This window comes from Anomaloglossus baeobatrachus, chromosome 8 (genome assembly GCF_048569485.1).
Source record: "Anomaloglossus baeobatrachus isolate aAnoBae1 chromosome 8, aAnoBae1.hap1, whole genome shotgun sequence".
NCBI lineage: Eukaryota > Metazoa > Chordata > Amphibia > Anura > Aromobatidae > Anomaloglossus > Anomaloglossus baeobatrachus.
Window position 1 is genome coordinate 159,227,925 of NC_134360.1, and position 243,793 is coordinate 159,471,717.

Genomic DNA, 243,793 nt, shown 5'->3' on the forward strand with positions numbered 1-243,793 from the left:
TTTGTGCAGCAGGCCTTCATGGTAAAATAGCTGCTAGGAAACCACTGCTAAGGACATGCAACAAGCAGAAGAGACTTGCTTGGGCTAAAGAACACAAGGAATGGACATTAGATCAGTGGAAATCTGTGCTTTGGTCTGATGAGTCCAAATTTGAGATCTTTGCATCCAACCACCGTGTCTTTGTAGAAAAGGTGAATGGATGGATTCTACATGGCTGGTTCCCACCATTAAGCATGGAGGAGGAGGTGTGATGGTGTGGGGGTGCTTTGCTGGTGACACTGTTGGGGATTTATTCAAAAATGAAGGCATACAGAACCAGAATGCCTACCACAGCATCTTGCAGCTGCATGCTATTCCATCCGGTTTGTGTTTAGTTGGACCATCATTTATTTTTCAACAGGACAATGACCCTAAACACACCTCCAGGCTGTGTAAGGGCTATTTGACTAAGAAGGAGAGTGATGGGGTGCTACGCCAGATGACCTGGTCTCCACAGTCACCAGACCTGAACCCAATCGAGATGGTTTGGGGTGAGCTGGACCGCAGAGTGAAGGCAAAAGGGCCAACAAGTGCTAAGCATTTCTGGGAACTCCTTCAAGACTGTTGAAAAACCATTTTCAGTGACTACCTCTTGAAGTGCATCAAGAGAATGCCAAGAGTGTGCAAAGTAGTAATGAAAGCAAAAAGGTGGCTACTTTGAAGAACGTAGAATATAAGACATATTTTCAGTTGTTTCACACTTTTTTAAGTATTTCATTCCACATGTTTTAATTCATAGTTTTGATGCCTTTAATGTGAATTTACAATTTTTAGAGTCATGAAAATAAAGAAAACTCTTTGAATGAGAAGGTGTGTCTAAACTTTTGGTCTGTACTGTACACATTTACATTTTTCCTAACTTTATATTCATGGGGCTGAAACTAGTTCCTCCACCCTTCTATACACTACTATTTACAGTCTATTTACATAAGGACACCTTTTTACACTTTCCATTCTTACACCCACTCTCCATAAAGGGACGGGGGTGTTGTGAATGTCATCTGAGTGGGTGCTGGTGTGGAGCTCCCTCTGGTGGCCAGGAATGGTAATGAAGCTGAGTTTAAATCTGTGATTCAGACAGGTGATGGAATTAATTGTGAATACAGGAAATCCTATTGCAGATCAGCCTAGTTTATTTAGGAGAGCATTTTGTGCTTGGTGGTTGCCGGTGATAAATGTTCTTGCCTGCTTCTGAAGAATGGCTGGGAGTTTTCCCTTCGGTTGTTCCCATTTATTTGGTGCCTGAATCTATTCCAGATAAGTTTACTGTTTGTATGCTTAATTGCTGTATTTGCACTTAAGAGTGTTTCTGTACATTCCATTTGGTTCTGTGTTTGGTTTCTTGTATGTGAGGATCTGTCTTTCTGCTTCTGTGAGCAGGGTAGTTCATCCAGCAAGAAAGGGAGCTTGCTCTCTGTTCATGTTTGGATTAGTTGCACTTTAGAATATTATTTGTTCTGATTTTGTTTCTTTCCATTATATCTGCAGTTCTGTTTAAAGTGTTTAGCATGCACAAGAGTATATGATATAGTGGGGGAGAGTTCATGTGGTCTCAGTATTTTTTATTATCAGAAAATTGGTATTTTTTTACAGGTTTTTTTGCTGGCCACAATCAGTTATCTGTCCTGTCCTGTTCTATCTAGTAAGTTGGTTCTCACCTTTGCTAATCTATATTTTTTATCTGTGTATTGTGTTTTCTTACATCACTGTTGTTGTATGTTGGGGGCTTGCTATTTCTTTGGGGTCCGCTCCAAGTTAGGATTCCTCATTTCTATCTTTGAGGTGTAGCAAGTTTCTCAGGCAGTGATGAGGTGTCTAGATGTGTTAGGAACATCCCACTGCTACTTCTAGTGTTGTCTGATAGATAGGGGATTGCGGTCAGCTCACTTTCCAACTACTGTTGTGGTTTTGCTTTTTTCTTATTAATGGGATTTTTCGTGATCGTCCAAGGTTACCAGATCATAACACGGGGGGCTGACCAAAGTTGTTACAGCTGGACCTAGATAGTTTAAGTGTCTCAGTTTTTCCTTGCTGTATTCTGGTGTTTTGTGTTAGTGTCCCACTAGTGTCTGTACTCTGGATAGACCTATGTGTTTTAGGTAGACTGGGTAATTGTCTGCGACTCCTTAGGGGTACTTTGCACACTACGACATCGCAAGCCGATGCTGCGATGCCGAGCGCGATAGTCCCTGACCCCGTCGCAGCTGTGATATCATTGTGATAGCTGCCGTAGCGAATATTATCGCTAAGGCTGCTTCACATACACTCACCTGCCCTGCGACGCCGCTCTGGCCGGCGAACCGCCTCCTTATTAAGGGGGCGGGTCGTGCAGGGTCACTGCGACGTCACATGGCAGGCGGCCAATAGGAGCAGAGGGGCGGAGATGAGCGGGATGTAAACATCCCGCCCACCTCCTTCCTACCGCATTGCAGCCGGGATGCAGTTAGGAGAAGTTCTTCGCTCCTGCGACTTCACACACAGCGATGTGTGCTGCCGCTGGAGCGAGGAACAACATCGGACCGCCGAGTCAGCATAATTATGGAATTTGCCAACGCTACACTGATGATACGATTACAACGCTTTTGAGCTCGTTAATCGTATCATCTAGGATTTACACACTACGATGTCGAGAGCGACACAGGAAGTGCGTCACTTTCGACATGGCTCCACCGACATCGCACCTGCAATGTCGTAGTGTGCAAAGTACCCCTTAGTCTTACTATAAAACTGATAGGTTCACCGATTGAAGGCTCTTTTGGTTCTGCTACAATAGGTGGTTGTTCTGGAACTTGAACGAGTTATTCCAGTCTTTCTTGTACTTCTACTGGTTGCGAGAAAGTGATCAATGGCACTATTATGGCTCCATTGTACTGAGGTACTGGTGTATAATTGTTGGAACCCACAGGGATATTACTATACATGTCCACTAAGTCAGGTAACTTTTCCGGCCACATGTTTCTTTCATCCAAGGGCAAAGTGTTCATCAGGTCTATGACTAGCTGATTCATTTTCTCGCACATATCGTTGGTTTGTGGATGATAAGACGTAGTACTGATCTTCTTGCATCCACATAAAGTGCAAAACTCTAAGAACACTTCATCTTCAAATGCAGGACCGCTGTCTGTTAACAACTGTTCCGGATACTCGTGTGGTCTACAGAAGTAGTCTTGAAAGGTTCTTGCTGCAGTTTTTGCTGTTAAGTCCTTTACTGGGGCTACTACTAGGAACCTGGAATAATGGTGCACCATTGTAAGGGCATACGTATAGCCTGTTTTACTGGGTGTTAATTTTACATGATCCAGGGCTACGAGTTTTAATAGCTACTTGGTGATAATTGGTTGCAGTGGTGCTCTTTGGCTGTCACAGTCTTTCCTTCTTAGGTCGCATGGGCCATAGTTTTTACACCAATTCTCTATAGTGGTTCTCATACCAACCCAAAAGAATCTCTCACGTAACAGTATCTCAAGCTTTTTCCATCCAAAGTGTCCTGCTCCATTGTGGTATGCCTCCAACACTATCTGGACATCTCTCTTCGGTACCATTATCTGCCACACCATCTCGTGGGTTCTAGGATTGATAAAAATGTCTACACAGCTTATCCCGATAGATAAACAACCTGCTCCTCTCTTTCCACAAATGTTGTGCTTCAGGTGGAACATCTGGGCCAAGATGTGAGTCTGGTTGGGTTATTAATTCTTTGACTAAGATAACAGCTAGGTCACTGTCTTGCATCTCCTTCCACCGATGGTAAGGTAACAGGTTCAGCATAGTTTCTTTACATTTGATACAAGTTTGTTGACACTAGGATGCACTATGGTGGTTAAAGGCTGGCAGCTCTTTTTCTTCTAGCTCATCCACATCTTCCCCCGCATCTGGTAAGTGAGGCATCCTCGACAGTGCATCTCCATTGGCGTTCTTACGACCAGCCCGGTACTTGATGGTAAAGTCATAGTTTGACAACCGGGCCACCCAGCGTTGCTCTAGCGCACTTAACTTTGCAGAATTCAGGTGGGTGAGGGGATTATTATCCGTAAAGACAGTGAACTTTGCAGCCGCCAGATAGTGCTTGAACCGTTCAGTGATAGCCCAGACTAAGGCTAGGAACTCTAGCTTGAACGAGCTAGAATTTTCTGGGTTCCTCTCGGTAGGACGGAGCTTCCTGTTGGCATAAGCAATCACACGTTCTTTGCCCTCCTGCACCTGCGATAATACTGCTCCCAATCCCACGTTGCTGGCATCGGTACATAGCATGAACGGTAAGTTGTAATCAGGATAGACCAGAATTTCCTCACCAGTCAGTGCCCATCTCATCTACTTGAAGGAGTTCTCTTCTTTTTCACCCAATTCAAATTGAGGACCAGAAGTCTTGCTCTTCTTTGCCGAGCCTTACAGGAGATCTTGCAAAGGTGCCGCCATCTTCGTATAGCCCTTTATTAATCTCCTGTAGTATCCTACCAGCCCCAAGAACTGACGTACATCTTTGACGGTGGTCGGTCTCGGCCAGTCCTTAATGACGGTGATCTTTTCAGGGTCTGGTGCCACTCCTTCTACGCTGAGCACATGCCCAAGATACTTAACCCTTGGCTTCAGCAAATGGCATTTTGATTACTTTAATGTCATTCCAAACTTTGACAATGCTTCAAATACCTCACCTAGATGTGTCAGATGTTCTTCATAGGTCTTAAGGGTGCTTTACACACTGCCACATCGCTAGCGATTGCTAGCGATGTTGCGAGCGATAGCACCCGTCCCCGTCATTCGTGCAATATGTGGTTATAGCTGCCGTAGCGAATAATATCGCTACGGCAGCGTCACACGCACATACCTGTTCAGCGACGTCGCTGTTGCTGCTGAACAATCCCTCCTTCAAGGGGGAAGTGCGTTCGGCGTCACAGCGAGGTCAAAGCAGCATCACAACACAGCCACCCAATAGAAGAGGAGGGGAGAAGATGAGCGGCCGGAACATGTCGCCCACCTCCTTCCTTCCTCATTGCCGGTGGACGCAGGTAAGGAGATGTTCGTCGTTCCTGCGGTGTCACACACAGCGATGTGTGATGCCGCAGGAATGACGAACAACCAGCATCATGCAGCAGCAACGATATTATGAAAAGGAGCGACGTGTCAACGATCAGCGATTTTTGCTGTTTTTGCGATCATTGATCGTCGCTCCTAGCTGTCACACGCTGCGATGTCGCTAACGACTTCAGATGTGCGTCACAAACACCGTGACCCCGACGATATATCGTTAGCAATGTCGCAGCGTGTAAAGCACCCTTTAGAGTACACTATAACATCATCCAGGTAAAGTAGTACAGTCTCAAAGTTTCGGCGCCCCATCAGTTTTTGGAACGTTCCAGGTGCATTGCAGAGTCCAAATGGCATGCCGTTAAACTCACACAGGCCCATTGGTGTTGTGAACACAGTCTTCTCCTGGTTTTCTTCTGCTACGGAGACCTGCCAATATGCACTACACTGTGTGCAGAATTATTAGGCAAGTTGTATTTTAGAGGATTTTTTTTATTATTGATCAACAACTATGTTCTCAATCAACCCAAAAGACTCATAAATATCAAAGCTTAATATTTTTGGAAGTTGGAGTGGTTTTTTTTAGATTTGGTTATCTTAGGAGGATATCTGTTTGTGCAGGTAACTATTTCTGTGCAGAATTATTAGGCAACTTAATAAAAACCAAATATATTCCCATCTTACTTGTTTATTTTCACCAGGTAAACCAATATAGCTGCACAAAATTTAGAAATAAACATTTCTGACATGCAAAAATATAAGCCAAAAAAATAGTGACCAATATAGCCACCTTTCTTTATGATGACACTCAACAGCCATAGACTCTGTCAGTTGCTTGATCTGTTTACGATCAACATTGCGTGCAGCAGCCACCACAGCCTCCCACACACTGTTCCGAGAGGTGTACTGTTTTCCCTCCCTGTAGATCTCACATTTTATGATGGACCACAGGTTCTCTATGGGGTTCAGATCAGGTGAACAAGGGGGCCATGTCATTATTTTTTCATCTTTTAGACCTTTACTGGCCAGCGACGCTGTAGAGTAGTTGGATGTATGTGATGGAGGATTGTCCTGCATGAAAATAATGTTTTCTTGAACGATACCGACTTCTTTTTGTACCACTGCTTAAAGAAGTTGTCTTCCAGAAACTGGCAGTAGGTCTGGGAGTTGAGATTCCCTCCATCCTCAACCCGAAAAGGTCCCACAAGTTCATATTTGATGATACCAGCCCATACCAGTACCCCACCTCCACCTTGCTGGTGTCTGAGTCGGAGTGGAGCTCTCTGCCCTTTACTGATCCAGCCTCTGGATCATCCATCTGTCCCATCAAGAGTCACTCTCATTTAATCAGTCCATAAAACCTTTGAAAAATCAGTCTTAAGATTTTTCTTGGCCCAGTCTTGACATTTTATCTTATGTTTCTTTTTCAAAGGTGGTCATTTTTCAGCCTTCCTTACCTTGGCCATGTCCCTGAGTATGGCACACTTTGTGCTTTTTCATACTCCAGTAACGTTGCAGCTCTGAAATATGGTCAAACTGGTGGCAAATGGCATCTTGGCAGCTTTACGCTTGATTTTCCTCAATTAATGAGCAGTCATTTTGCGCCTTTTTTGCCCAACACGCTTCTTGTGACCCTGTTTGTTATTTGCCATGAAGCGCTTGATTGTTCGGTGATCACGCTTCAAACGTTTGGCAATTTCAAGACTACTGCATCCCTCTGCAAGACATCTCACAATTTTGGACTTTTCAGAGCCCGTCTGTAGCGCCTGGTCCCGCCAGATCCCGAGGGGGGCGCTCTCCCTCACATCTGCCCAGTCCCAGCATGGCCCCCACGTGCACTCCTGGTCCCAGCCCCCGGCAGCGGCGTGCTTCCTCTTACCAGTCCCATGGCTCTGCTCACTCCCGGGTCAGGCGCCCTCTTTCTGGAGCTGCTGCAGTCTCTTCCTCCACACACAATTCTGCAGTGAGCACTTCTAGGCTGTGTGCGAGGCCACGCCCCCTTTCTTAAAGCAGCAGTGCCTCATTTTCTGGAAGTGACCTCAGAGGCCACCTGTTACCTAAAGACTATTTAGGTTCACCTCCCCCAGCAGCAGGCGCCCGAGCAACGCTTCTACTAGAGCCCTGCTAGTGTTCAGGCCCCTTTGTACTACTGTTATCTGTGTGTTACCTGCCCGTTACTAATACTCTTTCTCACCGTAGTACCATCTGTACCTTCCGGCTGTGGACATCACCGGCCATACCCGCAGTGGACATCACCGGCCATACCCACAGTGGACGTCACCGGCCTTACCCGCAGTGAACATCTCCGTGCCACCTACTGTGACCATCTCCGGTGCCACACCCGTGTTCTGCCTGCTGCGGATATCGTACCCGAGCTACGCCTGGCCGTACAGAGACTCCTACAACCGGTTCCTGGCTGCCGTGCTTCTAGGCCTTCTGGGGAGGCACCGCACAGTCCCTGTATTGGGGTTTGCTGCTGGTCGCCTTCTCAGGGGAGTCCGGGGCACAGTCCAGTCAGTCCACCTCCGGACGCTCGCCGCTCCTCGGTGAGCGTAACACCTTCAAATCTCTCTTCTGACCCATTTTGCCAAAGGAGAGGAAGTTGCCTAATAATTAAGCATACCTTACATAGGGTGTTTATGTCATTACACCACACCCCTCCTCATTACAGGGATGCACATCACCTGATTTACTTAATTGGTAGTTGGCTATCAAGCCTTTACAGCTTGGAGTAGGACAACATGTATAAAAAGTATCATGTGATCAAAATACTCATTTGCCTAATAATTCACACAGTGTAGTAAGATCTAAGGTGGAGAAGTAATTAGCAGCTTTCAGTGCAACAAGTGACTCCTTTACACTGGGTAATGGGTAAGCATCCTTATTTGTTATGCGATTTATTTGCCTATAATCCACACACATCCTCATTGTGCCATCTTTTTTTCTAACCAGAACCAGTGGAGCTGCCCAGGGGCTACAACTGTCTCTAATAACCCCAGCCTCTGTCATGTCCCGTAACATTTCCTTTGCACGCTGATAGTGAGCTGGTGGTACAAGCCTATATCTCTCCTTAATGGGTGGGTGATTTCCTGTGGGTTTATGGTGATGTACCCCTTCTATCCTCCAGAAATCTAATGGATGCTTACTGAAGACCTGTTCATACTCTTGTACTACCCGATAAACTCCGTGCTTTTGGTGAGAAGGAGTGGAATCAGTACCTACATGCAGCTTCTGACACCAGTCCTCTAACTGTTCCTTAGAACTGTTATCCTCCACCAAGTTTGACAGGGTCAAAGGTTCCACTGCCTGGATGGAGTTGTTGCTGACAGTGAACAGCTTGGCAACAGTAGTGTATCTGGGCAGTTTTGCTTCCCCCTCTCCACAGTTTAGCACTCATACAGGTACCCTTCCCTTGCGTACATCAACCACCCCCTGGCTGTCAGGATTGTAGGCCTACTCTCTGTGTATACGGGCTCAACTATTGCTTGGTAATCCTGCCCTCTAAGACCTATTGCGGCCCAACACATATCATCATCTCACTTCTTGGGGGTAACACAATAGGGATCGGGTCTGTCACCCGTACACTGCCAACTTCCCCACCAGACAGGTTTACCTGTTGCCTCCACAGGAGGGCTCTGATCTCTTTCTACAGGACCCTCTGCTGCCCGATGCCGGCAGTTTCAGTAATCTGTTGAAGTAAAAACAGCACTTCTCCTAGGCAATGTTCAATTACATTAGTACCCAAAATCATCTGTGGATTTTTCTCATTAGGATCAGTTTCAACCACAATCAATCCTTGTCCCTTTTTCTCCACCCTCCCCACTTTTATGGTTACTTCTCTGAACCCTATTTGATTCACTGGTAACCCATTAACAGCAAATATATTGAGGTCCGATTCCAGACGAGTAAGCTCAGTTTCGGCCCAAAATCACTTATATAGGTTAAGTGGGATGGTTGTCCCCTGCGAGCTGGTGTCCAGTAATGCATATGTGGAAATACCATCCAGCATGATGGACAAGATTGGCCGTACACCCATATATCTATCACGCCAATCAGACGGGCCTGGTCGCTTTACTCCTGGGGGTTGACCTTTGGCCCCAGGGGTTGCTGGTTTAAAGTACATGCTCTGGTGATGTGACCTGACCTGTTGCAATAACGGCAGATGGGTTGTCCAGACGAGTCGTAGCGATCACTGTTCCTTCCTCGAAATGATGAAATTATCTTCCCTCACATCCATGGGACATCCTCGGGGCAGTCGGCCAGCTGCATCTCCTGTGATGACTTGGGTTCTGGCTTGAGCTGCATGGCTTATAAGATCATAACCACATCCTTACTCAGCTGTTGCACCTGAGAACATAGATCATCAGTAGCACCCGGTGTCACAGTCTGACCATTAGTCTCCATGGTGGTTAAGGTAGGGGACTCTACTCTCAAGGGGGAGGTGTTGACTTGCCATGTCTATGGAGCAGGGTCTGTAGTTGCAGGGAATTGCAGTGCTTTTATGGCCCAGTCTTTTAAGACAACAAAGTCTGCATCAGGGTGTTCTAAAGCCCACAGGCGCAACTGCTTGCAATCCTCAAATGATTGTAACCCTTGAAGGAATTGCTCAACCATCATTTTATTCTCTTCCTGCACACTGATAGGGTCTACATGTTGTAAAGTCCGCAGTGCTCCTTAAAGTCATAAAACATAATCTCTTATACTGTCCTGCGGCCTTTGTCTGCAGTTATAAAACCTCATTCTTAGCTCTGCCTGAGTGTAGGTCTCAAAAGCAATTTTTAGTTTTTCAAAGATTATAGTTACTGATTCTCGTTCTGTATCTGAGCAGGTCTCTGCCTCAAGCTCTGCTGCACCTGTTAGCTGTCCTAGAACAACAGATGCTCTTCATTTGGCAGTCATTGCATATGTGACGCCCTGGCCTATCATGTCTTCACAGGGTATTGTGCAATCTGCCCTTCTGTGCAATATCCACCTCCTCCTTGGTTACGGGTCCCTGACCTTTGGTGTTGCCAAAAACAAGCTAATCAAAATCCTAGGAACACTCTGCACCACACCCACCAGACACACCATTGGCTAACCTGAAGGGAATAGGGTCGCCCATTTGCGAGGTTGGTTTAGGGGAGTTCAAGAGTGTTAGGAGACAGTGAGTTGAGCAGTGACTCAAGAGAGGAGAGGTCAGGAACTGGGCTCCTTTAGACTACTAGGGGGCAGACGTTGGTCTGGGCCTGGTAGGAGCTGGACCCTGTTCGCAGGGGATCGTGACAAGGGGCACGGACTGTCGAGGAGGACAGCCGGCGGCCTTGTGCCATCACCAGGCAGGGGCCAGGGCACGACGGGGTACGTTGACCCTAGGTCAGGAAGGAGCTTCAGGCGTCCTGACAATTTACCCGACGAGGACGAGCCTTCAAGATCCATTCTCCACCTAGTCCAAAATCGGGGTAGTAGTGCAACGAGGGGGATTGGACATTCCCACTACACAGTCCAGAAAATCCCAAGCGTTAACCCTGAGAGCAAGCTCACCCAGGTAGCCATACTGGTGAGAAGGGACCCGATTTATTTCAGGCTAAAGGGACCAATTAGGGAAAGGTCACAGATTAACAGGCAACACCAACGGGCACGGGATCCAGGCATGCTCCCTCCAAGCGGCAGCGGTGTCCAGAACTTTCGTTTACCACAGTTGTCAGTGTCAGTGTTATTGGACTGAGTGAGTACACAAGTGACCCTTACCATCCCAACGGCACCTCCCCGTCACCATCACCGAGTCCCGGGGCATTCCCCCTACCCGTGGAGGGGTTAAACACCTAGCTGCCCACACCATCGCCACCGGGTACTCCCAATTGCAGCAGTGGTACTCCTTCTTACCATGCACCACAGGTGGTGTCACGAACTTCAACCATACTATCCCGTGTAAATACTCCCCCTTTATTCCGAGTGGCCGCGCGACCCCGACCCCCGGGTCCGGAGACCACTTGAGCCACCGCGGATCCGGATCTGAGCAGCCTGGCTGCTGACGCGGGGGCGGCACACATACATGTCCAATATATTGCAGATCTTTTTCTTGAACCCTATCAGGGGATCTAGTTTGCCATCATACTGTGGCAACCATGTTGCTCCTGGGACGTACGGCAGGGTGATCGTCATGATCGCCACCACAGCTCAGGGTGTTGTGACTTCTCCACCAGCTAAAGAAGCTTCTCCGCCAGCTGATGTTTCATGGCAGGAAAGATTTTGATTAATAATTACTGCATCAACAGCACCTTGCACATCTATCCTTGCTCCCCCTAGTGGACCTTACCAGGCTCTGCGTTTCTCTTTCGGGGAGTACAGGGTTAATTAACCGTTGCTCTGATGGTGGGCTTTCTTCGCGCTCTTTTTTTGGCACGCCCCCTTTCTCCCTGTGTGCGGCGGGTTTAATAGCAGAGACAGTTTACTATTCGCAATTCCACAGTTCATAAGCACACAGTACTTAGGCACACAGTACACGTAATACTGTTCGTTATGCCAAGAGCTTCCTGACCCAGGGCCGTGGGGTACCCGGTCACGGGCTTTTAGTTTTCAGGGGATTGTCGCAGGTGGCTGTGCCCGGTCCTGTGACCCTGATGGCAGTTAAAAGAAGTCTGGTGAAAAAAATAGTAAAAATAAATAAAATAAAAGTGTCTTGTGACGCCACCTACGGTTCTCAGTAATATTACCGGCGCTGCTTGCAGACCTCCGGGTGATGATAAAGCAGCTAGTTTGTAACACTCCCCGTAGGTGGAGTGATGTCCCCGGGGCCCTTGGGAAGGATCAAGATTTTACACACAGGGATGCAGCTTACCACATGAGTCTTGATACCGGTTTCTTCAAGACCACTGATGTGCGGCTCCCCATGTTCAGGAAAACGAAATCCATAGTGAGAGCTGTACCTTTGATAACAATAAATGTCACACACACACACCGGGTCTTTCTTTCTGTACCTTTACTGATGTTGCTGGCAAAGTTAACTCCTGGGTACAATCCGGGTGGTCAGGTGGCAGTTAGGATTTCCACATTTGTGAGTTATGAGGCCTCCTTGTTACTGTACGTTTGTTTAAGTCCTGGGCTGTCTAAAACCTAGCCCAGACCTCTCTTGTATCTCTCACTTGTATAGCAGGCGATGAGAACCATTCTCCTGGGCACCACTAAGGGCGGCTTTGCACACTACGACATCGCAGGTGCGATGTCGGTGGGGTCAAATTGAAAGTGACGCACTTCCGGCATCGCATGCGACATCGTAGTGTGTAAAGCCTAGATGATACGATTTACGAGCGCAAAATCGTCGTAATCGTATCATCGCTGCAGTGTCAGCGTAATCCATAATTACGCTGACGCGACATTCCGATGTTGTTCCTCGCTCCTGCAGCAGCACACATCGCTGTGTGTGAAGTCGCAGGAGCGAGGAACATCTCCTACCGGCGTCACCGCGGCTTCCGTAGGATATGCGGAAGGAAGGAGGTGGGCGGGATGTTTACATCCTGCTCATCTCCGCCCCTCTGCCGCTATTGGTCGCCTGCCGTGAGACGTCGCTATGACGCCGCACGACCCGCCCCCTTAGGAAGGAGGTGGGGCGACGGCCAGAGCGACGGTCACAGGGCGGGTGAGTGCGTGTGAAGCTGGCATAGCGATAATTTTCGCTACGCTAGCTATCACACGATATCGTACCTGTGACGAGGGCGGGGACTATCGCGTGCGACATCGCAGCATCGGCTTGCGATGTCGCAACGTGCAAAGCCCGCCTAACTCTGCTGTGATCCCTGGCTCTATTGATGGCGGTGCTACAAGTGTTCCAGCACCAGGAGACTGAAGTCCCCTTCGCTCTCCGGTCTTTTCTGCTGGGCCTGACTGAGCCCGTGCAGACTCAGACTTCGGTATCCGGGTTCTTTCTTCTGGGATGAACCGAACTGGTCTCTCTGCCCCTTTTCTGTATTGCCTCACCTCCAACCCTCTCATTCTTCACTCGACTCGACTGACTCTGCCAACTGTCTTTTGTGACTCGCTCTGACTGGAGCTAACTGGCTTCCGGCCCACTTCACCTCAGACACCTCACCCACTAAGCTCCACCCCCAGGCTGGTTTCAGGGACAGTGCTCCCCACTATACAAGTTCAGCTGCGCTAGACCCTAACCGTGGTTTAGTGGAGTGTTGTGATGAGTCTGTGTGCGTGTGTCATGTGAATTCTCGTAATGTGGAAATCCCTTCCTGCATCTACCAGCTGCTACTGTGACTACTTAACCAAAGAGTGCCATGTGCCATTGGTGCTCATGTAGCTGCAGAACAGCAAGTAAGAGTCTAGTAGAAGCTTAGTAACCTGTGTGAAAATTCAAGATTTTTTTCATGAAAAATGGAAAATAAAAAGACATTGACTAAAAAAAGTTATGATAAATTCTTTTTAAACCAAAGTCAACATAACGATGTCTGACCTGTGAAATGTGAAAGTAGCTTTGACTCTTTCTCCTAACATAGAATCGATGACTTACTGTACATAAAATGGCAAAAATTACAAAAAAATAGACTGTTGCACTCTGAAATGCTAAAGCATGAAGACCATGAATGTAAGAATATGAACATGCATTACTGCTAAAAAAAATCTAAGAAAAAATGATATATTTAGCATGGCAATTTTTATATCTGTCCAGTCGCCAAGTCACGGCATATCTTGTCACTGGGTACCTACACTGAACTGAAGCCTCTCTCTGGGTTTAAAAACCTCCAGTGTATGGGCAAATAGGAACCTGCTATAATAAATAAAATCACCTTAGGGTATTGGGGGAGGGGTGCACAGTCAGAAGGTATGACCCCCCATTAAGTTTTTAAACCCACTCCCCCACTAGCCGAAAGTGATTTCATACTATATTGCAGGTTCCTACTTGCCCATACACAGGAGGTTTTTAAACTCAGAGAAAGGCTTCAGTATAGAGTAGGTAACCAGTTACGAGAAATGCCGTAATGTGGCAACTGGGCAGATATAAAAAATGGCCATTTTTGTATGCTAAATATCTCATTTTCTTAGATTTCCTTTAGCAGTAATGCATATCCATATTCTTACATTCATGCTTTAGCATTTCAGAGTGCAAACTGTTTCTTTTTTGTAATTTTATGTCATGTTCACTTACGCACCTGTTCACATTGCAGTTTTGGGAGTGCCATCAGTCTTTTTGTCTTGTTTACAGAAAATGGCAACATGTGAATGGCAACCAAATTCCAGTTACATAACAAAAAATAATAAATATATTCATAATTATGACGTCCAAGTCCATTTTCCCAGACTTTCACAAATTTCAAGTTGACTACAGTCAGTCCACCCAAGCCAAAAAGACAATTATTAGACAATAGAATTCACTCAAATGAAGATGATATACACCTAAACTTTAATATCCCTTCAGGAACAGAATCAGTTAATTTTATTGGATGGTTTAACATAGCATTCACATGAAAAGGAGAGGTTGGGCAAGGTTAGATTTAGCAGTAATGTGGTTTCATACATCACAATCATGCACCCTGCACCCTCTGGCTCTATGACATTTTAGACATTGCCATTTAGGGATTGAGCTGCCATGAAACATTTAGAACGGGGCTTGTGAAAATGTGAACATGGAAAAGCTCTGCAAAATATTGATTTACTGCCTCACTTCAACGGCAAAACCTCTTAGTCTAGCATTAGCCACGCTCTAATTCCTGAAGTTCTGGGCTTCCTCACTTCCCTTTCTGAAGTAAGATCTCATCTTTATGTAGTCTACATGAAACTTTGCAGTGATAATGCAAATTATTGTTGTGGCAAAGTAACAGAAGTTTAGTTTAATTGATACATACCATATTTTTTAGGCCACATGCACATGTTGAGTATTTTGTGAGGTTTTTACCTCAGTATTTGTAACCAATCCAGAAGTGGTGCCCGTGTTTCTATTATACTTTTCCTCTGATTGTTCCACTTTTGGTTTTGGCTACAAATGGTCTTAGGCGGGCTTTGCAGGTGCGATGTCGGTGGGGTCAAATTGAAAATGACGTAATTCTGGCATCGCATGCGACATCGTAGTGTGTAAAGGTTCAATGATACGATTAACGAGCGCAAAAGCGTCATAATCGTATCATCGGTGCAGCGTCGGCGTAATCCATAATTACGCTGACGCGACGGTCCGATGTTGTTCCTCGCTCCTGCGGCAGCACACATCGCTGTGTGTGAAGTCGCAGGAGCGAGGAACATCTCCTACCGGCGTCACTGCGGCTTCCGTAGGATATGCAGAAGGAAGGAGGTGGGCGGGATGTTTACATCCCGCTCATCGCTGACCCTCCGCTCCTATTGGCCGCCTGCCGTGTGACGTCGCAGTGACGCCGTACGACCCGCCCCCTTAATAAGGAGGCGGGTCGCCGGCCAGAGCGACGTCGCAGGGCGGGTGAGTCCATGTGAAGCTGCCGTAGCGATAATGTTCGCTACGGCAGCTATCACAAGGATATCGCAGCTGTGACGGGGGCGGGGACTATCGCGCTCGGCATTGCAGCATCGGCTTGCGATGTCGCAGTGTGCAAAGTACCCCTTAAAGAGATTCACGGTTTGTATTTCTGCAAGTTCAGCTTATGACCATTTATGAGTATCATATATAAGATTTAGGTGCGCTCTGGTTTTATAATTTTGTCAAGTTGCTTTTTGGCTTTCTATTGACTCTTGCAATATAATGAACAATCCCTGTTAGCGATTAGCGAAGGGATTGCATGATTACACTGAACCCAGGAGTATAGGTAGATGTTGATCCCTGTGTGAGGAGCTAGGGGTTAATGCTGTTATTCTGCCCAGCAACGTGAGTGAGCCTTGGTAACCAATGGCTTCACTGCGCGCCTATTTTGAATCATCTGGATTGGTAGTTCAGGTTACTGAGCAGGGTTTGTTGTGTATATATAGGAGTCAGTCCCAGCTGATGAAGAAGAATTTTCCCCCGCCCACCCGCCCCTTATTTTGGTATTTTTCAATTGTTATTAATATATTTTATGTATTTTTGTTCGTTGTCGTGTTGTTTTATTAGGGAGGAAGAATCGCCCAGCCATTTGGGTGGATTTTGGTGATATTATGGTGTTTGGTGTATACTGGTTTTAAATGGATTTTACGGTATTTGCGGTTTAATTAAAAAATGGTTTAATTTATTTATATATGAACTCTTAATAAACAACACGGCCATTTCTTTCCATAATATCTGTCTCTGGCGTCAGTTATTTTAGCATGAAAGATAGTATGAGAGGAGTGTGGGTCATGTGTCATCATATATTGCAATTTAAAGAGTTGATCTTTACATGCAGTTCTTAACAGAATTCAGTTGTGTGAAACACATTCTTGCAAGTTGTTAACTTACAGAAATCAGTACAACTACTCAGTTACAGTGAAACCAATGACAAGCCACCACTTATAGGTGAGAAAAACCTAAACCAAAGTATTTTTGTCCTGCCAGGGAGACAACGCTGAACCTCTACCTTCAGTCAATTATGACCCCCATTAACCCCTTAACGACCGCGGGCAGTAAAATTACGTCCTAGCAGTCATAACGTTACTGCCCCGGATTTTCACAGCTGAGATGTGTGCCTGCTAGGCACGAGCAGAATCGTTATCTGCTCGTGCCGTTTAACCCCTTATATGGCGCTATCAATATATGACAGCGCCATTATAAGCGCGATCGCGGTAAACTTTTACTTACCGCCCGATACTGGAAGTCATGTGACGCGATCACGTGACTTCCGCTAGTTGTCATGGTAGCACAGGGTCATGTGAGGACTCCTGTACTACACATGACTTGCTTTCACTTTCGCTGTGCCCGCTGCACAGTGAAAAAGACAGTGAGCGTATCTGCTGTTTACAGCTAGGTAGCTGTGATCAGCAGATAGTGCAGAGCGATCGGACTGCTGATCACAATAGCTCCCTAGGGGGACTAGTAAAATAAAAAAAAAAAGTTAAAAAAAGTTTTAAAAAATTAAAAAAAAAACAAAAAAACCTAAAAGTTCAAATCACCCCCCATTCACCCCATTGAAAATTAAAGGGTTAAAAAAATAAAAAATATACACACATTTGGTATCGCCGCGTTCAGAAACGCCCGATCTATCAAAATATAAAATCAATTAATCTTATCAGTAAACGGCGTAGCGGCAAAAAAATTCCAAACGCCAAAATGACTTTTTTTGTCGCCACAACTTTTGCGCAAAATGCAATAAGTGGCGATCAAAATGTAGCATCTGCGCAAAAATGGTACCGGTAAAAACGTCAGCTCGAGATGCAAGAAATAAGCTGTCACTGAGCCATAGATCCCGAAAAATGAGAATGCTACGGGTCACAGAATATGGCGTAAAACGTGCGCCACTTATTTCGGACAAACTTCCGATATTTTTTTAACCCCTTATATAAAAGTAATCCTATACATGTCTGGTGTCTACGAACTCGCACTGACCTGAGGCATCACACCCACACATCAGTGTTACCATATAGTGAACACATTGAATAAAATATCTCAAAAACCATAGTGCTATCGCACTTTTTTTGCAATTTTTCTGCATTTGGAATTTTTTTGCCATTTTCCAGTACACTATATGGTACAATTTATGGTTTCATTTAAAAGTACAGCTCGTTCCACAAAAAATGAGCCCTCACATGACCATATTGACTGAAAAATAAAAAAGTTACGTCTCTCAAAAAAAGAATGGCAAAAAAAAAAAAAACGGAAAGCGAAAAATCGTCCGGTCGTGAAGGGGTTAAATGAAAACCAAACATTGTTATTCTACAGATCAGAAGTAAAAACATAATTGGCAATGCCTATCACATGCACCTAGTCTTGAAGTGGTTAATTCCTTAATTTTTACTCCAATAGACAGTGTCACTCAATTCTAGTAATATTAACCCCTTCATGACCGGGTGAATTTGCATTTTTTGTTTTTGCTTTCCTTGTTCTGAGAGCCGTAACGTTTTTATTTTTCGTCAATCTTGCCATATGAGGGTTATTTTTTGCGGGACGAGTTGTACTTTTAAATGAAACCATGAGTTTTACTATATAGTTTACTGGAAAACTGCAAGAAAAAACCAAGTATGGAAAAATTGCAAAAAAAGTGCAATTGCACGATTGTTTTGGGGGTAATGTATTCACTGTATGGTAAAACAGATGTGTGGTGATGTATAGGTGTACTTTTATCTAAGGGGTAAAAAAAAATTCAGACGTTTGTCCAAAAAAAGTGGCACACTTTTTACACCATTTTCTGTGACTTGTAGTGTTCTAATTTTTTGGAATCTATGGCTCAGAGATTGCTTATTTTTTGCATCTCGAGCCAATGTTTTTAACGGTTTTATTTTTGCGCAGATGCACTATTTTGATCTCCTATTATTGCATTTTGAGCAAAATTTGCGAAGACCAAAAACATAATTTTGCATTCGAAATGTTTTTGCCACTATGCCATTTACCAATCAGGTTAATTGATTTTAGATTTTGATAGATCAGACATTTCTGAATGCATCGATACCAAATGTGTGTATATTTTTTATTGTTTAATTTTCAATGGGCAAATGGGGGTTGATTTGAACTTTTAGGTTGTGTTATTTTTTTCATTTTTTAAAACTTTTTTTACTTTTTCTATTTTAATAGTCGCCCTTGGGGACTATAAGTGTGACGCCCTGGCAAAACCAGGTGGTCACACAGTACAGGCCCCCGCATAACACCTCTCCCACACAGGGTTAAACCAGCCGACCTGAAATCCTAGTCACCCCCCTCAGGGTAGGACAGACACACCAGTGGGCGGGAGCAGGCGGATGGAGAATGCCCACCTAGGGGTCTGGAGAACCCGGGGGGTGGAAAAGCAGTCAGTTTAGTTTAGTGGAGTTAAGTTGGAGGTGCAAGTTGACAGGCATTGGGGTTGGAGCCCCGACGTGCTGGCTAGGTGGCAGATGGTGATCAGTGGCAGGAGGAGACGGGAAGATGGCTGCCGGAGATCCGAGATGGACCGGGACAGGGTTGGAGCCAGCCGGTACCGACACCAGAGAACTGACCCAGAAACCATGCACAAAGGGGGCACTTGGACCCTGAAGCCAGGACCGGCACCAACGGCCTAGCTAATTAACCAATTGAGGGCAGGATTTTAGGTCCTGTCCCAACCTAAGTTCCGAAAAGTAGACAACCACCCACAGAGAGGGATAGGGCATCCGCCAGGGCCCGGTAGATCCCATGGGTCAGCGTCTGACGGGCACGGCTCCCAACCAAAGGACTGGGAGTGGACTCCCGTGTTACACACCGGGAAGTCCATCACCAAAAACACAAAGTGCAGAGGAAAGAGACATTGATCACCAGCCCGGGTGTGGGACCAGATACACCCGTCTGCAGAGGCCGGCCACCATCACCTTGGTTTACCAAAAGAACTGTGTTTATTCACTCCACACATCAGTGAAATCTCATCCAGCACCAGGACAATCGAACTGTAAGTGTGCTGATCCCTGTAGAGTCCCTCGAGCCATACCGCAGATCCGGATCCGAGCAGCACCGGCTGCTGGCACGGGGGCGGCACATAAGGATCAGTAGTCTATTACTCAATCATTTCTGTTGATCGGAGCTACACAGCATTCGTGTTAGAGCTGATGCTCTATCGGCTCTAACAGGAAACACATCATGATAGCGACAGGAGTCATCACATGACTCATCGCTGCCATGGCAACAATCGCATCACGGGACGCTGATGGTGGCGAGAAACAGCAAAATGGTTCCTCGCCGCGGCTATTAACCCCTTCACGACCTTGGACGGATCTATCCGTCCAGGATCGTGTCCCGTTAAGCCCCGCCCCCTGCCGTGGGCAGGCGGCGTGGATCGGCACACATATCAGCTGTTTTCAACAGCTGACATGTGTGCCTGCTAGCCGCGGGTGGAATCGCTTCCACCCGCGGCCATTAACCCCTTAAATCTTGCTGCCAAAGTCTGGCAGCAAGATTTAAATGCGCGCGGCCATGTTTGTTACTTACCGCCGCCCCCACCGGAAGTCACGTGTGTTATCACGTGACTATCGGTGGTTGCCATCGTAGCACAGGGTCATGTGATGACGCCTGCTGCTATGATCTTTCACTTTCATTTTCCCTCGGCCGAGAGCAGAGGGAAAACCAAAGTGAGTGAATCTGCTGATTACAGCGGTATTGCTGTGATCAGCAGATAGCGATCAGCGATCGGATTGCTGATTGCTATAGCCCCCTAGGGGGACTAGTAAAATAAAAAAAAAAAGTAAAAAAAAAAAGTTTTAAAAAATAAAAAAAAAAACAAAAAACCTAAAAGTTCAAATCACCCCCCTTTCCCCCCATTGAAAATTAAAGGGTTAAAAAATAAATAAATATACACATATTTGGTATCGCCGCGTTCAGAAATGCCCGATCTATCAAAATATAAAATCAATTATTCTGATTGGTAAACGGCGTAGTGGCAAAAAAATTCCAAACGCCAAAATTACGTTTTTTGGTCGCCGCAAGTTTTGCGCAAAATGCAATAACAGGCGATCAAAACGTAGCGTCTGCGCAAAAATGGTACCATTATAAACGTCAGCTCGAGACGCAAAAAATAAGCCATCACTGAGCCATAGATCCCAAAAAATAAGAACTCTACGTGTTTCGGAAAATGGCGCAAAACGTGCGCCACTTATTGGACAAACTTGTGAATTTTTTTTAACCCCTTAGATACAAGTAAACCTATACATGTTTGGTGTCTACAAACTCGCACCGACCTGAGGCATCACACCCACACATCAGTTTTACCATATAGTGAACACCGTGAATAAAATATCCCAAAAACTATTGTACGATCCCACTTTTTTTGCAATTTTTCCGCACTTGGAATTTTTTTGCCGTTTTCCAGTACACTATATGGTAAAATTTATGATTTCATTTAAAAGTACAACTCGTCCCGCAAAAAACAAGCCCTCATATGGCAAGATTGACGGAATAATAAAAAAGTTACGGCTCTTGGAAGAAAAGGAGCAAAAAACAAAAACGCAAAAACGGAAAGTGCCCGGGGGCTGAAGGGGTTAAAATCGCGTTGTCACATTTTGACAGTGCGATCTAAGGAGTTAACAGGTTGCTGTTTGAACATGTCTGCTGTTCAATCTATCTAGTGCCATATTCTAAATTATTTTCTAATATGTATAGCCTGATGAGTGGAGGTAGTCATGGGTGAGCTGCTGTTCTCTCGTGCCCCGGCACCCTACATAAAATAGGGGGGCCTAGCTGGGTGTGTGGATGTTTACTAGTGAGGCGATAGGCTCCTGCAGGACACATGATGCTAATGGCTTTGATTGGCTAGGACCAGATGCTAATCCATTCAAGAAGAGAGACCACCAGCTCCTTAAAAATAACATAGTAGTTTTACTTCACAGCCCTTTGGTAACAATTATGTACACAAGATAGTGAGCACACAACTTCTTGTACGTTTCATTGACACAGAACAACTTTAGACACACTCTCTCTTTGGTGCCAGCTCGGTTATTCCTGTTTCCACTGTTCTGGTTTTTTACACCACTATCCAGGCTAGCACCACAAAATAGTTTGTGAAAGTCAATTTGTCTTCTCATGGTTCTGTGTCTTATTGTCCTCATAGAGGAGAGAGTTTACTAATATAGCTGGATTCAATCTTAAAGGTTTTCTGACACATAGGAAACTCATGGCTGGGGCACTCCTTTATCTCACGTTCTAGTCCATCTTGGCCCATTATGTTTAAAAGCTGTAAGTTACTTCGGGACTTTCTGCTAGACATCCCTTCTCTGAACTCTTCAGATAGTCATTCTTCTATCATCAGTCCTTGGGCATGACACTGTTTTTCATGCTTGGTCTCTACCACTCTCCTAGTGTTTCAATTTGTCCTTCAGATCCTTCAGGATCACGCTATCTTTATCTTGGTCTAATTTCTCGTTGTCACGATAGGTCACCCTCTGCATGCGGTCTTGACTATCATTCAGACCATAGATTTGTATCTGTCACTTGATAGACTTTATCTACTGTTTCACAAGAAACCGTCACCCTAAATCCTAGCCACTCCATTATGAGCTAGTCTTAAATATTAACTTCTTCTCACCTTACTGTCAGCCTAACACATAAAGCAATACTACACATTATACAATACATGACAATTAGTGATGAGCGAGTACGCTTGTCACTACTCGGTACTCGCACAAGTATCACTGTACTCGGGCTACTCGGCGGGTACCGAGTAATTTCGCGATACTCGTGCTGTACTCGTGGTCTTCATCCCTGCATGTTGGCGCTCTTTTGAGAGCCAGCTCTCATGCAGGGATTGGCTGGCAGACCACTGCAATGCCACAGCCCTGTTAGTTGTGGAATTGCAGTGATTGGCCGGCCCGCACAGTGTGACCGAGCCTTTATACCAGCGGGCACGCTGTGCTCTGCACACAGCCATCTCGTATTCCCTGCTTTCCTCGCCCACAGGCGCCTATGATTGGTTGCAGTGAGACACGCCCCCACGCTGAGTGACAGGTGTCTCACTGCACCCAATCACAGCAGCCGGTGAGCGTGTGTATACTGTGCTGTGAAATAAATAATTAAATAATTAAAGAAACCGGCGTGCGGTCCCCCCAATTTTAATACCAGCCAGATAAAGCCATACGGCTGAAGGCTGGTATTCTCAGGATGGGGAGCCCCACGTTATGGGGAGCCCCCCAGCCTAACAATATCAGTCAGCAGCCGCCCAGAATTGCCGCATACATTATATACGACAGTTCTGGGACTGTACCCGGCTCTTCCCGATTTGCCCTGATGCGTTGGCAAATAAGGAGTTAATGGCAGCCAATAGCTGCCACTAAATCCTAGATTAATCATGTCAGGCGTCTCCCCGAGAAACCTTCCATGATTAATCTGTAAATTACAGTAAATAAATAAACACACACACACACACACCTGAAAAAATCATTTATTAGAAATAAAAAACACAAACCAATTCCCTCGTAACCAATTTAATAAGCCCCAAAAAGCCCTCCATGTCCGGCGTAATCCACGGACCTCCAGCGTCGCTTCCAGCTCTGCTGCATGCAGGTGACAAGAGCTGCAGAAGACACCGCCGCTCCTGTCAGCTTCACACAGCAACTGAGGTGAGTATCGCGATCAGCTGCTGTCAGTCAGGTAACTCACGGCCACCGCTGGATCCAGCGGTGGCCGCGGATAAGCTTAGTGACAGCTCAGCTGATCGCGATACTCACCTCACTTGCTGCGTGGAGCTCACAGGAGCGGCGGTGTCTGCTGCAGCTCCTGTCACCTGCATGTAGCAGAGCTGGAAGCGACGCTGGAGGTCCGTGGATTACGGCGGACATGGAGGGCTTTTTGGGGCTTATTAAATTGGTTACGAGGGAATTGGTTTGTGTTTTTTATTTCAAATAAATGATTTTTTCAGGTGTGTGTGTGTGTGTTTATTTACTGCAATTTACATATTAATGAGGAAGGTTTCTTGGGGAGACGCCTGACATGATTAATCTAGGATTTAGTGGCAGCTATGGGCTGCCAATAACTCCTTATTACCCCGATTTGCCAATGCACCGGGGCAAATCGGGAAGAGCCGGGTACAGTCCCAGAACTGTCGCATCTAATGTATGCGGCAATTCTGGGCGGCTGCTGTGATATTTTTAGGCTGGGGGGCACCCCATAACGTGGGGCTCCCCATCCTGAGAATTCCAGCCTTCAGCCGTATGGCTTTATCTGGCTGATATTAAAATTGGGGGGACCGCACACGGCTTTTTTTTTTAATTATTTAATTATTTATTTCACTGCACAGTATACACACGCCCACCGGCTGCTGTGATTGGGTGCAGTGAGACACCTGTCACTCAGCGTGGGGGCGTGTCTCACTGAAACCAATCATAGGCGCCGAAAAGCAGGAAAGCAGGGAATACGAGATTGTTTAATGAGCGGCCGGCTTTTTCAAAAGAGGAAAAGCCGCCGGAGTTTAGTGAACAGCTGTGCAGCGCCGCAGCAGTGATCGGGGAACGGTAAGTAAGAGAGAGGGGGGAGACTGACCGACAGACTGTGAGAGGGGGACAGACAAGATAGAAACCGACAGACAGACAGAGAGACCGACCGACGGACTGAGGGAGATAGAATGAAAAAAAAAAGACCGACATCGCTAGTAAAAAGCACAAAACATGCGTTTTGGACATCGGAGTGCCACACAATGTTTTCACGTAAAATCTTTCATGTAATCTCCAAAAGTAACATACACCAGCTCTATCTCACTATTGGGTATGTGCCCTTAACATTTCCGCCATGAAAATTCATTTTGGTGTCATTTTGGAAGGTTTTCTGGTGAATCCGTAAATATGGCATAAAACTCAGACAAAATTGTTCACAGCTGTGACTTTTGAGTGATAAATGCTTCAAGGGGTCTTCCCCATGCTGTTGCCATGTCATTTGAGCACTCTTCTGAGACTTTTGTGACATTTTTAGGGTTTCTACATGCTGCCGGGGAGTCATTTCATAAAAATACTCGGGTCTCCCATAGGATAACATTGGGCTCGGTGCTCGGGCCGAGTACACGAGTATCTTGGGATGCTCGGCCCGAGCCTCGAGCACCCGAGCTTTTTGGTACTCGCTCATCACTAATCACAATTCCTATGACACATTTCTTCCACAATAATTCAATTCACATAACAACAACGCGATTGGTATCTTCAGGGAGGAACGTTACAACAAGTCCACCTCCTTACATATACTTAAATTAAAATTCCCTACCTGTAACTCACTACACTATCTAAATGCTTTTCTTACACTTCCTTTGGTGTTTAGTTTGAGAATCCCAGTGCATGCTAGGATACTCAAATGAAGCATCAACAGGGGGCAGAGGCTGCGGTCACTGCCACAACCCATGCCTCCTCACTTAAATGAAGTAATAAAGTGAATAAGTGGCACTCCTAGGGGAAATTCCGGGTGCACAAGTGGAAAGGCTATCCACAATGAAAGAAAGCGCCTTTCTCCAGCACATGTTGCCAGCACCAGCAGCGGCCTAAATAGCATGTTATTTGCCTAATACCACAGTTATCCGATGAAGGCCATTTAGGCTGAAACGTCATTTGTGGTAGCAATAAAAAACTATTCTTTCAATTGATCTCAATTGGTGTACCAAGTGTTTAATTTCTTTTATCACTGAAATGAAGTGTCATCAGTAACACTTGTTTCTGGTGATGGGCTACTCCCAGTGCGATGTGCAATGTGCACAATGACAGCGCACTTTTTGTTGCCAACTCAGATCAGCAGTAACAACCCAGCAACAGAGCATGATTTCAAAATACTTGGTGTGCAGAGACTAGCACCACTCCCACAAGGGACATCACTGGTGCCTGCACGCGGGTATTCTGACAAAGCGCTCTCCTGCTGTTTCATTACTGATGAGCTGAGCAGGCAACAGAGTGTGCGCTGTCATTGTCCACATTGCACAGTGCACTAACGCTAGTATTAGCCCAGCCCCTTAAATGAGTGTCACTAAGATATTACAAAATAGTTTAGATTATGGAACTAAATAAAAAGAGATTTATGAGGAAAATTACTTTGGACTTTAGACCCCCTCTTTAAACAGGTTTCTTGCTTTTTCAATATCATTGCATCCCAGGCCCTTTGCAATATAACCCTGGAAATCATCTCTGAACAAAAAAAAATACACTTTCAAAGAACGAGTCATAACTTTCTATATTTATCTTTTTTTTATTTTTATAGCATAGACTACAAGATTATGAGCAGAAGACCTTAAGACCAGTGGCTGAAATTAACCACAGCATGCAACACCAGCAACCACTGCAGAACATTCATATCATGCCAGAAGAATTCTCAGTCCACAAAAGCCAATTCTCTGCATCTAGAAAAAAACTACACTCTTTTGGAGTTCCAAAAATTGTAAGTATGGCTGACTAAAGCTGAATAAGGTTAGAAGCACTTAAAAATTAAACAGCTTATAAATCAGGACAATCATAATTATAATAATTAAGGAAAGGAAAAGAGCCCTAAACTCATTTTCACACATAGTTAAAGAAAAAAATAGAACCCTAAATGGTTTGTTTAGTTTGAAAAAGAGAAGGCTGAGATGAGACTTAATAGCGATCTACAAATATCTGAAAGGTAGTCACAGTGCAGAGGGAACTACCCTATTCTCATTAGCACAAGGATTAGGAAAAACTTTCTGACAGTGAGAGCAGTCAGAAAGTGGAGCGGGCTGCCATGGGAGGTGGAGTGCTCTTCCTCAATGGAAATCTTCAAGCAGAAACTGGATAAACATATAGCTGGGATGATTTAGGAAAGCCTGCACTCGCAGGGGGTTGGACCCAATGGCACTGGAGGTCCCTTCCAACTCTAACATTCTATGATTCTATGATTCTATGAAATATTTTCAAAGACCAGGAATCCCAAACCTGACATCAGCTGTCAGAGTAATCTTACTAAAACCTAGAAAAGAGAGTCCAGTAGAGCAAACAAGGTTCCTACTTAACCAACAAATTGAAAATAATAGCCGTAAAATCAGTTGCAATCTCAAAAAAGGAAAGATGTTTTAGGGGTTTCTATATTCCTGATTTGACAACAAAGTGCCAAAATGATCAGTAAAGTACCAAAAACATCTAGCAAAAATTTACTACATAAGTTGCCCATAGTAAAAAAAAAAAAGGAGTCATCAAGGTGATGGAAAGTGAGTGACTGTCATATTCAAAATGATCAAAGAATCATAAATTTCAAAATTGCTGACCAACGCATTGGCAAATATTTGTCATAGTAATGCAAATCTAGCTGAAACAAAGTCAGTGTAATCAATCCACATTCACAAGCAACAGATGAAAGGTTTATCAGATAATTAATTTCAATAACAGTGTGCCGCCCCTGGTAGCTCTCTGATATCACGGTGGTGTCTCCGAGTGGCGATGTGGCCGTACCAGACGCGAGCGACAGGCTTTTGTAATTGGGTTTTAAAAATAATATTATAAAGGGGAAAGAAAAATAAAATAAAGAAATAGTTCATGACACCAGTTGGGATGTTCTGCTATGGTATGGCCGGACACTGCTGGGGGTCCCCAGGAGTTAGGTGGTGATGCACAGTGCCAGAGGGTTGGCCTCTTAACCCCCGACTAGTGCTGATTCATGGGGATGTTGAGGTAGCGATGGCACAGCAGAGATTAAATCCAGCCAGAGAGGGGAGCTATTACCTTTTACTGGAGCTCTGCAGAACGTCTCTCACAGCATTAAGGGTATGTGCGCACGTTGCTTTTTACCTGCTTTTTTGCTGCTTTTTCTTCTGCGCTGTTTAATGCCAAAATGGATGTGTTCTTCTATTCAAACAAAGTCTATGGGAATTTGGGTTTCTTGTTCACACTATGTTGTTCAAAATGCTGCCTTTTTGTGGCAGAACTTTGGTCAAAAACTCAGCTTTGCAGTGCAAAACCCAAATGGCAAAAACAATTGACATGTTGCTTCTTTGAAAAGCTGAGTTTTTGACCAAAGTTCTGCCTCAAAAAGGCAGCATTTTGAACAACATAGTGTGAACAAGAAACCCAAATTCCCATAGACTTTGCTTGAATAGAAGAACACATCCATTTTGGCATTAAACAGCGCAGAAGAAAAAGCAGCAAAAAAGCAGGTAAAAAGCAACGTGCGCACATACCCTAACAATGATGGTGGTTCTTCCTGCCCTGATGAGAGTTGGCTTCTTTGCTCATGGTGGTAGTGTACTCTTCCTGCTGCTACTATTTCCCTACCTGGGAGTAAGTATCATGGTTTTCTGGGATTTCCAAGACAAGAGCAATCTGGATCTTTAATCCCTTCTGACAAGCAGGTGTCTTGATTGCTGAAGAAAAACTCACTATTTCTTCAAGAAGTTTCCAGACGCAAACATGCTAGTTTGCTCCCAGGAATTTCACTGCTCCTTATGGAAAGGTTAATAGCAGTCTCTCAGTTTTCCACTGACCTTGGAAGTCCTGGTGGTCTAAGGCTATGTGCGCACTTACCGGATTTTGCCGCGGATTTTCCGCGGATTTGCTGCATGTTTCGCTGCAGAAAATGTTCATAACATCTCTGCAGTGAATCACCAGCAAATCCTATGGAGAAAAAAAAATCCTGTGCGCACTAGGCAGAATTTGACAGCTGCATGTTTTGCTGCGGAAATCCCGCAGCAAAAACAAGTGCATGTCACTTCTTTTCCGCAGGTAGCTGCGGGTTTTCCCTAATGTAATGTAAAAATCACGCAGGGAACAGCTTGCGGAAAAACCGCACCAATTCCGCACCAAATCCGCAACAAAACGCGACAATCCGCATGCGGATTTTGGTGCGGAATTTGGTGCGGATTTTTTCCGCAGGTGATAACATCTTTGTGAGCCTGCGGAATTTACGCAAGGAAATTTCATTTCCCAGTGCGCACATAGCCTAAGGACTGATTCCCTGCCAATGTCCTTCAGGACAGGACCTTCTCCATATTACACTCCTCCCTTCCCCTCACACGTTCACCTTCCTGCCCCACTAACTCTGACTGAATTTACCTCAGACCTAAGCTCCTCCCCATCTCATTCCAGGACTCACACTCAAGTGTTGGTTTTATCTCAAGTGAACAGCCCCCATAAGGGAGTGTGGGTAAATGTGTGTTTGTAGTGAACAGCAGAGAAAGCCGTATCTCATTAAAGCTAACAATACATGTGACACCCTGGACCCCCAGGGGTCACAGTATACTAACATCACACACACACCCTCCCCTGGTTAGGTGACACCAGTCAATCAAATCCTTGTTGCCACCCTCCAGACTTGATGTCCACACCAGGTGGGGCGGAGCCAGGCGGTTGACCCCACCCACCGAGGAGTTCACAGGCCTGGAGGCGGGAAAAAGACAGTAGTCAGAGTTGGTAGTATACAGTCAAAGTGAGAGGAGTGGAAACTGTTGGTGTCTGGGTTGGAGCCCAGGCACGTTCAGCAAGGTCGGCAGACGGTGGTGGCCGTCTGCAGGAGTTGGTGTAGGTCAGCGGAACCGTAGGACCGGGGTCGGGCACCGAACCGGGGAGCAGATTAAAGCCAAGCACCAAGGCAGGGTACTCAGACCCCGACTAGGCTAGGAGCCGCCGAAAAGGTCAAATTATCTGATTGCGGTCTGGACCTCAGGGGTTAATTCCCACCTAAGTCCCGTCAGAAGGCAACAGCCCAACCCGTCCGGATAAGTGCCACCGCCAAGGGCCAGAGATCCAAGGGCCAGCGCCTGCGGGCAAACGGGCTCTCCCGACACGTACACGCCGGGGAGCGGACTACCTGTGGGAAGCCATAGGAATCAAATACACTTACACAGGTGCAGGAAAACGACAGCCGCCATCAACCCGTCCGGGGAGAGTAAGAACACCGCAGCCGGCTGTGGGCCCTGTCCATCCAGCCGTTTGGTTTACCAGATACTCTATCCTTCTGTGTCTGAGTGAGTACAACAGTGCCATCCGGCATCGCACCGCACCGCAACGTTGCACCCGCACCCACGCTGCCTCCCCGCCTTGGCACCTGCACCCATACCTCCTCCCTACTCACCAACCGGGGCCCCGGGACAAACAGCCCCTACCCACGGAGGGGTCAACACCTTAGCTGCTCTCCGCCATCACTCCCGGGATCCCCCATCACCAGCAGCGGTGGTGCCCACCATCACCACAACCCGTGGGTGGTGTCACGACCGACATCCCAAATACCCACCAAAAACCTCCCCTTTTCACTCGTGGGTGAGGAGGCGCTGCTCGAGCCCCGGGTCCGGCCCCGTGCTCTAGCCACCGAGGAGCAGAAGCACCGGACCCGAGCGCCAGCGATTCCAGACGAGCTGCGTTCCCACCCCTCTGCCCGCAACAACTTGGCATCACGAACAGGATCCTACCCGTCTACTTACCAGTAGACATGCGCCGGCGGTGTCCAGCTGAAAAATTTGGAAATCTGCCATCTTGGGCGCAAAAATTCCCGCTCGAGTTGTCTTCCCCGAGCAGGGAAGGCGTGAAGGTGAAGACCCACCCCCAGGGAAAGGAGGTGCCAGAGAGAACCAAGGGGGGGCGGGTGAAGGCGTGCCTTATGTAACCGAGGGAATAAAGGGCAAGGACGCCAGGACTCTGCCATCCATCTGGTTCCTGGAAGCACATGCGCAAGATGTCTGTCCCGTCCGGGAACCCTGAGATCCCGGAGCCCGCACCAGGAACAGCGGCGTGGGTGGAGGCCCGGATAGCGCAGATGTGCTGCCGTCTGCAGGCCCAAGTACGGTTCCTGATGGAGCGATGGGCGGCCGAAATGGAAGAGATGACGGCGGCCGTGCGGAAACGCGAGGTGGAGGCAGTGTTGGAAGAGCGAGTAAGTGACCCACGCCCCTGTGTCCCGGAGTGACTGGTCGCTGTGGCTGAGGGGCCCGGTCTGTGCCCATTCACCCTGCTGCCTCCCCAGCCACCCGTATCGGTTTTCGCTACCCCGCCAATCGGTCCGCTGCCCCCAACACCGGCAGCGGAGTCTAACTCACCCGCCCCAGAGGACAAGCCTGTAGGCGCTGCCTGCGGACGACCCTATGAACAACCCGCACCGATCCCGTTACCATGGAAGGTTCCTCGGGAGGTGTTCGTCCGTGAGGTGAAACCGTCGGTCCCGGAAGTGACCGCGCCCAAAAGAGAGTCCTGGCCCCGGCAGTCCGCCCGGCCACGGATGTAGTGGAAGTCGCCAGCAGGAGGGCCCAGCAGGTGAGGCCTGTCATCCCTGAACCCCACGCCTCGGCTGTGGTAGCGCCGGGTCACCGCTGTAAGGCAGCATCCCAGGCGGCGTCACCGCAGGACTTCCCAGCGAGGGTATCGGTCGTAGCCAGTATGGGAGAGATCCCGCGGGGCCCGACCCGCGCGCAGCAGGGGTACGCAGATGCCCCCTTTTGGGATCGTCAGTCGAGCCAGCTGGGCCGCGAGATGGCCGCCAGGGAGAAGCAGAGAGCTGAAGTGCTGGCCCGCACAATCCGGGAAAATGACAATCTCTGGAACGCCACCTATCGAGTGCGGGGCCCAATCTACGAGGGCCAGGTCAGGCGGTTCGATCCCCAGCGAGGATGGGGGTTCATTTACGAGCAAGGCCTGGAGGTTGAAATTTTTGTGGCTCGCAGGGATGTGAACTCCCATCTCCCGACGGGAGACCCGTGGTCCAGTCAGCCTGGTAGCAGGGAGGAATGTCTCTATGCCAGGTACGTAGGAGGCCTTCCTTTACGTGCTTTGGATGTCGGATCCCCGTGGCTTCCAGCTACTTGGGGACCCCGGTTCTTGGTTGCTTAGTGTTATGTCCCTCTCTGACGGGTATCGTGAGCCAAATATGGGGCCCGTCTGTTCCTCCACGGCCTCGGGCTCTATTTTGCTACTTTTGCTTAGGGCTTTGATGGTGGGCCAGGAATCATAGAATTTCCTGCCCTCAGGGTTTTATTACTGAGCCTTTAGTATTCAGTAATCTAGGACTCCGGTGTCCTGTACAATGCGCTCGATCCTGGAAAGCTTGTAGACAGCTCTCTTACAGCGACCGGTCTCCTTCCTCTCCTCCAGGCATTTGAGGTTCCTCTTCCTGTTCCTCTGACTAACCCCTTCCCATCCCACGATGCACAGGGGAGGCTCGTCCCAACCAGGACTTGAGCTCCTCCTTCTGGTCTGAGTCAGGAAGTGTTGTTTGAAAATGTACCTGACATTGAGACCTTCCCCGCTGCTTCCAGGCATAGCACTGTCCTCCAGGTGAAGAGAACAATACCACTGTGGCTCCCATGACCAATGGGGTGCCCTACTAGCAGTTATGCTGTAGAGAGATGATTACATTTCCAGAAATTCTATATGTATTTGATTCTCCCTTGAGGACATTTCAGTTACAGACTCAATGTAATGCTAACCCCAAACCGTCCAGTCCCTAGAGGTTTTTATTCCAGACTTATTGTCTTATGTAGAGGAAACAGTAAGGACTTGCTACATCAAGACTGCTAGTAAAAGTGATTGAGGCATAACCATGTAAATAGCACTGAGAAATATTCTACTGGTAGTTACTGAGGGATTATAGATCAGGGGAATATAAACCTTTGATCGAGATGAAGGTGTGGAAATCATATAATGAATTGCTTTTCTACAACAGTATGTAATTACATGTGTCTGCTATTGTTTCACAATGGGTTAAATGAAAGTGGACATCATAAAAGTAATGTAACGTGTGCAGCTTCTGGTAACACGCTCTCTAAACATTCATTATTAACAGTGCACTAATCAATTTAATGTTTTATAACCTACTGGATTAAGATGCATCTTTCAGGCATAATGGAGCAAGCTTTAGCTGAGAAATACTGTCAGATTGAACTCCAGAGGGGAGTACAGAAATGTGCAAAGAAAACATAAGAGGAAGTATTCTTCTCTGAAATAGTAAGGTGCCTATTCAGTATATCTTCACAATCTTCAGCCGGTAGCTATTCTTGTCTAGTTCCTCTAAGCATGCATATGTTTTCCTGTGAAAATAAAAGATTAAGCATATTACCCCCTCTTTCTTTCCCCAATATCTAACATCAAGAGAGAATTGGGACAATACCTACCATACACATGAAATAGTTTGCAAAAAGGTTGGAAAATAATTCTGCCACCATCTTACAAAATGAAACTGACTGAAACCACAGAAACTCCATGGCTATGTTCTGAGCTTCCGAGTGCTGCTATTTTCTTAATTGGCTTCTTTGGGGTAGCATTATTGTGATGGAGCTACTTCTAGTGATGAGAGAGCACTAAAATGCTCGGGTGCTCATTATTCAAATTGAGCACGTTGGACTGCTTGAGTGCTTAACTCTACTAAGGAGTATAATAGAAGTAAATGGGAAACTCAAACATTTTTAAGGAAGGTCTAGGGGTGGGGGGGGGAGGAAAATTGCTAAAAAGGATGAAAACAGTGCTTAACTGGAATGGAAACAGCATGGGGAAGATGACTGGACGCATCTCTGACTCACAGGTCGCTGCTGGGAACAATGTTGTCAGAGTAGTATGCCACTTTTATGGACTGATCTAATGCTCACCGCTGGTATAGCTGAAGCGGCGAGCCGGAGTGGTCCCACTAGACCACAGTGGGAACTCGAGTATACCCTTTAGTGGGAGGGGATTAATCAAGTGCCTGCAGAGAGGCAGATGCCATTTACCTCTCCAAGGGCAGTGACTGGAATTGTGGCAACTGACTCTCAGGACTGGAGACAGACTTAGGTACGGACTCAGGAAAAGGCAGGTACAGGTGGGATGGCTGAAGCAGACAGGAAGACAGGTATGGACAGGTATGGTGGGCACGGCAGGGACAGATAATTATGGGAAGGCGATAAGTATAGGTACAGGTGATAGACACAGGGATAGTGGAATCTGACAACTAGCTAGCAAACTGGGAGCTAACTAATTAAGAGCGTTGCACAGGCATCTCCCCTAGTGGGAGGATGCCTTATGTAGTTATTGCTTCTCAGCCATAAGGTGAGAGGCATTTCCAGTAAATGGCATGCCAGTCTTTTAAGAGAAGGGCAGGTGTGCACGTGCGTACCTTAAGCTTGGCACCTGTGCTGTGTGAATAGGCCTTGAAAGGAGGAGGAAGCAGTAGCATATATGGATGGCCGCAGGGTAGCATGGGAGTGTTACGACCTGGACTCTGTCAATGCTTAGCAAGGGTTAAATTTCTTAAAATCCAGCCAGACATGAAGATACTTTGTTTATAGATGGGGATAAGCCCTCATTGTTTCTACAAGACTCTTGCTACATGCTTACCAATCTAGGACCTGCGGATCCGATTGGCAAGCAATAACCTGGATTATATCACTACATAGACTTCAGCATCGAATGCAAGGATTCGGCTGTGATACCAAGGACTACCTAAGGAAGAAACCCAGGTTGGGACAATCCAGTCATCTAACTACAGACTTTGCAGTCCTCAGCCAGCTTCCTAAATCTGGCGTTATTCCTTTCTCGGTGGATGCCCGCCGAAAGCGGGGTGCTGCTGGATTGGAGTAAATATCCCTGGAAGCTCTGAGGCATGGACATTGTAATCCCTGGTGAGCCAACGGAAGCGTGAGACTCTGTTGCCTGTTACATTTATGTGTTATGTGCCGTTAATATTTTGGGGATACAATAAAGTCTTAATATTGTGATTCCCTCACCCTGTGTTGTCTGAGTAGTGTTCCGCCCATGGTTAAGGAGGTTGTGCGTTCAGTTGGGATGAGCCCTGAGCCACGCTGTCTTTTTAAAGGCGGCTGGGCCAGCGGACAAGAGCACCCACTGAGCCCCGTGTATCCACAGGGAGTATGCAACTCGGCCGCGGAGGTGAGGAAGTCAGCATCCCTGCAGGGGAGATTTCGGGCAGTGGAGGGTCACCCGCGCTCCAGTACCCCCTGTATACCCCCTCTTCACCAAGCCTAAAAGAAGATTCTTCTCCAGCAAAATGTTTTTGGAATCTGTAGGAAAGGTCAGTGGAAGAGGTAGAGTGGATAGCTGCTGCTTGCAAGACTTCTTCCCGGACCCTGAAAGGCAGACAGCACAAGCTTCCAGGGTAGTAATTGTGACGCCATGGACTAGCCAGGTAGTCACAGACATACCAACATACACCCCCCCCACCCTAGACAGTTACAACAGTCAATCAAAAACCCTTGTTGCCTCCCTCCAGGGTCTGATGTCCACATCAGGTGGGGTGGAGCCAGGCGGTTGTCCCCACCCACCGAGGAGTTCACAGGCCTGGAGGCGGGAAAACAGACAGAGATTAGTTTAGGAGGTTCAAGTGAGAGGAGTAAAACGTCTGCGTGTGCCTGGGTAGGAGCCCAGGCACTGACAGCAAGGTTGGCAGACGGTGGTGGCCGTCTGCAGGAGTTGGTGGAACTCTGCAAAGCCGTAAGGACCGGGGTCGGGCGTTGGCCCGCCGGTACCGAACCTGGGAGCGGAGTGAAGCTAAGCACACAGGCAGGGACATCGGACCCCGACCCGGCTTGGAGCCGCCGTCAATAGTCAAATCCGAGTGTGACAGGAACCCCAGGGGTTCCCCAACAACCAAGTCCCGACAGAGACAGAAGGCAACAGTCCACACCGTGAGGATATACAGCCACCGCCACAGGCTAGAGATCCAAGGGCCAGCGCCTGCGGGCAAAACGGGCTCCTACGGCACCTATACGCCGGGGAGCGGACTACCGGTGGGCAACCACAGGAGTCAGAACATTCTAACAGGTGCAGGGAAAGACAGCCACCATCAGCCGTCCGGGGAGAGCATAACAACACTGCAGCCAGCTGCGGGACCCGTCCATCTGGCCGTTTTGGTTTACCAGAGACTCTGTCATTGATTGTCTGAGTGAGTACACCAGTGCCGTCCGGCACCGTGCCGCGCTGTCCCTGCAACCCTGCACCCCAGCCATCCAGCCTCCCCATCACACCACCGGGCCCTGGGATCACCAACCCTCTACCCACGGAGGGGACAACATCCTAGCTGCTCCCTACCATCTCTCCATCCCCGTTACCAGCAGCGGTGGTGCCATCATCACCACATCCCGTGGGTGGCGTCACGAACTCTCTCCCCAAACAAACCATCCCTTTTCACTCACGGGTGAGGAGCGCTGCTCGAGTCCCCGGGTCCGGCCCACCACTCGAGCCACCAAGCAGCAGCAGCAGAAGCCCCGGACCCGAGCGTGGCGAGCGCGTCCCCTCCGCCCGCGACATAATCACAGAGGCTTCGGGGATCAAACATCTCTTATGGCAATTCTTCCCCAAATGGCAGGGCAGGCTCATGGGCACAAAGCCAAGGCAGACCCAGTACAAGTGGACAGGACAAGTTTGAAAGCAGCAGGAAAGATATCATCTCTAAATGTGAAGCTACCATTTGAAGTTCCACCTGCTCAGAAACAAAGCGTATTGGTTCTGCGTACAGTGTTCTGTCCATCGCAGACACCATCAAGGGACTTTGGAGGTATCAGATGGGGATCTGGTACCCATGTACCACAGCCTGTTGAATAAAGTTCCCATCAGATCCGGAATCTAGGTGGGCCGCCTCAGAGAAAAGAATACACTTTTACACAATAAGTACACGGACAGGGTTAACGAGAATTTGTTCTCATCAAGGGCGTTACCTCTCCTACTGACCCTATGCAAGAGGGTCCCAGCCTTACAGCACAGGCATGAATTAAGTGTTTCGCACCTCTGCAGTAGAAACACAGACCCATGGCTCAGTTATGGTCTTGGTGTTGTTCAGACATCTTGTTATGGTCAACCTGCATGGGTTCAGGAGCAGGAGCGTTAACTGGAAACTGGGAAAATAGTTTCTGAAAGGATGTAGCCCGCTATATAGGACCCCTATCATGTTTGTCCTCCATGGATCACTCCTGGAACCTGAGGTTGACCTGAGTAGCCAAGGAAATCAGATCATCCTCAGTAGCAGGAATATCATGGCCTGACCGTTCCTATTTCATTCTTCTTGATAAGCCTTCCCAAAATGTGGCTACCAGCACCTGATTATTCCAGCCTACTTCTGAGGAGAGGGTGCAGAACTAAAGCTCATAGTGGCCGACAGTCTGTACACTTTGATGTAACTGCAGGAGGGAGGATGCAGGTGAGGGGACAGGAGCCGGTTCAAAACTTTCCAGAAGGCTTCCAGAAAATCTAGGACATTGGAGGTGATCGGATCTCTTCTCTGCATCAGACTTGACGAAGCCACGCCCGGTGAAACGCGCTTCGAGGCCCCGCCCACCGCCACCAGCCTGTCTGCTAGCACCTTTCCAACATGTCTCAAGGTAATTTCCCTTAACTATACATCTAATTGACATGTTATCTTAGCGGTTACATAAGGAGAGAAACTCACTGGTGACTATAATTAGTTTACTCTCATTTACATGTTTTCCCTACTTGTCTGGCTATCCGGTTTCTGATATTAACCCCTTGTTTCTAGCAGCCTTATTATACCTGCTGGTGGTGTTTATGCAACTCTGTGTGTCTGACGATTTTTAGATCTATTCGTCACTACTGTCTGTCCTTATGTCACGTGCACCTCATTAAAATGGATTTTGTATTTCACTAAGTACTTGTCCTTGGTCTCTTCTTTTACCAGTGGTCTTCCTCTCATCTCATTTATTGGTGTTTTTGACTACTGGGATCTTTTTTGGTTTGCTGTTCTCATCGAGACCCTCCCTTTAAGGGAAGCTGTAGATTTATATTGTTGAAAGGTATAATGAACCAGGTAGAAATGTGACTTTTGCTGGAATTCTCAGGCTGAGAAAGACCCATGGTTATAGCCCCCCGCAGCCTAAAAATACTAGCCTGCAGCCACCCAGGATTGTTGCATCCATTAGATGTGACAATCCCGGAACTTTACTCAGATCATTCCAATTGGAAAAAACAATTTCTATATGGTTGGATTGAGTTCAAATCATGTAAACGGGGAAAACCTCAAATTCCAATTAAAATGACTAACTTTATTAATATATTATTAAAAATAAACAAAACACCCAGTGATATTGCGCGCATAGGGTCACATGAGGGGAGGAGCTGGAAAATATGGGGTCCCTAAAGTTTCCCTAAAGGGGACCTTGCTCCTACCTGCCAACGGAGGGTTTGACACCGTAACTGTTTTGGGCGCCCCCGTTCCACGTCGGCTGACCCTCACTAAGCCCTAACTCTTTAGTGAATTAAATTTTAATTACACTCCTGATGGCCAAACCACAGTACTCATGCATACACAAAATTGGTAATTATCAATCCCAATATGTCAAACTACAAGCTGCCTCCAGAGATTGAGAACAGCTATACAGGACAGATTAAGGGAATCACACCCAAGATTAATGTATACACTATTGCATCAGACGGTTATTTCACGCCCTTCCCTGTCCTGATATGTTGTGGCCATCATACATGGAAAACATCATCACAAATATAATTTATCTTAATAGACACTGCATAGCCCCAATCTGGGCAGGTGCATGCAAAACAGTGCAGCGTCCAAAGACAATCAGATAAACATTACGAAAGCATATAAAGGTGAACAAAATACACCCAGGGGAAAGGAAAAAATGATTACTTCCCTTTAGGATATGCTTCACATCGCCTCGACGCGTTTCCCCTTCAGGATACAAGGATCATCAGGAGGCTGAAGTATCATGAACAAAAGATGTGGACAGAGAGGTAATCCATGGCTGTGCGCCCAGATCACAGGATGTCCAGGGTTTAAAAACCGGCGCCAATCATGGTCACATGGACCCAGCAACCAATTGAATTCATTGGCTACTCTGTCTCCAAAGATCTCACTGCGCATGTAATTTTCGGTCTGGTCACAAGAGGTCCTGAATTACCCCATTGCGCATGCGTGCGCTCATTCCGGCTTACATAGTAATACATCAAGAGGCGGTGGCCAGCCCAGTCGGCCACTCCTCCCAGAGACGCCGTCCAATAAGCAGCGCGTCTGAGTTACCTCACTCCGGCTTACATATTAATACGTCAAGAGGCGGTGGCCAGCCCAGTCGGCCACTCCTCCCAGAGACGCCGTCCAATAAGCAGCGCGTCTGGGTTACCCTATTCCAACTTAGATGGCAATACAGGCTACAGGTCGGGAGGCGGTGGCCAGATTGATCGGCCACCCCTTTCAAACTAGCCACCCCATATGCGCCGTCCAATAAGTCGCGCACCTGGGTTACCCCATTGCGCATGCGTCCGCTTATCTTAGCTTAGATCGTAATTTAACCTGTACGTCAGGAGGCGGAGGCCAAACCAATCCGTCACTCCTCCCATACAAACCACCACAGAGACGCCGTCCAATGAGACGTCCCCGGGAGCAGGAATTTAAGAGCTTCACTACGCATGCTCGCTAGGTTCCATATAGTAATATGCGCATAGAAGGTACCATAACGAGAGGGGAACGTAGACACAAGATGTCATTTAACTGACACCCATGCCACATTCCCCCAGCAGTCTATTTAAGGGAGAAAAAACACGGCAAAGCGCCGGTCACTCCACTAATGCTGTTAACCCTATATTGACCAGACCAGAAAACCCTCCTAATGAGAGGTCCAGACCCATAAGTGGATCTAGGAGAGAGACTATAATTACCAAAGAAGAATACCTAATGATAAAGATATTTATAAACCGTATATCCCCTTTCACAGGGCAATGACGGAGGGGTTTCCAAGAGGATCCTATCAATAATAAATTCTGTTTAACAATTAAGCGACATTAGGGCTGACCAAACCCAATTATGAATCTAAATGTAAGGGGGACCTTTTAGAGAAATGAGGAATATGTTAATCTATCATTTAGCCCCAACGGAGCTTGTGTTTTGAGGTAATAAATCCAGCGACATTCCCTTTGCAAAATCTTTTTGTCCAAATCACCCCCCCTAGGACCAGGCTTAATGACTTCCACTACAACAAAAGAGATTGATTTACTGTCTCCTTGGTGGACCTCCCAGACGTGTCGGGCCAGGGGTGTATCCCTCTTATGTTTGATGTCCCCCAGATGTTCACCGACACGTCTGCGTAATTCTCTTGTGGTCTTACCCACATAGTTTAATGGGCATTTACATGTGGCCATATATACCACACCACTGGTCTTACAGTTGGAGAAGTCTTTAATAGGATACTTTCTACCTGTATTTGCGCTAAGAAAACTTTTTGAAGGCACAATCCAGTTACAGTATTTGCAATCTCCACATCTAAAACAGCCCAGTGGTCTTCTATCCAACCAGGTCCCAGGAGGAGTGGGTCTCTGGTAGTGGCTGTGCACCAGTTGGTCCCTAAGCGAAACACCCCGTCTGTATGTTATAGATGGGTGGGGGGCAATATCTTCACAGATATCAGGGTCTGCCAGGAGGATTCCCCAGTGTTTCCGGAGTATCCCGTGGATCCTTTCTGATTGGCAATCAAAAGTGCCGATGACTCTAATGATGTCCTCACTCTTTTCTTTTTTTGCCCTTGGCTGAAGGAGAGATTCTCTATCGCTACAACGGGCATAATTGAAGGCCCCCCGTAAAACCTCATCGGGGTAACCTCTTTTCCGAAACCGGCTTTGTAAGTCTCTTGATTGATCGAAAAAATCATTTTTATTCGAGCAATTTCTCCTCATGCGGAGATACTGCCCTTTTGGAATACCACGTTTCAGAGGAGTCGGATGGAAACTATCCCACCTCAATAAACTATTCGTTGAGGTGGGTTTCCTATGTGTCCTAGAGGAAAGGTGTCCACCGCTACCCACGGAAAAGGAGATGTCTAGAAAAGAAAGTGAGGATTCATCAATTTCGCTTGTAAATGCCAGACCAAATTCATTACTGTTGATCTCATTAATGAACCGATGGAAGTCCATTTTACTTCCTGACCAAATAATAAAAATATCATCAATGAATCTCCCCCAAAAGTGGATCAATGGGATCCACCAGGGGGAGTCATCGGAAAAAATGACGCTTTCCTCCCACAAGCCCAGGAGCAGATTTGCATACGATGGGGCACAAGAACTCCCCATCGCAGTGCCCCTGGACTGGTGGAAGTACTTGCCGTCAAAAACAAAATAGTTGTGCGTCAAAATGTAGGTCAGGAGTTCCAGCACCACGGTGTTGTGGGCCTGCAAATACACTGCCCTCGACCGCAGGTAATGTTGTACTGCTGCTATTCCCTTTGAGTGTGGTATTGAACTATAAAGGGCTTCCACATCAATGGATGCCAAAAACATCCCAGGCTCCACAGTAACCCCATCGATTTTTGAGAGAAGGTCCGAAGTATCACGGATATACGATGGCAGAGTGAGGACGAAGGGTTTGAGGATTTTGTCGATGTAAATCCCCACATTTTGGGTAATTGACCCCACCCCAGAAACTATGGGGCGCCCCCTAAGTGGGGGATACCCCTTGTGAATTTTGGGGAGTGCGTAAAAGGTTGCTACTGCGGGTTTAATCGGTAACATGAACTCATGTTCATCTTTTGAAATCAGATGTGTTTCCAAAGCCTGATCCAAAATGACCATAAGTTCAAGTAAATAAGAATTAGTTGGATCAGTTTTGAGTATCCCATACGTAGTCCGATCATCTAAAAGGGATCGACACATACTACGATAAGGCTCATGATCCATAACTATAAGATTCCCGCCTTTGTCTGAAGGCTTTACAATGATGGTCTGATTGTTCTTGAGTAATCGCAGGGCCTCCCTCTCCCCCTCATTAAGATTGTAAATGTCAATGTTACCATGAATTCTAGAGATGTCATCCTCCACCACTTTCAAAAAAATATCAATGCTTGATAACTCACTAGACGGTGGTAACCTCTGGCTCTTATTTTTTAATTCAGTGAATGGTCCCCATCCCCTATGACGCTCACCCTCTTCCAAGAGGTCCGTTAGGACATTCACCCCCTCCCAGTCTGAAACCTCAATCCCCAATTGCCTACACTTCTCTTGGTCATTATTTTTAAAAAAAATTTTCCATCTTAATTTCCTACAGAAGAGGTTGATGTCTTTCGTCCAAGCGAATTTATCAAAAGATTGTGTGGGCACAAAAGACAACCCCCTTCTGAGTACAAGACCATTTCACCCGTTAGTGTGCATGAGGAGAGGTTTATCACCTGGGTGTCATTCAAGTTCTTTGATTGGACTGTTCCCGACTCCTGAGGTTGTAGGAATTGGGAACCCCTTTCTCTAAAAAAGAGGAGGAGGGAGCAGCTGACAACGAGGGCACATGAGATGAGGTAGAGCCCATAGAGGACTGTGGTGGACCTTGGAAGGTTCTTGAATCCATGTTTGGACCATAGGAGGGATAATTTCCTCTCGGATTCCGCCATCTCTGTCTCCGTGGCGGTCTATTTGAAAAACCCCTCCCTCTACTACGTTCTCCAATAAAAGAAGATCCCGTTCTCTCAGTATCAGAATATTCTTGATCTGAGGAAGAGACGTCCGTATATGGTTTTGGCTCAGTGGTTGCTGTAAAATTATAAGCTCTTTTGTCTTTGAAATCGTTGAAGTCACGCAAAAATTGCTTATGCTTGCGTTTCTTCAAAGTCCCTTGATATTTTTCAATGCTAGTCTGTAGGGCGGCCTCTTTCCTCCCAAAATCAGGATCCCCTTTTAAATCAAGGGCCTTTTTCCTCAAGATGTCCAATTTGGTCAGTGATTCGCTATAATTGAATTTTTCATTATCGAGGAGCAGCTGCATAAATTTAAGCGAAGACGCTATTGATTCCCTCTCCCAATTGGACAGAAACTCGGGATCATGTAATCTAGGGGCGGGATTGATGTTTATTCTTAACCCCCTCGGAACAATATTTTGATACTGAGAGAACGGGATCTTCTTTTATTGGAGAACGTAGTAGAGGGAGGGGTTTTTCAAATAGACCGCCACGGAGACAGAGATGGCGGAATCCGAGAGGAAATTATCCCTCCTATGGTCCAAACATGGATTCAAGAACCTTCCAAGGTCCACCACAGTCCTCTATGGGCTCTACCTCATCTCATGTGCCCTCGTTGTCAGCTGCTCCCTCCTCCTCTTTTTTAGAGAAAGGGGTTCCCAATTCCTACAACCTCAGGAGTCGGGAACAGTCCAATCAAAGAACTTGAATGACACCCAGGTGATAAACCTCTCCTCATGCACATTAACGGGTGAAATGGTCTCTGTACTCAGAAGGGGGTTGTCTTTTGTGCCCACACAATCTTTTGATAAATTCGCTTGGACAAAAGACATCAACCTCTTCTGTAGGAAATTAAGATGGAAAATTTTTTTTAAAAATAATGACCAAGAGAAGTGTAGGCAATTGGGGATTGAGGTTTCAGACTGGGAGGGGGTGAATGTCCTAACGGACCTCTTGGAAGAGGGTGAGCGTCATAGGGGATGGGGACCATTCACTGAATTAAAAAATAAGAGCCAGAGGTTACCACCGTCTAGTGAGTTATCAAGCATTGATATTTTTTTGAAAGTGGTGGAGGATGACATCTCTAGAATTCATGGTAACATTGACATTTACAATCTTAATGAGGGGGAGAGGGAGGCCCTGCGATTACTCAAGAACAATCAGACCATCATTGTAAAGCCTTCAGACAAAGGCGGGAATCTTATAGTTATGGATCATGAGCCTTATCGTAGTATGTGTCGATCCCTTTTAGATGATCGGACTACGTATGGGATACTCAAAACTGATCCAACTAATTCTTATTTACTTGAACTTATGGTCATTTTGGATCAGGCTTTGGAAACACATCTGATTTCAAAAGATGAACATGAGTTCATGTTACCGATTAAACCCGCAGTAGCAACCTTTTACGCACTCCCCAAAATTCACAAGGGGTATCCCCCACTTAGGGGGCGCCCCATAGTTTCTGGGGTGGGGTCAATTACCCAAAATGTGGGGATTTACATCGACAAAATCCTCAAACCCTTCGTCCTCACTCTGCCATCGTATATCCGTGATACTTCGGACCTTCTCTCAAAAATCGATGGGGTTACTGTGGAGCCTGGGATGTTTTTGGCATCCATTGATGTGGAAGCCCTTTATAGTTCAATACCACACTCAAAGGGAATAGCAGCAGTACAACATTACCTGCGGTCGAGGGCAGTGTATTTGCAGGCCCACAACACCTTGGTGCTGGAACTCCTGACCTACATTTTGACGCACAACTATTTTGTTTTTGACGGCAAGTACTTCCACCAGTCCAGGGGCACTGCGATGGGGAGTTCTTGTGCCCCATCGTATGCAAATCTGCTCCTGGGCTTGTGGGAGGAAAGCGTCATTTTTTCCGATGACTCCCCCTGGTGGATCCCATTGATCCACTTTTGGGGGAGATTCATTGATGATATTTTTATTATTTGGTCAGGAAGTAAAATGGACTTCCATCGGTTCATTAATGAGATCAACAGTAATGAATTTGGTCTGGCATTTACAAGCGAAATTGATGAATCCTCACTTTCTTTTCTAGACATCTCCTTTTCCGTGGGTAGCGGTGGACACCTTTCCTCTAGGACACATAGGAAACCCACCTCAACGAATAGTTTATTGAGGTGGGATAGTTTCCATCCGACTCCCCTGAAACGTGGTATTCCAAAAGGGCAGTATCTCCGCATGAGGAGAAATTGCTCGAATAAAAATGATTTTTTCGATCAATCAAGAGACTTACAAAGCCGGTTTCGGAAAAGAGGTTACCCCGATGAGGTTTTACGGGGGGCCTTCAATTATGCCCGTTGTAGCGATAGAGAATCTCTCCTTCAGCCAAGGGCAAAAAAAGAAAAGAGTGAGGACATCATTAGAGTCATCGGCACTTTTGATTGCCAATCAGAAAGGATCCACGGGATACTCCGGAAACACTGGGGAATCCTCCTGGCAGACCCTGATATCTGTGAAGATATTGCCCCCCACCCATCTATAACATACAGACGGGGTGTTTCGCTTAGGGACCAACTGGTGCACAGCCACTACCAGAGACCCACTCCTCCTGGGACCTGGTTGGATAGAAGACCACTGGGCTGTTTTAGATGTGGAGATTGCAAATACTGTAACTGGATTGTGCCTTCAAAAAGTTTTCTTAGCGCAAATACAGGTAGAAAGTATCCTATTAAAGACTTCTCCAACTGTAAGACCAGTGGTGTGGTATATATGGCCACATGTAAATGCCCATTAAACTATGTGGGTAAGACCACAAGAGAATTACGCAGACGTGTCGGTGAACATCTGGGGGACATCAAACATAAGAGGGATACACCCCTGGCCCGACACGTCTGGGAGGTCCACCAAGGAGACAGTAAATCAATCTCTTTTGTTGTAGTGGAAGTCATTAAGCCTGGTCCTAGGGGGGGTGATTTGGACAAAAAGATTTTGCAAAGGGAATGTCGCTGGATTTATTACCTCAAAACACAAGCTCCGTTGGGGCTAAATGATAGATTAACATATTCCTCATTTCTCTAAAAGGTCCCCCTTACATTTAGATTCATAATTGGGTTTGGTCAGCCCTAATGTCGCTTAATTGTTAAACAGAATTTATTATTGATAGGATCCTCTTGGAAACCCCTCCGTCATTGCCCTGTGAAAGGGGATATACGGTTTATAAATATCTTTATCATTAGGTATTCTTCTTTGGTAATTATAGTCTCTCTCCTAGATCCACTTATGGGTCTGGACCTCTCATTAGGAGGGTTTTCTGGTCTGGTCAATATAGGGTTAACAGCATTAGTGGAGTGACCGGCGCTTTGCCGTGTTTTTTCTCCCTTAAATAGACTGCTGGGGGAATGTGGCATGGGTCTCAGTTAAATGACATCTTGTGTCTACGTTCCCCTCTCGTTATGGTACCTTCTATGCGCATATTACTATATGGAACCTAGCGAGCATGCGTAGTGAAGCTCTTAAATTCCTGCTCCCGGGGACGTCTCATTGGACGGCGTCTCTGTGGTGGTTTGTATGGGAGGAGTGACGGATTGGTTTGGCCTCCGCCTCCTGACGTACAGGTTAAATTACGATCTAAGCTAAGATAAGCGGACGCATGCGCAATGGGGTAACCCAGGTGCGCGACTTATTGGACGGCGCATATGGGGTGGCTAGTTTGAAAGGGGTGGCCGATCAATCTGGCCACCGCCTCCCGACCTGTAGCCTGTATCGCCATCTAAGTTGGAATAGGGTAACCCAGACGCGCTGCTTATTGGACGGCGTCTCTGGGAGGAGTGGCCTACTGGGTTGGCCACCGCCTCCTGACGTATTACTATGTAAGCCGGAGTGAGGTAACTCAGACGCGCTGCTTATTGGACGGCGTCTCTGGGAGGAGTGGCCGACTGGGCTGGCCACCGCCTCTTGACGTATTAATATGTAAGCCGGAGTGAGGTAACTCAGACGCGCTGCTTATTGGACGGCGTCTCTGGGAGGAGTGGCCGACTGGGCTGGCCACCGCCTCTTGATGTATTACTATGTAAGCCGGAATGAGCGCACGCATGCGCAATGGGGTAATTCAGGACCTCTTGTGACCAGACCGAAAATTACATGCGCAGTGAGATCTTTGGAGACAGAGTAGCCAATGAATTCAATTGGTTGCTGGGTCCATGTGACCATGATTGGCGCCAGTTTTTAAACCCTGGACATCCTGTGATCTGGGCGCACAGCCATGGATTACCTCTCTGTCCACATCTTTTGTTCATGATACTTCAGCCTCCTGATGATCCTTGTATCCTGAAGGGGAAACGCGTCGAGGCGATGTGAAGCATATCCTAAAGGGAAGTAATCATTTTTTCCTTTCCCCTGGGTGTATTTTGTTCACCTTTTATATGCTTTCGTAATGTTTATCTGATTGTCTTTGGACGCTGCACTGTTTTGCATGCACCTGCCCAGATTGGGGCTATGCAGTGTCTATTAAGATAAATTATATTTGTGATGATGTTTTCCATGTATGATGGCCACAACATATCAGGACAGGGAAGGGCGTGAAATAACCGTCTGATGCAATAGTGTATACATTAATCTTGGGTGTGATTCCCTTAATCTGTCCTGTATAGCTGTTCTCAATCTCTGGAGGCAGCTTGTAGTTTGACATATTGGGATTGATAATTACCAATTTTGTGTATGCATGAGTACTGTGGTTTGGCCATCAGGAGTGTAATTAAAATTTAATTCACTAAAGAGTTAGGGCTTAGTGAGGGTCAGCCGACGTGGAACGGGGGCGCCCAAAACAGTTACGGTGTCAAACCCTCCGTTGGCAGGTAGGAGCAAGGTCCCCTTTAGGGAAACTTTAGGGACCCCATATTTTCCAGCTCCTCCCCTCATGTGACCCTATGCGCGCAATATCACTGGGTGTTTTGTTTATTTTTAATAATATATTAATAAAGTTAGTCATTTTAATTGGAATTTGAGGTTTTCCCCGTTTAGATCATTCCAATTGCCCTGGTGTGGTGCAAATTGGAATAATACCCTCTTTCATCAATTTATTAACCCCTAAACACCCAGGTCCTACATAATCCCCACAAGGTCACACGACGATTCCGCCTCTGCTGCATAATGAAGGCACAGAATGTGTCCATAGAACATGACCACCCGCTGTGGGTTTCAGGCAGAGAATGAGCCATGAGATGAGCAGTGATGTCACTCAGGTTATTTGTGGACACAGCTGCTGCTTCCCATGGTCCTCCTCCTGTGATCGCAGGTAACCTGACCTCAGGTGACCTCAATGTACTGAGTGACCTCACCTCAGTTAAGGTCACTGAGTTCAGAAATCTGCATCTACTGACAGAAAACGCCTTTTTTTTTTTTGCCAAGAGACTCAGTTTTTGGTGCTGAAATTTCTATAACATATTCCTGCACCCAATCTACTGCTCCTGGCAAAAAAAACCACATCACTACCGCATGAAGTATGTTGCGGTAGTGATGCATTTTTCCTTTTTTTTTGCCAGGAGGTGTAGATAGGAGGTGTAGATTGAGTGCATGCTTATGGTGTAAACATTTCATCACTAAATTTGCATCTCTTGGCCCAAAAATGCAAAAAACATGCCTTGACTTTGTTTCCATGCAGGTTTCTGCCAGGGGGGGCAAATTTAGTGCCAAAATCTGGTGCAGACATTTCAGCACCGAATTTGCATCTTCTGGCAGAAAACCGTACCGAAACACTGTCAAAACCGGGGTGTTTTAGGATTTTTGGGCCAAAAGATGCAAATTTGGTGATGACATTTTTACACCATATTCATGCACCCCATCTACACCTCCTGGCAAAAAAACACATCGAAGCCGCATGCGGTATGATGCAATAGTGATGCGATTGTTTTTGCCAGGAGGTGTAGACTAGGTGCAGGAATATGGTGCAAACATTTCAGCACCAAATCTGCATCTCTTGGCAAATGTAATGCCTGAGTGTAGCCACAGACTCAGACTGGCTGTAAGGGGAGTCTAGAGTAAGGCTGCTCACAAAGCAGGACCCCAAGAACTCTGCAACCCTTTAACCCCTATACAGGGATGTGGAATTACACAGAGCCGAAAGGAGATCACTACCTGTGGCAGGCTGTAGTCCGTGGTCGTCAGGCAGGGTCAAAAACCAGGATAAGCAAAACAGGAACAGAATCGGCAGGCAAGGGCGTAGTGAGGAGACAAAGCAGAGGTCAAATCCGGAACTGGCAGCAGGGTACAAAAACGACAGGCAGGAGGGTAGTTAACAACAAGCAAAGGTCAGCGTACAGGAATCACAATACAAACAGCACATGAGCCAAGAGTACAGAACTATCTCTGGCAGTTGTCATGTGACAGGAGGGGAAATAAGAAGGGTGTGGTGTCTTCCCATTGGCTGCAGGTGAATGTTGGCAACATCATCTGGAAGACACGCCACCTACAGTCAGCCAGTGGTACTGCAGGTTCCAGGGAAACCCAGCCTAGTGGATGAGCGGAGCCTGTGCTCCGCAGAGCCACGGGCACCGACTCCTCTCCCATCACCAGCACTATCCATGGTGGGAACATGGCGTCATCTGGCGATCGGAGCAGAAGTCGCAGGAGCGGAATCTGGTGGGGACGTGACAGCAAAAAAATGTGGTTTTCTGCCAGGAAATGCAAGTCTGTGAACTCGGTGACCTCACCTAAGGTGAGGTCACTGAGTTTAGTGAGGTCACCTGAGCTTAGGTTACCTGCGATCACAGGTGGAGGACCATGAGAACCTCTAGCTGTGACCGCAAATAACCTGAGTGTCGTCACCGCTCAGCATGCGGCTCACTCAGTCTCTGCCTGAAGCTCACAGAGAGAGGTCCTGATCTATGGCCGTGCGCTGTCACCTTAGGTTGAAATGTAATAGGTGATGTTATATACTTTTGATCGCTGAACTCAGTAAAACTATGAGAACATATTTACAACCTGGATTCAAGAACAAAGTTGCAGATATTTAGTTGATCCCACTAAAGTTCTCCTGCAACTACTACACATTAAGCTTGGCATGATGAAGCAGTTTGTGCTAGGTCTACTAAAAGATGGAGAGACTTTTAAATAGCTGTGTACTAAGTTTCAGAGACTGTCCCAAGCAAAACTGAAAGAAGGTATTTTATGTGGTCTGGATATCTGGAAACTCATAAAGGATGATGTTTTCAAAACAAAAATGAAATCTGTTGATAAAAAGATCCAAAAACTAAGTCCATGTAAAACATGCTGAAACGTTTCAAAGTTTTGGATTGTCTGATGAAATTGAATTTACATTTTTTACATTCCCATTTGGACTACTTTCCTGAAAACCTTTTGGTGTTGTTAGCAAAGAGCAAGGGGAAAAATTTCATCAGGATATCAATGAGATGGAACGACAATACCAAGGTAGAAGGAGCGTAAACATGATGGGGGACTACTGCTAGATGCTTCACAGAAAAGATCCGCAGGCTTTCTATAAAAGAAAAGGTATTAATAGAAGCTTTGTAGAGAAAAGGATAAGGTGCAAGAATTAAATTCCAATATAGTTGCAGAATGATTGTTCAATAAATTTATATCTATAATATTGTGTACATTTTTTACTAGATTTGTTTTGTTCACCTTGCTTGTACATAATTTATGCATGCTTTGTGCAAAATCCAAAAGTAATGGTTAGAAATCGAAGTCTTTAATCAATTCGAAGTCGAAATCATAAGAATGAGTAATTGGATTCGAAACAATTTTGATAAATCCAAATTTTGCATACCTGAGTTATCAAATGATCAATTTTTCCAAAATTATTCAGACATTTTTGGGATGGTAGAATTGGCTTATCAATAGGAAAATCTACTTGCAGAGGTCTGTTGCCATTTACTTGTATGACCAAATGACCATTATATACTCCATGCACAGACAATACTTCTCTGTGTGTGCAGTACCTGCTCAGAAAAGGTCAGAAAAGGAAAAAAAATATTAAACTAAAAGTCTTGGAATTCCTTAAATTAAATTTTCTATCAAAAGAAGTTAAATATTTTCCCAAATTATTATGACATTTTTACAAGACAATTGGTTTATTAACAAGGACATACAGTATATAGGTTCCCTAATTGGTGAAGCTTTGGCACATTGGTCGGTTGGTGAACATATATATGACTAGGTGAATATGTGCTTCCTGCAGGGTAAACACTTCCCAAAGTGTTTTGCCTCTAGAGGTACAGGGCAGGTCACAAAGGGAAAGACCAAATTGTTTATAATTTTAAAACCAAAATTATTTTAATCCCATTAGTGTAAATTTCTTTCACAAAATTTTCAATTTGACAAATAACCGAGGCAGCAACATCACCAACTACAATATATATGACCTGGTGGAGCAGATGGTTTGCTGGTGCAAAAACTGAGGCACAACAGCAAACAGAGTTGTACCACCTGAACAACCAGGTTCAGTTCCACATTTCATCTGACCTTCCTCAAGAACAGACCTGGGCAAGGGGCGGCCCGCGGGCCGGATCCGGCCCGCCTACTGTCTGTGACCGTCCCGCCCATCTTGCTGAAAGTTGGAGGCGTGGCCTGATCTATGCCTCTGTGGCGCCCTGGGCAAGCAAGGACGTCACAGGCACTACACCAACACACCCCACACTCCCGGTCAGGCACACCAAAGTCAGACAAAAACCCTTGTTGCCTTCCTCCAGGGGCTGATGTCCACACCAGGGGGTGGGCCAGGCGGTTGGTCCCGCCCACCGAGGAGTTCACAGTCCTGGAGGCGGGAAAAGCAGGAGATAGAGTTTGGAAGTGAAAGTGGAAGGAGGGAAGTAGCAGTTGAGAGGCCTGAAGTTGGTCCGGGTGTGTGGCCCGGACGGAACAGCAAGGTTGGCAGACGGTGGTGACCGCCTGCAGGAGTGGCCTATTGGAGTTAGCCGTAAGGACCGTGGACGGGCGGTGGCCCGGCGGTACCGGACCGGTACGCAAAGAGAAGCCAGCACCATCCGGCAGGGGCTTACGGACCCCGACAAGGCTAGGAGTCGCCGTGAATTTGTCAAATCCGTTAGCGAAGGGAAACTCCTGGGTTTCCCAGCAGCCAAGTCCCGAAAGAAGGCAACAGTCCAACCGAGAGAGGGAAACACAGTCACCGCCAAGGCTAAAGTTCCCAGGGCCAGAGCCTGCGGGCAAAAGGGGCTCCTTCAGCAACCTTCAAGCTGGAGGAGTGGGTTACCGGTGGGAACCCATTGGAACCGTACACACTAGACAGGTGCAGGGAAAGGCAGTCACCATCAACCTGCCGAGAGGAGAAACACTGCAGCCGTCTGTGGGACCCGTCCATCCAGCCGTTTGTTTTACCGGAGACTCTGTGTACATCATTGGCTGAGTGAGTACCACCGTGCCGTGCGGCACAGCGCTGCCCCCGCGACCCTGCACCTGGCCAGACCCCGTAACCCGCCTGCCATCCATCCCTACCCCATCACCGGGCCCCGGGACAACCAATCCCCTACCCACGGAGGGGAGAACTAAAATCCAAGCTGCTCCCTATCATCGCTCCCGGGATCCCCGTCCAGAGCAGCGGTGGTGTCATCAATCTCACCACAACCGTGGGTGGCATCACGGACAATATCTAATCCCCACAATCAAACTCCCCTTTTCACTCATGGGCGAGGAACGCCGCTAGAGTCCCCGGGATCCGGCCCACCGCTCGAGCCACCACTGAGCAGCAGCCGCAGCAGCAGCGGCCGGACCCGAGCAGTGGGAGAGCGCCACGTCCCCTCCTCCGCCCGCGACAACTTGGCGTCACGAAGAGGATCTTACCGCTCTGCCGTCTGGTAGAGGTGCACCTTGTGACCGCCGGAGGTGTCCGGCCGAAAATTTGGAGAAGCCGCCATCTTGGGCGCGAAAAATTCCCGCTCGAGCGTCTCCTCGAGCAGTGGAGGTGCGAAGGCCTAAACCCCGCCCCTGTAGAGGAGGAGCCAGAAAGAGACTAAGGGGAACTGATGGCGTCTGGCTGCATGTAGCGCGCGGCTGTGGAAGCAGGGATGCCAGGACTTTGCAGCAATACTGGGTTCCTGGAAGACCTCATTGTCAAGATGCACAGTCCAACTACCAACGATGAAGCCCCCGCATCCGGCACGACAACGTGGCTGAGAGACCAGACCGCCCCGCTGAGTAACCGTCTGCAAGCCCACATGCAGCTCCTCCTGGAGGAGTGGGAGACCGACATGGCGGACGTGGTGGCTGCTATGCGGAGACGCGAGGTGGAGGAGGATTTGGAGTAGCGGATAAGAGACCCACACCCCTGTATTCCCGAGGGATCGGCCACTGTGGCTGAGGGGCCCGGCCTGCACCCGCTCACCCTGCCTCCTCCTCCGCTACCCGTGTTAGCTGCTGCCGCCCCGCCACTAGGCCCGCTACCCATCCAACCGGTAGCGATACCCTGCCAATCCACCCCAGCGGACCGACTGGCTGCAGACGCTCAGGGCCGCCCTGAACCACTCCAATGGGAGCCGCCGAGGCCGCGGCTCCTTAATGAAGATGTACCAGAGGCCCCGGCCAGGATGGCACCAGGCGCTGTGTCCGAGACCGGGACCGTGGCGTGGATGAAGGCCAGAGTGGTCGAATTCAATCAGCGCCAGCAACATCAAATATATCTCCTGATGGAGCAGTGGACCCATGAGGTGGAAATGCTGGTTGCAGCTGCCCCAATGTATGGGATGGGAGCAGATATGACGGAGCCGACGGGTAACCCATGTCCCCATGTCCTACCAGGACCGGCCACTGCGGCTGGGGGGCCCGGTCCTGTCTCGGCCCTCACGCCGTCCCTGCCGTTACTCATGGGACACCTCAGTGTTGACCAACCCGATCTGCTGCCCTGTGCTACTACAGCTGAATCAGATGTGCTGGATGTCAGTGGCCTGGAAACTGCGGCAGCTGGTGGCAACCCGCCTGGCGCTGGGACAAGTGATAGCGATTCCATCTCCGGCGCCGAGCCCACCTCTGAATTCGAGAAGTCGAGTGAGCGTCTCCGCTACGAGGGAGAGCCGGTGGTTTATTACTCCCCGCGCACCGGTGGGAATGGATACAGAGCACCCCTCTCCCAGCAGGCCTGTCACTGCATGTTCGATATGTTGGTGACAGAGGATGAGGCCACCTCAGCGGAAGGTGAGCAGTGATGGCAGTGGAGCCCCGTTGCAGTTGTCCCCGTTGGGACCACCAAAGTACCGTTTAGAAGTTTTGAAAATGATAGGTGAATAATTACCGAGATGTTACCTGATTGAAACCCTGATTTGAACCGGTCGTTGCCGGCAACTGGTCCCCGTTGGGACCCCTTACAAACCAATGCGTAGGAACTACTACGGAGAAGCCCGAGAACTGGCAGGGCAACCACGAACTTGTGGTCTGTAAATAAAAATGTTGGCTTTACCGTTACCGCCTCCGGAGAGGCTGATTTGGAGGATGGGCCTGGAGGGAAGTGATGGCCCAGGCCCGCCACTACCGCAACCGGTGGCGATCCTCCGGGGGTTTCAGGGGTTCCCCATGGACGTGGGTCCCCTGAAAAGGACAGAACCCGCTCGGGTAACTTGTGCTGGACTGGGGTCAAGGGGTGCTGCCCATTTGCTTAGGGGCAGCATCAGGGCCAGGTTGCTTGGGTGGGAGAGAGCGGAAGCTGTTACCGTTAGCAACGTTTAAGTAATGTGCCTCCCAATGTGGGAAGAAGTTAATATACTTGTAATACCTGTTTACCGTTTTAAATCTTTTCCAGTTTGTGAAAATAAAACCGGTGATGGACGGGCAGCCCGCGGACGGTCTGCATTTTACTAAGGGGGAATGTGGCGCCCTGGGCAAGCCAGGACGTCACAGGCACTACACCAACACACCCCACACTCCCAGTCAGGCACACCAAAGTCAGACAAAAACCCTTGTTGCCTTCCTCCAGGGGCTGATGTCCACACCAGGGGGTGGGCCAGGCGGTTGGTCCCACCCACCGAGAAGTTCACAGTCCTGGAGGCGGGAAAAGCAGGAGATAGAGTTTGGAAGTGAAAGTGGAAGGAGGGAAGTAGCAGTTGAGAGGCCTGAAGTTGATCCGGGTGTGTGGCCTGGACGGAACAGCAAGGTTGGCAGATGGTGGTGACCGTCTGCAGGAGTGGCCTATTGGAGTTAGCCGTAAGGACCGTGGACGGGCGGTGGCCCGGCGGTACCGGACCGGTACGCAAAGAGAAGCCAGCACCATCCGGCAGGGGCTTACGGACCCCGACAAGGCTAGGAGTCACCGTGAATTTGTCAAATCCATTAGCGAAGGGAACCTCCTGGGTTTCCCAGCAGCCAAGTCCCGACAGAAGGCAACAGTCCAACCGAGAGAGGGAAACACAGTCACCGCCAAGGCTAAAGTTCCCAGGGCCAGAGCCTGCGGGCAAAAGGGGCTCCTTCAGCAACCTTCAAGCTGGAGGAGCAGGTTACCGGTGGGAACCCATTGGAACCGTACACACTACACAGGTGCAGGGAAAGGCAGTCACCATCAACCTGCTGGGAGGAGAAACACTGCAGCCGTCTGTGGGACCCGTCCATCCAGCCGTTTGTTTTACCGGAGACTCTGTGTACATCATTGGCTGAGTGAGTACCACCGTGCCGTGCGGCACAGCGCTGCCCCCAAAACCCTGCACCTGGCCAGGCCCCGTAACCCGCTTGCCATCCATCCCTACCCCATCACCGGGCCCCGGGACAACCAACCCCCTACCCACGGAAGGGAGAACTAAAATCCAAGCTGCTCCCTGTCATCGCTCCCAGGATCCCCGTCCAGAGCAGCGGTGGTGTCACCAATCTCACCACAACCGTGGGTGGCGTCACGGACAATATCTAATCCCCACAATCAAACTCCCCTTTTCACTCATGGGCGAGGAATGCCGCTCGAGTCCCCGGGATCCGGCCCACCGCTCGAGCCACCACCGAGCAGCAGCTGCAGCAGCAGCGGCCGGACCCGAGCAGTGGGAGAGCGCCGCGTCCCCTCCTCCGCCCGCGACACCTCAGCCCTGCTCTCACTGCCGGGAGCTATGTGTCCCGCAGTGCTATGATAAGCAGCTGCCAAGCCCCCACTCTGCCGATCATGCCCCCACTCTGCTAGTCACGCTCCCTCTGGATGCTGATCACACTCTCTGGATGCCTTCTACGGCATCTATGCTGCTAGCCATGCCCCCTTTTGCTGTCGTCCACGCCCCCTCAATGCTGGACACACACTCCTCGGATGCTTCCCTTGTCCCCTCCTCCTGCTCTATCGATGCTGGCCATGCCCCCTTTGCCTGCCCCTTGTACCCAGGGATCCTCACATGTGACCGGCTCATCTTCACAGCGGCCACTTCAAAAACGTTTGTTCTACAAACTGTGGTAATGTGCACCAGTAGTAGCAGGGGAGAGTGCAGAGTGCCTGTACGGGGAGAGCAGGGGAGCAGCGCTTGTGTCTTCTCAGGTCCCCCCCTGTGCCTGCAATAGAAGAAGCAGACACACAGGGGACTCAGAGAAGGCAACCAATGGAGCCCTCAGGCTCTGCTGCTGCAGTGCTGCCAGCCTGTGCCCTCAGCACCCCCAGTGCCAGTATGAATGTCCCACTGGTCACCACTGTCAGTATGCATGCCCCACTGGCCACCACTGTCAGTATGCATGCCCCACTAGCCACCACTGTCGGTATGCATGCCCCACTAGCCACCACTGTCAGTATGTATGCCCCACTAGCCACCACTGTGAGTATGCATGCCCCACTAGCCACCACTGTGAGTATGCATGCCCCACTAGCCACCACTGTCAGTATGCATGCCCCACTAGCCACCACTGTCAGTATGCATGCCCCACTAGCCACCACTGTCAGTATGCATGCCCCACTAGCCACCACTGTCAGTATGCATGCCCCACTAGCCACCACTGTCAGTATGAATGCCCCACTAGCCACCACTGTCAGTATGCATGCCCCACTAGCCACCACTGTCAGTAAGCATGCCCCACTAGCCACCACTGTCAGTATGCATGCCCCACTAGCCACCACTGTCAGTATGCATGCCCCACTAGCCACCACTGTCAGTATGCATGCCCCACTGGCCACCATTGTCAGTATGCATGCCCCACTGCCAACACTGTCAGTATGTATGCCTTACAGGCCACCACTGTCAGTATGTATGCTCCACTGGCCACCACTGTCAGTATGTATGCTCCACTAGCCACCACTGTCAGTATGTATGCTCCACTGGCCACCACTGTCAGTATGTCTGCTCCACTGACCACCACTGTCAGTATGTCTGCTCCACTGGCCACCAGGGCCAGTATGTATGCTCCACTGGCCACCAGGGACAGTATGTATGCTCCACAGGCCACCAGGGCTAGTATTTATGCTCCACTAGCCACCAGGGCCAGTATGTATGCTCCACAGGCCCCAGTAATGAGTATGCCCCCTACTGACCCCAGTAATGTCTATGCCACTTACTGACCCCAGTAATGTCTATGTCCCCCACCAATCCCAGTAATGTGTATGCCCCCCCCCACTGACCCCAGTAATGTCTATGCCCCCCACTGATCCCAGTAATGTGTATGCCCCCCACATTTTCATTGAATCTTATTATTGTTTAACTTACTGTTTGTTTATGAAGGGATAGTATATATACTATATACAGTATTGGGTAGAACTGAGCTAATTACATTAGTCCGGCCCTCTAAAACCATCCCAATTTCTCATGCGGCCCCAATGGAAAATTAATTGCCCACCCCTGCTCAAGAAGATACCTTGTCTCCTGATGCAATGGATTTCTAGGTCAACAAATTGGACCAATGGAAAGAACTGACCAAGTTTGCTATTGGCGTACAAACATGTCCAGGCCCAATGTAATGTCAGAGAGGGTGTTCAGCCTGGCCAATGGATTTGTCACACCAAAATGGACCTGGTTATTCACTAGTTTAAAAAAACCTAATATTTCTGATTTTGAATCAGGCATGGGTAAGTGCAGACTTTCATGCACTATTGGTTGATGCCAATGACTAATTCGGCTGTTCTGTGCCGCCCCCGTGCCAGCAGCCACCGCTGCTTGGATCCGGACCTTCTAAGGGGGTGGCTCAAGGGTCTCCGGACCCAGGGGTCTCACGGACATACCGAATAAAAGGGGGGACGTAGATGTACGGGCTAGGCTGTATTAAGTTTGTGACGCCACCCACGGTGTGTGGTGAGGTGGGACACCACCGCTGCTGTTATGGGGCACCCAGGGGAGATGTAGTGGCAGCTGGATGTTAACCCTTCCGTGGGTAGGGGTGGTTGCCCCGGGACCCAGTGTCTTTGTGCAGGGTATAGCGACAACAGTGGGATGTTTTGGTTACTCACAGTAAATGAACCACAAGAGTCTTTGGTAAACCAAGGTGCTGGTGGCTGGCCGCAGCGGCCGGTTGCATTCAGGTCCCCACCCGGGCTGGTGATCTCTGTCCTTTTCCTCTGCACTGACTTTGTGTATGGTGGACTGCCTGGTCTGGAACTCAGGAGTCTGCTCCCGGCTGAATGTGGCCTAAGGAGCCGTGCCCACAGACGCTGGCCCGTGGGATCTATGGGCCCTGGTGGTGACCTCCTATCCCTGTCGGTGGTCTTCTATGAGGGACTTTGGGTGGGACAGGACCTATAATTCCTAACCTCAATCGGTTAATTAACCAGGCCACTGGTTTCTGGTCCTAGCTTCAGGGTCCGAGTACCCCCTTTTGTGCTACGGTTATCGGGTCGGTACCGGCGGGCTACAACCCTGTCCCAGTCCACCTTGGATCTGCCGAGCCATCTTCCCGTCTCCTGCTGATGGAGACCACCATCTGTCACCTAGCCAAAGGCAACAGGGCTCCAATCCTGGCACCGTTCAACTTGAACCTCCTCTGCTGGAGCTACACCTAGCTCCAGCCCACACTCCTCTCAACTTGAACTACCAAAACTTATCTGCTTGTTTTCCCGCCCCGGGCTGTCTAGACCCCTGGGTGGGCATGTCCAACCGCCTGGTCCCGCCCACTGGTGTGTCTGTCTTTCCCTAAGGGGGGTGACTAGGGTTTCAGGTCGGCTGTGTGTTTCCTAAGTGAGAGAAGGTGTTAGGCGGGGACCTATCTGTGACTTCCTGGTTTTGCCAGGGCGTCACAGTTAAATCTGTCTGTATGGTTGCCCGTTGACTGTTATGTACAAAGTTCTGCTGTGTACAGGGCCGATGGATCACACAGTTTACCAGACATCTACTCCCTATCCCTCATGTCATCCACACTGTAGTACTGTTGCTGCCAGGGCTGCCATTGCTGGCTCCAAAATACCAAGCATCTCATTGCCTGTCCCATCTTAACTCTCTAAAATGCTGCTGAGGCAAGTGAATGGCAAGTATATATAGCCCTTCCCAAGATGTAAAAGGACAAACAAAACAAGGAAGTGAATACACCTGAGTAGAAACTAAACAGAAAGGCAAGGTACAGGAAAAACAAAAGAACTAACAGCAGTTTCACAAATACAAAAGGTGCTGTGTGTAACTCTCACCGCCGGTATTGTTAAGGCCCCTGTCACACATCAGTTTTTTGCTATCCATCAAAATGTGAAAAAAAAAACAATCCAACGCTGGATCCGTTTTTTCCCATCGATTGTATTAGCGACTGATTGCGACGGATGACCTGACATTGCTTCCGTCATACGACGGATCCGTCGAAAAATCTCTTTACTGCCAATGGAAGCGACATCCAGATGAATGTCGCTATCCGTCGTTGTTTAGGATGGAAGCCTATGGGCGCAGGATCCGTCTTATGACGGAATCCGACAACGGAATCCATTTTTTTTAAACAAAGCATGCTCAGATGGGTTAAAATAGTGTCTGTCTCTCTCTCTCTCTCTCTCTCTCCTCCCCGGGGTTAATATATAGGTTTTTACTACCAAATAAACTTTCACATAAAAAAAAAATTATAGCAGTTTTACCACAATCTGTGATGAATCCGTTCCATCAGTCACAAGACGGATTGTGACTGATGGCAAAAAAACTGATGAGTGAAAGGGGCCAAAGGGGTACTTTGCACGCTGCGACATCGCTACTGCGATATCGTCGGGGTCAAATCGAAAGTGACGCACATCCGGCAACAGTAATGACGTCGCAACGTGTAAAGCCTAGATGCGCCGATAAACAATCGCAAAAGCGTCGAAAATCGGTGATCTGTGTAGCGTCGGTCATTTTCATAATGTCGCACCAATAGGAGATACGATGTTGTTCATCGTTCCTGTGGCAGCACACATCGCTGTGTGTGAAGCTGCAGGAGCGAGGAACATCTCCTTACCTGCCTCCACCGGCTATGCGGAAGAATGTGGGCGGGATGTTTACGTCCCGCTCATCTCCGCCCCTCCGCTTCTATTGGCCGCCTGCCGTGTGACGTCGCTGTGACGTCACTGTGACGCCGCACAACCCTTAGGAAGGAGGCGGGTCGCCGGCCAGAGCCACGTCACAGGGCAAGTAAGTGCGTGTGAAGCTGCCGTAGCGATAATTTTCGCTATGGCAGCTATCACAATATATCGCATGTGCATCGGGGGCATGTACTATCGCGCTTGGCATTGCTAGCCGATGCTAGCGATGTCGCAATGTGCAAAGTACCCCTAAGACGGTGAGTGTGATTAAACACACTGGAACACAGGGGAGGGACCCGGGATAACTATCTAGTGGGAGGGGCTTGTCTAAGCGCCCACCACAAGGCAGATGCTAGGTGCCACTTCTAGGGCAGTGACCTGGACTTTGGCAGCCAACCCCCAGGATAGGAGACGGGCTCAGGTACGGACACAGGTGCAGGCAGGTACAGGCAGGATAGCTGAGGCAGATGGGAGGGCAGATACTGACAGGTAAGGTAAAAATTTCACACATCAGTTTCTTGCCATCAGTCACAATCTATTTTCTCGACGGATCGACGGATCCATCGCAGATTGTGGCAAAACTGATGCAACGGATCCGTTTTGTGATGGATCCGACTAGCTGGGGGGTAAATTATACTTGAAGCATGCTCAGTTTAAAAAAACTGAATCTGTCGCCAGATCCCGTCATTTGACGGATGATGATGGTTCCTGCGCCCATAGGCTTCCATTCTACCAAACGAAAGACGGCGACGGATCCGTCGCTGTCCATTTTTTCGACGTACACAAAAAAATGTTACTGTGGATGTCGTCTTCGTCTGACGGCCAAACATTATTCGAAGGATCCTTCAAACGACAGATGAAACGTGAGGCCATCCGTCACAATTTGTCGCTATCCGTCATCCGTCGCCATCCGTCAATCCGTCGGCATCAGTCGCTGGATCCGTTTTTTTTCAAAATTCGACGGATTGTGATTGATGGCAAAAAACTGATGTTTGAAAGTGGCCTAAGGTGCGCACAGTAGGGACAGATAGGTATGGGACGGCAGGCACAGGTACAGGTGACGGACACAGGAACTATGGCACCTGACAACTAGCTAGCAGACAGAAGACTAACTAATGGCAATGCGTAGGCACCTCCCCTAGTGGGAGGGTTATTTAAGTACATAGTGCCTTGCAGCACAGGCTGACAGGTATTTCCAGGAAATGGCATGCTGGCCTTTTAATAGGAGGGCCGGTGTGCAAGTGCATGCCCTAAGCACACTCCCAGAAAACCTGAGCTGCATGCACAGGTCCCAGAAGGGGAGGAAACAGGAGCACATGTGGACAGCCGTGGGAGTGCAAGGGAGATCGCTGTTTGACTGCAGAGGTGAGTGAGGTGGCTGGTGCTACACTGTGGTCCGACGGAAAGGGAAACTGACCCCACAACGAGAGGTCACCGGTTCAAGCTTCAGAGTCAAGCCACGGCAGTAACGTACATTGTGTTTTTGTATCCTCAAAGGAAACCACTGAGAATAGGGCTAATTTTTTAAGAGGTTTGATTATAACAGGCCGCAAGCTCTTCACATTCAAAACATTGCCACTGTTTTGCCTTCAGAAATAAGGAGATCATTTTTGGACATCGCTTCTTCTGTTTGCACCACCTGTCTATTAACAACAGCAAAATTTGCATTTGATCAGCAAAAAAGATAATTGTATAGCATTTATACAATTTAGCTATCCTAAAATGTCTGGTAGTACAGTGGTGTTGTTAAATATGCTTCTGATTCCCTCTAGTTACCATCCATTTAAGGCTACTTTCACACATCCGGTTTTTGCTCTGCGGCACAATACGGCGCTCTGCAGAAAAAACGCAACCGTTTTTTTGCCGCCGGTTGCGGGTTTTTTTGCATAGACTTACATTAGTGCCGTATTGTGCCGCAGGGGCTTGCGTTCGGTCCGGTTTTTGCCGCATCCGGCAGATTTAGCCGACGCCGCGGCCGGATGGAACGTTTTTGCTCCGGCAAAAAAAACGCATCGCGCCGCATCCGGCCGCTGCGGCGCATTTTTCAATGCATGCCTATGGACGCCGGATGCGGCGCGATGCGGAAAAAAACGCATCCGGCCGCCGCATGTGGTTTCTTCCACTGCGCATGCTCAGTAGCGTGACGCAACCGGAAAAAAACGGACCGGCCGCATGTAAAAACTTATGCAAAGGATGCGATGTTTTCACCGCATTCGTTGCATAGGTTTCACAGCCGAATTGAGCCGCACGGCTCAAGCCGGATGTGTGTAAGTAGCCTTAGTCAGATAAATTGAAGTTAGTAGAACATTTAAAAGGCTATGTTGCATTACATAGCTCAAAACTTGTATAATTGACTCCACGCGGTAATCACAATGCTGTACACATATTTTCCAGAATATTTTTTTAATTTTTGAAATTTGTTTAAATATATTCACTGTGAATCAAATTTTGGGGATAAAATTCAGTGAAGCTGGCCAATTCAAATTTCAAAGGTCCACTCCTTTGTACTAATCTATCATGTCCTTAAACACTATTAACCTACAGATATTGGTTTAATCTACAAGTGAATACTATTGCAAGGCTATCCAACTGCCTTACTGGAAACATGGCTACGAGGATAAAATAAACTTTACTCCTCAATTGGCTGTCAGTCATAGGAGCGTGACTACTCTTTCTGCACATATATATGTTGCAGAGCAAGCTGCAAATCAAACTGCTGGGGTATGCTTACAGCCTTCGCTCACTATGTACTAAGTTGTGACTGAAGCTACCCTGACCCAGGTACGTCACTGTGACTGAAAGTTAATTGTTTCTGGAAAAAACTTGATTTTTTTTTCCTGGTAGCCTTGCTTTCATGAAGATGGACAGTCAACAGTGTAACACCCTTAGGGCGGCTTTGCATGTTGCGACATTGCACGTGCGATGTCGATGGGGTCAAATCGAAAGTGACGCACATCCGGCGTCGCAGTCGATATCGCAACGTGTAAAACCTTTTTGATACGATGAACGAGCGCAAAAGCGTCGTTATCGTATCATCGCTGCAGCCTCCGACATTTCCATAATGCCGGTGCAGCGACAGGTGCGATGTTGTTCCTCGCTCCTGCAGCAGCACACATCGCTGTGTGTGAAGCCGCAGGAGCCAGGAACTTCACCTTACCTGCCGCCGGCTGCAATGAGAAGGACGGAGGTGGGCGGGATGTTTACATCCTGCTCATCTCCGCCCCTCCACTTCAATTGGCCGCCTGCCGTGTGACGTCGCTGTGACGCCGCACGACCCGCCCCCCTAGGAAGGAGGCGGGTCGCCGGCCAGAGGGACGTCGCACGGCAGGTATGTGCATGTGAAACTGCCGTAGCGATAATAATCCCTACGGCAGCTTTCACTAGATATTGCACGTGCGACGGGGGCGGGACTATCGCTGCAGCATCGGTAACACATTGTTACCGATGTCGCAGCGTGCAAAGCCCGCCTTAATCTGCATCTTAAATGGAACCTGTCACCATATTTGTCCCCTATAAACTGCGGCCAGCACTAGTCAGCCCCTGTATACAGCATTCTAGAATACTGTATATAAGAGTCCAGGATGCTTTTTTAATTATACTCACCTGCTTGGCAGTCGGGTCTGATGGGAGTCACTGATCTCGGTCCGGCGCCTCTGTGTTGCCCAGGGAAGGGGGTACTCTGTCCCGGGCGGTTGCAAGTGGGATGTCACTTTGGGTGGCCGTTGCCCAGTCCCGTGCCCTGGGGACACAATGAAATGGCAGGGGCTATTTACAAGGGATATTAATGTTAATGTTCATGATGCCATCTGCAGTAGTGCGGCAAGGGAATAGATACCACCGCTGCTGCTTGTGAGGGACTGGGGCTGATGGAATCAGCAGCGAGTGTGTTAACCCCCTCCGCAGGTAGGGTAAACTCCAGTGTCCTCTAGGTGCTGGATGAGGTGGATAGTGCAGGAACAGGCAATGAGACCTCTTGGTGTTGGATGAGGTACACAATGCAGGAAACAGGGAAACACACTGCTGGTTACCGTGGTGCTGAATGAGATGCAGGCTGAAAGGAATCCAAACAGGCAAAGTCCAAGTGAAACAGGGAGTCTTCACTGATGATTTACTCACAGGTTACACTCCCCTGGTGCTGGGGACAGATTCCTGGTTCCCTTTGTCCCGGCTCTGTCTGTGTAGCCTGGCTATGGCCCCTCCGTGCACTTCTCTTATGGTGCGGCTCTCTCCTGGTCTGCACCTGGTTGTGTGCACAGCTCTGTTAGAATCCCCTGCAGACCCCACCACCAGCTGGTTCTCCCCTGGGCATCGTGCGATCGATCCTCAGGCCTTGCACCTAGACCTTTTTGAAATATTTGCAGTGAGTTTTTTTCTGACTGAGCACTCCGCCCTATAAACCAGGCTGTGTTCACAATCCTTATACCAGGAGTCCTAGCTGCCCAGACATGGAGGTTAGTCCAGATAGTGGCATTTCAAGTTAGATTTTTAGTCTAGCTGCCCAGACATGGATGTTTTTAACCTAGATAGTGGCATTTTAGTTAGGGACCCGGAATATTGAGATTTACCTTGCCGTTTGGTTTCCGGGCTTACATGCATTGGCCAATTCATAAACTAAAAATCTCGTTTTTTCATATAGCAGTAATGCAGTACCAGAGTTCCCTTATACATTGATGGCATTTAGTGTGCGGCTGTATCCATTTTGTATTTGCTAGGTTTTTTCAGCTGGCACCTATACACACTTGTAGGATGTGCAGGTCAGTCTTTTGAAATATTTGCACCTAGACCTGACACCCAGCCGGGTGTCCTCCTCTCTCCTTCTCCTCTCTCCATCTGGACTCTTCACTTCCACCTCCCAACTCCTCCCCTTCCCTCTAGGGACCTCACTACAGGAGGGTTGGATTTACACCTTCTAGGCAACCTCCACTTCCTGGGCAGGCTTTACACCATAGGACGGCAAATCCTCTGATACCGCCCTCTTGTGGTCCAGGGTGGTGTTGTGTGAGTGTTTTAGGTGTGTGTGAGTTTAGCCAGAGCTGGGACTCAAGGAACCAGGTTGCAGATCTTAGTAGCATGACCACAGGGGCACTACATTCCCCCTTGGTTAAATGCAGCATGTCCTCGGGCTGAAAAACAAAAACAAATAACACATATGCATAGCCTAACCCATTTCTTCCCCATAAGGGGAGGCACATTACTTCGAACGTTGCAACTGAGTGGCCAACATTGGGGCACCTGGAAATGCTACCGGTTGTAGCGGTAACCGGGGACTCAGCTTGCTTTACTGTAGTCCCTTCCTGCAACAGTCCTTTTTCCATAGTCCCCTTTTTACTATAATGGAACACATTAAAAAGGTTCAACAAGGGTGACATGGTCCAGATCAGGTTTTCAAACATCAACATTTTTAACGGAAAAACATATCTGGGTAGCCTAGTTTCACTACCATGGTGCTGGGTAGGGACCATTAGGTTCACTTGGCCTCCTGGGATCAGCACTCCAGGAACAAACACAACACATCTCAGAGTCTGGTCCACCACCGGGGATGGAAGCGATGTGGTCAGCAATGGTATGGCTTCGGAAAGCTGGGCTGGCTGGCGCTCCACAACCAGATTGGAGACGGGTCCCAGCTCCAGGCGGGTCAGCGAAGTTAAGAAGGTCTGCGTTCCTACCTCTCGGCGCTGCTCTGTGTGCACAGCCTGATTCTCATGGGCCCACACTGCTGCCACTATTCTCCGCACCTATTCTTTCCAGTCCACAACCTGTTGAAGGGACTATACCCACACCCGGATGCAAAACCGGGCTAATTCTCCTTCCAGCCATGCAGCGGTCACCAGTACAGGACAACTGAACTCCTGCTCCCCTGGGGCAGACATCTTGCTTTTCCTAGTGTCCAGAAACTTTCTTGCAGAGTTCTGGTGTCCCTGTACCAGCTTCTACTCTAACATCCTGGACACTCCCAAGGGGGTGGAACCCTGGTTTCGCGCCCTTTTGATACAGTAATGGCGCAGCCCGTTTTTCAGAATTAAAGATGGTGACAGTCTTTGCACAAACAGTCCATTAAATACAGTTCCTTAAGGCACATGTCACATGTGTTAATGGGCCTTGTCCGTATCCTGTTCGTGACGCCAATTTAAGCTGTGTCGCCCAGGGTAGGGGGTACTCGGTCCAGGGCGGTTGCAAATGGGAATGTCACTTTGGGTGGCCGTTGCCCGGTCCCGTGCCCTGGGGACGCCTAATGAAATGGCAGGGGCTATTTACAAGGGATAATAAAGTTAATGTTCGTGACGCCACCTGCGGTAGTGTGGCAAGGGAATAGATTCCGCGGCTGCTGCTTGTGAGGGACTGGGGCTGATGGAATCAGCAGCGAGTGTGTTAACCCCCTCCGCAGGTAGTGTTCTCCTCTCTCCTTCTCTCTCTGTCTGGACTCTTCACTTCCACCCACCAACTCCTCCCCTTCCCTCTAGGGACCTCACTACAGGAGGGTTGGATTTACACCTCCTAGGCAACATCCACTTCCTGGGCAGGCTTTACACCATAGGATGGCCAACCCTCTGATACTGCCCTCTTGTGGTCCAGGGTGGTGTTGTGTGAGTGTTTTAGGTGTGTGCGAGTTTAGCCAGAGCTAGGACTCCAGGAACCAGGTTGCAGATCTTAGCAGCATGACCACAAGGGCACTACACCTCCTATCTTCCTTCAATTGCTGTCTGCTTTCCCTGCTCAGTGTGGATGACGCGTCCTACGTCATCCACACAGACTCCCCCATTGCGCTCCTCGCACGTGCACCTTGATCTGCCCTGCTGATCTTCCCTTTAAAACCTTTATACAAAGAGCATTATTTGTTGTTCTCATGCATTTTGTTTTGTTCCCTTTCTTAAAGCTTCATTCTAGAGGTTTTTTTCAAAGCTGGATTGGTGCTTTAATCCCTTCCCCCCTGAGCATTTTTCCGTTTGTTTTTTTTTCTCTCCTTCCGAGAGTCGTAACTTTTTTATTTTTCCGTCAATCTTGCCATATAAGGGGTTGTTTTTGTGGGGCGAGCTGTCCTTTTAAATTAAACCATGAGTTTTACCATATAGTGTACTGGAAAACTTCAAAAAAAGTTCAAGTGCGGAAAACAGAAAAAAAAGTGTGATCGCACAATAGCTTTTGGGATATTTTATTTTATTCACTATATACACTATATGATAAAACTGATGTGTTGGTGTGATGTCTCAGGTCGGTACAAGTTTGAAGACATCAAACATGTATAGGTTTACTTTGATCTAAGGGATTAAAAAAAATTCACAAGTTTGTCCAAAAAAGTGGCACACTTTTAGCACCATTTTCCAAAACCCATAGCGTTCTCATTTTTCGGTATCTATGGCTTAGCGATGGCTTATTTTTTGTGTCTCGAGCTGACATTTCTAATGGTACTATTTTTGTGCAGATGCTACTTTTTGATCACTTGTTATTGCATTTTGCGCAAAACTTGCGGCGACCAAAATGCGTAATTTTGGCGTTTGGAATTTTTTTTGCTACTACGCCGTTTACAAATCAGATTAATTGGTTTTATATTATGATAGATCGGGTGTTTATAAACGCGGCGATGCCAAATATGTGTATATGTTTTATTTTTGTAACCTTTTTATTTTCAATGGGCTTAATGGGAGGTGATTTAAACTTTTAGGTGTTTTATTTTTTTTAATTTTTTAAAACTTTTTTTAACTTTTTTTTTATTTTACTAGGTACCCTAGGAGACTATAACGATCAGCAGTCTGATCGCTCTTCTATTTCTCCAGATCACAGCTACACAGCTGAGATCTGGAGAAAAACTGCTTTAGGCCAGAATCACACTTGCTAGTGCATCGCGTGTAACTCGCGTGAGTCTCTCATGGTAGAACCCGGCATGGCCGCACACTATGCATACAGGAGCGTCTGAGCTACATAGAGATACATGCAACCGATTAGCTCCTGTCAGGAGAGTGTGCGGCCATGCCGGGTTCTACCATGAGAGACTCGCGCGAGTTACACGCGAGGCACTAGCAAGTGTGATTCTGGCCTTACTCTCACACACTGCCCTCTGCCGATAGTGAGAGAAAGTGATGCATGATAGCTACAGGAGTCATCGCATGACCTTGTGCTACCATGGCAACCATCAGAAGTCACGTGATCACATAACATAACTTACCATGGGGTTGGGTACCTTATGCTAATGGCGGCGTGCTGATACATCTCGCTGTCAGATTCTGGCAGCGAGATGTAAGGGGTTAACAGGCACGAGCTGAACGCGATTGCACTCGCGTCTGGCATTCACACATCTCAGCTGTGGAAATCAGCTGAGATGTGCGCGGATAGACGCGGGCTGCCCACAGCAGTGTACCGGGATTAACCTCACATGATCCATGATGTACTCCATATGTCATGTGTCGTGAAGAGTTTAAATGTAACCTATGGCCCTGCTTCATTGTTTTCTGACGCTGATCTGGTTCCATGATTCCATCTTTTGCCCATAACTTCTGACTGGTTGCGTAGGAGGATGACTGGTACCCTGCAGCCCTCCTGAAGACGTCATGGTTCTTTTGTGTATTTATGTATGGGAAATATTGTTTATATTTGTGTACTCTCGGGTGCACTGTTTTCAGGCAGCCCTAAGTGTCACTGATCCCTGGGCCCTTAGCTTGTGGTTGGGATGGAGAAGCGGGCTGAAGCAGTTAAAGTTTAGATCTGCCCAGCAACAGTGAGTTTACTGTTGGGATTAGGGACACCTTTGAGTAGAGAGCAGAAGCTGGATCTGAGGGAGATATAGTTAGAGAAGCCCTGAGTAATTTGGCCAGACCCTGAAGGTCACCCCAGGAAACCAAGATCAAATGGACAAAGGAAACTTCTCAGTAGCCGGGTGCAGAAATAGGCACGGATCCAACCTGAAGTTGTGGGCCTTGGTTCTAGTGGAATTTCCGGTAAGCAACTGACTCCAATAGGACTGGTCTAGGCGTGAGGTAACACAGACCTGGGCAAATGTGTTATCACAGAGACAGTGGTAAAGGAACTCCGTCTGGTGGTGTATCAAATTCCTGTGGGAGGGGATGTGTGGTGCCCCTGACCTGGTCAGGCACCACTGAGTACTGCACCCATGCTGGGGGCAGTACAATACAGGTATTCCAGAAGGCTGACCGAGGTGTGACTAACAGGCGCATAGTAATCAGGTCTCACACATCTACCTTTGGGAGGACCCCTGGGGAATCCAGGAGGGGGCGTGGCCTCTATGTCCACTCAAGGGGTGTGGTGGAGAGCCTGGTTGCTAGGTGGCGTAGGCAGGCACAGTGGGGAGAGGAAGTAGAGAGGAGAGAGGAGAGAAGAGTCTGGAAGTGGAGCTCAGAGAGAGCAGACGTGCAGGACCCACGAGTGAGCCAGTTAGTGAGTGCAGCTCAGGGAGAGCAGACACATGCAGCAGACCCTGGAGTCTGTCACAAGCTGACAACGTACACGCAGTGACTACCGACGGGGGAGATCGGTCACCTGGTAGTGCCACCCTAAATCCACCCAAGGCTAGAGAGAGCAAAGTGGTGGCAGAGTAAGGGGACTGCCAGGGAGGTACCAGGCCCGCAAGGGTAACAGGTCCCAGTGCAGAGATAGATTCACTTTCCTTCTGCCAAACCTGCCGGTGGGGGCACTTCAGACCCACGCCATACTACCACCACAGAGTCCGCAGCCACGTAGCAAAGAGAGGGCCCATAGTTCACAGGAGGCAAGCAGCCGGAGTGACCTGGTCCAGGCTACAAGCAAACGGACCAAAAGAAGGGGAGAGAGGCATCAGCAACTTCCCTGGGCGACCCCAGCAGGGGTTCAAGTAGGGGTCACCCCAAAACACACAGGGCTAAGGAAGGCGAGCTGGTAGTCACACTCATCAGCCAGCCGGAAGGATACCTGGTTCCAGCCTGGTTCATCCCAGCTACGCCCGGGTTACTCACCCTGCCATCAACTGTGAGTAAAAACCCTGAAAGACTGCCTGGACTGTGTTTGAGTCATTCTGTGCCTTGTGGTTCCACACACTTACACAGGGCCCTGGGGCTTGCCTCACTCTCGGGAGGCCACTACAACTGACTGCACCCACCATCAGCCCCAGGCACCCCTTAATTTGCAGTGGCGGTCACCCTGACGGCAATACCGAGAGTGGCGTCACGAAGATCCTAAAGAGAAGGTTCCCTACTAGTGTTGAGCGAGTATGCTTGTTACTACTCGGTACTCGCACGAGTATCACTGTACTCGGGCTACTCGGCGGGGACCGAGTAATCTCGCGATACTCGTGCTGTACTCGTGGTCTTCATCCCTGCATGTTGGCGCTCTTTTGAGAGCCAGCCCTCATGCAGGGATTGGCTGGCAGACCACTGCAATGCCACAGCCCTGTTAGTTGTGGAATTGCAGTGATTGGCCGGCCTACACAGCGTGACCGAGCCTTTACACCGGCGGGCGCGCTGTGCTCTGCACACAGCCATCCAGACAGTCAGTGCAGGGAGAGTGTTGCTGCTTCAGGGAAAGGTTTGCGGCCCTTTATAGTTATTTCCGTAGCAGGGCTGCAAACAGTGTGACCAGAAGTCCTTCTCAGGACTATTGTAGTTGTATACAGGCAGGCAGGGTATAGCCAGGTCGGAGTACAGAAGCAGAGTCCTTCTCAGGACTATTGTAGTTGTATACAGGCAGGCAGGGTATAGCCAGGTCGGAGTACAGGAGCAGAGTCCTTCTCAGGACTATTGTTGCTGTATACAGGCAGGGCAGGCAGGGTATAGCCAGGTCGGAATACAGGCTAGTGACCAGAAGAGTCCTTCTCAGGACTATTGTAGCTGTATAGAGGCAGGCAGGCAGGGTATATAGCCATTCCTAGTGGTGACCGTATACCAGCCTTCATCATATCTGGGGCTGGTGTATACAGTCTAAAACAGTCCTGATAGTGTCAGACTTCTCAGTAATTGTCGCTCCTAAAAAACTGTTAGGTTCTTAGTGCGCCCGTGCGTGCATTTAAAAACCGCATGTGTGTGCCTGTCGGTGGCAGCGTACAGGTGCACTTGTGTGCGTTTTGCACAAACTAGTATATAACGCACAAGTCTAGTGAATAATACACGTCAGTCAGCAGTGTCTGATAGTGTCAAACTTTTCAGTAATTGTCGCTCCTAAAAACCTGTTAGGTTCTTAGTGCGTCCGTGCTTGCATTTAAAAACCGCACGTGTGTGCCTGTCGGTGGCAGCGTACGAGTGCACTTGTGTGCGTTTTGCACAAACTTGGATATAACGCACAAGTCTAGTGAATACACGTCAGCACAGCATTGCAAAATGCGCAAGGGCGTTGGCAACGAACAAGGAAGTGGACGTGAAGGTGGTGCAGGCAGAAGCCGAGGTCGTGGGCAAGCTCTAATTTCGCCACAACAAAGGGCCACATCTACTCGCTCGCACGTCCTGTCCCAAATTCTTGGGGACCGCAGCAGTACACCGCTCTTGAACCAAGACCAGTGTCAACAGGTTGTTAGTTGGATAGCGGATAATGCTTCCAGTCAGATTGGCACCACCACAAACACTCTGTCTTCCACACGGTCAAGTGTCAGTAGCCGTGATACTGCACTGCACATTTCAGAACCTGATCCTCCTTCTTACCACAAGGCTGAGTACACATCCACGGACATTACTGATCCCACACTTGGACACTCGGAAGAGCTGTTCACGTTTCCATTCGCACATTCTGGCTTCTCGCCAGCTCCTGTTGAAGTGGGTCATGAGGAGATCGTATGTACAGATGCCCAAATATTTGAGCAGCCACGTTCTCACGAAGTTTGCAATGTGTCTCAACAAGGGGTGGACGATGATGAGACACAATTGTCAGGAAGTCAGGAGGAGGAGCAGGGTGCGGAAGAGGAAGACGACGTGGTGGATGATCCAGTAACTGACCCAACCTGGCAGGAGGATATGCATAGCGAGGACAGCAGTGCACAGGGGGAGGGAGGCGTAGCATCCCAACAGGCAGTAAGAAGCAGGGTGGTTGCCCCAGGCAGAAGTCAGGCAACCGTTCCCCGGAACAACAACACGACACAAGGTGCCTGTACAAATGTTAGATCTTCCCGAGTCTGGCAGTTTTTTAAGTTGGCTCCAGATGATTCTAAAAAGGCCATTTGCAACACCTGCCGTGCCAGCATCAGCAGGGGTACCAAAACTAGCAGCCTGACCACCACCAGCATGATCAGGCACATGTCAGCCAAGCACCCGACTTTGTGGGAGGTACAACAGAGTCGAGGAGCAGTGCTTGCTGATGTCACTGCTACGTCTTCGCTTGTTGTGCATGCGAGCCAATCCCCTGTCCATGCTGCCTGCGAACAAGCCTCCTCCGGCCCTGCACCTGCAGTTGCCTACGCAGAAATAACACCATCATCAAGCACGTCCTTTTCCCAGCGCAGCGTTCAGTTATCCATTCAGCAAACCTTTGAACGCAGGCGCAAATACACTGCCAACGCCCCACATGCCACAGTTCTAAATGCTAACATTTCGCGACTGCTTGCGCTGGAAATGTTGCCTTTTAGGCTGGTGGAGACAGAAGCATTCCGCAACCTGATGGCGGCAGCTGTACCACGTTACTCGGTCCCCAGCCGCCACTATTTCTCCCAGTGTGCCGTCCCCGCATTGCATAACCACGTGTCACAAAACATCACACGTGCCCTGAACAACGCTGTTTCAGCCAAAGTCCACCTAACCACAGACACGTGGACAAGTGCTTGTGGGCAAGGCCGCTACATCTCGTTGACGGCACACTGGGTTAATATTGTGGAAGCTGGGACCCAGTCTGAGCGAGGGGCGGAACACGTCCTTCCCACACCAAGGTTTGCAGGCCCTACCTCAGTCAGGGTTTCACCCACACTCTACAGCTCCGGAATGTCATGCTCTTCAGCCTCCTCCTCCTCCTGCGCATCCTCATCCACTTTACCCTCCACACCAGTCCCAAGCTGGAAGCACTGCAGCACTGCCTCGGCGAAGCGGCAACAGGCTGTGCTGAAGCTAATCTGCATAGGTGACAAACCCCACAATGCAGAAGAGGTGTGGACAGCTCTGAAACAGCAGGCAGATCACTGGCTCACACCTCTGAACCTAAAGCCAGGAAAGGTCGTGTGTGACAATGGCCGGAACCTGGTGGCGGCTTTGAGGCGAGGCCAGCTGACACATGTTCCATGCATGGCTCATGTGCTCAACCTCGTGGTTCAGCGGTTTCTAAAGTCATACCCAGAGCTGTCTGATCTGCTGGTAAAAGTTCGCCGCCTGTCTGCACATTTCCGAAAGTCACCTACTGCTTCAGCCGGCCTTGCCGGCTTTCAGCGCCGTTTGCATCTTCCGGCTCACAGACTGGTGTGTGATGTCCCCACGTGTTGGAATTCAACTCTGCACATGTTGGTCAGGATATGTGAGCAGAAGAGGGCAGTTGTTGAGTACCTGCATCACCTAAGCCGTCGGGAAATGGGTCAAACTCCACACATAACACCTGAGGAGTGGAGGTAGATGTCCAACCTATGTACCATCCTCCAAAACTTTGAGGACTCCACCAAGATGGTGAGTGGGGATGACGCCATTATTAGCGTCACCATACCGCTTCTCTGCCTTCTAAAACGGTCTCTGCTCAAAAACAAACATGATGCATTGCAGGCGGAGCGCGATGAGTTGGAGCAAGAAACAGTAGTGGGTGTGGGTGATAACACACAGCCGAGCCTCGTCTCATCACAACGTGCAGTGGTGGACTATGACGAGGAGGAGGATGAAGACATGGAGCAACTCTCCGGCCAAATTGAGGATATGACATGCACACCAGTCATATCCTCGGTTCAGCGTGGCTGGCCAGAGGACAGGGTAGATGAGGAGGAGGAGGAGGAGGAGGAGGAGGACAGCATGTTCAGTCATTGTGTTGGTCAGGATACTGAAGTACTGGCTGTTAAGAGTCTGGCGCACATGGCTGACTTTATGGTAAGCTGCCTGTCTCGTGACCCTCGCGTTAAGAACATCTTGGCCGACAATCATTACTGGTTGGTAACACTGTTAGAGCCACGCTACAAGGAGAACTTTATGTCTCTTATTCCCGAGGCGGAGAGGTCAGCCAAAATGCAGCAGTTCCGGAAGGCCATAGTCACGGAAGTAGGCAAAGCATTCCCCTCACAAAACGCAAGCGGCATAGGTCAGGAATCAGTGGACAACCAAGGCGTACAGCCGAGAGGGGCACAAGTCCAATCCGCTAGAGGTAGGGGAACAGTCTTTAAGATGTGGGACAGTTTTCTCAGCCCCTCACGTACCAAAGCCCCTGAGGTGCGGGTAGTGCCACAAGAAATCCTAAGTTTGCCCAGATGCTCAAGGAGTACCTTGCAGATTGAATAACTGTACTCCGACACTCCTCTGTGCCTTACAATTATTGGGTATCCAAGCTGGACACATGGCATGAATTGGCTCTCTATGCCTTGGAAGTCCTGGCCTGCCCTGCCGCTAGCGTTTTGTCAGAGCGTGTTTTTAGTGCCGCAGGTGGAATCATTACAGATAAACGCACCCGCCTGTCAACTGAAAATGCTGACAGGCTGACTCTGATCAAGATGAACAAGGGTTGGATTGGGCCAGACTTCACCACACCACCAGCAAATGAGAGCGGAATTTAAAGTTTGTAACGGGAATTTGCCATGTACCTCCACTCACCCATGGGTACACACTTCTGGACTTTGGATAATCGCTGGACTGCTCCTCCTTCTCCTCATGCACCACCATGATGACCGTTACAATAGTTAGGCCGTTGTTTCAGGTATACCCCCAGTGGTAAATTTTTTCATCCATTCTTCAGAATGGACATTACAACGACAGGAGACCCGCTCCTTTGCAATGGGAACAATGTTTTGAGGCCCTCATGCACATCTCTATCCAGGGACAATGTGGAGCCTCCCAATTTTTGGCTGCCCTGCCAAAGGGCTATACTACAATAGACCCACTTCCTTACAATGGGCACTTCAGGTTTACAGGCCCTCATGCACGTCTCTATCCAGGGACAATATGGAGCCTCAAGGGCTATACTACAATAGACCCACTTCCTTACAATGGGCACTTCTGGTTTACAGGCCCTCATGTACGTCTCTATCCAGGGACAATGTGGAGCCTCCCAATTTTTGGCTGCCCTGCCTAAGGGCTATACTACAATAGACCCACTTCCTTACAATGGGCACTTCAGGTTTACAGGCCCTCATGCACGTCTCTATCCAGGGACAATATGGAGCCTCAAGGGCTATACTACAATAGACCCACTTCCTTACAATGGGCACTTCTGGTTTACAGGCCCTCATGCACGTCTCTATCCAGGGACAATGTGGAGCCTCCCAATTTTTGGCTGTCCTGCCAAAGGGCTATACTACAATAGACCCACTTCCTTACAATGGGCACTTCAGGTTTACAGGCCCTCATGCACGTCTCTATCCAGGGACAATGTGGAGCCTCCCAATTTTTGGCTGCCCTGCCTAAGGGCTATACTACAATAGACCCACTTCCTTACAATGGGCACTTCTGGTTTACAGGCCCTCATGCACGTCTCTATCCAGTGACAATGTGGAGCCTCCCAATTTTTGGCTGTCCTGCCAAAGGGCTATACTACAATAGACCCACTTCCTTACAATGGGCACTTCAGGTTTACAGGCCCTCATGCACGTCTCTATCCAGGGACAATGTGGAGACTCCCAATTTTTGGCTGTCCTGCCAAAGGGCTATACTAAAATAGACCCACTTCCTTACAATGGGCACTTCAGGTATACAGGCCCTCGTGCACGTCTGTATGCAGGGGCATTGGTGAACCTCACAATTTTGGACTGCCCTGGCAAAGGAAAATACTACAAAGACTCACTTCCTCAAAATGGGCACATTAGACTCAAGAGGCCTTCATGTACGTCTCTTCTCAGGGACATCGGAGTGCCACACAATGTTTTCACGTAAAATCTTTCATGTAATCTCCAAAAGTAACATACACCAGCTCTATCTCACTATTGGGTATGTGCCCTTAACATTTCCGCCATGAAAATTCATTTTGGTGTCATTTTTGAAGGTTTTCTGGTGAGTCCATAAAAATGGCGTAAAACGCGGACAAAATTGTTCACAGCTGTGACTTTTGAGTGATAAATGCTTCAAGGGGTCTTCCCCATGCTGTTGCCATGTCATTTGAGCACTCTTCTGAGACTTTTGTGACATTTTTAGGGTTTCTACATGCTGCCGGGGGTCATTTCATAAAAATACTCGGGTCTCCCATAGGATAACATTGGGCTCGGTGCTCGGGCCGAGTACACGAGTATCTTGGGATGCTCGGCCCGAGCCTCGAGCACCCGAGCTTTTTAGTACTCGCTCATCACTATTCCCTACCTGTGACCAGACTGTTCCTGCACGTGGAGTCCCTGAAGGTAATGCACCGACACAACACCTGTGGGGCTTCACAGATGCGATTAGATCCATGTGGGACTTCAATAATTTACCAGCTCCCACTGTGGTGTTGCCGGGAGAAACAGACAGTCCTATAGTAACTGGGGAGACGTGCAGGAGGGAGCAGTGTGCAGGAAAATGTGATATAAAACCAAACCGTAACATGTCTGTAACGTTCAAGCTATGTGCCCAAAGTGGATGTGCTCCACAGAAGCTGCGAGTTATTCAGTAAAGCAGTATTAAACGTTATCCTGGACTTTGTGCCTGAATTTGTTCTGAGGAGGAGAAGCTGCGGTGTCCCTGGTTGCACTATGGAGGTGGCAGAAGTGCAGCACCAAAGAGAGACTCTGACTGGAAGCAGGGGTTCACCTCTGCCCATTACTACGGCCCCCTTCCACCCCCACAACAGTAGGAAGTCAGACGTTAAGTCACAAGATCTTAATGCAACTCTACGAGAGTGAGAGGCTCTCATTGGATTGTATTGAGTTGGGACCTCTGGTGCCCTCCATGAAACATTGGAGCTGTCGGCGGGTTACAAATCACAGGAGAGCAACTGGAGCGATACTAGAAACAGATGAAGATTCCGGAAGGGGAGTTCTGTAGTTTTGTTCATAATCCAAATATCTATGTAAGTAGGGACAGGACCGGGATACAAAAACTCTTATATTCACCTCACCGCTGAACCTCCAGCTGCCCCACTGCTCGCCAGCCACGTCACTGCTCACCAGCCACCATTCAGTCATCTTCTTTCCCTGTCGCACGCTGCACCTTTGGGCTCTTCACTATATACCAGCACTTCTGGCTTTGTCCAGGTCTTAGAGGTTATTATGCATCATAAGATGGTGATACAAATGTCACAACCTTATGATGCATAGTGACCTTTGGGGTCTGGGCATTGCCGGAAGTGTTGGAGATACAGTACTCGATGGCAAGCAGTGAGGCAGCTGTAAAGGCATTAGTTTTTTTTTCTTTTAACCAATACTCACCTCACCTTCTGCCCCATGCTTGCCATCTGGTCCTCTTTTTGACACCATTGGGTGCACCATATCTCTGGCCTCTTCACTATAGACCTGTGTGATGGCCGGGCCAGGTATTCACAGATAGGGCCCCGCATTACACCTGTCCCTCATAGGTAACACACAGCCAAACATTTAAACCCTAGTCACCCCCCTCAGGGCTTGATGGACACACCAGGGGGTGGAACCAGGCAGTTGGAAGATGCCCACCAAGGAGTTCAGAGAGCCTGGCTGGGAAAGTAAACAGTTCAGTTCCAGAGTTCAAGTTGGAGAGGTGTGTGGGCTGGAGCTGTGTGCAGCTCCAGCAGAGGAGAGAAACCAATTTGAGCAGATGCCAGGGTAGGAGCCCTGGTACCTTTGGCTAGGAGGCAGATGGCGGTCTCCGTCTGCAGGAGCCGGGAAGATGGCTCGGTGGAACCGAGGTGGACCGGGACAGGGTAGTGGCCCGCCGGTACCGCTCCGGGGAACCAACTTGGAAACCGGAGCACAAAGGGGGGTACTCAGACCCTGAAGCTAGGTTCAGAAGCTTCTGGGGGCTAGCTAATTAACTGATTGCAGCCAGGACTAGAGGTCCTGTCCCACTAAAGTCCCAACTAAAGACAACAGCCCAACGAGGGGGATAAGCAGCCACCGCCACAGCTCAGAGATCCCACGGGCCAGCGTCTGCTGGCAAAGGGCTCCTCAGGCGACCACAAGCCGGGAGCAGACTCCTGAAGTTGCAAGCACAGGCAGTCCACCATCCAACACAGGTGCGGAAGAAAGACAGAGACCACCAGCCGGGTGGGGGACCAGACTGCAGCCGGCTGCGGGCACCGACCACCATCACCTTGGTTTACCAGAGACTCGTGTGTTTACTAAAAGTGAGTACAACAGCACCCTCCGGTCGCCCATCTCCCTGCACCGCCAAACACCCCCAATGGGTCCTGGGGCCACCATCCCATACCCCGTAACTGCAGCGGTGGTGTCCACCTTCACCACATCCCGTGGGTGGCGTCACGAACTTAACATGGCTCCGGCCGTATATCTACGTCCCCAAACCACAACCCCCCTTTCAGTTGAAGTGACCGCGAGACCCCCGGGTCCGGAGACCCTCGAGCCACCCACTGAAGGTCCAGATCCGAGTGGCTCGGCTGCCGAGCACGGGGCGTGACACCAGGACTTATGACCGCATCCAGGTTGGAGCCCACTGCGCATCATAAAAGATGTGGCATTTGACAGTACGGGCAGGCCTTTGGCCAGAGAGGACAACCGTCAACAGGATTTAGCACTATAAAGTAACACCATTGCCATAATGGCACTGTGATGCTCTGATTAAACTGATATATGGGGTGAAGGAATCCAATTGGTGGTAGTTGAACAATCATCCTCTATAGTTTCATCCAATGACGTATTTTGTGCAACAGGATAGAACTTGATTCTTCTTCTGCTTCTCCACTACTCCACCGGCCTCCTCTGTTTCTTTTACAGGTCATTGATTATTCAGTGACTTGCCTCCCCTTTGAAATTCTGCACCGCTGCTGCCGTCATTGGTTTGGGTGACACATGTGCAATGTGCCTCCAAAGATGGTCTTCAATGATATGGCGCCAGTAATTGAGCTGAAATATCGATCTTCGCATTTGCCGCCTCTGGCACCATTTTATTGAAGAGTTGCAGACTGGAGATTGACTCACACAGCACTTGTGTTGCGGGCAGGGGCCACTGCCGCTTCTCTGGGCCCGCTTGGATCCAGGGTTCGCTGCTGCGGCTCGAGTGGTGACCGGACCCGGGCTCGCACAGCCGTCCGTCCTCAAAACCATCATAAATGGGGATATTTACAGGGGATTTGTTGTGTCGGTCACGCCACCCGTGGGTTGCGGTGAGGGATAGTGACACCGCCTCTGCCTGGTGATGGGGTGCCCGGGACTGATGGAGCGGGGCAGCAAGATGGGTAGAGGAGGTGTAGATCCGGGGCACGCGGTCTGAACACGGGAGTGATGGCTCCTGGAGGTGGCACGCCGGGTTGGACCGGGGGTCAATGGTGTACTCACAGTTCAGTAATTTCACACAAGTCCAGTGGTAAACCAAGTTGCCGGTGACCGGCTGCCGTTGGACGGTGTACTTGGGTCCCACATCCAAGTTAGTAAACAGGTGTCCCATCCTCCTGCACGTTGTGTTTTCCTCTCCTGTTGGACGACTTCGCATGGAACGGAGAAGTCCACTCCCGGTTCTGTGTGTATTTGGGAGCTGTGGCCCGCGAAATCTGACCCTTGGGATCTCTGTGGGTTCTGACAGACACCCTATCCCCTGCGTTAGGCTTCCGTTTTGCTCTCTAAGCTTCGGGAGAACAAGGCCTGAAACCTCGTCCTCTGCTGGTTAATTAACAAGGGGCATACAACCTTCCTCGTCCTAGGGTCCAGGTACCCCATATGTGCACAGCCTCCGGACCGGATTCCCGCAGTTGTCACTGGCGGGCTACAACCCTGCCTCGGTCCACTTAAGGTCTCCCGCAACCGGATCTCCACCGCCTGTGGCCCTGTTCACTGTCTGCCACCTAGCCAGGCAGTCCAGGGGCCCCTACCCCTGACTCCACTGCTGTCAGACTTGAACTCCACACTCCAACTGTACCACTTCACTACGCACTCTCTACTGATCTGATGTGTTCCCGCCCCTGAAACCTCAGGACCCCTAGGTGGGCATTCTCATCCACCTGATCCCGCCCACTGGTGTGTCCTTATTATCATGAGGGGGTGGCTAGGCTTTAATGGCTGTGTGTTGTACCTGGGTGTGGGGTTTTGGTGGTAACAAGGAGGGTGGACAACCTTTGTGACTACCTGGTTTTGCCAGGGCGTCACACTCCCCCTTGGATGAATACAGCCCGTCCTCAGGCTGTCCGGCCACTGGCGTTTATTTTGCAGCAACTGAAATCAGAAAAAAGGGGTAACAACATATAAACATTTTAAAACTTTTCATCCCTTACGGGAGGTACACCACTTGAACGTTGCAATAAACAAAACGAACATCGCCTTCTCCCACTTTCACCCACCACCCAAAACACCTGAACCCCTTGGTGCCACCGCTAATCCCAGGTGTCACACCGTTCCAAGTTTCTGTGGGTGTCCTGAATGTCCGGGTAAAAGTCCCTTACCCGCCAGTCCACCCCAAGAGTTCCATGGGCCTGGAGGTTAGCCACCGGTTTTATTGATGACTAGGCCTCCAGAGGCATTACAGTCCTGGTGGTGAGGTAACAAGAAAGTAGATGGGGGTTATTTACAAAGCCCAAGAAAGTTTTTGGGTGGCTTCGCCAGTCGTGAAGCCATAGTCCATATTTAACTTAAAACGGGGGAAACAGGTTAACTGAAAAAAGGGTAGATGGAATCCGCTACCTACTACTTTTCTTCATATAGGTGACGGTGGGAGGCAAGGCAGGGTGTTTCATTCACCACGACCCACTTTTTGATGTCTAGGGCAAACCATCCTTGCTCTCCACAATGCCAGGTGTCGCTCATCATGTCCCCGGGTTCCAGATTCCTATCTGGATGGCCGGTCAGCAGATGAGGGGCCACATCCCTCCGGGACACAAATATCTCAGCTTTCAGTCTTGGCTCGTAGATGAACCCCCACCCTTTCTGGGGGTCAAAATTGCAGACCTGTCCTCGGTACATCGGGCCCCGGACCCGGAAAGTAGCCTGCTACAGGTGATCTTTTTCTTTATAAATGCGGGCAAGCAAATCTGCTTTACGTTTCTCTCGGGCTGCGATCTCCCTGCGCAGCTGCTGTTGCTGCCGCTCCCAGTACGGGGCATGGGTTCCGTGCTCCGCCTCCTGCTCGGGAGCCAGGCCCACATGGATGCCCTCGGCGCCGGCGACGATCGGCCTCTCACTCTGCCGTGGGCCCCATCGATCGGTGGCCAGCTCCGCTTCTCTGCAGGTACATCCCGGCTGCTCCACAGCTGGGACGGAGAGGTCCACTCCAGGTTCTGTGGGCATTTGGGAGCTGTGGTCCACGAAATCTGACCCTTGGGATCTCTGTGGGTTCTGACGGACACCCTATACCCCGTGTTGGGCTTCCGTTTCGCTCTCTGGGCTTCGGGAGAACAAGGCCTGAAACCTCATCCTCTGCTGGTTGATTAACAAGGGGCATGCAACCTTCCTCGTCCTAGGGTCCAGGCACCCCATCTGTGCATGGCCTCCGGACTGGATTCCCGCTGTTGGCACCGGCGGGCAATGACCCTGCCCCGGTCCACTTAAGTTCTCCTGCGACTGGATCTCCATCGCCTGTGGCCCTGTTCACTGTCTGCCACCTAGCAAGGCAGTCCAGGGGCCCCTACCCCTGACACCACTGCTGTCAGACTTGAACTCCACACTCCAACTGTATTTCACTTCCACTTAACTACATACTCTCTACTGATCTGACGTGTTTCTGCCCCTGACACCTCAGGATTCCTAGGTGGGTGTTTTCATCCACCTGATCCCGCCCACTGGTGTGTCCTTATTATCATGAGCGGGTGGCTAGGCTTTAATGGCTGTGTGTTGAACCTTTGTGTGGGTTTTTGGTGGTAACAAGGAGGGTGTACAACTTTTGTGACTACCTGGTTTTGCCAGGGCATCACACTTGCACAGCCCACCCCAATAATGGTGGCTGTTCTGTCCTAAATACATGGCCCTGGGGCATGTGAAGTTTGACAGGCAGCTAAACCTTTATCCACAATAGCCCAATAAGGAAACTGTTGCTTGAAGGAAGTCTCTATTTATTGAACATTAGTACATGTGTACATGATATGTACAATCAGCACATGTATAATACAACAGGGAACATACATACAGAAGCGTGACATTATGCATACAAATGTACAAAGAAAAAACAAGAAAGCCAGCACTAAATGTGCACTATAGTACTAAAAATTCCTAACTGTACTTATTATTAAAATTTGAGATTTTTGGCAAAAATTGAAATTTCTTGAGCTACCCCGCCACGTCACGGTAAATCTCATTGGGGCAGTCCTACTCTAAAATATTTTTATTTAAAATGATCCATACGGCCTCACATATGAAAAAAGTAGAACTGTTTATTGCAGCAATTACCTGGTGCTTTTCAATCCCGTACCCATGGCTGAATCATGGCTGTGGGCGGGACAGGCCCAAGCAAATGCTGCTTGAAGTAAATAGCCTGTGGACAGGGCTTAATGACTGAATGTAAACAGTCACCACTTGCCAAAATCAAGACAGGTGGAATACAACCCAAATTGGGGTGCACAGCAAGGTGGGGGTGAGCCATTAACCTATACAAATGTACAAGCAACTTGAATCAAGCTTAGTAAATGCAGCTACAGTATCTAAGCATGGTGAGAGTCCAGAGCAGCAGATAGCAACAAAATATAGATTTGCGTACCAGCGAAGCTATCACAATAGGGAATAATATGGAGAATGTCCTCAGTATGTGAGTCATTAGAAAATGGAGACTTGCTACCCAGAATGCACTGAAAAGGGGCGGAGAAAAAAGGCATGAAATACAAGGGTAATACTGATAAAAGTTTGGTCACTAGAGGGAGCTAAAGTACTACTTAGTAAAGAAAACATAGATGCACAGAAAACCAGAACAATGCAAAAACGAAACACATTAAATGCAGAAGGCAAAACATTGGCGTTGGCGCGGAATTTCAAAAAGGAGGCAGGTCACTGAATAATATGTGACATGTAAAAGAAACAGAGGAGGCAGGGGGAGCGGCGAAGAAGAAGAAGAACTAACCCACAAGTCCTGCCCCGATGCACAGAAGACGTCATTATCATTAGAGGAAAACTTTAGAAGATGATTATTCATCAGCCACATATTGGATTCCTTCACCACAGGTATCAGGTTAATCAGCATCTCAGCACCATTATGGCCATGGTTTTAATTTATAGTGCTAAATCCTGCTGACAGGTTCTTTTTATGATGAATATTAGGTTTTGCTTTTTTTATTTACCTTTATTGTTTGTAACTAGGGGTTGTGCGTATGTTAAATGTTTGTAAGCCGGGGACTGCCTGTACTTTGCAGTTTATATGCAACCTCCTTACAGAGGTAAATGTAGCCTTAAAATGCATTTGTATGCATGTATAAACAAATGTAAAAACTAAAACAAAAACAATTAAAAAACCTTTCTTCTTATAGCAGGCAGAAGAAATATTAGAACTTATTAAAAAATATTCTTCCTTTCAAAAATGATTCTTATTTTTTCCACTAACTCCATTATGAAATGAGTTTGAGGTCCAGATGTACCACGCTATGGAAATGAAGAGAAATTGTCTGGAATCTCCATTTTCAACCATCAGTCCAGATGGAATCTTGTGCTCTAGGACAAAAGGGGAGTTATTGATTTGAGGTCAAATAGCATGCTGAGGTCTTAAGGAGGGGGTGGGCGGTCAGTCTTTGGATAACTGAAGCCCTCCTTTCTGCCTTGTCCTATAAGTCAGAGGTCATGGGAAAGGATCAAATATTAGGTAACACCTCACACCCTCTGGAGGTTCCCTATCTAGCATGCTTAACATCCTGCTGATTCAGTGTAAGCTTGTGCATTTAGTAGGACAAGAAAACTGGTTTCTTTATTAAGAATTAAATCAAGACATTTAAACATAATTTCCATAAAAGTCACAGGTTGTAAAAGAGTGCTCTAAAATCCTTCATATTTAGAAGCTTATAGAATATGAAACATCTCTTATGTAATGAAATTATTATATTGTAATGAATGGGCCATTAACTGTATTGAATAGCTGACCGCTATACAAAGCTTCTGTACCTGAGATCATGGACTAGACAGAAATAGACGTTAGAAATTAATTGTAGTGCTTGGTTTCATAGCTTCATTTTCATTTATATATGCATATTATTATTATTATTATTATTATAGAATTTTTTGACATATTATATTCAAGGTGTTATTTGGTAGGGCCAACCTCAACATTTGCAAACTGTCTCTTGATGATTGGTCAGTTGTGAGAGTTTCAGATTTTGTTTTTTAATGTTATCAGCTGTTATGACTTTCGGAAAAAGAATGTAAAGGTCCAGTCACACATAACGAGATCGTTAACGAGATCATTAGCAAGATTGTTACTACGTCACAGTTTCCGGATCATTGTTAAATCGTTGGTGAGATCGTTGGTGAGATGTCACAGAGTCATTTTCCCAACAACTTTAGTAACGATGCAGCGACCTGTATAACGATCTCGTTGGTCGTTGGGACTCTGTCACACAGCAGCTATGTAACGATTCCGACCTCGAATAGGGGCATAGTGTTTGACGCTGTAAGCCACGTAGGCGTGCATATGCGTCGCCTTTTCCACACCCCTCCGCACCGATTGGTGGCCAATACTGCGTTCTGATTAGGCGGCCGGCCTAGAAGGCAACTTTGTATCGCTTCATCCTTTGTCCCTTTTTGAGCCTTGCTTTGAGGATAGAACCTGCGACTTCAGCTTCGATCCAAAAATCAAGCAAGCAATCGAGAACAAAGTACGAATGAATCTGGGTGTAGTCGCAGGTTCTATCCTCAAAGCAAGGCTCAAAAAGGAACAAAGCATGAAGCGATACCCAATCAGAATGCAGTACTCTTCTCAGCGCCAACCAATCGGTGCAGAGGGGGCGCGGAAAAGGTGACGCAACTACACGCCTACGTATCACACTTTAAGTTCTCATCTAGGTCGTTAACGAGATCGTTGGTAGGTGTCAAACCAACAGCTCCATCCTGTCCAGCAGGACTCCGAGCCAAAAACGGCCCAGGACATTCAGCAACGACCAACGATCTCACAGCAGGGGGCGGATCGTTGGTACGTATCAAACATAATGAGATCGCAGGTGAAGTCGTTTTGTCACAGACATTGTGACGTAGCAACGATGTAGTTAGTGATCTTGTTATATGTGAAGTGGCCTTTAGTGTTCCGATTAAATGATTTAGCTGCCCATGTGTTAACCCCTTCACGACCCATGACGAATATATCCGTCATGGATCATGTGAGGTTAATCGCCGCCCCCTGCCGTGGGCAGGTCGCGGCGATCCGCGCACATCTCAGCTGTTTTCAACAGCTGACATGTGTTCCTGCAAGTTACGAGTAGAATCGCATTCCACCCGCAACTTTTAACCCCTTACATCTCGCTGGAAAAGTCTGGCAGCGAGATGTATATGCGCGCGGCCATTACTTTAACTTACCGCCCCACCCCCCACTGGAAGATGTGTGATCAAGTGACTTTCGGTGGTTGCCATTGTAGCACAGGGACATGTGATGACGCCTGTAGCTAACATGAGTCACTTTCTCTCAGTGCCGGTATAGTGCCAGTACGAAGAGTAAAGCAGCATATCCGCAGATCTTGGCTCTGTAGCTGAGATCTACAGATAGGGCAGAGCGATCGGATTGTTGATCCATAGAGCCTCCTAGGGGGACTAGTAAAATAAAAAAAAGTAAAAAAAAAGGTTTTAAAAATAAAAAAAAATAAAAAAAACCTAAAAGTTCAAATCACACCCTTTTTGCCGCATTGAAAATTAAATGGTTAAAAAAATAAAAAATATCCAAATATTTGGTATTGCCGTATTCAGAAATGCTCGATCTATCAAAATGTAAAATCAATTAATCTGATCAGTAAACGGCGTAGTGGCAAAAAAATTCCAAACACCAAAACTACGTTTTTTTTGGTCGCCACAAGTTTTATGCTAAATGCAATAACAGGCCATAAAAACGTAACATCTGCACATAAATGGTACAATTAGAAACGTTAGCTCGAGACGCAAAAAATAAGCTATCATTGAGCCATAGATTCAGAAAAATGAGAACGCTAAAGGTTTCGAAAAATGGCGCAAAATGTGCACCACATTTGTTGAACAGACTTGTGATTTTTTTTTAACCCCTTAGATACAAGTAAACCTATACATGTTTGGTGTCTACAAACTCACACCAACCTCAGGCATCACAATGACTCATCAATTTTACCATATAGTGAACACGTTGAATAAAATATCTCAAAAACTATTCTGCGATCACACTTTTTTTGCAGTTTTTCCACACTTGGAATTTTTTTGTTATTTTCCAGTACACTATATGGTAAAACTTATGGTTTCATTTAAAAGTACAGCTCGTCCCACAAAAAACAAGCCCACATACGGCAAGATTGAAAGAAAAGTAGAAAAGTTACGACTTTCAGAAGAAAGGGAGCAAAAAAAAAAACAAAATGTAAAAACGGAAAACGCCCTGGGGTTGAAGGAGTTAAAAGCTTTATCTTGTAAGGTTGATTTTCTAAACCATAGGGCAGGGTGAGCAATACCAACAAAAAGGCTAGGGACAGCAGATCGGTTCTTGACAGATGACAAGTGGAGTAGTAAGGTCTAGTGATGGGCAGAACCCGGAGTGTAAAAGTCCGGATCTGCGTGGTTTGAAACTTACCCGAGTGCCGGACCAAGATTCTGGGTGTTCATCTGGATCCAGCAACTGAGGAAATAAAAAAATAAATAAAGAAAAAGTAAATTAAATAAGAATGAAGCAAGCACTTCATACTTACTGAGGCTCCGGCGTGGCTGTAACTGCCCCAGCGGCAGCCCATTCACTTCCGGGGCCGTGCATTAGGTTCATGCATATGCACTGCTTTCCCCGTCTATCAGTATCTATGATTGGTTGCAGTCAGATGCGCCCCCAGCCTGTGTGACAGCATATACCTGCAACCAATCACAGGAGCTGTCTGCTGGTCTATATCATACAATAAAAATAAATAAATCAAATATTGGCATAGTGTCTTCCCATAATATGATTCCCAGCACAGATGAAGCATATAGCTAAAGGATGCAGCCCCCAGCCATGCGCTTATCTTGGCTGTGTATCAAAATAAGAGGAACCGCATGCGACTTTTCTTTTTTTTAATTATTCAAATAAATAATTTAAAAAAACAGCGTCCGGTCCCCCAAATTTTGATATCCAGCCATGATAAAGCCTGACAAATGGTATTCTCAGGCTGGGGAGACCCATGCTTATTAGGCCACCCCTCAGCCTAAAAATAGCAGCCTGCAGCCGCCCAGGATTGTCACATCCATTAGATGTGACAAACCTGGCACTTTACCAGGCTCTTTCCGATTGCTCTGGTGTGGTGGCAATTGGGTTAATAAGGGGTTAATAACAGCCCACAGCTGCCACTAAGCCCTAGATTAGTAATGGGGAGGGTCTATGAGACCCCCAATTACTAATCTGTAAGTGAAAGTAAATAAACACAAACACTGAAAAAATCCTTTATCTGAAATAAAATACAAAAACACCCTTTTTCACCACTTTATTAACACCCAAAATACCCTTGTAGGTCCAACGTAATCCACACGACATCCCATGACGATTCCAACTCTGCTACATAGCTGAATTTACACCAAGCTGCCATAGAACATGACCACCCACTGTGAGGTTCAGGCACAGAATAAATGAGTAGCACGATCAGCAGTGACATCACTCAGGTTATTTGCAGTTACAGTTGGAGGTTCCCACAGTCTTCCACCTGTGACTGCAGGTAACTTGACTTCTGTCTGCAGCAGATTTCAGCACCAAATTTGCACCTCCTGGCAGAAAAAAAACATTTTTTGCATTTTTGGGCCAAGAGATTCAAATTTGGTGCTGGAATTTTTACACCATATTCATGTACCCAATCTACGCTTCCTGGCAAAAAAACAAACATCAAAACTGCATGCGGGATGATGCAGTAGTGATGCAATGTTCTTGCCAGGAGGAGTAGAATGGATGCATGAATATGGTGTAAAAATTTCAACACCAAATCTGCATCTCTTGGCAAAAAAACAGTGGCTTTCTGCAAGGAGCAAGGAGATGTAGGTGAGTTTACTGAGTTTAATGAGGAACCTGAGGTCACTAGAGGTCAATTGATCTGCAGTCACTGGTGGAGGATTGTGGGAACTTCCAGCTGTGACTGTAAATAACATGTGACGTCATCGCTGATCGTGTGGCTCATTCATTTTTTGCCTGAACCTCACAGCGGGCTGTCATGTTCTATGGCCGCTCAGTGTGAATTCAGCTATGTAGCAGTGTTGGAATCCTTGTGGGACCTCTTGTGGATTATGTCGGACCTGCAGGGGTGTTTTTGGAGTTAATAAAGTGGTGAAAGAGGGTATTTTTTTTTGTATTTTATACCAAATAAAGTATTTTTTTTAGTGTCTGTGTTTACTTACTTTCACTTACAGATTTGTAATGTTGGGTCTCATAGACTTTCCATATTACTAATCTAGGGCTTCATGATAGCTGAGGGCTGTTATTAACCCCTTATTACCCAGATTGCTATCGCACCAGGGCAATCTGGAAAAGCTGGAAAAAGTGCCACGACTATTGCATCTAATGGATGCGACAATTCTGGATGGCCGCAGGCTGCTATTTTTAGGTTGGGGTGGCCCAATGGGCATGGGTCTCCCCCGCCTGAGAATACCATCCCCTAGCTGTCGAAATTTATCATGGCTGGGTACCATAATTGGGAGGGACTGCACACAGTTTTTTAAATTATTTATTTAGATCATTTTTAAATAGAACCAGAAAGCTGCATGCAGTTCCTCCTGTTTTGATACACAGCCAAGATAAGCACACGGCTAGGAGCTGCAGCCTGTAGCTGTATGCTTTATTAGTGCTGAGAATCATAATATGGAGCAACCCTTTGCCAATTATTTTATTCATTTATTTTTATACCACGATAAATGGATGTAGCGCCTGTGATTAGAAGCAGTGAGTTGATACACTGACACTCAGGGTGGGGGCGCATCTGACTGCAACCAATCACAGACACTAGTGGGGTAGGGAAAGCAGTGCATATGTAATGAATGAAGGCTAATTCACTACCCTGGAAGTGAATAGTGAAAGCAGTATACAGCTGTGACTGAGCCTCAGTAAGTACAGCATGCCTGCTCCTATCCCCCTATCCCTTCTATCAACAATTTTAATCACCGGATTCTTGTCCCCATATACTTATATGGGGACTGGCATCCAGCCCAGATCCGGATTTTAAAATCCAGATATTTAGGGACCCGCCGGTCTCGATTATCTGCGAGTCTGCCATCACTAGTAAGGACCAGAACAAGCGAGATGGCAACCAAGTAAGTGGAGCAGGAAGTGCCTGACAAAATAAAGCCAGTGGTATGGACACACATAGGAGCAAACAGATTGGTTCTTGACCCAGGACACATGGTGTAGTAAGGACAGGCAGTATGGCAGACAAGTAAATGGAGCAGGAAGTGTGTAACATAGTAAAGCCAGCGGTATGGATACACACAGGCACAAACAGTACATGCACAGACATCTGGAACGCAACTTACAGACGGCATATTGGGGCACAGTCACACTAGCGTATGGCATCTGATGCGAGAGCATCGAATGTGATATGCTAATGGTCCTCAGCTCAGACTTGAGTGTGAGTGTGAACCAAGTGTCATGCAACTGTGATCTGATCATGTGACCAGATCACAGCTGTGGAGGAGAGGGAGGGGGTTAATCTCCCCATCTCCTGCATTGTCAGCCTGTGCGTATATCGCACTGTACTTGGATGGCATCCAAGTGCAGTCTGATGTTTCACTTGCCCCCATAGCCTTGTATGGGTGTGAGTGATCTGAGATTCACAGACAATTGCAGCATGCTGCAATTTTTTACTTAGTCCGATTAGGGCTGCTAACAGCAGTGACATATGAAATCAGGAGCTTGCAGCATTTATACGGTTAATAGCAGAGATGTATGCAATGAGTAACTTGCAGTAAATATATAGTATTTTAATAGTAGAGTAGTGTGTGTGTGAACAATACCTACAGACATAAAACTGAGCTTGGAATTTTCCATAGTCAAACTGTTGGCGTCTGCCTGATCCAGCCTTCAAAGGTCTTGGAGACTTCATAGGTGTTTTACATGCTACTAGAGTAACCAAACATAGACTAGTGCAGAGAGTGCAAGCCATAGAATAAGGGAGCAAGGCCTGGAAATGGAGCTGAGACAGGTGTGTAAGACCATGATTTTATATTAGCATCAAAGCAACTTGAACATTTAGTGTGAAATCAATGTGTCATCCATATAATTGACAGTTTAGATGTATCCTGTATAGGCAGACATTTATTAGAACCTCCTACTGGATCTTAATACAGTACTCTGCTGAATTCAGAATATTGTATGCCAATATCCTTTTCAGAGAGGCAGAGAACTAAAACTCTAGTGCCACCTATCGGGGGTAATCTTAAAAGCCCATGTGATTCCTTTCGGGCTCGTGCGCACGTTGCTTAATTGCATACGTCCTGCGTCCCCAGCACAATCCATGTAGATTGTGCATGAGATGTGCGCACATTGCTTTTTTGAACACAGCGATTTGGATATCAAAATTATGACCCAAATCCGTGCGTACAAAAAAGCAGCATGTCAATTATTCATGCGCTTTGGATGCTGCTCCCACTCTGATTATGGTGGGGGCAGCAGCAATAGCGCGTGAATTCGGCATTTATTCTGCTGAAACACTGCATCCATTAAGCAGTGTTTCTGCAGCGATTTGAAGCGCATATGTCGCGGGCGGAGGAGGGGACGCTGCGCTCTCCCTCTGCTCGGGTCCGGCTGCCGCTGCTGCTGTGGCCTCCTACGATTGAACTGTTGCCTTCAATCGGGACTTAGTTGTTGGGAGACCCGGAGGTCCCCTTCACTGACGGATTTGGCAAATTGACGGCGACTCCTAGCCTTGCCGGGATCCGAAAAGGCCCCTGCCAATGGTGCTGGCTTCTCTTCGTATACCGTTCCGGTACCGCCGGGCCACCACCCGTCCACGGTCTTTTCGGCAACCTCCGGTCAGCCTCTCCTGCAGACGGTCACCGCCGTCTGCTAACCTTGCTGTTCTCAGTCCGGGGCACACACCCGGACCAACTTCAGTCTTTCAACTGTCACTTTCTCTTCCACCTTAACTCCTCTCACTTGCTCCTCTACCACTTCACTCCTACTTCACACTCTGACTACTCTCTTCTCTCATCTCCTGGTTTTCCCGCCTCCAGGGCTGTGTACTCCTCGGTGGGTGGAGCCAACCGCCTGGCCCACCCCCTGGTGTGGACATCAGCCCCTGGAGGAAGGCAACAAGGATTTTTGGTGTAGCTTCGGTGTACCTATCCGGGGTGTAGGGTGTGGTGGTGTTATGACCTGTGACCCCTGGCTTGTCCAGGGCGTCACATTCCCCCTTAGCAAAATGCAGACCGTCCGCGGGCTGCCCGTCCAACACCGGTTTTATTTTTCTGAAAAAGATAAAACCTAATACAAATAGAATAACATCATCCCACAACGGGAGGCACTTTTCTTAAACGTTACGGTAACATTTCAAACGGTTGCTGCTGCCGCTCTCTCCCACCCAAGTAACCTGGCCCTGATGCTGCCCCTAAGAAACAGGCAGTACCCCTTTACCCCAGTCCAGCACCAAGTCACCCGAGCGGGATCTGTCCTTCCCCTCCAGAGGGTAGCCACCGGTTCCTGTGGTGGCTGGGCCCCAGCCTGCTCCACTGCGGGCCCTCCCTCCAACCTGCCTCTCCGGAGGCGGTAACGGTAAGCTGCAACAAAACATTTTTATTTACAACCCACTAACGTTTGTGGTTGCCCTGCAAGTTCTCGGGCCTGTTCATAGAAGTTTCTATGCATAAATGTGGATGGTCCCCACGGGGACAACAATGCCGGCAACGGCCGGTTCCAAATCACGGTTGCAGACAATCAGATGACTTCCTCAGTTGATCACTTATCATTTTCAAACTTGCACACTTTTTAAACACATACAGGTGGTCCCAACGGGGACGGTGCAACGGTGCTCCGCTGCCCTTACTCTGAGTCTTCGACATCACCTGAGGGAGGGGGCGCGGCGCTCACACGGGACTCCTGGCTGCCCCTTAGCTTGGCATCCAGCGCAAACCACCCCCTCTCCCCACAGTGCCGGGTGTACTGTACAAGGTCCCCTGGCATCAAGTTGCGGCCTGGGTGCTCTTCTGGCAGGTGAGCATTCACATCCCGCCGGGCTATAAACACTTCGGCCTCCAGGCCCGGTTCATAAATGAATCCATAGCCCCGGCGGACATCAAACCGTCTCACCTGCCCCTCATACAGCGGTCCCCGGACACGGAAGGTCGCTTGTCTCAGGCTCTCCTTCTCCCGTATCGTACGGGCCACCATCTCCGCCTTCCTTCTTTCTCTCTCCTCGATTTCCAGGCCCAACGGTACCGGCTCCCTGTCCCAGTACGGCGCTGCTGCGAGCTCCGGCGCACGGGTCGGGCCCCGCGGGACCTGTTGGACACTGCCCACGGCTGGTGATCTGGGCGGCAGGCCCCGCGGTGACTTGGCCTTGGGCGCCACCTTGCAGCGGCAACCCGGCGCAACCTCAGCCGAGGTGTGGGGGATGGGCACAGGGGCTTTCCTCTGTTGGGCCTTCGGCACGGAGCGGGCTATCGGCTCCGGCTCGGGGACTTTCTCGGGGGACGCCTCCGGTTCGGGGCTTTCCATGGCAGCACCTCCGGTCGGCTTCGGGCTCCGGCTACAGGTCGGCCCGCTGGGGCGGGCATGCTGGGTATCGCTACCGGTTGCGGTGATATTGGGCCTAGTGGCGGGGTCACGGCTTCCGGGATGGGTGGCGAGGGAGGTAGCAGGGCGAGAGGGTTTAGACCGGGTCCCGCAGCCGCGATGACCGGCCCTTCAAGGGCATCGGGGCGTGGGTCACTCACCCTCCCTTCCTCAGCTTCCTCCTCGCGTCTCCGCACGGCCGCTATAACCTCCGCCATGTCGGTCTCCCACTCCTCCATGAGGAGCTACATTTTGACCTGCAGCTTCTGGTAGAGCTGCGCGGTCCGGATTTCCACCCACGCCGCGGTTCCAGGCGCGGGGGCTACGGTGCTTCGGGACGGCATCCACATGTTGCTGGCGGCTTCTCCCAGGAACAAGATGGCTGCAGAGTCCTGGCGTCCCTGCCTTTATAGCCGCGGCTACATGCGACCAGTCGCCATTTCGTCCCCCTTAGCCTCTTTTCGGCCCCTCCTCTATCGGGGCGGGGTTTTGGCCTTCGCGCCTCCGCTACTCGAGAAGACGCTCGAGCGGGAACTTTTCGTGCCAAAGATGGCGACTTCCGAAATTTTTCGGCCGGACACCTCCGGTGGTAACAAGGCGCACCTCTACCCAATGGCAGAGCGGTAAGATCCTGTTCGTGACGCCAAGTTGTCGCGGACGGAGGAGGGGACGCTGCGCTCTCCCTCTGCTCGGGTCCGGCTGCCGCTGCTGCTGCGGCCTCTGCTGCTCGGTGGCTCGAGCGATGGGCCGGATCTAGGGGACTCGAGCGGCGCTCCTCGCCCGTGAGTGAAAAGGGGATTGGTTTTGGGGATTTATCGTTGTCCGTGATGCCACCCACGGTTGTGGTGATTGTGTGGACACCACCGCTGCTCTGTATAGGGATCCCGGGAGCGGTGACAGGGGGCAGCTTTATTGTTATTCCTCCCCTCCGTGGGTAGGGGGTTGGTTGTCCCGGGGCCCGGTGATGGGGTAGGGATGGATGGCAGGCCAGGTGCGGGGCCTGGTGAGGTGCAGGGTCGCGGGGGCAGCGCTGTGCCGTACGGCACGGTGGTACTCACTCAGCCTGAGACGTTGACACAGTTCTCGGTAAAACACACGGCAGGAAAGACGGTTCCCACGGACGGCTGCTGTTGCTTTTCCCCGGTAGTTGGCGGTGACGGTCTCTGTCCCTGCACCTAGTGTAATGTTGGTAGCGATGGGTTCCCACTGGTAACCCGCTCCCCGGCTTGGATATGGGCCGGAGGAGCACCTCTTTGCCCGCAGGCGCTGGCCCTGAGAAACTGGTGCCTTGGCGGTGGCGGTGTCTCTCTCCTACGGTTGGACTGTTGCCTTCAATCGGGACTTAGTTGTTGGGAGACCCGGAGGTCCCCTTCACTGACGGATTTGGCAAATTCACGGCGACTCCTAGCCTTGCCGTGATCCGAAAGGCCCCTGCCAATGGTGCTGGCTCGCCTTCGTATACCGTTCCGGTACCGCCGGGCCACCACCCGTCCACGGTCCTTTTGGCAACCTCCGGTCAGCCTCTCCTGCAGACGGTCACCGCCGTCTGCTAACCTTGCTGTTCTCAGTCCGGGGCACACACCCGGACCAACTTCAGGCTTTCAACTGTCACTTTCTCTTCCACCTTAACTCCTCTCACTTGCTCCTCTACCACTTCACTCCTACTTCACACTCTGACTACTCTCTTCTCTCATCTCCTGGTTTTCCCGCCTCCAGGGCTGTGTACTCCTCGGTGGGTGGAGCCAACCGCCTGGCCCACCCCCTGGTGTGGACATCAGCCCCTGGAGGAAGGCAACAAGGATTTTTGGTGTAGCTTCGGTGTACCTATCCGGGGTGTAGGGTGTGGTGGTGTTATGACCTGTGACCCCTGGCTTGCCCAGGGCGTCACACACATACACTGCCAAATCGCTGCAGAAATTTCAGCAGGTACGTGCGAACATAGCCTTAACTAGTCTTGCCACATGACTTGGGATAAAAAGGCAAACTAGACACACTACATTGCCAACTCATGTTTTGAGATATTTTCCCCTCATCAGAACAAAGCAGGTCTTATTTAGCTGGGTGACAGGCTTCTGACATTAGGTCAATGAGGGAACATTTCTCCTTGCACAGAGCATTAAGCTGGCATAAGGAGATATGGAGGAAATGCAATGTTCCTCTGCATCTTTACAGTAGAAATGGTTTTATAACTATCGTACTCGGACAACAGAGTGTGATTGTTCTACAGAATCACATCTTTTCAAACTCTACTACTCAACTAGTACTCTACTCAAACTTCTATTGTTCTGACCTGAATTTTTAGCTAATCTGCACATGATTATATTGACATTATCTTAATGAATATATGAATTTGTGTCTAAGCATGACATTAGATATGTATGGTTTTCATTCAGTTTGACAGAGATTGAACAGTTTTGTAAAAAATGTTTTGTTCACAAGTACAAAGCTGATAAATACCTTGTGCCAAAAATAAAGAATGTAAAAGCCTCTAGATAGTGCTGCCATGAAGGGGTGAATACAGTTAGGCATTAAAAAGCCGTATGAAGTTCTCTGTGATCCAGTGGGGTTTTATGCTAATAAAATATGAAAAAGTCTGCAAAGTGTAAGTAGGGGGTGAGCACTGTAAGTGTATTGTTGTGTAGCTGGAAACTAACAGTGTCAGCTAAGGACAGTGGAGACTATTCAAGTCCCTACAAGACCAACTCAATGCAGAGAGAAAACAATCTAACCAGGCATGAAAGAACATGCAGGGTGGACCTGGACTGCAAAGCAAAGTCATATATGTATATACTGTGTATATGTATATACATATACTGTATATATATATATATATATATATGTACTTATTTGTGCCCCTCATTGATGTTACACATTTATACAAGATACTCATAAATATTATAAGACTATATTCTTTATTCTAGTTTTGTACATAGTAGTCAGATCACAACTTTCACCAGTTTTCATTGACACACTTTACATAGGAGTCCAGACCATAGCACTAAATGGGCTAGAGATGTCCATTCACTCTCATGGGAAACATTTCTAGGTGGGCTCTGCAATCTGTACACAAGTTTTTCTGCAGGGAGGAGGAGAAAGAGAGCTGTGACCTTCACCTATTGTGAACAGTGAATCAATTGTTATCTAATTATATTTTACCTTTTTTTTAATCCTGCCTGGTATAGTCATTAGGTGACTACAGAAAAGTGATTGCCAATGTCAACTTTTTTTGAGGCTCACAAACCAGTAACATGGAAAAAATCAGCAAACATTCTTTAAAAAAATTGCTTAACATTCATTGTTGAATTATACATTATCTTTTTTTATGACACTTTGCCACTAAAGGGAATCTGTCAAATAAAGAAACGCTACTTACCTGCAGCCTGAGCCCTAAAACACACTTCCGCAAAAAAAAGTCCGTGTGACACGGTCCGTTTTTCGGGTCCGTGTTCCGTTTTTTTGGGACGTTTCACCGGTACATATGGCATCCGTGTGATGGCGTATGCGAGCCGTGTGTACGTGTAAAATGTCCGTGTTTGTGTGTAAAATGCCCGTGTATGTGTACGTGGAATGTCCGTGTGGAATGTCCGTTTGTGTGTTGCACAATGTCGTTGATACATGTCGGCTGACAGCAGACAGAGTTGCGCGATGAGAATGAACTCGGGTGAACTTCACCTGACTTCATTGTCATGCCGTGGCTCTGTCTGTGTGCCGCGTACTGATTAGCAGTCACCTGTGAAGGATTCACCAGTGACCGCTAATCCCCCGAGTGACTGAAGTGAGCAGCCCTCTCTCATACTTACCCCGGCTCATACCGCTCCCCGATCACCAGCGCGGCGAGGAACAGCTGTGCAGAGAATACGCGGCAACAATTACTTTGAATATGCCGGCCGCTCATTAATCAATCTCGTATTCCCTGCTTTCCCCACCCACAGACGCCTGTGATTGGTTGCAGTCAGACACGCCCCCCACGCTGAGTGACAGGTGTCTCACTGCACCCAATCACCCAATCACAGCAGCCGGTGGGCGTGTCTATACTGTGCAGGAAAATAAATAAATAAATAATTAAAAAAAACGGCGTGCGGTCCCCCCCCATTTTAATACCAGCCAGATAAAGCCATACGGCCGGCATATTCAAAGAAATTGTTGCCGCGTATTCTCTGGACAGCTGTTCCTCGCCGCGCTGGTGATCGAGGAGCGGTATGAGCCGGGGGAAGAAAAAAACCGAGCGCCAATGTAAGTATGACTGAGAGCAGCAGAAAAAAAGGTAAGTATACTGAATTTAATTAAAAAAAAATAAAAATAAGATCGCTAGTGTAAAAACGCACACGCACGAAACGTGCTGAACACGGACATACTCCGTGTGCGGTACGTGCAGGCACGGACCCATAGACTAAAGCGGGTCCGTGCCTGCGTGCTGCCAGCCAAAAACGGACATGTTGTCTGTGTAGAAAAGCGCACACACGTACTTACCTCACGGACACACGTTCCGTGCGATTTTACGTGTGTGTGCCATCTACCATTGATTAACATAGGTCTCCGTGTGTATGTGTCTCCGGTACGTGCAAATACGTACCGCACACGTACAAATTATACGGATGTGTGGTGCGGGTCTGAGAGATAGAGTTTAATAATGTTTACCTGTCTAGAAAAGCAGCTGCAGTGAGAAAATAAAGTTTTATTCTCCGTGTAGCTGTTCTTAAACAGACATAAATCAAGCTTTATTCAGACTACATTAAAAAAAATAGCATAAGGTAAAACAGGGGTTCCGGGACAAGGAAAAAAGCGTAACCATTTCAGACAATACAGTCCCTATTCATAGGCAAAATGGCACTTAAGTTCATTGACCTAGAGAGTGTAAAGCTTCATCACACAGCATGAATCACTATGATAAATGTGGGACTTTTTATAACTGTCTAGCTTACGGTGTCCAAGAATTAGACAGAATTCCTCAATATGTCCCACTGTGTGTGAAAAAGAGCCCTAAGGCCTCTTTCACACGTCCGTGTCTCTGATACGTGTTAGGTCCGTTTCCTCACGTACCGGAGACACGGGCACACGTAGACCCATTAAAATAAATGGGTCTGCGCTCACGTGCGTGCTCTGCCATGGACCGCGTGTATGTGTGAAGCATACGTGTGCCCATGTGCTCCACACATAGACAAGTCCGTTTTTCTCCGGCATCACGGGTGTCACACGGTCCGCATACAGACCACACGGAGGTGTTCCGTGTGACACGCATTGGAGAAAACACACGTGTCTGAGAAAAAAATAACAAATCTTTACTCACCTTCTCCAGCCCTGCTGTCTCTGCCGCTGCTGTCACTTGCTTCCGATCGCCGCTCATTATGCTCATTGCATATTCACTTCACTGCAGCCAGAAGCAGCAGCAGCGGGGAGTCGGCAGGACCAGAGACCGTAGATCAGCACCACGGACAGCTATGCCAGGGAAAGGTGAGCAGAAAGTTCCCGTTCTCCGTGTGTTATCATGGATAACACATGGAGAACACACGTGTGCCATAAACACGTCTCACGGAGGGCAAAACACACCTTTGACACGTCCGTGAAAAACGTGCGTAATTTTCACGGACGTGTGAAAGAGGCCTAAAGGGTAGTTGTGTGTAACCAAGGGCTTGTGTCAAATTTTGACCTGGGGCAATCACAAAGTAGTGGTCCTCAGATTTCGGCAAGCCTGCTTATCTCTTACTGCTACATTAAATCAGCAGGTAACAGGCTTTCAAAATGATGGTGGCTGGTACATAGATATGGAATCAGAACAGAGCTTAGTACATAGAACCAAGAGCAGAACCAAGCCTACTGCATAAATACGGGAGCAAAACCGGGCTTACTACATAAATACAGTACCAGAACTGAGCCTACTATATGCAGACGTGCACATATACAAATTGCCGACATGCACACATACTACAGTGCTGGCCAAAAGTATTGGCACCCCTTCAATTCTGTCAGTTTCTTCTTGAAAATGATTGCAATCACAAATTATTTGTTATTATTATCTTCATTTAATTTGTCTTCAAAGAAAAAAAAATTGTCATAAAGCCAAATTGGATATAATTCCACACCAAACATATAAAAAAGGGGGTGGACAAAAGTATTGGCACTGCTTGAAAAATCATGTGATGCTTCTCTAATTTGTGTAATTAACAGCACCTGTAACTTACCTGTGGCACCTAACAGGTGTTGGCAATAACTAAATCACACTTGCAGCCAGTTGACATGGATTAAAGTTGACTCAACCTCTGTCCTGTGTCCTTGTGTGTACCAAATTGAGCATGGAGAAAAGAAAGAAGACTAAAGAACTGTCCGAGGACTTGAGAATCCAAATTGTGAGGAAGCATGAGCAATCTCAAGGCTACAAGTCCATTTCCAAAGACCTGAATGTTCCTGTGTCTACGGTGCGCAGTGTCATCAAGAAGTTTAAAGCCCAAGGCACTGTGGCTAACCTCCCTAGATGTGGAAGGAAAAGAAAATTTGACGAGAGATTTCAACGCAAGATTGTGCGGATGGTGGATAAAGAACCTCGACTAACATCCAAACACGCTCAAGCTGCCCTGCAGTCCGAGGGTACAACAGTGTCAACCCATACTATCCGTCGGTGTCTGAATGAAAAGGGACTGTATGGTAGGATACCCAGGAAGACCCCACTTCTTACCCCGAGACATAAAAAAGCCAGGCTGGAGTTTGACAAAACTTACCTGAGAAAGCCTAGAACGTTTTGGAAGAATGTTCTCTGGTCAGAGGAGACCAAAGTAGAGCTTTTTGGGAAAAGCCATCAACATAGAGTTTACAGGAAAAAAAAAGAGGCATTCAAAGAAAAGAACACTGTCCCTACAGTCAAACATGGCGGAGGTTCTCTGATGTTTTGGGGTTGCTTTGCTGCCTCTGGCACTGGACTGCTTGACAGTGTTCATGGCATTATGAAGTCTGAAGACTATCAACAAATTTTGTAGCATAATGTAGAGCCCAGTGTGAGAAAGCTGGTTGTTCTTCAGAGATCATGGGTCTTCCAGCAGGACAATGACCCAAAACATACTTCAAAAAGCACTAGAAAATGGTTTGATAGAAAGCACTGGAGACTACTAAAGTGGCCAGTAATGAGTCCAGACCTAAATCCCATAGAACACCTGTGGAGAGATCTCAAAATGGCAGTTTGGAGAAGGCGCCCTTCAAATCTCAGGGACCTGGAGCAGTTTGCCAAAGAAGAATTGTCTAAAATTCCAGCAGAGCATTGTAAGAATCTCATTGATGGTTACTGGAAGCGGTTGTTCGCAGTTATTTTGGCTAAAGGTTGTGCAACCAAGTATTAGGGCGGCTTTGCACGTTGCGACATCGCAAGCCGATGCTGTGATGTCGCACGCGATAGTCCCCACTCCCGTCGCAGGTACGATATCGTGTGATAGCTGGCGTAGCGAAAATTATCGCTACGCCAGCTTCACATGCACTCACCTGCCCTGCGACCGTCGCTCTGACCGGCGACCTGCCTCCTTCCTAAGGGGGCGGGTCGTGCGGTGTCATAGCGATGTCACACGGCAGGTGGCCAATAGCGGTACAGGGGCGGAGATGAGCAGGATGTAAACATCCCACCCACCTCCTTCCTTCCGCATATCCTACGGAAGCCGTGGTGACGCCGGTAGGAGATGTTCCTCGCTCCTGCGGCTTCACACACAGCGATGTATGCTGCCGCAGGAGCGAGGAACAGCATCGGACTGTCGCGTCAGCGTAATTATGGATTACGCCGACGCTGCACCGATGATCCGATTACGACGATTTTGCGCTCGTTAATCGTATCATCTAGGCTTTACACACTACGATGTCGCATGCGATGCCGGATGTGCGTCACTTTCAATTTGACCCCACCGACATTGCACCTGCGATGTCGTAGTGTGCAAAGCCCGCCTTAGGCTAAGGGTGCCAATACTTTTGTCTGGCCCATTTTTGGAGTTTTGTGTGAAATGATCAATGATTTGATTTTTCATTCATTCTCTTTTGTGTTTTTTCATTGCCAGCAAAATAAATGAAGGTAATAATACCAAAGAAATTGTGATTGCAATCATTTTCAAGAAGAAACTGAGTATTATCTGACAGAATTGCAGGGGTGCCAATACTTTTGGCCAGCACTGTATATGCAGACATGCACACATACAATACATACACACACATATGTAGACTCACACAAAAATGCACACATGTACACATAAACGCAGTCATGTACACACATATGCAGACATGTACACACATACAGTACGCAAACAAGCTTACGAACAATATGCAAATGCTCACATACAATTTGCAGCTACACATGCAATACGCAGAAATGCACACATACAGTAAGTATACATGCACACATACAGTACACAGACATGCACACATACAGTACACAGACATGCACACATAGAGTATGCAGACATGCACATATACATTAAGTATACATGCACATATACAGTACACAGACATGCACACATACAGTAAGTATACATGCACACATACAGTACACAGACATGCACAAATACAGTAAGTATACATGCACATATACAGTACGCAGACATGCACACATAGAGTAAGTATACATGCACATATACAGTACGCAGACATGCACACATACAGTAAGTATACATGCACACATACAGTACACAGACATGCACACATACAGTAAGTATACATGCACACATACAGTACACATACATGCACACGTACAGTAAGTATACATGCACACATACAGTACACAGACATGCACACATACAGTAAGTATACATGCATATATACAGTACGCAGACATGCACACATACAGTAAGTATACATGCAGTTATACAGTACACAGACATGCACACATACAGTACACAGACATGCACAAATACAGTAAGTATACATGCACACATACAGTACACAGACATGCACAAATACAGTAGGTATACATGCACACATACAGTACACAGACATGCACACATACAGTTAGCATACATGCACATATACAGTACACAGATATGCACACATACAGTAAGTATACATGCACATATACAGTACACAGACATGCACACATGCAGATATACACATACAAAATGCAGACATGCACACATACAGTTTACAGACATGCCCACATACGCGCTCACATACAATATGCAGACATACACATACAATATGCAAAAATGCACACATACAGTATGCAGACATGCACACATAAACACACATACGGAGACATATACATACAGTATGCAGACATGCACACATAAACACACATACAATATGGAGACATATACATACAGTATGCAGACATGCACACATAAACACACATACAATATGGAGACATATACATACAGTATGCAGACATGCACACATAAACACACATACAATATGGAGACATATACATACAGTATGCAGACATGCACACATACACAGACATGAGTACATATAGTACACAGACATGCATACATACACTATGCAGACATGAACACATGTGCAGACATGAACACATATGCATAATTGCACTCATACTGTATGCATACATGCACACATACAGTATGCAGACATGCACACAAATACACAGACATGAACACATACAGTAATCAGATATGCATACTATAAGGATTTGTTCACTCAGCTGCAGTTTCATAAACCAGCTCAAACAAAGCAAAAGAAAAACAAACTTTCTGGCTTAAAGAAAATAAAACAGCATACAAATAGTCCATATAGCTGTGAGGTCTCCCCGCTCAAGTAATGGATTCTGCTCTTTACCACAAGAGCACAGCTTTAGAGGTTTGCCACCTCCATACACAGAATGCAGAGTGACTCCAAAGGCCTTACTTTTACCTGCTGCACTACACTCTAAGGCCCCCTTCACATGCATGTGCCTCCGGTACGTGCTAGGTCCGTTCCCGCATGTTCCGGAGACACAGGCACACGTATACCTATTAAAATCAATGGGTTTATGTGCACGCACGTGTTCAGCCACTGACCCGTGCCTCCGTCTGGAGCAGACGTGAGCCCGTGTGCTCCATACAGCGGCATGTCCGTTTTTCTTCAGGAGCACGGGTGTCATGCGGCCCACACCCGTACCACACGGATGTAGTGTGGATGCGGTCCCACGTGACACGCGCCGGAGAAACACACATGTCACTGTAAAAATAAAAAAAACACATACCTCCACCAGCCCTGCAGTGTCTGCCGCGGCTGTCGCCTGCATCCAACCCCCAGTGAATCTGAACAACGCATCTTCTTAACTGGGGGCCGGAAGCAGCGTCGGCGGGGCGTGGCCTGTGCACGTCATTCAGCACCACAGACAGCACCGGAAGTATCAGGTAAGGTGGGACTTTCCATTCTCCGTCTGTTATTACGTATCACACACGGAGAACAAGCATGTGCCACAAACACAGCATATGGGGAGCAAACCACCCCTTTAATACGTCTGGGAAAAAACGGTTCGTTTTTTTCACGTGCGTTTGAAGGGGGCCTAAGATAGAGATATGATGAACAGCCGTTCCATCCATCTCTTTTGCTGTTCACAAAAATCTGGCCTTTGTAAAAGCTATTTAACCCTCTCAGTACCTTTTGTGACGCCCTGACAAAATCAGGTTGTCACAGGAGACTGCATCCATCTTCCAGATGCAGGACTCTCTCCTCCTTGTCCTACCAACACAACACCACACACAGGTACAAACAACAGTCACAAAGCCTAGTCACCCCCCAGGACAATAGGGACACACCAGTGGACAGGGCCAGGCAGATGGATGACACCCACCTAGGGGTCCTGAGGTGTCAGGGGAGGGAACATGTCAGTTGAGTTGTGGAGACAGTAGAGTGGAGAAGTTGAACTGAGTAAGCAGAGGAAGTGAGAGGAGTGAAGTGATAGTTGGGGGTTGTAGCTCTCTAACTACTGAACTACCTGAGCTGAATAGGTGGCAGACGGCAGAGCATGGCCACAGGCGACGGAGATCTAGTCGAGGGAGACCTTAAGTGGACCGGGGCAGGGTTGTAGCCCGCCGGTGCCGACAGCGGGAATCCGATCCAGAGGCCATACACAGTCGGGGTACCTGGGCTCTAGGTCGAGGACAGCTGCAAGCACCTTGTCAATTAGCCAGCAGGGATAAAGGTTCCAGATCTTGTATCACGGGTAGCCCAGATAGAGCGAGACGGAAGACCAACGCGGGGGATAGGGCGTTTGCAAGTGCCTGCAAAAATCCCAAGGGTGAGATCTCGCGGTCAACAGCTCCCACAGCAAAGACACTGGGAGTGGACTTTTCCCGTTCCATGTGGACTAGTCAAGACACGAGACCCCAAACTAGAAGTGCAGGAGGAAGGGCCCCTATTCTGTTCACCAGTGTGCGGGACCCGAGCACACTCCTCCGGAGGCTACCGGTATCCGGTGCTTGTTTTACTATTTGGAGTCTGTGGGACTTATTCAAAAACTGTGAGTACAGTGGTATCATCCCATCCAACCTGCAGACTGTGCCCCAGCACTGCACTCCACCTACACCTGGGCCTCGAGACAACACCTCCCCTACCCGTGGAGGGGATACCATCCTGCTGCCCTGCTCCATCAGCCCTGGGTGCCCCATACCAAGGCAGAGGCGGTGTCACTAACTATCACCGCAACCCACGGGCGGCGTCCCTGACAAACTCTCCCTTGTAAATAACCCCCCTTTATTACATTGTGTGCGACGGGCTGCTGCAAGAGCCCCGGATCCGGCTGCTACTCGAGCCACAGCCACGATCCCGGATCTGAGCATCTCGAATAGCTTCCCCTTGCCGTGGTCTGCGCCCCCGCCCGCGACACTAGCATACCAAAGCATACCTCTGAGTTTGCATCACTGAGGCTACAAATCACTGAGACTAATAATCTCAGTGACACATACCTCCCCTTTTGTATTTCATCAGTGACCCTTACATATCCCCCTGTCCAAAGCTGGGGGTTTTGGCATCTTCAGACACTAAATAGGGGGGCCTCAACAGGGCATCTGCTTTTCCATGTAACTTCCCGAGCCTGTACATGCTGTACATGAAAGTTGAAGTCCTGGAGTGCTAGAAACCACCTGGTCACCTCGGCATTCTTTCCCTTTCTTTCTCTCATCCTCCTCAGGGGCACAAGATCTGACACTAGCTTTAACTTTTGACCGAGCAGATAACATTTCAGGATATCCACAGCCCATTTGATGGCTAAGCACTCTTTCTCTTCAATGGCATAGTTTTTTTTCACAGGAAGAGAGTTTCCCACTCAGGTAAAGAATCGGATGTTCCTCACCATTCATTTCCTGCGACAATACAGGTCCCAACCCGACCTCAGAAGTATCCGTCTGGAGCAAATTAAAAATTAAAGTGATGGCCGTCATGCAGAGTGCCGAAGAAGAAACAGACAGCCCTGACAGCTGCTGAGGGAGCGGCCCAGGGGGCATTTTCCTTTCTGCCCCCTTGCCCAGCCCACCCCACCATGATCACATCAAAGCATTCAGATTTCATTCCTTCATCTCCTCTAGATCTTTGTATACCAATCTTTGGCAGAAGTGTAACCCTGTAGCATAACCTTGACATTCAGCTGTACTGGAAACCAGATTCATTGCACCAGACCACTTGGCTTTCTCAACAGAAAAAACAAGGCACAAACAAGTAAACATATGGGTCAAAACTATTTGTCACGCGTCTTAACAAATCACTTCTAAAAGCATTTCATTACCCCGGTGTCAATGAACTGTAGGTCTACATAGGTAACAGTGTTGCACTTGAACTGTAAGTCTACGTAGGTAACAGTGTTGCACTTGGAGAATTGCAACAAAAAATCTCAAGAAATGCCATTACTCTTATTGTGTCCTGTGCTCTAAATCACCCGACAGACAACTACGGTGACAAATTTATAGAGAAGGGAACCAGGTTTATGGCACTTGTGGGCTACTATAGGGTTGTGGTGCTGAAAACATTGCTTTTTCCTCTGTGCCAGGCAGGCAGGTGGATGAAGGGAGGAAAATGTATCATCAGCCCTTTAAATAAGAAAGACTATTAGTGATGCAAAGTCAAATTAGAAGCATTCTTTATCTCCTCTCCTCGCAGAGCGCCAGACATTAAACTGTTGTGATTTTGTAAGCCAAGTGGAACTTCTACAATGAGAAAATTCCTCCAGTCATTCTTCAACACACAGGGAAAAAAAATCTTTAATAGGAGGATCCCCTGAGGCTCAGAGTTTTTAAGTTGGCCAATGGTGCTGGCTTTATGTGTGTGAGTGCAGCCAATGTTCAGGCCTGGCGTGTGTCATGTGCTAACGTCCACCCCTCCTCTCCTGCTGCTGCCTTTTCAGAAGACAGAAAAAAAAATCTCCAGTTCATGTAAGGTCTGCAGTTCTCAGAGATGCACAATCCCCGTCTCCAGCCGACCCTGGTCTTTTCCTCAATGCTGGACTGCCGGTCGAACCTATATGGACAGAATAAATCGTAAGTACAATCCTTTAAATATATTCTTCATAGATAATACTTAGTCGTTATTATTTATTGGAAAGAGATTTATTTTATTGAAGCTGTACAAAATCAGAGCAGGGCTCAGTACACAAGACTCATCCATCCAGGGCATGGACATCAGGAACCTCTCAATGGAGAAAGTCAATGAAACATTGTTTCATGAACTCATTTGTTAGCAGGTGGGCCTGTTATACAGAAATCGGTAATTTCTCCACAAAGTATGTCAGGGTCTATCCTTCTAATCATTCCATTCACATGATTATTAATCCTAATTTTACTAGGTCGTCCTGGCAGAAATAGAGTTAAATGACCTGAATTTATTTTTATTGATAAATATGAATAAGTAAATAAATAAATAATAGATTTTTATTGCTTTTACATGAACTTTGTTATATGCTTTGTGTGCTTTTTATTTTAGTTTTCTAATTTTTCAAAATAAAAGTGAACCCTTGTGCGCAATCTGTAACATATCGGGGTGTAGTATGGTATTGTACATTGTGGTACAAGTTGTACGTGTGCGTAATGCCGCAACAATGAGTTCATGGATTAGGGGTTTTGTTTTTGTTTATTCACTTTATGGTTATAAACACAAATATTAAAAAAAGAAGACACAAGTAACAGGTCTTAACCCTTGTCTGGTACCATGGGGTCAATGTGACCCCATGCAGATTGGTACAACTAGTGATTTTTTTTTTCATGGTACCAGACAAGGGTTAAAAGTAATTCCCAATACATTATTGATTTCATTACTAAATATCCTATAAGCTGTCTCATGTATCAGCACAATTTCAGGTTAAGGTTAGAATTGATGGCCAATCGGCAGTTGAAAAGTAGCTTGATTTCGAATTTCCTTGCCTGTATTGTATATAGCAGTTTACTAATACTGTATCTTCTTCTTTAAGAAAGTATTACTCTTGTGTAAGATTTTACTATCGATCATTTCCGTCTTGAATATATGCAAAAATATTTCTTAGGTCAACTTCACATGCTTATTGTGGCAAAGATATCAATGATAATGAGGCTGTTTTACTCACTGTGTATTGTTGTTTTATACCTTAGAAGGGCTTCTAGCAGATCAATAGAGAACATGATGTAATATAGGGAGTGGTTGCATTGAGCAATGATGGAAATTGTTAGACCTGTGGAAATAATAAAGTGGGAGAGATCAGAAAAATTAGGACAGTTATGCTTGTCATTTTACATGTGCATTACACATTATGTACAAATATTAGACAAATTTAGAATCACGTGGATATCATTACATTTAGGAATTGAAGTCCCCATATTAATGAACTCGCCTGAAAAATAAAAGAGAATGATTACTTAAATCCATATATTGCAGCTCCCTCCTCTTTTCTTTGTCTGTTTAGTGTTACCGTCTGCCTTCCCCCACCCCCTTCCATCACCCACTATGTTGGAGACACCTGAATGCCGACAGAGTGATCCGTAGAGGTTCAGACTGTCTGGAATGTAGCCATGCACCCAGACTTAATGTTTAACCAGAAAGCAGACACTGCCTCAATGCTTGTGAATCCTCACATTGTACCTATGTTGCACAACGGGATTTCACATTGTCGAATTATTAGCTGGTATCTTCTATTATATAATTTATATACACATGGTAATAGATTATTGGAGACTGAGACAAACGAAAAATAAAAATAAGGCAGCACTTCCAAGGTGAACTGAAAAAAAGTGAATCTTTACTCATCAGTCCTCCAAAAGATCCACTTTCTTTTTTCCTCAAAGCCTTTGAAGTGCGCCCTTTTCTTTTTTTTTTTTTTTTTTTTTTTTTTTTATTCGCCTGGGTAGGGTCCTTCAACAGTGGCGCTTGGGATTTTGCACTAAGACAAGGATAGCTCCTTTTGGAATTTTGATGATAGGTTGATAGATGGATGGAAAGACGGATATATTGATAGAAAGCTAGATGGATATATAGATGGATAGCTAGATAGATGGATGGATGGATAGCTAGATGGATAACTAGATAGATGGATGGATGGATAGATAGTTGGATGGATAGCTAGATAGATGGATAGCTAGATAGATGGATGGATAGATGGATGGATTGATGAATAGCTAGATGGATAGCTAAATGGATAGATGGATGAATGGATGGATGGATACATGGATGGAAAGCTAGATGGACAGCTAAATCAATGGATAGTTGTACTTTTCCATACAAAGATGGGTGCTAGGCTGCCAAGGTTATTACCAAAACCTCTTACATACAAAAATTCAAAAATACGGGGCAGTCTTTTAAAGTCAGTTGGCGTAAAAATGGATTTTAAGATGCCGATGCAACATTTTAGCCCAACATGGCAGAGTTCTGCTTTTGGCTCTGACATTTTTAACCAAACTGTTGCATGGTCTACTTGAAATCTGAGTTTTCACCATCTGACTTGGTAGTGATGTTCCCATTTTTGTGTGATTGATATCAAATTTAAAAAATTAAGCCACATTGGCTTCGGCAGTGGGTACGATAACCGAGATATCCATCAAGATATCTATCTGAGATAGATAGATAGATAGATACATGTTTCCCCAAAAATAAGACCTACCCGAAAATAAGCCCTAGCATGATTTGGTAGATAGATATATTTTTAAATGTATATGTGCCACTAAATTAACCTGTTTTCCCAAAAATAAGACCTACTCCAAAAGTAAGCCTCAGCATGATTTGGTAGATAAATAGATAGATAGATACCTGTTTCCCCAAAAATAAGACCTACCCGAAAATAAGCCCTAGCATGATTTGGTAGATAGATAGATATATTTTTTAATGTATACGTGCCACTAAATTAACCTGTTTTCCCAAAAATAAGACCTACTCCAAAAGTAAGCCTTAGCATGATTTGGTAGATAGATAGATAGATAGATTTTTAATGTATATGTTCACTACATTAACCTGTTTTCCCGAATATAAGACATACCCCAAAAATAAGCTCTAGCATGGTTTGGTCAATAAATAAAGATGTTTTTTAAGGTATATGTGCCACTAAATTAAGTTGACCTGTGACCATCATATGATTAGTGCTCCTCCAAAATCTCCTTTTTATCTGTCTAAGATTCTCAATTTACTTTGATTCTTGCTGGTATTGTTCTCCAAAATAAACTACTGTGTCCTCAGTCTGGTCTTTTGTTCTTGTGTAAAGTTAGACATCTTTAGTGAAGGATGCACTTGTTTGCTTTATCTTTCCCAACAGCATCAATAGCTCCCCTGCCTTACTTCTTTATTGGTCTGGACAACTTGGATCTTTGTTTTAAACAGACACACATTAGATTGCAACATCTTTTCATCATTGTACTAAGTGCAATTAATGCATGTGGATTTCTCTGATGCTAATACTTGCTTTGTTGCAAGTGAAGTGTGTTTGTCTGGGTGTATTTGTGAGTTCAAATGCAGGTGTGTGTTTACATGTGTATCTTTGGGTGACTTTTTATTTGTGTGTGTGTGTGTTATGTATGTTTGTGTTTATAAATGTTTATGCCTCTACATGTATGAGTTTATTTCTGTGTGAATGTGTGTGTCTCTGTACTTGTATGGGTTTACATGTGTATGTCAGTGTGAGTTTGAATGCATGTCCATTTATTTATGCAGGTAGGTCTTTAGTCTTTGTATATATATATATATATATATATATATATATATATATATGTTTGAGTACGTTTGTGTGTGCTCTTGTATGTCTGTGCATGTTTGTATCTGTCTGTCTATGCGTGTATCTCTATAAGTTGGTTTCTGTTTATATTGACGTGTGTGCGTCTGGGTATGTGTGTTTTTCTGTGTATATACCTGTATGTGTCCCTATGTGCCTGTATGTCAGTGTATTTGTATGTGTCTGTATATGACTGTTTAAGTTCATGCAAATATGGGTGTATGTATGCGTATGTGTTCCTATAGGTATATATTGTGACTGCATATATATGTATTTATATCAAAGTGTGTGTGTGTGTGTATATAAATATATATTGTATATAAACTACTTTTTTCTCAAACCTTTCACTGTATTTCTACCGCGGTCGATATAAATGAAGAGAATTCCTTTTGTCTATATTATTTGGTATATAGGAGATATGATATGACAAAAGTAGCAAATCTAGAATCCATGATCCAGATATAGAGTTTCATTTCTTGGCCTGATCACAGTCAGCGCTATGTCTGTCCTTTATTAGACATGCCTGTACTGTGCTGTGGATAAGTGTCTTGGTGTATTTTGCCCCATTCTGATATAATTCCGCTAATATCAGCATCCAGTAACACATTTCCAGATAAATAAGGCGCTACCAGATGCTGGCTTGAAAGCCTTTATGGTGTCAATTTAAATATGCAGTCCTTTCATCCCCTGTCTTCTGTAAGTTCCTCCTTTATCAAATGATTACATCCAGCGAGTTATGCAGACCCTCTGAAAATTAGGATTGCTTGAAGATTGAAGCAAGAGGCAAAACAGAGCCAGATGACTTTTCTCACTGCTATGATCTCATTACTCTATGCCTGCTAGGTAGAATTTAGTACAAAAGCCATGGAGGGATGGAGAGGACTTTGGGAGGAACATAACTAAGATATGGGAAACCATAAAGAAACCTATTGTTTGATTGTGTTGGCTGACGTATGTTATTGCATATTCATAATGAGAAGATTTAACCCACAAAATACAATTATAACTTTTACATTTTTCCGACAAATGTCACGCCCTATATCTATCTAAATACAACCTGTTTTGGAAAGGAACTGAAAATATTTTGTTTAATTTTAATATGTGTTAAAAGCTATGGCCCGTGGCCATTTTATTCATTTCTGTAAACGGCTGCTGCTTCTGGGATAAATGGATTTTCTTGCTGCTTATGAAAACCAAGTACCAAGTGCCTGAACGGTTTATGAGTTCATTACTTGGATGATTTTGATCCTGGAATGAAGTTGAAGTTGAAGACATAGACGTAGTAGACAGCGCTTGCTTTGGCAATTTCTCCTGTGAATAATAAAATAAATCATATATAATATTATTTCCGTCACCTCAAACATCAGAAGTTGGCAGATTATGGTATTTTCTCATCTATTATTGTTCTGGAGTCTGGAAAATAAGGCAGAGAAGACAGGTACACGGTGATTCAAATCTAAGGATACAAAAGAGTTCTTTACCGTTATGACCATTTTCACCGGAGCCAATGATGGGACAACCAAGTGTTCACATGTTCCAGATCATTGATTACCGTAAACATGCCACTGATTGGTCAGATAATTGCGTCTTTTAGGTGGACTTAAAATAATTATTGGTTGGATTCCATCACATGTAAACTAGGGTAGGAACATCAAACGATTCAACGAATCCCTCACCGGTGATTAGACTTCATTGAATGTCACTCTATGTCCTGTAGCATTATATCTATCTTTCTAAAAGGACTTACAGGTGGCATGGTGGCTCAGTGGTAGCACAGTAGTCTTGCAGTACTGGAGTCCTCGGTTCAATTCCCACCAAGGACAACATCTGTTCTCCCCGTGTTTGCATGGGTTTTCTCTAGTTTCCCCCACACACTCCAAAGACATACTGATAGGGACCTTAGATTGTGAACGCCTATGGGGGCAGTATTTCTGATGTATGAAAAGAGCTATAAAATTATTAAAACTATTAATAGCGCTATAAAAGTGAATAAATATTATTATTGGGTAATAAAAGTTTGTTATGATCTCTGATCCTACTTATACATTTTCATGATTACAGCCATCAATAGTTACCATTAACGATGAGAAGTTGTGATCTCATGAAATATACCAATTACTTTGTGGGTCATAAAAAAACTCCCTCCACCCGGCATATAATACCTTCAGGTCACTGCAAATGGTCAGTAGGTTCTCTTCTTCCTTCCACTTGATTAAATGACTAGCAATATATAACATGATGGGCATGAATCTTTATTTTAACCAAGCTAACCGTAATGCCATAATTATGAATAATGAATATTGCCAATGTAATATTGGACAAATATGTCTCAACCAAATAAAAAAGATAATACCCCAATAAAAGGTATGAAGGACACCTTAACGTAGGATGGAGCTTTATAGAAGTATTCAGGTCATATGGACGCAGGGTCCCAGCAGTTGATTTTCTTTGTTACATTGGTCATTGCTGAGATCAGAGGGGGAGAGTTTGTAGTTATAAGAACCAGATCATTTGAGCATAATTATTCTGTAGGAGATTTTACAAGTCTCATATCCCAAGTCTATGATGGACAAATAATTAGCATTCTATATCTGTAGAAATTCAAGACAAAAGGTCTTAGATTGCAATGCAGCCATAGTGTCCACAGGCGTTCAATTTAGTCATATAGACGTGTTACAAAGTCCTTGTTTAGAAAATCCATTTTAAAACACTCAAAAATTCTTAGTAAAAAGTGTATTGACTTTGTTTAAGAACCATTTCTTTTAGAAAGAATGGACTTGGGCTACAAAGAGTATCACTCATGCCGGAGGTACATATGTATTGTATGAGCAGCCTACTGAGTTCAGTAAGTGCTGTGTAATACTTCATTTCCCTTAGGATGGCGCTGCAGAGGAATTGATAACTTGTACCCAAATTAATTACAATATATTAATTAGATGGGGATCCTGGATTACTGTGACCCATCTATCATCTAATGATAGGTTTTAGCAAACGCGAACGATATAGTTCATGGTTCATACTGTACACCGGGTGTCTTGGCCTTGAACCTGAACATGGAGTTTTAAAAAAAATTGTGTCCCGAGTTTGGAGTTCATGTGCTGTTTGTATGTTAAAAAATATTGTTAAAGGCAGAGCAGAGAGAGAGTGAGATACTACGACCAATTTACAGCACCGAAGTTGGGGTCTGCATTGACTTTAAGGAGTTTGGGGTAGGGGTCAAGTTCAGGTCAAGTTCGTGTTCCGAACCGAACTTTTAACTAAAGTCCAGCTGAACCCGGCAAACCTGAACATCCACGGGTCCACTCATCTCTACTTAATGACCTTTCTAAAAAATAATTCCACACCCCTTCCAACAAAGCATGTCAGGACTAAGGTTAGAGGTACAGAGCAGACAAATGGTGAAGCTCTGTATTTCCATTATTGTCCATTGGAAAATTGGTGTGGTCATCCAATCTAAACACATAGCATATTTATCATAGTAACTTATAAAGAGTTGCCATGGAAAAGCTACATAGTATTCTGGGATGTATTTGTTACATCATATCCATTTACAGGGAATTTGTCACCATGAGAATGCCGCTTAGTCTGCCAGCCCCATGTTATAGAGCCGAAAAAGCAGAGTATATGGATATGTAGTTTTGTGACAAAAGATTCAGTATAACCTGTGTATTAACCCCTTCATGACCTTGGACGGATCTATCCGTCCAGGATCGTGTCCCGTTAAGCCCCGCCCCCTGCCGCGGGCAGGCGGCGTGGATCGGCACACATATCAGCTGTTTTCAACAGCTGACATGTGTGCCTGCTAGCCGCGGGTGGAATCGCTTCCACCCGCGGCCATTAACCCCTTAAATCTTGCTGCCAAAGTCTAGCAGCAAGATTTAAATGCGCGCGGCCATGTTTCTTACTTACCGCCGCCCCCACCGGAAGTCACATGTGTTATCACATGACTATCGGTGGTTGCCATCGTAGCACAGGGTCATGTGATGACGCCTGCTGCTATGATCTTTCATTTTCGTTTTCCCTCGGCCGAGAGCAGAGGGAAAAACAAAGTGAGTGAATCTGCTGTTTACAGCTGTATTGCTGTGATCAGCAGATAGACAATAGCGATCGGATTGCTGATCGCTATAGCCCCCTAGGGGGACTAGTAAAATAAAAAAAAAAAGTAAAAAAAAAAGTTTTAAAAAATAAAAAAAAAAAAAAAAAACCTAAAAGTTCAAATCACCCCCCTTTCCCCCCATTGAAAATTAAAGGGTTAAAAAATAAATAAATATACACATATTTGGTATCGCCGCGTTCAGAAATGCCCGATCTATCAAAATATAAAATCAATTAATCTGATTGGTAAACGGCGTAGTGGTAAAAAAAACTCCAAACGCCAAAATTACGTTTTTTGGTCGCCGCAAGTTTTACGCAAAATGCAATAACAGGCGATCAAAACGTAGCATCTGCGCAAAAATGGTACCATTATAAACGTCAGCTCGAGACGCAAAAAATAAGCCATCACTGAGCCATAGATCCCAAAAAATAAGAACGCTACGTGTTTCGGAAAATGGCGCAAAACGTGCGCCACTTTTATTGGACAAACTTGTGAATTTTTTTTAACCCCTTAGATACAAGTAAACCTATACATGTTTGGTGTCTACAAGCTTGCACCGACCTGAGGCATCACATAGATACATGAGTTTTATCATATAGTGAACACGGTGAATAAAACATCCCAAAAACTATTGTGCGATCACACTTTTTTTGCAGTTTTTCCACACTTGGAATTTGTTTGCTGTTTTCCAGTACAATATATGGTAAAACCTATGGTTTCATTTAAAAGTACAACTCGTCCCGCAAAAAACAAGCCCTCATATGGCAAGATTGACGGAATAATAAAAAAGTTACGGCTCTCGGAAGAAAAGGAGCAAAAAACAAAAACGCAAAAACGGAAAGTGCCCGGGGGCTGAAGGGGTTAATCATTTATTCCTCAGCTCCTTGTGGAGTTTTCAGTCCAGTGGGCGGTACAATCAGTGACTGACAGCTATATCTGTGTGCACACTTATAAAGAAAGCTGTCAGTCACTGTTAGAACCACCCACTGGACAGAGAATCCCAGAAGAAGCTGAGGAATAAATTATTAATACACAGGTTATACTGAATCTTTGTCACTAAACTATATATCACTATACTCTGCTCATCTTGCTCTATAACATGGGGCCTGCAGATTGGGCGACATTGTCATGGTGACAAATTTCCGTTAATGCATATATCTTTCTACTCCATTGTAGTTTGATTATTCTTCTTTTCTGTAGATTACATTCTCTTGGCCTTGGTCTGACACATTTAGTGTATATGTCTGGTGTTTTCCAGATTATATGATAAACATATGGCACTGGTTTTCTATTTTAATTTTATTATAAGATGTCTGTGTGGTGGTGACCATGATTTTCTTTTTCTGTTGGAATTTTTTTTTTTCTTAACTCAACATCTGCAAGATTTTTAAACAAACAAGCATTAGAGTCTGACTCAAAAGAGACATAGAAAACCACAGACACTTGAACTCTGGTGGGACTTATGGAGAAGTCACCAGTCATTAACATTTGTGCTAAAATGTCCTCTAGTAGTATGTTTGAATATGGGATTAGTGGGTACATTATGGACATATCAACTTTAAATTTATATTATATAGATTTTGAAAAATGTTTATTGATGATTTAATATAACAGTAAAGTTGTGTATGTGGGCAATAGAAAATATAGACAAAATTGTGGAGACTTGGTTGTAGAGTTGAGCGAGTACCTAACTATTCATACTTGCTATACTCATAACGAGTACTGTCTAATACTCGCGTATTCATTCCGAATAACGTGTGCAATGCAAATCAATGGGGAAAACTCACAATGTAACGTGTAACCCGAATGCTGTACTATTCTCTACTCGCACGAATAGTACGGCATTCGGGTTACTCGGTACATTGCGAGTATTTGCCATTGACTTGTATTACACACACTATTCAGAATGAATATGCGAGTATTCGACACTATTCGTTATGAGTATAGCGATTACGAATAGTTAGGTACTCGCTCAACTCTACTGGAAGCCCTATAACATTAAGGCTATGAGCGCATGCTGAGTTTTTGGTTTCAGAAATTTTCTGCACAAAAACATGTATGCATATTTGGGAGCGTTTTGGTGTGTTTTTGGTGCGTTTTTCTGCAATGCTTTTTTTTTAGTGAAATCAATGGCTAGAAAGGTTATAAAACACACCAACAATTGACTTCTTTTTTTCTGCACCCAAAACTGCAAGTAAAAAATAAGCAACGTGCGCACAGCATTTCTGAATTCTTACTGACTTTACTGGCATAAGGATAGACATGCAGTTTGGTTCAATAAACTGCACCAAAAAAAAAGCATCAAGAAACACAGAGTACGAACAAAGCCTTATGGGTGTTTGCAGACGTTTGGTTTTTGGTGCAAGAAAGTTTAGTTTAAAAACTCTCGTGTTGGTACTAATAAGTGGGTACGATACATGTGCTTTTTATGCTTTTACATGCCTTTTTGCTTGTGAACTGAGATGATTTAAAGAAATAAATAAAAAAAACATTGATGGTGAGAATCTGCAAAAAAAATAAGCAGCAATGTGCATGAGGTTTCAAAAATTTCATTCAATTTGCTGATCCTGTAAATTGCAGCAATTTTTACCCTTGAAAATATGCAGTAAACGTATGGCAAAACCACGTGAGCAAGTCCCAAGTGTTAAGAGGATTTTTTTAGGCTATTGTGTTGCTAAGTGTTTGATCCTATGACCCATGTGCTAGCTTATCAAGGGGGCAGTTGGAAAATAGCTTATCAAGGGGGCAGTTGGAGAATAGCTTATCAAGGGGGCAGTTGGAGAATAGCTTATCAAGGGGGCAGTTGGAGAATAGCTTATCAAAGGGGTACTTGGAGAATACAGTACTTTTTCAGCATAATTTTTGCTTTTTTTATTGTTCTTATTGATCAGAGAAGACATCCTTAGCGGCAAATGATTGTCACTGATCCCAAAAAATAAGGCATTTGGCAACTGCATCTTTATGTTTTGGTGGAATAAAATATATCAGTACACGGAAGATGAAATAAATCAAGAAAACTAAAAGTTATAAAGTTCACATCTTGAATGAATATGCTCAGGCTTCGTAGTGAAGGAACTGTCGGAATAATAGGGAGCTTGTTCATTTGCTGTATTGCACGCATAAAATGAATCTGCTAAAGTTTATTTGCAGTGGGCCATAAAAGATTAAAATGAGCTCTTTCTGCTGGCTCAGCAGTCCCGCTCCTCGCTGTCTGTGTAGGGAGACTTGCTCTTTTATTCCCAGCAGCTTGTTTTTTTTCACTTTGTGCTTCAGTGGTGCAAGAGAAACAAAGATTTCAGAACCTTCAGAAATGATGAAGGCGGGCTTTTCATTTAAGAATATTGTGACTGTTTTCAGTATTGTTTTTTTTTTTTTCTTTTTTTGCACATATTGTGAACTTAAGTAACATGACACATCACATAAATACAAAAATGTGCCTTGTCCTGTTTTAACAGATGGCTGCTGTAAAGCGCCACCGCCTGCTTGACAAAAAAAGAGGGAATGAAATGCTTTATGTTTTTGAAAGACCACGTATTGTAGGCACAAAAGGGGTTTAGCGTCCATACTCATCATTCTACTGAAGGCAGTAAACTGCTTTTAAAGCGCAGTAATCACCAGGATTTTCCTATAAACCCTAAAGCCAATGCTATACTGGCACTATCAAGCTGATTCTCTACATACCTGTAGTGGTCAGCTCGGATATATAGGTTTTGAAACACAAGCAAGTAAAGTTTGTAAAATGAGCATCTTTTTGAATGGCAGCAGCTGCCTCTTAAAGCGCACCAATCACCAGGATTTTCCTATAAAACCTAAATCAAGTGCTTTAATGGCACTATCAGGCTGACTCTATACACACCTTTAGTTGTCAGCTAGGATATATAGGTTTTGAAACACAAGCAAGTAAAGATTGTAAAATGAGCAGCTTGTTGATTGCAGCAGCTGCCACTTAAAGCGCACCAATCACCAGGATTTTCCTATATAACCTTAAACCAGTGCTATACTGGCACTATCAGGCTGATTCTATACAGACCTTTAGTTGTGCGATTGGATGTATAGGTTTTGAAACACAAGCAAGTAAAGTTTATAAAATGAGCAGCTTTTTGATTGGCAGCACCTGCCAATCAGCTAATAGCTGGGGTGGGTTTTGACAGTTATTCCCGCCCCTCTGCCCGTTGTTCCTCCCCCTATCTTTTATTTATGGTAATAAAATTATAGAAGCATTTTACTAATGGTTGCGGCTAAATCAAAGTGGCTAGAAGGACCTTGCTGACGTCATAGCCATGTGACCATAAAGGGCGGGGCCTCAGCCTAGAGAAAAACAATGTTGCTTCCTGATATCAGTTATGTTGACTGAGCCCCCCCCTCTTCTGTTCACATGGGTATGACATCAGCAAGTGCAGAAAATAGAAAAAAGTTCAGCTCATACTTTCTATGGTCCAAGTCAGGATCGATGTTGTTGCACGAAGCTACCCTAGCCTCAGGCAGAACAATAACAAGCAAAATTGTGAATGGTCTCCAGCACTTCAAAAAAGGTCCTTCGAGCCATAACCATTAGTAAAACGCTTCTTTAATAGAATTAGCAGAAATAAAAGATAGGGGGAGGAACAACAGGCAGAGGGCGAGAATAACCATTACATCCTATCCCAGCTATCAGCTGATTGTCAGCTGCTGCCAATCAAAAGCCTGTCTTTTTTTTACAAACTTTACTTGCTTGTGTTTCATAAACTTTACATCTGATCTCACAACTAAAAGTATGTATAGAATCAGTCTGATAGCGCCAGTATAGCACTGGCTTTAAGTTATATAGGATAATCCTGGTGATTAGTGCGCTTTAAGTGGGACTAGAATATAGGTGAATCCCAAGTATCTTAACCTTAAAACTTAGATGGGAGGATATTGATTAATTGTAATTTATAATAGACATTTATATCATTTGACTTTCCCAAGAAACACCAAAATTCAATTAATGTTTTATTGAAGATTCTTTACAAAAGATTAAAATGTCCACTGTTTCCTTAACGACAGTACATGGTGCCTATGTTTGTAACTGACCCTAAGGAGCAACCGCGAAAATGTAAAGGCTCATGGAATAAATCTCCACGGAGTTGTGTTATCCCTTTGAAATAATTTCTGCGATTATTTTATGTACTCTGAGGAATCACACAATAGTGGGACCATTCAAAATGTGTTTCTTAGCTGAAAGCTGTTAAAATATAATGTATGCCCAATATAGATCCCAGAATTGCTATATACGGGCCACATTTTCCCCATAAACGTATTACCTAAAATTAGATGCTGCGTTATAGACAACTTGAATAGAAAAAAAGTGATATGGCTTGTGCTCCACCACAACATTTCATTTTCTGGGTTGCTAAATTTGGGGTGCATTGGCGACTTGCACTAAAAGTCACAGTCACTGTGTTTATGTGTTTAGTTACTTTGTATTTATGTTTATTTATACAATGTTTATATCACCAATGTTCATGTTATTGTGTTTCCATTGAGATCATTCATGGCGGTGGCTGAACTAACTGAACCTGCCACCTGAGGCACTTTATGTAACTGCAGACTTGTGAAATCTCACAGCAAGCAAGGTTCGCACTATCAGGATTCTCCAGCACCAGAGGTGGGTGGACACGTCATTGCAAGTATGAAAATTGCATACATGCGGTTACGTGTCCACTAGATGAGCACAGCCTTAGGCCTCTTTCACACGTCCGTGAAAATGACGCAAGTTTTTCACGGACGTGTCAAAGGTGCGTATTGCCCTCGATGTGCCGTGTGTATGGCACACGTGTGTTCTCCGTGTGTTATCCGTGATAACACACGGAGAATGGGAACTTTCTACTCACCTGTCCCTGGCGTCACTGTCCGTGGTGCTGATCTTCGGGCTCCGGTCCTGCCGACTCCCCGCTGCTGCTGCTTCCGGCCGCAGTGAAGTGCATATTCAATGAGCATAATGAGCGGTTGGCAGCAAGTGACAGCAGCGGCAGAGACTGCTGGGCAGGAGAAGGTCACTAATGGTTTGGTTTTATTTCTCACAGACACATGTCTTTTCTCCGGTGCATGTCACACGGAACACATCCGCGTGGTCCGTTTGCATTATGTGTGACACGCTGGCGTTCCGTGTGACACCTGTGATGCCGGAGCGAAAACGGACATGTTGCCGTGAGAAACACACAGACACACGTAAGTACGGTAACGGAACGGACACACGTTCCGTGCAAAAATACTTACGTGTGTCCAAAACCTTAGGAATACATAGGTCTACGTGTGTATGTGTCTCCGGTATGTGAGAAAACTGCCAAACATGTACCGGAGGCACGTACGTGTGAAAGAGGCCTTACTCAATACAAGTGAACTGAGCGTTGTCGGATGTGTCCAGTCAGAATGTGTCACATGACCAACTACTCCTGGTGTTAGCAACGGAGGATCCTGACTTTGCAATGTGAAGATTCACAAGTCTGCAGTTACATAGAGTGACTGCAGATTTTATCCCCTAGCCTGAGTAACCCCTTCAAAGCAAAACTGTTTTGAGCTAGGATTGTCTTCCGTGTTTATTCTTATCATGCCCCAGTGCCCCAAGTCATGAGGTTATAACTGATGTTAATGACTTTAAAGTGACTTTTTTCTATCTCTACTCTTGTTTAGAGATGAGCGAGCCTGAACTGTAAAGGTTCCAGGTCAAAGGCTTGAACACAAACACAGTCTTTTAAAAAAAGTTCATGTCCGACTTTGGGTGCTGTTCGTATGCTAACCACTCTATCGAGCATCAGTGTGCTTGCTCGGATACGTTCAGTGCCTAGCCCTGTGAGAGCCACTTGCAGTCTCTGAATGGCTTACACTGGGGGTCTAAACCACACTTTCAGATACTATGTGTCCAAAAAAAACCCTCTGCCCACCCTCCACCGGAAATGCTCTGTTTATTGCTGGCTGTATGTGGGCAGAGAGCCATACTGCTCAAACATTGACTTCCATTATACTTGTTACTCGAGTTGAGCCTGTTAGTTTGGGTTCCTATTGACTTATATGAGGTTTTGGGGTCCAGGAACAAGTTCAAGTCAAGTCTAAAGGGGGCTTTACACGCTACAACATCGCTAATGCAAATGGTCACGGAATTGGTGACGCACATCCGGCTGCATTAGCGATGCCATTGCGTGTGACACCTATGAGCGATTTAGCATCATTGCAAAAACGTGCATAATCGCTCATCGGTGATATGGGGGTCCATTCTCAAAAATCGTTACTGCAGCAGTAATGAAGTTGTTCCTCGTTCCTGCGGCAGCACACATCGCTCCGTGTGACACCGCAGGAACGAGGAACCTCTCCTTACCTGCCTCCCGGCCACAATGCGGAAGGAAGGAGGTGGGCGGGATGTTACGTCCCGCTCACCTCCGCCCCTCCGCTTCTCTTGGACGGCGGTTCAGTGACGCAGCTGTGACGTCGCTGTGACACTGAACGAACCGCCCCCTTAGAAAGGAGGCGGTTCGCCGGTCACAGCGACGTCGCCGGGCAGGTAAGTGGTTTGACGGGTCCGGGCGATGTTGTGCGGCACGGGCAGCGATTTGCCCGTGTCGCACAACAGATGCGGGCGGGTACCCACGCTAGCGATATCGGTACCGATATTGCAGCGTGTAAAGCGGCCTTAAGTCACAATACTAACTTTTAACATGTCCGGCAGAACCCAACAAACTCGACCATACATGGGTCCGCTCATCTCTACTCTTATTCCTTCTGGTTTTGGATTTATTTTTCATAATGATTATATGTGCCCCTTACCTACAAAGTAACTATAGTAAAACTTTCAACTCCTATATAGAGGCAGTCTTATCTGTGTATGACGTCTTCAAGGAAAGCTGATGGTTTGCTATGGTTCCAAAACAGTAAACTGTAGTCATGGTGGACGTTTTTTTGTAGTACAGCTATAGTGAACATTTATCTCACTAGTTATTTATGCATTTAGCAAAATGTTTTGGATCACATTCACTTTTTACAATGCAAAACCCAAAAGAGCTGGTACCTCTAGCAGCAGTACTTCCCTGGCAGCATTTACCATACAATGATCATTCATGATCATATCAACAAATAACATCTATTCAAACAACCGTCATCCAATCTGTGCAGCCCTTTGAACTTATAGAAGTGTATGTTTCTCAGCTTATTTTTGTGTGAATTTCTTCTGCCGCGCTCTGTTTTCCTTTTATGCAATGACGACTCCCCAATGACAGCTAATGTCTTATTCACATGAGAGCGCTCGTTTCAATGACATCTTTCTTCAAGAACTTATTATAGATTCAAATGCATTAAATCAACACCACATTTTCAATTCTAATTGGTCTTGTGTGGAGGGTGGAAGTAGGAAAATAAGAGAGCTCTTTGTAGGTTGTCAGCCCTGAGTCAATTTTCCTTTGTCCTTTTTTGCGTACTTGATGTAATTTAATACAAAAAAATAGGCATTTGAAAAATAAAATAAGTAAAATGCAATAAATAATATACAAGAGGGAATAAATCAATAAATAAAAAGAAATATTAGTAAGGGCGATGACTTTTGACAAACATTGAATTGTAACTAAGTAGAATAAGTGTGATGAGGCGGCTGTTAACCCTTTATCTTCTGTAAGAACAAGTTCTCTCTATGAACATCTAATAATGTTGATATTGTATTTCTATGGTACATGTGATAAGATGACGTGGTATTTCATTTGTAATGGTCACTGACTCATCTGTACGCTGTAATCTCTAAAAGCATTTTATTTTCTAAGAATCATTTTTGTAGGTTCATTGAGCTCTTTCGTTAATTTATGAATTTGTGCCAGGGTTAATAAACTTGTGAACAGTCTATTGGGTTGTAACCTGTTCTGAGTACCTGCTCTATAAATTATAAATATCTAATAAATGTCAAAGCATTGTAAAATGTTGGAACAAAGAGACAGAATTGGTGTGAAGCTGGTGTTACAATTTTATGACATTTTTCTCAAGATTTGTCTTTAGACTTCTGACACCTCCAACTTTGAATAGTAACGGCACTGAATTAGTAAGGAGAAAACTAAGCACTTTGCAACATTTTTACGTTTTTATTTTTTAAATACCAGCATTTGTCTTTCACTCAACATAGAGTCCAAGGTGTAAAAACTTGTGCATACAAAAGCTGTTACTTGCTTGTGATGAGGAAGGACTAAAATACTCGAGTCCAAATTTGGAAGGAAAGTCCAGCACCAGAATATTCCTTAAAATTTTCGTTTCTTCTTTATTCAAAATTCACATAAACAGTGTTATGAATAGGCGGCGCCATAGCCGCAAGCTGTGGTTCCAGTTACACCCAGGAAGGGTATTTTCCTCGCTGCAATATCTGTACCAATATCGCTAGCGAGCGTACCCACCCCCATCGGTTGTGTGACACAAGCAAATCGCTGCCCGTGGCGCACAATATCGTGAACACCCATCAAACGGACTTACCTTACCTGCGATGTCGCTGTGGCCGGCGATCTGCCTCCTTTCTAAGGCGGTGGTTCGTGCGGCGTCACAGCAACGTCACACGGCAGCCGTCCAATAGCAGAGGAGGGGCAGAGATGAGCGGCCGTAACATGCCGCCCACCTCCTTCCTTCCTCATTGCCGGTGGACTCAGGTAAGGAGATGTTCATCGTTCCTGCGATGTCACACATAGTGATGTGTGCTGCCGCAGGAGCGACGAACAACATCGTACCTGCAGCAGCAACGATATTAAGGAAATGAACAACAAGTCAACGAGCAACGATTTTTCACGTTTTTGCGCTCGTTGATCGTCGCTCATTGGTGTCTCACGCTGCGATGTCGCTAACGGTGCCAGATGTGCGTCACTAACGACATGACCCCAACAATATATCGTTAGCGATGTCGCAGCGTGTAAAGCACCCTTAAGTGTGGAGAAGCGGTGCTGATTTACCCCAGCCAGAGCCTAAGTCCAGTGTTTCGCCTAATGAGCATGCTCAGCCTGATTGTGTAATTTCTGAGACTAAAGGGCCATTTACACGCTGCAACATCGCTAACGATATATTGTCGGGGTCACGGTGTTTGTGACGCACATCCGGCGTCGTTAGCGACATCGCAGCGTGTAACACCTATGAACGACCTTAAACGATCGCAAAAGAGTTAAAAAGCGTTGCTCTGTGACACGTCGTTCATTTACCAAAAATCGTCTGGTCAATAGCGAGGTTGTTCGTGATTCCTGCGGCACCACACTTCGCTACGTGTCACACCACAGGAACGACGAACATCTCCTTACCTGCCGTCCACCGGCAATGAGGAAGGAAGGAGGTGGGCGGCATGTTCCGGCCCCTCATCTCCTCCCCTCCTCTGCTATTGGGCGGTCGCTTAGTGACGCCGCAGTGACGTCGCTATGACGCCGAACGCACCTCCCCCTTGAAGGAGGGATTGTTCGGCGGTTACAGCGACGTCGCTGAAAAGATATGTGCATGTGATGCTGCAGTAGCGATAATGTTTGCTACGGCAGCGATCACCAAATGTCGCACGTACGACGGGGCGGGTGCTATTGCGCACGACATCGCTGGCTATCGCTAGCGATGTCGCAGCGTGTAAAGCACCCTTTACTCCTCAGTTCAGGCTACTGAGAATGCTCCCACACTTAATGTGAAAAGCTTCTTTGCACAGTTACTTGGACTTCATGCCGTGTCTAAGTCCTGTGTTCTGCCTACTGAGCATGCTCAGGCAGATAGTCTGATTTCTGAGACTATTGTTCAGGCTACTGAGCATACTTAGGCATTTAGTGCATCAGAGGCTAGGTCCGGTAAGGACCTCACTGGGCATGTCCGTGAGGTGGCAGGGCCTGATAGACTGGCAGGCATCAGGTGTCCTGACGATGTGTCCACTTCGGACTGTCTCGCAGAGGCCCGCCCCTATGACCTGGCATCTCACTGGTGAGGTGTTTGAGGCGAGGCTGCCATAAGGTCATCAGTGACATGGTGGTTCCGAATAGGCCGCTGGTGATGTCACTGATGACATGGCACTCTGCTATTGCTTGTGCTTATATATTGCTATATGCTCTTCTCATATGCTTGTGGTTAGCACACCTCCATGTATAGAGCCCATTGCGGCTACAGCTTGTTAGATTGTAAGCAGTAGGTAGGGATAGGCGTTTGGTGCCAGCCACGTCAAGACACCCATGACTGGGCACGATGGGGCTTCCCTCCTACTGTCCAGTCCTGCTAGTGTAGCCCAGTGGAGTTAACTGGGCTGCGGCTGCTGCGCCACCTGTCCGGTTGTGCCTTCTACGCGCACGGACAGCGTACCCCAGGACCCCTGTGACGTTAACAGGGAGTTCCTGGGCTGGGTGTGTTGACCCTGTGATGCCAACAGGTTTCACAGTCTCCTGATCCAAGTGTTACTTAACTTGGTTCAGGCTCCTATTTAGTTCAGAGCCACACAACTCTGTATTCTCCTCCTAACCTTCGGGTTGTCATCAGCTCCTTTGTCATCTGGAGCACGGTGGACCCCTACTGGCGATTGGGATATACACCCTCTTATCCTAATCTGCCAGTCCCCCCCCCCCCCGTAACACACAGTGTCTTAAAAACATGTAGATATCCATGATGTACCCATCCTTACTCATATTCCGAAACACGTAAGCCGGGGGCCTAATAGGTCCCACATCATGGGTATTTACACGTTTTTAAGGCATTATGTATGTGAATTTTGATTAAAGAGGAAACTCTTAATTAAGAGGTATTTTGGTGCTGGACTTTCCTTCCAAATTTGTTCTTGTTTTGTGGTTGCCAGCTATGTTTGTGTACCTGTGGGTCTGCAGAAACATCAGTGAGCTTCCTTCCTGTCCCTGTGCCTTCTTATTTTAAAATCCTCAAGTGCTTGGTACTTAAAGCTTGCAGGTTGGAAACTCAGATGGGCTCAACTTGAGTACCAAGTATAATAGAGACCGACTGAGTGAAGAGTCGAGCACCCGTAAGATAATCGATTGAGTACAAAGTCTCGAGCACCATGATGCTTGATCGAGTATTGAGCAGTCCGAGCACAATCTCTCATCACTATTACTTACAGAAAACTATGCACTGCTATCATCAAAGGGGTTTTGCAACAAATTAAATTCATCGCCAACTCATAAGAGAGGTGATAAATATGTAGTCATTGAGTCTTTCATCCCAAAAATTGCCACTAATCGGTGAAATAGGGGTCCAGAACGTCAGTTCACCTATCTGTGGTCAGGACTCAATGGTCACATTTTGCATACTACTATTCCTTTTTTTTGCAGAAATAACTTTGATGGCAGAGTATAATGATCGGCTACTTCCTGCAGTCTCCGAAACAATGAATGGAGTGGCAATATTGCAGCACTATTCAATTCTAACTATAGCTAGTGAAAAGTGGGGCTCAGAATCCCATTCTAGTGATTACTGGGGGTTCCAGCAAAAGGACCCCCAACAAGCAGATATATATAGGGAACCTGTCAGTTGAGTCATGCGGCCGAAATCATTGGCAGAATGAATCAGAGCCTGACTGGAGCAAGGTACATGTTTCTCTGTAGAAAAATATTATTAAAAGATCTGGCCTGGGACCCTAAGAATAAATGAGTGTAGTCCGCAGTGGACACTGGCCATCTTATACAAGCGCCACTGCATGTGATTGACAGGTCTTTCCCATAGCAAAAGAACAGGCAATCACTTTGTGTGACAAAGGGAAAAGCTGGCTGGGGGGCAGAATCCGCTACTGCTATGGTTCTTGGCCGGATCTTCTAAACACATGCGTTTTTGCCGCATTTTTTTGCCGCGGGTGCGTTTTTGAGCGTTTTTTTTGCCGCAAAAACGCACAAAAACGCAGCGGCAAAAAAACGCAGTGTGTGAACTTAGCCTAACAATATGCCTGAGCATGATTTGGAAAGTATGAATCATCTGACAGATTCCCTTGAGCACTTATTTTGCAGTTATGTTATATATGGTATTCATGGGAAAATCTCTTTGATCTGCTTTTAAAAAATAAAAGTGAAATTTTAAAAAATTTCTCTAACACGTCCACTTCTATTATTTGCTATAATTTGAGGCCCAATGTAGGTGTGTGTTTGGATATGTTGAAGTAGGATTGATATATGACAAAGTGTTTAAGATCTTAAATTTGAGACTAGGTTTTCAAAAAAGAATTTAAAATAAAGTTGAAAGAGCTCAATATCACACTGTGACCTTCTGACATTATTATCACAGGGGTCTAAAAAAAGGGCCAGTTCTACATATCCAATATTTATGGTATTCAGGTTGGGAGAGCTGCGCCAGTCCAGTCCGTATTTGGACCATGACTCTCGGACATGTAAAGCCGGACAGACAGATATTAGGTGAATGACGCATCCTACGTCACGCACACATACGGGAATTGACGTCCTTTGCATGCGCACTACAATACTTTGATCTGCCCTGCGCCTCAGCAGGACCTCAATGCTGGCCTGTGTGCATGACGTGGCACGCGTCATGCACCCAGACTTCAGAAGAAGGAGGACAAAGATGGCCGAAAGAGGAGGCACCGCACTCGGAGAACGGAGACACCCATTTGACCCATCTGCTCCGCACCGACCGTTTAGGTGAGTATTATAAAGTAATTTTTACGTTCTACACAGCGGCCTGGGCTCTTATATACAGCATGTTAGAATACAGTATATAGAGCCCACTGGTGGTGGCCGCAGCTTATAGCCACAAAATCTGGTGACAGGTTCCCTTTAAAACTTTCCTAAATAAAACTGTCTTTGTTGCTCATCTCTACCACATTTCACCAGTGCATTAGGCTACTTTCACACATCAGGTTTTTTCCATCAGGCACTATCCGGAAAAAAACGGGTAAAACGGATCCGATACCGCATCCGTTTTATCCCCATAGATTTGCATTGTTACCGGATTGTGCCTGATGGCTTTGCGTTGCATCCGTTTTTTTCCGGATGCGGCAAAATCAATTAAAGCGGCGGCCGGAGGCAACGTATCTTATAACGTTTTTTTGTCCGGCAAAAAAAACGCATCGCACCGGATCCGGCGCGATACGGCATGTTTTACAATGGAAGCCTATGGACGCCGGATCCGGCACAATGCGGCAAAAAACGGATGCGGCTGCCGGATCCGTTTTTGTAAACTGCGCATGGTCCAATGTTTTGAAAAAACAGATCCAGCTAAAAAAACGGACAAACCGGATGCAAAAACGGATGCAAAACGGATCCACCGGACCCGGTTTTTAACGGATCCGGCATAACGGATCCGTTAACAAATGGATCCGGTGGATACGGTTTTTACATTTTTTGCCGGATCCGTTGGATCAGGGAAAAAAAGGATTGTGCCTGAATGCAGAAAACTGATGTGTGAAATACAGATATATTATTTACCATTCCATTATTAAAATGAAAAACTATTTTCTGAAATATTGTATTATTTGTAGTGTCTATTCTATTGAATTGCCAGTCCATATTATATAAGCTGTTGAAAATCATACTTCTCCAAAGTTATTAAATTACATGGTGGTTGGCATTTTAGAAAGCAATGTTTCCACTGAGGTTATTTCAGGCCAATTTTTCCCTCTGGTTTCCTGCTCTTTTCAGCTTCTTATCTTCTTCACACTGGGTTGCATATGAATTTCTTGTCTATGTTTAACTTTTTAATCAGCATGGATTTGCATGTGGTGGCCAGGCCTGGCGATTTCATTTAGAATACATGTGATGGGAATTAGCATGTGGAGTAGGACACGTGGATTAAAAGAATCCTGTAATATGCACAATGGGTCCTAGAGACAAAAGTGTCAGATCCATAGCAGCTTTGATCATTTCTAGACAGATTTTAAAACGAAAAAACTGATCTGCAACATGACTGTTAAGTTTTCTCAATTCTAGAGACCCTTCAAAGCATGGAATGGGGTTAATAGAACCCCTTTATACCCTCATAGGTGTCCCTGCATAATTGGAGACCTGTGCAGGCATGCTTCACTCTGCCCTATTGAATATTCAGGGATCTTGTGACGAAGAATTTAACCCGGCGCCTGCATATACATAGAGGTAACCTGTCACCAGTTTTAGGGCCTATAAGCTGTGGCCACCACCAGTGGGCTCTTATATACAGCATTCTAACATGCTGTATATAAGAGCGCAGGCCGCTGTGTAGAATATAAAAAACACTTTATAATACTCACCTAGGTCATACAAACAGGCCGGTATTGAGGTCCTGCGCAGGCGCACTACAATACTCTGATCTGACCTGAGCAGGGTAGATCAAAGTGCGCCTGCGCAGCAGCACCTCAGCACCAGCACACTCGATCTCAGTGTTGGTGAGTGTGTATGACGTAGGACACGTCATGCACGCTGGCTTTAGAAGAAGGAAGACCAAGATGGCCAAAAGAGGAGGCACCGATCCCAGAGAACGGCGCCACCCATCCGACTGGTGTGCACCGAAGCGACCTTCTAGGTGAGTATTATAAAGTGTTTATGTTCTACCCAACGGCCTGGGCTCTTATATATAGCATGTTAGAATGCTGCATATAAGAGCCCAGTGGTGGTGGCTGCAGCTTATAGGCCCCAAAACTGGTGACAGGTTCCCTTTAAAGCACTGTGCGTATGATGTTGGAGACATCAGCCACTTCCATGAAGGTAGACTAAGCGGTGTTTGAAGAAACTGGGGCGGCACTCAGCGCAATTTGAATTTGCCTATTGGGCAGCATTGGACTTGAATAGAAGACTTCTTTAGAGGTATGCTCGAGCACCTATGAAGGTGTAAAAGGCTTGTAGGAACCCCATTTACATGCTTTAAAAGATGATATGCATGGTTTATAAAGTGTAAAACTGTGGACAGGTTCCCTTTAAAGGGCACGACTTCTCCTGATAGTTTGGGACCCCAGAGGTGGCAGAGACTTGAGACCTGAAGACAGGAAAGCAGAAGATATGAATTTATAATAGGACAGAGATTAGATGACATCCTTTTTGCCAAATGATGGCGCTATTTTACTACTCATGTACATCCTACATAGTGTAATACATAGAACATATACATGCAGGATCATAGGCCTAGACGACAAGTATCATTGTTACATTGGGGCCCATGGACATGAAACTAATCCCCTTGGCACAGAAGTCTGGCCTGTTATATGCATTTAGGATAATTGATTTCGTACCAGTAAATACAGAGGTTAAGCATTTATTTTTATAATACAGAGAAAAGTAATGAAAACCATAGATTATTTCTTCTTCCAATGTGATCCTGCTTGCGCTGCAGCTTTCCTTCACTACCGGCTGGTCACCTTGTTCTTCCATACTGTCACCTAGATGTGATTTAGACACCATCATCAATCAGACAGATGAGCCAAAACAGTTTACTCGCAGGCATTGGCTTCTTCCAGATAAAGGTCATCCTTTTCCCACTGCATTCAGATAAGCCAACTAGTCAATATAAAAGAAGCAAGAAGTACAAACATTTCTGAGGAGAGTTTTCGAGCCCTCGTTTTCCTAGCAGAAGGGTTAAGTGCTGGGTCTAGTGCATTATGGGTAACACTCTAGTGAAAGAAGGGATAGACAAGGAATAAGGTAACACCCTGCAGGGATTCTGTCTGCCAAAGAAAGGCCTGTTTATTCTGTAGTTTAATGCCTAGGCTTGACCTCTGACATGGTTGTCTTTGTGTAGCCAGGTGCAAGTTTCAGTGGAGGTTCATGCACTATTAACTCTTTAGTTTCCAGAAAACTCAATATTGCTCTTAAAAGATTTACTATTCTTGGTAGGGATCAGTGCCCCTTTATGTTCCCGACCCTTGTAATATCTGTAGGAAAACTAGATGTTTACATTTTGTGCATTCTAATAGGATGCTGCAATACTTTCTACTCATCCTACATTAATTGGGTTTTTTCAACCTTGACACCTGCATGGCCGAAGCTCCACACATGTTCATGCATTAGGTAGAGCCGGCTATAGGATCAGGTAGCTGCTGATGTACGTCAGGTTTATTATGCGATTTATTGTGTATGTTTACTTATATATCAATAGATTATTAATAATCATGAAAGGATCAAAGGCAAAAACACTTCTCATCTTCCACACTTCCATATTTCTGTTTAGTCATCGTAAAGCAACTAAAGAATGTATCTACTGATAGAGAGGAGACGTCTTGAAATTTTTATGAAGGTGAATTGAAGCACAAAGTACATTAGAAAGTCTCGCACTGGACTTGTTCGTTTTTATCTACTTAATCCTGGACAAACACTTTTAAGCAGACGGATGTGATCTGACCAGAAATGTCTTTTCATGAAAATGTTAGTTTCTTTGAACTTGTACTTTATTAATTATATACTGTATATACTCATGTATATATATATATATTCTAATTTGATTGTCTTTACGCATTAAAGTGATTTTTTTTTTATATACATTTTGAATAGTCTACACCCATCAAAAGGGCTTGATCAATTGAGCATATTATACGTACTTGTACTGTAAGGGGTACTTTGCACGCTGCGACATCGCAGGCCGATGCTGCGATGCCGAGCGCGATAGTCCCCGCCCCCGTCGCAGCAGCGATATCCTTGTGATAGCTGCCATAGCGAACATTATCTCTACGGCAGCTTCACATGGACTCGCCTGTCCTGCGACCTTCGCTCTGGCCGGCGACCCGCCTCCTTATTAAGGGGGCGGGTCGTGCGGCGTCACTGCGACGTCACACGGCAGGCGGCCAATAGGAGCGGAGGGGCGGAAATGAGCAGGATGTAAACATCCCGCCCACCTCCTTCCTTCCGCATATCCTACGGAAGCCGTGGTGACGCCGGTAGGAGATGTTCCTTGCTCCTGCGGCTTCACACACAGCGATGTGTGCTGCCACAGGAGCGAGGAACAACATTGGACTGTCGCGTCAGCGTAATTATGGATTACGCCGACGCTGCACCGATGATACGATTACGACACTTTTGCGCTCGTTAATCGTATTATCGAGCCTTTACACACTACGATGTCGTATGCGATGCCGGAAGTGTGTCATTTTCAATTTGACCCCCACCGACATCGCACCTGCAATGTCGTAGTGTGCAAAGCCCGCCTTAGGGTAAGGACACAAGTAAGCAAGTAAAATGGAGCGAGTGGAATGTAATAAAAAATCGCATTCCACTCGGACCAATATTACTCTATGGGTTCCCTCCCATGAGCGATTATTTTTTTTCTCAGCCCTAATGGAACCGAGAAAGCAATTGCACCATGCTGCAGGTGGAATACGATCCGTATTCACTCGCACCCATAAAAGTCTATGAAATGAGTGAAACATCACACTGCACTCACATTACAACAGAGTACAGTGCGATATACACATCAGCTGACAAAGGAGGAAATAGGGAGATTAGTCCCTCCCTCTCCTCCGCAGCTGTGCTGCGATCACAGGATTCCATCACAGTGGCATGACACTCAGCTTACACTCCAGCAGAGCGGGAGCTGAGTGTCACAGTAGTTCTCGTGTGGCCTCAGCCTCAGAGTAAAACTCAGTGAGTACACTGACCAATCTGATTCATAGTATTTCACATGGACAGAATGTGATCAAAATTTCAGCAAGAACAATTCTGTTATGCATATCAAAGCAGACTCATCTATGGATGCGCAAAAAGTAGGTTCTCATATGAATCATGTATATACATTTTTATTTTCATGGGTACATTGCCATTACTAGCCTATTGAACTATTTGATCCTGTGCATTTTAAAATATTGGTGTAAAAAAATGGTTGTCATTTGGATGCAACATGGATGACAATATGGATGAAAATTGGGTGACTTTCAATACATATAACGACCCATCTAAACCATATGCGTACATTAATGTGCAACACCTAAATAACAGAAGGTTGAAAAAGTAAGAAAACACTAATACAAAATGAGAATGGGTGGCACCGTTATCCAATTGTACTGTAGACATGAGCTGTGGGAGAAGAGGGAAACTTGTTAGGGTGTGGTACTAATATGGTAGTTGACTTGTAAGGTCCCATTTTAGAATCAACTTGTTTTTCGAGTATGAAGGTAGACGTGTGACCCATCAATATATAGAGCACTTCACCAGAAAAACAGTAGTGAACGTCATGTCAGTGTAACACTATTCTTTCATAATTAATTTTTCTTGTGGACTGTGATGGGTGACATTACCCCACATAGAACATTTTGAGATTGCTCTCATTTCTGGTGACCATATCATTACAGAAGATGTCACCCAATGGAAAGCACAGAAGCCCCACTATCCACAGCCCAGTTACCAATCTTGTGGTCATTACTAGGGATGATCGAACACCTCAAATATTCACCTTCGCGAATTTTCGACGAATAGGTCGCCACTATGCGAATATTCGATGCACAATGTAAGTCTATGGGAAACCCATAACAACTATTCGGAACTATTCAGGCTTCCCATAGACTTACATTGCGCATCGAATATTCGCATAGTGGCGACCTATTCATCGGAAATTCGCGAAGCCGAATATTTGATGTATTCGATCATCCCTAGTCATTATCAAGAAACACCTGATAGGCATAACAAGGGTTTATTTGAAGTTGCTTTTTCCCCCATTCTGGAAATTCTATCAAATTGTCTGGGTCATCCTTGGTCAGGTATTTCAGGTTCTGAATCCTATACATTTGCAATTATGAGTTAGACCAATTCCCTAAATTGAGGTATCTCTAATCCCGCTTTCCAGAGACAGACAATGAGTGCTCCATTGGGGGGGGGCTATTGCTGAGTGAGGCTGGAGCAGTGATTGTCGTTGCTGTATCTGTATTGTTTTATTGGTCACAGAACCTTTGGTTTATTGATAAAATAACTTGTCTCTCTATATTAGAATAACTCAAAGCATGCTTCTTAGGATAACTCAATACTTCAAAACAATTGTATAGAGGTAAAATCACCAATGAAGATAATTTAAAGGGAATCTGATAGCAGGATTGTACTACTCACACGTTTAACTGTATACAGCGTCGGACTGGCTACCAGAGGAATCTCCAGTAATGCCAGGCCTGAATTCAGTCACCTGCATTGCACTACGGAGCTCTCACCTGAGCTCCAAAGTTCAGCATAGACTGAACCACGAGCGCCTAGTGATTGATTCCCCTGGGACTATTATTATGGTGATTATCTCTGCCGACTTCCCCATGCATATGAATGTTTGATTATCGACTTCTTTGTCTTCAGAACAAAAGAATCAGTTGATAAAATTCTAACTGCTTGATCCTTATGCGACATAATCTGTCAGAAAAGAGTCAAAATGGATTGCCAAAATCAGAGGGTTTGGACAACTTTTATCTGTGTATGGGGCCATATGGCATCAAGTATTTGGATGCAAAGAGAAAGCAGTGAAATCTGAAAATGTAAGATTGAGTCAAATCAGTAGTGGACAGGATTATAAACTGCAGGGAAGAAAGGAAAATTAATATTAAGGAGTCTCAAGGAGTATAATATACAGTGGAACCTTGGTTAACGAGAACAATCCATTCTGGGAGTGTGGTTGTAAACCAAGTTACTCGTTCAGCAAAGCAAGATTTCCCATAGGAAATCATTGGAATGCAGACAATTCGTTCCACAACTTGTTCAATGTCCCATTCCACACATGCACAAACACACACAAACATGCACACACACACACACACACACACATATTATGCTCATTTTACCTTCCGTTCCATCGATGGCCTCCTTGTTCTTGCAGTTCACCGATACAGGATGTATATCGGGTAACCATTGCGACCGATGCCGGAACTTCCGCTGTCAGAGCGCTGACGTCAAAGGCAGGAGCCGCTTGCCTCTGATTGGTCAGCGCACTGCCTTTGAGTAGCAGCTGACAGCGGAAGTTCCTCCCTCATCACGATGGTTACCTGATACACATCCTGTAGCGGCGAACTACAAGAACCGGGAAGCCGGTGAGGAAACGGGAGGTAAGGTGTGCATAAAATGTGTGTGTCTGTGCGTGTCTGTGCGTGTCTGTGCGTGTCTGTGCGTGTTTGTGCATGTTTGTGCGTGTTTGTGCGTGTTTGTGTGTGTTTGTGTGTGTTTGTGTGTGTTTGTGTGTGTTTGTGTGTGTTTGTGTGAACTGCAATAGCTGGTCAGAGCGCGGTGGAAGTACGGAACCAGAAGTGTGTGCGGTGAGTATTTGCTCATACGGCAAAGTTTGCTCTTAAACTGGGTTACAGATTTACAGCAAGCTTTGTTCGTAAAGCGAAATACTCGCACACCGGGTTACTTGATAACCGAGGTTCCACTGTTCTCATATGGTGAGTGCGATGATGGAAAGTCTGGAAGCCATATATAGCCTAAAATGCTAATGACTGACTCAACAAATGGGCTATGAAAAATCTGTATAAATGGTTGTCACCTGTTTGGCATTAATATGATAGGTTGCAACACTGGGATTCTTGGTTTAAAATTTGACCAAAGACAAATAATTGCATCGAGATTTCTGGGTAGGTATTCTCCCAGAATATAAAAATATACTGAGAGGCTAGCAGGGTCTTGCTCCATCATCTGAGTGCAGCATAATGTTGGTAAAGAGATCCTTAATCCAGATATATATCACTTCAATTACTAGGTGTAAAGGCCTCGATACACGCAACAACATCTGGCCTCGTTAGCGACGTCGTTGTGTGTGACATGTACGAGAGACCGCTAACGATGTAAAATACTCAACAAATCGTTGATTATTGAGACGTGGTCCATTTCCCAAATGTCTTTGCTCGTGCAGGACGCAGGTTGTTCATTGTTCCTGAGGCAGCACACATCGCTACGTGTGACACCCCAGGAACGACGAACAACACTGTACCTGCGTCCTCCGGCAACAAGGTGGGCGTGACTTCCATGCGGCTGCTCTCTGCCCCTCTGCTTCTATTGGACGCCTGCCGTGTGACGTCGCTGTGACGCAGCATGAACCGACCCTTTAGAAAAGAGGCTCTTCGCTGGCTGGCGAACAGCTTTTTTTCTAAGGGGGTGGTTTGTGCGGCGTCACAGCGACGTCGCTAGGAAGGTAAGTATGTGTGACAGCTCCTAACGATATTGTGCACCACGGGCAGCAATTTGCCCGTGACGCACAAAAGATGTCGCTGCGTGTAAAGCCCCCTTAATAGTTGGGTCACAATCAGAGTTCTATGATGTAGCCAAGCTCAGAGAGCTAAACCCACCCACACCACTGATGAGAAGCTTTCTATTTATATTGTCTATTGACGGTCAGCTGCTAATCAGTTCTGGGGTTCGGGTTGGAGCAGGAGGCCCACAAGCTGTAGTTTGGACAGTGTTAATCTCCTGCTGGTAACACATTACTTGTAAATAACACATCCCTGAAATCAGTCTCTCAGCCCCTACCTCATTGTGTCCTCAGATTACAAAGCAAAAACCTGCTGACAGATTGCCTTTCATTTGTGTCCTCTGCATGTTTCCTAAATAGGGAAATAATTTACAGTATTTTTTGGTTTATAAGACGCAACAGATTATAAGACACACCCCAAATTTAGATTGAAAGAAAAAAGTAAAGTAAAAAAGGGATCCGTCTTACAATCCAATGATGTCTTACCGCTATTGGGCAGCATTGGTGGTGTTGTAAGGTCATAAGAAGCAGGGGCGGTGGTGGAATAGGGCGATGCTGCAGGCGCTGTGCTGGAGCTGCGGGTGATGTGCTGGAGCTGCGCTGTACTGGGGCTACTGCACCATCCTGAAAACGTTGGCAGACTTCAAAATAATGGTGCCCGGAGTTGGCGCATGCACAGATGGAACTCTCACTCAATTTCTCATCTGCACACATACTGCTTCCAGGCCATTGATATCCCAGCAGTGGACTTAAGGAAAATGATGCCCGGAGATAGCGTGTGTGCAGATGAGATGTTGAGCTGAGAGCACAGTCTGCGCACACACTGACTGTAGGAGCCATTATTTTGAAGTCCACACTGCCGACATTTTTACGATAGCACCAGCAGCTACAGCACGGCACAGCACCCTTGGACTGCAGCCCCACCACAGTGCAGCTCCAGCACATCCCCCGCAGCTCCAGCACAGCGCCTGCAGCCCCAGCACAGCGCAGCTCCAGCACATCACCCGCAGCTCCAGCACAGCGCCTGCAGCCCCAGCACAGAGCAGCTCCAGCACATCCCCCGCAGCTCCAGCACAGCGCCTGCAGCCCCAGCACAGAGCAGCTCCAGCACATCCCCCGCAGCTCCAGCACAGCGCCTGCAGCCCCAGCACAGCGCAGCTCCAGCACATCACCCGCAGCTCCAGCACAGCGCCTGCAGCCCCAGCACAGAGCAGCTCCAGCACATCCCCCGCAGCTCCAGCACAGCGCCTGAAGCCCCAGCACAGCACAGCTCCAGCACATCACCCGCAGCTCCAGCACAGTGCCTGCAGCCCCAGCACAGAGCACCTGCAGCACAGCACCCATGGCATTGCTCCTGCTACCCCTCTCCACCACCCCCGGTAAGCAACATTCAGATTATAAGATGCACCCCACATTTGCCTCCCAAATTTTTGGGAGGAAAAGTGCATCTTATAATCCGAAAAATACGGTAATTATTAGCCCCATTGGGAAGGGGAACTAATGTGAACAGTGACTATTTCTATAGATTTTAGAGATACATATACAGTCTCTGTTATGTTTCTGTTTCTTAAAATTCTCAATATTTCTGACAAACGTAGAATAGATTTGTGTCTTACTGGATAATTTTTCATGATGTACTAAGAATATTATTCCAAGTAAATGTTCTTCTTACTACCGTACACCGTGACAGGATTGATTGAATAGCCATACACTGATATGTACATCACGACTTTTTATGAGTTCTGTACATTTGTCATAAATTCTCTCGATACTAATTTTGGATTGCGGACGGTGATGCAGACATGGCTACACAGCAAATTATTGTTGGCAATTAGGGGTGAGTGTGCACAGTGTGCTGCTGATAGATAAGCATCTGTTTGACGCCAGACAGTTGTAGTGGTAATGAGCCACTTCGGAAAAACTTCTCAGTTCTGAACAAGTTAACATTTTCAATGCCAGCTTGTCTGCTTTTTAAGTAGGTATAAATTTCACTTATTCATATATAAATATACTCCTTCACAGAATGGCAATGTGTTCTGTTCTTTGATGTTATCTCGCCTGCAAAGTTATTTTCCCATTAATTATGTTGCTTTTGCATGTCTGCATTTCACCACAATTTAATAGAATAACACCATAAATGTTTTAGTTTGACAATCTCCTGCTATAATAATGATTTTTTGGGGTATAAATCATCTTTTTCCTATTATATATTCATATATTTATATTATTATAGACTGTAATGTCAAATTTTGTTTGAATTGTAAAGAATTCTGGAGAATGTTGGCGCTATATACATAAAATTGTTCTTGTTATTAGTAATATTATTTTATGTTCATTACTTACTGTTAATTATATTTTTTTACATCAATAGGGAGTTTTCTCTACAGACGCACCATACTTTCCTATTTAAAAAAAAGTTTTCTTCTCAGACTTTGGGATATTTACAATCCTTATTCTCAGGGCTTGTGTAGATGACCATATTTTTTAGTTCCGAGTGCCATCTTTCAAAAAATTTGATGGCACTCGGACCAATGTTATTAAATGGATCAGTGCATATGTCTATTTTTTTCCTTGAGTAGTCCAAGGAACAAAAATTGTGTCGGAGAATTCGTTGACATGCAGCCATTTAAGTCTGAATCTGTGAAAAAAAAATTAGATGACCTGTCAACATCCTAGTCCGATTTTCATAGACTGACAGAATGGAGAAGGTGGAAAAAACGTTTTTCTTTCTATTCTGTCAACCTCCAAGAATAACGGATCCCATTCTGATCAGCCTCTGATCAGTCCCTTATTTTCTTTACATCACCTTTGACAGTGATATATCTTTGATATTGGAATGAATAGCTCTCCTATGTTGAGCACAGAGCTGAAAGTAGAACTGCCGAACTGCAAGGAAACACTAAAGATTGGGGCATCTGAGCAAAAGCATAGTAATAGGTTGTATATGTTTTATGCTATTTAAAGGGAATCTGTCACGAGATTTTGCTACCCCATCTGAGAGCAACATAATGTAGGGGCAAGGACTATAATTTCATCGATGTGTCACTTACTGAGCTGCTTGCTTCAGTTTTGATAGAATCACTATTGTATCTGCTGCAGATCTACCAGTTTTCTGAATACTGAACTCTGTATAACTCCACCCGCACCACTGATTGGCAGCTGTGTGCACTGTGTATAGACAGAAAGATGCTAATCAGGGGTGTAGGTGCATTGTACAGAGCTCATAAAGATGTGGACATTGTGGCAATAGGTTTACTAGTCTTCTAGTAATAACCTACTGATAAAATAGTAATTTTATCAAAAGTCCAACAAGCAGCCCAGTAAGTGACACATCACTAGAATCAGCGTCTCAGTTTCCACAGTAAGTTGCTTTCAAATTAAGTGTTTAAAACCTGCTGAGAGATTCTCTTTGTTTAGTGGGAAGGGTGCTTTACACTCTGCGACATCGCTAACGATATATCGTCGGAGTCACGTTGCTAGTGACGCACATCCGGCATCGTTAGCGACATCGCAGCATGTGACAGCTAGGAGCCACAATCAACGATCGCAAAAACGTCAAAAATCGTTCATCGTTGACACGTCGCTCCTTTTCATAATATCGTTGGTGGTGCATACTGCTGGTTGTTCATCGTTCCTGCGGCAGCACACATCGCTATATGTGACGTAGCAGGAGAAAGCGAGAAAGGAGGTGCTTCGCCGGCCACAGCGACGTCGCAGGGAAGGTAAGTCCTTGTGATGGGTTTAAGCGATGTTGTGCGCCACGGGTGCTCGTGACACACAACCGACGGAGCAGGTACGCTCGCTAGCGATATCGATAGCAATATCGCAGCGTGTAAAGTGCCCTGGAGAGTTTTGCAAAATATTCTGGCTCAGGTTTGCCAAAACATTATTGTACAATGCATGCACCATCTTTCTGTCTGTTACTTGTTTCATGCAGTAGGCTGGGGTCTTATCTGAGAAGGATAATTTAGGCTATATGCGCACGTGTGCGCTCTGCACCGCACCGAAAAGGTGCGCTTCAGAGCGCAGCTGAAAAGCTGCGTTCTGAAGCGCATGGTGCCGGCGAGAACGTGCGCTCTGCCAGCTGCTCCTGCTTTAGACAGAGCAGGGGCTGCCGGCAAAGCGCACGGAAGAAGTGACATGTCACTTCTTAGAACGCAGCGATTCGGGCAGCAGCCGAAGCGCTGCGTTCTAATATGCCACGTGCGCACGGCCCCTGCACAATCTCCATAGATTGTGCAGGGAACGCAGGACGCATGCAGTTACGCTGCGCTACAAAGCGCAGCGTAACTGCATGAATTACGCACACGTGCGCACATAGCCTAAGGAGAAATGTTGGAAAGGCTCACCTTGGTAGGGTGTGTGAGTCACAATCAACAGAAGGAAACCATAAGAACGGCTGCAGCAGCCCCACTTATTTTAGAAACTTTATCTCAGGCCTCAGTCTAATCGTATATTGTTTGAGTGCTATCTTTGGTTTTCCGTGATGGCACTAGTACTTGCAATAGTCTATGGAGCCATTCACATGTCTGAGATTTTTCGCAGACCAAGCAAACCAAAATTGGCAATGCAAGTCTATGAGACAATGAAAACATCGGACAGGACTTCCAGTGTGGTCGGATATTCACATACTATCTCATTGGGGAAGGTGGAAATATGTGTTTTTTTCTCCATGTTTGAAAATAAATTGATGACGCACGAACCACACTTTGTCCAAACTCTGATTAAAGTCTGATTGAAAAAAAAATCAGTCTGTTTTTCACATCTAAAAGAAAACGGACGTCTGAATGAGGCCTCACTGCGCAAGGAGCATTGTTTGCTGGGGAGGTGGGGAATGGTCTGAAACACAATCCATTGTGCTATGATAAATTTGGCACATAAGATTGTCTACTCTAAGTTTGCGCAGTCCGCCCTCAAGTTTTTTACACTGAAAACCTGCTGCAACGCTATAACTCCAAAGGGTTTTAAAGAGAATCTGTCACCAGGTTTTTGCTATCTCATCTGAGAGCAGCATAATGTAGGGAAAGAGACCCTGAATCCATCAATGGATCAGTGCTCCTCTGTTCTCAGAGTGAACCGTTGCCAGACATATCTTTGAGACATCATAAAATTGGCAGTCCAAAATCGGACATGTTGTCAAGTAGTTCCCCCTACAATAAATGTTCCATGATTCTCATACAGATTAAACTGTCTGCTGAACCCATCAATATTGGCCAACATTAATCTAATGCTGTGTTTCCCAAACTCCAGTCCTTATGGCCCCAAAAAGTCATGTTTTCAAGATTTCCTTACTATTGAACAGGTGATGGAATCATTATCAAGGCATCACCTGTACAATATTAAGGAAATCCTAAAAACTCGACCTGTTGGGGGGCGTGAGGACTGGAGTTTGGGAACCACTGGTCTAATGTGTGTGGGGGTCTTTATACATAGTGGCCACAGTAAAAAATTTCAAGATTTTAATATTCATATATCATATGTGAAACAAATTTCAAATTTTCTCTAAAACATTGTAGAAACTGAGAAATTATGTTTTAGCGACAAAAATACCTGGCAAAATGCAAACGACTTTAGTAAATGCTGTATAAAATAACTGCACATTTGTATTCCCAGGAGATAAGGCACTGTCAGAAGGGACTGTCAGCTAAACTAACTAAATCACATGCATGCATAGCCACTGGCAGACACAGACAGCAAGAACTATATACAGTATATAAGCCCTTTGTTGCCCAAGAGCTCATCATAATGCACAACTCCACCAGTTCTGAAGGTAAAAATGGTCCTTCTTACCACTTGTGCCCATGTGGCCACACAGGACTTTCTCTAAGACCGGTGCCACACGGGGCACTAGTGCGATCCTCGCATGACACTCGGCTCATGCTGACAGCACACCGGAAGCTGAGTGTCATGTGAGTGTCCCTGCGACTGAGGTCCGATCATGCGATTGGACCTCAGCTGCGGGGGACAGGTCAGCACTGAGGAGGGGCAGGCCAGCGCTGCGGAGGGGAGGGATTTATCTCCCTCTCTCCTCTGTAGCCGGCTATTGACATTCTCGCCCTGCACTCGTGTACCGCGAGTGCAGTGCGATCTTTCTCTCGCCCCATAGACTTGAATGAGTACGAGAGAAAGAGTCTCGCATTACAGTCACAGCATGCAGCGATTGTTTTCTCAGTCCAATTGGGGCCGAGAAAATAATCGCTCATGGGTGCTGGGACATAGGTTAATATTGGCCCGAGTGGAATGCGATGTTTTATCGCATTCCTCTCCGTCCGATTTTCATGCCGTGTGGCTTAAGCCTAATAACGCCTGTCTCTGTTTTCTGGTGCTGACTGTAGGCAGCACTGGTAATGGAGGAGGAAGCACTGCTGATACTGCTGCGTTGGGCAGGCACTGTCCTATACTGATGTGGCTGTGGCTTTTGATGCTGCTCTACATTTGCTCTGCAATTGTAATCAGCTTCCTGCTGTCGCTTATGGGGCAGTATCTTATGGGGCAGTATCTTATGGGGCAGTATCTTATGGGACAGTAATGGGCCATGTTCTGATAAAACTCCCAGCAGTCTGCCGTGAGTTGTATTGTCTTTTGAACAAAAATCAAAATATCTCCATAGATGTTTGATTAAAACCAGATTGACCTGGCTTGGTATGATCTTATATGTTTTGTAATCCCACTTGAAGTTTCTGTCCATCTCAGACCGAGAACTTGAAACTGGTTCCTATTCTTTCTGAGAGTACATAGATGTGTCTTCAGTTTCTCTTGATCTAGATAACGAGAGAGCCATAGTTTACACAATTTAGACAATACTTTCAAACAAAAATCATATGAAAGTCCTACAGGAATCAATCGCATGATTTAGTTTTTGCTTGTTACCCTAGGATAAATACCACACATTGTCACTAATGCTTATTAACTGTGTTGAAGGGATCAGTGGACCTTTTTTATACATTCATGTAATGTTTTTATTTTTTGCACTTTTACAACATCCTTGGATTGGGTCTTTCCGTCTGTATTGCTGGACTCACAGCTTTTTCAATCATTGAGTACTCTACCCAGAGTAGTCTGAGCAGAACAGATGGAGGAAAGCAGTCTCTAAGGTGAGCTGACTATGGATATTTTCAGTTTGCTTCAGTAGGGAATATATGCTCGCCTGCGGAATCTGCACTTGAGCCCCGATGAGCTGGAGCATTATTGTCCATGAAGACGAACTTAGGCCTGTGTTGTTCATGTAAAGGCACAATGACTGTATTAATGAGGTTATAACTTAAGTTCTAGGGGCTGACACTGTGCCATTCACCAAGTGTAGGGCAGTCCTGTATTGACTAGACACATCTGCCCACACTGTAACACCACTGTCATGAACAGCCAAGGGAGTCACTCAGATATCCCGCAGCTGTTCACGGATTTGTCAAGAACACGACTACTCTCTAGCACCCCCTTAGTGTCAGGTCAATTTCGGAACTGCCGGACAATAATTAAATGAGGCTGCTGAGCTAATAATGCCAAATATTGGAGGTCTCACAGCAAGGGTAACTGTATATATCACCAAGTCCCGCTAATGGAATATATATATACCTCGGTACCCTTAATGATAGCACCCCAATAATTCTACACCACAATAATTCTGCTGCCACCACCGAAACTTGGTACATTAAGTTTGGACACCCGTTATAGATAGCATAAGGCCCTTCGGGTTTTGGATTCATAAATATAGAGCATGAGGAAAGAAACTATTAAATTTTATACATTTAATCCGAAAATAGGCAGTGTTTATAAAAAATATACAAGAATTTACAAGAGGGAACAATACAAGTACAGTATACAATTACATAAAAATAAAAGGGAACAAAAATGAAAGATTACTACACCTGGTCACGGATTATGGCTCAGATATAGGGGGAGAGGCAGCCCCTTGGAAATGGACAATCCTATACACAGAATGTATATCCTCTGGCATTGACACAGAGTGTACTAAGACACTGGCTTTTATTAACCTCTGTCCAACTCGCAGCCTCCACCTCTGCTGACATCATGGAAGGGAGGGGGTTTTCCCCTCTTCCAAAATTATGGAGTCCTCATGGTCCTTATATCTCCATGTGGGAGCATCCCACGCAGACGATATTACCGTCGTACTTTATTTTAGGATTTTAGCAGAAGGTGGATACCACACAAGGGGGATCTGGCATGTTCTGGGGGGCAGATATTAATTTGTGGCTCTTCCGTATGTCCTACGATTAAGCTTAAATATGTGAGATGTGCATTATGGAATTTCAAGATCAGCGGTATGCCCGCCATATCTGGGGGACATATGAATCTTGCAATATTAATACTTCCCCAACGGAGACAATACGGCTGCCCTAGCCTTTTGATCAGCAAATCTATATTCCTGCAGGAAACTTGTACTCCGCCCCTGTGTATACAGTTTGTAGTCGCAGTGTCTCTGGCTATGCAGGGGGTCTTTGAAGAGCTGGGAAGAGGTGTTGTAAGATAATTGAAAGGTACCTGTTACATCTCCTGACAAGGAAATCGTTTCCTGGCTGTTAATTTGGTAGGGCTCTGGAGGGAGGGGGGAATAACCTCTGATCCAGAGACCATGAAAACATATCTATTTATTATATTTTCATGACAACCACCACCACCAAAGGCTCGTCTGATGACAACAGTGGCTGATGCATAGCCCTCTCCTTGACATCACAAACATAGTTGGTGACCCTTATTTCTGCTAAGTGTGAATTGAACTTCATCAGTGAACAGCACTAAGGGCCACTGGTCTCTTGTCCAGCAAGACAATGATGCCTGTGTCTGGTGCTGTAGACAGATACACTTGTAGGTCATCTAGCACGAAGACCACACTGTTGTAAATAGTTTTGAATGGTCTGACATGACGCTTGGGTGTCTCTCACTTCCCTTAAATGTGCCTGCAGTTGTGTGGCATTCATCATCTGGTTCCAAAGGGCATTGTTCACAATGAAGCGGTCATCAGTGTAGGATGTGGCCAAAGGACATCCACTTCTATGCCTTTCTGTGACTCTTCCAGTCTTTCTGTATCGCCGTTGCAATTTGCTGAAAACACTCTTTGACTCACTAAGCTTAGTGAGCACTTGTGTCTGAGAAGGCTTGAAGCCTCGCAATGGCAAAGATACTGTTGATAAATTGTTCGTTGTCATCTTGTTCTCATGATGTCACAATATGAACAGCTTGATGAGGAGGTCTGTTTAAATAAATACCAAGTGCGTTGAAATTGCAAAAAAAGTGTTCAATTCCACAATAGTTTTTTGGGTTTTTATTTACCATGTCCACTATATAGTAAAAGTAACTGGGCAATAAGATTTTCTGGGTCATTACCAGATACCAAATATATATATATATATGTCATGAACCGAGTCGGAGGATCACGCAGACATCCCTCCACTCAGTCGTGGACCTGTCAATCTGTGATGAAACTGCAGCTCGTAACCCCACCTTGACATCTCTAATACATCTGAGCCATGTGATATGACCTCGTCTCTTCCGCAACACATGACGTTCCGTGTCCCCAAGGGGTACATCAGATCTGCTTGGCGCAATATAACAATGATGTCTCCTGTTCCCATGGGCACAGAGAGGAAGACAGAACAGGCTATGCAAACTCCGGCATGGCATGCAGCTCTCCTCACAACCCTGACCGGCCACCAGATCGTTTTCAGTAGCCCCAGTGATACAGGATTTTGCCGGTCCAGTAGTGTGCCACCAGTTCTTTGTTAGATATAATAAGCAGGACTATTTCGGACCAGAAGCCATCCCAGGTAGTGTATAATGCTAAACCGAGCTCATGGACATGAGGATCAGGGATTGAGATAAAAGAAACAGCCCTCTCTGTTCCATATTCAGCTTTTAGGGCCACATGATGGCTGATTAAATCAGTCATGTACAGTGAAATATCCTGGCTCGGCGTGCAATCCCGCATCAAAGGCAGGGACACCACCTTTGATGTACCAGTGTGTCAAAGGTCGTGAAAGGGTTAAGTTCACCTTGAAAGAGTAAAGTGCATTTTAGAATCATCCTGAAATTTCAGCCAAAAATCCAAATATCCCTAACTTTGTATGAGTAGTGTAGTTGGTCCTTAGTCCAGACCTTATGTAAGTTATTCATCAAACATATTGTAAGTCTACATGGTATTCAAGGAAATATTTTTCCAACCAGTGTAACTACAGAAATAATTCTGTAATAAAGTCAATATAGATTTCTCTTTTTCTTCTGCCTATGACCCAGAGACCAATGGTCAGACAGATCATTTTAATCAGACACTCAAGTAACATCTCTGATGTTGTCTCTGGTCTTTAATATGGATTTATGGATGCGTGGAGCATCTTCTTTTGGCTGAGTTTGCTATTAATATCAAGAATCAATTAAAACTTCTTTGTTCTGCTGTAACCTGTGGTATGATTCTCATTTTAGTTTTTTCACCCATTGAGATGGACATTTAAGAGACCAATTACTCTGTAGCTTACCTGGTCTGAAATCAAATGGAGTTTCAAGGAAGATCAGATAAGATAGACTTCATCTGGTTATAAGATGCATATTACTTGATGAAGCTTCAGTACTGGTGACTATGTTTGGTTATTCACCAAAAACACCAAACTACAATTTTTTTCCTAAGTAGGGACCCAAATGTATTGGTCCATTATTGAGGTTGTTAAACCTGTAAATTTCCATCCGAAGCTTCTTGCATCCTTAAGTAGACTAAATGTATTTAATAAATCTAGGCTCAAAATGTATCAATTGCCTGTTCCATGTATCCAAGATCCTTCTCCTGGGGCAACGTAGAATATGAGGTGCAAAACATTCTTGATTTCCATATGGTGAGAGTGTCCTTACAGTATTAGGATTCTTGCAAAGTTTATGGTTCAGAGATGACATCTTGGGTTCTGGGGAGTAACATCAATGCTTACAACCTGATCAGGAAACTTAATCAGTTCTTTCATGGTGAGAATGGAATTCAGGGTCAAGAGACCTCTCTTTAAAATGGTGGATAATATTATATCTCTACCGGGACCTGCTCGAGCACCACCTGTCTGTTGCCAGATGATGGCGCTGCATTGCTGATATCACTCTTGAGAAAGTGATTTGTGGTACTCCCCACCAAGGTAGTGAGGTGTTCCCTGGCAGTACCATTACCCTATCACCACAGTTTGCTGAGAGTGACCACCCCTTGTTTTTGGTTTTCAATATACATCTCCAATTGCAAAAAAGTTGGAATTCTATGTAAAAAGTAAAAAGTAAAGATAACAGAATACAAACATTTGTAAATCTCTAACAGCCATTTAGTTTTCATAACAGAAGACATATCAGAGGGTGAAAGTTAGACCTGATTCCATTTTCATTTGAACACCTCTGTAAATGTGTAGGAAGTGAAGAAAGGTGGTGCAGAATTTTGGGAAGAGGAAATAACTGATGTAGGATTCCAGCTGCTCAACAGTCCTGGTTATCTTTGTCCGATTTTTTTCATTTTATATTGAGCTAATTTTTTTTCTGTTAGAGAATAGTTTGGACTGTAAGTGGTCAGTCCGTCAGTCCAACTTTTGTCCTGCAAAGCCATGCTGTTGTGGTGGATGCAGTTTGTGGTTTACGATTGTCTTGATGAAATATTCAAGGTCTTCCCTGAAAAAAGAGGTTATCTGGGTGGGGCATATTTTGCTGTAAAACCTTTGTCTAATGCTGAGCATTTATAGTGCTTTCAAAATAGAAAATGATCCGGCGTGCACTCTATAAGGTAGATGTAACTACAAAATACATACAGCTGCACTCTAGAATGCTAAAAATGAATAAAGGAACTCTGGTATTGCATTACTGCTATAGCAATATTTAGCAGCAGATAAATTGTATTCACCACATACTATTGGATTGAAACAAATATGTTTTATTTTGATACACTGTTTCCACAATAGAGGAACAAGTGCATTTCATTATGCAGGCAACAAAAACTAAATAACGTTTCGACTCTCCAGAGTCTTTTTCACGTGGTCACTACAAATAAAGTATCATAAATAAGTGTGTAAGAAGAAAAAGAAACATTAAACAGACGTACAGAGTATTTATATATACAAATGAACAAAGCATGAATAACAATAAGTCGATGACATAATCATATGAGATTCAGTTAGGATTTTTATTCTTCTGACCACAGAAAAGTTTTTCTTTTTGCCTTGATCCATTTTAAATGAGCTTTGACTGAGAGAAGACAGCAGCATTCTGGATTGTGTGGATATATGGCTTTTTCTTTCCATGATAAAGCGGTAACTTGAATTTATGGATTGCATGGTCTATGTTAAAAAAAAAATCACAGACCATAGGAGCCAATTCGGATGATGTATGCACACACAGAATGTGGCAAACCCTCCTAATAAAGCTGGCCGCAGACCAGGTGCATGATGCTGATGATACATCCGCTCAAACCTTCACACTAAAGGGGAGGGGCAGCTGTTTAGCATTGGACATGCACACTAATAAGGCTTGCATTGGGAGCCCATCATATAGATGAGTGAGATGCACAGTGTTTGTTTTGTATCATCAGCATCGTGCACCTAGGCTGCGGCCTATGGTCTGTGATTTTTTTTTTTTAATATAGTTCTATGTGTTTTTTTATGGTCTATGTTCACAGACAATGTTTTGTTTAACTGTCCTGACCCAGAGCCCATGCATTGATTTGCACAACAGAATCATGCCTGGGTGTAACGGAGTGCCACCTGAGGATATAGAGATCATGGACATCCAGTTGACTGCCATATCCCCTGCACTCATGGATTTCTTCAGAATCTCTGAAATCATTTCATCCTGATATTTCGTGCTATTGATGGTGGGATATTAAAAGTCTTTTCAATTTTATGTTGAGGATCATTTTTCTGAAATTATTCCACAATTTTAGATGGTTATTCACAAATTAGTGAACCTCTGACCATCTTTTCTTCTGAGAGACTCTGCCTCTCTACGTGCTCTTTTTATTCACAGTCAGTCATGTGAGTTATTTTGACCCACCAGCTCTTTTTCTCTACTTACTTCATTTCACTTACTTTTGTTAACCTTTGTCTATATTTGTATAATGTGGTTTTGCCATTAAATTCTAAATAAGCTATTTTTTTAATGAAATTGAAAAATGTTTAACTTTCACATTATGATCTGTTTTATCTTTTGCAGTGAATAAAATAGGGCTATAAGAGATTTCCAAATCATTGTAATTCTTGTTTTCTTTACACTTTACATTTACTCCCAAATTTTTGTGAATTTTGGTTTGCACATATCTGGAGCTACAACTGCTGTTATTCTGATTCTGACCTGGCTTGATCCTCAACTTGTCTGTTTTGTAATCCCTCCTGACATAGACCCCGGCTTAAATTACTTTTCTTTTAAGTGACCTGGTATCTGACCTCAGTTGTTCCTTGGTCCACATTTTTGTCTCGTGATTCGTTCTTTGGTTCTGCCTCTCCAGTTACTGAGATTACGTATCTGACTTTTCTTGCCTCAGGCTTGCTCCTCCAGCCAACAAGCACTTCATAGCTGCAGCACCGGGGGGCCCTGTTGTAAGTCCAGATCACTGTATAGGGATTAAACACTGAACACTCGGGTTCCTCTGGGAATTGCTAGATAGAGTAAATAGCGCCATATCTTTTCAATGTTGCCTTTTTGAGCTGATGGACTTAGACAGACTCAACAATGTGCATTTGTATAGGGGATCATGAGAGATACTTTTCAGTCAAACACTTAGTAATGTCATATTGACCAAAGTGTCTTTGAGTAAATGGTGAAATTAATGGTGAAAAAAAATGTAAAAAATTGCCAGTTTTTTTTTTGTTTGTGTCACTGTTTATCACCTATGTAATTTTTATTCAGTGCTTTATAGCTTTCTTTCTATTGCTATTGCTGAGCTGTGAGCTTGGTCATCCATCATTATCTAAATTCTGGCTGCTACAGTCCTTGCCTTTGTTTTGACACAGGTTACATAGGTTGCAAAAAGACCTAGGTCCATCTAGTTCAACCTTCCTCCACCAATTATACATTGCATCACTAAATCATTTATAACCGACAATGTTGTGTGTACTGAGGAAATCCAGCAGCTAAAAAGGAAAGGGTTCTTTACAGTTAGGTAGTCAGACTGTGGAATGCCCTACCACAAGAGGTAGTGATGGCAGACACTATATCAACTTTGAAAAAAGGGCTGGATAATTTCCCCAGTTATGATAGTCTTCCCTGATTGATTGTACTATTAATAACAAGTAAAGACATAGCGGCAAAGCATTATAGGGAATCCTGCTCGGCTACACCTAAAGACATCCTTTTCTGTCTCACTCAGTAGTACAGGTTCCTAATCTACAACATGTCATTTTTTCTTGTGGGTACACTGAGTTTAATGTGCAGATTGTCCCCATAGATTTGCAGTAGATGCAGAAAAGCTGCAGGTAAAAACTGCAAATGGGTGTAGTGCATTTTTGCAGCGGAAATGCACTAAAATCACATGTACTACGCAAGTTAAATTTTGACCAGGAAGTATAAAAACAAAAGCAGCTTCATTTAAAACATGACATACAAAGAAAAAAAATTCACAGCTTCAAAAGTGCCCCCCCCCAAAAAAAAAAAAAGAAATGTAATAAAAAAATATGCAAGTAACCTTATTTAGTTAATAGGTGCAAAAATGCTGCAAGCATTTGTCATCAAAAACTCTCTAAAACCTCCTCGTGGGATTTTAGCCTAAAGGCCGCTGTACACGCTGCGATATTGGTACCGATATAGCTAGTGTGGGTACCCGCCCCCATCTGTTGTGTGACACGGGCAAATCATTGCACACAACATCGCCCAGAGCCGTCACACATACTTACCTGCCCGGCGACGTCGCTGTGACCAGCGAACCGCCTCCTTTCTAAGAGGGTGGTTCGTTCAGCGTCACAGCGACGTCACAGCAGCGTCACTGAACCGCCGCCCAATAGCAGCGGAGGGGCGGAGATGAGCGGGACGTAACGTCCCGCCCACCTCCTTCCCTTTGTATAGCGGCCGGGAGGCAGGTAAGGAGAGCTTCCTCATTCCTGCGGCGTCACACGGAGCGATGTGTGCTGCCACAGGAACGAGGAACAACTTCGTTACTGCTGCAGTAACGATATTTGAGAATGGACCCCCATGTCACCGATGAGCGATTTTGCACGTTTTTGCGACGATGAAAAATCGCTCATAGGTGTCACACGCAACGGCATCGCTAATGTGGCCGGATGTGCGTCACCAATTCCGTGACCCCAACGACAACGTATTAGGGGTGTCGTAGTGTGTAAAGCCCCCTTAAGTGAAATACGTCTGCAGCTCAGAATATAGATACAAACACATTAATAGCGTTTACTGTGAAACGTCAAAGGAGTATTATCACAATCACAATAATTTCAACAAGTTTTCCATTCTCAAAAGAATCACGGATACTTCAAGGTTTTTTTTATAGACAATGGAATAAAAGTGCCCTTATTTATTGGTCCAAAATTCAGTGTTTTGAAGAAATATTTATGTATCTATAGTTTGTTCTGCAAGTTTAGGTTTGCATAAAATAATAAAAAATAGGTTTCAGAATTCTGTCTTCTTAAGTTTTACCAGCAGGGCTGACGCAAAAATATGGTGTCAGATTTATGAATAACTATAAATAGGCCCAATGCTATCGCATCGGGAGTGCGGTGAGATGAATATCTGTCTATGCTGAGTGGTGCTGACAGGAGCATTGGACGTGTGTCACACTGTTTGCACTTTCCAACATATCTGTTGTATGTCATTGTTCCGCACTTGTGTATTGTATGTGTTGCGTTATTTGACGTCTTTCACCCCTGTGCACTGTCTCTTTCTTGTTGTGTGCTGTATATTGGTATCTCGTGTTGTGTTTCTTGAGCTGTGCTGTGTGTACGTGTCGTCTGTGTACATGTGTACGTATATGGCTGTACACTGTGTGTATGTGTCATCTGTGTATATGTGTGTATATGGCTGTACGCTGTCTGTACGTGTCGTCTGTGTATATATGTGTTTGTATATGGTTGTACGCTGTGTGTACCTGTCGTCTGTGTATATGTGTGTGTGTGTTTTCTCTCTCTCTCGCTCCCCCCCCCTCCCCCTGGAGAAAACACTGGTCTTTTAAATAAAAAGATTTTCTATATTTACCTGTATCCAGCGCTGTTTACTTCGGCTCTGCTGCCTCCCGCTCCGGACTGCCACTCATTATACTCACTGAATATTCACTGCACTGAAGAGCTGGAAGCAGGAGCAGAACTGGGGACTTCAGTTGCGGGGACCGCATTGCTAGGGATAGGTGAGTATCCAGGTGTGTGTGTGTGTATGTATGTAGACATACAGTTAGGTCCAGAAATATTTGGACAGTGACACAATTTTCGCGAGTTGGGCTCTGCATGCCACCACATTGGATTTGAAATGAAACCTCTACAACAGAATTCAAGTGCAGATTGTAACGTTTAATTTGAAGGTTTGAACAAAAATATCTGATAGAAATTGTAGGAATTGTACACATTTCTTTACAAACACTCCACATTTTAGGAGGTCAAAAGTAATTGGACAAATAAACCAAACCCAAACAAAATATTTTTATTTTCAATATTTTGTTGCGAATCCTTTGGAGGCAATCACTGCCTTAAGTCTGGAACCCATGGACATCACCAAACGCTGGGTTTCCTCCTTCTTAATGCTTTGCCAGGCCTTTACAGCCGCAGCCTTCAGGTCTTGCTTGTTTGTGGGTCTTTCCGTCTTAAGTCTGGATTTGAGCAAGTGAAATGCATGCTAAATTGGGTTAAGATCTGGTGATTGACTTAGCCATTGCAGAATGTTCCACTTTTTTGCACTCATGAACTCCTGGGTAGCTTTGGCTGTATGCTTGGGGTCATTGTCCATCTGTACTATGAAGCGCCGTCCGATCAACTCTGCGGCATTTGGCTGAATCTGGGCTGAAAGTATATCCCGGTACACTTCAGAATTCATCCGGCTACTCTTGTCTGCTGTTATGTCATCAATAAACACAAGTGACCCAGTGCCATTGAAAGCCATGCATGCTCATGCCATCACGTTGCCTCCAACATGTTTTACAGAGGATGTGGTGTGCCTTGGATCATGTGCCGTTCCCTTTCTTCTCCAAACTTTTTTCTTCCCATCATTCTGGTACAGGTTGATCTTTGTCTCATCTGTCCATAGAATACTTTTCCAGAACTGAGCTGGCTTCATGAGGTGTTTTTCAGCAAATTTAACTCTGGCCTGTCTATTTTTGGAATTGATGAATGGTTTGCATCTAGATGTGAACCCTTTGTATTTACTTTCATGGAGTCTTCTCTTTACTGTTGACTTAGAGACAGATACACCTACTTCACTGAGAGTGTTCTGGACTTCAGTTGATGTTGTGAACGGGTTCTTCTTCACCAAAGAAAGTATGCGGCGATCATCCACCACTGTTGTCATCCGTGGACGCCCAGGCCTTTTTGAGTTGCCAAGCTCACCAGTCAATTCCTTTTTTCTCAGAATGTACCCGACTGTTGATTTTGCTACTCCAAGCATGTCTGCTATCTCTCTGATTTATTTCTTTTTTCTCAGCCTCAGGATGTTCTGCTTCACCTCAATTGAGAGTTCCTTAGACCGCATGTTGTCTGGTCACAGCAACAGCTTCCAAATGCAAAACCACACACCTGTAATCAACCCCAGACCTTTTAACTATTTCATTGATTACAGGTTAACGAGGGAGACGCCTTCAGAGTTAATTGCAGCCCTTAGAGTCCCTTGTCCAATTACTTTTGGTCCCTTTAACCCCTTAACGACCGCGGGCCGTAAAATTACGTCCTAAATGACATAATCTTACTGCCCGCGGTCCTCCGGCGGCAGCATGCCGTGATCGGCACACATCTCAGCTGATTTTCACAGCTGAGATGTGTGCCTGCTAGGCACGAGCAGAATCGTTATCTGCTCGTGCCGATTAACCCCTTATATGGCGCTGTCAATACATGACAGCGCCAGTATAAGCGCGATCGCGGTAAAGTTTTACTTACCGCCGAAACCGGAAGTCACGTGACGCGATCACGTGACTCCCGATAGTTGTCATGGTAGCACAGGGTCATGTGATGACTCCTGTACTACACATGAATTGGTTTCACTTTCGCTGTGCCCGGGGCACAGCAAAAGAGAAAGACAGCGTATCTGCTGTTTACAGCCTTCCAGCTGTGATCAGCAGATACTGCAGAGCGATCGGAATGCTGATCGCAATAGCCCCCTAGGGGGACTAGTAAAATAAAAAAAAAAAGTAAAAAAATAAGTTTTAAAAAATTAAAAAAAAACAAAAAAACCTAAAAGTTCAAATCACCCCCCATTCGCCCCATTGAAAATTAAAGGGTTAAAAAAATAAAAAATATACACACATTTGGTATCGCCGCGTTCAGAAACGCCCGATCTATCAAAATATAAAATCAATTAATCTGATCAGTAAACGGCGTAGCGGCAAAAAAATTCCAAACGCCAAAACGACGTTTTTTTGTCGCCACAACTTTTGCGCAAAATGCAATAAGAGGCGATCAAAACGTAGCATCTGCGCAAAAATGGTACCGTTAAAAACGTCAGCTCGAGACGCAAAAAATAAGCCGTCATTGAGCCTAAGATCCCGAAAAATGAGAACGCTACGGGTCACGGAATATGGCGTAAAACGTGCGCCACTTTTTTCGGACAAACTTCCGATTTTTTTTTAACCCCTTATATAAAAGTAAACCTATACATGTTTGGTGTCTACGAACTTGCACTGACCTGAGGCATCACACCCACACATCAGTTTTACCATATAGTGAACACAGTGAATAAAATATCTCAAAAACCATAGTGCTATCGCACTTTTTTTGCAATTTTTCAGCATTTGGAATTTTTTTGCCATTTTCTAGTACACAATATGGTAAAACTGATGGTTTCATTTAAAAGTACAGCTCGTTCCGCAAAAAATGAGCCCTCACATGACCATATTGACTGAAAAATAAAAAAGTTACGTCTCTCAGAAAAAGAATGGCGAAAGAAAAAAACGGAAAGCGAAAAATCGGCCGGTCGTGAAAGGGTTAAAAAGAGGAGGCTATGCATTACAGAGCTATGATTCCTAAACCCTTTCTCCGATTTGGATGTGAAAACTCTCATATTGCAGCTGGGAGTGTGCACTTTCAGCCCATATTATATATATAATTGTATTTCTGAACATGTTTTTGTAAACAGCTAAAATAACAAAACTTGTGTCACTGTCCAAATATTTCTGGCCCTGACTGTATGTGTGTGTCTTTGTTCAGTGTATATATGCATTGCGTGTGTGAGAAGAGCGGTAACATCACTACTTGCGCATGCGCAGTTTGTGCAGTTCGAACTGCGCCTGCACAACTGACAGTGCCGCGGTGCATGCCGGAATAGGGTCAAATGGCCATTATGTATATAGATGTTTTTACTCCTTCCCACCACAGCCAACTTTCATTTTTGAATTTAGTTTTATCTCCCCTCCTCCCAAGAGCCATAACCTTTTATTTTTTTTTGTCCATGATATGTACAGATAAAGGAATGGGTTAAGCGCCATTGAAGAAAATCCAAGACCAAAAATCCCATTTGGATTTTGATCCTGAAGAAGGAGAATAGTCTCTGAAATGCATAGATGAATAAAGATCACAATTTGGTCTTAGATTTTCTCGAATGGCAGAGCGGCATTTAACTCTTTCCTTGACTTGCACCTATCATCTTCCACCAGGCAGCTTCAGCAGCCATTGGTATACACTTATATGCGGTTGTGACTTTCACAGCTAATACAGGTGAGCCTTCCTGGTCCTTTCTCATCCACTACCCTACTTGGGAAAGACCTTATCTGTACTTTTTGTGTCCCTCAATTATTTTTTTGTCCACTGGGGGTTCATTATTTTCTAAAATGAGCTGTAGTTTTTACTAACACCATTACCATATACCGAAAAATGGGAAATCAAGCTCAAAGTTCGAGAAAATTGCAAAAGAAATGCAATTCTGATATTGGTTTTTGGGTTTTGCTTAAACGATATTCACTATGTGGTAAAGATGACTTGGTTCGGCCAGAGAGGAGGAGGAATTGGCCACTCAAAATAGAGCGTTCGAACATAGATTCACCTCGGACCCTTCTGAGGAAAACAGATCTCAGTGGCTACAGGCTGGGAGGAAATATCTTTTGTACTTGCAAGATAAGGCTAAGAGACATGTCTTCTTCACGAACCAGAGATATTTTGAGCAAGGGAACCAATCTAGTAGTTTACTAGCGTTCTTGGTGCACCAATCCAATAGTTCACCTGCGGTCCTTAAGATTAGAGACCCTAGCGGCGAATCAGTCACTTCCGTCAATGGTATTTTGGAGGTGTTCTTGGACTTCTACAGGAACCTATATGAATCCAGGCTGACCGTGTCAAGGGAGGAGATCGCTGATTATTTACGGGATCTGGAGTTTCCCAGATTAACTTTGGCCCAGAGATCGGCCTTGGATGAGCCCATTAGTATGGAGAAGATGGTGGAGGAGATGGGGGCCCTTAATAGGGGTAGAGCGTCCGGGCCAGACGGACTCCCGATTGAAATATTTAACAAATATCAGGGGGAGCTGGTTCCAGCCCTCCTGGAGACGGTTGAGGCTTCGTTCCGCAGGGGACGGTTGCCTGACTCTTTCTATGAGGCAACCATCGTTCTACTATTGAAACCAGATAAGGACCCATTGGATTGTGGCTCGTACAGACCGATCTCTTGGTTGAACTCTGACTATAAAATTCTTACTAAAATACTAGCAACAAGACTCAACAAAGTGATCTCCTCCATAATACATGAGGATCAGTCTGGATTCATTCCGGGTAGGAGTACCTCGGATAACCTGAGGAGGGCGCAGGTGGTCTTACAGATGGGCACCAAGTTAGAGGAGGATTGGGCTTTGGTCTCACTGGATGCGGCCAAGGCCTTTGACTCTATAGAGTGGCCATACCTGCTGGAGGTGCTGCGGGCATTTGGTTTCGGCAACGAATTCATTAGATGGATTGAGATTATATATAAAGCTCCATCTGCTAACATTCAAGTGGGTGGCGGGGTGTCGGAAACTTTTCCTTTGGGGAGGGGAACCAGACAGGGATGTCCCCTATCCCCTCTCCTGTTCGCCCTGGCCATGGAGTCGCTGGCGGTGCGCATTCGGGCGGACCCAATTTACCGAGGAGTGAGGCACCGTAAGGGAGATGAACGTTTGTCTCTGTATGCAGATGACTTGTTACTGTTTGCATCTATTCCGGATTCCTCCATTCCTAGAGCTGTGGAACTAATTGACCGATTCGGGGAGTTCTCGGGTCTGTCGATAAACTGGTCAAAGTCATACCTCCTCTTTCTGTCTTTCTGTCTCGGGACAGAGAGGTAATGGCGAACACCCACATATGTAGGGTTCCAGTAGTGGTTCATTTTAAATACCTTGGGATTATACTGGCAGGAAGCCCTTCGGAGATGATAGCAAGAAATATTACCCCCCTGTTATCACACCTCGGGGAGAAATTTAATAGATGGAGCCAGCTTCCGCTCTCAGTGGCGGGAAGGATTAACCTCCTTAAAATGATAGTGCAACCAAAGTGTCTTTATATTACCCAGCATGTATTTGTACAGATTCCCCACTCTTTCTTTCGGTCCCTGGAATCCTTAATGATCACCTTTGTCTGGGGCGCCTCCAGATCGAAGGTCCAATTGGCCAAATTACAGAGACCCAAAGACATGGGGGTTATGGCCCTTCCTGATCTTTCTATATATTACCTGGCCGGACAATTGAAATATCTGGGTCAATGGACACTTCCTGGGGTAAGGGGTTCTCCGGAGGGACTCTTGGCAGAGTTAACGGGTGTGGATCTCCTATGGCCACTGTTGACAGATCACAAGAAAGCCCCTGAGGGCCGTGTCCTCCCGATACACAAACTAGGGGCCAGGATCTGGAAATAGGCTAAAGCCATATTCGGATTTCATGATATACCAATTGAGACCCCCTTATGGGATAACCTGGACCTTCCACACTTTTGTGGGTTGCCGGGGTTTGGTGAATGGAGGAATCGCGGAATAATTTCCCTGGGTTCAATTGTCCGGGATGGTGAACTCCGCCCCTTTGCACAACTGCGTACAAAATTCGATCTGCCGGAATCTCATGGGTTTCAGTATCTCCAGATCAGGCACGCCTTTCGGGCTCAGTTCTCTGGTCGTGGGGTTAGATTCTCTTCCTTTCCAGTCATTGGAATTATTAGATCACAGGGCCCTGGCGGTCTTATTTCCAAACTATACTCCTCACTTATTCGGGCCAAAGCCATGAACAGTCCTCTTTCTGTCCGGGAGAGGTGGAGTGCCAGGATCTCTGAAATTGATGATGTAGTGTGGGATGACATTGTCGAATCCCACACGTTGGTTTCTCCCGCAATTAATAATAGACTGATTCAATTATATATATAATACACCAGAGTTACATCACTTGACAGAGACTGAAAAAGATGGAAAAGATTAATAATTTGGTGGGGGTGGGTTGTCCGAGATGCGGGAGAGACGGTGCTGATTTCTGGCACATGATATGGGACTGCCGGGTCATTCTCTCCTATTGGAGCGAGGTTGTAACGACTCTTTCCACCATACTTCAAAAAGTGGTTGCTATGAGCCCAATCCTGTGTTTATTCGGGGTGGTAGATGTACACTCATGGTCCCAAGATGAGAATCTATTAATAAAAAAGGTCCTGTTTTTGGCCCGGAAGGGCATTATACTAAATTGGATGAGCACTCATTCCCCAACTAGAGCCTCTTGGATTGCATTGGTAAATGCTATAATTCCGTTAGAACAATTTGTATATAAGACGAGAGGTTCTTTACATAAATTTGACAAAATATGGGGTAGATGGTTGGGATCGCCCTTGACCGGAGGATCACCTGGTTCCCTGACCGATAACCTACAGTCATTATTATCGTAGTAATAATCGATATTGCTCCAGTGATGGGAAAGGAGAAACATGTAATCCATGAAACCCCGTATCAGTGATATGACGAGGTCCCTGAAACCTGGGCTGCACATTCCTTGTCAATATGGGCTTTTGGCCCCAGGATGGATATGACTCGCGAGCTGACACCTTTGAAATGTTTACTGTATTAAGGCCATGCTGAAAGTAATAGATGTTGACTTGATTGTTGATGCTGTAATACTCTGACTATTAACCAATTTTTATGTATCTTTACTGTTCAAATTGCTGAATTATCCTTTACTGTAATGATTTACTTAACCTTCAATAAAACGAGTTTAAAAAAAAAATAAGATGACTTGGTTCACTAGATCAGTACAATTGCTTTGATAGCAAATTTGGCCAGTTTTTTTATTTTAGTGGTGAAAATAAATGTAACATTTTTCCCACAATTTTTTTTTGTTTTTGTTGCCGTATTCTTAGACCTGTAATGTTTTCACTTTTCGTTTAATAGAGCTGTGCAATGACTTTATTTTTGGAACGCGCAGCTGATATTTTTATTAATATCATCTTGCGATAGATACAACATTTCATTGCTTCTTATGGAATTCCCATGGCCAGTAAAGCATAATTTTGATGTTTTGAATTTTTTTTCTATTTAGTATTTACCGATTGGGTTAAGGAATTTTATATTTTCACAGATTAGACTTATGGAGACAGCGATAGCACATATGTGTATTTAAATTTTTCAACATCCTTATTTTTAATAGAGGGAAAACAGGGGACATACGATTTTTGATATTTTTTTTTTTATATATATATTTTTAAAACTTTTTTTTACTATCTTGCTTTATTTATTAATCCACTTAGGAGTCTTGAATTGACATTTGTCTGATAATACATACAGCAATACTTCAGTATTACTGTACATACCAAAAATCATGGGCTCCTTTGAAGCTCAGCCGCAAGCTAAATTTCAAGACATTAATGTAATATCAGGCATGGGGGTCTTCAGCAGACCACAGTTACCATGGTAATCCATCGACTCCCTGTGATCGCATCACAGAAGGGCCAATGGGTGCATGGAATGGTGCTTTTTTCAGGCTGTGCACCTTAAAGGGAACCGGTCACGTGCAATATGCACCCATAGCCACAAGCAGTTCTGGGTGCATATTGCTAATTCTTGGCTAACTGTCCCTGTAAACACTAGCATAGAAAAAGAGATCTTTAGAAAAAGTATTTCTAAAGATCTTTTACCGTATGCTAATGAGTGAAGGGATTAGTCCCCTGGGCGTTAGTTCACCGGCCAGTTGCCCGCATTAGCATGTTAGTACGTCGCTGTGGATGTGCTAATATGCTAATGAATGCGCAGCGTCTCAGGATGATCTCACTCACCTCTCCGCCTCCATCACATCCGACAAGAGATTTCGGCTCACTGCGCATGGAGTTCCGGTCATGCGCACTATGAGGCGGGTGTACGCATCCTGGCTTCAAAATGAAGTAGTGAGCATGACCCAAACTCTGGGGTCATACACACTGAGCCGAAATCCAGCGTCGGATGCAGTGACGGCGGAGGGGTGAGGGAGATCATCCTGTGACGCTGCGTATTCATTAGCATGTTAGCACACCCACAGGGATGTACTAACATGCTAATGGAGCTGACTGGTAAGGGAAGCAACGCCCTTGTGACTAGTCCCTGGCCTCATTAGCATACGATATAAGATCTTTAGAAATACTTTTTCTAAAGATCCCTTTATCTATGCTAGTGTATACAGGGACGGTTAGGCAGGGATTAGCAATATGCACTCAGAACTGCTTGTGGTTCTGGGTGCATATTACACCTGACAGGTTCCCTTTAATGGAGCTGTCCGACATTAACAGTGACAACTTGTTAGGCTATGGGTTGAACAAGATGGACTAAAGTCTACCTTTAACCTTAAAAAATGATGAAACTATAAGCTATTTATAAACTATCTCACTCTGCACAAGGAGAGACTTTACCACTTGGACCACGGTCAGAAGTCTCTCATACAGCAAAATCAGATCTTTTACTTTGCACTGATCTTTGTTAGCACACCTTGAAACACTTGTCTGGAATGTGAGATTCTGGTTTGGCTTTTTCCTAAGTCATGTGGCAAGGCTCGTTAAAAGATTGATATTGCCTTTAAGGCACTAAAGTTCTAGTCCTCTTCCTATGTGAAGAGGCAGTTTGCATATTTCATTTCCCAGATGAGTATTGTATGGCCTATAAGCCTCCTTACACTGGCATGTCGAGCATGTCACTCTCCACAAGGAGAAATATTACCCCTAACTAATAGCTATAAGCAGGCGGGTTTTGGCTCTGGTCATGGCTGTTAAAGGCAGATCCTGGCTATGTATCACAACCATCAACCACCGGTTATGAAGCAGGCTCATCTCCACATCTGCTCCGTACACCTGCTTCTGACTTACAGATGTATGGTAAAGGTATCATGGTATGTCAGGAAGGGGTTAAATTAGGTAGCTTAGACTTAGACTAGATGCACTCACTTCATCTAAGTGGATTATGCTGTAGGGTAAATCTGACTCATGTCTAGATACTTTTAACTTGACACCACCTCCTGGTTGATTAACTTTACAATGTCTTTATTATTCAAGTGTTGGCACGACTTAATGCATCTTAAGCTAATTCAATGCCAGAAACATCATACAAAAATAATGCTATATGGCATGTGTGGCAGAACGTTACTCCATTAATTCCATTTATTCCTGCTCATTTTGCATGGTAAGTCTGCGCCATAGACTTGGCTTTTAGTTTCAGTCAGCAGAGAATGTACCGAAGTCATTCAGCATGTGGGATGTAGACCGGGTCTGTGTGCCGAAAATTCACAACTCTCCTGATAAGATGACTGACTTAATACATTGCTGTAATGGATTAATTAATGTAGGATACCTTCAAACAGTAGATAAACTTTATCCGCAATGATAATTAATCCTTTAAATGTGAATTGTCATTTTACAATTATGTCTGCATCAGTCATCAGTTAACGTTGCTCTAAAATTAGAGTCGGTCACAGTCATCATTATGGGTCATCCATCACAGTTTGATCTGAGCGGAGTATGTTTTATATCACGCACCAATGCCAATTTAGCTAAACACATTTTCCCACGTAGTAAAGTGTTACAGCAGGCTCACCACTGGCGGACACTTTTAGGTTAAGTTGGTAATTTATTTTCACGCTGCGTAAAAAATGCTGTGTAAAAAATGCAGCGTTTACAGTTACAGTAAAGTGGATGGGATTTGTGGATTTCTCATGCCTACATTGCTCTTTTTTTAACTGACTCCGTTTCATGTGTCAATTTCTCTTGCGGGTTCGCTGACTCTAAAGGCCGCTTTACACGCAACGACATCGCTAATGAGATATCGCTGGGGTCACGGAATTCGTGACATACATCCGGCCTCGTTAGTGATGTCGTTGTGTGTGACACGTACGAGCGACTGCTAACGTTCAAAAATACTCACCAAATCGTTGATCGTTGACACGTCGTTCATTTCCCAAATATCGTTGCTCGTGCTGGACGCAGGTTGTTGGTGGTTCCTGAGGCAGCACACATCGCTTCATGTGACACCCCGGAACGATGAACAACAGCGTACCTGCGTCCTCCGGCAACGAGGTGGGAGTGACCTTCATGCGGCTCTTCTCCGCCCCTCCGCTTCTATTGCTTGCCTGCTGTGTGACGTCGCTGTGATGCCACACGAACCGCCCCCTTAGAAAAGAGGTTGCTCGCTGGCCACAGCGACAGCGTAAGGAAGGTAAGTATGTGTGACGCGTACTAGCGATATTGTTTGCCACAGGCAGCGATTTGCCCGTGACGCACAAATGACGGGGGTGGGTGCGATCACTAGGGACATCGCTAACGATGTCACAGCGTGTAAAGTGCCCTTTATGTGCGGAGTTTCACCATAGAATTCCATTAGATGTAGAAAATCCACAGGTTGAAACACACTAAATATGTGTGTAATCTGCTCATGACTGTATCAATAAAGCCAAATGCCAGGAAGTATATAAAACAAAAGAAGCTTTATTTATAACATGACATTCCATTCCATTCAAAAACGCAATAAAAATTCATGCAACCTAATTTTGGTAATATGAACAGAAATGCCCAGAAAATCTGCAACATCAAATACTCATCGTGGAAACGTGGCCTAAAAATAAGCTTTTCATGCCTTAAAATTATACTGTTAGAGCTAGTTTACAAAAAACTGTCACCTTCAAGCAACAAAGTCACAGATTACTGTATATCTACAGTACAGACCAAAGGTTTGGACACACCTCTTTCAAAGAGTTTTCTTTATTTTCATGACTCTGAAAATTGTAGATTCACATTGAAAGCATTAAAACTATGAATTAACACATGTTGAATGAAATACTTAACAAAAAAGTGTGAATGAGAAGGTGTGTACAAACTTTTGGTATGTACTGTATATGTGTATTGATTATTCATTTATTTACAAATCATAGAATTTCCTCTGAGCAAGGAGATATATATTATTTGGATCAGGTTATTTTCATGTTTTATTAAATATAATCAAATTAATCCGATTTTACTTTATTTTTCCTAATTGATTCTGCTTTGCTACCTCTTGTGATACTTTCCCGATGCTGATAATCCCCCTCATCATTATTATTATTAGTTATTATTATTATTATTATTATTATAGCGCCATTTATTCCATGGCTCTTTACATGTGAAAAGGGTGTACATAAAAAACAAGTACAATAATCATGAACAATACAATGCACATACTGGTATAGGAGGAGAAAGCACCCTGCCCATGAGGGGTCATAGTCTACATTATAATTTATTTAGATTACACAAACTATGTTTTGCCTTGTTTTCATAATACAGAAGGCATCCAGTCCAATTTTGGTGACCAAAATATTATCCCATGTTAAAGTGACATCTTTAGACTCGATTAATAAATTATTCTCTATTTATAATCAAATCCTTGTATTATGGCTTTTTATCTAAATGTTAAAAAAATTGTTTAAAAGAACAGAGAGTCCTCAGTGGTTGATACCTTTTAATGGCTAACTGAAAAGATGGTTAGCCATTAAAAGGTATCAACCACTGAGGACTCTCTGTTCTTTTAAACAATTTTTTTATCTCTACTGGCTAACACGGTACAAAGATATATTTTACTTGTATCTAAATGTTGTAACTCTGCACAAGTTACCACTTAGACCACAGTCAGAAGCCTTTAATGCAGCAATATCAGATCACTTGCTTTGCACTGAGGCGGAGCAACATCCTGAAACACTTGTCTGCAACCGGAGATTCTAGTATGGCTTTTTCCTAAGTCATTGTTACGTCACCACTGGAGTCCGCTCCATCGACTTCTACTCCGATCGCCAGACAACGCCGTGTTCCTGCCGTGGATAGTGCTGGTGATGGGAGAGGAGTCGATGCCAGCGGTGCTGGCGGGCGCAGGCTCCACTCATCCACTGGTCTAGGTTTCCTGGGGATCTGCAGTGCCACTGGCTGACTGTAGGTGGCGGGTGTCTCCCAGCTGAAGTATTATCATTCAGCTACAGCCTATGGGAAGACACCACACCCTTTTTAATGCCCCTCCTGTCTGCTGACCTCTGCCAGAGATAGTTCTGAAAATTCTGGCTCCTGTTTCGTCCTGTTCTGTGATTTTGTGTGCTGATTACCGCTTGTTTCCTGACTAGTCTCCTGCCTGCTGTTTTTTTACCTCGCTGCCCGATCCGGTTTTGACCTCTGCTTGTTTCTGATTACGTCCTTGCTTGCCGATTCTGTCCCTGTTCCGCAATTCCTGGTTTGACCGCTGCCTGACGACTACTCTCTCAGACTGCAGCCTTCCACAGGTAGTGATCTCTGGGGCCCTGTGTAATTCCAAATCCCTGTATAGGGGTTAAAGGGTTTCAGAGTTCTGGGGGTCCTGCTTGGTGTGTGGCTTCCCTCTAGCCTGTCTATTACAGCCCGTCTGAGTCTGTGGATCCAGGCAGGCATTACAATCATGTGGCAAGGCTCATTAAAAGGTTAATATTGACTCTTATGATTGCTTCATCCAATAGGTAGCACTAAACTTCAAGTCTTCTTCATCTGTGAAGAGACAGTTTGCATATTTAATTTCCTAGAGGAGTATCGTATGGTGTATAAGCCTCTTTACACTGGCATGTCGAGCATGTCACTTCCCACATGTAGATATATTACCGTTAACTAAATCCTTTAATGTTATTATTTGCTTTTGGATCTAGTTTTGGCATTGAGAAATGTTTTTGTTTTTTGGCCATCATTACCATCAAGTCCAAAATTAGATATTATATGGCCAGTTGTTAGATTTGTTCAGCAAAAATATGACCTGTAATAATCTTCCTTTTTATGACCCTGAGATATTGTGAAGTTCTCAGTCTTCATCCTTTCAGCATTATGAAATAAACTTAGCAGTATTAGAGCTCCTTCTCTCATCAATCATTGAGAAGTTTTCATTGGGAAAGGAATTTAATCCTCATGTTTTTAAACTCTGCCTTGGACTTTATATATTAAACAGTTTCATAGTTTAGTGCAGAGTTTACACTTGATTCCATTTTCTTACAGAGGCCATAACAGTCTGTTGGTTCCATGACATGATAGATGCTAAGATGAGAAATATGGGGTTTAACCGATTTGCTTGGACCGCTATTGTCCCATCAGAATATTGGAATCTACAAAGAAGGTTCTAAGCTGAACTTGTGAATCAGGTGTGAACAGTGCCATAGTGTTCTTCTTGCTATTTGTAATCAGATTGAATTGAGCTTTCAGATACAAAAAAATCTGACGAAACGTAAAGTCTTACATAGATATTCATCCTGTGCTACAAATACTTAACTCACATCTGTTTGTCTTTCTAGGTGAAATTCTGGTCATCACTTGAAATACAATAAATGGCAGATTACTTGAGGTGAGAACTTTACACTTTCAATATTTCACATTTTATTTAAAGCAGGAATTGTTAAATTAGTATAATAGTTTGTCAGAATGAAAAAGTACATTAATCCATCCAGTCCAACTTGATATACTGCAATATTAATCCAGGGTAAGAAAAATAATACCCATAAGGCCCAAACCAATTTTCTAATTTTCTAAGTTTTCAGAAAAAAAAAATCCTGTATGATTTATAAATACCTGTATTGCCTTACCCAGAAATCTAGTAACCATAACTTGTAATAGTAAGAAACAAGACTTCCGGGGCATCCGGAACCCTTGTGGACTCTTTCAGTGGCTTCACAATGATAACTTGCATTGTCTCTTCTCAGCTTTATTATCTCACTTCTCATACATATTCCCACTGACTATTATGGATTATTGCATTTTCAATAAAATCAAATTGCTCTAAATCGAATCTCAAGTAATGTTAAAGTTTGATACTTGTCACATCTGTTCTATGTAAGTTTCTGTTTTTCACTTGAGAAGAGACAGAATCTTTAACTGTATAAAATGATAAAAATAATGGGAACACAATATATTACAGGATTTGGAATTACACTTTTGGTTATTACTACTGAAATTGGCATCTTTATTAGGAGGGAAAAAATAAAGCCATAACACCACTGGACAGCACTTTCCCTTAGTCATCTGGATGGTGCTGTGCTGATGGCGATACCCAGCTGCGATCAGCCTCCACAGTAATCATGCCCACCCTTTCTTGATTTGATGCCCGCTTGGCACAACTAATGTTGACCTTCCATACCAAGTTGGATATCAATCAAGAAAGCGTGGGCATGATTACAGCTAAGAGAGTGATTACATCCTTGACTAGTCAGCACTGCTGCCCCTCCAAGAAGACTATTGTAGAGCAATGCATGACAGTAATATACCATATTTTTCGCTTTATAAGACGCACCTGATTATAAGACGCACCCCCAAATTTGGTGAAGGAAAAGAGAATTTTTTTTTAATGTTAAATGCGGTCCGTCTTATAATGCCAGTGTCCGTCTAACAAATCATATAGGGTATATGTCCCTCATAGCCCCCCCATCCTAAAATTAGCCCCCTTAATCTGGATATGGCTCCCTTATATTGCATATAGCCCCCTTGCGTTGCCACACGTCCCCCATTGATGCAATATGTCCCCTATTGATGACACATGTCCCCTATTACTGGCACACGTCCCCTATTGCTGGCACATGTCTCCTATTGATGGCACACGTCCCCCATTTATGATACATGTCCCCCTGTGCTGGCACACATCCCCTATTGCTGGCACAAGTCTCCTATTGCTGGCACACATCCCCTACAGCTGGCACAGGTCTCCTATAGGTGGCACACATCTCCTACAGCTGGCACATGTCTCCTATGGATGGAATACGTCCCCCTGTGCTGTCCATGGCCCCCTATGGATGGCACACATCCCCCTGTGCTGCCCATAGTCCCTATGGATGGCACACATCCCCCTGTGCTGCCTATGGCCCCCTATGGATGGCACACATCCTCCAGTACTGCCCATGGCCCCCTATGGATGGCACACATCCCCCTGTGCTGCCCATGGCCCCCTATGGATGGCACATGTCCCCCTGTGCTGCCCATGGCCCCCTATGTATGGCACATGTCCCACTGTGTTTCATAGCCACCATGCTGCTGCCCATAGTAAAATAGAAAAACTCTTTACTCATATTCTCCAGCGCTGTCCTCTGTCATGTCTCCCTCCATGCTGCTGAGCTCCTGCACTTCCTGGTTCTCAGTGCCAATCATGTGATCGGCACAGCAGAGTGACATCATCTCTGCGTACCTGATCACAGCGGCAGCAGTGAGACACCGGGAGATCAGCGCTGGAGGCGGTAAGTAAAGACTTTTTTATTTTACTATGGGCAGCAGCATGGGGGCCATATCTAACACAGGGGGCATATGCGCTGCTCCCCCAGCTCATCACCACGGTGCTGTTTCAGCACCACGGTGATGGACAGCGGCAGTGCATATTATATGAGCAGGAGCAGGAGATCTCCCACTGCCTCCTGCAGCCCTCACCAACCTCCACCAGCCTGCCTCAGCCTCCAGCACCACTCCAGAGCTGCCCCCACCTCCCCTGGGCCCTGCAGTATATAAGCCGTATATTTGGATTATAAGACACACCCCCTACTTTCCCCAAAAATTTGGGGTAACGAAAGTGCGTCTTATAAAGCGAAAAATACGGTACCTTTACTTTGTCGCCTAGTAGAACCAAAGGTAATTGTCTAAAAATATATTTTGAAACTATTTTCATCATGGTATTAGTTATTGACGTAACCTCTAAGACGGGTTCCCTTTCAGCTTCAAAGTGCTACAGCGATTGCATAGTAAACCAATGCTATTTAGAGCTGAAACCAGAAGTTTACATACACTATTAAAAAAGACACATCTGCATGGTTTTCTCACTATTTGACATGAAATCAGAATAAACCTTTCCCATTTTTGGTCAATTAGGAACCAATATTATTTATATTTGCCAAATGCCAGAATAATGAGAGACGGAGATGTTTTAAGACATTTTTATTACTTTCTGCAAAATCAAAGGTTTACATACGCTAAGAGTACTATGCCTTTAAACAATATGGGACAGCCCATATGATGATGTCATGTCTTTGTAAACTTCTGATAGGTTTATTGGAAACATCTGAGTTAATTAGAGATACACCTGTAAACTGTACATGACACTTTGCTGCTCCCTAAGAATGGATTAGAATGGCCTTGCCACAGTCACAGTCAGCTGCTACTTCTTAAAACAATGAAGAATAGCTGATTGATGGGGTTACCATGAGACAGACCTACACTGATTGGGTGTTACTGGAATATTTTGACATTTTATGTGTACGTGTTCAGCCTCACTCACACAAGTGTATAAATCGGACGAGTGCAATCCGATAAAAAAGGGATTATACTTGGACCAATGTTATTCAATGAGACAGAACAGATAGGCGTTTTTTTCTCAGCTGTATTCGGCATGAGAAAACAATGGCAACAAGCTGTGATACAAGAAAAAATTGGATGCATATGGACCATGAACATGGCGTCCGAATCTTATGGATTCATTACAATTCTGTGAAATGGGAAACTGTAAATGGCCTGTAAAAGATTAATAGCAGCTGTGTAAAAATAAAGGATTATATACAGACAGCACATGGATAAAGTGAGAAAAAAAATCACCCTACTTTTATGGATGAGAATGGAAACAATTTTTTTTTTTTTAAATACACTAATGTGACCATAGCCTAAAAGAATACCTAAAGGTGGATGTAATTCTTAGTTCAGTCCTCCTCAGAGATGCAGAGGATAGTAACTCTAGTGACACCTACTGGAAAAAGCAAGCCTAAAGGATAACATTGACCCTTTAATGAGACTTGCCACATCATTTAGGATAAGAAGCCAGACATTTGATTTGCAGACATGTGTTTCACAGTGTTTGCCCCTCATCAGTGCAAAGCAGGAGGTCTGATTTGGCTACGTGAAAGGCCTTTTACTTAGGGGTCTTTAGTCTAGACGTTCTGCTTGTTTTTCAGTGGAGGCACAAAATTGAGTGGCCAGAACATGCCAACATATTTAGATCCAAAGGTAATAAAAGCCTGAAAAACTTCATTGGAACCATATTTAAGCTATTTGGACATTTTCTCTTTATTGCGTACATAGCTCATAGAAACAATGTGCAGTATTGTCAGATTATATACTACCAAAGTGACCCCTGATTTATTGTACATTATGATTTCTACTGAAGCCTTTAGATATTTCTACATTTATTTCCTTGATTTTATTATAAAGAAATGTGACCCATGGAACATTACTTACATATATATTTTATGTTGGTGCTCATTCTGGCTATTAGTTTGATGCAAATAAAATGGCTGTTGTTCTCCTACAGCTCCAGATATTCAGAACAATTTAATACATTTTTATAAGGAAATAGAATGAATGATGAATTAAGCTGTCTGTATTGAAAAAAAATAAATGCAAGAAAAGAGAACAATTATTTTTGATCCTTTTAAATAGTAAAAGCAGGGGCATACATAGAACCTATGGGGCCCCATAGCTGAAGAACTATTTGGGCCCCCCACAAAAAAATAGTCACAGAAGAGCATACCCCACCACTTTGCAGTACTTGCAAAGTAATTTTGCCTCTATCGAAGCCCATTAAACTGATACCCCTTTTATGACCCTCATAAAGTATAATGCCAACAAATGTGGCCTCCAAACACATTAAGATAGCCCCACAGTAAATTTCTCCATACGCACAGTATAATGACGGTAAAGTATCCCCCTACAAAGTATAACACACTAGATAGAGATAGGATAGTGGATAGTTGGATAGTGATTCCAACACAGTAGGATAGCCACCACACAGTTCATCATAGAATTTAGTGGCCCACCATACAGCATAGTTGGCCCCACAAATCCCTCCACACTAAATATTGGCCTGCACACATTATAATGGCCCACTAGCCCTCCGAATAGTATAATGGTCACCTGCATAGGCCTACAGACAGTATAATGGCCCTTACAAAACCCTCCAGGCAGTTTGATGGCTTCCAAACAACCATCAACACAGTATAATGGACCTGATACAACCATCCACATAGTATAATGGACTTCACACAACCCTGCACACAATATAATTGGTCACTACAAAGCCATCTAAACGGTATATTAGGCCTTACATAGTCTTCAAAATACCATGATGGACCCCCCAATTAGTCCTCTAAGTAGTATAATGTCCATCAAAATAGTAAGATATCCCTCACATAGTACTCTAATCAGTTTGGAGCCATTCGTGCTCGGGTTACCGGACACTTTGCTTAAAAGTCGACAATGTTCGGTAAGTGTTTGTTTGCAGAAAACCCAATCCCAACCCTATCACAGCCCTGTCAACTATTGGCATGGATGTGATTGGCCAGGAAAATCACTGTAAAAAAAGAGGAAGCAATAGCGTTACGGCACAACATACTTACCAAGTCTCCCCACAGCTGTAACTGCTGTACTTCCGGGGCCACTGATTAGCCATCATCCATATTCACAGCCTTCCCTGCTCCCCGGTGTCTCTGATTGGCTGTAGTCATACTCCACTCCAGACAGCATCTGTGATTGATTGGAATCACAGACCCTGTCTGCACGTCTATATCGTGGTATAAAATAAATAAATAAAATTGTCATAGGGTCCCCCCCCCGTATATTGATACCAGGTGTGAGCTGCCCTTATTACCCTGATTGCCACCACACTAGGGCAATCGGGGAGAGCCAGGTAAAGCTCTGGGACTGTCACATCTAATGGATGCAGCAATCCTGGGTAGCTGCTGGTTGCTATTTTTAGGCTGGGGGCTCCTATAATCATGGGTCTCCCAAGCCTGAGAATACCAGCTCCAAGCTGTCAGGCTTTATCTTGGCTCAGTATCAAAATTTGGGGGGATAGCACTCCGTTTTTTTAAATTATTAATTTTAGTAGTTTTTAAAAAAGCCGCATACGTTTCCTCTTGTTTTGATACACAGTCAAGAAAAGCACATGGCTGGGGGTTGCAGCCTGTAGCCCTGGGCTTTATCTGTGCCGGACAGCAATAGATGGGGGACCCTAAGACAATTTTATTTATGCATTTTATACCACAATAGACCCACAGACAGGGTGTGTGATACCAACCAATCACAGACACTGTCTGGGGGAGGTATAACTGCAGCAAATCAGAGATGTTGGTGGGCGGGGAAAGCAGTGAATATGGATCAGGGATAATCTGCGGCCCTGGAAGTACAGCCACAGGAGTAGTTGGAGCTGCGCTGGAGACTTAGTAAGTATGTCCTGCTTTATTTTCTTTCTTTTACAGCCCCACTACAACATTTTACAACACAGAAGTTTGGCTTCCCATTGACTTCAATGGGCTCGGTATGATCGAAAAACACCAGGAAGCTTGGTAAAGATCAGCGAACCGAACTTTGAAAGGTTTGCTCATCTGTAAAAGTGGATAAAACACGGTGCCACTCTGCTGCGTTTAAGGATGGAAACGCGTCAGTTGGTCAGCAGTCGTGGACTATCATATATACAGGATTGAAATTATGGCACTTAATGCTGCACAGTGAGGCTTTTTTATGTTTTTTTTTTCCTTTTTGATTTTTGAACAGAAATAATAATCTATGTAAAATGACCTTCCACCCTGGAATTGAAAAGTGGCTTTAGTTTCTTATGTAAAGTAGCCTACTTGGTGTCCTCAGTTTTACTCCCACTGCCTCCTCTGCGCAGTAGTGATGGGCAGTCAGAGGCTCTTTTTGGTGATATGGATCATTTGGCTCCGCTCATCAAACAGAGCCGTCTCTTTTGGATACAAAATGGATCCCTATTAAATATGTATTTGACCAAGTACATGGTTAAGGCAGATAGGCTGGGATTCGGCCTCTGAACACCGTCATTTAACATCCAGTGAGAGCCATTCAGATATTAGCATCTCTCATTGGGGTGCCAGCTCCCATCATTCACAGCAGGGAGCCAGCTCTTGGTACCAGATTGTTCCCGAATGACCCATCACCACTGCTCAGATCTGAATTCCATTCCTCCTGCTTCCAAGATGGCTGCAGCAGTGGCATTGTGGGGCTGTGATACATCTAATCCTAGGGGGCTGTGATACGTCTAATCCATACCTACACTGCCTTTCCTATCCTATAGCACAGGGAAGTCAAGGGAAATGGGTGTCTTAGACATAAGGGTGTTTTACACGCTGCAACATCGCTAATGATATATTGTCAGGGTCATAGTGTTTGTGACGCACATCCGGCGTCATTAGCGACATCGCAGCATATAACACCTCCGAGCGACCTAAAAATCGCAAAAGAGGTAAAAATCGTTGGTATTGGAGAGGTCGCTCCAACACCAAAAATTGCTGACAGGTGAGTAGCGAGGTTATTTGTCGTTCCTGCGGCAGCACACATCGCTATGTGTGACACTGCAGGAACGAGGAAACTAACTGTACCTGTGTCCCGCCGGCAATGAGGAAGGAAGGAGGTGGGCGGGATGTTTGGCCCGCTCATCTCCGCCCCTCCTCTGCTATTGGGCGGCCACTTAGTGACGTCGCTATGACGCCGAATGAACCGCCCCCTTAGAAAGGAGGCAGTTCGCCAGTCACAGCAATGTCGCTAGGCAGGTAAGTAGTGTGACGGGTGTAAGTGATGTTGTGCGCCACGGGTAGCGATTTGCCCATGTTGCACAACCAACGGGGGCAGGTACGCTCGCTAGCAATATCGGTACCAATATTGCAGCATGTAAAGTACCCTTTACCCCTGCATTCCTCATGCCACTGCTGCTGCCAACTTGAAAGTAGGAGGAATAGAGGCCAAATCTGGGTAAAGGAGGCTGCAGGAGGAAAATAAAGTGCACAAAGTAGGGTAATTAAACATGTGAAATGTATCCCTTTTTTGTCCCAGGGAATCCCTTTAATAAAAAACTCCATTGAGCAAACAGGGCTTGTATTTTCTGATTAATCTAGTAATTAGAATGTTTCATAATTAACAATGAAAATGTAATATTCCCTTAATAAAAATAAGTAATAAACTACTGCTTTAAATTTAAATGAAAAAGCTACTAGGGAATTATTGTTAATTCAACTTTATGCTTATGGTCGAGACTTTTTAACAGTCTCATTCTCTTTAAAAAACTGCCTCCAGATGCAAGAAATTCTAAATTATTCTTACAACTTTTTCCTGCTTACCTTACAAAGACAGTAATTACTATTGCTGAGAACTGAGACAGATTAAAAGGGTTGTCTGAGATTTTATTAAAAAAAACACCTACTCCATTAAAGTTTATCAAATAAAAAAATGTATATTCTCTAGTGGTCCCACCTGTCCTTGTTAAAGGGAATCTGTCTGCAGGTTTTTGCTATGTAAGCTGAGGACAGCATGCTGTAAGAGTTAAAAAACAAATGCAACTGTGCTTCTCTTATTTGTCTGTGAGGAATTATTTATGTAAACTAAAAGGTTTATTATACCTTGATTACCTTTACCATGCTAGAACCTCCCTTCCATGACAGTCTGATATGCACCTGCTGGGATTGGCACCTTAAAGTCAATAAATAATCTCTATAGTCTTGTGCAGTTCAGCTATCTCAGCTCTGGTGTTTTCCTCCATCTAAATTCTTTGTTTAAAAATGGCAAGTAATCTATGGTATATACCATTAAATTCAGAATCTCTTTGACTACATAATATTGCTGTCGGATGAGGCAGCAAAAACCTCTTGACCTTTAACTTCCTACTACAGCTACTGTGTGCATTATATGCATGAGAAGCATCTATAAAGACTTTTTTTCCTGTAAGCACTATTTTCTTTCCAGACAACCTCTTTAAGATAATCTGGTTAGTGAAAGAAATAATGCCACTTATCTAGTAATAGACTGACACTAGTTATGTATACCAAACTTAAGCTAAACTTGTTAACGGGTGAATATTCTTTTGATTAATGTGCTGCATCTGTTCGCCAGCATGAATGATAGCATACTTTTGAAGATGAGCAAATTAATTTGATGCATAACTAATTTGTTTCACATTTTTAAAAATTTGGTAAACCCAATGAAGTCAAACAATTTGGATTTGACGTTTTACACATTGCAAATGATTGCATCAGCCAGAGCAGGCTCACATGAGCTCGAGCACAGCCGGGTGGGCTTCCCCATAATGCCTTGAAGTTATTATATGACATGGCATGACATAACCAGATAGGAAGTATAATCTTAGCCAATATAAAAACTGTAGGAAGGAAATGAAGTTGTCATTTTTTGATTAATCTGGATTGTGAAAGGACGTTACAGCTAATATCTTAGCAATAGAGTTAGGGAGAGAAAGCCAGAAAGCATACACTGTAATTACATATACATAGACGTAGGTTGAAAAAAGACTTGGGTCCATCAAGTTCAGTTTTTCTCCACCAGTTATACATTTTCTATTACTAGACTATACAGTCATATGAAAAAGTTTGGGCATCCCTATTAATGTTAACCTTTTTTCTTTATAACAATTTGGGTTTTTGCAACAGCTATTTCAGTTTCATATATCTAATAACTGATGGACTGAGTAATATTTCTGGATTGAAATGAGGTTTATTGTACTAACAGAAAATGTGCAATCCGCATTTAAACAAAATTTGACCAGTGCAAAAGTATGGGCACCTCAACATAAAAGTGACATTAATATTTTGTAGATCCTGCTTTTGCAAAAATAACAGCCTCTAGTCGCTTCCTGTAGCTTTTAATGAGTTCCTGGATCCTGGATGCAGGTATATTTGACCATTCCTGTTTACAAAACAATTCCAGTTCAGTTAAGTTTGATGGTCGCCGAGCATGGACAGCCCGCTTCAAATCATCCCACAGATTTTCAATGATATTCAGGTCTGGGGACTGGGATGGCCATTCCAGAACATTGTAATTGTTCCTCTGCATGAATGCCTGAGTAGATTTGGAGCGGTGTTTTGGATCATTGTCTTGCTGAAATATCCATCCCCTGCGTAACTTCAACTTTGTCACTGATTCTTGCACATTATTCTCAAGAATCTGCTGATACTGAGTTGAATCCATGCGACCCTCAACTTTAACAAGATTCCCGGTGCCGGCATTGGCCACACAGCCCCAAAGCATGATGGAACCTCCACCAAATTTTACTGTGGGTAGCAAGTGCTTTTCTTGGAATGCCGTGTTTTTTTGCCTCCATGCATAACGCCTTTTTGTATGACCAAACAACTCAATCTTTGTTTCATCAGTCCACAGGACTTTCTTCCAAAATGTAACTGGCTTGTCCAAATGTGCTTTTGCATACCTCAGGCGACTCTGTTTGTGGCGTGCTTGCAGAAACTGCTTATTTTGCATTACTCTCCCATACAACTTCTCCTTGTGCAAAGTGCGCTGTATTGTTGACCGATGCACATTGACACCATCTGCAGCAAGATGAAGCTGCAGGTCTTTGGAGGTAGTCTGTGGATTGTCCTTGACTGTTCTCACCATTCTTCTTCTCTGCCTTTCTGATATTTTTCTTGGCCTGCCACTTCTGGGCTTAACAAGAACTGTACCTGTGTTCTTCCATTTCCTTACTATGTTCCTCACAGTGGAATCTGACAGTTTAAATCTCTGAGACTTTTTTTGTATTCTTCCCCTGAACAACTATGTTGAATAATCTTTGTTTTCAGATCATTTGAGAGTTGTTTTGAGGAGCCCATGATGCCACTCTTCATAGGAGATTCAAATAGGAGAACAACTTGCAAGTGGCCACCTTAAATCCCTTTTCTCATGATTGGATACACCTGCCTATAAAGTTCAAAGCTCAATGAGGTTACAAAACCAATTTAGTGCTTTAGTAAGTCCGTAAAAAGTAGTTAGGAGGGTTCAAATCAAGAAATTGATAAGGGTGCCCATACTTTTGCATCGGTCAAATTTTGTTTAAATGCGGATTGCACATTTTCTGTTAGTACAATAAACCTCATTTCTATCCAGAAATATTACTCAGTCCATCAGTTATTAGATATATGAAACTGAAATAGCTGTTGCAAAAACCCAATTTGTTATAAAGAAAAAAGGTTAACATTAATAGGGGTGCCCAAACTTTTTCATATGACTGTATATTACACACAAGTCATTTTTTTTGAGAAACAAATGAGAAACACTGAAAAAACATTACAGATATTGAGTGGCAGGATAGCAGTGAAGAACAGTTTCATTGCATTGCATTATAACCATGTACTATATGTTGAGGTCACTTTGGTACAACTAAGGCCTCCTTCACATATCCTTGGCTCTAGTACGTGCGACATCCATTTTCACATGTACTGGAGACACAGACATACACTATACACAGACCCACTATACACAAAGCGGTGACTGAACCGTGCTGGCCGCACCCCTATGACTGAAAGCTGAACGCTGCTGGGAGGAATAAAGTTAATTTCCTCCTGGCAGCGGGGCTGTCATTGCAGCAGCTGAACAGTGTCACAACAGTATTAACCTGTAACTTAACCCGATATCTGCAGGATTATGGCATTTTTCATAAGAAAGGTGGTATAAGTTTATTATACGCAATGAGGTATTTTATTCTTTTTCTAATGCCTAAACTTCTTTATATGATAAGCATTTGTGAAAGTTTGTGGTGTATACTTTACCACTGACCTTTGTTCACCAGATGGAGGCTAAAAGAATGCCCTTTTGGCCTCAGTTTGGCCTTTTTAATGTGTTAGTATACCATTTAATTAATAAAATAGGAAAAAAGCTGAAAACTGTGTCTTCCAATATGGATGACCATACACTATACATTATTTATATATAAACGTATAGCTGGGATGATTTAGGAAAGCCTGCACTCGCAGGGGGTTGGACCCGATGGCCCTTGAGGTCCCTTCCAACTCTACCATTCTATGATTCTATGATTTGTTTTACACTGGTGCCCCATGATGGCTGGAAAATACCAAATACATACAAACCCTGAATTCTATTGGATGCTTGCTTTATGTGTGTATAGTCCTCCAGTGGTCTTATATATCATTGTACCACATTGACAGAATCATATTGTTTCTTCATTATTCCTCCTCTTATTCTCTAAGCTTTATAGTAAATACGCAGTCCCCTGTTCAGTGTGGGCCTCATTACCAGCTATGAGCGTGACCTCCTGTTATAACAGCTCTTGAGTGAAATCCATCCTCTCCTCCCTCTATCCTCCTGGCCAACACCGTGCCCGAATGTGCAATAATCTGCTCATTCAAAAACACAAAATATTCCAGCAGCTTCGTTAGCGGCTGAAATTTTTCCTTCCTTTGATATATGGTAGAAAGTGGTTTTCTGATGTTCCTGACATGCTGTACGAAAGCCTTCAATAATGAAGTGATCTTATCACCGTCAGATTGGCCTGCCTGTTCAGCAGCCACCCCCCTCCATCCCTTATCCTCTTCCCAATTAATCCCATACGCCCCTCTCAGAACATTATCTGACTGCTTGCAGCGAGGAAGCTGGCTTTATCTCATGAATGCAGTTCCACTTCATAATATATTCACTGGGAAAAGAGATGGGAGGAATTTAGAAGAGGGGAAGCATTGTTCATTAAAAAAGAAAAAAAAATGGTTATGGGATTAGTTTCAAGTATGAAAATTAGAATGCACGCACAAAGTCCGCCATTTCTCAATTAATAGGGCTTGTTTAATAATGAATTTATAAAATAACAGATGCTTTATACCGCAAATCGCTTATTGTGACAGTCTGAGAAAAAAAGAGAACGTACATTGCTTTTATAACTCGCATTGTAAAAATGAAACAGAATTTCTAATCTTTAAAACTACTTATTCTTTTATGATGAATTCCCATTAGTAATGATCACAGAGCATTATTATTAACATCTCCCAGATCCTATCACAATATGTAGTAGGCATAATAATATTAATATTAGCAAATGCCTCCAAATAGAAATGTAGCATAGTTCTCCTGATATAGCCATGACTCCTACCTCATGTGCAGGAATGACGCCCCTGGACTATCAGGTCGTCTCAGGGTATTGCACAATCTGCCCTCCCGTGCAATATCCACCTCCTTCTTGGTTCTGGGTCCCCAACTACATGGTGTTGCCTACATCAGCTAATTAAAATCCTAGGTTCACTCTGCACCACACCCACCAGACACACCAGTGGCCAGCCTGAGTGGAATAGGGTTGCCCACTTGGGGGGTTGGTTAGGGGAGGTCAGGAGAAAGGAGAAGTGTGTTGGAAGTGAAGGAGAGAGGAGGTCAGGAGCAGGGCTCCCAGGAAGCCATCTAGGTAGCAGACGGTGGTCTGGGCCTAGAGGAGCTGGACCCCCGGTCACAGGGAATCGTGGCAAGGGGCACAGAACTGTCGAGGAGGACAGCCGGCGGCCTTGCATCATCACTGGGCTTGGACCAGGGCACGACGGGGTACGTGGACCCTAGGTCAGGGAGAAGCTTCAGGCAACCTAACAATTTACCCAACGAGAATGGAGCCTTCAAAATCCACTTTCCACCCACTCCAAAATCGGGGTACTAGCGCAACGAGGGGGATAGGACTTTCCACTAAAACGGTCCAGGAAATCCCAAGCGTGAACCCTGAGAACAAGCTCCCACACTTAGCCATAGTGGGGAGCGGGACCCGATTAGTTCCATACTACCGGGACCAACAGAGAAGTAAACTTTAGTGCCAGGAGGAAGGTCACGGATCACCCGGCAGCATCATTGGGGACGGGACCTGAAGTAGCTCCCCTCAGCGGCAGTAGTATACAGAACTTTGGTTTATCCAGTTGTCGGTGTCTGCTTAATGGACTGAGTGAGTACGCAAGTGACCCCTTCGCTCCCCACGGCACTCCCTGAACACCATCACCGAGTCCCGGGGCATTCCCCCTACCCGTGGAGGGTTCTAACACCTGGCTGCCCCATTCCATCACCACCGGGTACTCCCAACTACAGCGGTGGTACTCCAAATTACCACATACCACGGGTGGTGTCACGAACTCTAACACAATCCCCTGTAAATACCCCCTTCATTTGAGTGGCCGCACGAACCCCAGGTCCGGAGAACTCTCGAGCCACCTTGGATGCAGATCCGAGCAGCCCGGTTGCTGACACGGGTGCGGCACACAGGGCATTGCAGCTTAGATATCCATGGTTACATCCACTCATATAGTGACTTATTGGTTACTTTTTGTGATTGTAACCATAGATATCTAAGCTGCAATGCCCTGCACATGAGGGAAGAGACATGGCTGTATCAGGAGAACGATACTACATTTCTAATTGGAGACATTTGCTAATATTATTATTACTATATATTATATTGGAATAGGAAATTGGAGATGAGAAAACACTTTTAACCTTGGTCATATGGATATAAATGTCAGACATAGAAAAACACATAGAACTAAGTAGATTACCATACTTATTGATATTTTTAACATACCATAATATTAAAAATCCCTGATTACCACCTTTGTATTGAAACAATTCTACTGCCCATAGTAAAATGTTCTCTGATAATATGTTGCTGTGCAGAGACTCGTCAGGTTCTCACACCGCAATACATGCAATCAGAGGCAGGCAGCTGGTGTTGGCATGCAAGTCACTGACCATCGCTTGTATATGGAAGTCATTTTCGGTGCTTGCTGAAGAAGAGGGTGCCAAATGTCATGGGACTGGGGAAGGTGGATAGAATTTTTTTTATGCCTTACGTAGGAAAACGGGGGACATATACCAGCATGGGGAACATATCGCAAGATGGGCGGAGGATGGGGAGTGCATCTATACCAGGAAGTTATGTGTAATAATGAGAAGTGAGACACGGAAAAGTATTGAACCCATAAAGAAAGAGAGGTGCAGAAAGCCATGGATAGTCATGACACCTGCTGAAATCTATAAGTAATTAGAAAGCAATGTTGCCAATTAGTGAAAAATATTAGCTGGATCAACTGTTGGTCTATAAAAAGGTGTATCACTATGAAGGTGCCATACAAAAAACATCTCACGATGGGTGAAACCAAAGAGCTGTCTCAAGACATTAGCAACCTTACTGGAGTAAAACATACTGACGGCATTGGTTACAGAAGAATTTCTAAACTAGTAAAGGTTCCAGTGAGCGCTGCTAAAATGAGTTTAATTAATTCAGTTTGAATTTGGTGGAGACTGACTCCCTTTATTGTTATTTGAGACTAAAAGGAATACTCCTTAATAACTTCTATATTGCATAATTTATGATTTAATCATAGTATACATTTCTACCAAACAGTCGTCACCTATGAATCTGTAAACTGTCTCTGATTGTCACGCTAATATACAGTAAATTTATACAATTGCACGGATTTTGTGCAGGTTCTGCTGTTTGTAGACCAGATTCTCTTCTCGTGCCTAAGCCATAATGTATAGTGTATATATATATATATATATATATATATATATATATATATATATATATACACTTTAAAATAAACATCATCTTGAGGTACAAGAACAGATGACTCCAGCTACTATAGCTATGCTATAAGTATTTTGCTGAGAAACTAGTTGCCAGTGATTCAGCTGCTCTATGTCAACACAGGAGGTCTGTTGATGCGGTGTGACTGCTGGCGTCATGCTGATTGACAGCTGTTTTCCCGCAATTAGACAGTTGGAAGCCGGCTGTCAATCAGTATGACGCTAGCAGTAACACCCTATCAACAGAGCACAGCGTAAAAGAAGCTGCCACTCTGTGGACGTGATGTCAGCAGAAGCTGCTGAGATGCTGGCAGGAGTTGCCTGTGACCGCTCTGTGGCGGCAAAGATCGGTATCGGGCACAACAGTTAGTAACTACTGTCAGTGATTAGGCACATTGTGAATGACAAAAAATGTCCTGGATAAACCCTTTAACTTTATGTATATTTTAATAGAATCAAATGGAATAATAATCCATTTTATTAAGTAGTAAGATGAGCAGTGCCAGCCTTCATTTATTAAGCCCTTAAACTCCCCATTCTCTAAACCTATGTTGCATAATCATTTTAACATAAATCCTGTTTTTTTAGCCAATTATCCAATTTCTTTTACAATATGTATAAATTGTTGTAATAATGAAGATCCAGCATTTGACAACACAAGTTTTATGTCATCAAAGTCAAATACATCATTAAAAGAATGTCTTGGATTAAGATATTGATTATCGTAAGGCTACATCATCATTAGCAGATCAGTGGAGGGGGTGACATTCAGTAACTCCAGAGGTCAGCTGGAAATAGGGTTTTGGACTCTTAGGCTGAGGCCACACGGGGATTAGTGCGAGTCCTCTCATGACACTCGGCTCACGCTCGCAGCACAGTGGGAGCTGAGTGTCATGTGACTGTGGTCCGATCCTGCGATCATACCACAGCTGCGGAGGGGAGGGATTTATCTCCCCATCTTCTCCGTTGCCGACTGATGCAAGAATCGCATTGCACTCCGCATAGACTTGAATGGGTGTGAGTGAAGCAGGATCGTATTCCACCCGCAGCATGCTGTGATTGTTTTCTCTGACCATTTAGGGCTGAATAAAACATCGCTCATGGGAGCGGCCCCATAAAGTAATATTGGTCCGAGTGGAATGCGATTTTTTTATCGCATTCCACTTGCTCTGTATTACTTGCCGTGTGTGCTGACTCTTACCAATCTAATATTGACCTAAAAAAATGGTCCAAAACGACAATCCTATTTGAAATTGACTTTGGAGCCAAGCCTATGTTCCTAGTCTACGTTTTATGGCTTAAACCCCAAATACTCTAAGGTATTGAATCCTTTTGATGTTATGTCTTCCATGTGAAATGCAGAAGCAAAATTTACAATGGTATTATTAGTGACATGGTCTCTGCCCTCCTCATGGGCCCAAGGAAGCCCAATCCATCGGCATGTGGTCCGGGATGTGGTCGGTCCGGTTTCAGTCTTTCCCTGGAGCTTTGAGTTATTTCTCTGCAAATTAATTACTGTTCAAACTAATATCACGTCTTCCATGAATGATAGGAAAAAGGTTAAGTAACTTCACATTTAAAATCATTAGAGATTCCTAAATACCTTGCAGTGGGAAACTGGAATTTTAACATTTGCTATGTCTTAGGAAATCAAAAAAATAAAAAAGCCGAGTCTCTGAAATGTAACACAAAGAGCCTATTTACAGAATCTTAAAATATACACCCAGGCTTCTGACCCAGTGGGGAGCTTCCCCTGTAACTCGATTTTTGGCCTGAATATGTAAACTTAAATAGGGGCAGGACGCTCTTTTGAGAAATTAGTAGCGCCTGTGTCTGAACTAAAATAACAGCTAAAATATAACCTTCAACCACATAGTAATTTTGTGAAGCTGACATGGCACATTTGAAGATAAAAGTGACATCTATTGCTTTTATTGAGCAAAACCAGAGACACATTATCTTCAGGGCTCCAATGTTATTTAGTTACATCTCTAGGATGGGATTTCATATTACTCCTTTAATATATTTCACATATACAGGACATGTTAACATTGACGATAACTCGGAGCACAATGATTACATTATGTGAGGCCTAGATGTGGCAATGACCACGAAGAAGAAATATTTTTACTACAATGTCTGAAACACTTTGAACGTTCAATACAAGATTTCAATATCAGGTTCAATATATACAATTAGTGACAAATTAAATGAACTATAAACCATGGGCTGTTGACCAAAGTTTAGCCCTCCTCCTCAACATTGCTTTCGTCATGTAGTATCTATCATTTATACCGCCTTTCTCTTCTAGCACTCGCAGCTGAGTTTGACAATTGCCCTTGTCAAAAGGCAGTGCCCATACATAATTACAGCGACTGTCAATCACGGTAGATGTCCTCCTGACAACAAGAAGGTTAATTTGGGCTGGGTTAAACAGAAACTTTGTCTCGTGATTCAGTGACATCTTTTCTAATTGTATATATTCGCTTTTCTTCCCCATCCGGCACAGACCACCATAATGATTTCTTCTGACAATTGAAAGTTTATGGCCAAGATATCTATAACGCCTTTTTTCAACCATTCTTAAGGCTACTTTACACACTGCGATATCGGTCCCGATATCGCTAGTGTGGGTACCCGCCCCCATCTGTTGCGCGACACGGGCATATCGCTGCCCGTGCCGCACAACATCGCCCACAACCGTCACAAATACTTACCTGTCCGGCGACGTCGCTGTGACCGGCGAACCGCCTCCTTTCTAAGGGGGCGGTCCGTGCGGCGTCACAGCGACGTCACTGAAACGTCACTGAACCGCCGCCCAATAGCAGCGGAGGGGCGGAGATGAGCGGGACATAACATCCCGCCCACCTCCTTCCTTCCGCATAGCGGCCGGGAGGCAGGTAAAGGGAGCTTCCTCGTTCCTGCGGCGTCACACGCAGCGATGTGTGCTGCCGCAGGAACGAGGAACGACCTCGTTACTGCTGCAGTAACGAGATTTGAGAATGGACCCCCGTGTCGCCGATTAGCGATTTTGCACGTTTTTGCAACGATGCAAAATCGCTTATCGATGTCACACGCAACGGCATCGCTAATGCGGCCGGATGTGCGTCACGAATTCCGTGACCCCAACGACTCCGCATTAGCGATGTCGTAGCGTGTAAAGCCCGCTTTAGCCTCCATATCAAAAGAAGTAAATTCAGACCTGAAATCAGATCTCTAAATATTTCCAGACCCCAGATTTTTTTGGAAATCGGACCTCTATATTCCAGCACAAAGAAATATTTCATGGCACTGATACATTGACTTTTCTCAACATCTCCTGGGAAAGGGCAAGATGAAGCTTATATTCCCAGCTATGGATATCACAGTAAGAACATATTCCATGGTTGTTTTTTCAGCAAATTAGAAATTAACTATTGTTTGGTAAACTATTAGATTTTCAAAATTTGTTTTCACGTTTCAGTGTAGCTCAGTAATGGAACAGATTCACCAAGATATTGGAAAACATTGGATCTTTTTTGAAGGTAATAGAGAGAGCAAACAGAGCCAAAAATTTCCAAAATTTGGCATTGTATAGATGTAAGAAACTGAGTGAATAAATTGTTAGGGGAAAATATAAAAAGCTCCAGACTATTTTATTACAGAATGTCAAACTTCTGGGTAATTATATGTAGACATTGTTCCTACTTTAAAGAAAACCAGTCAGGTCTAATATGCACCCAGGACCACGAGCAGTTCTGGGTGCATATTGCTAATCCCTGCCTAACCGTCCCTGTATTTAGTAGCAAACATAATATCCTTTATGAGCACAGGGACTAGTCGCAAGGGCGTTAGTTCTTGCGCTTATTCCACCCTCTTAGCATGTTAGCACACCCACAGTCGTGTGCTAACATGCTATTTAATGCCCATTGCCCAGCGTCATAGGCGGTGACGCGCATACCTGTGTCCATTGTCCCAACATCAGACACAGGGCAGTGTGCATGATCAGAATGCCCGGCTCTTCCGGTCATGTGCACTATGAAGCCGGGTGCACACATCCCGGATTAAGAGAAGTCTAGGGCACATGACTGTAAGTGCCGGGACTTCTGATCAATGCGCACTGCCCGACGTCTGATGCGGTGACAACGGACACAGGTACGCGCGCGCATCACTGCTGATGACGCTGGGCAATGGGCATCAAATAGCATGTTAGCATGCCCCTGTGGGTGTGCTAACATGCTGAGAGGGCGGAATGAGCGCAGGAACGAACGCCCAGGGGACTAGTCCCTACACTCATTAGCATATTATAAAAAATTTTTAGAAATACTTTTTCTAAACATCCCTTTATGTATCCTACTAGATGCAGGAACAGTTAGGCAGGGATTAGCAATATGCACCCAGAACTGCTTATGGTTCTGGGTGCATATTGCACCTGACAGGTTTACACACACACACACACACACATTTTATGTTCTGTGGCGAGATCTCAAAATGGCAGTTTGGAGAAGGCACCCTTCACATCTCAGGGACCTAGAGCAGTTTACCAAAGAGAAATGGTCTAAAATTCCAGCAGAGCATTGTAAGAAACTCATTGATGGTTACCAGAAGCGGTTGTTCGCAGTCATTTTGGCTAAAGGTTGTGCAACCAAGTATTAGGCTAAGGCGGACTTTACACGTTGCGACATCGGTAACGATATATCGTCAGGGTCACGTCGTTAGTGACGCACATCCGGCGCCATTACCGACATTCCAGCGTGTAAACCATAGGAGCGACGATCACCGATCGCAAAAACGTCAAAAATCGTTGATCGGTGACATGTCGCTCCTTTTCATAATATCGCTGCTGCTGCCGGTACGATGTTGTTTGTCGTTCCTGCAGTACCACACATCGCTGTGTGTGACACCACAGGAGCGACAAACATCTCCTTACCTGCCTCCACCAACAATGCGGAAGGAAGGAGGTGGGCGGGATGTTATTTCCTGCTCATCTCCGCCCCTCCGCTTCTATTGGCCAGCCACTTATTGACGTCGCAGTGAGGTTGCTGTGACGCCAAACGCACCTCCCCCTTGAAGGAGATATTGTTCGGCGGTCACAGCGACGTCGCCGACCAGGTATATGGGTGTGAAGCTGCCGTAGCGATAATGTTCCCTACGGCAGCAATCACCACATATCGCATGTGCGACGGGGGCGGGTGCTATCACGCTGTAAAGCCCGCCTAAGGGTGCCAATACTTTTGTCTGGCTCATTTTTGGAGTTTTGTGTGAAATGATCAATGATTTGATTTCTGTTTCATTCTCTTTTGTGTTTTTTCATTGCAAGCAAAATAAATGAAGATAAAAATACCAAAGAACTTGTGATTGCAATCATTTTCAAGAAAAAACTGAGTATTATCTGCCAGAATTGCAGGGGTGCCAATACTTTTGGCCAGCACTGTATATATATTTATATATATATATATATATATATATATATATATATATATATATATATATATATATATATATATATATATATATATATATATATATATATATATATACCGTGTATATATATATATATATATATATATATACCGTGTATATATATATATATATATATATATATATATATATACAGTTAGGTCCAGAAATATTTGGACAGTGACACAAGTTTTGTTATTTTAGCTGTTTACAAAAACATGTTCAGAAATACAATTATATATATAATATGGGCTGAAAGTGCACACTCCCAGCTGCAATATGAGAGTTTTCACATCCAAATCAGAGAAAGGGTTTAGGAATCATAGCTCTGTAATGCATAGCCTCCTCTTTTTCAAGGGACCAAAAGTAATTGGACAAGGGACTCTAAGGGCTGCAATTAACTCTGAAGGCGTCTCCCTCGTTAACCTGTAATCAATGAAGTAGTTAAAAGGTCTGGGGTTGATTACAGGTGTGTGGTTTTGCATTTGGAAGCTGTTGCTGTGACCAGACAACATGCGATCTAAGGAAATCTCAATTGAGGTGAAGCAGAACATCCTGAGGCTGAAAAAAAGAAAAAATCCATCAGAGAGATAGCAGACATGCTTGGAGTAGCAAAATCAACAGTCGGATATATTCTGAGAAAAAAGGAATTGACTGGTGAGCTTGGGAACTCAAAAAGGCCTGGGCATCCACGGATGACAACAGTGGTGGATGATCGCCGCATACTTTCTTTGGTGAAGAAGAACCCATTCACAACATCAACTGAAGTCCAGAACACTCTCAGTGAAGTAGGTGTATCTGTCTCTAAGTCAACAGTAAAGAGAAGACTCCATGAAAGTAAATACAAAGGGTTCACATCTAGATGCAAACCATTCATCAATTCCAAAAATAGACAGGCCAGAGTTACATTTGCTGAAAAACACCTCATGAAGCCGGCTCAGTTCTGGAAAAGTATTCTATGGACAGATGAGACAAAGATCAACCTGTACCAGAATGATGGGAAGAAAAAAGTTTGGAGAAGAAAGGGAACGGCACATGATCCAAGGCACACCACATCCTCTGTAAAACATGGTGGAGGCAACGTGATGGCATGGGCATGCATGGCTTTCAATGGCACTGGGTCACTTGTGTTTATTGATGACATAACAGCAGACAAGAGTAGCCGGATGAATTCTGAAGTGTACCGGGATATACTTTCAGCCCAGATTCAGCCAAATGCCGCAAAGTTGATCGGACAGCGCTTCATAGTACAGATGGACAATGACCCCAAGCATACAGCCAAAGCTACCCAGGAGTTCATGAGTGCAAAAAAGTGGAACATTCTGCAATGGCCAAGTCAATCACCAGATCTTAACCCAATTGAGCATGCATTTCACTTGCTCAAATCCAGACTTAAGACGGAAAGACCCACAAACAAGCAAGACCTGAAGGCTGCGGCTGTAAAGGCCTGGCAAAGCATTAAGAAGGAGGAAACCCAGCGTTTGGTGATGTCCATGGGTTCCAGACTTAAGGCAGTGATTGCCTCCAAAGGATTCGCAACAAAATATTGAAAATAAAAATATTTTGTTTGGGTTTGGTTTATTTGTCCAATTACTTTTGACCTCCTAAAATGTGGAGTGTTTGTAAAGAAATGTGTACAATTCCTACAATTTCTATCAGATATTTTTGTTCAAACCTTCAAATTAAACGTTACAATCTGCACTTGAATTCTGTTGTAGAGGTTTCATTTCGAATCCAATGTGGTGGCATGCAGAGCCCAACTCGCGAAAATTGTGTCACTGTCCAAATATTTCTGGACCTAACTGTATGTCTACATACATACACACACACACACCTGGATACTCACCTATCCCTAGCAATGCGGTCCCCGCAACTGAAGTCCCCAGTTCTGCTCCTGCTTCCAGCTCTTCAGTGCAGTGAATATTCAGTGAGTATAATGAGTGGCAGTCTGGAGCGGGAGGCAGCAGAGCCGAAGTAAACAGCGCTGGATACAGGTAAATATAGAAAATCTTTTTATTTAAAAGACCAGTGTTTTCTCCGGGGGGAGGGGGGGGAGCGAGAGAGAGAGAAAACACACACACACATATACACAGACGACAGGTACACACAGCGTACAACCATATACAAACACATATATACACAGACGACACGTACAGACAGCGTACAGCCATATACACACATATACACAGATGACACGTACACACAGTGTACAGCCATATACGTACACATGTACACAGACGACACGTACACACAGCACAGCTCAAGAAACACAACACGAGATACCAATATATATGTCACTGTCCAAATATTTCTGGACCTAACTGTATATGTATGTATCTATATATATGTATGTATCTATATATATATATATATATATATATATATATATATATATAGGCAAAAATAGTGTAGGAGCTGAACTGCTTTTTCCAAAATTGTCTATATGTCATTTTTTTGTCCTGTGGGTTCTATTATTTTGGGAAAATTAAACTGTTTTAAAGATCAACTGAATTCACTGAGCAAAGACGAGAGATGTACTAGATTTATTGATCACATGAAGGAAATAAATAACAGGGATACAACATCCCTCTGGATTGCAGGGTCATTTTTCCTGACAAATATGAGGCTAATTAAACATCACCAGCAGAGGCGTAGAGACCCTTGCCTCCCAATGTTAGGACCAATCTATCTTTATGCTTGTATTCATTTTTTTAATCTTACAAAAGATTTGCTATGATTTGTGACAATGTTTTTCAACATTTTATTGTTTTTTTACTATTTGTAACTATGTACTGAACACAATGTGTAGCTGAGGACATAATTGTAATCTTGTGATTCTTGAAGAAGAGTCATTGTGACATAAAATGGCCATCTACAAGATAAATGATAAATGAATGATTGCTGGTGGTCTGGCTTCTGAGACCCCGCACTGATCCTCAGAATGGGCACCCATAGGTCCTCTATGGAAATAAAGTATTACTGGGCATGTGTGACCACTGCTCCATTATAGGGTTAATCTGGAGGTTAATAACATTATAATGCTGTCTGTCCACTTTAGTTAAAGGGAACCAAACATCAGGATTTTCGTGTATAAGGTGCAGCCAGTGCAGTACTGGCACTATCAGGCACAGGCTGTACATACCATTAGTGGGCAGCTCGGGTGTTTAGGCTGTGAAATCCAAGTTTATAAAGTTTGAAAATTCATTTACTTTTTGATTGATGTGTGCACCTCGCTGCTAATGTCCGGGCGGGTTATGCACATGATTCCCGCCCCCCACCGCCTGTTCCTCCCTCCCTCTGGCTGTATGTAAATTTCTACTCTTCTGTTACACGGCGTTAGAGTTAGCGCCTGCGCATAGCGCTCATCTCCGGTGCTATGTTTCTGAAGCCCACAGTATTATTGTGCATGAGAGGGCGGCGCATGCGCCCTCGCTTCTTCAGATATGTTGTGACCTCAGGAGCGCACGCGGTGTCACAACAGGACTGGAGAACAGCTGATCTTACCCGGATTAGCTGCAGCAGACGTCTGCTACGATATCGTCTGCTGCAGCTAATCGATAAGATCAGCTGTTCTCCAGTGCTGTTGTGACACCCCGCGCGCTCCCGCGGTCACAACAGATCTGGAGAAGTGAGGGCGCATGCGCCGCCCTCTCATGCACCATAATACTGTGGGCTTCAGAAACACGGCGCCGGAGATGAGCGCTATGCGCAGGTGCTAACTCTGACGCAGAAGAGTAGAAATTTACATACAGCCAGAGGGAGGTTGGAACAGGCGGCGGGAATCATGTGCATAACCCGCCCAGACATTAGCAGCGAGGTGCACACATCAATCAAAAAGATGATGAATTTTCAAACTTTATAAACTTGGATTTCACAGCCTAAACATCTGAGCTGCCCACTAATGGTATGTACACAATGTACCTGATAGTGCTAGTACTGCACTGGCTGCACCTTATACACGAAAATCCTGATGTTTGGTTCCCTTTAAAGCGAGGCTACTAAGAGAAAATAAGCTTTATTCCTCCTGGGAGCTGCTGGCTTTCAGTCATAGAGGCGCTAATTCTCTCCCAGTAGCGGCGCTTAGAGGAAGGCCTCCAGACAGCATTGTAATGCTACTAACCTGCAGAAAACCCTATAACTGCAAATTAATAGCATTTGGGGACATGGCAGGTTCACTATAACTATAACACATTAAACAGTTAGTAGATAGTTAAAGAGGTAATCCACTACTTTAAATTGATGGCCTATCCTTAGGGGCACTTTGCACACTACGACATCGCAAGCCGATGCTGCGATGCCGAGCGCGATAGTGCCCGCCCCGTCGCAACTGCGATATCCTTGTGATAACTGCCGTTGCGAACATTATCGCTACGGCAGCTTCACATGCACTCACCTGTCCTGTGACCGTCGCTCTGGCCGGCGATCCGCCACCTTATTAAGGGGGCGGGTCGTATGGCGTCACTGCGACGTCACACGGCAGGCGGTCAATAGGAGCGGAGGGGCGGAGATGAGCGGGATGTAAATATCCCGCCACCTCCTTCCTTCCGCATATCCTACGGAAGCCGCAGTGACACCGGTAGGAGATGTTCCTCGCTCCTGCGGCTTCACACACAGCGATGTGTGCTGCCGCAGGAACGAGGAACAACATCGGACCGTCGCATCAGCGTCATCATGGATTACGCCGCGCTGCACCGATGATACGATTACGACGCTTTTGCGCTCGTTAATCATATCATCAAGCCTTTACACACTACGATGTCGCATGCGATGCCGGAAGTACGTCATTTTCAATTTGACCCCATCGACATCGCACCTGCGATGTCGTAGTGTGCAAAGCCCGCCTTAGAAAGGTTATCAATGTCTGATCGGCCAGGGTCTGATACCTAAATCAAAAAGAGGTCCGTGGAGACTCTGTTAGGAGTCTCGACACAGAAAATAGCCAGATATGTCTCCTGGAAGGACCTAGCCAAGGAGTGGCTCTTTTTAAGGAGACCACCATAACCACCATATTAACTGGCTGCCGGCAGGGTTTTCTCTGGCTGGTCTCCCCGAGATCAGTGATTGTTTTGTCTTGAGGGTCTGATACCCAGCACTCCTGCCAATCAGCCGTTTTTGGTGCTGATGACCATGACCAGGTACTGCACATTCACTTCCTATTCAACTAAACAGGAGGTGGATGTGCAGTAGCCAGGCACAGCCGCTATGAGTTGACAGAGCAGCTCCGGAACTGAACTTTTCCGGAACAGCTGATCGGCGGGAGTGCCAAGTGTTGGACCCCGGTCGGTCAGACATTGATGGCTTATCCTAAGGATAGGCCATCAATGTAAATGTAGTGAAACACCTCTTTAATGTAACCATGGTCACATGGTTATTAATGCTGTATTCACATTGGGGATTTTCAGAACTCTATACTCATGATTGTGGGGGCCCTAGCGGTCAGGACCCTGGCGATCCTTAATTTAACTATCTACACGTTATATTATGAAGCTATCCCTTTAAGAGGGATAGCATTGATTCTCATATTCTCCACTAATATGGATGCTAGCACGGATATTATAATCTCCAAGGGAAATGACTAATTAAAATGCACAAGTATTACATTATAATAAAAGATGGCTAGCTATAAAAAAATACATTTTATGCTGCTTGCCAAGATCCGTATCGTCGCAGTAGAGCTTTTATCAGAAAAGCAATATAGTAATAGAATAAAGCTTAATGCAATTGTGCCAGCTAATGAGAGGAACATTGTCAGAGCCACCTGTAACTATTATCAGTTGGACCCTTGGCAGGAAAGCAAGTCACCATAGCAGAGCTACAAAAATGAACTTTTTAATGGAAATTCAGAAAAATCATACGTGAGGTGTCAAAATGGCCAGAGAAAATCAAAATTCATACAGATAATGCTGGGAAATCTGATGAAAGCTTAAAATCTGAAGGAGGTTCCAGCAAATTAGCTGTCATGTACAGACATACGTGTGGATATACTGGACACAGGTCATATCATTCAGCCGAAGAGCTGACCTCTGCGGAGACCTGCCCATATGGGAATACATTAAATTTAATGGGGCAGAAAATCCGTCCTTCCTTTGTTCATCTGTCCTCATCCGGTCCCAGGTGTGACCGAGCACAATGCACTCCTATTATTGAACCGGAGAGCTGTATAATAAAGAAGACATCTTTTTTTTTTTTGTTTTACCTTATATAAACCAGTCATTGGGCTGAGGGCCAAGATCAGGCTGAAAGGACCCCATTCTGTACTTTACAGACAAAAATAGCCAGGAATTGCATCGTAAACCACAACCTTCTGGTGCCAAGATTAACTCAGCAACTTAAACCCACTTCACTATACATTCAGTATACATTGCTGCAGGCACCGAGTGTATAAACGTAAGCAGAAAGGTAATGCCCCATGAAACGTTGGGTAATATTTCACAAATATGTCTATCTTTTATTAGGCATTCCTTTGGAACATGAGAAAAACAGGACAAATAATTGTTCAGGCCAATTGGTTACTGCATTACTTCATGTACCGTAATCATTATTAATATTAATCGCATACTATCCAACCACTGGCAATGTTTTTCTTCATAAATGGCCCCTTGTCAATTCTTAGATTAAATATGTAGCTTCTATTGACAACTACTTTAAGGGAATCTGTCACCAGGTTTTTTCCTCCTAATCTGAGAGCAGAAAAATGTAGAGACAGAAACCCTGATTCCAGCGATGTGTCACTTATTGGGCTGCTTGTATAGTTTTGATAGTCTCCTCCTCATAAAACAGTGGATTTTATCATTAGAGGATTTGTAAACCTAATATTGTTAAGCTCTGTATAACCCCGCCCCTACCACTGATTGGCAGCTTTCTGACTATGAACAGTGAACTCGTAAAGCCACCAATCAGTGCTGTTGGCGGGGTGATAAACAGCTCAGCATTCAGAGAACTTGTAGATTTGTAGCAGATAAAACAGTGATTTTAACACTAAAGGACTTGTAAACCTGCTATTGTTAAGTTGCATATAATCCCACCCCCACCACTGATTGGCAGCTATCTGACTATGCACAGTGTTCACATAAAGCTGCCAATCAGTGGTGTGGTCAGGATGATACAGAGCTCAGCATTCAGAGAACTGGTAGACCTTCAGTAGATAAAGCAGAGATTTTATTAAAATTACAACATGCAGCCCAGTAAGTGACACATCTCTGGTTTCAGGGACTCTGTATCTAAAGTATGCTATTCTCATTTGGGTTAACATTGCCTTAAAGAGAACCTTTCAGGCGAAAAAAACACTATTAACCTGCAGATAGGGTTGATCTGCAAGTATATAGTGCAGTGGCTGAACAGCATTAGAACACTGTGAGCCTCGCTGACGGGAGGATTTTTTCCTTATTCCTAAAGACTTTCAATCATATAGATATGGCCACCACAATTTTAGTCACTGCACAGTAAATAGTGACCCGCAGCTCTAATCAAACTCCTGGTAATGACTGAAGCCAGGGCTGGTACTGATGAACTGTTGAACTGGCTGTCATTATGAACATTATACTGAAGCCACTCCCTGAGCACTTGAATGACTGAAAGCCGGCTGTTAGGAGAAATAAAGTTCATTTCCTCCTGGTAGTGGGGCTCTCCGTGCAGGAGCTGCACAGCTGCAGGACGCTATTAACTTGCAGAATAATCCCATATCTGCAGGGTAATAGTGTTTTGTTTTTTGAAATGACAGATTCCCTTTAAGATTTTATCAAAGCAATTCTCTGTATTCATACAAAGAACTATTTTTATGTATCAGTTATCGTTACAATTTTCATATCTCAATCTAATTTCTAAATTGACTTGTCTGAATGGAACTGAAGTGTGGAAGGAAAACCAGATTAACACTGGGTGCACAAAGAAACTCTATTAAGATGATGCCTTTGGCCAGACTTAAATCCAGGCCTCCAATGCAATTATACCAACCACTGAGCCTCCTTGCTGCCCTTAAAGTGAACCTGTCACTAGATGCATGGTACCCAAACCACTGGCAGCCTGAATCACATCCTGGCTGTGACACGCCCACAGGGTCTGGGGGTTACTCATCACCGGGCCAGTGTCGATTCGGGTTATCACAGCGGCCTGGCCCGGATTCGTGACCCCGGCGGTGTCAATATAGATTGGGATGGGGATGATGGGAGTAGTTAATCGTGATGCCACCTGTGGTATGCGGCCAGTTATTAGCTGCCGCTGCGGGAAGTCTCTCTTTTGGGGCAGATGGTAACACAGCTTGGGTGTTGCAGCTCTCCACAGGTAGAGCTAGGCCCCAGGGAGGATGGGAGTGGTAGTCTCTGTGATTTAACATGTTGCAGGACTGAGGACGCCGGTAATAACTGGACAACACAGGGTGCTGCAGTTTCCTTTACCTTTTCTTGGCAGTTATTAATACAGGGTCGGGAGTCTGTTCCAGAAGATGATGAGGGTCCAGTCAGCCTGGAAGCAGGGGATTCACATTGCCAGGTGGGTTGGAGGCCTGCCTTGTTGTGCTATGTAGGTGAGTCTCTGTGGCTTGGAGCCGCACAGTGACCCTTTTCCTAGTTGTGGTTTGTCATTTTCCTTATGGCAAGCAGCGCAAGTCAGTCCTGGGCACTGCCTGTCTAGCTGCGGCCCCGGGCTCTATTGTGCTGCTTTACGTTTGGGCTTTCCTTGGGCCAGGGGACTTGAAATCTCCTGCCCTCCAGGCTTCACTGATGGGGCTTTAGCACCCAAGAGCCAAGGACCCCGGTGTCCTGCTACTGCACCTGGTCCTCGGAGAGTTTGGGTGACAGCTCTCTTTCAGCGACCGTGCTTGTTCTTTGCCTCTGCTCTGCTCAACTGAAATGTTTCACTTTCTGTTCTGTGTGTGTAAGTAACCCCTCCTCCAGGCCAGTATCCTAAGGAAGCTTCCCTCAAATGAGTCCTTGAGCTCCCCCTACTGGCCCAGAGTTAGGAGATGTTGAATGTTGGTATACCTAACATGGGAAACCCTCCTCCTTGCTTCCAGGCATAGCATCACCCCCGGTGAACAGTGCTACACTACTGTGGCTCCCGGACCCTGGGGTGCCACAGCTGCACGATCGTCTTTCCCTGAAACACTCCAGTATTTCAGAGGAAACTTAATTTGAAAAGGGGGCTGGGGGCCACAGGGAGACACCTGAATAATCTGCTGAAGCCCCTGTTAGCGTCTGCCCACCACCCTCCAGTTGATTAATAGGTCTCCCCCCATGTACACACATGGAAGAGACTAATCAATCAATTGGAGCAGGGTGAAACCATTTGGAGCCAATGTCTGACTAGGCAGACCTGTAGCTATAGTCCCAAGCCAATTCTTCATATTGTTTTCTCTGAAATTCTGCATAGTTTCAGAAAAAGACATATCTGGCTGTAGTCAGGCTCTGATATATGCTGATTGCAGTTTGGGCAGCCAGCATGAATCTAGAGACATGTTCCTTTTAAATTAGCAGAATAATATCCCATAGTAAATAAAAAGGAGCAACAATCATTGTTACCATTTGCAAGGCTGCTAGTCATTAATGTTTGTTGTCTGTTTGTCTACTGCACCATAGGAATAGCACACCAATCACCAGGACTTTCCTATATAACCTAAAGCCAGTGCTATACTGGCACTATCAGGCTGAGTCTATACATACCTTTAGTTGTGAGATCAGATGTATAGTTTTTGAAACAGAAGCAAGTAAAGTTTTTAAAATCAGCAGCTTTTTGATTGACAACAGCTGGAGCAGCTAATAGCTGGGATGGGTTTTGATAGTGATTCCCGCCCCCCTGCCTGTTCTTCTGCCCCCTATCTTTTATTTATGCTAAATTCCATTACAAAAGCGTTTTACTAATGGTTGTGGCTAGAAGGACTTTGCTGATGTCATACCCATGTGACCAGAAGAGGTGGGGCCTCAGCCAACAGAAAAATAATGCTGCTTCCTGGTATCAGCTATGTTGGCTGAGGCTCCACCCCGTCTGGTCACATGGGTATGACATTAGCAAAGTACTTCTAGCCACTTTGATTTAGCTACAGCCATTAGTAAAACATATTGATAATAGAATTAGTATAAATAAAAGATAAGGGGAGGAACAACAGGCAGGGGGGCGGGAATTACTATTAAAACCCACCCAACTATTGGCTGATCCTCAGCTGCTGCCAATCAGAAAGCTTCATTTTACAAACTTTACTTTCTTGGATTTCAAAACCTAAACATCCGAGCTGACTACTAAAGTTATGTATAGAATCAGCGTGATAGTGCCAGTATAGCACTGGCTTTAGGTTATATAGGAAAATCCTGGTGATTGGTGCGCTTTAAGTGGGCTGGTTAGGCATGTGACCAGAGTTTTGGGTGACAAAGAGGGACTAATTTTAAATTGCCAAGACGGAAATAAGAAAAACTTTTTATTACTTATGGTGGAATTATCTTTCAGAACTTTCCATACGCTGTGTACCTACTAAAGTTATAGTGTAGTGAAAATAACCAAAAATATACAAAAAAAATTCTAGTGGATGAGACACTTCTGCATCAAATCAATACATTTTCAGTCTAATTAAATTAATTTCTTTAATTAATGTGGCATTTTGTTACAAAGATAACACAGTAATTAAATATTCTACCTCGTTGCCTCAGTCCTATGTAAAAGTGGTGTTAACTCTCATGGACATTATCCAACACTGCCACAAGATTCTAGATTCAAATTAAAGGGGTTAAAAAGAGATAAAACAGATATTAATACTGGATTGGTGGGAAGATCAACTCTAAGCACCCCTGATAAATAGTAAGTTTAGTGTGTTAGTATATATCAGATGAAAAACACAAAGTCAATAAAAAAGGGGCCGAACAACCACTTCAAGTAGCTAAAATGAGACCATCAATTTTAATAGGATGGAGCATGAGTACTGACTGTATATCCTTCAAATGGCTAATCTGTAGGAGTTTTCAGAGTCAGACCCCACCTATGGAATAATAATGGCCAATCATAAGAATAGGCTATGACCTTTAAATTACTGCCAAACTTCTTTAAATCAACCATAGTAATGAGATAACCATGGACTCCTGACTCAATCATGAACACGTCCATTTTGATCAGCTCAATGTTATTTTTTTTGTGAGAGCAAGAAAACGTCTGACAAGACACCTCAGGAATCTCTTGTTACATAGGAAAATGGGACCTGCTGAATCATGCTTGTTTTATGACAGATTGAAGGATGGTCTGTGAATAACACACAGACAGGAATTGGATCCATAGACAAAAATCTTATGTCTGAGGTCAGCATTCATCTAAACACCTCTGTGCTGGAAACAAGGAAAGCTTCCATGCCAACTAGCTGTAAATTGAGGGCTGCTCCACATAGACAAGAAGAATGTACACTAATGGCTCATGTAGGACATCTCCTGTAGATATTGATCTTTTACAATTCTACCATTGCACCACTATATAGCTGGATGAGCCTACAAGATCATCTCTGAAACACCCTAATGTTATCTAAACCCGCCGATATCAATGAGTAGGGACAGCGACCTAATGTGTGTGTATTGATCGCACATGTCTGATATCGGACTGCCAATTGCATTGCATTTTCAGGGATTAGTTGCCGACTGACATGTCAACTGGCTGCTTTCTCTTAGGCCTGTGACACACATCCGTGCCGCCGGCACGTGTTTGTCATCTTTTACACGTACCGGCGGCACGGAGACACGTTAAGCAATGCTACCCTATTGTAGCAGGCACACACACGTAAAACCACACGGAACGTGTGTCCGTGTGCTTTTGTACGTGTGTGCGTTTTTCAAAGCGCTGACATGTCAGTGTTTTCTCCCGCAGCACGGGTGTCACACGGCCCGCACCCGTACCACACGGGTGTAGTGTGGATGCGGTCCCGTGTGACACGCGCCGGAGAAAACACACGTGTCAGTGAAAAAAAAAACATTTACTCACCTTCTTCAGCCCTCCTGTCTCTGCCGCTGCTGCCTCTTGCTGCCGACCGCCGCTTATTATTCTCATTGAATATTCACTTCACTGCCTGGCAGCAGCAGCAGCGGGGAGACGGGAGGGCTGGAGACCGAGGATCAGCACCACGGACAGCAGCGCGGACAGCAGGAAGGACCAGGTGAGTATGATAATTACCGGCTCTATGTGTGCTATCGCGGATAGCACACGTAGAACACACGTGTCCCGCACGTACCAGAGCCACGTACTTACCTGCACGCAACACGCAGGGGAAATACGTGTCTCTCGGCACTTGCGTGATTTTCACGTGAATGTGGCAGAGGCCTTAGACAACTCAGGACAGGAGCACTCGGCAGTGTGTGCATTCCGGTGTACGTTACAATTGGTCAAGATGGATGTTAGACAAGTGATGAGCGAAGCATTGTTCAGCCGACAGAGATCTAAACGTGTATGACAAGCAATACTCTCTAGGAAGTCTGAATGTGGATACCCAATATCCATTACAGTACAGATAAAGTTGATAAAATGACAAATGGCACAAATATGGTGCGCACACTCAGGTAAATCAAGTCTGAAATCAGATCTGACAGATTGTCTATTTGAGGTTTACAGGAATTTAGTACTTAAAAACTGTATCAATTCTTTTGTCAATTGGTCTCTTGTTATCTTAAGATATTTTGATTTTTATTGATGGAAATGTGGTTTTACTGACTTAAAGGGGTTGTAGGGTTAACACAAATTGTTTCCTATCCAAAGGCGAACACAGACAGTAGAGGGCAGTTATTCCAGATCGATATATCGCATCAAAAAGCACAATCTCATCTGCCTTGGAGGTGGAAGTGGCCCCTTACCTCTTGGGCCCCTGTGGGGCTTCACAAATTACGTCAATACTATGTCCGCCCTGCCTATTCACGGGATAAGTGATAAGTTGTTGAGTGGTGTGGGTCTTAAGGCTACTTTACACACTGCGATATCGGTCCCGATATCGCTAGTGTGGGTACCCGCCCCCATCTGTTGCGTGACATGGGCAAATCGCTGCCCGTGCCGCACAACATCGCCCGGACCCGTCACACTACTTACCTGCCCGACGACGTCGCTGTGACCGGCGAACCGCCTCCTTTCTAAGGGGGCGGTCCGTGCGGTGTCACAGCGACGTCACTGAGCGGCCGCCCAATAGAAGCGGAGGGGCGGAGATGAGTAGCCGGAACATCCCGCCCACCTCCTTCCTTCCTCATAGCGGCCGGGAGGCAGGTAAGGAGAGGTTCCTCGTTCCTGCGGCGTCACACATAGCGATGTGTGCTGCCGCAGGAGCGCCGAACTACATCGTTACTGCTGCAGTAACGATAATCGAGAATGGACCCCCATGTCACCGATGAGCGATTTTGCACGTTTTTGCAACGATGCAAAATCGCTCATCGGTGTCACACGCAGCAACATCGCTAATGTGGCCGGATGTGCGTCACAAATTCCGTGACCCCAACGACTCCGCATTAGCGATGTCGCAGCATGTAAAGCCCCCTTTACTGTGGTGACCTGTGCCAAGTAGCAGAATGGAGAACTTTTATATCTGTAACAATGAATCGGCAGTGCACATGCTCGACTACTACTCCATGCATTTCCTATAGGGCTGCACTTGGCTTTCTGGAAGCCCTATAGAAAATGAATGGAGCAGTGTTCAGGCATCCACATTGCCACTCCATTTTATAATGGGGATAAAAGTTCCCCAATCTTACGATCGGTGCGGGTCTCATTGGTGGGACACCCACTGGTCATCAAGTAATCCCCTATCATATGGGTAGCTAATAACTTTTCTTCACTGGACTACTCCTTTAAGTGCACTAGTTATATAGCATTCCTCCGTATCAGTGCTGGTCTAGGCCCAATCTATTATTTTACCTCATTAGGACGGGAATAAATCTTTCCTTTCTTTTTCTCTCTCTCTTTCTTTATGATATTTAAGCATGTTTGCTGTATACATTTACTAAACCTAATCGCCATTAACTTTTTTTGGGCCTACAGCCAGTTTTGCCTTGTCCTGTCCTTGGTTGCCCTGTCAGTAGACATCTGTCTGATAATCTAGTTAGGAATGCAGCTGTTTATATGGAGTCCATATGCGTTCTTTTCACACGGTTCATGGCATTTTAACCGTTGCTCTAAATCTACTGAACTGAAGAGCAGATGTTTCCTGTCTACCATCATAGCATATTTAATATAGATATAAAACCTCCTGCCTGAATTCACTGCACACTTCATAAGCACAAGTGATGTAAAACACACCAAACCAAGTGCTTCAGAATACAGCACGCGCCTCATGGTTTCATACCCACACGTCTTCACAATCAGATTCAGTTATTTCCAGTAGTTGAGATCTCTTGGTCAATCCAAATACATTTAGAATATTGCTCAGTGAGCTCTGTGGCTCATGTAGATGGACCTGGCCTGCTGTTTCCTTAGACATTTACATACACTGCATAAGGCCTCTGCCACACTCACGTGCCTCCTGTACGTGTGTGCCTTTTTTTTTTCATGTACCGGAGACACGGGCCCACGTGGTCCTATATATTGTTATTGTTTTGGACACACGTAAGTATTCAGGAATGGAACGTGTGCCCATTCCGTACTTACGTGTGTTCGTTTTTTAAAAACGCTGACATGTCCGTGTTGCTCCGGCAGCACGGGTGTCACACGGCCCGCACCTGTACCACACGGATGTAGTGTGGATGCGGGCCCGTGTGACATGCGCTGGAGAATGACACGTGTCAGTGTAAAAATAATAAAAACACATACTCACCTCCATCATACCTGCAGTCTCTGCCGCGGCTGTCCCCTGCATCCGTCCCCCAGTGAATTTGAACAACGCTTCTCCTTCACTGGGGGCCGGAGGTAGCGGGGCGTAGCTTTGGCCGGACGCTGTCATTCAGCACCACAGACAGCGCTGGATGATGCAGGTAAGGCTTTCTGTTCTCCGTGTGTTATTACGTATAGCACACAGAGAACACGTACGTGCTATAAACACGGCACACAGGGACAAAACCACCCCTTTAACACGTACGTGACAAAAACGTTACGTTTTGTCACGTAAGTGTGGCAGAGGCCTAAAGTAGATGCAGATCTCTGTAGAAGATTTCCACTAAAACAGATGTGGTAAAAGTGATGCTGATAAAACAAATGATTCTAAATCCAGTAAGGCCGGGTGCCCACGTTAAATTTTTATCTAATTTTTTATCTATTTTTAATGCAGATTTGCCATAAAACTTGAAGGGCTTCCTGATTCTAGCAAAGTCAATGAGAATCCTGAGGCCTCATGCAGATTGAGTATTTTTTTTCCTTGCAGGTTTGGTGCAGATTTAAATCTGCAGTATGTCAATTCTTGCATCATTTTTGCTACAGATTTGATCCATGAATGGGATCAATCTGAACAAAAAAAAAATGTGTAGCAAAAACGATGCAAAAAACCCATGAGTTTTTGCTGCTGTGTTTTTCTTGCCAAGAGATGCAGAAATAGTGCAGAAATGTCTGCCCAAAAATACTTAATGTGTACACAACCCTAAAGGGTTGAACAGTAGGCTTCTCATTCCAGTGTCTATGAGATTCTCAAGGGCAATGTTTCTTCGGTAATCCCACAGACAAAGAATGGAGCGCATGTGCTCATGCTCGACCTTCTCTCTATTCAGTAAGGACTCTCCAGAGCCCTGTTTTCCAGATCACTGGGCGGTCCTATCAGTGAGTCCACCAGTGAGCAGTAAGTGATCCCCTATGTTTTGGATTTGCATAAGGGCTAACTATCAAAGTTCAGAAAATACCCGTTAGTAGCCCCAAACAGATGTCATGCACTGACCCCTGCACTAGGTATTACACAGTGTATGAATTTTGCCTGGAATGTTCTATTAAAAATACTAAGTTATGGATTTTAATAATAGCTAGTTGTATAGTTCTTACAGGGGAGATCTGCAGGCTCAATTATGTATAAAATAACAAGCTAATCATTACTTACACTGCTCAGGCCCAAAAATGCCTCTCTGTCCCTGCCAGAGTCTCTGTCCGGCTGCATCAGTAACGTCATGTCAACAATGCTGCAGCCAATCACTTAGTTAAGCAGCAGATATACACTGTGTGCAGAATTATTAGGCAAATGAGTATTTTTATCACATGATCATTTTTATACATGTTGTCCTACTCCAAGCTGTATAGGCTTGAGAGCCAACTACCAATTAAGTAAATCAGGTGATGTGCATCTCTGTAATGAGGAAGGGTGTGGTGTATTGACATCAACACCCTATATCAGGTGTGCTTAATTATTAGGCACCTTCCTTTCCTTTGGCAAAATGGGCCAGAAGAGAGATTTGACGGGCTCTGAAAAGTCTAAAATTGTGAGATGTCTTGCAGAGCGATGCAGCAGTCTTGAAATTGCCAAACCTTTGAAGCATGATCACTGAACAATCAAGCGTTTCATGGCAAATAGCCAACAGGGGCACAAGAAGTATGTTGGCAAAAGAGGCGCAAAATAACTGCCCATGAATTGAGGAAAATCAAGCGTGAAGCTGCCGAGATGCTATTTGCCACCAGTTTGGCTATATTTCTGAGCTGCAACATTACTGGAGTATCAAAAAGCACAAGGTGTGCCATACTCAGGGACATGGCCAAGGTAAGGAAGGCTGAAAAACGACCACCTTTGAACAAGAAACATAAGATTAAACATCAAGACTGGGCCAAGAAATATCTTAAGACTGATTTTTCAAAGGTTTTATGGACTGATGAAATGAGAGTGACTCTTGATGGGCCAGATGAATGGGCCAGAGGCTGGATCAGTAAAGGGCAGAGAGCTCCACTCCGACTCAGACGCCAGCAAGGTGGAGGTGGGGTGCTGGTATCATCAAAGATTAACTTGTGGCCCCCTTGTTCACCTGATCTGAACCCCATAGAGAACCTGTTGTCCCTCATAAATGTTTGATATACAGGGAGGGAAAAGAGTACACCTCTCGGAACAGTGTCTGGGAGGCTGTGGTGGCTCCTGCACGAAATGTTGATCGTAAACAGATCAAGCAACTGACAGAATCTATTCTTGGTAGGCTGTTGAGTGTCATCATAAATAAAGGTGGCTATATTGGTCACTAATTTTGGGGGGTTTTGTTTTTGCATATCAGAACTGTTTATTTCTAAATTGTGTGCAGTTATATTGGTTTACCTGGTGAAAATAAACAAGTGAGATAGGAATATATTTGTTTTTTATTAAGTTGCCTAATAATTTTGCACAGTAATAGTAACCTGCACAAACAGATATCCTCCTAAGATAGCCAAATCTAAAAAAAAACACTCAAACTTCCAAAAATATTAAGCTTTGATATTTATGAGTCTTTTGGGTTAATTGAGAACATAGTTGTTGATCAATAATAAACAAAATCCTCTAAAATACAACTTGCCTAATAATTCTGCACACAGTCTAAATGGCAAAAGCTGCTGAGCTCAGTGATTAGCTGTCTTCATGATGTCACTAATGCCATCAACCGACACCAAAGTGTCGGAGAGCCATAGTTTGACCCAGAGAAGGTAAGGGAAGCCAACTTTGTTATGTAACACATAATTTAGCCTATGGGTTAACAATAGGTAAAAGTAGACAACCCCTTTAACTCCTTCCCACTGTGACCTATCAAATAAGTCATGCAGTAAGTGCCGGTGAGTGGAGTGTGCGCAGTAGTTGAGTCACATCATACACAGCAGATTTCGGCTGTATTACACAGTCAGCATGTACAAAAATTATCAGTGATTGAAGCTAGGCTCTGATTGCTGCTGTTGACTCTTTATATGCTGCTAAAAAGACCCATCGGCTCCTTCCCTGCAACAAAAATACAGGGTGATAATGGTGTGTAATGGAAACCAAGGGTTTGCTGAAGTAACCTATGACTCCCATTTTGGTACACTTGTAAAGCTCAGCTTATGGAAACTGTAGGATTTTACTAATAGAAGATCATGGGAGATTGCAATCTTTAAAGTGATCAGATGATTGCAGGTTCAAGTCCCCTAAGGGAGCAAAAAAAAAAAAATGTAAAAAGAAAAAGACTTTACAAATATTAAAAGCATAAAAAGAAAAACAAATATAAATCTCTACCTTTATTTCCCCAATAAAAGCAGATATAAAAGAAAAAAAAATTGTGTATAGCTATGTTAAAATGCTATTGATCAAGATATAAAATTACTTAAGCTGTATTGTAAAGGTCCTAATGCAAAAAAGTAAGTAAATAAATAAAGGAATGAATGAAAAAATTTACTTTTTTCAGCTTTTACATTTCCCACAAAAAGTGCAATAAAAGCAGTCAAAATATTTCATGTGCCCAAACATGATAAAATAAAATGAAAGAAAATATGCAAAACATTTACTTTTATTTTTTTTTTTACTTCAGTGCTGAATAAAAATTAATAAATAATATATATATATATTTTTATATATATATATATATATATATATATATATATATATATATATGTATGTATATATACATATATATATATATATATATATATATATATATATGTATATATATATATATATATATATATATATATATATATATATATAAATAATTTATTTTCACCACTAAGGTAAAAAGAAAAATCTAAAACAATATGTTTGGTATTGCAATAATTGTGCCAACTTGAAGAATTCTAATGGCGGGACATGTATATTGCGCAAAAACAAACCCCCCAAAATAATGTTTTGTTTTTTTATTTGGCCAGTTTACTGCATATCACATTTATTTCCATTTTTCCATTACATCAAAACGAAAACTAATCCTGATTAAAAACAAGCTTCATTTGTCTATATTTACAGAGAAATAAAAAAGTTATGGCTAATTAATGGAATAAAGAAAGGCGTAACAACAAAAATTGGTCATGGCTGGAATAGGTAATGATCTTAAGTTCTATGATCAAATTTTCCCAGGGTATATAATGCATTTGCCTTTGATATATTTACTGTTCTTTTACTGTTTATTACAAAGAACCCATTGGATTACAGTTGTCTGAACCTGTGGCCTACCATCTAGTATGGATAGGGGCCTCCCAACTCTCATGCGTCATCTGTCGGGGAGATACGGATTAGATAAAAGTATAAATTCAAATATGAAATCTTTTTGTTCTGTGGTATGATAAGCTGCTGCCAGAAGTGTCTGGTAATGGCTTTCTCCCCTCTTTCCGGTGAAAACATGAGCTGAGTGTTGATGTGTATGGGGGAGTCAGGAGAGATAGCTATGTAGCAAGCTTAGATTTTTATTAAATCCTGCAAATTTCCAGAAATGAGTTGGAATATATAACAGTTAGGCTACACTCAAACCACTATATTTTCAGTCTAAGCGCTATCTGTAGAATAAATGGACAGCACTGGGGCCAATGCTATTCAATATGTTCGTTCAAATGACCGATTTTCTGTTTCATGGACAAAATATCTGGTAAAAAAAACATAGCATGTACTATTCCCTTCCATACTTTGGAAGAGATTCGTCTGTTCAAGTCTATGGATGCAAAAAAATCATAGGATCCCATACAGAGCAACCATGTGTAATCTGATTTTTATGGCTACATTGCTATTATTACCATAGGAGAGATTTTGTCTTTGAAATTTTAGTTACTGCTGATATATAACAATCCATGCCATATGGATGACAATACAAATAATAATAACACAGTATATTTTGGATTATAAGACGCATCTTATAATCCAGTGCGTTTCATAAACCAAAAAAGTCTGTAATTTTTGTTTCTATCGTGCCAACATATTCTGCAGCATTTTATAATTCAGAGGTTCATATACAAACAAACATAAGTTCATAATGCAAAAAAGTTTTTTTTTTCTGCATGAAAATCAGAGTTTTTTATACACTCGTGTGAATTTAGCCTTAAAGCCGCCTTACACGCAATGACATCGCTAACGAGATATCGCTGGGATCACGGAATTCTTGACGCACATCCGGCCTCGTTGTGTGTGACACGTTCGAGCGACCGCTAACGATCTCACTTACCTCAAATATCGTTGATCGTTGACAAGTCGTTCATTTTCCAAGCGCCGTTGAACTTCTGGGACGCAGGCTGTTCGTCGTTCCTGAGGCAGCACACATCGCTACGTGTGACACCCTGGGAACGACGAACAACAGTGTTCCTGCGTCCTCCGGCAAGGAGGTGGGAGTGTCGATAATGCGGCTGCTCTCCGCCCCTCCGCTTCTATTGGTGGGTCGCTGTATGACATCGCTGTGACGCCGCACGAACCTCCCCCTTAGAAAAGAGTTTGTTCGCCGGCCACAGCGACGTCGTTAGTAAGTTATGTGCGTGTGACGCGCAGTACCTATATTGTCTGTCATGGGCAGCGATTTGCCCATGACGCACGAATGACGGGGGCGGGAGCGATTGCTAGCAACATTGCTAGCAATGTCGCTGTGTGTAAAGCGGCCTTTAGACTTGTTAGCTCTTCAAATAGTTGTGTTAAGATAGTAGTCAGGAAATGGTAATGTTCTAAAATTTATACCAGTAAAAACATCAACAAATAAAAGTAACGATTGAGATCCGCTACTTATTATCAATTTATGCAATTTTCACAGTTGAAAAGTGCAGTGAGTTTGTGAGTAATGTACTGCTACTGGAAGTGGCCTCCACTTTTAGCCAGATATTTTATTACAAAAGACAGAAGTTTTTTTTGTTGTTTACTGGAACTTAACATAACCTATTTTTTTTAGGCAGACTTATTCATTAAAAAAAAATAAGAAATGGTGGCAATCTGTGCCTGCCTAAAATTTACATTTTTAAGAATTAAATGTAAATACCATTTTTTTTGCAGTTGAAGATTTCAGTGAAAACCAGAAGTGACTAACTTGAAATGGTCATCTTCTACACCTTTTAAAGGGAATCTGTCACCTTTTTGTGGTTTTTAGTTATTAATAGTTGCATACAGGTGGCATAGAGGTGAAATTAGCCATATCTGTATGCCTCCTGGGTGATGGGCCGTTTTGGAAAAATCCTCTTATATCTTCTATCTCCGGGCTATGGGGCATGTGCTGCCTGGATTATAATCCTGCCTCCGGTGTTCATTATACAAAGATTTCTCCTCCCTCTCTTTTTAGAGTCCCTGTGACATCAGGTACGAGGACGGAAATTCTGCGCCTGTGCATTCTGGCTGCCGTCTCTCCCCTGCATTCTAAAGTAGCAATGACTCCCTGGCACCTGCACAGATCAAAAATGAAGACTGTGTCCGTGTATTGGTGAAAAAGTACAAGGGGAGAGAACACGGTACAAAGATATATTTTACTTGTAAGGGGAGAGAAGGCAGGCAGAATGCGCAGGTGTGGGATTTTTGCCCATGATCAGGTGCATACTAAGGAGAAGAGGAGGAGAAATTGGGGATAATGACGACCAGAGGCAGGATTATCTTCCAGGCAGCACATGCCCCATAGCCTGGAAGATAGAAAATAGAAAAGATGATATCTGCAAAATGACCCCTCATCCAGAAGGCATACAGGTATGGCTTATTTCACTTCCTGTATGCCCATATTAATAACTAAAAAAAACTACAAAGGGTCACAGATTCCCTTTAATCAGATTTACTAATACAAAACTGAAAAAATATGAAAAATTGCTAGAAACTTATGCCTCTACATGGTATGCGTATATTTCATTTTCTGACTTTAGGACAGTGCAAAAAAATGTTTTTAATAAATTTGCTCCCATTCACTCCAATTAGTGTTTTTAAACAAATGTATGAACTGGAATTTTTAATAGATATGGGCCAATGTATTCAGCTCCAAAGATAAAAGTCGTGGCCGCTACCTATTGAGTTAATACATGGGAGGTATGAATTATTGAAAAGAAAAATCATATTAAAATGAAACATTGGCTACAACTAATGAAACAAAAAGAGGTAGGCTTCTGATATATTTTTGGATAATTTTAATATCCATATCATGTACTGTATGTTCTTTTTGGCAATTTGTCTCTGAAAAAAGTGAATTTGTTCTACTGAAAGCATGAGTGAATTTAGGTCAGATGAAAGAATTCCTGCAGAAACATCGCTTTTCTGCTCCAGTTCCCTCACTCGGCCACTGGACGCAGAGCTAACGCCGTCACTTAAATTATGTCCTTTCCATCATCACTGGTACATAGGCCACCGGAGACAGACCGTAGAGACAGCAAAAGTCCCTCCGGGTGTATGAGAGAGTGAGGGAAGCATTTCCTCGCCTCCTAACCCTGACAATGCGCATTAGGATTCCTGTTACTGTAAAGAGAAATTTCATGTACATTTTCACCCCAACGCTTACGGCAAACAAAGTGTTTGGTTTATTTATGCACTGCTCTCGCCATATCTCCTCAGCCTACTGATATGACGCAGTAGACGGAAAAGATTGTATATCTGCACATACAGCATTCATATTATTGTGGGGTTTATTAAGATAATGATATTGTATGTAAACGCTAGTGCAGACAAAACGAGGAGAGGTTACCCATATCGCCCAATCAGAATGCAGCTTTATTTTAACCAATTAGAATAAATGGTTAGAAAATTAAAAAAAGTAATCTGATTGGTTGATACTAATGATGAGCGAGCATGCTTGCCACTGCTCGTTACTCGATCAAGCATCGGAGTTTAAAAATGCTTGAGTTTCCCATTGACTTCCATTATACTTGGTACTTGAGTTACGCCCAAACACACTGATGCTCGATCAAGTAACAAGCAAAGGTGAGATTTACTGGAAAAATGCTCAAGTTCCTCATTGATTTTAATTATACTTGGTACTCGTGTTGTGCCCAAGCTCCTCGATGCTTGATCAAGTAAGGAGCAGTGGTGTGATGTCATGGAAAAATGCTTGAGTTTCCCATTGACTTCCATTATACTCAGTACTCAAGTTGCACTCAAGCACCCCGATGCTCGATCGAATAATGAGCAGTGGTGAGATTTACCTGAAAAATGTTTGAGTTCCCCATTGACTTCCATTATACTTGGTATATGAGTCGAGCCTATCCAAGCATCCGTCTGCTCATTTTAAGTACTGAACACCTGAGCCTGGTTGTGCTCACGCATCACTAGTTGCTACCAATTATCTTGTTTTTCTTTCCTTTTCTTGTATGTTTATTTACTTATTGAATAGCAATGAACCATGAGTAATCAGTGTTAGGTTCTGTTCATATCTCCATTTGAAGCCTCAAAGATTAAAGGGATTGTTCATTAGTTAGTTTTCATAGGTGCATCGATATTATATTGAGAGTCTTCTCTCAAATACCTTGTGCTGCCAATAGTGCCTGTGAGCAGCACTATTGTGCTCCAGTCATCCCACACATGTGACCCCTGGACTCCATGACCTCTGATGTCCAGAGATGTCACGTCATCGTCCTGTTGACCTTACATTACTGCGGCCGGCCCCAGTCTTCCTGAGTCACTGGGCTGTGGGTGGCTTTTCACTGCTTGTCACAGCCCAGCGTCACTCCTGCTTGCAGTGAAGAAGAGAGTTTGCAAGATGCTGGGCTGTGATGAGTCGTGAAACGCCACCCACAGCCCAGTCACTCAGGAAGACTGGGGCCGGGTTTGGTGAGGTCAGGTCATCTCCGGACATCTGAGGTCATAGAGCCCAAGGGGTCAGGAGATGGGGATGAGTGGAGCACAATAGCACCGCTCACAGGAACTATTGGCAACACAAGGTATTTGAAAGAAACCTTGTTTCTCAACATAATATCGATGTGCCTATGAAAATGAACTAGATCCCACAATGAGTTTTTGGGGACTTTTTGACACTGTGTATTTTCACTGCACAAATATTGCATCATCTAACTGTTCCAGCAAAGTTGATTGGATTTATAAAAATCTCATGCCCACTTTCTGTCTGTTTTTACACTGCGTAAACGGACTTCTGGTATGTATTTGAGATCCACAAAAATACGCATAAAATCCACACATGAATGTATTAATAATATTTTGTTAATGTCAAATTCTGGGAAGAATAAAAAACAGAGCAGCTTTATTTAAAACATCACATACCAACAAGATACAAAAACCGCAGTGCAAAAATGTGATAAAGGCATATGTAAAAAAAGCATGAAAAAATGCAATGGAAAAAAATGCAAGTAACCTAATCAGTGCAGAAATACTGCAACATCAAAAATGCAGCAACTACTCATCATGGGAGCAGAGCATATCACAGAGCTAGTAAAAATACTGCACAAACTGTACATGCTGTGCAATTTTATCAGGTGAAAAAATGGAAACCAGATGTATGCCATTATTGTCAGTGGGGTCAGTCAGGCGCCGATAGTGTCCAGCACAATATGTAGAGTAGAGATGAGCGAACCGGTCCCGGTTCGGCTCGAGGCGGTTCGCCGAACGGGGGGTCTGGCTCGAGTTCGGCTCGTCGAACGTTCGACGAACCGAACTAGAACCAATAGGCTATAATGGGAGGCAATCACAAACACATAAAAATGCATTACAAATGTACACAAACAGTTAATAAACATTGCCATAACACTTACCGGTCCTCGCGATCCCTTCTGCACTCTGTCTCCTGCCGCTATTCCATCCGATGATCGCTGAATCCTCCCGGTGACCTGCACTGCCAGCAGAGAAGCAGGACCTATCGTGACGTCAAAATAGCCATGTGACCAGTCACGTGGCTATTATCTCATTGGCTACAGACTGGTCACATGACTATGACACGTCATGTAGGACCTGCGAGTGCATCTCTCCGGTACACGGTGCACATATGTGTATCGCCGTGTACCGGCGACATGCTCTAGCACACGGTCGACTCCCCGTTCCGTTAGGGACCGGCTGACACAGCCGGTCATTAACGGAGATCACCGTTGCCATAGCAACGCAGTTAGCGGTGACGTCACCGCTAACCGCGGCTCCGGGAGCACCGTTGCTATGGTAACGCGTCTGTCAGCGTTACCGCTGTTACCGCTAGCAGCCAGCAGTGATCACTCACGGAGTGAAGGCTGCACGCTGCTTCCCGATTGTAGTGAGCATTGTAGTTAGGATGGAGGTTCCCCAGCCCCAAGTGATGCCCCTCACTACAATCGTCACTACTACTACACTAGAAAGAAAGAAGACAGAAGAGCAGGATCGTGGAGGGCTGACAGGGGTAATAAAGATGGAGTCTCTAATGTGTCTGTGTATTTATTTCTATTAAAGTATTTTTTCTCTGTGTGGTGTCTTTTTTTAACCCTTTATTGGAGATTCTTAATGGCCGGGTCAAACGTGCCTGACATTAAGAATCTCTGGCTTAATACTGGCTGGTAAAACAAAGCCAGTATTAACTCATGATTACCCAACAAGCCACCCGGCTCCAGGGCTGTTGGAAGAGTTGGATACAGCGCCAGATGATGGCGCTTCTATGAGAGCGCCATTTTCTGGGACGGCTGCGGACTGAAATCCGCAGCAGAGGCGCCCACAAACCTCGGGCTAACCTGTTCTGCGGATTCCAATCCCCAGCTGCCTAGTTGTACCCGGCTGGACACAAAAATAGGGCGAAGCCCACGTCATTTGTTTTTTAATTATTTAATGAAATAAGTGAAATAATTAAAAAAAACGGGCTTCCCTATATTTTTGGTTCCCAGCCGGGTACAAATAGGCAACTGGGGGTTGGAGGCAGCCCGTGGCTGCCAGCTGTACCTGGCTAGCATACAAAAATATGGCGAAGCCCACGTCATTTTTTTGGTGGGCAAAAAACTTCTGCATGCAGTCCTGGATGGAGTATGCTGAGCCTTGTAGTTCTGCAGCTGCTGTCTGCTCTTCTCCATACAGACAGACAGCAGCTGCAGAACTACAAGGCTCAGCATACTCCATCCAGGACTGTATGCAGAAGTTTTTTGCCCCCTGAAAAAATTATGTGGCTTCGCCATATTTTTGTATGCTAGCCAGGTACAGCAGGCAGGTACGGCTGCCCCCAACCCCCAGTTGCCTATTTGTACCCGGCTGGGAACCAAAAATAAAGGGAAGCCCTTTTTTTATTATTTCATGAATTTCATGAAATAATTAGAAAACAAATGACGTAGGCTTTGCCCCATTTTTGTGTCCAGCCAGGTACAACTAGGCAGCTGGGGATTGGAATCCGCAGCACAGGTTGGCCTGAGCTTTCTGGGCCCCACTGCTGCGATTTGCAGTCTGCAGCCGCCTCAGAAAATGGCATTTTCATAGAAGCGCCATCTTCTGGCGCTGTATCCAACTCTTCCAGCACCTGCCTGCTATACCTGGCTAGCATACAAAAATATGGCGAAGCTCACGTCCTTTTTTTGTAGCTTTTTGGCAAAAAAAAAAAAAAATGCTTCCCTGGATTTTCCATTGCCAGTGAAGGTAACACCAAGCAGTGGGGGTTAGCAGCCAGTAGCTGCTTGGATTACCCTTAGCTAGCAATACAAAAAATGCAGTGGGAGCTAACATATATTTTTTTTAATTATTTATTTAAATAACTAAAAATAAAATGGGCTTCCCTGTATTTTGATTGCTGGACATCACAGTGCTGTAAAAATAAATCTTTAAAAAAATGACGTAGCGCTCCGCGGTATTTTTGATTCTCAGCGCAGATAAAGCAGACAGCTATGGGTTGCCACCCCCATCTGCCTGCCGTTACCTTGGTTGGCAATCAAAATACAGGGAAGCCCATTAATTTTTTCTATTTAAAAAATAGTTAAAAAAAAAAAATTACGTTGGGTCCCCCCATTTTTGATAGCCAGCTAGGGTAAAGCAGACGGCTGTAGCCTGAAAACCACAGCTGGCAGCTTTACCGTGGTTGGGGATCCAATGTGGAGGTCCCCTCAGGCTCTTTTTTATAATTATTTTATAAATATTAATAATTACACAATAAAAGTAGGGGACCCCCCAAATTGGATCACCAGCCAAGGTAAAGCGGACAGCTGTGGTCTGGTATTCTCAGGGTGGGAAGGTCCATAGTTATTGGGCCTTCACAGCCTAAAAATAGCAGGCCGCAGGCACCCCAGACGTGGCGCATCCACTAGATGCGCCAATCCTGGCGCTTCACCCCAGCTCATCCCGTGCCCTGGTGCAGTGGCAAACGGGGTAATAAATCGGGTTGATACTAGCTGTAAAGTCACCTGAGATCAAGCCCAGCAGTTTGTGATGTCATGGCGTCTATTAGATACCCAACATCATAAACTGTCAGTACTAACAAAAACAAAAAATCGACAAAAGAAATTTATTTGAAAAAACAGTCCCCAAAACATTTCCTCTTTCACCAATTTATTGTAAGAAAAAAAATAAAGGGGTCCCACGACGACTCTGGACCGTCTAGAATATGGGGGGGGGAGACACTCAGGGAACGTATCCCCCATTTTCTAGGAGTGCGGACCCTTCATGTGAGGAGTGTGGGTGCAATGAATCTGCACTCACTCTCCCCGGGTCCACAGCAGCAGAGTCCATGTCGTAATGGTTGCTACCAAAGCTGCAATGCCCTGCTCATGAGGTAAGGGCATGCCTAATCAGGAGAACTACTGTAGAGGAAGCTCTGCTCACTGGTATATAGGTGCTCAGAGGTAATAATAGATAAAATTAGTGAGTAACCTCGGCACTCTATATCTCCCAGACTAAGTCAGTAAGTCACAACGGATAGTAATGCAAAATCACTCTTTATTGGTCCGTATTAAGAAATTTTTTTTTTCATAAGCATATATGTTTTTGTCCAAAACAAGTTACAAATGACGTTTCGGCCTGAGCCTTCGTCAGATTGGACTTATCTGCATGTAATCATGAAAAATGACAATAATCAGTATCACATAAGAGTGAGAGAACAATAACATAAACTCGAACAATGTAGAGGTACAATTGGGATGCAGCAAAAAAATTGCAACACAGCAAGAAATGAAACACATGATACAAATGTCATAATACAGTACAAGGACAATATAGTAATGACAAATATGGGGTCAGAGTAGACTTAGACAGCTCTGGTACGAAAGAGATGTCAATCATAAAGTAACATGTGCAGTAGGTGTAGAGCTACACTATGCATGGCAGAGCTAATGGGTAGACCGACCATAGAAAAAGTAGAGAAAAAGTGGAGAAAAAGTGGAGAATAAGTGGAACATAAGAGGAGAAAAAGTGGAGAAAAAGTGGAGAAAAAGTGGAGATTAAGAGGAGAAAAAGTGGAGAAAAAAGTGGAGAAAAAGTGGAGAAAAAGTGGAGCATAAGAGGAGAAAAAGTGGAGAAAAAGTGGAGCATAAGAGGAGAAAAAGTGGAGAAAAAGTGGAGAAAAAGTGGAGCATAAGAGGAGAAAAAGTGGAGATTAAGAGGAGAAAAAGTGGAGAAAAAGTGGAGCATAAGAGGAGAAAAAGTGGAGAAAAAGTGGAGAAAAAGTGGAGCATAAGAGGAGAAAAAGTGGAGATTAAGAGGAGAAAAAGTGGAGATTAAGAGGAGAAAAAGTGGAGAAAAAGTGGAGAAAAAGTGGAGAAAAAGTGGAGAATAAGTGGAGAAAAAAATGGAGAAAAAGTGGAGAAAAAGTGGAGCATAAGAGGAGAAAAAGTGGAGAAAAAGTGGAGAAAAAGTGGAGCATAAGAGGAGAAAAAGTGGAGAAAAAAGTGGAGAAAAAGTGGAGAAAAAGTGGAGCATAAGAGGAGAAAAAGTGGAGAAAAAGTGGAGCATAAGAGGAGAAAAAGTGGAGAAAAAGTGGAGAAAAAGTGGAGCATAAGAGGAGAAAAAGTGGAGATTAAGAGGAGAAAAAGTGGAGAAAAAGTGGAGCATAAGAGGAGAAAAAGTGGAGAAAAAGTGGAGAAAAAGTGGAGCATAAGAGGAGAAAAAGTGGAGATTAAGAGGAGAAAAAGTGGAGAAAAAGTGGAGAAAAAGTGGAGAAAAAGTGGAGCATAAGAGGAGAAAAAGTGGAGAAAAAAGTGGAGAAAAAGTGGAGAAAAAGTGGAGAAAAAGTGGAGATTAAGAGGAGAAAAAGTGGAGCATAAGAGGAGAAAAAGTGGAGAAAAAAGTGGAGAAAAAGTGGAGAAAGTGGAGAAAAAAATGGAGATAAAGTGGAGAAAAAGTGGAGAAAAAGTGGAGAATAAGAGGAGAAAAAGTGGAGAAAAAGTGGAGAAAAAGTGGAGAATAAGAGGAGAAAAAGTGGAGAATAAGTGGAGAAAAAAATGGAGAAAAAGTGGAGAAAAAGTGGAGAAAAAGTGGAGCATAAGAGGAGAAAAAGTGGAGAAAAAGTGGAGAAAAAGTGGAGCATAAGAGGAGAAAAAGTGGAGAAAAAAGTGGAGAAAAAGTGGAGAAAAAGTGGAGCATAAGAGGAGAAAAAGTGGAGAAAAAGTGGAGAAAAAGTGGAGCATAAGAGGAGAAAAAGTGGAGAAAAAGTGGAGAAAAAGTGGAGAAAAAGTGGAGCATAAGAGGAGAAAAAGTGGAGAAAAAGTGGAGAAAAAAGTGGAGAAAAAGTGGAGAAAAAGTGGAGAAAAAGTGGAGAAAAAGTGGAGATTAAGAGGAGAAAAAGTGGAGAAAAAGTGGAGAAAAAGTGGAGCATAAGAGGAGAAAAAGTGGAGAAAAAAGTGGAGAAAACGTGGAGAAAAAGTGGAGAAAAAGTGGAGAAAAAGTGGAGCATAAGAGGAGAAAAAGTGGAGAAAAAGTGGAGAAAAAAGTGGAGAAAAAGTGGAGTAAAAGTGGAGAAAAAATGGAGAAAAAGTGGAGAAAAAGTGGAGATTAAGAGGAGAAAAAGTGGAGAAAAAGTGGAGAAAAAGTGGAGAAAAAGTGGAGAAAAAGTGGAGAAAAAGTGGAGCATAAGAGGAGAAAAAGTGGAGAAAAAAGTGGAGAAAAAGTGGAGAAAAAGTGGAGAAAAAGTGGAGATTAAGAGGAGAAAAAGTGGAGCATAAGAGGAGAAAAAGTGGAGAAAAAAGTGGAGAAAAAGTGGAGAAAGTGGAGAAAAAAATGGAGAAAAAGTGGAGAAAAAGTGGAGAAAAAGTGGAGAATAAGAGGAGAAAAAGTGGAGAAAAAGTGGAGAAAAAGTGGAGAATAAGAGGAGAAAAAGTGGAGAATAAGTGGAGAAAAAAATGGAGAAAAAGTGGAGAAAAAGTGGAGAGAAAGTGGAGAAAAAAATGGAGAAAAAGTGGAACACCCTTTGGTACCTTTCATGTGGCACTAAGGGGTGCTTAGCTTTGTATTTAGCCAAAAAAATGAAAAAAAAAATGACATAGGGTTCCCCCTAGTTTTGTAGCCAGCTAGGGTAAAGCAGACGGCTGCAGCCTGCAGACCACAGCTGGCAACCTCACCTTGGCTGGTAATCCAAAACTGAGGGCACCCCACGCTGTTATTTTAAATTAAATAAATAATTAAAAAAAAAAACCACGTAGGGGTCCCCCAAAATTGGATCACCAGCCAAGGTAAAGCAGACAGCTGGGGCCTGATATTCTCAGACTAGGGAGGTCCATGGTTATTGGAATCTCCCCAGCCTAAAAATAGCAGGCCGCAGCCGCCCCAGAAGTGGCGCATCCATTAGATGCGCCAATCCTGGTGCTTCGCCCCAGCTCATCCCGCGCCCTGGTGCGGTGGCAAACGGGGTAATATTTGGGGTTAATACCAGATGTGTAATGTCACCTGGCATCAAGCCCTGGGGTTGGTGAGGTCAGGCGTCTATCAGATACCCGACATCACCAACCCAGTCAGTAATAAAAAAAAATACACGACAAACACATTTTTATTTGAAAAAACACTCCCCAAAACATTCCCTCTTTAACCAATTTATTAGATTGAAAAACAAATCCAGGTCTGGTGTAATCCAAGGGGTTGCCATGACGATCCACACTGTCCCAGTCAATGAAGAGCAGGATGTTCCCCATTGGCTGGGAGAGCAGTGCAGTGACCTGAGCTAACATCAATGGGTCAGCCCAGGTCACTGCAGGGCATGAGAAGTGCTGCTGTCAGTGAGGTACATTACCTGCGCTGATCTCCAGCACACTGACAGCCCCTGTCACTGAGGTCAATGACCGGCGCCTTCACATCAAGTATCGCGAGAGGTCCGTGACGTCACCGCCAGTGTCAGTCTCGGGTCGGAAGCGAGAGGTGATGTGACAAGCGGCGGCCATGGAGGACAGTGACAGCGCTGAGGTCGGGATGGCGGGACTTCATCACCGCAGGTAAGCCGAGCGAGCGAGCGAGCGAGCGGAGCGGGCGGGCGGGCGGGCGGGCGGGGGGGGGGGGGGGGGGGGGGGGGGGGGGTGTATGTGTGTGTGTGTGTGTGTTTGTGTATGTGTATGTATGTGTACATGCCGCGGGCAGGAGGGGGTGGAGCGAGCTGAGCGGGAAAGTGTGGGCTTCCTGCACGTAACTAAGATAAACATCGGGTTACTAACCAAAGCGCTTTGCTTGGATACCCGATGTTTATCTTGGTTACCAGCTTGTGGCAGGCTGCCAGCGATGGCTCCTGCTCACTGTAGCTGTAAAAAGCCCTGCTTTTTGCTGCTAGAACCGTTCTCGAACGTATCTAGAACTATCGAGCTTTTAGCAAAAAGCTCGAGTTCTAGTTCGATCTCGAACAGCCCAAAAATCACTCGAGCCGCGAACTGGAGAACCACGAACCGCGCTCAACTCTAATGTAGAGCAGATCAGCGGAGATAAAGAACGCACATATACGTTTTTTTTTGCTGAATTCAGACTTGATGACTGCACTTTCAACAACGTTGATTAATACAGTCAAAGAATATATTATCAGCAGCACATCTCTTGTTTTTGTGCTACCGAAAACAATGATTTTTAAGCAAGTAAGAAATTATTTCTATCTAACAAACGTTTTGCTTGCTCATCAAATTCTTACTGACTTGTTCGTACAGGCTGATAATTCTCTTTCCACTTCATTCATGGACTTTGGAAACAAGGAATCATAAAATAGTTTACGTACATCAGGTCCTCAAAAGACTCCTCCTTTCATCTTGGCCTCAGAGAGGTTTGGGAACTTGGAGAACAGGTATTTCAAGCATTCCCCATCCTATGGTAGAGATTTAACAAACTGTATCAGGAGATCCAACTTGATGTGAAGAGGTGATAGAGAACTCTTTCTGGAGGAACGAGGCTTTTAATGATGACACTCTTTTCACCAGAAGTTAGGATGTCTTAAAATAGCCAGTTAGTTTTTTTTTCCACTGAAGATCTCTGAATCAAATATCTCAGCACATAAAGCATCAACTTCGGAACTGGAGGAAAACAGGTTTAGCGCCGCGCTTGAAGACCACGGACATCAGTGTTGAACACACAATTCTTTTATTTCATTTCATTCCTACGCGTTTTGGAGACCACAACTGCCTCCTTCTTCAGGGTAAAAGAACTTTACAGAAACCAAGGAGGAGCCTTTAAAAAGGGATGTACAGAAAAAAAGAAAAAAAGAGGAGGAAGAGGATCCCTGGCTATGACGTCAGTTCACCATGTGCCATAGAGCAGTGACTCATAGCCACGTGCGCCTTTTCTCTCCCAATTTAGTTAGCACATAAAGCAGGGAGACTTTGAATATCCTGGCTATTGGCCTAATAGCATCCTTAGTATTTTGAAGTCTCCTCAAATCATCCAGCGATGATCTTCATTCTTAATTTTTTTCAAGAATCAGAGACAACTTTTCATAATTTTCCTGCAGATGTACTGATTGTCCAACCGGGAGTGATGCAGATTAATTTCCATTAGGCAGCAGGGCTGCTTTTTGGCCTGATTTTAAAGAATATATAAATTAGCGCCATTGGGATGATTCCTATTTGATTTCAAATTTTCTCATGAGCCCAGGACCATCACTACAATAAACCAGAGTCCCTTCTTTAGAATAAAACAATGTGAATTCACTCTATCTATGCCTGTACCATGGAAATGATGTTCTGGGTAACAGGAGGTGTTTATTTTTGATTCTTGATCCAATTCCGCAGCATGTTTGGAAAGGCCCAAATCTCTAACAAGATCGTTTACTCTTTCTGAGTAAAACGTTGAAGCCCTCAGCCATATAAACTTCTGCTTTTTCCTCCTCCTCTTCCTTCCCCTCCTCTTCCTCCTCCTCTTCCTCCTCCTCTTTCTCCTCCTCTTTCTCCTCATCGTCCTCTTCCTCCTCTTCCTCCTCCTCTTCTTTCTCCTCTTCCTCCTCCTCCTTTTAGGCTAAGATAAATTTGTCCTTTTTATTTCAGCTATTGAAACCTTTAACGTCTATTGAACAAAAATAGCAGTTTTTACTGTGGTCCCACTGTTCATACCGCATCATTAGAACAGCAAAGCGAAAAGATGGCTTCTTGACTTTATACTACAAGCAGAGATCTTCTACCCATCTGCTGCACACCTTATGAGGAGCCTAAGCTTTGTCTTCATAACCAAGCTGCAATTTGAAGCATGCAAAATAAACTTACGTCACAAAATAACTTATATTTCTTTGTTGTGTTTTAATAGTGTATTCCCCATAAATAAAACAAATCAGCCCGTAAGAATCACACAGGCTATTAGCAGCATTTTACAAGAGTAATGTTGGAACACTAAGAGAATTGTATTGTATTTTACTGTACTGGCATGCTCGAATGCAAAACTAGTTATGATGGAGTTACTGAATGGGACACGCCAGGGCTTGTTCAGCCTGGTTGTCTCTCGCACTCCCACCACAACGTCTACCAAAAACTAAATAGAATATGACACAGCAGGAGAGATTCTGTTATGTAGTTCAAATTCCCCTCTCCCACACTATCCCTTTCACTGTCCCTAGTTCCTTCCCATTTCCTTCTTCTCTCCCCCTCACTTTCCTCCTTTTTCTTTTGTACTCCACATCTTCATTTTAGGAATCATTTTTCAATAAGAAATTTTAAAATCAGGAACAGATCACAAAAAGTTTTTTGTTCCATTACAAATTCAGCAGTTGTAAAACCAGAACACAACTTTTGCAAAAAAAAACCCTGATGTGATGGAATGTTTGTACAATTTTTCATTTATTCAGCATGCAAAAATCTCTCAGAAAGTTAAAATATCCAATGCAGTTTTTTGGTTTGCAGATCTATTTGATTGGCAAATGAGCCTTTCAAAGGAATAATCATTCACAATCATCGTCCTATCGAAATGGGCAATTAGGCAGGGTTAACTTAGCACCACCAAGACAATCATTTCGATAGCTTATTTTGAATTTTTTAATTATATATCTGCTATGTATTTAAATTTAATTTCATAATAAATATACAACTCTGGCCAAAATTAACCCCTTAGTGACGGAGCTAATTTTCACCTTAATGACCAGACCAAATTTTGCAATTCTGACCAGTGTCACTTCATGAGGTTATAACTCTGGAACGCTTCAACGGATCCCGGTGATTCTGAGATTGTTTTTTCGTCACATATTGGACTTCATGTTAGTACCAAATTTAGGACAATATTTTTTGCGTTTATTGAAGAAAAAAATTGAATATTGGCAAAAATTTTGAAAATTTAGCAATTTTCAACTTTTGAATTTTTATACCGTTAAACCAGAGATTTCTGTGACACAAAATAGTTAATAAATAACATTTCCCACTTGTCTACTTTACATCAGCACAATTTTGGAAACAAAATTTTTTTTTGTTAGGAAGTTAGAGGGGTTCAAAGTTTATCAGTGATTTCTCATTTTTACATCAAAATTTACAAAACCATTTTTTTAGGGACCACATCACATTTGAAGTGACTTCAATAGGCCTAGATGACAGAAAATACCCAAAAGTGACACCATTATAAAAACTGCACCCCCCAAAGTACTCAAAACCACATTCAAGAAGTTTATTAACCCTTCAGGTGCTTCACATGAACAAAAGCAATGTGGAATGAAAAAAAGCAAAAATTAAATTTTACCTAAAAATGTTGCTCTAACCCAAATTTATTCACTTTTAGATGAACTAACACAACAAAATGGACCCCAAAACTTGTTCCCCACTTTCTTATGAGTGCGCCGATACCCCACATGTGGTCAGAAACCTCTGTTTGGACAAATGGGAGGGCTCGGAACAGAAGGAGCAATATTTGAATTTTGGAAAGCAAATTTGGCTGAAATAGATTGCGAGCACCATGATGCATTTACAGGTCCGCTAAGGTACCTAAACAGAAGAAACCCCTCACAAGTGACACCATTTTGGAAACTAGACCCCTCAAGGCTTCTATCTAGGGGTATAGTGAGCATTTTAGATCCACAGGTACTTCACAGATTTTGTTAACGTTACGTTGCCATATTGAAAATTTTAATAATTTTCTCAAAAATGTTGCTTTAGCATCAATTTTCTCACTTTTTCAAGAGGTAATTCCAAAAATTTGACCTCAAGGTTTGTTAACCACTTTTTTATGAGCGCGGTGATACCTCACATGTGGTCTGAAACCTTTGTTTGGACAAATGGGAGGGCTTGGAACGAAAGGAGCAATATTTGAATTTTGGAAAGGAAATTTGGCTGAAAAAGATTGCGGGCACCATGTCACATTTGGAGGACCCCTAAGGTACCTAAACAGAAGAAACCCCACACAAGTGACCCCATTTTGGAAACTAGGCCCCTCAAGGAATTTATCTAGATGTTTGGTGAGTACCCTGAACCCCCAGGTGCTTCACAGAATTTTATAACGTTGAGCCATGAAAAAAAAAAAAAAAATTTTACCACAAAATTGTTATTTCAACCAGGTAGCTTTTTTTTTTACAAGAGTAAAAGGAAAAAATTCAGCATAACATTTATTGTGCAATTTCTCCTGAGTTTGGCGATACCTTATATGTGGTGGAAATCAACTGTTTGGGCGCATGGCAGGGCTCGGAAGGGAAGGAGTGCCATTTGACTGCAAAATTGGCTGGAATCAATAGCGGACGCCAGGTTGCATTTGGAGAGCCCCTGAGGTGCCTAAACAGTGGAGGTCCCCCACAAGTGACTCCATTCTGGAAACAAGACACCTCAAGGCTTTTATCTAGGTGTATAGTGAGCAGTATGAATCCACGAATACTTCACAGAATTTGATAAGCTTAGGTTGCCATATTGAAAATTTTCATTTTTTTCACAAAAATGTTGCTTCAGCATCAAATTTCTCACTTTTTCAAGAGACAACAACAAACCGTGGACCCAACAGGTTGTTATCCAATGTCTTATGAGCACAGGGATACCCCACATGTGGCCAAAAACCTCTGTTTGGATAAATGGGAGGGCTTGGAATGGAAGCAGCACCATTTGAATTCTGGAAAAGTTGAAATAAATTGCGGGCACCATGTCACATTTGCAGGGCCCCTTGGGTACCTATACATTAGAAACCCCCACAAGTGACCCCATTTTGGAAACTGGATTTTATTCAGGAGTATAATAAGCATTTTGAATCCACAGGTACTTCACAAAAATGTTGCTGTAGCAACCAATGTCTCACTTTTAGGCTATGTGGCCATGAGCCAGCGACACGGCGTCTAGTACACAGTGTCAGCCTTCCTGCAGAGATGTGAGTGTTGTCCACGCGAGAACGCAGCTGCCCATGCCCACGATTTGGGTTCAGGCCGCTGTGGAGCTCTATGCTACCTGCAGAGAACACTCATCTCCGCAGCATAAATTGACATGCTGAGGCTCGGGAAGCTGCGCCACAGGTCAGTTTATGTGGCGGAGAAAAGAAGCACATTGGGCAAGCACATTGGGCATGGGATTTCTAAAAATCCTTCCACTGTGCTTCTACTGCACAATGCAGCGTTATGGACGCAGGGAAAACACTCTGCGCCCAAAACGCTGCAAATCCCGATTGTGGGCGCACAGCCTAAAGTGCTACAATGGATGAATGGATAGATGTCAAACATATATAACGTCCCACCCCCTGCATATTCTAAGCTGGCGCCCTTTAGTGCCTTTCATGTGGCACTAAAGGGTGCCTAGCCTTGTATTTAGCCCCCCAAAAAAATAATAATTAAAATAAACGACGTGGGGTCCCCCCCATTTTTGATAGCCAGCTAGGGTAAAGCAGACAGCTGTAGCCTGCAAACCACAGCTGACAGCTTCACCTTGTCTGGTGATCAATTTGGAGGGCTCCCCAGGCGTTTTTTTAAAAAAAAAAAAAACGTGGGGTCCCCCCCAAATTAGATCACCAGCCAAGGTGAAGCGGACAGCTGGGGTCTGGTATTCTCAGGGTGGGAAGAGCCATGGTTATTGGACTCTTCCCAGCCTAAAAATAGCAGGCCGCAGCCGCCCCAGAAGTGGCGCATCCATTAGATGCGCCAATCCTGGCGCTTCGCCCCAGCTCATCCCGCGCCCTGGTGCGGTGGCAGACGGGGTAATATATGGGGTTGATACCAGCTGTAATGTCACCTGGCATCAAGCCCTGGGGTTAGTGATGTCACGGCATCTAAACAGATACCCGACATCACTAACCCAGTCAAGTAATAGACAAAAAAAAAAAGACAAAAAAAAATTTATTTGAAAAAAAAACTCCCCGAAACATTCCTCTTTCCCCAATTTATTGAAAATAAAGAAATTACGGTCGCTGTAATCCGCTGTAATCCGTGAGGTCCCACGCCGACTCTGGATCTTCTAGAATATGGGGGGCACGTTCAGGGAACGTATCCCCCATTTTCTGGAAGAGCAAGCTCTCCATGAGCAGTGTGGGTGCAGTAATCTGAGAATACTGCACTCACACTGCCCCGGTCCAACTTAGGGCAGAGTGACCTGCAGTAACCTCATTCCAGAATATGAGGGGCACGCTCACAGAACGTACCCCCCATTTTCTGGAACAGCAGTCTCTCCATGTGAGGACCACACTCCTCACATGGAGAGACTGCTGATTACTGCACTCACTCTCCCCCGGTCCACAGTGGAGCAGCCTGTGCATCAGCGACGTCAGCGTCCCTGCAAGACTGACGTCGCTGATGCACAGGCTGCTCCACTGTGGACCGGGGGAGGAATCCAGCTGACAGCCGCTGTCTGCGCATGCGCCGTCAGCATTCAAGAAGGAGGCGGCGTGATCGCGGGACGGATCACCAGACAGGTAACGTATGACCGGGGGCTGGGGGGGGGGTGATGGGGGGTGACCTAGTGGGACCTGGGGGGACTTGGGGACACCTTTCTGCCGCATGTGACGTGTCACATGCGGCAGAAAGAGCAGAATGAATGCGGGGGAGGGGGGGTGGCTCTGGAGACCCGGAGGGGGCTCCGGTGACCAGAGGGCTCCGGTGGACCGGAGGAGGGGTCAGGGGGAGGACATTTCCCTCCGATCTGAAATGTTTGATCATTTCAGATCGGAGGGAAATGAATGCAGAGCCGGCGGCGGCAGTTTTCAGCGCGCGTCGGCGCCATCTTGCACGCTCCGGAGGGGGGCTCTGAAGAACTGGAGGGGGCTCCAGGGACCAAAGAGCTCCGGTGTACCGGAGGAGAGGTCAGGAGGGGGACATTTCCCTCCGATCTGAAATGTTTGATCATTTCAGATCGGAGGGAAATGAATGCAGAGGCGGCGGCGGCGGCGGGAGTTTTCAGCGCGCGTCGGCGCCATCTTGGATTTTCCGGAGGGGGGGGGGGGGGTTGGATGGATTTCTCCGGTACCGGGGGCTTTGGGGGCACTAAGGGCTCACATTTATTTCTCATCTGACATGTTTGATCACGTCAGATGAGAAATAAATAAATTTTACCAGCCATTTTTTTTTTTTTTATGTTGTCGCCGGTATACGGTGTATACCGGCGATCGCATTAACGGGGTGCATACAAAACACCCCGATTCATAATCTGGGGGGTCTCAGCTACCCCCGGTAGCTGAAACCCCCGAGATTTTTCATCACTGGGGGGCGCTACAGGGTTTTTCCGGCCTGACGTCTCAAGACGTCGGAACAGAATAAGTACCCTGTTTTTCCGACGTCTTGAGACGTTAGGCCGTCGCTATGGGGTTAAGAGACCACTTCCAAATTGTCAGTTTTTCTGATTTTTCTCTTTATAGGTATATTTTTGAGTAAAATGTAAATTGTTTTTTTATTCTATAAACTACTAACAACTTCTCTCCGAATATCCAAGCAAAAAATTTTGTATTTATTTTCTGAAAATGAGAAATGGTCAAAATAACAAAACAATGCATTGCTTTCAGACCTTAAATAATGCAAAGAAAACAAGTTCATAATCATTTAGAAACAACAATACTAATAATGTTTTACCTCAGTAAGAGTTTACAAATCAATATTTTGTGGAATAACCATGATATTTAATTACAGTTTTAATGCGTCTTGGCATGCTTTCAACCAGTCTTTCACACTGCTTTTGGGTGACCTTATACCACTCCTGGTGCCAAAATTTAAGCAGTTCTTCTTTGTTTGATGGCTTGTGACTATCCATCTTCCTCTTGATTGCATTCCAGAGGTTTTCAATGGGGTTGAGGTCTGGAGATTGGGCTGGCCCTGACAGGGTTTTGATGTGCTGGTCCTTCATCCACACATTGACTGACCTAGCTGTATGGCATGGAACATTGTCCTGCTGGAAAAAACAGTCCTCAGAGTTGTGGAACATTGCCTGAGCAGAAGAAATCAACTGTTTTTCCAGGATAACCTTGTATGCGGCTTGATTCATACGTCTTTCGCAAAGTTTAATCTGCCCAATTCCAGGTTTGCTGAAGAATCCCCAAATCATCACCGATCCTCCACCAAATTTCACAGTGGGTTTAAGACACTGTGGCTTGTATGCCTCTCCAGGTCTCCGTTTAACCATCAGAAGACCAGGTGTTGGGCAAAGCTGAAAATTTGTCTCATCAGAGAAGATTAACTTAAGGCTACTTTACATGCTGTGATATTGGTCCCGATATCGCTAGCGTGGGTACCTGCCCCCATCTGTTGTGCAACACGGGCAAATCGCTGCCCGTGCCGCACAACATCGCGCAGACCCGTCACACATACTTACCTGCTCGGCGACGTCGCTGTGACCGGCGAACCGCCTCCTTTCTAAGGGGGCGGTCCGTGCGGCGTCACAGCGACGTCACTGAGCGGCCGCCCAATAGAAGCGGAGGGGCGGAGATGAGTGGCCGGAACATCCCGCCCACCTCCTTCCTTCCTCATAGCGGCCGGGAGGCAGGTAAGGAGAGGTTCCTCATTCCTGCGGCGTCCCACATAGCGATGTGTGCTGCCGCAGGAGCGACGAACTACATCGTTACTGTTGCAGTAACGATAATCGAGAATGGACCCCCATGTCACCGATGAGCGATTTTGCACGTTTTTTTGCAACGATGCAAAATCGCTCATCGGTGTCACACGCAGCAACATCGCTAATGTGGCCGGATGTGCGTCACAAATTCCGTGACCCCAACGACTCCGCATTAGCGATGTCGCAGCATGTAAAGCCCCCTTAACTCTAGAAATTGGGTAGGATTTGGGCAGATTAAACACTGCGAAGGACTCTTAATTTTTGCCAGAGCTGTACGCTGTAGATTATATCATTAAAAAGGAATAAAAAATGTGAATAACTCTAAAAACACAATAGTCCCGTAGAGAGAAACTACTCCAAAATCGGCTTCAGGTAGAAAGCTGTCCCACTGTCACATTCATGTCCTCTTATCAAAATTTGGACCCGATGAGGATTGTGTGGTTCTCTGGTTTGCCATCCTGACCCTGGGTGTTGAAATGAAAGTGAATGTTTATTTCTGGACAGTTTTATATAATTAACATTTGATAAAACAGAAGTCTTAGGTGAAAAGAAATGAATAATGTGCAGCATAGAATAAAGAAAGCACTGTGGATTGGGAAATGTCCATGTATCAGATTCCGAGGCTGGCTAATGTCTGCAATCTTATGTCTTTGGTAAACATGGCAATGATTTAGATCCAGACTTTACCTCATAATTGTAAGTGACAGTTGTTTAAATAGGGTAATAGGTGCAGTTCACAACTATGAGGACAGGAATGGAAGTGTTGTTTTTCAGTTTCCGTGACTTTCTCCTTGCACCTCTGGTTCTCTTTAATTTTAACCGCCAGTCGATCTGCTGCTTTATTTCTGGAATCAGGTCAATGTTAATCCCTTCTATGATTTAGAGCTCAAAATTGGGAGTGCTCTGACTTTAATCTAGCGATTAATGATGCAAACTGTAACACTGGGCATAGACTATATACAATCACCTATGTATGTTTTGTATGGATATGTCCTTTCGGTATATACTAAGATCAGTGGCAGGAGGTGATCAGCCTTTCTGTTTTCTGTTATGAATAATGCATACATTTATTTTTAAAAGTTGATCTTTTTTCGACAAAAAATTGGGATATCTACAATCCAGTGATTAAATAATGAAGTACACTTCTGTGTATATCTCAATACAGAGACAATCACATACAGTATGCATCCACTCAAACATAATGCCTGCTAATGCAAATCCTGATGATTTAACGATTATTATTACGGATTCCACAATCTTGGGGCTGAATTTTTTCATTATGTACTGATGCCTGTGCCTGTAGGTATAACAAAAATATATATCCGGCACACCACAATGTAAGAGAGGAATCTTAGAATTGGTTTGAAAAAAACGTGGATTTATTGTGTATGTACAAGAAAGTCCGTCCAACGTTTCGATCCAAAAGGATCTTTCACAGGGACAATGGGACCTGAAGTATAAAAGGATTGTCAAATTGTATCAGTACAGGTGATGATGGTCATCAGATTATATCAGAAGGATGCGTAAGCGGTCTCAGTGGTTCTACTTAGAGATATAGTGCTAGGGGAGTGTCCAACAAGAACGTGTTGTAGTCTTGTGTATGACAGGGAAGAATCCGGATCAACGGAGCTAATAAATGTTAGTCACACAATATCGGATGGGAGAACCGATCATGCCCCAGAGGAGTCACATTAATGTAATTCTTTTATATTACGTGATCGGAGAGGGGGAAACCTTGCTAGTAGGTAGGGCATTAATATTAAACGTGAAGTAAGACTCTGAGGGTCACTGTTTAGTGCGTATCACTGGGTATATGTCTGGTCTGTAAGTAAGGGTTTCGCTGAAAAGACATATAATAATTCCCTGTAGGAGAAGAGTCCGATTTGTCTAAGGGAAAATCCCCTATAGCAAACAGAGCAGGAATGCTTCCAGGGAGGAGGAATGGCAGTGCTGCCGGCTGAAATTAGGTAAGCGGAAGCCTGCAACTGCGTTGGTGGGAATGTGGATCTCCAGCGATGGCGTCATCGCTGGAGATCCACATTCCCACCAACGCAGTTGCAGGCTTCCGCTTACCTAATTTCAGCCGGCAGCACTGCCATTCCTCCTCCCTGGAAGCATTCCTGCTCTGTTTGCTATAGGGGATTTTCCCTTAGACAAATCGGACTCTTCTCCTACAGGGAATTATTATATGTCTTTTCAGCGAAACCCTTACTTACAGACCAGACATATACCCAGTGATACGCACTAAACAGTGACCCTCAGAGTCTTACTTCACGTTTAATATTAATGCCCTACCTACTAGCAAGGTTTCCCCCTCTCCGATCACGTAATATAAAAGAATTACATTAATGTGACTCCTCTGGGGCATGATCGGTTCTCCCATCCGATATTGTGTGACTAACATTTATTAGCTCCGTTGATCCGGATTCTTCCCTGTCATACACAAGACTACAACACGTTCTTGTTGGACACTCCCCTAGCACTATATCTCTAAGTAGAACCACTGAGACCGCTTACGCATCCTTCTGATATAATCTGATGACCATCATCACCTGTACTGATACAATTTGACAATCCTTTTATACTTCAGGTCCCATTGTCCCTGTGAAAGATCCTTTTGGATCGAAACGTTGGACGGACTTTCTTGTACATACACAATAAATCCACGTTTTTTTCAAACCAATTCTAAGATTCCTCTCTTACATTGTGGTGTGCCGGATATATATTTTTGTTATACTGGACTTATTATTCCAGAGCACCCCCACGTCGAGTGAGCCAGGTCTATCTCTACATTTTTGTGCCTGTAGGTAGACCCAATGGATTTTGTCATTCAGCACAGTGAGCATTTCAAAGAACAATCCAGTTATGTAAAGATGTATTTCTGCTAGATGCTTCTCTGTAGCATTAAAATTAAAGGGGGTGTCCAATGAAAACAAGTCATCACCTATCCACAAGATAGATGATGACTTGCAGACACATGTGGTTATGACCACTGGGATCCACACTGACCGTGAAAAAGGGGAAATGTTATCCCCTTCATAATATAAGTGACATGTCAGTAGTGTGACTGTTACTTCATGGTTTTCTCCATTGAGGTGCAAGAAAAAGCTGAGCGCCGCTCCATATGGAATGAATGGAGCCACAGTGAAGCATCTGCACTGCCACTCTTTCCTAATGGCGACAAAAGTTTGCTATTTTGCTTATCGGTGCACGTTCCAATGGTTGTACCTGCACCGATCTACACATTATCACTTATCCTGTGGGTAGGTGTTAACTTTCATGACCACTGTACTGCCTCTGACTGTAACACTTGGCCTAAGCTTGGTTTATTTAGGATGACTTATGAGGGATAATGGTTTTTGATCTCACCTAAAGGTCCTAAAAGTCAGTTACATGACAGAATCAGTGTGGTAGAGCTAGAAAAAAGCGCAAATAGAGTCTTAACTGTGGAAGTGGAGAAAATAAAGTGCCAATGCACTCACCTGGCCTGGTTGTGAAGGCACAACATCTTTGAAAAATTCACTGAAAAAAGACTTCTGCGGGTCCACAGTAAGGGCTAAGCCACACGGCGAGAAAAACAGTGCGAGTGGAGTGCGATAAAACATCGCATTCCCCTCGGACCAATTCTAGCCTGTGTGTCAGCACACATGGGCGATTATTTTCTCAGCCCTAATCGGACTGAGAAAACAATCGCAGCATGCTGCGATTGTAAGCTGAGTCTCTTTCTCTCGCACCCATTCAAGTGAATGGGGCGAGAGAAAAATCGCACTGCACTCGCGGTACACCGGTGTACTGCTAGTGCAGTGCGAGAATGGCAATAGCCGGCTACGCAGTAGAGAGGGAGAGAAATCCCTCCCTCTCCTCCTGAGTGCCGGCCCGCCCCCCGCAGCTGAGGTCTGCTCGCACGAACGGACCTCAGTTGCAAGGACACAGGCATGACACTCGGCTCTGCTGTACTGCCAGCACGAGCCGAGTGTCATGCAAGTGGATCGCAGTAGTGCCCGTGTGGCCCCAGCCTAAATGTGCCAATGTGGCCAAGAGAAGGTTCCAGGATCCTTAGATGGGCACTGCTGCTTCACGCCAAGGCTACAAACTTCACCCTCTACGATCACACAGACCAGTGCATCGTAGTTTATCCTGATGAAGACAGTGGTGGGTTTTCAAATGCATAGACACCAATAAACTGCATGTTTTCCACATCACTCTTCTGAGCTCTTTCCCATCGCTGGCAGTGCGGATCACATCACATCCACTCTCTCCCTTCATTCATCCCATGACAGAAGCAGTGATCGGTTTTACCGAGACCACAGCACAACCAAAGATCCGCTGTAGAGTCCTAACCGGAAACTACTAGACATAACAAACTGGAAAATAGGTGTGAGACATTTTGTTTTTTAATAACGCATATAGTTATAATAAGATCACATGTGTTACATCATCAATAACCATAGTAGGCAAAAGCCTAAGGCCTTTCTTATAAAATATATTATATTCTCTCTTTATTCTAAGGGGTGCTTTACACGTTGCGACATCGCTACCGATATATCGTCGGGGTCACGTCGTTAGTGACGCACATCCTTTGCCGGTAGCGACATCGCAACGTGTAAATCCTAGGTGCGACGATGAACAAGCACAGAAGCGTACAATATCGCTGATCTGTGTAACGTCGTTCATTTCCATAATGTCGGTTCGACCGCAGGTACGATGTTGTTTGTTGTTCCTGCAACTCCACACATCGGTGTGTGTAAATCCGCAGGAGCGACAAACATCTCCTTACCTGCATCCCGACGGCAATGCGGAAGGGAGAAGGTGGGCAGGATGTTATGTCCCGCTCCTCTGCTTCTATTGGCCGACCGATTAGTGACGTCGCGGTGACATCGCTGTGACGCCGAACGCACCTCCCCCTTGAAGGAGGGATTGTTTGGCAGTCACAGCGACGTCGCCGAGCAGGTATGTGCGTCTGAAGCTGCCATAGCAATAATGTTTGCTACAGCAGCAATCACCACATATCGCATGTGCGACGGGGGCGGGTGCTATCGCGCTGGACATCGCTAGTAATTGCTAGCGATGTCGCAACGTGTAAAGCCCGCCTAAGTCTGGGTTCAGATGTGCATATTCCATGATCCATGTACAGACCACAATGCACAGACTTAAGGGTGCTTTAGCGATTGCTAGTGATGTCGAGCACGATAGCTCTTGCCCTCGTCGCTCGTGTGACATCTGGTGCTCGCTGCCATAGCGAACATTATCTCTACGGCAGCGTCACACGCACATACCTGGTTAGTGACGTCGCTGTGACCGCCGAACAATTCCTCCCTAAAGGGGAGGTGCGTTCGGCGTCATAGCGAGGTCACTGCGGTGTCACTAAGTGGCCGGCCAATAGAAGCGGAGGGGCGGAGATGAGCGGGATGTAACATCCCGCCCACCTCCTTCCTTCCGCATTGCCGGTGGACACAGGTAAGGAGATGTTCGTCGCTCCCGCGGTGTCACACATAGTGATGTGTGATGCTGCAGGAACGACGAACAACATCATACCGGTGGCTGCAGCGATATTAAGGAAATGAACGACGTGTCAGCGATCACCGTTTTGGAATGATTTTGCGATCCTTGATCGTCGCTCATTAGTGTTACACGCTGCGATGTCGCTACCGGCGCCGGATGTGCGTCACTAACGACGTGACCCCGATGATATATCGGTAGCGATGTCGCAGCGTGTAAAGCACCCCTGTGAGTCTACTGAGCCGAATTTACAGCCTCGTATGTGCCTATGAGCCATTCAGCTCGGGAAACCCGCGAACTGTCCAGGCATTGCAGTCTGTATAGCGATCTTATTATTGGAATCACTCTGTCTAGAATGCCATTCCAATATTACAATATGACAGCCAGGAAACATCCCTCTAGCTTCTAGGGATACTGTCTACGGGCTGCCAACCAGAAGCTGCAAACAATTGATGTTACCTTGCATTCATATTAATGGAATGATAAGGCTATATCAGTTTGACATTTTTAACATATTAGTTTAAATTTACCAAAAGTATAATGTCATATAAGACTTTTCTGATTTTCTCCTTTAAAACCTGATGTATGTGTCTGTTCACACATAATGGTTTTGAGATTGTTGGATGAATTATAGAATTTCTTGGCTCTACAGAATTCTGTTATAACAAAAATAACTATTTTCCTGTGTGTTTTTCCTGCAGGGCATCCATCTTGACATCCTGCCAGCTGTTCTTCGAGCTCGCTGATTACTCATCCTTCTGTAATTACCTCAGCTGACTACAGGGTATCAATTAAATAAATCTCTCAGCAAGTCTTGGGAACGGGTTAATCCTGGAGTCTACAACACAAAGGATATACAAAGCATATTTCTATGTCTGTCAAAAATATATCATTTGGATCATAAGTGCTTGCATTGGACGCAATTCAATGGCAGCTAGCTTTTATTTGGACACTGTTCAAGTTAATGGATGCCATATGCCTGTCTTGATGAACATTCAACGCTGTCGGTGAGTTTGGTATATGAAGGCAAACCATCGATCGTTGACTGTACATCACGGCAAGACTGATTACTCCTGTTTTTGTCTCTTATTTTTCTTTATGGATTTTTTACCCTATATTGATGATTTTCTGAAAAGAATAATTCTTGTCTTAACAGTCCCCTATTTGCCAACAAAATTCAAAATTTTTATCAAGGGATGATAGTAATGTATCGATAAGAACACAAAATAGGATGGGAATGCTAAAGGCAGAATAAATACAGTGATGCTTCAAGGGGTTGTCTGAAGAAACTATCCTTATTTTTACAATCCAAGTTAGAAAAAAGCCAGCATCCACCAATGATCGTCATAAAAACCTTCACTTTATTTATTCCATAAATTTAAAACATAGACTCTGTCTGGACTACACATTTCGAGCAGAAGTGCTCTTACTCATGACACATTTTTTTTTACACCAGAATTCACAAACCCTCAACCATCAGTGGTTATTGCCAGGTCCAGGATGCCACTATTGTAGAGAAAATCAATCATCATACGGCAGCCGTTCATGGCCCGATACACCTGAGCATGAGCTGCTCCGTGTTTATGGCTTTTTGTTCTGTTTTTTAGGAAATGGACCAAAGTGGGTGAACCCTCTCTAATCTCCATGTGTTGCAAGAAGTAACATAACATATGAACAGGCATTGTCTAAGGGGAGTAACCTCTCTCAGGCTTTGTTCTCATCTGCATTCTTTATTTATGTGTTCTACTCCATTAAATGAAAAAAGTGCCATCAAGACAGGCACTTGATTGGTCCCATTGATTAGGGTCTGCCATGTTTTGTACTGGATGAAAAAGTGTAGCATTTTGAGCTATTTTATCTAGTATTTTTTATGAAATCTACATTTGAGTCTTCATTGTAGATGTTAATAGAGGAGAAGATGAATGTGTGAGCACATTGTGAGACTTTTTATATCATTAATATATGCCCTTCAAACCTATATGATATTTGTATGACTAAGAGATAAAATATAACAGATTGTTATAATCTTTGACATAACTGGGATAATCACCTATGATGGATGATAACTATAGGGATTCATGTTCATTTAATTCACTTGTCAAAGCATTCACTGTATATTGTCTATGTTCATATGTGATTGAGTTTTGGATATTTTTCTATCACTAAGGACAATATGTACATATTCAGATTTGTAATACCAGTTTGAACTTCTCTGAGTGACTGCCGTAACCCATAAGTCAATGATATACTAAAAGCTGCTTACTGTACAGGCTTTCTATGTCCCTATTCTGCTTTTATTTCTTCAGTCTTAAGGTTTGGTAGGAAAAAAATCAAGAAAACAAAATGGAAGGTCACAATTAACATTCATTGCTGTCGGTGGGTTGAGTTAGAAGAATAAACTCGCTGAACGATGAATGCAACTGTGTCCCTTTTTCTTTTTACAGAAGCTATGGTTTCCAATATGGATTATGGATTCAAAAATTTGAAACAAATATTGTATCAACCAAATCTTTATCAATATGTTTTTTAATGTAGTATGCTGAAGCTGTATTAAAATATTTATCGATTGTTGTTTTTCAAGGTTTCCAGTGTGGCTTCGGTCCTCTTCTATGTCACATGAGCTCTCCTCTTCTTTTTTTACATATACTCACTAGTTTATTGAATATTGACTGCATCAAATAAAATTTTCTACAAATTGTCCAATGGTATTGTACATTAATCTTTAATCCTGGAAGCATCTAGTGTAACTTGAACTATTTTCACATGTAATTACTCTAAGTAATCTTCAGACTTTTAAAGAGAACTTCTCAGTTGATTCACGCTGCCAAAAACCATAGGCAACACAAATCATAGTTGGGCTGCGTGATTCCAGCCATGTATATTCTTCTTTGAAATGATCCAGCTTTTCAGAAAAAACATAGTTTGAAAAGACGTCCAGAGACTATAGGCTGTGACCAGTCTGGCGCTGCCACTGGCTGGCTTTTCCCCCCGCCATTCTAGTTGATTGACAGATCTTTACCATGTACACTGATGAGCAAAAGGGTAACAATGTTTTGAACTTTTGACTTTCAGGCTCCATATCTCACCCTTCACTACAGCTTTGTGTGTGAGACAAGCTTCATTTTATAGACAATCATCTTTGCTATCTCATGCTAAACAATTGCAAGCCAAATTTATGTAAGAAAAAAACGCTTCAGCTTATTGATAGCAATCTTTCGGCCAAGAATATTGCCAAACTGCATAATGTGAGTGCCATAATAATTGAAAAAATACTAAATGAAGTCCACCCATGTATTCAAAAGCCAAGAGGTGGACGTCCAGACAAAATATCGGAGTCAACAAGCTGGCTCATCAAAAAGTCTATCAGTTCTGGTGTGACAAACACGACGTTGGAGGTGGCTTGTATGCTTCGTAATAGTGATATCACAGACGTCCATGAAAGCACCCTTATGTCTGAAATGGGGGCCCGAAAAAAGGTGAAGAAGCCTTGACGTCAATGTTCTTTTAAGAAATGTTGGCTCAAGTTTGCAAAGAAATATGAAAAGTGGATAATTGAATACTGGAAACAGGTGATTTGGAATGATGAGATGAAAGTCAATAGACGGTTCTAATGGGTACAAATGGATCTACAAGAAACAAGGGAAAAATGGGCTAGTGGATAGAGAAATTGAACGAACTCTTAGGCTGTGCCCGCACTTTACGTCGTCATAGTTGCAGTTCTAAACGCATCCTCTGGCAGAAATTGCTTTCGCCAAAGTTGCTTTTGACCACAAAATCGCGGTAAACACGCTTGCGTTTTTACCGCGTTTTAGCCGCGTTTTTAGCGCTTTTTACCTGCGTTTCCATTGCTTAAAGTCAGATGCATTTTGATTACAAAGACACTACTAAATAAAGTTTTGACATACAAACACTATGAAAAAAGGGGGAAAAAAAGGAAATAAATATACCATATTTTTTGCTTTATAAGATGCACCTGATTATAAGACACAGCCCCAAATTTGGTGAAGGAAAAGAGAATTTTTGTTTTTAATGTTAAATGGGGTCCATCTTATAATGCCAGTGTCCGTCTAACAAATCATATAGAGTATATGTCCCTCATAGCCCCCCATCCTAAAATTAGCCCCTCTTAATCTGGATATGGCCCCCTTATATTGAATATAGCCCCCTTGTGCTGGGACACGTCCCCCAGTGATGCTACATGTCCCCCATTGATGAGACACATCCCCTATTGCTGGCACATGTCCCCTATTTATGGCACATGTCCCCCTGTGCTGGCACGCGTCCCCTATTGCTGGCAGCCTGGCACAAGTCTCCTATTGCTGGCACATATCCCCTATAGCTGGCACACGTCCCCTACAGCTGACACAGGTCTCCTATAGATGGCACACGTCTCCTACAGCTGGCACAGGTCTCCTATAGATGGCACATGCCTCCTTCAGCTGGCACAGGTCTCCTATGGATGGCACACGTCTCCTACAGCTGGCACAGGTCTCCTATGGATGGCACACGTTCCCCTGTGCTGCCCATGGCACCTTATGGATGGCACACATCCCCCTGTGCTGCCCATTGCCCCTTATTGATGGTACATGGCCCCCTATGGATTGCACATGTCCCCCTGTGCTGCCCATGGCCCCTTATGGATTTCACACGTCTACCTGTGCTGCCCATGGCCCCTATAGATGGCACACCTCTCCTGTGTTTGATGTGGCCCCCATGTGTGCTGCCCTTTGCCCCTATAGATGGCACACCTCTCCTGTGTTAGATATGGCCCCCATGTGTGCCACTGCCCCAGCCCATCGCCGCGGTGTGGTTTCAGCACCACGGTGATGAACAGTGGCAGTGCATATTATATGAGCGGGAGCAGGAGATCAAAGGCTCCCTCCTTCAACTTTGACCAGCCCCCAGCACCGCTCCAGAGCTGCCCTCACCTCCCCTGGACCCTGCAGTATATATATATATACCCCCCGTATATTAGGATTATAAGACGCACCCCCTACTTTCCCCCAAAATTTGGGGGAACAAAAGTGCGTCTTATAAAGCGGAAAATACGGTAATTATTTAAATCATAACGAAAATAGTTAGATTTAATATAATTATAGCATTTTTTTACTATTTATTCCAAGAAATTATTATTTTTCATTAATTTAATTAACGAACTATGTGTGTGTGTGTAAAGGGACACATCATTCCATTATTTTGATGTCAGAAACGCATGCGTTTATGTAGTCCAAAACGCATTCTTTCTGCAGCTAAACAGCAGGTAAAATGCTGGAATTTTAATGTTGCTTGCTTTTTACAACTTATCATTGACTTCAATGTTAGCAAAACGCAGCCCAAATGGCAAAAACAATTGACATGCTGCTTCTTTGAACACAGCGTTTTTGCCCAAAATTATGCAAATTAAACGCAGCATTTTGAACTGGAAAGTGCGCACAAGAAATCCACTTTTCCCATAGACTTTGCTGGAAAATCAAAACGCATGCATTTTGGCATGAAAACGCTGCAGTTCAAAACGCTGCAGAAAAGCAGGTGAAACGCAGGTGAAAACGCAAAGTACAGAAACAGCCTTACGCTTGGTGGAGGAAGCCTGAGATATGGGGCTGTTTCAAAACGAAAGGCGTTGGATAATTGACCAGGATTGATAGTGGTCTCAATGTTTAGTTATATGTGATTATCCTATAAGAAAAGTTACATCATACACTCGAGTACTATGAGTTTGAAAAGGACAATATAGTGTTCCAGCAAGATAACGACCCAAAACATACGTTGAAATTGGCTAAGAAATGGTTTCATGACAATGATGTAGAGGTGCTTGATTGGTTCCCACAGTTCCCAGACCTCAACCCAATCAAACACTTGTGCTTAGAGTTGAAGAAAAAGCTGTACACAAACCCAAGTGAGCCGATCAGTATGCACCAACATAGGGAATGTGTAGAAGAGACCTGGGATCAGATTTCGGTCGAGACATACTTGTATTTGGTCGAGATTATGCCCAGAAGGATTTAGGTAGTGTTTAAAGCTAAAGGTATATTTAGAAAATATTAACAACATTAAAATTTAAATTTTGATTTTTTTTGGAGCAAAACAGTACTAACAGTAAAACTTGTGATGAGCAGACTTGTTGTCTCCAATATTTTTCCTGGATGTCCACCTCTTGTCTTTTAAATGGATGGACTTCATTTTGTATTATTCCAACTGTGATGGCATTCACATGATGCAGTTTGGGAATTTTCTTGGCAGAGAGGCCACTATCGATGTGCTGGATAATGTTGTTTCTCTTTTCTTGGAAAATCTTCTTCATTGCTGCTCCTCATTTCGAACCAGTGAACTTTTCTCATGGGAATCAATCCAATAAAACACTTAACTATTAGGGAATCTTAGAACAGGTTCAAATTTGTAGTATACATGAAGAAAAAGATTTTTCCACTACCAGGAGCAAAACAATAACAATGGAATGACATGACAAGAATCTGTATAACTAATCATTTGCTAATTAGTTGCAAGTTAAATTTATCTATGAGACAGCCAAGATGATTGTCTATAAAATGAAGGTGGTCTCACGCTCAAAGCTGTAGTATATGGTGAACTATGGAGCCTGAAAATCAAAAGTTAAAGACATTGTTACTCTTCTGCTTGTTATAGCATATATATATATATATATATATATATATATATATATATATATATATATTTTTTTTTTTTTTTCAATGATTCTACTGTTAGCTATTTGTATTTTCCTGCAACGTTTGCAAAAACATATCCATAATAGATTTTTTTTGCAAAGATTGCCGAAAAATACAAAAAGCTAACAGTAGAATTATTCAAGTTCAGCTACACACATATAGAAAGAGTATAAGGTTAGGAACTTTTTTTATGCGAAAGTCATGTGGTCATCTATGAAAACTTAGAGCATGTTGCATTTATAGAAACTAAATCAGGCATGAAACACGCAATGTATGTCCTCACTTTAAAGTCAAACGTGGTTTTAATCTAAAATGATTAAAATGTTGAGTCACTAAAATTTCCATGGCGAAAAGTAGATAAGAAGAAAGATATTAGCAGATAGAAATGGAATTTATTTATAGCATAGGAACACTGGGCACTGATGGTTTTAACAAAGACTTGGAGATAAATCCATTTCTATGGATGCCACATATTTACAGTTGCAATCAAAATGATTTAACTCTCATTGTAAATTAGTTTTATTAGCAAAATTTGGGGTTATTAGCTAAATTTACAAATCAAGAGATCTCTTAACTTTTTGGACCATCCTCTGGACAACTCAAGAGTATTGTTAAACAGGAGGCCATTGCTCATGAGAAATCCTCAGGAAACACTGCCATAGGCCAGTGTCTGGTTCTACATTGCGTTTGCATTTGGTCATAAAACTGTGAAAAGATTGGATAATTGAAAACCAACTGTCCAGTCATCATCTTCCATGATACATTTGCCACATAGACAGTGGTGGACACCGCGTCATACCTGACTACGCCAGTTGCTATACCTTCTGAGGACCCCCTGCACGCAAACTGAGGAAGGTCTTTGACCGAAATGTCTGTGCTTGGGCTGGTCCTACAAGTTCTTCTCAATAAAAGACCACTATTGATGTTACGGGGGGCTGTCTGATAATAAAACCTAAAGGAATGTCAGACAGTCAGGGTCCACCGTGCAAAGACTCTGCTGCAGACTATGGCAGAGGATAAGGGGTATATAAGTGTGCCACTGTAAAAAATAATAGCACAAGTGCAGAGTGCAATACCTCTGTTAAACTCACAGAGGAATATAATTAGAAAATAAAGCAATTCCTCCCTTACTTGGAGGGTGTGTGGAATGGTCTCTGTTAAAGATCACAGAGACAAAAGCAGTGAGTGGGAAATGGCACCTACCTAGGTCCGTTCCTCTAGTGGTGCCAGGAGACGGACAGCAGCGTAAGCCGCATAAAGCTCCTACCTGCGTTCGCTCCACTAGTGTGCGAGGACACGAACCACTAGATATGGCACCTGCCTAGGTCCGCTCTTCTAGTGGTGCAAAAGAGACGGACAGCAGCGTAAGCCGCACAAAGCTCCTACCTGCGTTCGCTCCACTAGTGTGCGAGGACACGAACCACTAGATATGGCACCTGCCTAGGTCCGCTCTTCTAGTGGTGCAAAAGAGACGGACAGCAGCATAAGCCGCACAAAGCTCCTACCTCTGTTTGCTCCCCTAGTGTGCGAGGCTACGAACAACTGCCAGATGCAGTATAAGGAACGTTACCCTAGCGGCAACGTCCACCTACGAGTAGAATCACAAGGCCCAGCCGGACCATGTGCCTCAGGCACCTGCCTATGTCCGCTCCACTAAGAGGTAAGGATACGGACTGCAGCCGAAGCTGTAAGGTATAAGAACGCTACCCTGCCGGTAGCGCTCACCTAACATAGACAGAGAGATGCCTAGAGGGACGTGCACAGGGCGTCTACCCTCATGCATGAACCAAGAGGACTGAGCGCCGGGCGGCATGCATCAGGGTCTTATATAGACTCTGTGCCTCATCCAAGATGGAGGATACCAGAGCCAATCCGCTGCCAGAATGACAGCAATGACGTCACGCTGGCCTATCACCGAGCAAAGCATCACAAGCACATGACCAGTGACCAATCGGCATAGAAGGTGTCAGAGACATGTGACCACGTGTCACAAGCACATGACCAGTGGCTAATCAGCTTAGAAGGTGACCTCGTGTCAGCGATGATGTCACCCCCACATGTGCAATGGCTCCAAGATAGGACTCAGTCTCCAGCGCTTGCACATGTGCAGTAGCAAGAAATCCGGACATTGTCTCCAGAGCCACAGCAACCGTAACAATTGACATATATCTTGAGTGCCAAGTTTCTACATCTACTTGAGACGGTTTTAGACCCTACTTGAGCACAACCCCAGAAGTGACGTGTGCATCAACTCATTAATCATCTTCCATGACATCTGCCATCGTGGGAGTCAGGAGGCACCTATGTTGATGGTTGTCTAATTCCAATTAAATCAATGTGTTTGGTTGATTAATAGATGCAAGCAAGTGATCCTTTATCCTTCTATCTTGGATGATTTCCTAGCGTGCTGAAACTATTCCATATACAGTACTTTAATTTAATCTTATGAGTTTACTATTATCAGCCTTCAGTCTTAAAATTTCAACTGCTTCCAATATTAATTTCAAATATATTGGTAAAGTATAAATTCTATAGTGATTCATTTAAAAAGCAAATATAATTACGTTTACTTATGCAAAAACATCATGTAGCATTATCACATGGATAACAGTATATGAGCGATGTGGCACGAAGCAACAAATTCCCCCCTTTAGAGAAACAGACCTGGCTTGTCCCATTTTTTCATTGAATAGAAAAATTAATTTATGTAAAGTACATAGTGGATGGAAAGCTCCAGACTGCATGGAAATGAGATGTCAGGATTTAATCTCATAAAGAAGAAACGGGACGGATTATAAGCTTTAGTGCTGCAATAGTGTGTCCCACTTAGTAAAGTACATTTGCAAGAGAGAGGAAAAGAAGACTGAGAAAGAGAGATGACCTGAATGCACTTATTTGTATGATAGTTTCCCAAGGTCAACACCTCTTTAATGTTTACAATCCTCACGAAACACTGAACATTGAGGTAATTTATGTCTGGTACTGGAGAACACTGGGTATACTGGGTGTATTGGGGATGCTCAAGGATGCACAGTTCAAAAGCTTTGGGCAAACAAACACACAGCAGATAATACTGTAGGTTATCAGTTGAAAAAGTGAAAACAATATTTTCTTATATATTATTTCTTGCTATGTTTTAGTTGTTTGAACCAGATGCATTAATAACTATATTACTTTTTCTATGAGCAAAAACTGTTTTCAAAGACACACATATTCATACCACATTAAACAGAAAAAAACCCAGATGATATTTAAATGTCAAGCCAAAACGTTTTAGCCCATCACATTGGACATAATGGCAGACACAGTATGTATGAGAACAAACCATACTACATATAAAAAGCTCTTGATAACTTACTTTTTATGCTCCCTTCTATGTTTTTAATTTTTTGAAAGGGTCTTATCTTTAAAATGAGCAAAGGATTGTACACATTGAAATCTAACATGCTCAATCCATCTCTCATCCAACATCTGCCATTGGAGGACTGTCTGAAGGACGGCTTATGGTTTATATTTGATAGGCAGATTATTGGCTAAAAAATTTCAGAAAGCTTTTATCTAATGGGTATGGAAAACTTAAGACAAGATCCACCAAAAAATATTTACACTTTGGGTGAAGATTTTCTATTCATTTAGGTTTTCATTGCACTGCATTTGTGTTTTGATGCTGTTCATATTTTTGTGCTGTGACATCGGTGTTGTTTTTTAGGATGAGTTAGATAAGCTGACAATTACAATTGTGGTCCCTGTCATATGACATCATAGTGCACATCTCTCCCAAAGTATGATATCATTACTACTATAATTATTATTTTCTATAGCCCCAATATATATATATATATATATATATATACAGTTAGGTCCAGAAATATTTGGACAGTGACACAATTTTCGCGAGTTGGGCTCTACATGCCACCACATTGGATTTGAAATGAAATCTCTACAACAGAATTCAAGTGCAGATTGTAACATTTAATTTGAAGGTTTGAACAAAAATATCTGATAGAAATTGTAGGAATTGTACACATTTCTTTACAAACACTCCACATTTTAGGAGGTCAAAAGTAATTGGACAAATAAACCAAACCCAAACAAAATATTTTTATTTTCAATATTTTGTTGCGAATCCTTTGGAGGCAATCACTGCCTTAAGTCTGGAACCCATGGACATCACCAAACGCTGGGTTTCCTCCTTCTTAATGCTTTGCCAGGCCTTTACAGCCGCAGCCTTCAGGTCTTGCTTGTTTGTGGGTCTTTCCGTCTTAAGTCTGGATTTGAGCAAGTGAAATGCATGCTCAATTGGGTTAAGATCTGGTGATTGACTTGGCCATTGCAGAATGTTCCACTTTTTTGCACTCATGAACTCCTGGGTAGCTTTGGCTGTATGCTTGGGGTCATTGTCCATCTGTACTATGAAGCGCCGTCCGATCAACTTTGCGGCATTTGGCTGAATCTGGGCTGAAAGTATATCCCGGTACACTTCAGAATTCATCCGGCTACTCTTGTCTGCTGTTATGTCATCAATAAACACAAGTGACCCAGTGCCATTGAAAGCCATGCATGCCCATGCCATCACGTTGCCTCCACCATGTTTTACAGAGGATGTGGTGTGCCTTGGATCATGTGCCATTCCCTTTCTTCTCCAAACTTTTTTCTTCCCATCATTCTGGTACAGGTTGATCTTTGTCTCATCTGTCCATAGAATACTTTTCCAGAACTGAGCTGGCTTCATGAAGTGTTTTTCAGCAAATTTAACTCTGGCCTGTCTATTTTTGGAATTGATGAATGGTTTGCATCTAGATGTGAACCCTTTGTATTTACTTTCATGGAGTCTTCTCTTTACTGTTGACTTAGAGACAGATACACCTACTTCACTGAGAGTGTTCTGGACTTCAGTTGATGTTGTGAACGGGTTCTTCTTCACCAAAGAAAGTATGCGGCGATCATCCACCACTGTTGTCATCCGTGGACGCCCAGGCCTTTTTGAGTTCCCAAGCTCACCAGTCAATTCCTTTTTTCTCAGAATGTACCCGACTGTTGATTTTGCTACTCCAAGCATGTCTGCTATCTCTCTGATGGATTTTTTCCTTTTTTTCAGCCTCAGGATGTTCTGCTTCACCTCAATTGAGAGCTCCTTAGACCGCATGTTGTCTGGTCACAGCAACAGCTTCCAAATGCAAAACCACACACCTGTAATCAACCCCAGACCTTTTAACTACTTCATTGATTACAGGTTAACGAGGGAGACGCCTTCAGAGTTAATTGCAGCCCTTAGAGTCCCTTGTCCAATTACTTTTGGTCCCTTGAAAAAGAGGAGGCTATGCATTGCAGAGCTATGATTCCTAAACCCTTTCTCCGATTTGGATGTGAAAACTCTCATATTGCAGCTGGGAGTGTGCACTTTCAGCCCATATTATATATATAGTTGTATTTCTGAACATGTTTTTGTAAACAGCTAAAATAACAAAACTTGTGTCACTGTCCAAATATTTCTGGACCTAACTGTATATATATATATATATATATATAGCCGCTTCTTTGTGGTAATTGCCTATTTTATGACTTTACACTTCTTTTCATTATTGAACTATAAAATCAGTGTGTTTATTATTCTCTTATTATTATTATTGTTATTATTATTAATTATTATTATTATGGCTCAGTTCCACTTGCACATGGCTTCTGATGTGAGAGCATTGGAAGGGATATGCTAATGACCCTCTGCTGCAAGTGTCAGCCGAGGGTCATGCGACTGTAATGCGATCTTGCGATTGTATTACAGCTGGAGAGAAGAGGGACGGAGCACTTTCGCCCCATCTTCTCCGCTGCCTGTCTCTGTGTACATTGTACTGTGGTCAGATGACGTGTGAGTTCAGTGCGATCTTTCACACGCAGCCATAGAC

At 44.8% G+C, this 243,793-nt stretch overlaps 1 long non-coding RNA gene across 1 annotated transcript; it reads left to right on the top strand.

Annotated features, from left to right (window-relative positions):
- The first annotated feature begins 105,484 nt into the window (after nucleotides 1-105,484).
- LOC142249322 (uncharacterized) lies at nucleotides 105,485-232,063 on the top strand. Its single transcript, XR_012725030.1, has 3 exons — nucleotides 105,485-105,598; nucleotides 165,270-165,319; nucleotides 231,909-232,063. It is a non-coding gene; the product is annotated as an uncharacterized LOC142249322 (long non-coding RNA).
- Nucleotides 232,064-243,793: the final 11,730 nt, after the last annotated feature.